Genomic DNA, 222,076 nt, shown 5'->3' with positions numbered 1-222,076 from the left:
CACACAGACTGGCAGCACTGGGGCCTGCAGCAGCTGGACACACAGCAGCTGGGGCGGCAGCAGGTGGTCCTGCAGCAGGTGGTCTGACAGCAGCTGGGGCGGCAGCAGGTGGGCTGGCAGCACACAGACTGGCAGCACTGGGGCCTGCAGCAGCTGGACACACAGCAGCTGGGACGACAGCAGGTGGTCCTGCAGCAGGTGGTCTGACAGCAGTTGGGGCTGCAGCAGGTCTCCTGGCAGAGATCTTGGCCGCAGCCCTGGTCAGAGCACACGGAGCCACAACAGGAGTTGACCATGGTGTCAGAACGGGGAGGATCTGGGTGGGTTTCCAAGAGATTGAAGTTCTTGTGTTTGGAAGTCTCCTGGGTCCATAGCCTCCTTTATACCCTGCTGAAGGCCCATTGCCACCACGTCATTATTTCCTTGTTATTATTTACCTCGTGGAAAACTTAATCATGTAATTACATCATTGTGTGTTTCTAGTTAAATACTCCAAAACTAACCCATTTAAATACTCCAAAAATAACCCATTTCCTTTTCCTGCTGTGCTCCTGTGTTTCTATTGGAAACACTTGTCATATTTCTTCCTTAGTGGGGGTCACCTTTGTCCCTGGTCTATGCAGTGTCTTTTACAAACCGCTGGACACATGACTCTGACACTTTATTTCTAAATGTGATTCTCCCTCCTACCTGTAGATAGCTCTCTACAAATCATGGGGGACACTTTTTATAATGTGAATGTATCTTTTGTTGTCAAAGAATGTCCTGGTCAGATGAGATGTCGGAAAGGAGTTCGAAGGAAGGACTCATTCGGGAGAAGGATGTCCCATCTGTAATGAAGATGACTCTGATTCCGTGTATGCTTCTTGAACGGTTGAGGAGATGGTCAGATCCCAAGGAAGTTATAAACTCAGTGTCAGATCTTATTCCACCACTTCAAGTGAAAGTACTTAGCCATGACTCATTGCCTTTAAGGAGTAAAAACACATTTTTGTATATGTCTTACAGTATAGGCATTAGGAGTAGGAAGTTTTATCTTTGATCATCAAAATTGCATGATGAATTTTTCTTTGACAAAAGCATTTGTTATATGTAAACAATGTTTAGAATTATTAAGCCTTCAATAATGTGCATCCAAGACATTCTATTGGGTACTCTGGGTATAGAACGGATAAACCCTCATCTTTTTCCTGCAGGTACTTGTATAAGACACATGTATAAGAAACAGAATTTGGCAAAAATGAAAGGAATTACAATTATGTTCATTAAACAACTACAATAAAAATGTATAGTATGTGGATAAGTTCCATACACCCTCAAGGTATGTATATTACTTGTGAAGTTTTGACTATGTACCAGACATTGTGCTAAACATCTTATATTTATTTCATTTTCACTCTTTAATACAACCTTATAAAATAGTGTACATTCTTATTACTCTTTTAGCAGAGTACGCAAAAGAAGCATTAAAAAGCTAAAACAAACAAACAAATAAACAAAAAACGTGTCCAAGATTAAAGAGAAAGTAAGCCTAATATGTCTTAGGGTAGCCAAGAAAGCGGTAAAGAATAAAATTTGCCAAACTTGCTGAAACTGTTTCATCTTCTTGGAATGTTTCATTTTTTTTTTTTTTTGTTCATTCTGCAAACTCCTACTCATGTGTCAAAACCAGTTAAAATATTTCCTCCTCAATAATATTTTTCCTGATAAGCTACACCATACATTTATCATTATTTCCTCCCTTGTGCTCATAATTTGATACATTCTACTGTATCATAGTCATTTACTTCTGTCATTCCCCATATGCAATGCAAATACCCTGAAGGCATGGCCTATGACATTTCTTTTTTTTACCATGATACTCAGCACAGAGAACACTGGTGGTAAATGTTTATTGAGTGAATGAAGGCTTTTTGATGACATAGAGGCATGTAAGGTCCTTTAAAAATGGATATATCTTTTGACTTCTGGATAAAAGAGAGGAAAACATTCCAAACAAGGAGATCAGAGTTTCATTTTAGGAAAACTACACTTATTTCTATGGTAAGTAACATGTCCCCTGATAAATGGTATATGTGGAAAGTTGTGGAAGTTGGGATTCCATTCATAGAATAAGACTTGGTTATAGATAACCAGGAATACTGTGTCATCACATTGTGGAAGGGAAAGGAGAGGGTGAGACAGAGAAAGAGGGAGTCAAAATCATCCTTTTGTAAGGAACCCACTCTTGTGATAACAACATGAATCCACTCATGAGAGTGGTGTCACCATGACCCAAACATCTCCTGTTGGGCGCCACCTCCCAGCACCGCCGCATTGAGGATCAAGTGTCCAACACGTGAATTTTGAGGATTTTGAGGGACACATTCAAACCACTGCATTCCACCCTTGGCCCCCAAATCCATGTCCTTCTCATACACAGAATGTGTTCATTTTATTCCAATAGTTCCAAAGTCTTAACTTGTTCCAGAACCAACTTAAAAGTCAAAATGTAAATCTAAGAGTGTCATCTAAATCTGATATGAGTGAGACACAACACAGGACTTATCCTGAGGCAAATTCTCCTCCACATGTGAACCTATTAAAGAAGTTATCTAGTTCCAAAATCCGATACTGGGAGAGGCATAGTATAGACAGGCCCATTCCAAAAGGGAGCAACAGGAAAGAAAAAAGGGTAACTGGCCCCAAGCGAGTCCAACAGGGAAGACAGCATTAAATCTTAAAACTGGAGAATGACCTTTGACTCCATGTGCTGCCTCCTGGACATGCCTGCCACGGGGCTGGGCTGCCTGGGGGCCTTGGTGTTAGGCCCCAAAGGCCCTCAGATAGCTCTGCCCTGTGGCTTTGCTGGGCTCAGCCCATGCAGCAGCAATCTGATTGGAGTCTCTGCCTGCAGCTCTCTCAGGCTGATAGTTCTGCGGTTCTAGGGTCTCAGTGGCTGCTCTGACCCCCCGTTTTCCTGAGCATGGCCCTAGGAGGACCTCTCTGCTGTGGCTACACCCCTGTGGCAGGCTGTCGGAAACATCCTTTCAAACCTAGGTGACCGCCATGGCCCCACAGCTCCTGCACTCTGTGTATCTACAGTCAGTACTACATGAACACCACCAAGGCTCACAGTTTGTGCCCTTTGCAGTGGCAGTGCAAGTCTCGTCTAAGCCCACTTGAACCATAACTGTAGCAGCAAAGGGGCACTGTGCTAGAATGTGGGGAGTACCAAGCTCTTTCTGACCTCAAGGTTCTCTTATCTGGAGCCTGTGATGAGAGGGACAGCTTCAAAGATCTCTGAAATGGCTTCAGAGCCATTCTCCCACTGATGTGATGAACAGCACCTAGCTTCCTTCTATTCATATCAATCCTTGTATCAAAGCATCACTTGGCCACATCCTTGCATGCTTTTTCATTCTTTATATGGCCAGGCTGCACATTTTCTACATCTTTATGTTCTGTCTCCCTTTTAATTATGAATTCCACCTTAAATCATTTGTTTCCTCTTGCATTTTACTATATGAAGTTCAAAGATGCTATGCAGCCCCTTCAACATTTTTCTTAGAAATTTCTTCCCCCAATATACTGCTTCATCTTTCTTAAACTCTGCCCTCTGTTCAGGCCCTTGGACATGAACATAATTCAATTAAGTCCTTTGCCACTTTGTAAACGGATGGTCTTTCCTCCAGCTTCCAATTATTGTTCCTCATTTCCATCTGAGATGTCATCAGAATAGCCTCTACTGTCCATATTTCTCTCAGCATTCTGGTCATGACCACCTAAATAATCTATAAGAAGATTCAGACTTCCCCTACAGCTATTCTTTTCTCCTGAGCCTTGACCAGAATCACCCTTAATGCTCTGTTCCTGGCATTACAGTAGTCCTTCCCTATCTGTGGATTTACTTTCCACAGTTTCAGTTACTTGCGGTCAACCATGGTTCTAATATATTTAATGGAATATTCCAGAAATAAACAATTTGTAAGTTTTAAATTGCATGCCATCCTGAGTTGTAAGATGAAATATCACCAATCCTGCTCTGTCTTGCATGGGACAAATGTCATCCCTGTGTCCACACTGTATACATGACCCACCCTTTAATCCCCAAATAATTATCTCAGTTACCAGACTGACTGTTGCAGTATTGCAGGATATGTAGTGCTTGTGTTCAAATAACCCTCATTTTACTTAATAATGGCTCCAAAGTGCAGGCTAGGCTAATTTGGTTGGCTTGGACTTTAGAAAATAATGTCACTTAATACTATTCAGCCATAAAAAATAATAAAATCATGTATTTTGTAGCAACATGGATGGAACTGGAGATCATCATCTTAAATGAAACAAGTCAGACACAGAAGGACACATATCGCATATTCTCACACATGGGGGCTACATGATGTGTGCACATGGACATAGAGAATAGAATGACAGACCATGGACACTCAGAGAGCTTAGAGAGTGAAAGTGGGGTTGACAATGAGAAATTACTTATGTTATGATGTGTTACTCATAACATGAGTTATGTTACTCATGTGATGATGGCCTAAAAGCCCTGACTTGCTAATTATGCAATCTACGCATGTAACAAAGTCACACTGTACCTCAAAACTTAAAAAATAAAATAACATTCTGATGTCATTTAGCTTGTTCCCAATACATTTAAACATAATTATGCATCATAGCTAAAGAATGCTTCTAAGTGATGAGGTTCAAGGCTCAAGTACAGAATAATGTGATTCACTTGCAATCAGCACAAAGTGCATTCATGCTAGGTTAAATATATCTTCTATAATTACATTCACCTTCCCAATTTGCCCATGAATTTTTTGGAAGATGCCAATTTTCCCTGGATACAAACCAGGGAAAATTAGCCTGCACATGTCCCAAATTAATAAGATTTTGTTGTATGATGACCAATTACAGCAAGAAATTTAAGAAGTATAGGAGATATTCAGGACATTGTCCTAATTATTTTCTGACTATGATGTAACCTGATCATCAGAATTTCAGGTAATATGTCAGTCAAGTAATGAATTATTGTCCCAACACACAATACTCCCAGGAATGCATAATGCCAAGAGAAGAGAAGTGAAGAGAAGAGAAGAGAAGAGAAGAGAAGAGAAGAGAAGAGAAGAGAAGAGAAGAGAAGAGAAGTGAAGAGAAGAGAGAGAGCAAAAGCGAATCACTAATGCCACAGTCTTCAATGTTCAGAATATTCACAGGGTCATGTAGCGATTGGCTTAGGGCCTTGAAGAGCCCTGTGTGACTCACAGTTGGGATCATAATAGCAGGTCGTTGCGTGCAAATGAGCTTTATGTTGGTCAGAAATGCTCTTTTGGAAGGTCTTTGTTGGGTTTGATATAATTGGAAATTAGGAGTCCTATAAAGCTGTAGATTATCATTCACTTATTTATTCAACAGTGGTTGAGACGTCTCTCATTCTGTTCCACAGACTATGCAGGAACCTCCATAGTACTTGTTCTTTAAGACTTAAGTGCTATTACCTCCTCCAGCAAACCTTTCCTGATACTCTCGGCCCAAGCCACCTCTCCCTTAACCTGCCCTCTTCTAAGATCCTGGTAGCATGCTCCTCATGTGTTTCATATTGTTGAATTTATTTTAGCTTTTTGAAAGCTTTTTGGAGATATAATTGACAAGTAAAAATTGCATATATTCAAGGTGTACAAAATAATGTTTTGATATACATATACGTTGTGAAATAGATCACCACAATCAAACTAACTAACGTATCAATCACCTCACATACTCTTTTTGTGGTGAAAATACAGTATTGTTAACTATAGTCACATTGCTGTACATTCAATTTCCAGAACTTACTTATTTTGAATAGTTGAAACTTTATACCCTTTGACCAACATCTACCCATTTCTTCCTCATTCCACCCCAGGCAACCACCATATAAGTCAGATCATGCAGTATTGGTCTTTCTGTGTCCAGCTTATTTCACTTAGCTTAATGTCCTCTGGGTTCATCCATGTTGTTATAAATGACAGGGTCTCCTTTTTAAAGGCTGAATCCATTGTGAATAATGACATTTATATAAATTTTCTTTGTCCACTCATCTGTGGATGGGCACATAGGTATTTCTGTATCTTAGCAGTTGTGAATAATGCTGCAATGTACATACAAGTGCAGATATCTTCAAGATAGTGATTTTATTTCCTTTGGATATATATCCAGAAGTGGAATTGCTGGTTCACAGGTGAGTTCTATTTTTAATTTTTTGAGGAGCCTCCATACTGTTTTCCACAATGGCTGCACCAAGTTACATTCCCACCTATAATGTATAAGAGTTGCCTTTACACCACATCCTTGCCAACACTTATCTTTTGACTTTTTGATAATAGTTATCCTAATAGGCATGAGGTAATAACTTATTGTGGTTTTCATTAGCACTTCCCTGATGATTAGTGATGTTGAGCACCTTTTCAAAGACTGCATTTGACAGTACTTTAGAATTATCAGGTCAATTGGGAAGTTGGAACACAACGGGAGAGGAAGAATGGTGGCTGTTGGATAGTGAGGGATGTAAGAGCTAAATTCTCATCACATGTAACAGTGGGCCAATAGATAATATCTAAACTTTAAAAGTCAGGAAGTAGTAGTGTAACCACACCATTTAGAAATATCTTTTTCCTAGAGTTCTCTCTCCAAAACCCTCATCTTACTGTTCTCCTCTGCACTGATCATTTTCTAGGCTTGCTGTACGGTTGTCATTTTTGGATTTACCTTGAATGCAGTTCTGATTTTCTGACTTGAAATTCCTGTTTTCTGAATCTGTGTTCTCCTCTTTGTCAACCTCTTCATTTTGGTGGTGCACATCCTGCAGACATTACTTTAGAAAGCGTGCAGGGACAGTAAGGATTTTTTGGACTTTTCATATCTCAAAATTTTACTATTCCTTTGTTTCTGTTTGGTAGTTTGCCCAGGCATGGAATTCTAGGCTAAAAAACATCCCACTAAGAAATTTTAAGGCATTTCCCATTGTCTTCTGGCTTCCAGTGCTGATGTTGAAAAGTGTGATGCCATTTTACTTCCTGAACCTTGGTATGGGAACCACATATTATTTTCCTCATTGGACACTTTTAGTGCCATTTCCATATCCCTAATATTCTGAGATTTCACAGTGATGTATCTTGATGTGAACCTTACATTCACTGTGCTCAGCACTGGTGTTCTTTTAATCTGGAGCTCCCTTCTGAAAGAAATTTTCTTATACTATTTACTTGATAGTTTTCTCCCTCATATTTCTTTCCTTCTTTCCTTCCTTCCTTCCTTTTTCCCTCCCTCCCTCCATTCCTCTTTCTCTATTTCCCTTTCTTCCTCTCTTCCTCTCTTCCTTTCTTTCTTCTGTCCTCTTCTTTCTTTCTTTTCTTTCCTTCCTCTTTCTCTCTTTTCCTTCCTCCCTCCCTTCTTTCCTTCCTTCCTCCCTCCTTTCTTCCCTTCTACCTTCCTTCCCTTCTTCCTTTTCTTTCTCTTTCTTTTTCTCTCTCTTTCTTTCTTTTTCTTTCTTTCCTTCTTTCCTTTTTTCTCCCTTCCCTTCCCTTCCATCCCCTTCCCTTCCCTTCCCTTCCAGTCTTCTTTTTGCCTTTTGAGACAAGACTTTACTATGTTGCCTAGGCTGGCTTCAAATCCCTGGGCCCAAGGGACCCTCTCACCTCAGCCTCCCAAGTAACTGGGACTAGAGGCACAGGCCACCATTACACCTGACTCCTTATGTTTTCTTATCTGTCTTTCTAAAATTTTTCTTCATTGAGTGGTAGATCTCCTGAATTGATCCTCTGTGTTATTATATTTTCTTTAATGTCCATTTCTTTCGCTTCTTTTTATAATTTTTTTTAACCTATCTTCAAGACAGGAGAACAAATTCTTTGACTTCTTATTCTAATTTACCTTCCAAACATTTTACTGAACTTTTTTCTAATTTTTTCTATCACATTTTAATTCTCAAGATTTCACCCGACTTCTCTGACTGCTTCTGTTTCTTAGAATCTTGTTTTTATTTCAAAGATAGAATTTCTTCTCTCAGCTCTCTTGAGTATTTTATTTATAGTAGTTCTTGTTTTATAATTTTTTTAGTTCTATGCTGCTTCCTATAGTTTCTATTCCTGTCAAATTTGTTTTTCCCCTTTTTTCTTTTTGTTCTTTTTAAATTAGTGTGAATTGTCAGGCTGGAGACATTTCCCAAGTGTCTGCAGCATATAGTTGACATGGCACTAAAAAGCCAATTGAAAGTCCTACGTGGACAGCAGGGTTTGTTAATTTATCTCTTCACCTCTCCTCCCCTTCGTCCACCAAAAGGAAGCCAAGATTTATATGTTCTTTCTCTGGGCCCCTTTAGTTTCTTTAGAGGAGAATCTTCCAATATTCTGCTGGGAAGGCTTATGGTCATCAGAGTCCTGGATGATGAGCACAGGGCTCAGATTTTCACTGCATGGGTCTGTTTTCTGTTCTATTCTTGACTTTTGTTCACTCTAGTGTTCCCAAATCTAGAGTATCTCTTACTAAATCTTCTAGAAGATAACCTCTTGTTTATCCTGGTTGGAAGTAGGGGAGGCCTAATGAGCAACTTTGTAGGGTGGGGTAGGGATCCAGGGGTCTAAGCAGCCCGCTGCCTACCCTGCCTTCAGTATTATCTGGTGCCTCCAGGTTCTGAGCCGTTTTGAGCCTTTCTGAGCCTTCAAGGAAAACCAGCTTTACACTCTGTGGTACTCTCTCTGTATGCATTCACATTGTAGCTCCTTTTGTTATCTTTAGTTGACCACCATTGCTCTTTCCCCAAATTTGCTACCCTTTCTTATGTGCTATTATCTCCTGTCCTAAGAAAATAAGAAGAGGGTTTCTGTTTTTTAACACCTTTTAAAAGTTGGTGTATCATGATGGATTCAAAGAGGATAAGAGGACATAAATGTTTATTTTCTGACATGTTAAGTACCTACTATTACTAAACAGTTAAAATTAGACTCAGTATTTCACATATACACTCCCCCTTAACTATTCCTGAAGTAAACTAGTGCCCATGCTCCAGATGTTGGTGAGATTCTTTCTCTGTTTCCAAAGCATGTTAAATAATTTTGAAGGTTAATTTTATTTCTCAATATTTTATTCATGCCTAAACTGTATTGAAGGGCAAAAAACATTGTGGCATGCCTGTGGTCCTAGCTACTTGGGAGGCTGAGGTGGGAGGTTGGCTGCAGTCCAGGAGCTGCAGCTTGCAGTGAGCTGAAATGGTGCCACCACACTCCAGCTTTGGTGAGAGAACCAGATGCTATTATTTTGATCCACATAAACTATTGGTCATGTGTGAAGGCAGTGGAAAGATCTCCTCATAGATTCAAGGACTCAGGATATATAACTTTCCTTTAAAATTCCCTTAAGAAATATTCCCATTGACTGAAATATAAGTCAAAATAAAGAATTCCATTACAGTATAAATGCCATGCATAAAATATTGGTTTGGAGAGATGAAGCTGGTAAAATTTTAAAAGATTTTTTTAAAGATTCAAATATTCCAAAAGTGGTAGAGGATAAAAAATAGCAAAGAATACACAAGTGGTAGGCAAATAAAAAAAATGGTGTAACAATACCTATACTTTCTGGTGATAAAGTGGGTGTGGTGGTTCACACCTGTAATCCCAGCACTTTGGGAGACCAAGGTGGGTGGATTGCTTGAGCTCAGGAGTTCAAGACCAACCTGGGCAACATAGTAAGACCCTGTATCTGCAAACAATACAAAAATTAGCTAGACATGGTGGTGCATGCCTGTGGTCCTAGCTACTTGGGAGACTGAAGTAGCTGGGGGAGGTTGTCTTGAGCCCAGGAGTCGAAGTTTGCAGTGAGCTGACATGGTGCCACTGCACTCCAGCTTAGGTGACACAGCCAGACCCTGTCTAAAAAAAAAAAAAAGGAAAAAATTCAAAAATGAAGATAGCATATTTATAAATGTTTATGTGCCATAGAAGAGATCATAGAAATGAACAAAACAAATACAGTTTTGCAATATACAGATATGACAGAATAAGCATCATTACTAGTTTGAGACTCTGATAGACTTCTCAGGCCTAGGTACTTAAGGAATGCTGCAATGAGAAAGAGCTTGTATAGACCATTTATGGCCCTGGAATAAATTGAAAAGGGATGCCTGAGTCCAAAGATATGATTCTCACGTTGCATTACCATATCAATTTCTGAATATGTTGTTTGAGTTTTGTGCTGACTTTACCTTTTTATTTTCCTTTTCAACTAAAAGTTTTGCCTAGAGCTTTTGAGCCTACTGATATCATTTTGATTGATATCATTTTGAAATGGAAGGAAATGGCTTGAAAAGACACAGGAAATACAATATGAATTGAACTCCTGATGCAAAAGGGAATCTCAAAGTTATAAAGGAAACACAGGCAGCTGGGTGACTTGATCCAGGTCATGTGTAGTGAGCCCTAACCTTTGCATGTCTCATAGTTAGACCTGCATGCAAACTCTGCAGTTGGAGTTTTAATGGAGCATGAGTGGATGAATATCATTAATGGGTCAATGAAGCATCTCAAAAATAGAACTCAGCTGCATTTCCAACTTAGTTTCCATCACTTTCTTTCCCACAGTGACGTGTTTCGTCACTCATGCTCGTTGATTTTCCCACTGACTCTATGGCTGCAGCCTAAAATCATCCCTCTTATTTTTCCATAGAACTCACCATGAATTAATCTTGACATGTCCCTCCTCCTTGAAAGGACTATAATTTTTTAAATGTCTTTCTAATAATACTACTCTTCTTAAAGATACATACATTCGGCTGTGATCTGATTCTCCTTCACATAATCTTACGTGTTTGAGACCGGTGCATGTTACCCTGAATTTTCAGAATTGACACATTTTATTTCTATGAATCAATCCTTACGTATGTATTACTTTTCTCCAACAGAAGAGAGTCCTTTTTCTCACTAATATTACCAACATACTCTCCCTGACATATGTATTTAAATTAAATCCATGATTAATTGAATTTATTGGGTGGAGAGGGAAAGGAAAGAAAAATAACTTTCAGTCTGGGCGTGGTGGCTCATGCCTGTAATACCAGCACTTTGGGAAGCCGAGGTGGGCGGATCACCTCAGGTCAGGAGTTCGAGACCACCCTGACGAACATGGAGAAACCTTGTCTCTACTAGAAATACAAGATTAGCCAGGCTTAGTGGTTCATGCCTGTAATCCCAGCTACTTGGGAGGCTGAGACAAGAGAATCACTTGAACCTAGGAGGCAGAGGTTGCCGTGAGCTGAGATCATGCCACTGCACTCCAGCCTGGGAAACAAGAGTGAAACCCCATCTCAAAAAAAAAAAAAAGGAAAAACCCACGATTTTATTGTGAGTTACTTGAGGGACGAGAAGTGGGTCTCATTCATTTTATGCAATTCCCAGAGCCCAATAGCTTGCTAATTGGTTCTTAATTTAATTACAGTAAAAATTGAGTTATTGTTTTGTCTCAAACTTGATGGCAGGTAAAGTGTGCAATCTGTTTTGGATAAAAAAATGAATTATTTGACATTTTCTCTAATACAGGCTTTGGCTGATACATATAGTATAATTTTTTATGTTATTGTCCATACAATAGAAACCCAAACAGTTTTCCAAATAAATAATCAACTGTAAGAAATACTGAAAGGTCACAAATGGTTTTGATACCAAGAGAGTATTTATTGAGCTATAGTTACTCTACCAGACGTAATTCATTGCAAAGTCCAGACCACACTCAGCAGTTGTAAGCTTAGAAGCCTGTTCCAATGAAATAGTGTGAGATATTCTGGTCTTCTGACTGCACACCAAGCATAGAAGTTGGAGGTTTTGTAAGATATTCATTTAAATTGTTGCTTTTAAAATGGTTGCTTGGTGAAACGAACAATTAGCTATATAAATGTAGTGGTGGATCAGAGCAAGGCCAGGTCCAGTGGAGAAGAGGAAGGAAAATGACTAGTACACTGACAACATGGTGGTTGAACCAGGGCTGGTGGTCAGGAATGAAGTTCAACAGCAAGAGGATTCACAGGAGACTGGGCCACAGCAGGTGGTCTGGCAGCAGACTGGATGACGGCAGCTGGACACACAGCAGCCAGGGTGGCAGCAGCTAGAAGTGCAGCAAAAGGGCGGCAGTAGGAGGATTGGCAGCACTGGGGATTATAACAGCTGGGCCTGGAGCAGCTGGACTCACAGCAGCTGGGGCGGCAGCAGCTAGAAATGTGGCAGCTGGGGCAGCAGCAGGTGGGCTGGCAGCACAGGGACTGGCAGCACCGCGGCCTGCAGCACCTGGACACACAGCAGCTGGGATGGTAGTGAGTCGTTCTGCAGCAGGTGATCTGGCAGCAGCTGGGGCAGCAGCACGTCTGGCAGAGGCCTTGGCCACAGCTCTGTTCAGAGCAGACAGAACCACAACAGAAGCTGACCATGGTGTCAGACGAGAATTGCAGATGACGAGCAGGAGGAGGCACTTCTTCCCATACAGTGTGTCTCCATGTGGTTCAGGGAAGTAGCCACCCTCATCAAGCAGCAAGATGAATGGTCTTTGACCCACCAAAGCTCCACCAGAAATACTGATATCCTCTCAAGTCACTAAGTCCTTGGTTTTTCCCGTCTTGTAAAAAAACTTGGCTCTTTATGCTATACTTCACAGAGCCCTACTCCTGATTCATCTTCTTGAGAATACAAAGTCGCAGTTGTATTTGAATTTAGGCCATATTCTTATGGATGGAATTGCACCCAGCAAGGAGTTGATGAGAAAGTCATGGCCTTGGATACTTCTTGGCATCTTCCTAGAACATCTTAGGCAGTTTTATTTTTAATAAATATAGATTTCTAGGCAATACTCTTGGATATGCTGTGTCAGTTGATTATTATCCTGAGTAGCTGGGATTACAGGCACCTGCCACCATGCCCAGCTAATTTTTGTATCTTTAGTAGAGACAGGGTTTCACCATGTTAGCCAGGCTGGTGTTGAACTCCTGACCTCAAATGATCCGCCCACCTCGGCCTCCCAAAGTGCTGGGATTACAGGCATGAGCCACCACGCCTGGCCCAAAATAGAATTTCTAATGAAATAGACATAATCTAATTTGATCTTCTAGAAGTCTTTTCCAAGCCTCACAACAAAGATTATTAAAATAATTGATTTTCTACTTTGGTAGATTAGATTATTCTTTATTAATGTTTACTCTCTCCCCTCCTCCCACCCAACCCAGAAGTATCCTCTTCCACCCTGTGACTTGAACTTTACCATGTGAGTTGCTTTGACCAATGAGATGTCAGAAGGCATGACCCAAAGACGCAAAATGTGAGCTTGTTCCCTTGGGCTTCCGCTCCCAGAGAAGGACTGCCCCCTAAAATACCAGACAGTCCGTTAAAATGGAATTCCAGACACACAACAAATAATTTTTAAATGTAAGTATGCCCATGCATAATCAGATATAATTGTAATAAAATTATTTGTTGTTTATCTGAACTTGAAATGTAACTGGGGAACCTGTATTTTTATTTGCTAACTATGACAACTCTAATTCAAAAGAAAGTCCCAAACCAACCTGTAGCCAGAAGCCAAGGCCAGCCTTAATCAATCAAACCCCAACTAGCTGACAGATATATAACCAATAAATAAATACTTGTTACAATAAGCTATGAGAGTTTGTGCTTGCTTGCTATGCAGCAATAGCTGTCTAATTCAACCATGGTAGCAATGTGAAATCAGCTTAATACACCAATCAATACACAAGGATGAACAGATGGCTTTCTACAAACAAAATAAAAATAGAAAAGTGGCCAAGTATTTGTGACAGGGTTGGTTTTATTGTAAATTTTGATAAATTTTCTGGAGGAGATAGTAAATCTTTAGCTGTATCAATAAAATGAGGATTAATGGATAGTGCAAAGTGAGCCTATTCATGTTAAATCGAAGGAGAATCTCATTTTCATAAGCCTATTTGTGAAAACACAGCTTTCAGGTTGACATGCTTGGATTTGTTATCTAAGAGCCTACAGTTCAATGCTGTTCTGGTCAGGCTATGGCGGAAGCTCAAGCTGGAAGCTCAAGCTGGAACTTCACTAAGGAGCCTCAGGCTCAGCCCGCTGCCCTCCCACAGAGGAATGGCAGGTACCAGCCCCTTTATACTAGGATGAAGGCCAAGGTCCCAGAATTCCAAGGACCTTCGCCCCTATCTGATGGTTTCCACTATGCTTTGACTTGTGTAGACACCTGCATGGGGCTACCATAGGCATATCCCAGCAAGTATGTCACCCAGACAACCACCGTAAGAAGACTGGAGTTATGTGTGGCCTGTGGCATCCCCACTGATATCAGCAGTGTCCAGGGCTCTCACTTTACTGTATACAAAGTACAGGAATCGGTGGAGGCCCTGGATATCCATTGTACCCACCTGCCGTACAACCCTATAGCAGCAGGGCTGATTGAATGGATGAAACAACCGTTGAAGAAACAACTCTGGCACGAGACGCCCTCTCTGGCTCTGTGGACACACTGCTTACCAGCACCCATCTGAGCCCTGAATGAAACTGCCCAAATTAGACGGGTCACTTTGCAAAATCACAAGCCCTGGACACTTAGTGTGGATCTTGTGCATTAATTAAAACTGTGTGTGTATGTATGTATGTATATATATATATATCCCTGATTACTCTCACAATGTAACCCAGGCCATGCAGGCCCAAGACACCCTTGAATTAACGTGTGTGTTCTCATCTCCCCAGTGCACACACTCTTCTGGCTCAAGGACTGATACCACCGTCATGATCCAGCTTGACAGTATAAGGGATTGTCCCTTACTCCTTTGTCTCAACCTGGAACTCAACCTGGGTCTATGCCCTTGCCATAGAACCTACCCACTGGAAAGCACATCCTTACACGGGCCCGGAAATCACACACCAGCCCCAGAGGGTACGGTTTTTTCACTCCATGGGGCAAGGGCATGGAACATGATATATAGATCACACCTATTTTACAACCTATTCCTACTTGTACTTCTAAATAATCAATCCTGGTCCCCAATTGTGCAAGGGTTGATCATCCTCTCATTATGGGATATTACAATATCCCCACTGTCTCACTCTGGCTGCAACACGTTGCAGAAATGGTCAATCCATGTGGTATTGCAAACCAGGCACAGGCTGCTGCTGGGGGTGGTGCTGTCTCAGAGCAACACAACTTCCTGTCTTGTTAGATTTAGATGGCCTAACTCGCCCTTTCTTTTCTTTTTTCTTTTTTTTTTTTTCTGGAGACAGAATTTCGCTCTTGTTGCCCAGGCTAGAGTGCAGTGGCACGATCTCGGCTCACTGCAATCTCCGTCTCCTGGGTTCAAGTGATTCTCCTACCTCAGCCTCCCAAGTAGCTGGGATTACAGGCCTGCACCACCACGCCCAGCTAATTTTTTGTATTTTTAGTAGAGTTGGGGTTTTACCATGTTGGTCAGCTGGCCTCAAACTCCAGACCTCAGGTGTTCCACCCGCCTTGGCCTCCAAAATTGTTGGGATTACAGGCATGAGCCACCGTGCCCGGCCGACTTGCCCTCTCTTCTACCCACTAGGTATCTCACCTGTCGCCCATAGGTGGTTTACCTGTTCACCAACTGGGTACAAATGGTGACCTTTCTCCAAAACAAAATGGACAGTTGCTTCTGCAGAGAGCTGCCCTTCTCCTCCAGCATCAGCCTGCCATGGGGCATCCAAGCAGCTAACCTCAGTATCTGGAGCCACTTCTATTCTTGGTATAATGACCCCCACCCATTTCCCTTTCACAATAAAAGCACTTCATGTGATAAGTTTCCCACCATCAGAGATGAGACAACATATTTTCCACCTAGCATAAGAGCAGGTTAATGTAACCCCCACTGTGGGGTATTCTGTAGATGATGGGCCAGGGTGGACAACAGCAGTACAGATACAGCTTGTGGGCTGTGCACCCACATGTATTAAAAGGCATGATAATAGCATGCCACAAGCTAAAATCGGTGATATGGGATGGCTACTCCCACAGTGTAATGTAATCTATTTCTTCAGGTAATAGACATGGAATGTGACGGCAATGTAACCAATCTCTTCAGGTAACCAGTGATACGTGACTGCGATGACAGAGTGACTCTCCACGTGGGGGCCTACCACACCCCTTAGGATGGCCATGGGCATATGGCATCCACGGTTGTCCTTACTTACCCTATAATTGGACTGGTAGATGCACCTGGGGACATCCTCATTTGTTGGGACACATCATGCCCAGTTTACACACCATTCTTCCTAACTGGGAAATTGTAAAAGCCAGGCACTACTGGAAGCATGCATCCTGGTAGTTTTACCTGTTGGCCACTTTTGCCACTCCCCACCCCCGCCCACCACCCAAGTGGTGACAACAGACATACAGCTGCAAGTTGAGGCCCTGGCTAAACATAGGGCTGCAGTCTTTAATGATACGTATCATGATATTACTCTTCTCACTGAAGAAACTGCCCAAATTAGGTGCGTTACTTTGCAAAATTGCATGGCCCAGGACATCTTAACCACCTACCAGGGCAGAACCTGTGTATTAATTAAAACTGAATTTTGTGTATATATCCCTGATTACTCTCACAATGTAACACAGGCCATGCGGGCCCTAGATATACATATTTCTGCTATAGAATCACTATCTTATGACCCTGTAACCACATGGTTTAATCAACTCCTGAGCACTTGGAAAAACTTTATATACAGTATGATTGCTATTACATTCATTATTCTTTTTTGTTGCAGTAGTTTGTATTGCTGCTGAAACATCTGGTTGCAAGGCTCCTCTGCAAACCCTGGCCCCAGGGAAATCTCAGAAGAATGGTATGATTAGAATGTAAGGGCTATTCAAGCATGCTGGGGTGGAGGGTATGGCAGACACACCTGGCAGCAATAACTTAACTTAAGCATACTCTGAGAATGACCCTACAATCAAAGAAGAATGTATGCTTGGAGTTCTGAGCTAAGGATCTGGGAGGGGCCAACCTGGAGATCCACTCCTTATCTATGAAGGACGTTTGAATCCCTACCTCATCCGTTAGAACACAGGTCATACTGGGGATTGAGGCCCTTTGTTTTGGATTAAATGGAGGTTGTTCGGTGGAGGGTTCTAAGTGAAAATACTATGTGAACTGCATGCTTTTTACAAATAGTAGCAGTTCTCCTGTCCAGACACCACCACTGGACTGCCCTTGTATGTAAGTTCCCCTAACAAACCCCGCGTCATGTTAGCTGTCTCCAGGTCCCTTCTCTAGCCTCTCGGACACATTGTCATCCTTATTGGAGTCAATGGGGGTCCAGGATGACAATCTGTCATCTGAGCAAAACATTTCCCTAATTCTCTTCCAGTACCACTTCTAACTTTACTGCTGAAAGGAAAGTTCATTACTTATTTTTTTAAATCTGTGTTTAATATGTATAAATGTAAGAGGTTCAAATGCAGCATTGTTACATGGATATATTGCATAGTGGCTTGAAGTCTGGGCTTCTAATTTAATATATGTTTTCTTTCCTGTCTAAAGACCATGGTTTACTGAACCCAATGAGCATAAAACTCATAGTAGAGGCTACTTACTCAAGATTGAGGAGACCTGGACTTCAGACCTCATATAGAGACCTCGTTGTGTGACCTTGGTACATTCTCAGGACCTCAGCTGTAGAGTGAGGGCATAGGCCTACGTATTCTCCACAATCCCTTCCCAGACTCTACAGATGCAATGACTAATTCCAAATAAATTACAAAGATAATAATTGCAATGGATCCTTGAAGACGGTTTTACAGTCAAGGTAGAAGTTGAGTTTGGATTGGAAGGATGAGGAGGGCATTCCAGGTGAATGATGACACATCAAAACCAAGGCAGGAAAGCCCAGGTCCTAGTCAGGGGAGAGTGACCACACCAGTGGGCAGGGATCCGCATTTCGTGTGGTCCCTGCTGACATGAAAAACCACAAGCCTGTCTTTAAGTGAGTCATGGAAGGAGCTATCTGTGAAGCAGATGACTACAGGTCTGCACTAGGATGATGCTATTAACCTGCTACCATCATGCCCATGTGCATTAATAAGGCAAGTCACTGCTTGGGTGCTGGTGATGGGAGCCTTTGAAGACAAGGAATAACATGCTAATTTTAGCGCCAAAGGGCAGAGTGATTAGACACTAAATAGTTTAGAAAACACATTCTTTTCTCTCTTATGGGTTAGGAATATTTCAAAGGAAAATTAATCAGAAGTGAATCCAATGTCTAAATTTGGTAAGGATAAACAACACAAGAAAATGAGTGAATATTTGTGGTGTATGTACATGAATATGTTATGAGGTGAAGAGTGACCAAAATACCATTAGTCAATGCTAAATCTTCATTTAATTGGCCAGAAGATGCACAAGAAAATGATCACGTGTCGAGGGGTCATCAACACCAGGCCAGGGTATATAAAGGGCCCAGAGCGGGAGGAGGATATTCACACCTGAGAACATCCAGCTCCTCTCAACAGCCCACCCCACACCAGCCTCAGACACCACCATGACCGGCTCCTGCTGCGGCTCCACCTTCTCCTCCCTGAGCTACGGAGGAGGCTGCTGCCAGCCCTGCTGCTACCGCGACCCCTGCTGTTGCCGCCCCGTGACCTACCAGACCACCGTGTGCCGCCCCGTGACCTGCGTGCCCCGCTGCACGCGCCCCATCTGCGAGCCCTGCCGCCGCCCGGTGTGCTGCGACCCCTGCTCCCTGCAGGAAGGCTGCTGCCGCCCCATCACCTGCTGCCCCACGTCGTGCACGGCTGTGGTCTGCAGGCCCTGCTGCTGGGCCACCACCTGCTGCCAGCCTGTGTCTGTGCAGTCCCCCTGCTGCCGGCCCCCCTGCGGCCAGCCGACGCCTTGCAGCACCACCTGCAGGACCTTCTCCTGCTGAGCAGGGCACTGACTGCCCGGAACATGCAACTCACCTTCTGAAAAAGTCACACTCCCGTTTCTCTACTTTAACAAACCTCCTGCCCTGAGCCCGCAAGACCCCACATCAACCAAGCTGGGAACTGAGAACCTGGCTCATCATTAAGACCTGGGCCCTTCTGAAGTCTTTGTAAAGGAAGCAATTTCCTTCTTCCTATCTAAGATTTTGTGGCATGTTTATTTTCTAATAAATATCTGTTCTTTGGTCTTGCAAAAACTTTGGTTTTATTTACTCATTCTAATGTTTTGTATTAAATTAACTTTTAATTTAAAAACTGACACATAATTGTACATGTTTATGGGGTGCAGTGTGATGTTTCCATACATGTATACATTTTGTAATAATCAAGTCAGGGTGTTTAGCATATTCATCACCTCATACATTTATCATTTCTTCATGGTAAGAGCATTTAAAATCTTCTCTGTTAGCTATTTTGAAATATACGATACAATATTACTAACCATAGTCATCCTACTGTACATTAGAATACCAACACTTAACCCTCCTATCTATCTGTAACTTTGTACCTGTTGACCAATCTCTGCTTATCCTCCCCTCCTCTCACTCTCCCCAGCCTCTGGTAGCCAGTATTCTACTCTCTACTTCTATGAGATTAACTTCTTTAGATTTCACATAGGAGTGAGAGAATGTGCTGTTTGTCTTCCTGTGCCTGGTTAATTTCACTTACCATAATGTCCTCCAGGTTCATCCATGTTGTTGCACATGACAGTATTTCATTGTTTTTATGGCTGATAGTTTTCATTGTGTGTGTGTGAGAGTGTGTGTCATATTTTCTCTATCCATTCATCCATTGATGGACACTTAGATTGTTTTCATATGTTGGCTGCTGTGAATAGTGCTGCAACAAACATGGAAGTGCAGATATCTCCTCAACATACTGATTTCATTTCCTTTGGACATATACTCAGTAATGGGATTGCTGGATCATATGGTAGTTCTATTTTTGGGGGACCCTCCATACTGTTTTCCATAATGGCTATGCTACTTTACATTCCCTCCAACCTTGTATGAGCTCCCCTTTTACCACATCCACACCAGGATTTGTTACTTTTTTCTATTTTTGATAATAGCCATTCTAATTGGGGTGATATGGTATCGCATTGCAGTTTTGATCTGCATTTCATGATTAGTGATACTGAGCACTTCTTCATATATGTGTTGGCCATTTGTGTGTTTTCTTTTGTGAAATATCTATTCAGGTCTTTTACCTATTTTTAATTGGATTTATTATCGTTATTCACTGTTGAGTTGTTCAAGTTCCTTATATATTCTGGATATTAACCCCTGGTCAGATGCATAGTTTGAAAATATTTTCTCCCATTCTCTAGGTTGTCTCTTCACTCTGTTGATTTGATTATTTCCTTTGCTGTGCAGAAGGTTTTTACTTTTATATAATCCCATTTGTCTACTTTCACTTTTGTTGCCTGTGCCTTTGAGGTCTTATCCCCCCAAGAAAAAAACCATTGCCCGGACCAGTGCCATAAAATGCTTCCTGTATGTTTTCTTCTAGTAGTTTTATTATTTGCGGTCTTATATTTAAGTATTTAATCCATTTTGGGTTGTTTTTAAATACGTTGACAAATAGGGTCTAAATGCACTGTTTGCCTACCATATGCAAGTCACAGGCTACATGGTATAAAATAGAAATTAAAATTGAATTAAAAATGTTCCCCTCTTCAAAAAGCTTCTAGGGACATGAGTCATATTCACCTATAATTCATCTAAAAAGTAGAATATGAAAAAATAAAAGTACAACACTGTGTGGTGTCAACACAGAAGTCACTATTGGTTGGGGAAAAAAAGAAAGATTGAAAAGAGAAGCTAACATTTTATATGGGTTCAGATTGTGCTACCCAGATCAGAGGGATGGCATTCGTAGCAATAGAAATAGTATGAGCAAAGGTATGGAGGGAGGGGAACCATAGCATTGTTCAGAGTACAGTTTGGCTGGGGGCACTGGATATATAGAGAGTGATAGTGAAAGAAAGATTTGGAAAATTTGTATGCTTTGAATACTAGACAAGGGAGTACACCCTTAATGCAATAAGCAGTAAGGAGCTGTTGAAAGCTTTGGGGCAGGAAAATGGCATAACAAGAGCTGGGCATTGGGACAATTCTCATGATAGCACCTTATAAAGACAGAGGTCAAAGGCCAGAGAAATAAGTTGCACAGAACTATACAGAAACTAATCAGGAAGATATTGCCCTGGTCCAAGCAACGTACAATAAGAGCTCAACTAAGATAATACCCATGGAATAAAGAAGACACAATGAATATGGCAGATGTAGAAACCCAGAAAGTTTATTAACTTAGTTGAATGTGGGAAACAAAAAACGACTAGGAAGCAAATGTGATTTATTCCAATTATAAGTCTCTGGTCCATACCGGGGCCTATTGTGGGGAGGGGGGAGGGGGGAGGGATAGCACTAGGAGATATACCTAATGTAAATGACGAGTTAATGGGTGCAGCACACCAACATGGCACATGTATACATATGTAACAAACCTGCATGTTGTGCACATGTACCCTAGAACTTAAAGTATAATAATAATTTTTTTAAAAAAGTCTCTGGTCCAGATACTTAAAAGAACTTTAACATATTTATACTTATTTATTGTGTATTTAAAATTGCTAGTCCATAGTGTCATCTGTCTACCATCTAATATTTATATTCTTGAGCTATTACAAAATACCTTTTTTAAGGAAAAAAGACAAATACAAAGAGCTTTACTAACATTAATTGATTCTGAAAAGTAGCATGGTATAAAATAAAAAGAACTGGTCTAGGAATGAGTGATAGGAGTTTTATACCCAGCTCTTCTAGTTGTGTACTGTGGGAATGGAAACAAGTCGCTTAACCTCTCCAAGACTCAAGAGTATTCTAACACCAACTAATGTTAAGTGAAAATGAAAAGTGCTCCATACCACACCACCAATGTTCCCATTTAGAACTTTGAGGCTAAACAGTTCTTTACTCCACTCTTTTCCTTGATTAATCCCTCCTGTTACTACTACACTGATTTTTATACTAGAGCAAGATATGAAACAAACAGATGGGGTCCTGCTTTCTGTATAAGCCTTTAGTGCTCTGGGCATAGTAGAAGTTAATAAATATGTGCTATTTATAATAAGAATGATGTCAGTTTCTACACCTATAAAATTAAGTGGTGGAACAAGATAATTTACACATTTTTGATCTCCAACGTTCAGTGATTACATATAACCATTTTCAATGTCATACCTACAGTCATAGTTACCATATGACATGAACATCTTTACTGATGCTGGCATGAATCACATTGTAATATAACCCTATTCCTGTACAAACACCACCACCTCATAAAATGCTAACTACGTGTTTCTATTCATGATGGGAAGGGAGAAATAAACCTACCCCAAGTAGAAATAATATGTTTTTGTCCAGACTTTTTTCATGTATGTTATGTAACCCTAAACTCCCAGTAGAAAATCACATTCTTTCTTCTAGCAATGGCCAGGAATTGTTTTAACTTTTATTTTGTCGAAATTTATCTTAATCTCTTTGCATTTATTATACTACACCTCTTGAACTATATTTGGTCACCCATTTTCTAACCTGCCTTATAAAGCAGAAAAAAGTATTTTCTAACTCTTGCTTTTTCTTTGATTGATTTCCCTTCCTAAATTCAGTTGTCATGCTCTTTGGTCTAATATCTTTTCACAGGACACACAGTTTAGTAATGTGAAATGACATAAATTAAAAATAAATTCTGCCTTTGAGAAATTATATGCCAGATAATCCATATACTGGTGATTTTTGTCTTTCATAGAGAAGTGTAAATTTCATGAAAATATTTTGCAATCTTTTTCTAATTACTGAATATGAATTTTAGCCTTTCTTTTAAGAGACATTGGAATTGAACAGGTTTTGTTTTATATATCCTCCTGAGTGATCAATGTTTCCTCAGATATGAATGTGAAGTTCAGGAGATATCACAGAAATTGGAAAGATTTCATTTCAGTGAAAAATATATGAATTTCTAAGAATGTAGAGTTTATCAGAATTTCTATCTGGCTAATAAGATTATATAGAGAGAGTATAATCTTACTAGTCTAAAAAATATAAAGCAGTCTTACATAAGGACAGTCATGATTCATAATTCTTTTCTGGAGACTTGAGGTTTGGTGAATACAATCCCCAAAATCACATCATCTTATGGGTGAGAGTCACCTTGTCAGATGATATGCCCACAAGTGCAAAACTGAAGCTGAAGCTCAAGCAGAAATTACACCATTGTTTGAAAACAAAATGTTAACATTTTTACCAAGGACAAACACATTTGGTGAGTATTAGCTGAGCAATAAGGAAAAATCAATTTCAAGATATATTTAAAACAATTCAGCATTTGAACCATCAGAGGGCCCTAGAAAGGCTGGTTTAAAGAGTAACAAGATAAAAATGTTGCTCGCCACAGATAGAGGAATTGGTCAAGACTTATAAAAAGCCCGAGGTGGAATAGGCAGCCACAACTCAGAAACTCCTCCAAGCAACCCAAACTTCAGACCAACTCCTGACACCATGGCCTGCTGTCAGACCAGCTTCTGTGGATTTCCCAGCTGCTCCACCAGTGGGACCTGCGGCTCCAGCTGCTGCCAGCCAAGCTGCTGTGAAACCAGCTCCTGCCAGCCACGCTGCTGTGAGACCAGCTGCTGCCAGCCAAGCTGCTGCCAGCCAAGCTGCTGCCAGACCAGCTTCTGTGGGTTTCCCAGCTTCTCAACCAGTGGGACTTGTGGCTCCAGCTGCTGCCAGCCAAGCTGCTGTGAAACTGGCTGCTGCCAGCCAAGCTGCTGTGAGACCAGCTGCTGCCAGCCAAGCTGCTGCCAGACCAGCTCCTGCGGAACCAGCTATGGCATTGGTGGTGGCATCAGCTATGGCCAGGAAGGCAGCAGTGGAGCTGTGAGCACCCGTATCAGGCGGTGCCGACCAGACTGCCGCGTGGAGGGCACCTACCTGCCCCCCTGCTGTGTGGTGAGCTGCACACCCCCATCCTGCTGCCAGCTGCACCACGCTGAGGCCTCCTGCTGCCGCCCGTCCTACTGTGGACAGTCCTGCTGCCGCCCAGTCTGCTGCTGCTACTCCTGTGAGCCCACTTGTTGAAAACCTCCTTCTGTTGGGAATCCTGATAAGATGGCACTTTAAAACTAGCCAAATTAGAATCCTAACAATCTTCTGAACTCCAGTACCTATAACTGGGCTTGCAACCTCTCATCACACAGCCACATAAATTCTCTAGGATGTAAATTCATTTACAATGGAAGACCAAAATTTTTTCCTAGACCTGGATGTCAGCCAAAGTCCTACAATGTGAAAAGAGTTAGATAATATTTTACTATAAATATCATCTGAAATATTTCAACAATTATTGGGACTTAAATTTAATAAAGGTTTTCAATGATGAAGTCATTAGAACTTTCTTTGCTTTGGAATTTGTTACAGATATTGGGGTACTGGGATTTTTCAAAATATCAACATGACATGGCACTATGGTTTTTCTGTATTTCTGCTTTTAATGATGATCTTCAAAAGTAATTTTCTTTTGTTTTACCATTAAATGGTCCAATATTTTGCAGCTAAGACATATGATTAAAGGAACATGACAGCATTTAGGAACTGTTTCCTAAGGTTCTCACATGTGCTAAGTGGTGGGCTAGGTATTCCAATAGACTGATTTTATAAAAAGGAATTTCATGTTATTCAGCTTCTTGAGGTTCTGTCAAATCTATTCATTTGTCCATTCATTCATTCATATATGAGGTTGTGTACAATTATTTCTATCATCTATGATACATAAAAACACAATAAAAATTGTGAAAGAATACAAACACAAGATTATAGAGTAATAGCACATAACAAACATACACATTTTATTCAAGGTCCTAGGCTCATAACTCCCATAGCCCTTTTTATGATGTTAGGGCACTTTAGACGCTTTTGCTCTCTCTCTCTCTGCCCTTCTCCTGCCCTCTTTTCACCTGCTCCTTTTACTCCTCAAGGCAAGAATCTTCCCCCACTGTTCTTGGCACTGGCCGTCAAGATATTCTCCTACCTTCCTTGTCTGCTTGTAGGTCATAAGATCCCCATTTCAGAAGAGGTTCTGCCCCGTGCCCTGGAGGAAGGAAGGCTGCACAGAGTGACCAAGAAGGATCTGAACAGACAGGCCTTACCGGGTTTCACCACTCACTCTACTAACATTACATCATACTCTTTTTGTCCAATCACGTTTCTAATGGTTGTCCATCATGCCCATCCACTGAAGTCTCCATAAAATGTCAAAAAAAAAAAAAAAAAAAAAAAACCCACGGAATTTGAGGAGCTTCCGGAGAGCTGAATGTGTGGAGGTTCCTGGAATGTGCTGTTTCCAGAGAGGTTATGAAAGCTCCTCATACCCCTTCCCCCACACCTTACCCTATGCCTCTCTTCTTCTGTACCTTTTGTAATGGTCTTTATCATAAACCAATAAACTAAATGTTTCCCTGAGTCCTGGGAGCCGCTCTAGCACACTCATCAAACTTAAGGAGGGGGTCGTGGAATTCCCAACTTACGGCTGGTCGGTCGGAAGCACAGGCAAAGCAACCTGGAGCTTGTGTGCTTGGCACTGGAAGTAGGGGGCAGTCTTACGGGACTGAGCCCTCACCCTGTAAAACCTGACGCTATCGGCAGGTAAACAGCATTAGAATGGAATTGGAGAACACATTAGGCCATAGGCCAAATTTCTCCCCATCAATAAGCAAGGAAATAAATGATGCAGCAGATACCAGCTGCGTGTTCTCCACTCCAATTCCATTCTAATGCTATTTACCTGGTGATAGGGCGTGGCGGCGGGCGCCTGTAGTCCCAGCTACTCAGGAGGCTGAGGCAGGAGAATGGCGTGAACCCGTGGGGTGGAGCTTGCAGTGAGCCGAGATCGCGCCACTGCACTCCAGACTGGGCAACAGAGCAAAACTCTGTCTCAAAAAAAAAGAAAGAAAGAAAGAAAGAAAAGAAAAAAAAAAAGAAATCTTCTATGTTGATTGTTGTTGAGTGAGAAAACAGAAAGAACATTTGAGTGTGGTTTTTTTTCCTTCTAGAAAAGGAAGAACAAAAAGCAAATACAGACTCCTGAGTTCTAGTCCCAGCTTTGTAACTAGCTATCCATGAATCCTTGAGCAAATCCCTTCGCTTGACTGGGTACCTATTTCTAATTTGGAAAATGGAAGAACTGAGTCATTACCAACAACATCCCTTCCAGGCATAAGAGAGTAGATAATTTCCTAAACAGGCGACACATTGACCAGTAATCGCTTCAGATGCCCAAAGAGGAAAAAATATACAGTGGTTAAATAATGTCGTATGCATTATCACCATCTTGCAGGTTTATAAAGCCACATTGGAATATTAAACAGACTGAGATACCCTGCAATAAAGAAAGCTCTATAACCAGTGGCCGGGCTCAGTGGCTCACACCTATCATCCCAGCACTTTCAGAGGCTGAGGCAGGTGGATGACCTGAGGTCACAAGTTCGAGACCAGCATGGCAAACATGGCAAAACCCCGTCTCTACTAAAACTACAAAAATTAGCCAGGCGTCGTGGTGGGCACCTGTGGTCTCACAGCCTGAAGCAGGAGAATCACTTGAATCCAGGAGGTAGAGGTTGCAGTGAAACAAGATTGTGCCACTACACTACAGCCTGGGTGACAGAGTGAGAGTCTGTCTCGAAAGAAAGAAAGAAAGAAAGAAAGAAAGAAAGAAAGAAAGAAAGAAAGAAAGAAAGAAAGAAAGAAAGAAAGGAAGGAAGGAAGGAAGGAAGGAAGGAAGGAAGGAAGGAAGGAAGGAAGGAAGGAAGGAAGGAAGGGGAAGGAAGGAAGGAAGGAAGGAAGGAAGGAGGGAGGGAAGGAAGGAAGGAGGGAAGGAAGGAGAAAGAAAGAAAGAAAGAAAGAGAGAGAGAAAGAAAGAAAGAGAGAGAAAGAAAGAAAGAAAGAGAGAGAGAAAGAAAGAAAGAAAGAAAAAAAGAAAGAAAGAAAGGAAGGAAGGAAGAAAGAGAAAGAGAGAGAGAGAAAGAAAAGAAAAGAAAGAAAGAGAAAGAGAGAGGAAAGAGGCAAAGAGAAAGAAAGAAAGGAAGGAAGGAAGAAAGAGAAAGAGAGAAAGAAAAGAAAAGAAAGAAAGAGAAAGAGAGAGGAAAGAGACAAAGAGAAAGAAAGAAAGAAAGAAAGAAAGAAAGAAAGAAAGAAAGAAAGAAAGAAAGAAAGAAAGAAAGAAAGAAAGAAAGAAAAAGAAAGAAGGAAGGAAGGAAGGAAGGAAGGAAGGAAGGAAGGAAGGAAGGAAGGAAGGAAGGAAGGAAGGAAACTCTATAACCATCACTCCCAAACTAACTTAGCCAGAAAACTCTATTTTTATATTACCTGTTAACACCCTGTAACACCAATACTCCTCAAAATATACTTCGAAAAATGGTGAAAGGGAGTATAAACTGATGTTTTTATAATATCTGTACATACTTCTTATGTATTGTGAAGCAGAAAATAAATGTTCACTGCAAGGATAGATTTAAATGAATGTGATGTTGGCTGTATACTATCACCATTCTTATTCTAATTTTCAGAGAGAGTTCTAGATGAAGCAAGTATTAAATAAAAGACACATAGTGAGGCTTTCATTCCAAGGGATAAAATCTTTCATCGTTAAATCAAAGTGGTGAGCCAGTGACTGGGGATAGAGGGGTGTGGGAAGTGATTGCTTAAAGGTCATGGGGGCGTTCCTCTGGGATGATGGAAAAGTTTTTGAAACTAGAGAGAGACGATGTTGCACAACATTATGAACATACTATACGTCATTCAGTTACACACTTTAAAATGGTTAATTGTAGGTTATGTGAATTTCACCTCAATTTTAAAAAATCAAAAGAACAGGACCTCTGCTAGCAGAACTTTACAGGAATTAGGAAAAGGTACCACTTTGGGGAAGATACAGACAGAGGGGTGTACAGCTTGTCGAGCCTCCAGCTTGATGTAAGAAATAATATGCTCCTTCCTCTGAGTAGACAGAGCCACAGAGCCCCACATCAGGGCACGACCTGTACATCTATACACAATGGCCCTGCAATGTGGTCCACATTTTATTCCCCTCATTTAGAGCTCTGTTGTCGCTGAGAGGGTTTAGGTTAGATGTACCTTTTAATTAAAAGGACTTTGGCTCAGCAGCACCCCAAAAAGCCTGGTTGGCATTCAGGAGGGAAGAGATAGATCTTGTGACTTGGCTTAAGATAAAAGTTGGGGGTAAGACGAGGTCCTTGAAGTTTATGTGTTATCCGGTCTAGATTACTAGGCTGGAAGCCCAGAGCAGAAGCACAGAAGCCCTACGTAGGAATGCTGTATTCATTTGACTGGTACATCAACCATGCTTTATTTCTTGAGAATCTAAGTAAGGCAGTCACAACTGAATTAGAGAACTAGTAAAATGGAGATGAAGAAATTGGAAGAATCCCCAGAACTTGTAACTAAAAATCAGAACCATGATATCTTAAGTGAAAATAATTTCAAACATTAGTATCTGTGTTAAGCCAAAGTCCAATGTTCAAGAATAATAGACAAACATATTCTTTCTTCTTATGGTACTGGAATGGTCTGGAACCCATCACTTAAATGAAGTAATGAAAACCAGAGGGAATAAGCACAGGAATAAGAAATGTGGTATATACACACAACGGAATACTACTGAGTCTGTAAAAAGAAGGAAATTCGGTCACATATTACAACATATCTAAACTTGGAGGATATTATGTAAAGTGAAATAATACAAATTTCATTTCCTTAATTTACTTAGAGGAGGTAAGGGAATGTTCAGATTAGTCTTCATTCTGTGGCACAAGAGTCAAATTCTCAAGTAAGTGTTATACCTTAAATTTTGCACTGAGGAAGATGTTGAAAATGGTGCCACAGTAGAAAAGCCCAGAAAGGGAGAACCGATATGCAACGCCACTGTCTCCAGTGCTCTTATCAATAATGTATTTCAAGTCCTCAGATATCTGAGCCTTTTGCAAAAGGAGACACATCTGTTTAGTATCAAAGATTCTGCTAAGTTTAGATCTGAATTAAATAGCTCCTGAGATTCTTGTCATGACACATCCACATATTTCAAACATCCAACATAAAAAAATACTAGCTAATCAAAGATTCTGTGATATAGCTTTGCTTAAGAAGAAGCAAGGAATTCACAAAGAATCACATCTTTTAAACCAAATTTGATGTGGAATTTGAAAATGACTTAATTCTGACTCAGAAAGAGTTATGATGTAAACTCAAAGCTGTCATTTCTAGAGAAGCGGAACTACCATTTGGTGTTCTGGTTCAAAACCCAAGAGTAGCACTGTAACTTGCATTTCTCTGCAATGAGCTCATATTCCATGGAGGCCTTATCACCTTTTATTGCATCTAAACAAAACGTTTATGTTCACCATCATCAGTTGCCTCATTCAAATTATATAAACTTTCCAGTTCACTAGATTAGTCTCTAATATCTATAAGAAACTGCATACAGCAGATCTAACACACTGTAGTAAATCACATACTCCAGTATTAATATGTTAAAAGTATAATTTTATGCAGTCAAAAAATCTAAATCTATAGAATATCCTAAGATAAAAGATGAGACAGAGTCACAAGTCAAGGAGGTTAACTTTTTTAGCACTTAAGATTTTCTTGAAGTGTGCTTATTATGCTGTTAATAACTAAATAAAATCTCTAGGAATGGCTCTAGTAAATAGTGTTATTACTTACCCTAAGTTCCCCCTTCCTTCCTTTTACTCTCAAAAAAGTCTATAAGAAAGGAAGCACATTTTTACATCTTGCTTTCACACTTGGATTTTCCTTCGAACGACTGCTTACATAAAAAAAGAAGAAAGGGAAAGAAAGAAAGAAAGAAAGAAAGAAAGAAAGAAAGAAAGAAAGAAAGAAAGAAAGAAAGAAAGAAAGAGAAAAGGAAGAAGAAGGAAGAAGGAAGGAAGGAAGGGAGAGAGAAAGAGAGAAAGAATTGACTATAGTGTTTAAAGAGTTTAGTCTGGAATCAGAGGGTGTGGATTCAAATTTCAGATTCACTAGATACTAGTGTGAACTTGGGTAAGTTACTTCAATCTGTTGTGGCTCAGTTTTCTCACATGGTTGATGGGAGTGGCAGTGATACCTAGTCCACAGATTGCTGTCAAAATTCAGCAAGTTGATACATACAAAGTACTCAGAACCATTTAGGCACATAATCAGTGATGGAAAAATGTTATGAATAGCAATTAATGCAAATCTCCCTGGCCCAAGAAAGCATCCCTTTCTGGCCAGCTGAATATAGTCTTGCTTCACACTCAAAGGGAAGATAAGGAAGGCAGAGAAGGAGCCGCAGTTAAAATTGGAGGGAATTAAACTGTCATGTGAGACCCAATCACCCAGTTGTAAGGGTCAACACTGAATAATATTGACAATCCTTAAAGGTGAAGCATCAGTCAATTATTCCTCGACCATGAGAAAATTTTAAGAAACATGGGGAGTTAGGGATCATATTCCTAATTAATGCCAATGACTACTTGACCATGGTAAAGAAGCTTAATTGCAGACCAAATACAATCAACTTTCAAAGGCTCCCAGAAGGTTCAACAAATAACTCAGGGAGAGGCCAATTATCATTCAGAGACAAATTATCAAACACAAATAAGGAAGAGACTTCAGGAATTATGTAAACAGTAGCTGGCCAAGGCTTATAAAAGGCCCAGTGTGGCAGCCATCACCAAAACTCAGAAACTCCTCCAAGCAACCCAAACTTCAGACCAACTCCTGACACCATGGCCTGCTGTCAGACCAGCTTCTGTGGATTTCCCAGCTGCTCTACCAGTGGGACCTGCGGCTCCAGCTGCTGCCAGCCAAGCTGCTGTGAGACCAGCTCCTGCCAGCCACGCTGCTGTGAGACCAGCTGCTGCCAGCCAAGCTGCTGCCAGACCAGCTTCTGTGGGTTTCCCAGCTTCTCAACCAGTGGGACCTGTGGCTCCAGCTGCTGCCAGCCAAGCTGCTGTGAGACCAGCTGCTGCCAGCCAAGCTGCTGCCAGACCAGCTCCTGCGGAACCAGCTATGGCATTGGTGGTGGCATCGGCTATGGCCAAGAGGGCAGCAGTGGATCCGTGAGCACCCGTATCAGGTGGTGCCGCCCAGACTGCCGTGTGGAGGGCACCTACCTGCCCCCCTGCTGCGTGGTGAGCTGCACACCCCCATCCTGCTGCCAGCTGCACCACGCCGAGGCCTCCTGCTGCCGCCCGTCCTACTGTGGACAGTCCTGCTGCCGCCCAGTCTGCTGCTGTGAGCCCATTTGCTGAAAGCCAGTTTGCTTATTTTCAATTGCCTACGTCACAGTATCTCTGAACTGTTCATCCCTTGACCACCCCTGGACCACTAACAAGTTCTCGGACTTTGCATTGTCTGTGATGGAGACTACTAAGTATAAGAGTTCACAATTCTATCTGATTCCATTCTACAGTGAATACCTTGACTCTTCACTGCGGACACAGAAATGCTACAAAGTCACCTGCTGATCATCAGTTTGCTTGGGATATACTATTTCTGATATTTCTGCAGGATTAAAAATTACTGACATGTTGTGGAATTTATCCACGAGAGCTATCCACAAGTCTAATGTTTCTATGCTTTATAATCCATATTTATCTTGTTTACCTAAAAGTTTTTGCAACATCAAAGACACCAAATTATAGCCAGGTGACATTCCTCAAGTGTCACCAGAGAGAATGGAAGCTCATTACCCAACATTCAGCTTCTAAGAAGTAGGCTGGACTTTCTACATTTTAACATCTGATCCATCCCTTGATTTTTGGATCATAATGATCTTGCCTGCTGGATATTTCAGTTATATCTGTAATACAATGTCTTCTGTCATTTCTTAATAAATAGTATATACTAGGCAAAGAAACCATTGTATTTGTTTTCACTTGTACATCACCTGGTTTAACTGCTTATAATTCAAGAATGTCTACTCGAGGCTGGGCGCGGTGGCTCACACCTGTAATCCCAGCACTTTGGGAGGCCAAGGCAGGTGGATCATGAGGTCAGGAGATCGAGACCATCCTGGCTAACACGGTGAAACCCCGTCTTTACTAAAAATACAAAAATTTGCCAGGCGTGGTGGTGGGCACCTGTAGTCCCAGCTACCCAGGAGGCTGAGGCAGGAGGATGGCAGGTGAACCCAGGAGGCAGAGCTTGCAGTGAGCCAAGATCGCGCCACTGCACTCCAGCCTGGGTGACAGAGCAAGACTCCGTCTCAAAAAAGAAAAAAAAAAGAAAAGAATGTCTACTTGAGGCCAGGAGCAGTGGTACACACCTGTAATCCTAGCAATCTGGGAGCCTGAAGCGGGCGGATAACCTGAGCTCACGAGTTTGAGACCAGCCTGGGCAACATGGTGAAACCCTGTCTCTACTAAAAACACACACCAAAAAAAAAAAAAAAAAATTACTGGGCGTGGTGATGTATGCCTGTAGTCCCAACTACCTGGGAGGCTGAGGCAGGAGAATCACTTGAACCTGAGAGGCAGAGGTTTCAGTGAGCTGAGATCGTGCTACTGCACTCCATTACACTATGCAATAAATTGCAATAAGCTCTCAAAATGGCAATTTTCTATATATGACACCAAAGAAGATATAAGGTGCACTAAACAGTTAAGTAATGGTAAAAAGACACACATTTCCAAGTCCAAAGCAAAGGTGGGAGCCTTTCTTTTATTGAGGATCATTAGCCATGTAAGGGTAGGTGGACAATGAAAGGGATGAAGCAAGATGAATTAGAGTATTAAAGGATGGAGACAAGAATGAAAAGGGGGAGAAGAGAACAAAATAGAGGAGAAAAGACAGAGAGAAGACACAGTGAAAAAGGCTAGGTACGAGAGGCTGAAAGAAAAGGAGGAAGAGTGATGGAGAAGACACATCTGAAGGGGAAGGAGGTGAACCAGCGTGGCCTTGCTAGTACCACACGCTGTGCATATGCCAAGTACACATCATGCGAACTTTGCTTCACATAACATCTACACCAATCCTGTGAAATAGATATTGCGATCCTGGCTTATAGATAAGTAAGTCTAAAAGAAGTTAAATAGCTTGCTTACAGTCACATAGCTCATAAGTTTAGAAACAAAACTGAAATCTGAATGCAACTCTGCCGACTCCAAAATTTATGGAGAGAATGAAATTAAGAAAATGGATATAAAGGAAAGTGTGGGAAAGTTTATAAGATTTAAAGACGGCTATTTCGGAGACTGTGGGCTTCAGAATAAGTTACTCTGTGCTGCTGGTTAAGTTGCGGTCTCAGAACTCCACACCCTCCCTACTATACTCAGCTTTGTGATGTTAGTGATGAAATCCGCAAGCCACATTGTTGCTTTTCCAGCTCTCCATGTTAGGCCTTGCTCCAGCCAGCCAGCACCCCGTCCTCAGAGTTCTGAGTCAGATCCACTGGGACTATCCTCCTAGTTCAGAGACATCAGAATATGTGAAGAAAAAATATGACTGTCAGTTCTGCAGGACCCAGCCTCTAAATGTATACATTTTAAAAACTCCTAACTCTTCCTTTGTTCCTTCAACCCTTGGGTCAGTAGCTGCTTCCTGTAGTTGCTACTTCCATGTTCAAATAATTGGCATGGATTTTGTCTCCTCATTAGGTGCTGACTGACAGAAAAGTTGTTACCAGGAGTGGTCCTGGAAAATCGACCTTCATAGATGGGAGTTGGGGATTGCTTTGGCAAAGTCCCTGAGCTTGAACCCAGTGTTAAACTCCTTGCCAATGAAAAATGAAATGCATCGCATGCAATAGCATCACCATTATTACTTTGGTTGTTTAAATAAAGTACCTATTGAAATAAGTGGCTTGGGAGCCCAAGTTGCTGCTGCTCTTGACTCTTAAGACAGTCATGATGATTATAAGCATTGTTGTGGAGGATGTCTTCTGAGTGTACTGCGTGCTTTCAGAAAGAAAAATGGCAAATTCAAGACTTTAATATCTCATGTCAAGTCATAATCAGAGATCCAGAAAAGATTCAGCAGCAGCCCTAAAATAATCACTTGTTTCTTATAGCCACAGGACTGGTACTGTCCCATATTAAACACTAACTAAATTTAATTGTGTGAGTTGCACAATTGAAAGGTAAGTTGAATTCACAGCTTCAACAAGACTGTCATGTGAAAGTTAGGGGTTTGACAAGGAAGAAGTTTTAGAATTGAAACCTGGCATAAGGGTTTCCATCTGAACTCAAAGGGGGCTGAGGATCTTGAATCTCCAAGTCATTCTGAGCTTCTTTGACCAGTAAAAATAGATTTCCCCCCTGAGTCTGATGAGAACAGCTGTCCACTGCTGGAAAATCCTCTAATAATCTCACTTGGGAAAGGTACTTATATGGAATTCCTATCGTCCTGAATAGCCACCATAACTATATCTTTTTCCTACTAGTCCTGTACTTCTGATCAAATTTCAGATGCTCCATAAGGCAAATATGATGTATCATCCAGGAAAAATAGCTCATACATGAAAAAACATGCCATAGGCCAAAATCCAGAATACTGACAACACCAAATGCTGACAAGATTATGGAGCAGTAGGAACTCTCATTCATTGCTGGTGGGAATGGAAAATGGTACAGCCACTTTGCAAGGCAGTTTGGTGGTTTCTCACAAAACTAAACATATTCTCACCATATAATCCAGCAAGCATACAACTTGGTATATACCTTAAAAAGTTGAAAACATATGTCCACTCAGAAACCTGCCTATGGATGTTTAAAGTAGCTTTATTCATAATTGTCCAAACTTGAAAACAACCAAGATGCCCTTCAGTAGGAGAATGGATAAACTGTGGTACATCCAGACAATGAAATATTATTTAGCACTGAAAAGAAATGAGTTATCAAGCCATGAAAAGACATAGATGAGATTTAAATGCATATGACTAAATGAAAGAAGCCAATTTGAAAAGGCTGTATACTGTATGACTCCAAGTATATGACATTCTGAAAAAGGTAAAACTATGAAGGCTAAAAAAAATGAGTGGTTGCCAGGGGTTATGGGTAAAAGGGGTGGAAAAGGAACAACAAAAAAGGATTTGAGGGCAGTGAAACCATTCTGTATGATACTGTAAGGTGGGTACAAATTATGTATTTATCTAAACCCATAAAATGAACAACAAAAGTGAACCCAAATGAAAACTTGGACTCTAGGTGATTATGTGTCAATGTAGATTTATCAATTATAAAAAATGTATCACCCTAGCAGGGGATGTTGATAATAGGGGAAGCTACACAGGTGTGAAAACAGGGGGTATATAGGAAACCTGTGTGCCTCCTGCTTGATTTTGCTGTGAACCCAAAACTACTCTGGAAAATAAAGTGTATTTTTAAAAAGCATTATTGCATTATTATGTATTAGCAGAAACCTGAGGAATATGTGTAAGTGTATTTTTAGGGTAGTAAAGCAAAGAAGATGGAATATAACACGGTCTCACTCTAATAATCTCACTTGGGGAAGTTGTGTGTAAGGAATGCCTAAATGATGTGATTACACTTAAAGATTCTGGATGTAAAATTGTTGTACAAAGAATTATTCGGTTTGTTGGCTTAAACTTGAAATCAATAATGGTCTATGTTTACTGATGCTCAAGTGTCAGGACTTTTTTGACATAATGTAAAGGAAAGGAATCAAAGACTTAAGGAGATAGGAATTTTGGAGAAGATTTATCATATGACACTGCACACATACGCATCGCCAAGTAACTTCCCACAGGTCCCAGAGAAAACTGCCTTCACCCAAGGCTTTTATATTCATAGGGGACTCTTGCAGTAGCCTAGGTATGATGGTGGAGACACTCTCTCTCTTTGATTTCAGTAGAGATAATAGGATCTCAGAGCAGTGGAAGTTAAGTCACAAAACTTGACTACCAAAGTAAAAGTAAGTGCAGTTGGCCTGTTTGAATTGCATGGGTCCACTTACACACAGAATTTTTTCAACCAAACACTGATTGAGATACAGTATTCTCAAGATGCAAAACTTGCATATATGGAAGGCTGACTTTTCATAAACACTCCACAGGGCTGAGTGTGAGACTTGAGTATGAGCAGATTTTGTATATACAGGAGACCTGGAAAAAATCCTCCCCACCCAGTACACTGAGAGACAACTGTACCTTCACTGTAAAGAGAAATAGAGATATAGTGGGAGCCAGAATGCTTTGACCCACAGGGATCTGTCAGTAGTTAGTTTATTATGGTATCCTTGGAATGAAATTAAGGAGAGGCGTATTAAAATGTTGGTTGATAACTATACTCAGATCTTCGGGGGATTAGTTTCCAATTGCTCCTCTAACAAATTACCACAAAATTGGCAACCAAAAACAACACAAATGTATTATCTCACAGATTTTGTGGGTCAGGAGTACAGCAGGGCATGGTGAGATTCTTTGCTCTTGGTCTTACGGGAATAAAACCAAAGTATCAGCTGATTCTCATCTGAGGCTCAGTTTTCTTCCAGGAATTGTTTTGTTGGCAGGATTCATTTCCTTCTCACATTTTAATATAGTCCTTCCTTCTCACATTTTAATATAGTCCCCTCCATCTTCAAAACAGCAATGGTAGGTCAAGTTCATGTTATACTTTGAATCTCTCTGATTTCCTACCCTACCCCCGCTTCCCTCTCCAATGTCCTCTTCTGCTCACAGCTGGAAGAAAATGTTCTGCTTTTAAGGGCACATATAGTTACACTGGATGCACCTGGATAATTCAGGATACTCTCACTATCTTGAAGTCAACTGATTAGTAACCTTAATTACATTTGAAATGTCCCTTTTGTTATGTAGCAAAACATAGCCATGGTCATGACAAGGGCTCAGAGGCCTTGGAGGCTGAAATTCTGCCAATCACAGGAACTATTAGACACTAAGTTGACTCTAATTTCTAGAGACCCAAATGCCACTGGCCCTCCAAAAAAAAAAGTGGTGACTTTTGGTGGCCAGATGATAGTTAGAATCTTGGTCTACATCTGAATCACAGTAGACCCAGTGGGCCTGCAGAATAATCACCTAATTTGTGAAAGTATAATTGGAATTATCATGTTTGACAACTGGCAGAATCCCCACATTGGCACACTGGCCTGAGGAATAAGGCTTATTTGGAAAAGGGGTCAAGTTGAAGCCCCCAGGAGTTTCCCTTGACACAAGAATGGTAAATAAAAAAATAGTACTATATTGATGGGAAAATTTTGAAGATGGGTTCCATTATCAGAGACTTGGAAAAAGCTGGGTTGTGATACCTACCATCTCCCCACTGAGCTTGTTTATCCTATGGACAAAGCAGATAAACCCTGGAGTATAACAGAACAATTATATATTATTATTATTTTAAATGAATTCAGGTGGTGACCTCAACCGGAGAAGATGTCCCAAATGTTGTATCTTGAATGGAGCAAATTAAGACAACCCCTGGCACCTGGTATGCACCTATTGACATGAAAATGCATTTTTCTCTGTATCAGGGCAACCAGAAGTACTTTTCTTTGACCTGGCATGGCCAACAGTAACATTCCAAGCATTGCCTCAGGGCTATGTCAACTATCCTGCTCTCTGTCCTAATATACTCATGATATTAATCATCTTGACTTTCCACACAACATCATAGCAGTCCACTACATCTATGACATCATGCTGGTTACATTTGATGAGCAGGAAGTGACAAGTACCTTAGAGGACTTGGTAAAACATTAATGAACTCCAGGGCAAGAAACAAACTCTACAAAAATTAAAAAGCTCATCACCTCAGTGAAGTTTCCTGGAGTCCAACTATCTGGAACATATTGAGATATCCTTTCCAAGGTGAAAGAAAAACTGCTGTATTTTAAGCTAACTTCAACTAAAAAGGCACAACTCTTGGTGGGCATTTTTGTATTTGGGGGTCAATATATACCATATTTGAGTGTGTTATTTCAACCCACTTAATGAATAACTCAAAATGCTGCTAGGTTTTAGGGGGGACAAGAGCAAGAGAAGGCTCTAAAAAGTCCCAGCTATGGGTGTGGTGGTGGGCACCTATAATCCCAGCAACTTGGGAGGCTGAGGCAGGAGAATTGCTTGAACCTGGTAGGCGGAGGTAGCAATGAGCCCAGATCATGCCACTGCACTCCAGCCTGGGCGACAGAGCAAGACTCCATAGAAAAGAAAGAAGGAAGGAAGGAAGGAAGGAAGGAAGGAAGGAAGGAAGGAAGGAAGGAAGGAAGGAAGGAAGGAAAGAAAGAAAAAGAAAGAAAGAAAGAAAGAAAGAAAGAAAGAAAGAAAGAAAGAAAGAAAGAAAGAAAGAAAGAAAGAAAGAAGGAAAGAAAGAAGGAAAGAAAGAAGGAAGGAAAGAAGGAAAGAAGGAAAGAAGGAAGGAAAGAAAGAAGGAAAGAAAGAAGGAAAGAAAGAAGGAAAGAAAGAAGGAAAGAAAGAAGGAAAGAAAGAAGGAAAGAAAGAAGGAAAGAAAGAAGGAAAGAGAAAGAAAGAAAGAAAGAAAGAAAGAAAGAAAGAAAGAAAGAAAGAAAGAAAGAAAGAAAGAAAGAAAGAGAACAGAAAAGTCCCAGCTACAATTCAAGCTGCTATTTCATTTGAGCCTTATAACCAGCACATCCAACCGTATTTGAAGTGTCTATGGAAAATACAGGCTCACTGTATGTAGCCTCTGGCAAGCAGCAATAGAAGAATTATAGGTCAGACTTCTAAGGTTTTGGAGAAAATCCATGCCCTCCTCTGAAAATAACTACTGTCCTTTTAATAAACTACTTCCAGCTTGCTAGTGGGCAAGAACTAGAAAAAATGGAATGACTGTGCAACCTGAGCTTCTCGTGCTTAACTGGGTGTTATCCACCCACCAAACTATAAGGCTGGATGTGCATAGGAGCAATCTATTAAGGCAAGGGTCCCCAACCCCTGGGCAGTGGACTGGTACCAGTCCGTGGCCTGTTAGGAACCAGGCAGCACAGCAGGAGGTGAGCCACCGACCAGAAGCATTACTGCCTGAGCTCTGTCTCCTGTCAGATCAGCAGTGGGATTAGATTCTCACAGAAGCACAAACCCTATTGTGAACTGTGCCTGTGAGGGATCTAGGCTGTGGGCTCCTTATGAGACTCTAATGCCTGATGATATGTCACTGTCTCCTATCACTCACAGGTGGGACCATCTAGTTGCAGGAAAACAAGCTCAGGGCTCCCATCGATTCTACACGATGGTGAGTTGTATAATTATCTCATTCTATGTTACACTATAATAATAATAGAAATAAAGTGCACAATAAATGTAATGCACTTGACTTATCCTGAACCAACCCTACTGACCTCCCCAGTCCATGGAAAAATTGTCTTTCTTGAAGCCGGTCCCTCATGCCAAAAAGGTTGGGGGCCACTGCTGTATGCTATATCCCAAGCTAAGTAAGTGTCATATGAACTTAATTTCATTGAGTACTTACATCAATCCTGTAAAATAGATACTGTTACCTTACCTTCGTAGATGAGGAAATCAAACCTAAAGGCAGTTCAATAGTTTGTTCATAAGTAAAACACAGAAATACAAACCCAACTCTGACCCCAAAATTCATGATGAGACCACGAAGTTAAGGAATTGGAAGTAAAGATTGGTGTTGGGCGATTCAGTAGATCTAAGGATATCTCTTTGGGCAGCTGTGGGCTTCAGAATAAGTTCCCCTTTGTGCCATTACGTTCCTATTTCTCGGCTCCAAGACCTCCTTTCTGTACTCTGCAAAACACAGCGTGACTTTGCCCATTGTTCTGTTAGGCTTTTCCACTAGGGGGTGACAGAGGAAAACTGCAAAGCTGGAAGAGGAAGGTGAGATTTGTTCCTTCTTTCTGCTCCATTTGGGGCTTCCTGTATGCTAAGCAGATCCCAGGATAATCGCCCCAAGTCACACTTCTCAGTCCAGCAGGTGCAGATCCTGCCCATGGCAGCACACGAATTCAGTTTGCAGTTTTCTCAACACTTGTAGAACCAGCTTCATTGTCTCCTTTCCAGGGTCACCAGGACTAACCAGTCCTCTCTTAAAACAACAGTTTCAGCTCTACAGGACATCCGCCTCTCTAAGGTTTAATTCCTTGCCTCTTACATTTAAAGCTAGGCCTTTAAAGCTTCCCTTGAAAACCAGGACTTTCTGCAGTTTCCACATTTGTGATATTTTAGAGTCCTCTTTCAATCCTTTCAGTTCTCTAGTGAACAACTTAAAAATTCTTCATACAAATTTTATTCAATAGAAAAAACAGCATTTGGTTCTCACCTCCTGTGGGACCCTAACTGTTATACTCTTATTACCTTTGGAAAATTCAATTATTTAGTGAGCCATTTGTACAGAATGTTCACTTACTCCCTTTCATTAATCACCATAGTGGATATGAGAAAAAAATTATCTCAGAGCTTTGGAGATGGTAGTCAGAGAATTACAGCATTTTAGGCCTGACAGAATCCAACTGAGAAACTAGAAAGATTACTTGGCAACGTTAAGCTCTGTAGTTAAGAAAGTTCCACCTTTTCTACCAAAAGCCTTCCATGAAAAGTGGGATGTGCCCAGACACCTGACTGCAGACAGCCCTTTGTTAACGACTGATTTATCCCCCAAATCATAACTCTGACTTAAGAAACCTATTGTCCATCATGATTATTCTGTTAAATGCCATTAGACAGAATTAGTTTTAAAAGCTCAAAGACACAAAGGGATTTTGAGAAACTTGAAGGGAGAAAATGTTGAATCATCACATCAACTAAAGCATGAAAGCCTTAGGTAAGACTGGAGATTTAGAGTTTAGTAAAATCGTTTTGTGAGGTTGAGAGAGACTAATCCAAAGCACCAAGTATTATGAGCCTATGTTGGCCTATTCATTTCTAAGCATGTTCTCTTTGTTCTTCTTTGTTCCTGCATTACAAATATGACATAGAGAAACAGGACTGGTACACTACACAACACGAAAATCAAAATCCCTGACTTTTAATGGGTTAACACTTAATATACAAAATGTCAAGACTTTTGCTTTCTCAATTTTTTAGTATCTTATTTATTTTAGTTGCATGAATGAAACACACCAAATATTTTCCCAAAAGGATCAGAGAAGTCTTTTTCCAAATGGGGTCACAGTAAAGAACTACAATTATGTTAACTCTAAGACAGTACTGACTTGTTCAAAATATGACACCTGTGACCCTGAAAAAAAAGATCCTAGTGGGCTGATAAGCTCACGGTAGGAAGAAGGGAAAGAACTCAGGATTTGCAACTGAAGCCAGGAAGCATGAGGAAGTTAGAGAAGAGCTGGAGATGACAGAGGTTGACAGCAACAGCCACAAAAAGGCTCTTAAAAGAAGGAAATTCAAGGTTCTGTATTCAGGAGAGGTTGACGGAGACAAAACAATAGAATCCTAGAGATAGAATTCGGCAACTCTGAGGTTAACATTTTTACCCTTTATTCCTACACTTGTTGGTTTAGTGATCAGACGAGGCCAAACGGAAAGAGAGCTGCACAAAAGCCAGGGATAGAAGTTAGAGGGAACCGGAAGCTGAGACTAGAAGTAATACGAAACACTTGATTTGTGTGTTAACACGTACTAAGCAAAACAAACTTGTCATGTTGTTTTTCAGGGGTCCCCAAGTCCCGGGCTGCGGAGCGATAGCTGTCCCTGGCCTGTTAGGAACTGGATCACACAGCAGGAGGTGAGCAGCAGAGGAGCAAGTATTCCCGCCTGAGCTCCGCCTCCTGTCAGATCAGCAGATCGGCGGCAGCATTCGATTTTCATAGGAGCGCAAAGCCTACTGTGAACTGCACATGCGAGGGATCCAGGTTGCACACTCCTTGTGAGAATCTGTCTGAGATGGGACAGTTTCATCCCAAAACCATCCCACTCCCATCCCACCCACAGTCCGTGGAAAAATTGTCCTCCATGAAACCAGTCCCCTTGTGTCAAAAAGCCTGGGGACTGCTCTTGTGTTTGAGTATAGGTTAACAATTTGATCACCCTAAAGACGTTTTTAACTGTAGGAAGGGACAGAGAGTGAGATGAGAAAGGAATCAGAAGACCTGAGTTTAAAATCCCAAATCTACTCTCACTCACTGTGACCTTAGACAAATATTCTCAGAAGCTCAGTTTTGTATTGTATATCAAATGGGGGTTCTAATATGTCACAGTATTGCTGTGAATAATAAATAAGGTTATTAATAGTAATACGCCTGGCATATAGTAGGTGCTCGAAAAATTTTATTTTCTATTCCTCTTCTCCATTCAAACGTATGTCTTCAGGAGCAGAAAGCCCTTTTGGCTGTGGAGAGAATAGCATGAGCCAGATAGTCATGTGTGGAAAATAGCTTTAAAAATAGGAAAAGCATTGCTTAGGGTGATGTTGTATTCCATTAGAATAAAATGAATCACACAAAAATGATCATCTCATTCTCAGTTCAAGCGCTTCATAGTAAGCAAAATTTTCATCTGTGTGTTGAAGCCTTCCAAATCTTCACCTCCAGCACTGAGCGTCGTGTACTCTCAAAAATCAAAACACGCTTAATATTTGTGGGAACGTTTTCCTCATGTTATCTTCCTCCTTTCTGCTCTTTTCATCCCAATGGACTCAGAAGTCAAATTTCCACTCAGGAAAACTGACCAGCTATGATTACAAGCTGTTGCAATACATCTTATTCTACAGAGGAAATTCCTAACTGTATCAGAATATAAATTGTATCACTTCATGTAAATCACAGAGAGTGATGAGAAAGACGGAATGAGGAAGAAGTTACGCTCAAGCAGATAGAGCACTTCTTCAGTCCCCTCTGAGTAATAAATCCTGCTAGGCATTTGTGATGGCTGCCTCCTGAAAAAGGCAACGTGGTAGAGAGGACATGAGGAGCACACACTGCTTCCCAGTGATCTCACAGGGCTCCAGCAAAGCAAGGTCGAGGGGCACAGTGCCCTTTGTGGAGGTGGGGTCTTCACTGGTTACAAAAACTATAATGAAGACTATCAACAGGCAGGCTTCCCAGGCCTGAGAAACCTAAAAACTAAACTCCCAAATTTAGCCCTAGATGCCCTATTGTTGGAGAGGAAGAATACCTGAAAATGTCAGGGAAAAAAAAGCTCCAGCCTCCCTCTGCTTATTTAGTAACAACCATCACACCTATTAGGATCATTTACTGAGGACTTACTATGTTCCAGGCACTGCATTGCACACTTCACTGCTTTCTTTAATTTATTCTTTAAACATCCTATCAATGTGATAGTAACATTAGCCATATTTACAAATGAAGGAGTTAAAGAGGTAAGTTCCCTGCCTTAGAAAAATATATACCAGTCGTTCTCCGTGGGTCTACTTAATTCAAGTTCAAACTCCTCATCCTGGGGTCAAGACTCTACTTCTTGCTTTTATCTCACACAATGGTTCTCTAGACACACTGCACTATTCACGGCTTCCTAACAACCATTTGTTCTTTTCCGCTTCTTCTATGCATTTACTGCTGCTGTTCCTTACAGCTGGAATGCCTTTCCTACTCCTCTGCCTTGCATTCAAGCCCTGTGTACCCTGAGAATCCCAGTAAATTCTATGATATTTAAGGGTACACCATGTCCTGCTTGTCCTTGAATGTCCTCAGTCTCCTAGCACAGTACAAAGCAAATACCAGGTGCTCAACAGAGATTGGTTGAAATAAACCAAGTTATGTATTTTCTCTTGAAAAATGTAATAATCAATAATAGAGAGATTATAGATTAATGTATAGTGACTAAGAACATAGACTACGGAGCCAGATGGCCTTGGTTCAGATTTTAATTCCACCACTTACCAGCTATTGACCTTGAGCAACTTACTTAACTGCTCTATGCCTCAGTTTCCTTTAGGTATAAAAGAGAGGATAGCTTTAATACCAGCCTCATAGGGCTGTGGTAAGAATTAAATGACATGATGCATGTAATGCACTTTTTTTAAAAATCTGTTACACAGAAAATTCTGTATGAGAGTTTGCTCTTTTCATATAGTCAACTATATGTTTAGTAAAATAAGTTAAAAACTCAAAGTATATTTTAAACCCTAGTGTCAGCTAATATTTAAATACATAACAATTAAGTCTCTTAATTTCAAAAACTTTTGAGTACTACAGGAGTTCTTTGGAAAAACAGTGATTACTTAATTCAATGCAGGAGTCGGATTTATGTAATCAATTGAGAAAAAAGTCTCTGATTCAAAATAAAATTGTAAAGTACAACTATTGCTAGAAAATAATTCCAAGGATGAAAATTCCAAAGCTTACTCTAGAATAATTATAAGTTTAAATATCTCAATATTTCACATAGTAGGCAGCTTCAAATTGTATTTCACCAGTGCCTGGCATATAGTAGGTACTGAAATTTTATTGAGTGTCTATTTTCCTAAACAGATTAATTTAGTTAATACATATTTTTATATATTAATCATACATAATTATCTGTTACTATCTGTATACTCCACAGCCTACAATAATACATAAGAATTAAACTGAGAGCCTAGGGTTCCCAGGAAGAAATAGGTAACACTTCCAGCCAGCTGGCTAAGCAACCACTTGCAAGAATGTTGCATGTGCCACGTGACTGAAAGCTATGAGATCAGCTCTGCATGTTGCCAGATGACAACTATAGAGACTATCAGATGCCCTCAAGTGGAAAACACCACTATTTCCATTGAAAAGAAATTCAATTTGGGGGTAATTTTTAGTGCAAGCTAATAAAGGTGGCAAGAGATATATCAGGCTTGACTATAACCACAAACTGGAAAAAAAGAAACAATCTGATGCAACTGGAAAAAACTCCCAAAGTTCACCATTTAACCCAAGCCCAGAATCCTTTGCGTGAATGCTCAGCAAATAGCAAAGTAAACAAAGAATAAATTGATATCAATGGCAGCCCTGATACCAGCCATTCTTTCTTTCAATCTATATTACAAAGGAATGAATGCACTGGCAGTTTCAAAGATCATGCAATTCAGGAAATGAAGACCACATGTTTTTACTTACTAGGCATTTTTATTAGGATGACAAACTTTAAAGGTTTCTATATCCTGCTTTTGTGAAGGGATGAAGAATTCCAACAGGCTTTAGGAAAATTGAGTGGCCCTGAGGTGTGAAGCTTCCTAACACCCCTGCTGACTCAGGAGGTGCCACTGTGGAAGGCGTTTCCCAACAGCCACCCAGAAATTCACTGAGTTGTTGGGAGATGGATGTTGGTAAGGCACAAAGTGGCTCACAGCAAAACATGACTAACGCACATAAAAGTGACTATCTCATAAAAAAAAGCAAAATTTTTCCCATATGTTGGAGCCTCCCAAATCTTCACCTCCAGCTGGGCTTCCCCTCACGGCTTCAGGACGCTTTGTCTGTAGGTCCCAAACTAAATTCATCTCCAATCCCTTTCCTATCACTCCAGACAGCAGCCTTTTTCACGAGTAAATCTGACACCTAGATATGATCCTTGGCTCCACGCATCCTCTCAATCAGCATGACCTTTCATCTCCACTTTCAAAAGGGCTTCCAAACTCTACCACCTCTTAACAGTTCATCAAAAACTGGCATCAACTGTCTATCCTCACACTTTCTAGTCGTGCCAGTTTCCACTTTGCTCTGCTGCAGTTCATTTTCCTTTGAACATAAATCGCACCTTATCACTCCCTTCTTGAAGTCATCCAGTGGATTTCAACACCCTTAGAGTAAAATCTAAACTGTGTAGAACAACTAAAAAGTCCTACACTCCCTGCCACCTGCCACCTTCTGTAACCTCATTTCTTATTACACTCCTTCAAAATCCTACACGCCCTGCCACCTGCCACCTTCTGTAACCTCATTTCCTATTACACTCCTTCTCTTCGCTATAGTCCAGCCACTCTGACCACTCTAATTAAGGTAGGTACACTCCCCGGCACTTCTCTGGAGTTCTTATTTATTCATTTCTTAGTTTTTGTATTGTCTGTTTCTCCCACTAGAATTAACACCTTGACAATAAGGACCTTATCTGACCTGTTTATTGCTCTATGCTTAGCACCTAGCATAGTCTTAGACATTTTGTTGAAGACATTAATAAATTTTAAAAGTACATGAGCATAATCTACAGTTATATAAAATTTAATTCCACAAAAGTATTGATTTTGTGCAAGCGATTGCTATCAGGTGAGCCATCATTCGGTGTAACTTTAACATTATTACTTAATATCCTTACTCTTGGTTTCATCATCTGTGAAATGGGTGCAGTAACTGTGTACCCCATAGTGATCTTAAAGGGTTGTAAGATATAAGGAAGAAGATACACTATAATACTTAGCACCATGCCTGACACATGGTATACATCCAATACGTGCAAAGTGTTAGCAGAGGATTAGTGTTCCCATTACCTTAAAAACAAAAATATTAATTTTATTGTGGAAACTGATGTACTACCCAGATGGTGGTCCCTAAAAACTGAATGATGTGGTAAGAAATCTCTGATAAGTCCCTCTTCTCTATTCCCACAAAACTATGATATCTTCTAAGATACTCCTCACTCCCCTAGAACACCCAAATAGCTTCCTAATTATTGTCCCTGTCTTCAAATTACCTCCTTTCTACAGCATAGTCTTTTGATTACGAAAATAGATCTAAACCCAACTCCCCTTGTGGTCCCAAGACCTTCAATGACCTGGCCCCATCCTTCCTACCAATCTTACACTCAACTAATCTTGAGGGTCCTCTGCACTGTAGTCAGACAATACCCCTAAAGCAAGAGGGAATCTGGCACAGTGATTAAGGCCATGAAATCTGAAGCCACACTACTTGGCTTCAAATGCCAGCTACTCACTCACTAGCTACTTAGCCCCTCTGTGCCTCAGGTTCCTTGTCTGTCAAAGGGCAAGGATACTATCATTGCATACATCATCATAAGGTTGTTGTAAGAACTGTATGAGACAATGCATGCAAAGCACTCAGCACATTACCTAATACTTAGTAAGTGACAATGATATCCATGATGAACCTCCCCTCAAAAACTACAGTGTATTTCCAAAATCTAGTCATGTCACATACCTGTTCAGCAACCCTTAGATAATGACCATTGCCTACAAGATAAAGTTCAAAATCCTAAGTGTAGGATACTAAGCACAGTACAAATTCTTCATGCTATGGCACTAACCCATCTTTCCACCTCCATTCCAACAGATTCAGAACCTATGCTTCAACCAGGCAACACTTTTTGTCCTCCCATGAGTGCCCCGTGGCATTTTGTTTTAATGGCTGAAATCCCCTTCCTATTTATCTCTATCTGCTAAGCTCCTTTTCACCCTTCAAGATCCAAACAAATGTTCTCTTTCTGTGAAGGGCTTCCTAAGTTTTCCAGGTAAAGTCTATAGCTTCTATCTCTAAACTCTCATATCATAACCTGGAAAATCTAAATGTACAATCCTTTGTTATTGTTTGCTGGTTTACTTCTCTGTGTCTCTCTTCTTTTCTATGACCCCTGTAAGGGCAGGAGCCTATTGCAACTTTTTGCATGATGCCCAACGTACAGCAGGTGTTCAATCAATGAGCATTTGATATGTAAATTCTAATTTTGATATGTAAATATCTAAGAGAGATGTAAATTCTAGCATAGGAATCCAAAACTGCAAAATCATTCCAATAAGAAAATGGCTAAAATGAAAGCAGTTTCATGCTAAGCATTTTTTTTAAATCCATCATCTTGTTGATTTGCATCTCATTTGGCTTTTGATTCCTCTGCATTGTACAATTTTCTACTTGTCTTTAGAACTTGAGCCATCTTATCTGAAAAAATGGGTCAAGAAAATATATACATGTTTTTAAACCTTTCTAAGTAAGCTATTTCTAAAAGTTTTACCAGTTCAATATTTTTCCTATTCTAAAGTAATTTTAAATCATACTAAATTTTCTACCTTCATCTACTTTTAAAACTTTATTTTTAGAGTTTTAGTGGTTTAGATGAAACTTGGAAATGTCTCTATTCTGGACCACAGAGCCTGGAAATAAGACAGGGGTGTTCGATGTTTTGGCTTCCCTGGACCACTTTGAAAGAAGAAGAATTGTCTTGGGCCACAGGTAAAAAACACTAACACTAATGACAGCTGATGAGCAAAAAAAAGAAGAAAAAAACCACAAAAAATCTCATAATGTTTTAAGAAAGTTTACAAATTTGTGCTGTGCTACATTCAAGGCCATTCTGGGCCACATGTGACCTATGCCGCAGGTTGGACAGGCTTGCTGTAAGTTGTTGCTAAATCTCCCCAAGTATGTTCCATAAAGCACTGACCTATAAAGCTAATCTCTGAAAACAAACAAAAAGCAGTCCATGGTCAGGTAAGTTTGGAGAAAAATATATGCTCTATCTTTGTATTGAAAAGTCGTAGAGCACCTTTGCACATTAAAGGCTCCGAGAGGCCCAACAATGAAGAACTCAGCCTTTCCCAAACTTATTTACCAGAGAACCCTTTCAAGTCCCTTGGAACTGGTGTTCATGGAACTCAGTCTGGGAAATACTGCACCATTTTGCTTCTGAATGGCCCAACACAACTAGATTTTTGGTCATAAATAATCTTCATTTACAACACAGTTGGATGGAGCTTAAAGGACACCCATCTTTGTCACCCATGCAGGTCTTCATTCCCACCTGCAGGTTCTTACCAAGTTATCGTTCACAGCATACTTGAAAGAAATGGAGAACAAATGATTTGTTACAGCTCTGTAAAAAGTGCCTCTTTACACAAAACCAAAATCTATTTCTCTATAGATTCTATCCATTCATCTTCATTCATTTCTTGGAGCCACAAATAATAAATCTAAAATGTGATATCATTTTTTCAACCAGAGGGCATAAAGGATCACATAGAACCTTTGGTCACTGGTAGAACAACAAACAAAAAGCTTACTTATCCTCTTCATCTGAAAAGTAAACAAAAGAAGTGGGAAAGGTTTGCAGATGCCTGGCATACCAAGCCATTATTAGTGAGGGTATAATGATTAGAAGATAATGGCCCGGTACCTTTGAAGACTGGAATGAAGCTTTCTGTGTAGTGACACACTGGCAATGTGAAGAGTCCTAATTTAACAACAAAACAACCTAAATCTCTTTTATGAGGTGAGCAGTGTATCTTAGGTAATAAACACTTAAGTAATTAGACGGTTTTTATGGAGATAGCTATAAAGTGAAACATGGGGAAAAAACCCTCAGTAATAGGCTGACGCCCAGGGAGATGGGTATATAAGAGCCAGGGTAGAAGAGAGGAGCATCGAGACACCAAAGGACTTCTCTCGACTCAACAAAAACCCACCTCCCATTGCTATGGATTGCTGTGCTCTCCGCTCCTGCAGCGTCCCCACTGGCCCTGCCACCACCTTCTGCTCCTTTGATAAAAGCTGCCGCTGTGGAGTCTGTCTACCCAGCACCTGCCCACATGAGATCAGCCTCCTTCAGCCCATCTGCTGTGACACCTGCCCCCCACCCTGCTGCAAGCCTGATACCTATGTGCCAACTTGCTGGCTGCTCAACAACTGTCACCCGACTCCCGGCCTGAGTGGGATCAACCTGACCACCTATGTTCAGCCTGGCTGTGAGAGTCCCTGCGAGCCCCGCTGTTGACCAGCCAAGTCTGCACACGTTCCGTGAGGTGGCTGCCCAATGTCCTCTGCACCACCCGGGCTTCGGCACTCACTACTGCCTACATCAAGGCTAAGGCCATCCCAATCCCCGGGGCCAAGTCTTGATGAATCTTCTTAATTCTTTGCTCCTTTCGGTACAGTTGGAGACCTCCTTTCTGTCTTTTAGGCTATTTCATCACTCTTGAGAAATAACCATTTTGACTATTTGTTAATAAACTTTATTCTGGCTTAGCAAATATGACCTTGTGATGATTTATTTTCATGTTTCCCATTAGGGAAAGTGGAATGCCTACCTAAACCTGAACAGCAAGTTAACACACTACCCAAGATTTACCCCAACGGAATAAGAGCTCTCAGTGGAATTTATCGAAAAAATAGACACTGGTTATTTGTGACAGGTTAAAAAGTAAAAAATGTGGTAGTTCATTTATAGAATCTTTTTATTTAACAGATATTTATTTAATAGATATTATTGGAAGACATCCACTGTGCAAGCACTACGCTAGAGTCTAGAGATTAATAGAATGTTTTTAAAATACTGGATTTTAGTTTCCATTGATTCTGACATTGATTTTTCTTTCTTCCTTAATTGACTAAATGAATTGATCACTGTGCTGGTGTGTATAAATAATTTGATCATCCTAGTCAAAGTCATCTGAAATTCTGAGCTCAAAATGTAAAGCAATTTTGAGAAGCATATACATCCATTTCTTCCTATATGCTGCCTTCCAAAAAAATCCATTTTGAATTAATATCAGCATTTATTGAGTATTCATTGCGCCCTCAAATGGGGCTTACATTGGTTTACATTAGTCATGACCATGATTAGAAGTTTGCTAGTCTAAGTGACATATAATATCATGACAATGAAATATACTTAAAATATCAGACCACAGTGTAGTATTTTCTATACACCAGAAATAGTCACACAATTCTGAGAACAAAAACACACAGTTTCTATTAGAACAAAACTTCTACGATAACCACTAATTCCTAATTCATGTCCTTATTTATCTTAGAAAAATCTAAGTGCGATTAGGTCTTTGCGGAAAATAAAGGTATGGTGAGATACACACACACACACACACACACATATATATACTTTTCGACTTGCCTTTGGCCTTTGGGCCAATTGCTTCCCTCTCAGTCTCAATTTCCCTGTTACTAAAGTGGTTTCCCACCTATAGTTTGGTTTCCTACAGTCTCAGTTAGCTTGTTATTACTTTCTGCCTTGCTTTTGTCTCAGGATTATTGTGAGGACCAGATGTCCTCAAGTGTGGAAACCACCATGTCCACAGCATCAACCTGTTACACATGAGAGACTCCCACCATTACTGCCACATGGCAGTTCCCAACTTTCTCACCAAAAAGCAGCTTTTAAAAATATTTGTTTGTTTATTTATTTGTTTATTTCAGTAGCTTTTGGGGTACAAGTGGTTTTGGTTACATGGATGAATTACACAGTGGTGGTGAATTCTGAGATTTTGGTACACCCGTACCCGAGGAGTATACATCGTACCTAATGCGTAGTGTTTTGTTTCTGGCCTGCTTCCCACCCTCCACCTTTTGAGTCTCTAAAGTCCATTATATCACTCCATATGCATCTGCATACTTAGTTTAGCTTCCACTTATAAGTGAAAACATGGTTTTTTGTTTTCGGTTCCTGTGATTTCCCACTCCATTTCACTCAGAATAATGGCCTCTAGCTCCATCCAAATTGCAGCAAAAGACATTGTTTCATTCTCTTTAACAGCTGAGTAGTATTCCACGGTATATATATATACACCACAGTTTCTCTATCTACTCATTGGATGATGGATACTTAGGCTGGGCATCTTTTTATTTCTTGAAATATGTATTTTTCCCAAATGGCTTTCTTAAAAAAGTTTAATAATTCCTTCATTTTTGTTCATAAACACATTTATAAATATCAATGAAATGTTTAGGATTATTATAGAATAACCTTTGTTACCATACCAAGTTACCTTTTTCCTAGTCAAAAACAAAGAAGTTTCATGTTTTCATACATGCTAGTAAGGGATAAAAATTTAGAGTTTGTTTTTAATACTGAAAATAACTCGAAGTTCCTACTACTACTACCATGGGTCTTTAGCATTCACGGGCCCTGGCCTAGTTATAAATCCCCAACTGGAAACCAGAAGATGTATTGTTTTAGCCCTGGCTCTGCCTTGAGCTGCTTCTGTGGCCCTAAACAAGTCAATTAAGTTCTTGGGGTCTCAGGTGTTAAAGCAGTAAAATGGGTTGGTTAATCAGACCATCTCTAAGGTTGCTTTTCGTTTTAACATTCTATGATTCTAGATCATCCAGAAGCATTCTAAGTAACAAGTACCCTGTGCAACTAATCAAGCCCGTTCTACCTCATTACTTTTACTGCTTTCATTGGGAATAGCTCACGTTGAGTGAATATCTACTGGGCATACTAATGAGGTAGAAGGTGGGACTCTACTCCAGAGGTGGGGCTCAGATACCAGACCAAATTGAGGGCTAGCTAAAACAGGATGGGGACAGAAACAGCTTTCCAATCAGACATGCCCACCAGCATGCCCTGTCAATTAACCGTTGCCATGGCAACACCTGAGTTACCACCCCTTTCCAAGGCAAAGACCCAATGACCTAAAAGTTTCTACTCCTTCCCTAGAAATTTCTGCACAAACCACTCTTTAATCTACATCTAATTAAAAGTAGGTGTAAATATGCAAAACTGCCCTGAGCTGCTACTCTCGGCCTACAGAGGTAGCCCTGTCTGCAGGAGCAGTCATGGAGCTGTAACACTGCTGCTTCAATAAAGCTGTTTTCTACCTCTGGCTTGCCCTTGAATTCTTCCCTGGGCAAAGCCAAGAACCCTTGCAGGCTAAGCCCCACTTTGGGGCTCCCCTACCCTGCATCACTAACAAGTGAAGAAAGGCCACTAACAGGTGCAGAAACTCAGGCTGAGAAAGACTAAAGTACTTGCAAAAGTTATGTAAATCGTAAGTGAGAGAAGGAATTAAACCCCAAACTAAGTCCCAAGTCCCTTCTCTCTCCACTACACCAAAGCACTCGCCTTCTCCACAGACAGCAATATGTCAAAGAGAAATGTGATTATAGGTGGTTGTCTTTATTCAGGAGAAAGTATATGACACTTGACAATATACTCTCTACTATCCCTGTCAATTGTATGTTTTGTTGTACACAGCAGCTCTGCTTTCTCTGCGGCGATTACAGTCTAAAATAAAATGAGGGTATACGATGAGTATTTAAAAAGGTATTCATGTTTCCAAGGTAAGAACAAACCTTTTTTAAAAAGTCAGACTTCACTGATTAGCAGTGTCAGCAGAGAAGAAATATTGGCTGGATCATTAACTTTGAATTGAAATGCAGAATGTTTGGCAACTCAAACACATTTTCAGTTTTCTGATGAGCATCAATAATCAAGGTAAAACAACTGCCCTTAACGTTAATAATTGTTTATCCTTGATAATATAATAATTTTAAAAATGGTATTTCATTTTTCCTTCAAATTGTTCTTGAGGCTGGGCGCAGTGGCTCATGTCTGTAATCCCAGCACTTCGGGAGGCCGAGGTGGGTCTACTGTGAGTCTGTTAAACTTCTTTCCTTTATAAATTACCCAATCTCGGGTATGTCCCTATAGCAGCGTGAGAACTGACTAAGACAATATGGAAGTGTCTACAGGTGAGTAAGTGGAAAGCTACACTGACACCATTTTGAAACTACAACAGGAAGCAAGTTTGAATGTAGCAACACAACTAAATGAAACTGAAGGAGAGCTCATCCCGTGTCTGATACACAAGAAGTTAGTGAGTTATTTTTACAGGATTATGTAAACAGCAACAAGGATGTTCCGTCCAACATTCTGATGGACAGAAGCCGTGTTCCCTGAGATAGGTGGATATAAAAGACCCATAGAGGACAACTTTGTAGAAGAAAGCCTTTCTTTGCAACAAAACATTTTCCTGGTCCACTGTCACCATGTCTTGCTGTGATTCCTAGCTCCAAGGATGCTGCAGCGTCCCCACTGGCCTGGCCACCACTATCTGTCCCTCTGACAGAAGCGGTCAATGTGAAGCCTGCCTGCCCAGCATCTGCCCTCATGAGATCAGCCTCCTTCAGTCCACCGGCTGTGAAACCTGTCCCCTGCCCTGCTGCGTGCCTGACTCCTATGTGCCATCCTGTTGCCTGCCCAACAAATGCCACCCAAATACTCAACCCTGAGTAGGCTCTCTGTCACCACCTGCGTCCAGCCTTGTGAGTGTGAACCACTTTGCTGCTAGCCAAAGAGCTTTGCCCACATTGCCCTGAGGACCTTCAGTAGTCATTAAGGGCTGCTCAGCAAATGGCCTTTAATTAGGCCATTTGGAAGAAGATATTATAGCACTGTGCCTTCAGTTTTACAGAAGTTTTCTTCTCCTGTTTCGATCAATGATTTCAAATGAGAAATGGAAAAAGAAAATGCTATCATGGATCTCCCTACTTCAAAACTAAATAAACCCCACAACTCCCCAAACCACATACTGTCTCAACATTAATGCTATCACTACCCAACGACTCTTGACACATGCATCATGAACTTATAAATATATCCAGCAGAATTACACTTTCTGATGACATCAACATAAATTTCATAGCCAAAAAGAGGCCTCACAGGCATACGTAGATACCTGAAGAAAACTGCGAGGATAGTGAAATGCATTAGGCTCTAAGCTTAGAGTCGTTTTAAATGCCAAGGTCAGCATCTAACTTTAATGTTTGTTTTTTCCCTGCCTCTAAATAAACTCACATGTGTCCTTAAAGAAGGAGTGAAGCTGGCAATTTGAGATCAACATGCTCACAGAAAGGACCTCAAAGATTGAGCTAACCCCTATTTTTTTCACCATCTCATTTAAGTAAATCTTTGAATTTAAAAATGTTGGCTGGGCGCGGTGGGTCATGCCTGTAATCCCAGCACTTTGGGAGGCCGAGGCGGGCGGATCACCTGAGGTCTGGAGTTCGAGACCAGCCTGACCAACATGGAGAAACCCCGTCTCTGCTAAAAATACAAAATTAGCCAGGTGTGGTGGTGCACGCCTGTAGTCCCATCTACTCCGGAGGCTGAGGCAGGAGAATGGCTTGAACCCAGGAGGCAGAGGTTGCTGTGAGCAGAGATCACGCCATTGCACTCTGGGCAACAAGAGCGAAACTCCATCTCAAAAAAAAAAAAAAAGTTTTGACAACTGTAAAGCAATTCACACAAAAAATGAATCACTCTGCTTATATAAAGGGTTACTGTTATAAAAGGCCATTACAAAAATAAATAAATACCTTTTTAATTCTAATTTGAAATGTAATCCAATGCAACAAATATTTATCAAATGCCTACCCTGTTTCAGGCATTGTCCTAAGTGCTTGAAAAAGACAAATAAGGCTAACATACGATTACCACTTCCAAAACCTTGCATTGGAGTGAGGAAAACAAATTTAAGTGACAAACTATAAAATACAGCAGAAAGAAATGAGGTTGAAAGGGAAGAATAGGCAGCCCATTTTGTGAGAGCAGAGAAAAGGATGCAAACATCTAGAAGAATCACCTAAAGTTTCTTTATGAAGGGGATGTTTGGCTGAATCTTGAGGGAGCAACATGATTTGGAAAGTAGAGAACTGGGAAAGGTCAGTTTAAGTTAAAGAAACAGTATGAACAAGGTCACAGAGGGTAAAGTACCTAGGAGACTCCCGCCTTCACTTTATGTGATGTGCTGTATGATTAACATATGCATGATTCACATAGCTATCATTTTTGTGGTGAGAACACTTAATCCATTCTCTCAGCATTTTTCATTGCAGTGTATGGTTATTCACTATAGTCACCATGTTGTATAGTAGATCTCCTGAATCTATATAATATTTCAAGATAAATTTTAAAAGAGAAGTCAGAGAGAACACAGAGAATGGGAGAGGGTCTTCTTCATATATTCTACTTGCCAAGCCTCTGTCTTCTAGATGAGAGAGACTGGTAAGTCAAGAGTAAGTAAACATTAAACATTTCCTTGACGGTTTCGATACTAGTTCATTAACTTTGAATTTTATAATATACTGGGAAGGCCACTTGAATTTGCTTCTCTGTTCTTCGGTGGTAAAGTGTAGGTATTGAGGCAGGAGAATAGCAAAGGGAATTAAAACTTGGATAAAGGGCGGAGTGAATAAAAGCAGGGACCAGAAGCAAGGTGAAGGGGCAGGTAAGCAAGAAGCAAGATAAAAAGCAGAAGTTAGACTAGGTGCCGTGGCTCATCCTGTAATCCTGGCACTTTGGGAGGCCAAAGCAGGTGGATCACTTGAAGTCAGGAGCTCAAGACCAGCCTGGCCAACATGGTGAAACCCCCCCTCTACAAAAAAATACAAAACTTATCTGGGTGTGGTGATGGGCACCTGTAATCCCAGCTACTTGGGAGTCTGAGGTAGGAGAATCACTTGAACCCAGGAGGTGGAGGCTGCAGTGAGCAGAGAATGCCACTGTACTCTAGCCAAAACAAACAAAAAGTAAGATAAGAGAAGAAAGCAAGTCCCCCATTGCCAGAGCAGGATAAGGACCAAACCAGTAAGGGGCAACTCTTCATGGATAAGCATGTGCGTTAAAGAGAAAAAGTATCCTTAACATCACCTTGTATGAAAATCAGCTCATTCAGGCTTATGCATATGGACCGCATATCACGTATGTACTTAAAATTATGGGCTGGAGGTGGTGTGCAAGCACACAGGGACCAAAGCAACTAAGCAACACACCTGTCCATCAAAGAGGCAGACACTGGCTAGAGATTAGGCAGCCTTGGGAAGACACACACACACACACACACACACACACACACACACACACACACAAAAAGACCCGAACTGCACCAAGCTGGGGGTTGGTCTCACAGAGGTCGGTTCGCTCTCCCCCTCTTAGAGTGTAATACTGTGCTTAATACACTTTTGCTGCTTCGTTTTGCTGTGTGTGTCTCGTCCAATTCTTTGTTTGGGACACCAAAAGCCCTGGAACTGCATGGCACCATCTGGTAACAGTATGATGTTCAACACCCTTGGCATTTGTTGTAAATTCCTGCTCATAAAAATGATTTGAAAGTTGTTTTCTGTTTTTTTGTTTTTAACTTTTAAGTTCAGGGGTACACGTGCAGGTTTGTTACATAGGTAAACTTGTGTCATGGGGGTTTGTTGTACAGATTATTTCATCATCCAGGTATTAAGCCTAGTACCCATGAGTTATTTTTCCTGATCCTGTCCCTCCTCCCACCTTCCACCCTCTGATAGTTTCCAGCGTCTGTTATTCCCCTCTATGTGTCCATGTGTTCTCATCATTTAGCTACCACTTATAAGTGAGAACACGCAGTATTTGGTTTTCTGTTTCTGCATTAGTTTACTAAGGATAATTGCCTCCAGCTCCATCCGTGTTTCTTCAAAGGATGGGATCTCCTTATTTTTTATGGCTGCGTAGTATTCGATGGCATACACGTGTCACTTATTTTTGTTGTTAAAAAGAAAAAAAGATAAACTGGTTGTTTTAACATATAACGTATAAGGCTTACCTATGAATGACATTTGATATTTTCCAATGATTTTAGTCAGCTTTCTTCTCTTTTAAATAGATCTTACTAGTTTTTGGTAATGTGCCATCAGAAACAATCTACCAAGAATCTTTGCTTTCTGTTTATTCAACAAATTGCCACAACAAGTATGTAATTTAAATTATACAGTATTATCTGAAAGGATTTGTGCTGATCATGGACAGGTGTAGGAAGATGTTGGAATCTAGAGTATTACACATTTGAGATTATCTGGTTCAATTTCTGGCTGACTGAAATAAGGATGTTGTTTAAGGCATACCTCAAAGGAATTTCAATCTAGTTCAAGATCCAAGATATGAAAACAAATAAACAAGCAAAGTAGGGAGTAAGTCAGTGAAAAAGTGATTTTTATGAATGCCATAGTTCTAAATTGCATTGGGTCAGATTTCCTGCCAAAATCCACTGTTGTTCTGTGACTCTTAAGGTTTCTCCTTTTCATTCCTATTTCATCTTATTTTAAAGTGCATACACCATTCACATGAAAATGAATCAAGGCTGAGGTGGTTTTCTTTTAATGGTACATTCAACAAAGAATGGCCACTGTGTGGATCCTTCCTTCCTTCCAATGAATTTATACTTTGATTCACCACAAGATTGGTGTAACTTTGGGAATAGAGACTCTTTTAGAAAAAAACGATCCATAGAATAATACAACTTTGAGAAATTCACTACGGATTTATTAAAAATAACAGAAAGGAATTTCATCCTGTACCACTCTGCCACTTTGCTTGCTCAATAGAACCTGAATTATAATATCACTAAATAATGCAAACATGTCTGAGATGCCTGTAGCCACATGAAACATTCATCTGTAAATAGCCATATTCTTGTTGACTTTATTGAGTTGAAAATGGTCCAATTCATCACTTGAGTTACTCATTCTGAAATTAGTCATTAGAAATCACATTATGTGATCCACAGTATTTTAAATTAAGAGGGAAAACAAGAAGAGTTTGGCCTCCAAAATTACAGCTGAATTGTCACTTGGATTGATTACCCATAAAAGTCATGTAAGGTTTGGCATGCCAGAACCCTGTGAAGACAAAATGTGATGACCTTGTGACAAAAATGACAAGTCAATGACTCAAAAATATGATTAATTTAACAAGAGCGGGAACTCTTAATGGACATGTAAATGCCAAACAGATTAGAGAATCTCAGTGAAAAAGGGTGCCATAAACAAAACAGGAAGCCTACCAGCTGGACCAATGCCCACTTGGGAGGGTATATAAGAGCCCTAACAAGAGAGGAGACATTTGTACCTCACCAACCTCATCTGTCTAAGAAACTGAAAGCTAACCAGACACCGATTGCCATGGATTGCTGTGCCTCTCGCAGCTGCAGTGTCCCCACTGGGCCCGCCACCACCATCTGCACCTTCGACAAATCCTGCCGCTGCGGAGTCTGCCTGCCCAGCACCTGCCCACACACGGTTTGGTTACTGGAGCCCACCTGCTGTGACAACTGTCCCCCACCCTGCTACATTCCTCAGCCCTGCGTGCCCACCTGCTTCCTGCTCAATTCCTGCCAGCCAACCCCAGGCCTGGAGACCCTCAACCTCACCACCTTCACTCAGCCCTGCTGTGAGCCCTGCCTCCCAAGAAGCTGCTGATGGATGGCTACTTTGCTCAGTGCCCGACAACGAGGAATCCAGAAGCTGTCTCTTCAGTAGTCACTTGCCTCAGTAGTTTACCAGATGTTAAGGTAGATCAGATGGCCCAGATATGAAGAATTTACCTTTGGTTTTAATGGGGGGAAAAAAGAAAAGTATTTTTCATGGTTATTTAGCTGAATAACCATTTGGTTCCTGTGGGCAGGTGAATGTGTTTTATTAGCAAAATACTGTTTCAATCTGTAAGACCTCAGATTACATGTTCTTGATCATAATGCTTCCTGGCTCTTGTTTCTTGTATTGGGTATTTCCATAGAAGAAAATTTCTTGGTGGTTTTTCCAATAAACTATATTTCTCTGGCAAGACGTGTCCTTTATTTATGTTAGTTTTGGGTATATTTCTTCCATTTTAAAAAGGTAAAAAAAGATGATTATTTTAATTTTTTAAAAAAGAATCTATTGGCAGAATGACTAACATTCTGGATACTACTAACATGGCTTGCTAACTTTTAACAGGTTCTCTTTGACATTTGCCTTCTCTTCTCTCTTCCTCCTCAGACAAATGTAATTTTGGTGTGAACCAACATTTATTTGTCTACTCTTCACTAGTAAATCATTCATTTAGTCCTTAAAATAGCACTAATGGATAAGAATAAATGAAGTTTTAAGAGTTATTCAACATTCTCAAAGTCATAGTTGCTTACTTAGAAAATCAGAATTCAGCCTCTTGTATGTCTGACTCTAAAGCCCAATTTTTCCTACCACAATACTACCTTCAATACTAATGAAGCCAGAAGCTTAATGAGCACAGTTATGAAATAAACCCAAAATACGCAAGAGAAATAAAACATGTAAGATTCTTTAACAAAATCCACATTGGATTATAATAGAAAAAGAGTACACTGGTTCATAGATTAAAATTGGCAAGTATTCAATTCTAAAATCTGGGTATTTTGGAGGTATACCTATTTCAACTTCATCTTCTCTTAGAGAGAACTCAAAGTGGTCAACTCTAGTCACAAGGCACCAGGAATATACCTCTATTTGCCACCGTACTCTGCACAGATGTTCTACCACAGTAATCAATAGAATGCCAATACTTTTCAGGTGTCTCAGGTTAAGAGCTAAAACTCTGATTAAATATGCTTTAATTCATTACTGAATTTTATCAGCCTACTTAATTTTATCTCACAAAGATTTTTCTTTTCCAAGCCTAGAGAGAACAAGTACATATATGTATATATACTATATACTAATACATTCAATACATTTATGTAACACATATAAATATATGTGTGCATGTATATCTATACATAATACATATATAAAGACACAAGTCAAAATCTGAAAATTCATTGAAATAAAACCACAAGAATACATGCAAGGAAAAGAGTAGGACAAGGAAGGGGAGAAGTAAATGCTTTTAAGCACGCTTGTTTTAAAATGTCCTCAATGTACCTGTTAGTCCCTTCAGAAAGAAATTTCTCAGGGGATTCCACAGGCTTTTTACAGCTCAACCTTAAATGAACAGAACTTAGCAGCCATGGAGTCTATGGGACACAACAGAGGATACTGTCAACAAGAGATTCAGTCCATTCACTCATTCATTTGTCCATATTTCCTGAGTGCTTATCCTGTGTCAGGCATCACATTAACGCCAGGAGTAGAAAGATAAAAGAAATGCTATTGCCTCAAGTCTCTAGAGCCCTCAAGTCTCTCCCAAATCTGGTGAAGGAGAAAGACAAGTTATAATCACAATAATTGCAATGCTGAGGGATTCTGCTGTGACTGGGAGGTGAACAGCATGGCATGCAAGCATACAGAAAGAATAACTAAAACCCAGATTTGGTGATTCAGTGTCAGAGGTGAGAAATAGTTATGGAAAGCCTCTGAGTTACCCAGCCTAAGCTTTAAAAGATGAATAGGCAGCAGGAGAGGTAGGGAACAGTTGTTCCAGACAGAACAACAGCTTAATAAATCATGGAGGCAGCAAAGAGGTTGGGGTTTTTAAGCCACAGGAGGTAGTTGGGAATGACCGGATGAACAATGCATTGAAGAGGGTGAGGCAGAGAAGACAGAAATACAAAGACCCAGACACAAGGGACTCCCCAAAGCAAAGGGGTTTGGACTGAAACTTTGAAGCAATGAAAGATTTCAAGCAAGAGACCAATATAATCATGTTTTGCTTCTAACTGTCTCTTTTCATTATTAATCTTGGATTTACGTCTTCACTGTCCTGGATCCCTCCATTGACTGTAGAAAGATATAATTAAAACTGGACTTCTTGGATGTGTGCTTGTGCGTGTGCGTGTATGTGTGTGTCTAGATTTTTAGCACTCCGAAAATCTACCATCTCATCAAGAATCACCATGCTTTTCTTACAACTGCTTAAAGAAAAAAGATACCCTTTGTTTTTAAAAATAAAATGCTTAGTATCTCTGACACATAGTTTAAACTTCCATTTCTAACCACATAAAAGGTAGCTCTATCCCAATAGGTCCTATATTTAGTTTTTAACACACTGGCTCCCAAACCATCTAAATCATCTCACCTCTCTATGAATCACTATCATCATTTATAAACAAAGGAGAGTAATTCCCAGGTCTCTTAGACCACTGCAGAGAAAATACATTTTAATAAAGTGCTGCACGTCTTGTTAATAAAAGAGAAGAGCTTATTATAATAAACTTGTTGCATTACAACTGTTTGTAATCTGTAACCTTGTCTTATTTATGATTAGAGAAACACAATGTTCTGCATAAACAGTAACAGTTTCTCTAAGCTTTTACGGTGAACTTAAAGTAATATTGTATCCCAGGTAAGAAGCTGATAGCTTTCTGCCATGAAATTCTAACCCTGAGGGTCTGCAAGCCATGTTTCCTTTGTAATGTTTCCCTCAAAATAACTTTTTTCTTTTATTTTTTGTCTTTTGCCCTTAGAATCCAATCTTTTTCCTTCCTATTATAATGTATAATAGCAGCAACTTATAATAATATGTTATGTGTATGAAAAATTCTTCCCCCAAACTATAAACTTCATGAGGGCAAGGATGGTGCCTATTTTGTTTATTGCTATATATCCAACATTTATTACAGTGACTAGCACATAGTAACTGCTCAGTAAATGTCTGTTGAATTATTTTTTAAATAATAAGTGAAATAATAATCAGTCCTAAGTAAAAGGGTGTACACTTTGGCAGGTATTCATACAAAAATAAATCTAGTGAAAGTCCAGGAACCAGCAGATATCATGAATTCTGTCTTTCAAGCAGAGCCATAGAGAGATTTTCAAATTTTTAAGTTTGTTAATTTATATGCCAAGCACTTTCTCTAATAGTAGATGTGATTATTTATTTATTTATTTGTATAAACTTCTAATATAAATGTTTGCTCTTTCCTGTAAGGTTGCTCTCTTGCTTACCTTCATCTCTTTTTCTTTTCTTGTTTTGACTGTTTCTTTTATCTTTACCTTGCCTTGAATTTGATCTGTAATTTGCTTTAATCATGATAATAATTTATTTTTGCATAGCACTATATGGTTGTCCATGAGCTTTCACCCTTTTTATCACATGTGAACCTCACAGTAATCTCCTGAGTGGAGGAATATGTATGTTATTACCCTAATTTTGCAGAGAAAAAAGATGAAGCTCCTAAAAGTGAATTACTTACCATAAGAAGGAAGGTAACCAGCAGCACCAGGAACAGTCAAGAGCTCTTCTGACTCCTAATGTGGTCCTCTTAAATATACATCCCCATTCCCAAAACATACAAACATGCACCCCACCGTGTACCACTCTACAGGTGTGCCTAAAGGAGGAGGTGGGAGGAATGTGAGAAGAACCATGGCTTGCAGGATGCATGAGACCAAGCTGAGCGGAAATGGTTTGAGGTGTAGAAATGATATTGGCCACAAGCCCACCTTGTGCTCCCTCTTAAACACTGAACTATGCCAGCAGTCTAAACAGCGTACTGATAGCAGAATCCAGGTCTTTCCAACCACAGCTACATTTGATTTCAGGAAAAAATGCAATACTTTGTAAAAAAAAAAAAAAAAAAAAAGGAAAGAAAAAAAGAGAGAATGAAATCAAGTGTTAACAGATTAATTTAGCTCAGGCTCATAAGTTTCCTTTGGTGATAATTTTACTTGAATTTTAGTTTTGTATTCTTATTATTTTATTTAGTCTATATAGACAGAAGCTAACAATTCAATTTGCCTACCATTAGCAGTGAAGGAAAGAAAGCAAGCCAGCTCTCAATAGAAGACAGATGGCCAATATGCATATGAAAGAATATTTCAACCTAGCTGGTTATAAAAGAAATACAAACACGATAATCATAAAATTGTGTTTTTCACCCAAGAAACTGGAACACACCTTTAAAATAAAGTATCTGTCAACGGTATAGGAAATGGGAATTCTTAATCAAACACACCTGGTAGAAATAGGTAATTTGAAAAAAAAAAAAACCAGGTAAATAGAACCATTCTGAAGAGCAGTATGGCAATGATATGAAAGGCCTTAAAACTACTAGAAATTAACATTTGCCCCTATAATTCTACCAAATAATTAATTCTGTTTCTGAAATAATCAAAAATATGCACAAAGATTTATATACAGAGGTGCTCTATTGCCACAACTATTGTAGAGAAAAGTTGAAAATAACCTCAATGCACAGTAATATACATTTTTAAAGTAACATAGAAGTGCAATTATATAATAAATACTAAAATATTAGAAGTAACACTATCAAATATCTTTTAAAATATAATTACATACAGATACATAGATATACACAAAGGCAAGTTTCAGAACCTATGCACAATGTGATTCCTCCAGTAATGTAATGTAATACTAAACAAATGTATACAAAATATTTGTAGTAAAAAATTACAATAATAAGTGTTTTATAAAGTTTTTCCATATTTCTCAACAGCATATTTCTCCATATTAATGTAATTTTGATCTTCAAAAGCCTCAAAGCTAAAAGAAAGTAAAATTAAGTTCAACTCTTTAAAACAAGGATACTTTATCAGACAAATTGGTATAGATAAAGTGACAGATTAAAAATAAAGCAGCACTGGAGAGCAGGCCCACATATTGTACAGACTCACTGTCATGCAGTATTCCCCAGCAGGGCTGGTGTTGAAAATATAATAACAGAAGGCTTTGGTGATACCTCATAAAGCTTGTGTTCCAGTGACAAATAGCAAGGGTAATCAGTTCAGATTTAGCAATGAACTCAAATAAAAGTTAATTAGGAAAATGGGGACTCTTTACAGTGTCTAAATGTCAAACAAATTAAAGAATAATGGGTGCACTAACATAAACAAGAACCAGGAAAGAAGCCTCTTGGCTGGACCAACTCCCAGTGGAGAGGATATATAAGAGCCCCAGAGAAAGGAGAGATATTCACACCTCAGAAGACTCGTCCTTCTTTTCAATCAAACCCATAAATACCACAGACGCTGATTGCCATGGATTGCTGTGCCTCTCGCAGCTGCAGTGTCCCCACTGGGCCCGCCACCACCATCTGCACCTTCGACAAATCCTGCCGCTGCGGAGTCTGCCTGCCCAGCACCTGCCCACACACGGTTTGGTTACTGGAGCCCACCTGCTGTGACAACTGTCCCCCACCCTGCTACATTCCTCAGCCCTGCGTGCCCACCTGCTTCCTGCTCAACTCTTGCCAGCCAACTCCAGGCCTGGAGACCCTCAACCTCACCACCTTCACTCAGCCCTGCTGTGAGCCCTGCCTCCCAAGAAGCTGCTGATGGATGGCTACTTTGCTCAGTGCCTGAGGTTGAAAGAGTCAGCATAGAAGCTTTAGCGTTCACGTATCTCAGTACCTACAACTAATGTGCTCTGTTTTAGAAATTGGAACAAGGATGTTGCTATCACAATCACCCCTTGCAAATAAAAAGAGACCAAGAAACTTTCAATGACCATTCAGCCATAACCAACTGCAGTCTGAATTGGTGGATGCCTACAGCTTCCCGAAGCTGTTCGATTCCTTCATATTAAAGTGTCTCTTTCTGTGGTGCTTTGGGAATTCTGTTTCCAGTCTTGGGTGCTATCTTTCTGGAAATTAAGGAAGTTCTTCATGATTATCCTAATAAATTTTACATCTCTGGCATAGCACAAATGTCTACAATTACTTCTGTTTATTTCTGTTCATTCATTAAATGTGTTTCTTAACTCTGAACATTGGCATTTTAAGAAAAACTGGGAACCTTAGTGAAACTAAAAATGGTGGCAGTATGGACAAAAATTTAATTTTGCTGTTCTTGCTGTTTTAAGAAAATTAAACGTCCTTGCATATAAGATGGTCTAGTACATCGGCATATTTGAAAGTAGACTTTTCCTGACTTGTCCTCCAAAAAAAATGGTTTCAGACAGGTTGAGAAATATTGAACATTACCCAAACACCAAATATGACAAAATACATAAACTAATCCATATGACATGAGCTATTTATGAAAAAATTATAATAATGTCATTATTTATTCAACTAAGATTTATTAAATGCCCATGGTGTGTCCTGTGTTTTATTATCCTTGCTGAAAATAAGCTAACCATCTGGCAGGTGAAACAAATACAAACACAACATCCATTTGTTTCTTCCTACAGTTAATAATTATTTGTCAAATGTCAATTGCTGTGTTATAATAAAAAAAATGATGTGTTCTACCAGGAGTATTAGTAAAGTGCTGTGGGATCATAAAATTGAGAACAATGAAGACTGTTGTCATGGGGGTAAAATGGGAAAGACATGGTCAAAGAGGAATTGACTGCAACCTAGAAGGAGAGAAGGAGGAGAGAATTCAAGATGGAAATACTCTGTTCTTCTTGCTCTAGACATGTCACATTTGCAGCACGAGTAGCTGTATCTAAATGGAGTTTGGAAAGCTATTCTGGAGAGGAAGAAGATATATGTAGGTAAGTGAAGAAGACTGTGTAAAAGTTCTCAAGTACTTACAGAAGGCACAGTTGCATATACGCTGGCTGAAATTCCATCAGGCACAGCAAAGAGTGGCTGCTGGGTGGTTAGAAGCTGAATGGAGATAACAGAGGTCATTCACTATTAACAGACTTTGAGGTTCCAGCCTATCAGGGTAGAAAAAAGGATTGAAAAAAAATTGAAGAAGCTAAGAAGCCTGTGGGAAAGTATCAAGTGGTGAAACAAGGATGAAATTGGAGTCTCAGAATTGACAGGAGTTAAAGAATAGGAAATAAAAATTTGGGAGGGAATGAAAGCAAAAATTTTCAAAATTTGATGACATATTTTATTAACCCACATATTCAAGAATCTCAACAAACTCTTAGCAGGATAATTGCAATACACACACACACACACACCACCTACACATATCATAGTCAAACTGCTGAATAACAGTTAAGAAAAAAAAAAAATCAAATAGAAGGCGCAAAGAAAAAATGAATGTCTGACTTCTCTTTAGATAAAATGGGTGTCAGAGGAAAATCAAACCTCATTTATAAGGTCCTAAAGGAAAAAAACTGTGAACACTACAGTCTGCAAAAACAACCTTCAATATTAAAGAAAAAATAAAAACACTTTTAGGTGAATAAAGCTGACTTCTTTTTTAAGTGCCTGAAAATCTATACTATAAGAAACACTAAGGAAGTCCTTGTGGTTTAAGAGTAATTTTACCTCAATGACAAAAAACAAACAAACCAGTTCAGAAAAGGACAGAGAACTTGAATAGACATTTCTTCAAAAAACATATACAAATAGCCAATAAGCACAGGCAAAGCTACTCAGCATCACATCACTAATCATTAGCAAAGTGCAAATCAAAACTACAATGAGACATCACCTCCCACCCATTAGGATGGCTACCATAAAATAAATAAAATACAAAAAACAAAACGGCCAGGTGTGGTGGCTCATGCCTATAATCCCAGCACTTTGGGAGGCCAAGGCAGGCAGATCACTTGAGGTCAGGAGTTTGAGATCAGCCCGGCCAACATGGGGAAATCCCGTCTCTACTAAAAATACAAAAATTAGCCGGGCGTGGTGGTGGGCTCCTGTAATCCCAGCTACTTCGGAGGCTGAAGAAAGAGAATCACTTGAACCTGGGAGGCAGAGGTTGCACTGAGCCAAGATGGTGCCACTGCACTCCAGCCTGGGTGACAGAGCAAGACTCGGTCAAAAAAAAAAAAAAAAAACACAAAAAATATATATATACCTATATATATTTTATATATATATAGAGAGAGAGAGAGACTAGAACCCTCAAGCATTGCTGGTAGGAAGGTAAAATTGTACAGTGACTATGAAAAACAATATAGCAGTTCCTCAAAAAATTAAATGTAGAATTGCCTTTTAATACTGCACTTCCACTTCTGGGTATATGCCCAAAAGAATTGAAAGCAGGGTCTCTAAAGACATTTGTATACTTGTGTCCATAGCAGCAATAATCGCAATAGCTAAAATATGAAAACAAACAAGCATTCATTGATAGATGGATGGATAATCAAAATGTGGTACATCCATACAATGGAATATTATTCAGCCCTAAAAGGGAAGGACTTTCTGACACATGCCACAACGTGAATTAACCTTGAAGACATTGTGCTAAGTGAAGTAAGCCAGTCACAAAAAGATACTATTCACTTATATGCTTTCACTTATATGAGGTAGTTAAATGTAGTAAAAAAATCAGAGATGAAAAGTAGAACAGTTCTTGCCAGGACACAAGGGTGGGGTTAATGGGCAGTTGTTTAAAGGAAACAGAGTTTCAGTTTTAAAAGGTGAAGAGAGTTATGGAGAAGGATGGTGGTGATGCCCACACAACATTTGAATGTACTTAATACCACTGGGTTGTACACTTTAAAACAGTTAAGATAGTAAATTTTATGTTACTTGTATTTTGCCACAATAAAAAGCATTTTAAGAGTAATGATACAAAATGAAGTCTCAGACCTTCAGGAAGGAAAAAAATCACTGAAAATGGTAAATACATGGATAAAATATGAGACTTTCTCTTTTTTGTTTTCTCAATATTCTAAAAGACAATTATTTAAAGCAAAAACAATGGCATTGTGGGGTTTCTACATGCAGAAGTAAGCAATTTGACAATAATAGCACAAAGAACAGAAAGGAGCAAAAAGAACTCTACTGTGGTAAGGTTCTCGTATTTTACATAAAGTGCTACATTATTAATTCCAAGTGGACTGTAATAATGTAAAGATGCATATCATAATCCTGGGAGAACTATCCCACCCTTTAGAAAAGCCATTAAAAGATATATACTTATAAAGCTAGCATAGAAAATAAAGTAGAATGTTTGATTGGCCCAAAATAAGATGAGAAACAAAGGGGAAGGGAAGCGAAAAGACATGGAAATAAAAAACAAATAGCAAGATGGTAGATTTTAAACCAACCGTATCAATAATTACATTAATTATAAAGTAAGCACTCCAATAAAAAGTCAGAGGATGTCAGATTGGATTTAAAAAGAAAACCCAACACTATGCTGTTTAAAAGAGATTTGCTTTAAATATAAAAGCACAAGAAAATTGAATGCTATAGTCTGAAAAAAAGACATACCATGCAAATAGTAATGATAAGAAAGAAGTTTGGTCATTTAAATATTAGATAATTTTTAAGGTGATATTTCATAATGAAAAAGGGAAAATTCATCAGGTGGTCCCATAATCCATAAAAATATGACCCAATAACAGAGCTTCAAAATAAATAAGGCAAAAAAAAAATCCCAGAAGTCAAGAGAGAAACAGATAAATCCAAAATCACATTTCATGATTTTAATATCCCCTGTCAGTATCTGAGAGAACAAACAGACAAGAAAATTACCAAGGATAAAGAAGATTTGAATAATAGTATCAAGCAATTTTACCCAGTTACATTCACAGAATGTTACCCCTTACAATTACAGAATATACATTCTTTTCAAATGCACAAGGAACTCTCACCAAAGTAGACTATATTCTGGGCCATTAAATTTGTCTCCATAAATTCCAAAATCTAACAAAATATGTTATCTGACCACAACGGAATTAAATGAGAAATCAATAAGATATTTAGAAAAATCACCAAATACTTGAAAATCAAACAACACAGTTCTAATAACCTATGGATCAAATAATAAATACCAATACAGCTTAAGAAATATTATGAGCTGAATGATAATGGAAACACAAGATTTTAAAAATTAATGAGATACATACAGCATTGGATTAGTAGAAAATATACAGCAAATGATTATATTAGAAAATAAGATTTACATCTTTATCACCTTCATTTATATCTTCTTCAATCACTTAAGTTTTCATTTCAACTAAATAGAAAAAGAACAATTAAAATTCAAAGTAAGTAGAAAGAAAGAAATAATAAACATAATATCAGAAGTCAATGAAATAGAAAGCAATGAGGAAATTAATGAAGCTAAAATATGATTCTTTGAAAGGATTCATGAAGTACTTCTATTTAGTTATTTTTTAGTTGGCAAATAATAATTGTGTATACGTATGTTTGTGGGGTACAATGTGGTGTTTTGATTTATGCATTGTGGAAACAGTAAATCAAGCTAATTAACATATCCATCACCTAACACCTTATCATTGTTTTATGGTGAGAACATAAAAAATGTACTCTTTCAGCAACTTTGAAATATACAATACATTAGTATTAATCTGATGAACATCAAGCCAGATTGATGGGGGAAGCATGAGATAAAACACAAATTACCAACATCTGGAATTAAATAGTGAGAATATATAGACACTACAGATACTAAAATTCATGATAAGGATTATTACGAACCACTTTATTTCAGTATTTTTGCAACTTAGGTGAAGTGAACAAACTCCTTGAAAAATGCAACTTTCACACAAAATGAAATAGAACAACTGAATAGCTTCGTGGGGTTTCTATATGTAGAGGTAAGCAATTTGATATTTTTAAATATTTGATGTAGAGGTAAGCAAATATATATATATATATTTGTGTGTGTGGGCGTGTGTGTATGTGTATGTGTGTTTGAAACGGAGTCTCACTCTCATCCAAGCTAGAGTGCAATGGTGTGATCTCGACTCACTGCAACCTCCACCTTCCAGGTTTCACCAATTTTCATGCCTCAGCCTCCCGAAAAGCTAGGACTACAGGTGTTTGCCACTATGCCCAGCTATTTTTTGTATTTTTAGTGGAGACAAGGCTTCAGCATATTAGCCAGGCTGGTCTCAAACTCTGCCCTTAAGTGATCTGCCTGCCTGGCCTCCCAAAATGCTGGGATTACAGGCTTGAGCCACCATGCCCAGACTTTTTTTTCCTAGTTAAAAACAAAACACAACTTTTTCACATGGGAGACTCCTGGAAGAGATGGCCTCACTGGACTCCATCAAACATTTAAGGAAGAAATAACACTCATCTAATAGAATCTCATGAAATAAAGAGGAAACATTTCTCAATTTAATTTATGAACCGTATTACTCCATTCTCACACTGTTATAAAGAAATATCTGAAACTGGATAATTTATAAAGGAAGGAGGTGTAATTGAGTCCCAGTTCCACATGGCTAGGGAGGCCTCAGGAAACTTACAATAATGGTGGAAGGGGAAGCAGGCACTTCTTACAATGGGGGCCAGTGAGAGACAGCGTGTGAAGGAGGAACTGTCACACACTTACAAAACCATTAGATTTCCTGAGAACTCACTCACTATCACAAGAACAGCATAGAGGAAACTGCCCCTATGATCCAATCACCTCCCACCAGGTCCCTCACCTAACACGTGGGGATTTGGGGATTACAATTCAAGATGAAGTTTGGGTGGGACACAAAGCCAAGCCATATCGTGAACCCAGTATACAACTTGATACCAAAACCTAGCTAGGTCATTAGAAGAAAGGAAAATTACAGGCAATATTTCTCATCAACATAGATGGGAGAAAAAATCCATTTGCTAATCCTGTCAACTAATTGAATAAAGCAATTTATGTAAAAGATAATGTAGAGTGACCAAGTCATTCAAGATGATTGATCGTACTGTAGGGTCCCCCAGATCAGCCCCCACTTCCTTCTTTGCCTTGGGAAACAGAGTGCCTTGATCATCCCGTGGCCCGGCCAGCTGTGTGTTCCCCTTGCAGCTTGAACCCGAGCCGGGCCTTGAACATTCCCAGGCACTGTTAAAGTTACTTAGGTTGTTGCCCAAAACAGTGAAAATCAACCTTGTTACTGCGTGTATATACTAGCCTTGGCCCTGAGCCAAATTTCTTAAAGCCGCATGTAAACTCTTATAACCTGATGCACAAATGTTAAACGCCACAAGACAACTGCTGTAGCAGAAATGCATGCGAAGTGCTCTGGGAGGAGCCCCACCTCCACATGAGGCAGCTGAATGATGTTTCAGCTAAGTCTTGACATGTGAGCTCATCCAGGAAAGGAATGGCAGAAGAGCATTTGACCAAGAAAATAGTACCTACAAAGCTTGAAGGATGGCTGGAGCTTAGGGTTTGTGAAAGAGAACATCACGAAGTAAGCCCAGAAAGGTAAATGGGCACTAGGTTAGAGAAGGTCATATTTGCCAAGGTAGAAAGCTTGCACTCCATAAGTGGAGGGCGACAAAAAGCAGGTGGGTATTTTAGGGAAATGATTCTGGCAGCCTAGGTGGATGTTGTAAGTATTATACAAAATAAACTACAGTGTTTTTGTTTGTTTTTGTTGTTGTTTTCTGTTTTTGTTTTTGTTTTTGTTTTTTTATCATGGCCTTTCATGACATCTATTTCTTTTTCTGTATTCCCAATGCTCCTTTCTTCTGATGATGATGCACCACAGAAATTGTCACGGGTGATTAGCGACTATCTGGGGCTGGTGGCATGGGGGTAAAAAGAATTTATCAACATAGTTGTAGGTAAAGAAAGGCAGATTTATTAGAGAAAGTATGAAAATACGTTGCAAGGAAGCAATGGGCAGCACAGCAGAGAAGGGGCTGTCTGCAAGGAGAAAAAGGTGTGCTGGAGATTTTACAGCATGGTGCTTGTGCTCTGTGCTGAAGAGGGTTTGTGCAGTACTGATAACACAAAGGTTGCAGTGAGCTAAGTTGCATTTTTCTATCAGCTGAAAGTCTGGTGATAGCTGGGTGCAGAAATATTGTGCAGGAGGGCTATGTGTCCTGGACCATGATGAAGAAGGTGAATCTTATAGCGTATCTGCTTTCTTTTTTTTTTTTTTTTTTTTTTTTTTTGCTTTCCTCTGGTCCTGCCAGCCTGACTTCTCTTCCCTAAGGAGGACTCCACAGAAATGAATTCTGGGTGATTTCCATATTCTACGATGGAGACTATAGCTATAGATCATTATTATACAACACTACCTAATTAATCAAGAACAAAATAAATAGTCCTACCCTGCAGGACACTAACTAGTAACCAGTACTTTACAATTAGAAATTAGTTCCAGACAAAAGGAAATATTTCTTATTTTACCTGCAGTTACATGACTGCACTTTAGCTAACTGGAACCTGTGATGGACAACCAAAACGTGGGTTTTCTTCAAAGATATTTTTCTTTTGACTCATTAGGTTACTGTGAAAAGAATTTTCTTTCAGAGATTTGTAATTTTTCAGAAGTGTTTTTGAATCCTTGAACTCATATTCGTTGCAGAGCAGCGTCAATATACCATGAGACACTCTAAGAACTTTTTGCATAAGTGTTGATGTGTAAAGAGAATCACTAAATTCAAACCCAACTCTGCCCAGGGAGTAATAAATCCTCAGAGACTATTTTAACTCACTTACATATGTTCTTCTGGTTTGGTTTCTATTATCAGCTACCTAGGAAGTAGCACTCAGGATTAGGGGAAAAAATAAGTTTATTCTGGATCAAAAAATTTTTAACTTTTTCAGATTACTGTGTTTTCTTTTCCTATAATGTTCTTAAAAATTCTACAGGCAATTTTCTCTATGCACCTTTGAAAATGAAATAAACATAACGACTAAAACCAAGCAAAGTGAAATAGATTATGCTTCATAATGGAGCTGAAATCCAAGACAGAATCCAAAAATGTTACACATCTCAAGTTCCTATCTGTCAGATTTGGCACCAGAGATTTCATCTAGTGGAATCACTGATTTGGAACCTAAATAAAATTTTATTTTGCAAGTTCCAGCATTTTTAATTTTCATGAAATTCAGACCTTCATAAATAAATAAATAGGAGAAAACAGGCTGTATATCTCAGAAGAAAAGACTCCTGTGGGTTCCTTGTCCCTACTCTGAAGTATAATCATTGAGGAATTCCCAAGGACTAAAAGGTTATAACTTACAATTTATATTTCACTCTCATTAGAAATACAGGTAAAATAGTATAACTTATCTAACAACAAGAAATGAGAAATGGGGAGAAGGCAAGTTTCAGAAAATCAAAGATCATAATTCCAGCTCTAACCAATTTACATTTTAGCCTGCAGAAAAACAAGTTATTCCTATCAGTTATGTAAAGTGACTTTTCCATTTGTACGAAGGTAGACATGTTTGTATACACACACACAAACACACACGCACACATTAAGCCCAATATATAGCTCACTCCTCCAGTCTTGTCAGCACATACTCTGAGAACACAAAAAGCATTGAAAGATTGCTAATCACACTGACCATTTTTATGGTGGTGGCACAAACAAATAAATGTCATTTTATGAGCTGTAATACTAATTTTAAAAGGGGACCCAAGCCATCAATGCACAGAATCAAAATCTGTGGACATGTTATTTTCCTGATTTGTAATGAGTTGTATCTATAATTATTGATTGGCCAAATTTTCTCTTTCTTTTCTTATTCTGTCAAAAGGACAATGTTTCCTTTGACAATTTTCTGAAATAAGTGTTTTGTCTGGCACATGGAAATGGTGTAGGTCCTGCTTCAGTAACCTAAAGTTATCCCTCTTTTATGAGGCATAAAACTCTTCCTCAGTAAATAAACAACTCTAATGAGATGTTTGTATGAAAACTGGCACCATCAGTGATAAAGAAAACATCCGGTGCAGTCTGTAAACACCCATTTTGGGGCGTTATAAAACTCTCAGGAGGGAAGGAGAGTTTTGGAGTCAAGGCAACTGAAGTTTTGCAGCCAGCCTCTGTCTTTGCTTCTGGAAGGATGACTTCTGACTGCTCCTCCACGCACTGCTCTCCTGAATCCTGTACCACGGCCTCCGGTTGTGCACCTGCCTCAAGCTGTTCCATAGAAACAGCTTGTCTCCCCGGTGCCTGTGCTACATCCCGATGTCAGACTCCAAGCTTCCTATCCAGGTCTCGCGGGCTGACCGGTTGCCTCCTGCCATGCTACTTTACTGGGAATTGTAACAGTCCCTGCTTGGTGGGGAACTGTGCCTGGTGTGAGGATGGGGTGTTCACTAGCAATGAGAAGGAGACAATGCAGTTCCTGAATGACAGACTTGCCAACTATCTGGAGAAGGTGCGCAGCCTGGAGGAGACCAACGCAGAGCTGGAATCCAGGATCCAAGAACAATGTGAACAGGATATCCCAATGGTGTGCCCGGATTATCAGTGTTACTTCAACACCATTGAAGATCTCCAACAAAAGGTGTGTGTCCTGTTGCCCTAGTGCTCCACCTTCCGGATCTATGACTTGCTTTATCTTTCTACCAGAAGGGACTGTTTTACAGAAGGCAACCAAGGGAAAGGGGAATTCCAGGAGTTAATGGTACATAGGGGAGACCACTGGACTGAAAGTCAGAAAACCTCAGCACCAGCGCCAGAACTACCCCTGATAACTGAGTGACTATAATAAAGTAACTCGCCCTTAGGCTTTTCCTTCATCATCTATAGAATGCAGAAAAACTGTATTACATCCAAAATCGCTTTTGTATTTGACACTGAACATTTATATTATCTGAACACAAATCGTCAAATGCCATCTTTTTAACCACCTAGTAATCATTTTCTTGTCTCCTTGATGAATTTCTATTATTATAGGAGAGGATATAGTCATAATACAAACTACTGATGGAGAAAACGTTAATGGTGTTCAACTGCCTAGGGATGTTGCAAAGTGTCTTATGTTATTAAAAAACTAAACCTTTTTATTTCTCTATTTTGCTTCTAAATTGGCACTGCTTTTTTCTTCATGAAGCGACAAGGTCAATAAGAAAAGCAGGCTGAGGGTGATTTTATACTTTCTTATAAAGACTTTCAAAAGATAACTAATGGCATAGCTGTTGGATAGAAGTTTATTTAGGTTTCTCTCAAAGAATCATTTGTCACATAATGGCTTGCTTCCCAGATCTTATGCACGAAAGCAGAGAATTCTAGACTTGCTGTACAGCTTGACAACTGCAAACTGGCCACTGATGACTTTAAGTCAAAGTAAGTTTAATTTAATTTAATTTAATTTACCTATTTTGAGGAGTTTCACTCTTGTCGCCCAGGCTAGAGTGCGATGGCGCTATCTCGGCTCACTGCAACCTCTGCTTCCTGGGTTCAAGCGATTCTCCTGCCTCAGCCTCCTGAGTAGCCAGGATTACAGGCAGGCGTGCGCCACCACCCACACCCAGCTAATTTTCAGTAGAGATGGGGTTTCACCATGTGGACCAGGCTGGTCTTGAACTCCTGACCTCAGGTGATCCACCTGCCTCGGCCTCCCAAAGTGCTGGGATTACAGGCATGAGCCACCACGCCCCGCCTTAATTTTAATTTGAAAATAATTTATGGCTCTCTGTCTCTCTCTCTCTTAATCTCTCTGTCTCACACACACACACACACACACAAAAATATTCTCTATATAATATTTTAAAGTCAAGAATGTTTTAAAAGCTTGAATTTATCATTACTTAGGAATTAAGAGAAATTATGCATGTGGCTTCCTGAAGTCCATGTGTCGATCCTCCACGTATCCCCACACTTTGCACAGCGTTCAGCAAAGTAAGCATTGGATTTCTCTTTTGCCGTGAAAGGTACGAGAGTGAACTGTCCTTTCGCCAGCTATTAGAGGCAGACATCAGTGGCCTGCATGGGATCCTGGATGAGCTGACCCTGTGCAAATCTGATCTGGAGGCCCATGTGGAGTCTCTGAAGGAAGATCTCCTTTGCCTTAAGAAAAACCATGAAGAGGTAAGGAAAGCGGCAACGCCACTGAAGGACTCCGAGAGTAACGTACTTAACACTGACAGATGATCTGTTGATGTTTGTAAATCAAATTTGGGCGGATGTTGCTTAAGCTGGAATAAAACTACTCCAGGCAGGGCCAAGCGCGGTGGCTCATGCCTGTAATCCGAGCACTTTGGGAGGCTGAGGCAGGTGGATCACAAGGTCAGGAGTTCGAGACCAGCCTGGCCAATATGATGAAACCCCATCTCTACTAAAAATACAAAAATTAGCTGGGCATGGTGGCGGGTGCCTGTAGTCCCAGCTACTCAGGAGGCTGAGGCAGGAGAATAGCTTGAACCCAGGAGGCGGAGGTTGCAGTGAGCCAAGATCACACCACTGCACTCCAACCTGGGCAACAGAGCAAGACTCCATCTCAAAAAACAAACAAAAAAGCAGAAAACTACTCGAGGCATTATTACTATTCAACCTGATCATTCCAGCGTGTCTCTGAATTAACATGTGAAATAGCCCCTAGACAGTGCAAGACAAAGGAACCAAACTCTTCTCCTGCCCTTGCCTTTGTGGAGGAGCTGAGTAACTTCACAAATGGCTTCCTTTGGAGGCTTTATGCCACCCCTAGCTCCAATCCACAGGGTATGAAAATCAGTCTGAGAAACAGACTGTGAAGTCCGTTTCAAAAAAGGGATAAGGACTCATGCACTATCTGGACCAGTGTTTTTAAATATTCCACATTTATAAACTTTTAAAAGTCATAAAATATAAAGTGATTGATACATAAAATATAAAGTGATTGATAAAGCTAGAAAATGAAAAGCTGAATGATGTAACAAAGTACATTTGCTCTTTGAATATTTGTTGATGACAATCATAGCTAACATTTATTGACACCTTACTATGTGTCATAATTAACTTTTATAAGTTAATTATGTGTAGATTAACTCTTCTAGATCTCACAATAACTTTCTGGAAAAATGTCCGATTATTATGTCCATTTTACAGACGAAGAAATTGAGGCCCTTCTAAGTGGTGAAAAGAGATTCAGCCCAGACAACCTGAATGAAAATCTCACTTTTACCTACTACTACTCCACAAAACAGAAGTAGAATGCCATTGGATGTCAAATGGATTTTTCCCCATCATTCTGTGACATTCTTTATGCCATCCCACTTTCAGGAAGTCAACTTGCTTCGTGGACAGCTTGGCGACCGCCTCAGTGTGGAGCTGGACACTGCCCCCACCCTTGACCTCAACAGGGTCCTGGATGAGATGCGCTGTCAGTATGAAACGGTGCTTGCCAACAATCGCAGAGAAGCCGAAGAATGGTTCGCTGTTCAGGTCAGCACCCAGATTGAGAAAATGGCAGGGTTACAGACTTCTGCCTTTTGTGAATTCTCTAATGGTGCCTGTGTTTCAGACAGAAGAGCTGAATCAGCAGCAACTGTCCAGTGCGGAGCAGCTGCAGGGCTGCCAGACGGAGATCTTGGAACTGAAACGCACAGCCAATGCTCTGGAAATTGAGCTCCAAGCACAGCAAAGCCTGGTGCGTGAGGCAAAGGCAGTGTCCGTTATGTCACTGATAAGTCAGGCTCTGAGATGTTAAGCCCTCTTCCATATCCAGGGGTCACATTTCCTTGCCTTTCCCAAGTACTGCCGTTTACCCAGTATTAATAGAAGCAGAAGTGACAGGTCCACAGCTTGTGTTGTCCCTCTAAGATGCCTTACCTTCACTCCTGGGCTTGAGTCTGATGCTGCAGCAGCCTCCAGAGACAGGGAGGGAGAAGCAGAGCGAGAGAAACCTCCAGGCCATGGTCACTTCAGCATTCCAGCAGGTTTTAATTCTCATTTGATTCAGGCCAGTTTTCCAGGCTCACTGTTATATCTAAAACAAAGAATCATTTTCAAACATTTCATCCTACAGTTTCCCTACAGGATCTACACTTCAACCTGATCCTTCACTGTACCCCACCCCACTCAAGCAACAAGAACACCATGCGTCCAAGATGACATGAACCAGTTCTGGTCAAGCACCACTGTGTGCATGTCATTAGGTCCTGCGGAGAATACCTAGGAGAACAATAGCTGAGCATTCATCCAGTGAGAGGCACTATGCTCATTTAAGCCTCACAGTAACTTCACGGGATAGATACCTTTATCCCATGACACAGATAAGGAAAACTGAGACTCAGATTAAGTAACCTGCAAAGGATGCAATTCTAAGAGGCAAACTTGGAAGCTGAGTTCAGCCAGTTGAATCCCAGAGCCTCTTCTCTCTTTTTAAATTTATTTTTATTGATATACAATATTTGTAAATATTTATGGAGTAGATGTGATATTTTGTAACATGCATAGAATGTGTAACGATCAAGTCAGGATATTTACAGCATCCATCACCTCAAGTATTTATCATTTCTATGTGTTGGGAGCATTTCAAGCCCACTCTTCTAGCTATTTTGAAATGCACAGTGTATTGTTGTTAACTGTAGTCACCCTTCTCTGCTGTCCAACATGAAAACGTATTCCTTCTGTCTAGCTGTATGTTTGCACCCATTAACCAACCTCTCTTCATCCCCTTACCACACACATGCCCTTCCCAGCCTCTGGTATCCAGAGCCTCTTCTCCTAACAGCACTATACCACCCCTCCCTGCCAAGAGCCCAAACTCAATCTTTCCTCTCATATGCTGTTGATAGTCCTTAAGCTTCACAAATAAGTCATGTATTGCTGTAGTCATAGTGGTGGTAGTGATAGCTGACATGTAGAACAGTGGCAGTACGGCTGGCACTGTTCTAAATGCTTTACACATATTAACTCTTAATCTTCACAACCCTCTAATGAGACAAATACTTTGCATTCCCCACTATATAGAGAATAAAACTGAGACTCACAGAAGCTAAATAATTTGCCAGTGGTCACATAGCTAGAAAAGGGTAAGCAAGGATTTGAAAGTAGGCACTCTGGCCCACGAGACTGCACTTCATGGTCCTTTGGACAATGTTTCCTCCTGCAGACAGAATCTCTGGAATGCACCGTGGCAGAAACCGAGGCCCAGTACAGCTCCCAGCTGGCCCAGATTCAGTGCCTGATCGATAACGTGGAGAACCAGCTGGCCGAGATCCGCTGCGACCTGGAGCGACAGAACCAGGAGTACCAGGTGCTCCTGGACATGAAGGCCCGGCTGGAGGGCGAGATCAACACGTATCGGGGCCTGCTGGACAGTGAGGACAGCAGGCAAGTTCCACAGTTACTCATGATATCCCCCAGAGTCACAAAGAGGCTGATGTAAAAGAATCCTGTTTCCCCAAGGTCTGGACAAGTTCAAACCTCCCCAATGTGTTCAGGGATCTTCTTAAAAGAGGGCTGAACAGTGGCTGAGGTTAAGCACATGACACTAGAGATATTTTTTAAATATTATAAAGGCAGATTAATTATTAGTGTAACATTTCATACTGGCATCTCCCTTTGTTCCTGTTTTCCACTAAAGGAAAATCAGGAATAGGCCTGAGATAACATTTGCAAAATCAAGAAAAAATACAAAATACTATTCAGCTGCCACTGCTACAGTGAACATGAAGTGGCAATTCTGGGTGCGGAGAAGAAACAGGCTTCAGTCAATGCTATTGTGCAGAGTTTTTTTCAGAACATAATTTGTGGGCAAACTTTGACATGGTTTGTCTGAGTTTCCATTTTATCAAGATTCCCTTACTAAGCTTGGTTTAAAATAAATTTTTCCCCAGGCTTTCCTGTAACCCATGTTCAACCACATGCACCTCGAGCAACACTTGTGAGCCATGCTCAGCCTATGTCATCTGCACGGTTGAAAACTGCTGTTTGTGAATGTTAAGGACAGCAGGTAGAGGAATCAAAGCCAGCAGCATCCTAGAAAGGAGATGGGGCGTCAACCAGGGACGTCCAAAGAGGAATCACAAATCCAGGGGGCGCTCATATCCTGGAATTGCCCTCCAGGCATCCTCAGTCTTTCTGCTTTACTATTTCCTCTCCTTCCAGCTTATTTGTGGTACGCTGGGAGCCCATAAAGCGTTCTTGCTCATCTCCAAATAAAACATGTTTTACTCCTTTCGCATGGTAAATATAGCTCTATGGCTGATTACTGTTGATAGAATATTCATTTTATGGCAAGGGAATCATCTAAACCCATAACCATAGTTTCAATGTACATGAACCCAGGTTGAAAATATTTTTTAGGCCGGGCGCGGTGGCTCAAGCCTGTAATCCCAGCACTTTGGGAGGCCGAGACGGGCGGATCACGAGGTCAGGAGATCGAGACTATCCTGGCTAACACGGTGAAACCCTGTCTCTACTAAAAAATACAAAAAACTAGCCGGGCGTGGTGGCGGGTGCCTGTAGTCCCAGCTACTTGGGAGGCTGAGGCAGGAGAATGGCGTGAACCCGGGAGGCGGAGCTTGCAGTGAGCTGAGATCCGGCCATTGCATTCCAGCCTGGGCAGCAGAGCGAGACTCCGTCTCAAAAAAAAAAAAAAAAAAAAAAAAAAGAAAATATTTTTTAACTCCTCAAATACAAATACATTAATGAACCCATGCAAAATGGCATATATCTTAGAAAACAGTTGTGTGTATCTTTCTGAGAAAAAAATTAGGAATAGAATAGGATGAAATGTAATTTTTCTATTATGAAAGTACTAGATTCTCATTTTTTAAATTTGGCTCATTAAAAGGGAAAAAATCACTTAGGATTTCATCTTCCAAACAGCCATAGTCAATATTTTGGGGTACTTTCTTCTGGTTTTCTTTCTTATGATAGATTTTTCCACACAGCTATAATCATACTAACATATGCACACACTTGTGTAATCTTTCTTTCATTTATGTCATCTAAGCATTTTTAATTCTAATAAAAATATAAGATTGTATTGTAGCCATCACTTTTTTTTTTTTTTTTTTTTTGAGACAAAGTCTCACTGTGTCGCCCAGGCTGGAGTGCAGTCGCGCTGTCTCAGCTCACTGCAACCTCCACCTCCCGGGTTCAAGAGATTCTCCTACCTCAGCCTCCGGAGTAGCTGGGACTACAGGCGTGCGCCACCATGCCAGGCTAATTTTTTGTTTTTTTTGTTTTATTGTTTTTTTTAGTAGAGACAGGGTTTTACCATGTTAGCCACGATGGTCTCGATCTCCTGACCCTGTGATCCGCCCACCTCAGCCTCCCAAAGTGCTGGGATTACAGGCATGAGCCACTGCACCCAGCCTGTAGCCATCATTTTACTGCTTGCATAATGTACCATAAGGTGCATTGATCTGTTATTGGACATTTAGGTTATAAGAATAATTATTCTCATACATTTAAGAGACAAGGTAGAGAACTTCCAGAATGATTATATTTCCATATTCCTCCTCCTAAAAACCCTGGAAATTACATATCGAATAAACATAAGAAGACTCTGAAAGGTAGAAGAAGGAGCCAAACCACCTAAAGACATTGAGATCCCAGGAATGACACTGTGGTGGGCTCCCTGGATTAACTCTTTATCTCATAAATCCCAGAGTGGGAGCTGGAGAAACCAACAACCAGAAACACCAATAGGTGCAGACAAAACAAACAAACCAGAAGAGCTTGCTCTGCTTAAAGAACCAAAAAAGAGGCAGCCTAGAAAGGCAGAAAACCTTTAGACAACAACCACTCAACTCAGCCAAACACCACCGAAAATATCATTTTGCCCACCCATATCCACACCAGAAAAGGCCAGGGAGGGAGTCCAGTCTTCTATCCTTCGCAGGCTGTAACAAGGCACTCAAACTTCCCCACTGGGGTGGAGTCAGGGAAAGGTAAGTGAGAGATCCAGGACTTTCATTCCTGCTAAGAGACATGGAAGCACCCCCGCCCCACCACCATGGTGTCAGTGGAGACCACGCGGGAAGCCTGGACTTAACTCTACAGGCTGCAGTGAGGCTCCTCCTTTCTCCTCTGGGGTTTAGTGTCACAGGAGGCCTACTGGACAGTCAGGACTCTCTCCCTCCTCCAGCAGTACTAAGGGCACCCCCCATGCAGTGTCAGCTGCATGGGAGCAATAACAAGATATTCTTGCCCCTCCTGGCCCGGGTGGCATCAGCAGAGGCCAGATAAGGAGTCTAAAATCCTCCCTCCCAGCCGTGATGAGGGGGGCTCTCCCCTTGGGTGTCAATAGGGGCAAAGTGGAGAGAACCTCTATTTCTAATCCCACCTGGTAGGAATGAAGCAGTGTCCCCCTTCCCCTACCAAAACAGTGTCAGAGGAGACCTGCCAGAACAGAAGATTAAATAATATCCTGAATCTCATAACATAATGCCCCAATGTCCAGGTTTCAATCAACAATTACTCTTCATACCAAGGATCATAAAATCTCAACTTACATGAAAAAAGATGATCAACAAATTCCAACATCAAGAGGAAAAAGATGTTAGAATGAACGGACAAGGGTTTTTAACTTTTTATTTTTTATTTTTCTGGGTACATAGATGTATATATTTATGGGGTACATGAGATGATTTGATACAGGCATGCAATGCGTAATAATCACATCATGAAGAATGGGGTGTCCATCCCCTCAAGCATGCATCTTTGGTGTTAAAAACATCCAGTTATACTCTTTTACTTATTGACAAGCATTTTTAAACAGTCATCACAAAAATGCTTCAATAAGCAATGCTTCAATAAACTCTTATAACAAATGCAAAAACAGAAAAGTCTCAGTGAAGAAGAAGATGGAAAGACTCCAGTGGAAATTTCAGAACTGAAACATACCATAGAACCAAAATAGAAACCTCAGTGCAGATGGGCTTAACAGCAGAATAGACAGGCCAGACAGGAAAACATCAGGGAATTTGATGATACAATAATAGACATCATCTGACCTGAAAAACAGGAAAAAAAAAATAGTGTTAAAAAGATAGAGTCGGCCGGGCGCGGTGGCTCACGTCTGTAATCCCAGCACTTTGGGAGCCGAGGTGGGTGGATCACGAGGTCAGGAGATTGAGACCATCCTGGCTAACACAGTGAAACCCCATCTCTACTAAAAAATACAAAAAACTAGCCAGGCGAGGTGGCGGGTGCCTGTAGTCCCAGCTACTCGGGAGGCTGAGGCAGGAGAATGGCGTGAACCCAGTAGGAGGAGCTTGCAGTGAGCTGAGATCCGGCCACTGCACTCCAGCTGGGGAGACAGAGCAAGACTCTGTCTCAAAAAAAAAAAAAAAAAAAAGATAGAGTCTCAGGGAACTTTATGGCTATATCAAACAATCTAACATTCATGTCAACGGAGTTCTGTAAGGGAGGAGAAAAAGCGAGGCCAAAAACATTTGAAGGAATAAACACTGAAAATTTTACAAATATGGCAAAAGACAAAAACCTACAGATTCCAGAAACCAAGCAAACCCCAAAAATTATAAACCCAAAGAAATCTACACCAGGAAATATCATATTCAAACTTTTGAATACTAAAGACAAAACAACTTATGAAAGCAGTGAGAGAGAAATGACACCTTACCAATAGAAGAAAACAATTTAATTGATGGCAGGTCTGTCACCATAAACCATGGAAGCCAATATGAAGTAGGACGACAGTTTTCAAATGCTAAAAGAAAAAAAAACAAAACAAAAAACTGTCGGCCAGGCGCAGTGACTGACACCTGTAATCCCAGCACTTTGGGAGGCCAAGGAAGATGGATCAAAAGGTCAAGAGATCGAGACCATCCTGGCCAACATGGTGAAACCCTGTCTCTACCAAAAATACAAAAAATAGCTGGGCATGATGGCGGGCACCTGTAATCCCAGCTACTCGGGAGGCTGAGGCAGGAGAATCGCTTGAACCCAGGAGGCGGAGGTTGCAGTGAGCAGAGATCATGCCTCTGCACTCCAGCCTGGGTGACAGAGCAAGACAGAAAAAAAGGAAGGCAGGAAGGAAGGCAGGCAGGAAGGAAGGAAGGAAGGGAAGGAGGGAGGGAAAGAAGGAGAGGAAAGAAAAAAGAAGGAAGGAAGGAAGGAAGGAAGGAAGGAAGGAAGGAAGGAAGGAAGGAAGGAAGGAAGGAAAAGGAAGAACGAATGAATGAACAAAAGAAAGAAGGAAAGAAAGAAAGAAAAGAAGAGAGGAAGGAACGGAGGGAGGGAGGAGGAAAGAAAGAAAGAAAGAAAGAAAGAGAAAGGAGGGAGGGAGGGAGGAAAGAAGAAAGGAAGGAAGGAAGGAAGGAAGGGAGAAAGAAACTGTCAACCCAAATTTATATACCCTTGGAAAATATCATTCAGAAGATCAAAGAGAAATCAAAACATTCTCAGACGAAAGAAACTTAAAAGATGTCACCAGCAAACCAACCTAAAATGATGACTAAAGAAAGTTCTCTAAACACAAATGAAACTATAAAATAAGGAAATGTGGAAGATCAGACAGGAAAAAATATAATAAAAATTAATATATGATTAATTTAAATAAATTTCTTTCTCTTCCTGAGTTTTCTAAATTATGTTTCATGGTTGAGGCAAGAAGTATAACACTGTCTGATGTGGTTCTCAATATATGTGTAGAAAATATTTAAGACAATTATATTAAAATGGAGGCGAGTAATGGAATATAAACAAAGGCAAGTTTTCCACACTTCACCTAAACTGATAAAACGTTAACACTAGTAGACTATGGTAAGTTATGCATACAGCATGAAACACCTAGAGCAACTATTTTAAAAGCTATGCCAATAGGTGTACTCAAAAACATAACAGATAAATCAAAATGGAACTCTAAAGCATATTCAAGTAACCCACAGAAAGGCAGGAAAAAGAATACAGAGAAAGAAACAAAAAACAGAAGGAACAAACAAAATACAGTAAATAAAATACGGCTAAATATCGAAAATTACAGCAAATGGGAAGAGTCTAAAGACATCAAAAAAAAGACAGATCTTGGCAAAGTGGATAAAAAAGCATGACCCAACTATATGATACATTCTGCAAAAAGCTCACTTCACATATAACGATACAGGTAGGTCGAAAGTAAAAGGATGGAAGAGATGCACAATTGTTCATAGCAGTTTTGTTTATAATAGCCAAAAAATAGAGATCACAGAAATGTCCTAAAGATCTCAAGGCCAGTATGCCGAGTGAAAATGGGCAATTCAAAGGGCCATATATTTGATAATTCTATGTATATAATGTTCTTGAAATGACACAATTATAGAAATGGAGAACAAATTAGGCATAGGACAAAGGAAAGCTCTGTGGTGACTGAATAGTTCCATAGTTTGATTGCACCACCCATGTGAAGAAAATATGTATATGGCCAGGTGCGGTGGCTCGCACCTCTAACCCCAGCACTTTGGGAGGTTGAGGCAGGCGGATCATGAGGTCAGGAGTTCGAGACCAGCCTGGCCCACATGGTGAAACCCCCGTCTCTACTAAAAATACAAAAATTAGCCAGGCATAGTGGTGTACTCAGCTACTCAGGAGGCTGAGGCAGGAGAATCGCTTGAACCCAGGAGGCAGAGCTTGCAGTGAGCCAAGATCGCACCACTGCACTCCAGCCTGGGCAACAGAGCGAGAATTCGTCTCAAAAGAAAAAAAAAAAAGAAGACGACGACGACGTACACATGATTCAGGAATCTAATATTTACAGAATTTAATATTTTAAATATTTAATCTATGTAAATTTAATATTTACAATTCATGGATTCCTCACTGGCTCTACAGAGGCAGATGAGGCCTTCTTATCCCTCAGCTACCAGTCTCAGGCTGGCCCCAGTGCCCATTCTTCCTATATTGTGCACAATCCCTTTCTCAGAAAGACAGGGCACAAAGCTGTCAAGAGAACTTTCTATCACTTCCAGATTCGATCTTCCAGGACAGTGTGGACTTCAATTTTGACAGCTAAGATTCTCCAAAATGACACTCACAAAAAGAAAAGAAGAGAAGAGAAGAGAAGAGAAGAGAAGAGAAGAGAAGAGAAGAGAAGAGAAAAGAGAGAAGCATTTCTAGAACAGCTGCCTTGTCAGTTCCTGGGGCAGGGAAGAGACAGCCGAAAGATCTTGAACCAGAAAACAAAGTCTTGGTAAAACCCTGCCTAATTGCAAAGGGGCAAGAGAGGGTAAGCCTCCCATGTGCCCAAAAGGAGAGGAGAACCAGATATGCGTGAGCCCTAGAGTCTCTTCCAGAACAGCCTTGAAACACACAGATGAGGAAAGGTAGAGGGAACTCCAACAACAAATGTGCAGTGGAGGGACAGAGCAGGAAGAGCTTGGGGGATGGCAAAGGATGCAGTTGGGCTAGAATGTATAGAGTGGGTCGGGGGTCCTGGCATATGAGGTAAAGTCAGCTGGGTCAAGATTGTTGAGGGTCTTGGTTGCCAGGCAAACAAGAATTTGAGCCTTGCTCTGTCCATAGGAAGGATGAACATTTCTGCACCGGCAATGGAGCTGTATGAAGGTAGATAAAGAAGATCTCCGAGGTGGAGTATGCAGTAAAGTAATTTACAGGCTAGCCAGATTGACAAAAGTTAACAAATGACTTGGTGGTAGAAAAATAAAGATTGACAAATACCCACTATTCTGTCAAAAGGTTTGGTAATGAAAAGAAGGCAGAAGCCACCTTCGTGGAAGGAGTGCCTCATGGCTATGGGTCAGACATATTGTAGGATCAGTTAACAGACGTGCTTATAGGGAAAGAAAAAAATCATCCAGTAGTAAAGAAGACATGAAAGAGGCAAGAAAAGGGGGAGCATAATGGATGAAATGTGGTCCTGAAGAAATCAAAAGGGAATCAGCCATGGAAGGAAGGAACAACTCTGTATGTGAGACACAAGAGGAACAGAATAAAAATTATTAGAAAGGTGTGGAAGCAGAAAAAAGGTCTAAGAAACTAACGAAGCAGAAACAGTTTTTCGGACAATTTTTGTAATGATTCTAAAAGGGATATGTTCAATTTGTGGAATGCATATAAAAACATAAGAAAATAAGATTCATCCATAACTACAAAATGCAAAGAATTTCACTGCTAACCTCTTGATGTATTTACTTTCAGTCTTTTTAATACATTTTCAGACTAATGGACTATTTCAAACACTGCTATTTTATGGAGTCGAATTTATCAAATTTTTTGTGGGTTCTTAATTTCAAGTCACTGTTACAAAGGACTTCCTCATCTGAATTTGTAAAAGTATTCTCCTGCATTTTCTTTTAGTACATTTATGATTTTCACTTTTCACATTTGAATCTTTGATCCATTTGTAATTTAAGTATATAGATGAAGCAGTGAACATTCATGCAGCTACACAGTTGTATCAAATATTAACTTTTCATGTTAATTCCACGTTATTGAGATATAGTTTTCAGACAATAAAATGCATCAATTGAAAGTGTGCAGGTCAGGCTGGGCACAGTGGCTCACGCTTGTAATCCCAGCACTTTGGGAGGTCAAGGTGGGAGGATCAGTTGAGGTCAGGAGTTTATGCCAGGCTGGGCAACACAATGAGGCCCCATCTCTAAAAAAATTTTTTTTAATTAGCCAGGCATGGTGGCATGTGCCTGTAGTCCCAGCTACTTGGGAAACTGAGGTGGGAAGACCACTTGAGCCCAGTAATTCAAGGCTGCAGTGAGCTATGATCATGCTACTAAACTCCAGCCTGGGCAACAAAGTGAGACCCTGTGTCTAAAAATAAAAATAAAAGTAGGCAGCTTCATGAAGTTTGAAAGCACACGAACTTGTGTAATCAACACCCAGATCAAGATACAGAATAGCATTTCAACATGTAGAATATCAACCTTAGAAATTCTTTCTTACTGCTTTCCAGCCGACACATCTCTCCCACAGAGACAACCACTATTCTTATCTCTAACTATATCAAAGATGAGTTTTTCTTATTCTTGAAGTTAATGTAAATGTAGTCATACTGTTTGTACTGTTTTGTGCCTGACTTCTTCAGCTCAATATGTTTTTGAGATTTTTCCATGGTGTCGTGAGTACCAGCAGTTTATTCTTTATTGTTGTTGCATACTACTCCATTACATAAACATGTCACAGTTTGTTGATCCATTCTCCTGTTTATGAGCAGTTAGTTATTTTTATTTTAGTGCTATTAAGAATATAACTGATATAAGCATTCTTGTGCAAATATTGTTGTGAGTATAAAACATATACATTCATCTCTCTTGGACATACACCTAACCATGAAATTGCTGGGTCCTGGGGGGAGGTCCTTTGTTAGATAGATAGATAGATAGATAGATAGATAGATAGATAGACAGACAGACATAGATATAGTACATTACTGTATAAATATGTGTTTTTTTATTTTTATACTCATATTTATTTATAGAGTCATGCACCACATAATGACATTTCAGTCAACAATGATGGAACACACACATACAAAAGTTGTCCCAGAAAACTATAATGTCATATTTTTATTGTACCTTTTCTATGCTTAAATGTGTTTCCAGATAACTAATACTTACCATTGTGTTACAGTTGCCTACTGTATTCAGCACAGTAACATGCTGTGCAGGTTTATAGCCTACAAGCAATAGACTATACCACATAGCTTAAGTGTGTTATAGGCTATACCATCCAAGTTCATCAAGTCCACTGTGATGTTTACACAACAACAAAATCACTAAAGGTGAATTTCGCAGAATATATTCCCACTGTTACAAAAGATAGGATGTTGTGTATGTATGTGTTCTAATGTATGTGGGGTGGGGGGGGGGGGGGGTGGGCGTATGAAGAGAGAGAGAGAGAATATTTTCACCCAGGCTGTGGCTTACCTTTTCACTTTCTTAGCTATTTATTTGATCAGCAAAAGTTTTCATTTTGATTAAGTCTAATCTATTTATTATAGTGTCCTCCATGAGCTAAGAAGTTTTCGCATGGCACAAGGTTATGAATATAATCTTCTGAGTTTTCTTCTAAAAACTTTAGACTTGAAATCTTCACATTTAAGTGTTTAATCCAACCTGAATTAATGTTTATACATAGTGTGAGGTAGGGATCAAGAAGTATTCATTTTTGCTATACAAGTATCCAATCGATTCAGCAACAAGTATTGAACAGTATTGAAAAACAGTATTGAAAAAGCTTTCCTTTTCTCATTGACTTGCTTTCGGATCTTTGTCAGAAATCAATTGATCACATATATGTGAGTCTATTTCTAAACTCTATATTCTTTCTCATTGATCTACTGTCCAACCCTTAAGCCAAAATCACACTGTTTTAATTATAGTAGCATTATAGTAACTTGCATGAATTTACATTTCATTGCCACAAGCAATGAGAGTGCTATAGGCAGTGAATGTATCTGTTATCAAACTTTGATTTTTTTTCAGTTTGATAGGTGGAAAACTAAAGTATCTCAGTATGATTTAAATTTACATTTTTCTTTTCATGAGTGACATTGAGCATTTTTTCTTATTTTAAGTGCCTTTTGTATTTTCCTTTTGGTCACTGTCTGGAGTGTAATTGTAATATTGTTTCCCAGTTTGTCATCTTGTCTTCTGGTTTTACAGGTTGTATTTTTCATCCAAGCACAAGTTCAAACACTGTTATTTTATGGAGTCAAATCTAACAGTTTTTTATGGCTTCTTAATTTTGAGTCATCATTGGAAAAGTCTTCTGACTCCAAATTTATAAAATAATTATCCTTTGGGGCATATTTATTATTTATTTTTCATATCTGAATCTTTGATCTACTTGTAATTTGTCTCACTGTAAAGAATGAAGTATGGTTTCAACATTCCCTGCCCCCACACCAAAGGGAATACAGAATTGTCCCCAAAGTACATATAATGGTTTACCTTTTCCCCATGGCTTTTATTTTATATTTTATTTTACTTTGTTAAAAATGAAATCTCACTGTGTTGCCTACACTGAACTTGAACTACTGGGTTCAAGTAATTCTTCTGCCTCAGCCTCCTACAGAATGGGAGAAAATTTTTGCAATCTATCCATCTGAGAAAGCACTAATATACAGAATCTACAAGGAACTTAAACAAATTTACAAGAAAAAACAACCCCATCAAAAAATGGGCTAAGGATATAAAAAGACACTTCTCAAAAGAAGACATTTATGTGGCCAACAAACATATGAAAAAAGCTCATCATCACCGGTCATTAGAGAAACACAAATCAAACCACAATGAGATACCATCTCACACCAGTTAGAATGGCGATCATTAAAAAGTCAGGAAACAACAGATGCTAGAGAGGATGTAGAGAAATAGGAACACTTTTACACAGTTGGTAGGAGTGTAAATTAGTTCAGCCATTGTGGAAGACAGTGTGGTGATTCCTCAAGGATCTAGAACCATAAATACCCAGCAATCCTATTACTTGGTACATACCCAAAGGATTATAAAAATCATTCTACTAAAAGGACACATGCACATGTATGTTTATTGTAGTACTACTTGCAATAGCAAAGATTTGGACCCAACCCAAATGCCCATCAGTGATAGACTGGATAAAGAAAATGTGGCACATACATACTGTGGAATACTATGTAGCCATAAAAAAGGATTCGTTCATGTCCTTTGCAGGGACATGGATGAAGCTGGAAACCACCATTCTCAGCAAACTCACACAGGAACAGAAAACCAAACACTGCATATTCTCACTCATAAGTGGGAGTTGAACAATGAGCACTCATGGACACAGGGAAGGGAACATCACACCAGGGCCTGTGAGGGAGTGAGGGGCTAGGGGAGGGATAGCATTAGGAGAAATACCTAATGTAGATGACAGGTTTATGGGTGCAGCAAACCACCATAGCACGTGTATACCTATGTTGCAAACCTGCACGTTCTGCACATGTATCCAAGAACTTAAAGTACAAAAAGTCTCATAATTCAAGAAAAAAAAATAGATGAAAAGGGGCCACTAGCTGAGGATGTGGACAGCCTCTAGAAGCTGGAAAAGGCAAGAAAATGATGTTCCCCTAGAGCCTCCATAAAGGACTAGGAACAAGTAACTTTCTTAAGAAAATGCTGAGTAAGTATTCCTCAGAAAGAAAACACACCCCTTTCAATGGATCCTATTTAAATATCCAGTATAAACCAACACTGTGATAAATTTTTATCTAATGTAATGCCACAAGCAAACATTAGCACTAAAAATGTTACAAAACGTGGACTTCGGAAAACCAAAAGATAGCCAGTTTCTTTTCCAAGAAATTTCTTATTAGCAATCAAACCCTACCTTTTCCCCATGGCTTTTATTTTATTTCATATTTTATTTATATTTTATTTTATGTTATTACATTTTATGGAAAGCTAAAGCATAAATCTAGCAATTATCTTTAAAACAAGTCTTTTAAAACACTGACATTTTAATTCATACTCACATTGTCCTGACACTGAAAATGGGGAAATCATTTGGATAGAACAAACTAAAATACTGACTTCTGATTTCTAAGTTTACCAATAATTTTTAGACATTAATAGTTTCCCTTTCCTAGAGAAGAAAGGAAAAGAAGGACGAACTCATTCCTGGTTAAGCTCAGTGCCAAGTGGAGAGGTCAAGAAGAACGTAATGAACTTAATATACTCACACCTGCTTAATAATGGATGCTGTTAGGACAGTTCCTTTTGAAGACATAATTTGAAGCTCTGGGTCCAATAGACAAGTAGTATTTATGATGGGTAATAACTTAGTAACAGCCTAAATGCACATTTTTATGAGACAAATAACTCTTCTTAAGCAAGTAAAAAGCAGACTAATAAGATGTTCCTACAGGATTTGATATAAACCTGAGAAAGGAAAACATCCCACCTGTGTGACACCACATAGAAGAGAGGCTATATAAGCACTTCAAAGAGGAAAACACCAAGAGTCTTGGAATTCAGACTCCGTGGAGGTGGCTTGAGCTTTTCATCCTGGTGACCACAGTCTTGGAAACCAACTAAAGCCGGACACATACTATGGATACCAAGGGCTGCACAACAACCAATTCTCCTTCAACCCCATGTCAAAACTGCTCTAGGATTACAAATGTTAGTACCATCTCTTCTAACAACTGCTGCCATTCTGGTGGCCTTAAAGTCAAGAACTGTCAACCAGCTGGCCACACTCTCAGAACTACCCGGGACCAGGGCTGCCAACCCACTCCTTGCTTTTGTCGCAAGCCCATCTACCTAATAAACAACTTCATCTTGCATTCCTCTCTGGATGACTGCAGCTGGTATGGTGAAGGCATCAACAGTAATGAGAAGGAGACCATGCAAATCTTGAACGAGCGTCTTGCTAACTACCTGGAAAAGGTGCGAATGCTAGAACGAGAGAATGCTGAACTGGAATCTAAAATCCAGGAAGAGAATAACAAAGAGCTCCCTGTTCTATGTCCTGATTACCTGTCTTACTACACTACCATTGAGGAGCTCCAGCAGAAGGTAAGATTCCTAGGAACCTGTTTAATCGTGTTGCGAATTGATGGTTTCCAAGCAACAGTTATTTGCTAAGCTTTAATATTTTTTGTTCAGTTGATGCTGAAACATTTTTTGAAGAATAGAAAAATCTCTTGAGCGAAATTGTCATCTTGAGGCAGCATTCAGAGTCTGCTAGTATTTCTGACCAGGCGCAGTGATGCACACCTGTAATCCTAACACTTTGAGAGGGTGAGGTAGACAGATCACTTGAGCCCAGGAGTTCTAGACCAGCCTGGCAACATGATGAAAGTCCATTTCTACAAACACACACACACACACACACACACACACACACACACATTAGATGGGCATGGTGGCACATGCCTGTGGTCCCAGCTACTTGGGAGGCTGAGGTGGGAGGATCACTTGAGCCCAAGAGGTCGAGGCTGCTATGAGCTGAGATGCTGCCACTGCACTCCAACCCAGGCAAAAGTGAGACTCTGTCTTTAAATATCAAAAACAAAAAGAAGAGTCTCATGATGTTTCCTTTCTCCAGAAATACACTCTACCATTATAACTAGATAACTCAGGACCAAAAGATGTTAACAGCAAGTTGTTGCCATTTTTTAAATAAAAATAGGGAAACAGAGATCAGAGAAAATAAATTTTGTTTTAATGAGTTTCTGAACAGTTTAGTTTTTATCCATTTTGCAACCATCACCACCTTTTTCTCCTTTTATGTTTATGTTATCATCTCCACATTGATTGGTTTGTTTCTACACCAAACCTAAGTTTGTTATGCACAGACATATTCTGCTACTACACATCTGGATTTATTCAGTTTTATTCATTCAACAGATGTTTACTGAGCAGTAACAATATTGAGCCAAACATTATTCTAGATTCTGGGAAAATATTGGTGACCTTTAAAAAGTCCCTGCCATCATGGAGTTGACATTCTAGTGGATCATGGTATTCATATAAATTTAGAATGGATTTTTTTTATTTTTATTTATTTATTTATTTATTCATTTATTTATTGAGATGGAGTCTCACTCTGTCACCAGGCTGGAGTGCAATGGTGCAATCTCTGCTCACTGCAACCTCTAGCTCCCAGGTTCAAGTGATTCTCCCTCCTCAGCCTCTCAAGTAGCTGGGTCTACAGGCACGCACCACCACACCCAGATAATTTTTGTATTTTTTAGTAGAGATAGAGTTTCACCATGTTGACCAGGATGGTCTCGATCTCTTGACCTCATGATCTGCCCGCCTCAGCCTCCCAAGTGCTGATATTACAGGGGTGAGCCACTGTGCTCGGCCTGGATTTTATATTTTAACAACAACCACAACAACAAAAATACTTAAAAGTTTCTAGGTAAGTACTTTTTGCTGATCTTTTAGGAAAATAACAGGAAATCTGACTTTCTGAAGTTTTCCAAGCTTCATGAGCACAGCTATGAAGATTACTTTTAGTCTATTTAGCCTTTTCCTGTTACTTGACACACACACAAGCCCCTTGGTTCTCAAAGAAGGAAATCTTGGTGTTTGCTTCATTTGTGTGTACAATCTCTTAATTCTAGATCTTGTGTACCAAGGCTGAGAATTCCAGACTGGTCTCGCAAATTGACAACACCAAACTGACTGCAGATGACTTGAGAGCCAAGTAAGCCCACACAACACCATCATCGATGACAGAGCTCACCCTGAGTCTGACCGAGATGCCCTCAACAAAATTGTCCCCATGTCTACTAACCCTCTTGCCCCAGACCATGTTGGCACAAACCCAGAAAAGACTTTCAAATACAATGAATGAATAAGATTAATAACTGCTCACATGTATACAGTACCTATAGTTTTGAACTTGTGAACCCATCTGATTACCTACACAACAGTTCAGTAAAATAGGTAGGGCTAATATATTGTTACCCTCTTTAAGGTGAGAAATCTGTGGCTTAGTGAGGCTAAGTTACTCACCCAAAGGTAAGCATAACTAGCACAAGTCAGAGCCAAAACTTGGACCCACGTTTTCTGAGCCCTAATCCAGTGCTTTCTTCACTTACATTGCATTGCCACTAGGGGCAGAGGAAGGACAATACATTCCCATATCTCAAAGGACAGCAATGTAGATCCCCCTAGCAAACTAATTTGGGAATAATAATTAAGTTATGATCTATATCTAATGGTTTCACCTCTAAAGAGAATAAAACTTTTAATAGAAATACACTAAGTGAGGTGCCCAGAGAAAAATGCAGATGGGCGTTCTGCTTGGCTTGGTTTGCATCATCTCCTTTCAGATGTCTCTGTTTTCCCATCTGATTTTTTAAGGTATGAAGCTGAGGTGTCTCTCCGCCAGCTGGTAGAGGCAGATGCCAATGGCCTCAAGCAGATCCTGAATGTGCTGACCCTGGGCAAGGCCGACCTGGAGGCACAAGTCCAGTCTCTGAAAAAGGAGCTCCTTTGCCTCAAGAACAACCACAAAGAGGTGAGAGAAAGACCAGGGGAGTAATCACAAGCTAAGCCCCTAAAAGTAGCATCAGTTCCTTTGAGTTGCACCTGATAAAGGGTGTCCCCGCTTGTATTAGTTCGTTCTCACACTGCTATAAAGAAATACCTGAGAGTAGGTAATTTATAAAGGAAAGAGGTGTAATTGAGTCACAGTTCCACATAGCTGGGGAGGCCTCAGGAAACTTACAATCATGGCTTAAGGGGAAGCAGGCACATCTCACTTGGCAGCAGGAGAGAGAGAGACCAAAGGGGGAAGAGCCCTTTGTAAAACCATCAGATCTTGTGAGAACTCATTCACTATCCTGAGAACAGCATGGGGGACACCACCCCCATGATCCAATCACCTCCCACTAGGTCCTTCCCTTGACAGGTAGGAATTATGGGAATTACAATTCGAGATGAGATTTGGGTGGGGACACAGAGCCAAACCATATCACTGCTACATACTACTCTGGTTTAGCCCTGAAAATACCTACTGCTACTAGCACTGGTTCAATGTAGTATTTCAAATCCGCTGGCTCCAACACAATATCTGGAGCCATAAGGGGAAGAAAGGCTTCCATCATCCCCTCCAGCTTTTCCACAAGAAGGATCCCAATTTTTCTGTCCTTACAGTCTTCCCGTGTTTGTAGGCATCCCTACACAGACTTCTGCCACCTCCCATTGGTACAAGTCAATATTGCTGCAAGTCAATATTGGCACAATCCCATATTTGTACCATAGAGACTATAATCTCTCATGATCAATTCCACCTTTATCCTGTTTCACCCATTATCCAGCCCTGGAAATGATCTAAATTTTTTGGAACTCTGGTCTTGCGACTCATTTTTTTTTTAATTTTGCACATATTTAAACACACAGTCCTACTTGAAATAGTCTTAAATCATTTTATAGCATCAATAACACCTGTAAATCATGTATTCCTTTGTTGTGGGCTATATTTTAGACATAATTAAGCTAAATCGTAGCAATTAGAGTGAAACAAGAACACAAGGGGGTCATCTGTTCACCAAGTGACTTCACATTCTTCTTCTTTTCACAGGAAATCAATTCTTTACAGTGTCAGCTTGGGGAGAGACTTCACATTGAAGTGACTGCTGCCCCTTCTGTTGACCTAAACCAGGTTCTACAAGAAATGAGATGTCAATATGAGTCCATCATGGAGACAAACCGCAAAGATGTGGAACAATGGTTCAACACACAGGTGGGGGAAACAGAAAAGTCAAAAAGAATAAGCTGATGCTGCATTTCTAGGGCCCTTTAATCAAAGTCATGTTTTCCTCCCATAATATTCTCAGTCTCTGGCTGTGTGTTTCAGATAGAGGAGCTGAATCAACAAGTGGTGACCAGCTCTCAACAGCAGCAATGCTGCCAAAAGGAGATCATAGAACTGAGACGCACTGTGAACACCCTGGAGGTTGAACTGCAGGCCCAGCATCGAATGGTACCGAGCAAGCTGACCAAGCCGTGCTCAGCACAGATGGCAACAGTCCCTGACACCTGTGTGTTGCAGTATTTCCCAAACTGTGTCTCTCAGAACAACAGTTCCTCTTTTGTTAAAGGGTCTATGGCTGAAAAAAGGACTTTGTGGCCAAATAAGTCTGGGAAATGCTGGACTAAACCAAGGTTAAACAGGGTGCCTTCCTGTGAGCCATTAATAAGTTAATATACACCATGAATCTCCAAGAAGGGGATATATGGTATTCAGCATTCCAAAACTTATTTGACTGTGGATCCCCCCGCTGCCCACGTTTTTTAGAGCATCTCATGGTATTAATGATTCATGAAGTACACTTTGGGAAACACTGGGAGAGCATTTTATTATATGCAAAGCATTTTTACAAGCTATCACGTGAAATTTATAAAGTAATCCTAAAAGGGGGGTGGCATAATTATTAACGCATGTTACAGATGAGGCTCCAAGAGCTAAGGTGATTTCCCAAGCAAATCCAAGGTAAGTTTCAGCCCACCTATTTTATAAATAGAGACACTGAGATCCTGAGACGTTGAGAAACTTGTCCAAAGTCACAAAAGAAATAAGAGTCTGAGCCAGAGTTTAGATTCCAAAGCCAGTACCATTCTGTCTCATGATAATGCCTCTCTGAAGTAGAGAATTGCTTACATGCTCTGATGTGAAGCATTTTAGGAAGACCTTGCCCCACACTGGTTTTGTCACCAGTTAGTCATGTGACCTTGGACAACATATTGAACCACTTGAATCTTAGGTTTCTCATCTATAAAAATTGGGATAATCATGCAAATAATAGGCTATTAAAACCTAAAATCCCATCATTATCCATAGACTTACAGAATGATAGAACAGGAATGAAATTTACTCATCAGTTTCAACATTCATATTTTACATATAAAGGAATTGTTCTGGTGGATAAATTGTATATGGTTAAACATTTCTTGCTTCCTTTTCGATGATACAAACACTCACTGAATGAAGTGCCATGGTAATGGGTTTTGTTTTTTTGTTTTGTTTTGTTTTGTTTTGTTTTGTTTTTGAAATGGAGTCTCACTCTGTTGCCCAGACTGGAGAGCAGTGGCGTGATCTCAGGTCATTGCAACCTCTACTTCCTGGGTTCAAGCAATTCTCTGCCTCAGCCTCCCAAGTAGCTGGGATTACAGGTGCCCACGACCACACCTAGCTAATTTTTTTGTATTTTTAGTAGAGATGGGGTTTCACTATCTTGACCAGGCTGGTCTTGAACTCTGGACCTTGTGATCCACCCACCTCGGCCTCCCAAAGTGCTGGGATTACAGGTGTGAGCCACCATGCCCAGCCAGTGATGCATTTTAATGCCTGGGTGTGCAATAAGTTATTTCTTTTTCTCTCCTAAGTAGGAAAGTGTGGTGCAAGATTATCAGGTGGTCAAGAAAGTGAAATAAATACTTAAAAAGAGGCAGAAAGAGAGAAAGAGGGAGGAGATAAAGGAAAGCAGATTTTAGCATAGTTGATCATTTGGGTTTTGGATTTATTTGCTTAGGAAACAATAAATAAAGTGCTTGGAGATCTATCAGTAGTGTCACAAAGAAACCATTTTTTTTTTTTTTTTTTTTTTTTTTGCCGGGCATGGTGGCTCACGCCTGCAATCCCAGCACTTCGGGAGGCCGAAGTGGGCAGATCACGGGGTCAGGATATCGAGACCATCCTGGCTAACACGGTGAAAACCCATCTTTATCAAAAATACAAAAAAATTAGCCAGGCATGGTGGTGGGCACCTGTGGTCCCAGGTACTTGGGAGGCTGAGGCAGGAGAATGGCATGAACCCGGGAGGCAGAGCTTGCAGTGAGCTGAGATCGTGCCACTGCACTCCAACCTGGGCAACAGAGCGAGACTCCATCTCAAAAAAATAAAAAAAGAAACCATTTTTTTAAAATGATACAGGTCACAGGTGACCTGGGCTTAAAGGAGTCATCATTATAAACCCTACTATCCTTCTCCATGCTAGAGAGATTCCCAAGAGTGCATCCTGACGGAGACGGAGGCTCGCTACACAACCCTGCTGACCCAGATCCAGAGTCTGATCGATAACCTGGAGGCTCAGCTGGCAGAGATCCGGTGTGCCCTGGAAAGACAGAACCAAGAATACGAGATCCTGCTGGACGTCAAGTCCCAGCTGGAGTGTGAGATTACCACATACCGCAGCCTTCTGGAGAGCTTGGATGGCAAGTACGTAAAACAACAACAACTTCTATGACAAAGAAGTGCAAATGAACCATATATGTACTGCCACTGGCAATAGGGGACAAGTGCTTTGTTTGACCTTCTTGCCAGTGATGGGGAGGTTGGACAGAGGCATCTACACACCTTCTCAAGCTGTGCCATGAGGAAGACTTGCAATTGTAACCTCATCCAAATTTGAGCCGTTGGCTGTTCTGAGGAGCCCATGTGCCAGGTTAATTTCTTATAGGTTGCTTACCTTCTTTAAGTTTTAAAAATTACTAGAGAAAAAATGATTTCCGCTAAGATGAATATTCCCGGTGACCATTCCAGATGTTTCCCCACTGAGATGAACATTTGATTTTCATGAGCTTGTACAAACCAACCCAGGCTCCTTTGGAGGAACATTCTGCTTAGGCTGAAACCCCTAACCCTATCTAGCCACCAGTCCTTGAGGCCAACAGAGGCACGTACACATGTATGTTTTAGCACCTTTTTTAAAAAATAAAAGTTATAATTTTTGTAAACAATAAAAAGCTAACCAACCCATAAGTAAACATACCTGGAGGATGAGTTATTTGAAGTAACTCAGTCCAAACTAACACCTAAGAGACTTAGGTACAATTGTAAAGGAGACCTACTTCCCCAAAATAATCAGTGAACTCTTCACAGCATTCTTTTAATTGGCATGACCACATTATATGAGCACAATGGTCATCAATGCCGTCACCTTTAGGAGCCGTGATCATATACCAAAATACCTTGAATCATCAAAGAAAGATTATGTTTATCAAAAGAGTGTTTACTATGAACTGCTTTTTACTCCAATTCTCTAAAAACTATGTATAGACGGCTAGAAGGCACTTTGAAGCTTCCTGATGACACAGTGACAACTCTTTCATAGCTGGAGTTAGGCCACCACTATTAGTATGACTAACTCCGCAATGAGAAAAATATCTGGTTAACTTCCATTCCTCAGATAATAATCCCCTCAACTTGTTCCTTATCACTGTTGATCCTGTAGGTTTAGTTTCCATTATATCCATTCTGCAGATGAACAACTAAAGCTTGAGAGAGTTAAATGACTTAGCTGAGGTCACCAGCTGGTAAAGGACAGAGCCGTTCTCTGCCCCAGTCTTTGACTGCTAGTGCGGTATTCTTTCTACAATGCGATGGTATTGACTAACAGAAACTTACATAATCGAATACTTCTAAACCCAGGATGCTGATTTCCAATGGATTTGATCTGATTCTTTTTCTTCCACCAACTACAGTACAAAATGAATGAATAAGCATTTGGAAGTATGTACTCGTCTTGAGCAACAAGTGTTAAAAAAAATTAGCCACGACCATTTTTCTCCATGACCATCATCACCTTCCCTCAATCACAGCTAAAATTCTGTTTTTTCTTTAGGCGTCCCTGTTACCCGTGTGCCACCAAATGTGAGCCTTCCCCTTGGACATCTTATAAGTCCGGAGCCATGGAATGCACGGCCCCAGCTTGCACATCCTCAGCCCCCTGTGGCTTAAAGGAGCACTGCAGTGCCTGTGGACCCCTGTCCCGGATACTGGTTAAAATTTGCACCATCACCAAGGAGATTAAGGATGGGAAGGTCATTTCTTCTTACGAGCATGTGCAGCCTTGTTTCATCATCAGACCTGCCAAAGTCTAACATCCCAAGGTGATGAAAATGACCCACATTTATGAAAGAGAGGCCAATACATGCTCCTGCCAGAGAGGTTTAAGAAAACTCCCCAGTCCCTTAAGGTACTTAGTTTCTTACTACTATAGCGGGTCCCCATTGCTAAGTAGAATATCTTTTATTCTGCTCCTTCCCTAGCTCACCACTGCTAACATGATAATAAATTACATTTCTCTGGAAGGACATTTTGTATTTATCTGAGGGCTGGGAACTGATTTGTAAGCACCCAGGAAGACGGCCTACATTGCTTGACTTCACAGGTGATTGATGGGCAGGCCCCTCTCTTGTTTACTCAGGCCTTGTTTACTGACATTCCTCCTTAGAGCCAGTCAGACAAGTTTAGAGTTGTTTTTGGCCACCGGCACCTGAAGGTGAAAAGTTACAACCTTCCCTTCTAAATTTCTTTGGATACAGAAAGAAACATACATGGGAACAGTATAAATAGGGGAAAAGATCTTTAATATTTAATTCCCTTGTGTAGATAGTCACGAGTATGGATCCTATTAAACCCTGCTGTCTTAATTATGATTTATCTACACTAACATACTTGACCTTTCCAAAGATATTTTTTAAATGTCCATGGTCTCCGAAACTTTGTGACCTATTAGGCTTTCCAAATATTTTATTTGAGAGTCAGATAAGTTGTGGGGAGTGAATCTAGAACACTTTGAAGAAATAGCATGGGTCTTTTCATTAAACATTTGCTATTTCTCTTTCTATTCTTTAGGGAATGGGAGTTTGTTCTGATTGTTTGACAAGGAACATTTAGCTGGAACTCTCAAGAAATAACCCTTCTTCCCCTCCCTGTGAAGAGTGACAAAGAAAAACATAGCTTAGATTCCTGCTTCAATCTATCCGTCAGAGTAAATGGACATAATATCCACACATTTTGCAGAAAAGCAATAGTGAATAGTTGCTGCTTGTAAGCGCAAGGCAGTCCCAATGTGAGAAGGCATCAGTTACATACCAGCCATCATCACAGCTTCTGGCAGGATAGTCACAGAATATGTAAGTCATTCCCGACAATAATCATGGACATTGCCAGAGGTTTTAAGAAATAATTCAAAATCAAACATAGATGGAAAGTCAAAAGGCCTGAAGTTCTACACCTGCATTTCCCAGCTGTGACCTTGGGGAAAACATTTAGACTTCATCAAATTTAATTTCTGTGTTTGTTAAATGAGGATCATGCCTACTTCACAGGGTTGTTGTGAAGATCAAATGAAATTGTTTATGTGACACTTCTTTGAATGCTGAAAAGCACCACCCAATGTGATTTTTATGTAAGTTTTGCTTTTAGCTACAGCCCTAGACCTATTTTTGTAATTCGCTCATTTTAAAATTCTTTCTTCATGAATTTAGTTATCCAGTCATGATTCTGGAGTTTTAATAGTGTTTAACTTTTGGGAGGAAAAAAAAACACGATTTCCTGTGATCAGGCCCACAATTCTTCTCAATAAAGCATTTTTCAATTCTTAGGGTATGTATCACATATCAGTGAGTCAATGCCTGATGCCCACATCAAAGACACATGCATTGTGTAACTTACAGTTCGATGATTTACTTCCTCCAGACAAGTAGCAACTTACACTAGGCAAGTGGAATGCAGAACTCCCAGAATGACCTCTTTTTAATCAATAAGTTCTCTCTCATCTGAGTGGGCAGAGTAACTCCGGTCAGCAGTTAACTGCGCATTATCTCAGGCTGCAGGATGAAAATGTGGAAAGAGCATGGAACTGGGATTCAGAAACCTTGGGACGGAGTCTCAATCCAGCCTGTGCATGACCTCGAGTAAATAGGGTATAACAATATAAGCCCTGCCTACCACGTGGCTGTAAGGATAAAATGGAATAACGATGGTGAAAGGGTCTTGTAAACTGTAAGGTGCTTTGCAGAAGGGCATTCCTATTCCCTACATTGAAAACTAGACACATGTCATTTCCATCAACACCTTCTTCCTTTCTTTCTGGTTCAGTGCTGGGCCCAGGTGGACCTTGATATTTATCATTCACACTAAAATCTGTTCCAAGCTACAAAATTAGGGTTGGGGAATCTCACTGGACTCAAGCTAACCTTGAGTTGGTGCAGCAGTGCCATTTTCAGTTTATCCTAGAAGTAGGATGCCTTTCTCCTATGGAGTGCAAAATATCCCCCATGCCATTCACGGTTTTAAAAAATACATGATTATGAGTTGCACAGTAAAGAGGGGAGTTAGCCACTCAAAGGCTTGCAGCTTTTTTTTTTTTTAAAGTATCTTCTTCATATAAAAGAATGTAAAGCCACTTGCTGGTTGTATGCGTGTGGTCAAACCTTTTAAAGGAAATAAGAAGTCTGGATTTTTTCTGGGAGGCTAAATAAATATCCTACACAGCCACAGGAGGAAATTTAAAGTTTTATGACAGTTCAGCATAAGTCAGCAGCTGGAGCAGAAAAGGGGCTCATGGGGAGGGAAACAGTAATTTTAGCACAATTCGAAAGATAACCATGAATCAGGATACACAGCATGGTCTCCAGAGCCTGAGGTCAAATCCTCTATCTCTGCTTCTCCCTCTGAGGGTCTATACTTCTATTCCTTAAAAAGGGAGACATTTTAGATATATTTTTTCTGTATTTTTTTCCTTTCTTCTTGTTGACTCCACTTCACGTCATAGCTAGTTTAAACTCTTCCAAAATACAGAAGTACCATTTGGCTTCTCTGTGCTTAGACTCTGGGCACTCACCATGGACTCTTCAAAGCTTATGTCCTTAGTTTCTCTTACAAGCTCCGACATTACTTATCATGTCTAGCTTTCTACCTCTGTAAATAAGAACTGACACCAAAAAAAAGTCTTCCAACCTGCCCCCACCCCACCTGCCAGTGTCTTTTAAAGGCAATTAGATGGTATCAGTGAGATCTTCATGTTCTTTAGAAGATAATGACTCTATGTTGTTATTAATTCCCATCATTTCCATTTTTTCAAACAATGAAGAAAAGTATCTTACTCTAGACAGAAACGGACCCCTTGCCTGAGTAAGTTTATCCTATTTCTGTCCATTTTGATTTAAAATTAAAGTTCCTATAATGAAAACCCATTTTAAAAGCAAACATCCACTTTAAATGAGAGAAGGGGGGAAAGATTAAAATTCAAGAGAAAAGGAAAGTGTCCCCAAAGAGAAGAGAATATGTCCATGTTAGGTTAGGAAGAATTTCTAGGCTGAGGCAATCAGCATCCGTGACACAGCCTTGGGTTAGTCTCAGGGCAAGCAAACCTTGAATACATTGTTTCAACACTGCGATCAAATGTCTTTTATAGGAAATGAATCCTCTGGGTATTGGGCTGGCTAGAAGTATCTGGTCAGTGTGTTCATGCATGATTCATAAGCTTCATGGGAACAACCCACGCACCCAGTTCAAATGGGAGCAACCCTGTCTGGCAGCATTGAAAGGTTTGCTGTAATTATCCTTTCAGGTTGAGCATCATATTTGGAGAGCTTTCCTAGGTGACGCTTTTAAGCCATAGGCTACCACTTACATGCACATGGGGAAAATATGTATATCAATGTTTCTAAACGTCTTAAGAAGGCATCCCAATAGCAAAATTTCTGAATATGTTTTCTTGATCCTCTCTCTCTCTCTCTCTCTCTCTCTCTCTCCCCCCCCCTCCCCCACCTCCCTTCCTTTCTCTCTCTCTGGAACAATACAACAGTCAAGGCGGATATACTAGTTGTACCTGGATAAAACATCTCAGACAGTAAGTTCTCTTACTCTTTTTAGGAGGACAGCAGGTTTGGGACTCCCTTCTCTTTTTCCTTCTCCAAAAACAATAACAAAAAAAAAGTTTCCGATATTACAGCTTGTTATGGAGGGTCGCTGGGCCAGCTAGTGCTCGAGAGTTACCTGGAAAGGGTTGTATCCATCCGTTTGGTATCTGTGGCCCTTAAAGAAACTGCCTAACTCTGCTGACCCAGAAGACCTAGAGAGAGACCACACTTTGGACTGAACATCTCTAAACCTGGGTAGTTGGTCATAAAGAACTACCCATCAACTGTATGTAAGGGTAAAAAGGTCTTCTCTCTGCACTTCTGTGGAGGATAAATGTCTGTCAGTTCATTGTTCATTGACTGGAAAAAAATAACTGTGTTCTCTTCCTTCACTGCCACTTTCTAAGAAACACCCCCATCCCCATTCCCAGCAGAGATTCTGGTTGCAGGGACAAGTCTCACAGTGGAAGGTAAATAAAATTACTACCCGTGTAAGAGCACTCTGTAAGTTCAGTGGGGAAAGGAGACTAGGATGAAAACTCAGAACAAGCACCCCTTTAAAGGGATTAGAAAAACCTAGAAAAGAACTTTGGCCACCTTTGTTTAAAAAGCAGAATCATAGGCCGGGCGCGGTGGCTCAAGCCTGTAATCCCAGCACTTTGGGAGGCCGAGACGGGCGGATCACGAGGTCAGGAGATCGAGACCATCCTGGCTAACATGGCGAAACCCCGTCTCTATTAAGAAATACAAAAAACTAGCCGGGCGAGGTGGCGGGCGTCTGTAGTCCCAGCTACTCAGGAGGCTGAGGCCGGAGAATGGCGTGAACCCGGGAGGCGGAGCTTGCAGTGAGCTGAGATCCGGCCACTGCACTCCAGCCCGGCGACAGAGCGAGACTCCGTCTCAAAAAAAAAAAAAATAAATAAATAAATAAATAAATAAATAAATAAATAAATAAATAAATAAAAAATAAAAAGCAGAATCATGTACTGATTAAGAACACATACTTGAATTTAGACCAGCTGGGTCTCTGATTCCCAGCCCTGCCATGTACCATGAGATCTTGGGCAAGTTACTTAACCTCTCTATTTCCTCATCTTTAAAATGGGGCTATTAATAGCATCTACTTCATAGGGCAGAGATGACATCACTAATTAATGCATGCAAAGCTCCTGGAGCATGCCTGGCACCCAGTAACCTTGTTAGTAGGATTGCATTATACTGCTTCGTGAGCTTAATTCAGTTGGCAAACTAATCACACGAGAGCTAATGAATTATTTCACTTGAGTGGCATAGTCATGCAAGGCCATTCTGATAACTAAAGAAAGTGCTAGATTAAGGATAGAACCTTTCTTTTTAAAAGAAAGCTGAATCACACCTGACCCAAAGTAAAATCCACATACAGGTCCAACTCTTCTGTTTTCCAGAATGTTAGGAAGCTCAACCGTAAAGGACCTCTCCATCACGTTATCAACCTTCACAAGCTTTGCGGCCAGTAGGAAGAAGATAGTTCAGGAGGAGGAGGGAGAAGAGTTTGAAGTCATCCCTGTAACAGGATCACGTTTGTGGACAACTGAAATGACAGGGAAATTCAGAGAGGACTGATGGCCCTTCTCCTAGTACAATATCTGTTACCCTTGTCCCTTGTGGCCCTGATGTTTCCTAGAGTCAGGTTTTGGTGTCAACGGAGAAAACAGCTGGAAGTCTTCTCCACCACCAACACATAATAAAAGTAATCACAGATGCACAGAAGCCACAGTGTCTCCTAGGGCCAAAAGGTAGAAAGAGCAATGCTTCTTTTATTCAATTAAAAACTGATTAAATATTATGCCTCTAGACACTGTGCTATACGCTTTACATGAATTATCTCACTCGATTCTCACAATGGCCCTATCATACTATGGTTATTACCACATTAAACAAGGGAACCAAGGCTTACAGAAGTTAAGTAATTTGCTCAGTGTCACAGCTAGTAAATGTTAAAAGTCAAAATCTGAAAAAACCATATCCTCTTTATTCCAAATGCCCAATCAATTAAATGATTACTCAAGTTTGACAATGTCATACATGTAGCCTAATCAAAGCTATAAAGAATTAAAGAAATAATGCTGGTCTTGGAGGTCTAAAGAAGGTGAGCCATATCCCTGGTGGTTCAAGTGGTTAAGAAAATGTTTTAAAAAGAGAAAGTGAGCCCTAAAAACACAACTCAACAGTGTCCAGCCCAATCCAGGAAGGAGCAACGTTGAACTCATGAACACCATCACATGAGCATGTGTGGACTTGAGGCAGTTCTTCAACCTCATTCCTCAAGACCCCACATCCCTCTTCTAGTTCCATTTTTGACAAAAGCCTTCATATTACAGTTTGGTTTCTCTAATTCTTAGATACAACAAAGAAGGTGCATTGATTCGCAGTTGGGAACTCTGTGGTTGCAAAATGGATCATCGCTCAATGTTAAATTAATAAGTTTGCATTCTGTCTCTTTCATCTGGCACTTAAAAGTCAGGTTACTGTGAGTCAGCTTGTGAGAATCCCTTCAGTTCTGGTGCACTAATAACCCACCAGCCTAAGAACAGACATAGACCACTGTGACTTCACAAAAAAGTATCGGCTTGTGAAGTTCTGCTTTGGAGACCAGATGACCTAACTCAACAGCATCTTCATCTCTTCTCATTCTAACCACAACAATTAGGTTGCTGGGTTTGTGTGAAGTTTATTGCTAGAAGATTGGCATAGTAGAGCTCTGCTCTACTAGATATAAAGCCAAGAAGTCTTGAATGGAGAAGCACCGGGAAAGTGTAGGTCTCATTTCTAACTCAGTTCATATTCATGGCAAGCATAGGCTCAAAACAATGAATGCCAGATATTCATGTTTCCAACAATTTGTGGCTTCATCAGCAATTGTGCGCTGCCAAAGCTGCAGAGGATTTCCTGGTTTTGACCCATCCCAGGAGTAACAGGACACAAGGCTGGTAGGATGAACTACCCAAAGTCCACCCCTAGGATTCCTTTTTTTTTTTTTTTTTTTTTTTTTGAGATGGAGTTTTGCTCGTGTTGCCCAGGCTACAGTGCAATGGCATGATGTCGGCTCACCACAACCTCCACCTCCCGGGTTCAAGCAATTCTCCTGCCTCAGCTTCCCAAGTAACTGGGATTACAGGCATACACCACCAAGCTCGGACAATTTTTGTATTTTTTTTTAGTAGAGACAGGGTTTCTCCATGTTAGTCAGGCTGGTCTCAAACTCCTGACCTCAGGTGATCCACCAGCTTTGGCCTCCCAAAGTGCTGGGATTACAGGTGTGAGCCACCGTGCCCTCCCCCGCCACCCCACAGGGTTCCTTTTAACAAAGGCTACAAATTGTAATTAGGGGGATAGTAATCAGAAATGAAATCAAATGTGTTGGGAGAGAAACAGAAGATGCTATATTGGTGTATTCAGGAGAGGCACTGGGAGAAATAGACAAAATAAGAAAGAGGAAGGAGCAAAATGGGTATGCTTTTGTGGCTGCAGAATAAGAAGAACCAAGAGGTCATTTGGAACTCACTTAGATAGAATAGAATGTACAGTGGGACTAAGATTGCAGGGACTGTGTCCAGCGTCCCAGTTACAGCACCGTCTCTTTGTAGTAACGACATGAAGACTATGTAGTAAATAATAATTAGGGATGAAAGATGAGCTATTTCTTTCATCAAAGCCTATTTCCCACCTGATATCACCCTTTGATTGTAAATAAAAGACACATATTCACATTTGCCCTAATAATAGTTCCCACGTGCCCTGGATCTTCAGGAACAGCCTTTCTTTTATGTAATTTTGTACTTCTCCATAAAAATTATTCGTAAAATGTTTAATTAAATGTGATTTAAATTCTATAATTTTCTGAGGTATATCATATATATTAATTTGCAAATTTAAAAATCCACCTATAATTTGCCTTTTTAGGGTTTATGAAATATAGTAACTATAACTGTCTTTGCTGTTATGCTAATAATTAAAGATCTAGACCAAGTATGTGTATGGAAAATATGTTTTATAAATGACATGGAAAAGATATTCTATTCACCTTGATTTAATCTTTGCGGGAGATTGGTCAGAGTGGTGGGAGAAACTATAGGGAAAGGATGCAAACCTTCTGAAAGTTCAGAAGGCTCTGCCTAGCTTCAAGAGAGAATAAGTTGAAGGAAGCTGTTCTCTGATCCTGAGGCAGAGGGCAAGGAGTAGGTAAAAGGAAGTACAGGGGAATTTATCATAAACAGGCTTGTTTACTTAGGTTGTCCAGAAACTGACCTTTGATAATCCATGCATGTGACTGTTCCCTGAAAAGGGGAACAATAATGTTACTTACCTGCAGATTGTGTTTGCTCCAGGCTTTCAGCATTATGTCTGTAGTGAATAAAAGCAAGCAGCTTCAGCTATTCACAGCTGCTCTCTTCTTTGGCCCTAAGTGCCGGCAGACCCCTAGCTGCTCTTACACTGCATGCCTGTGTCTCAGTACTCCTTTCATTCAACGTTCAGCCAGGGTCTGCAGGATAGACCTGGCAAATCTTCAGCAAAAATCTATCACCAGAGTTCCTATTGGATGTTTCCCCCACAAACACACATGCACTACGATGTTCTACTGCCACTGTAACAAAGTAACATGCATTTCATGGCTCAAAATAACAACATAACACAAATTTACTATCTTACTGTTCTCTATTTCAGAAGTCTGACTTGGGACTCAATGTTCTAAAATCCAAGTGTTGGAGGTCCTGCGGGGGGTGGGATTTGTTTTCTTGCCAAACTTTTCCAGCTTTCAGAGGCTGCCCACATTCCTGGGCTTGTCCACCACTTCCATCTTCACCATCAGCGACCTCGTCACCCTTAACTGCCTTCATCACATCTCCTTCGCCAACACTGACTGAATCTTCTACTACTCCCCTCTTCCACCTGTTTTTTTTTTTTTTTTTTTTTGAGATGGAGTCTCCCTCTGTCGCACAGGCTGGAGTGTAGTGGTGTGATCTTGGCTCACTGCAACCTCCGCTTCCCGGGTTCATGCCATTCTCCTGCCTTAGCCTCCGGAGTAGCTGGGATTACAGGCATGCAGGCGTGTGCCACCATGCCCAGCTAATTTTTGTGGGTTTGTTTGTTTAGTAGAGATGGGGTTTCATCATGTTGGTCAGGCTGGTCTCGAACCCTTGACCTCGTGATCCACCTGCCTCGACCTCCTAAAGCGCTGGGATTACAGACGTGAGCCACCATGCCCTGCTTCTCTTACACTTTTAAAGACATTATGATTATCTTGGGTCCACTTGAATAATTCAGGATACTCTCCCAATTTTAAGGCCAGTTGATTAGCAACCTTAATTCTATTTGTGACCTTAATTACCTTTTTGCCAAGTAACATCGGCTATTCACAGGCTCTGGGTATTAGAACCTGGGCATCTTTAGGAGACTATTATTCTGTCTCCTACACCGAAGGAAACAGAGAGAGGGATGGGAAAAGAGACAGTCCATGTATTATCTCTCTAAAACCCCAAAACCAAAACTGGAGTAAGCAATAAAGTCACGAGTGTTTAAATTTACCAACCAATCAAGCTTCCTGTTGTACTTCAACCCTCAGGGAACGCTCTGACATAAGGAGAGTGTATGTTTAAGGCTATATCTTAACTAATAATTTGAAGATGTAAACATACTCCTTAACCTTGTGGGGTCATCTTTTTATAGCAACAATAATAACAATTAACATTTACTGAGTGCTTCCAATGTACCGAAGTGTTAAGTGTTCTCTAAGTGCATTTGCTATACAACTACCCATTTTACAGATGAAGAAAGTGAGGCATGAGAGGTTCATAGCCAGAGTCACACAGATAGTGCCAGAGCCAGGATTCACACCCAGGACCATGGGACTCCAAATCCTGCACTTTTAACCGTCATGAAAAACTGTCTCTTCCCCCTTTTTTTTTTTTTTAACCAATATATACCTTGCAATAATTTATCCCCTAATTGACAGAGATAGAAGGAAAAGACCAGAGTGGGACCTAACCACAGGCATTTGGAAATGGCTTTTACCTGTATTTGGAAACTCAAGCCTTCCTAGGGAAGAACTATGAGTTCACTGCTCTACTCTACCTTAAATCCCAGTTATTATAACATCATGCGAACATTCCATGTGTTACATTGTTACTCATAGTTTACTGCTAGGGTGGAAAGAGTGCCCACCCTAAAATATAAATAACTTTAAACAGATAACATGATAACAGTAAGAATAAAATATAGCAAAACAAAAAATTAGGGACTATGTTTAGGATATAATTTATACAGAAAAGTGAGATTTTAAAAGCCACAAAGCATATTAAAATAAATTCTGTAAGTTTAGAACACTCTATAAAAATATATATGACTTCTCAGCAAATGTATCCAAAACCAGAACATAGAGATAGGGTTATTTCACCTAGCTATAATAGAGTATTCTAACACACACACACACACACACACACACACACACAAACACACACACAGACACATTTTCTTAATAGTACCACTTTTTAATGTATAATGCATGGATTATCTGCTTTCATTTCCACAATAACACCATCAATCAGGGCTGAGTATTAATCTCAGTTCACAGCTGTGGAAATTAAAGACTGAAGAATTGGGTAGCAATGGCAGAATTGGGATGTGAACTTAAATTAAAGCTGGTAACCAGAGTATTCATCAGCATAAATCTAGACTGACCTTTACATGGACTAAATTTATAAAATGTAAACTCCTGAAGTTCCTGTTTCTCCTTAAGTTCATCTGGAGACAGAACTATAGCTTTTAGGCTAGACTTTTTCATCTAGCCCTTGTGACTTCCTGACAACTTCATTGGTCTCCCCTCTGTCCAGACTTGTGGGATCCTGACTGCAGGGTGAAATAGGGGTGTTTTTTAATCACTCTCCTCCCCTGCCCTCATCTGTGCACAGCACTCTACAGATTACAAAGTTTGTATATGTACACTACAGACCTATTACATAGCTTCTGTATGTATATTACATACAGATTACATGTATCATGTGTACATTGCTTGCAAATTACATAGTTCAAGTATATTTGTTACATACCAATTATGTGGCTCATGTATGTAAAGTACATATCTATTACGTAGCTAATGTATATATACTACATATAGATTACGCAGTTTATGTATGTACATTAACTCACTTGCCCCCCACAACAACCCTGTAAACTACAAGGAAAATCATTTTCATGGTAAGAACCTTGAGACCAGTGGGTTAATGTTGCTAGGTGGGTGGGTTAACAGTAGAGCATGGACTTTAACGCCCCCGCCCAAAATCCTTCCCACTAGTCCAAACTGCACCAAAGATGCAGAAAAGGTCACCATCAAGAAGATCTTCAAAACATAAAAAAAAAAAAAAAAAAAAAAAAAAATATTTAGTTAGAATAATAGAGCTTTGAAAAGCAAACATTCCATCGAGACCATCCTGGCTAACACGGTGAAACCCTGTCTCTACTAAAAATATACAAAAAACTAGCTGGGCGCGGTGGCAAGTGCCTGTAGTCCCAGCTACTTGGGAGGCTGAGGCAGGAGAATGGCGTGAACCCGGGAGGCGGAGCTTGCAGTGAGCTGAGAGATCCAGCCACTGCACTCCTGCCCGGGCGACAGAGCAAGACTCCGTCTCAAAAAAAAAAAAAAAAGAAAAAAGAAAAGAAAAGCAAACATTCCAAACCAAAAGAAAGGAGGGAAGGGGAAAGAAAACTCTGTGTCACAAACTAAAAATCAAGTCATGATTAGCAATCTACGAGCAGTAAAATAGGTAATGAGAACAGCATTCACACATATAGAAGGGAGAAACCTAGAAGTAAATGTGGGAAGACACTGTACACGAGGGTAAAGTCTCTGTAAGCACATGGGTGAAATACGAACCAGTGCCTATGTAGGGACTGGGCTCTAGGGCATCTTTGCCACTAACTCACTGCACAACCTTAGACAAGTCTTCCTCCTGTCACTGCCTTAGTTCTTACATCCACAAGAAAAAGTCCATCATGGTAGTTACTTGTCCACAAAGCAAGTTGAGAGCCTTGAACAAAAAATATTTTGGCAAAACATATGATTACTTCCTGTCTAAAAGCACACTGAATAGGATACATATCAAACACGTACAGTTTAAGGTACCATAATAGACACCGTGTCTATTACACAATCCTCTCGAATAACAAATGCAGCATATACACACCACAGGTGCCATAAAAGTCAATAATAAGTTGACTTTTATTATGTCTTCTTTCTCATGGCAGAAAAGTAGTTAATGCTGTGCTCTTACTCTAATATCCCTGAATATCTTACTAAATCAATCAAAATTAATAAGCAAACCTCCCCGTCGTCTCTCTTCTGGACAGAGGCAGTCCCTTCCTAGCCATCCCCACCCCTTCACTCTCACCCTCATTCATTCTCCATAAGACAGCTAGGGTGATCTTTTCAAAGATCACAGTGCAGTACTCCCCTGCTTAAAGTCTTCATTTTCCACATCTCTTGTGTCAAAGATCAAGATACTCAGCAGAGCTGAGAAAGCCCAGAACGACCCCATGTCCTGTGCGTCACCAGCGTCCTCTCACCCTGCTCTCCTCCTCTCCCTCTCTGCTCCACGCAGGGTAGGCATTCAATAAATACTTGTTCAATGAATGAAAAGGCAAACAATGTGTTTTTTATGTGAACAATGTATTAAGGTTTGTTTCTGAATAAGAAGAAATTATTGGCCCGATTCGGTGGCTCGTGCCTGTAATCCCAACACTTTAAGAGGCTGAGCCAGGCAGATCATTCGAGGTCAGGACTTCCAGACCAGCCTGGCCAACATGGTGAAACCCCATCTTGACTAAAAATACACAAAATAGCAGGGCATGGTGGCAGGCGCCTGTAATCCCAGCTACTTGAGAGGCTTGAACCTGGGGGGCGGAGACTGCAGTGAGCTGAGATCATGCCAGTGCACTCCAGCCTGGGGAACAGATCAAGACTCTGGAAAGAAAGAAAGAGAGAGAGAGAGAGAGAGAGAGAGAGAGAAGGAAGGAAGGAAGGAAGGAAGGAAGGAAGGAAGGAAGGAAGGAAGGAAGGAAGGAAGGAAGGAAGGAAGGAAGGAAGGAAGGGAGGGAAAGAAGGGAGGGAGGGAGGGAGGGAGGGAGGAAGGAAGGAAGGAAGGAAAGAAGGAATATTTGGGTGAACCAAACAAATACATGGTTGAGTTTCAGGTGGCAACAACTGTCAAGTGGGGAAGAATGCTGGGAGCAAGGACCTTCTGACAGTCTTGCATACACTTGCCCTGCCGCAACATGAACCACACTGGGCTAAAGGTAAAACCTATAAGGACAAGACTTCAGCAAATTGCATGAGATGATGATGTTTCAGCAACCAACACCACAGTTAACTCAAAACATCTCCTCCTAAGGCAAAAGAAAGTAACGCCCATTGAGGACTAAAGCTAACACGCAGGTTAATTCCAGGATCATTAATGACAACGGTCTTTGTGTAAAGGATTTATTTGATTACCTATCAAGTCCATTAGATTAAGATGATAATAAGGAGAAAAAGAAGAGTGAAATCATTTCAGCTTTGCAGCAGCACTTCCCACCCATTAGTGGGGATCTGTTTTTCCTGCTGTTATGCTAAGTGAATGAAATCACCGCAACAGGCCTTTTGCACAGAGGCGGTATAAAAGGACTTAAGGATCTTTCTAAAACCAGGCTTAAGTCAGAGTGTTCTGGCAGTCCTTTCAAAGAAGTTATCTAGCTGACACATCACTTGCCTCCTCAGAAAGGTTTGGTGTCAACTGGAAAAGGAAGCTGGAAGGAGGGAGGAGGTGCCCTCCTCCTCTGAAGGAGATAATGGTAAATGAGAGTCAACTCCCAGTATGATGGGCTAGGCCAACCCATTCTTCTCAGGCTTATACCAAGGTACTGAATAATAAGTATGTCACTCAGATGATGATAACTTCATCACAGCCATGTGAAAAGATCTTGACAACCAGGTTTTCTTTACTGATGATGGTGCTAAATTGCTGTGTCTCCCGAGTACTGGTAACTCTGAATTCCAGGTATAAATGGGTAAAGATCAGTAACTGCTCCTAAGCACCACAGAGCAGACCCTCACATAATAGGTTGTGTCATTTGACAGAATACTGAAAGACCAAACAAAATAAAACTAAACTGTTGGCTGAAGGATCCTTAAAGGTAGGAGTGGGAGGGGGTGAGGGATAAAAGGCTGCACACTGGGTACAGTGTACACTGCTCAGGTGATGGGTGCACCAAAATCTCAGAAATCACCACTAAAGACCCTATCATATGAAAAAAGGCTTAACATCACTGATAATTAGGGAAATGCAAATCAAAACCACAATGAGATACCATCTCACACCAATCAGAATGGCAATTATTAAAAAGCCAAGAAACAACAGATACTGGTGAGGTTGTGGAGAAATGGACATGCTTTTACATTGTTGGTGGGAATGTAAATTAGTTCAACCACTGTGGTAGACAGTGTGGCAATTCCTCAAAGATTTAGAACTGGAAAGATCATTTGACCCAGCAAACCCACTATTGGGTATCATCCCCACAGGCCCGGTGGCATGCCAAAAAATATTAAATCATTCTATTATAAAGATATATGCACATGTATGTTCATTGCAGCACTACTCACAATAGCAAATACATGGAATCAACCCAAATGCCCATCAATAATATATTGGATAAAGAAAATGTGGTACATATACATCATGGAATACTATACAGCCATAAAAAGGAACAACATCATGTCCTTTGAAAGGACATGGATGAAGCTGGAAGCCATTATCCTCAGCAAACTAACACAGGAACAGAAAACCAAACACTGCATGTTATCACTTATAAGTGAGAACAGAACAATGAGAACACTTGGACACAGGAAGGGGAACAACATACACAGAAGCCTTTTAGGGGAGGGTGGGTGGGGAGAGCATTAGGGAAAAGAGCTATTGCATGCTGGGCTTAATATCTAGGTGATGGGTTGATAGGTGCAGCAAACCACTATGGCACATGTTTACTTATGTAACAAACCTGCATATCCTGCATATGTACCCCAGAACTTAAAAAATAATAATTTAAAAAAGATTGCATCGTCTGCAAACCAAAAATTTATTACTGTAATCAAAAAACACCTGTTTCCCAAAAACTATTAAAATAAAAATTTTAAATAATTTTTAAGGAGGAATTGTGTCATATTAGTCTATTTATAAAACCAGAGTACCTCTAAAGGAAATCTTCAATAAAATTAATAACTAAGTTAGAGGATTTTAAGTCAAATGATTTGTGGCTGTGGTATTCAACCAATAATGAAATTAGAGATGAAATGCACAGTTTGGGGGTAGGAGAAAAAAAGCAATAAAAACATTTTAAATATAGCCAACCACTTAAATGAGCAGGTGTTTTAATCAATATCCCACAACTGCAAAAACTTTAGTGAACCTAAAGCATTGTCTCTATGCCAAAGTAAAAAAAGGAAGAAGGAGGAGGAGGAGGAGGAGGAGGAGGAGGAGGAGGAGGAGGAGGAGGAAAGAAGAGGAGGGGGAAGAGAGAAAGGAGGAGGAGAAGGAAAAGGATGAGGAGAAAAGAAGGAGAAGGAGGAGGAAGAGGAGAAGGAGGAAAAGGAGAAGGAGAAGAAGAGGAGGAGGTGGAGGAGGAAGAGGAAGAAGAAGGAGAAGAAAGAGGGAGGGGAGGAGGAGAAACAGAGAAAAAGGAGCTCACTGGCAACAGGGAAGGAAACTAAAGTTTTACATCACTGGATCCTGACTTTTTAAACTTATATACTCCTTTGGATCCTGACTTTTTAAACTTATATACTCCTTTGAAAAGTTAATGAGACCAGGTGAAGTGGCTCATGCCTTTAATCTTACCACTTCGAGATGCCAAGATAGGAGAATTGCTTGAGCCCAGGAGTTTGAGACCAGCCTGAGCAACGTAGCAAGACCTCGTGTCTACAAAACATTTTTAGAAAGAATTTGCCTGGTGTGGTGGTGCATGCCTACAGTCCCAGCTACTGGGGAAGTGGAGGCAGAAAGATCACTTGAGCCAGGAGGTTGAGGCTGCAGTGAGCCATGATTGCACCACTGCCTACAGCTCAGGCAACAAAGTGAGAACCTGTCTCAAAAAATAATAATTAATTTTTAAAAATTATTTTTGAGATGGAGATTCACTCTTGTCACCCAGGCTGGAGTGTAATGGTGCAATCTCGTCTCACTTCAACCTCTGCCTCCTGGATTCAAGTGATTCTCCTGCCTCAGCCTCCAGAGTAGCTGGGATTACAGGCGCATGCCACCACGTCCGGCTAATTTTTTGTATTTTTAGTAGAGATAGGGCTTCACCATGTTGGCCAAGCTGGTCTCGAACCCCTGAGTTCAAGTGATCGATCCACCCGCTTCGGCCTCCCAAAGTGCTGGGATTACAGGCATGAGCCACCACGCCCAGCCTAATTGAAATTTTTAAAAACAACAGTTTCCTCAGAAAAGTAAGCATATAAACTTGCAGAGAAATTTTTGCATATAGCTTTAGAGATTTTACTAACTTCTTAAAGTCTATCTATTGAATTTCATGTTTAAAATTGCAGCTGCAATTGAAGCACGGGATTGATTGTTTTCAGCTGGGAACGTTTTCCCAATGAATAAGATGCTACAAGGGCTTAAGCATGAGTGGTCAAGTAAGGCTGATATAAAACACTTTGTTACAGCACTATCCTCAGATCATTTTCTCATATTTCTATTTGTCTAGGAAAAAGGGGCCAACAGAGAGAAGATGTGAGTTACGAAGTCTTCAATACAGTATTTCAAACAAGGAAGAAAACAACAGCCAACTTAAGAGTCGCTTGCAAATAGTATCTGTATATAGTGTCTGTTCATGTCCTTTGCCCACTTTTTAATAGGCATGTTTTATTTCTATAAATGTCTAACCTTCTTATGTAACCTTCCAACTCATAGGATAATAGCATAGCAATTTTGCCTGAAGACCTGCTACTCATCTGTTCTGAAATGTCATGTGTAGTAAAAATGTATTCGAGAGTCATTTTGGCCATTCTTCTCTACTGTAAAGATCGGGTGCCTATAAAATGCTTCGCTGATGAAATGGTTGTCTTGAAAAGGTTCACAAACACTGTACCCAGTTAATGACAGCTACCTTCTGACAGGGCTCCCTTCTGACCCCAACACATTTGCATGCAACTCCACGCATTCATTCACCAGCTGAGCTCTTACAAAATACCCACTCCCTTTCAGAGACCACAATGCCGTTCACCAGAAAGATGAATCAAACGTGAAAACTACAAATGGTTCAGCCAGAAAATTACGCAAAGGAGAATGATTTTGATTCTGAACAATTGAACGCTACAGAAAACCAAAAGAAATTATGAAACCTATTGCAAGCGAAATGCTTATGAACCAAAAGGATCAGCAGACGTTGGCCATTTACTGAGGAAGCAGTTGGAGGCTCCATCCCTCGAGTTCTTTAAGAATAGTTCAAAAACAAGCTCAGCACTCTGCCGTTGTCCTCCCTAAGAGCAAAAATCTGCAACCAGTGGCTCAGTGTTGCTCTTCTTTCCAGTACTGCGATTCCACAAATACTGGCATTTACAGGACATTTTACCCTTCTTAAAAATGTAAAATTTAAAAGAATGTGATGAACGTTTTTAAATTCTAGAAAAACTATGTCACTAAAGTGAATTCATTTTAGTTCCTTATTTGCCAATTAAAATTTGTCAATTGACTTAAGCTTTTCTAAAATGGAGTAAGTCATATGAGCCCATTTTTCCAATTATTCTAGCCATTCGTTCGTCTTCCAATGCATACACAGAGTATCTGAAAGGACGTTCACCAAATGTCACCAAAGGTTGTGTGTGTGTGGTAGAATTTTAAAATATTTTTTCGTGTATTATCATGTATCACTTGATTTTGTATAATAAGCATGTATCATTTTTACCCCAAAAAAGCAACATTTCTTTTAAAAATCCAATGGAATTCTACACATTAGAAGTTATGGAAAATCAGGGCTGGGTGCAGTGGCTCACACCTGTAATCCCAGCACTTTGGGAGGCCAAGGTGGGTGGATAACAAGGTCAGAAGGTCAAGATCAGCCTGGCCAACATGGTAAAACTCCGTCTCTACTAAAAACTACAGAAATTAGTTGGGCATGGTGGCACACGTCTATGGTCCCAGCTACTCGGGAGGCTGAGGCAGAAGAATTGTTTGAACCTGGGAGGTGGAGCTTGCAGTGAGCCGGGATCGTGTCACTGCAATCTAGCCTGGGCCACAGGACGAGACTCCGTCTCAAAAAAAAAAAAAAGAAGTTATGGATAATCGGCTAGGCACGGTGGCTCATGCCTGTAATCACAGCACTTTGGGAGGCGGAGATGGGCAGATCATGAGGTCGAGTTTGAGACCAGCCTGGCTAACATGGTGAAACCCCATCTCTACTAAAAACACAAAAAATGAGCTGGGCATGTTGGTGCACACCTGTAATCCTAGCTACTCGGGAGGCCGAGGCAGAAGAATTGCTTGAACCCAGCAGTTGGAGATTGCAGTGAGCCAAGATTGTGCCATTGCACTCCAGCCTGGGTAACAAAGCAAGACTACATCTCGAGAAAAAAAAAAAAAAAAAAAAAAAGTTATGGGAAACCATCATATAACAGTACTGGAAGAGACTATTTCTCCCCAGTGCTCTCAGATCTCACTGCCAGTTTTTCCCTGCCCTGGTCCTGCTATGATACAAGAAATCTTTTCCTCAAGGATAACTCCTATAAATCAAAACTCCCACACACGGACATAAAATTGGACAGGCCAAATTTATGAGGTTGATAAGTCACTGCCACTCAGACATGCCTGAAATGAGTAGAGAAGCATTCATTCCATTGTAGATTCTGGTGAGAGAATTTAGAGAAAGGCAGTGCAGCCCAACCCTTGCACATGCTAACGGTAAATGTTTTCTTCCTTGGTAAGGCTGGGTCCGGGTGAACAGGAACCAGAGCTGACCATAACTTTGATGACCAGGAACCGTCCACATCCACAGAACACTGCTTGCCACCACTCACCAAACAAGTCTCTCTAGTTCCCTCATTTGCTCTATTTTTATCACGTGTCTCTTTTGTCTTTTTCTCATATCTGAGATGTAAGTGACTGCAGGCACTCTTTCTAAGCACTCCCCAAGTTTCCCTGAGGCTTGGAGGCTCATTTTTCCAGCTTGTGCACAGTGAAATAAAAAATATTCAGAGCCTCTTCCCTGATAAGGGTTTGTTGTAAGACTGGGAGGGGCAAAGCTGGTGCGCTTTTGGGTGACTTTATTTGTAATCGGAAAGGATTGGCCTTCGTGGGTGGTTAATCCATACCCAGGAGAGGCGTTTTCCGACTTTCTAGTTTTATAACCCACAGTCCTAAAAGGAGCGAAGGTGATGGCACCAGGGGACCTGTGTTAAAACCCTGACTCTAAAAGTTTATGATTGAGTTAACGCACATTTGCAAAATACCACCAAGAAGACAGACTTTGGTGCTCAAAAATGGAAGACATCAACTCTGCTTTCAAGAAGCCTGCGGTCTCAGAGGGGTGTGACAAATGCAGTACAATGGGGTGGAAGAATGGGGTGGACTTCATCCCAGGCACAGGAGGTGGCTGGGCCTGGCTGGGGGCTCCCAGCTTCCACCATGAAGTGGGATGCCAAGGTGTCCGCCCCTCCGGAGGGCCTCGGCATCCAGAAGAGGCAGTTCCTCCTACAGGGTCACCCAACTCATGCAGGAGAATTCAGAAAATGATTGTTGAAGGAGGTAGCCCTGGAACTATAGAGGAGGTGGGGTGGGTGACTTTCCAGGCAGGGAGGACAGCACAGACACGGGCAGTGTCACCTATGAATTCATGTGCTCAATTACACTGCACATGCAAATCATCTCCGGATCATTCACCCCTGTGAGACCTTGATTCTTTGTCTGCAAAATGAAGACAACAACCCTTGCCTGGCTACATAAAGAGTTGTGAGGATTCAATAAAGAATATGAAAGAGCTACATCAACTGGCAAGTCCTATCCTTATGAAAGAGAAGTGTGGTACAGGACCTGTCAATATTCAACCCCAGATAACAGTGCTATGTGGAGAAAGAATCTAGCCCCAGCTCTGCCACTAACCTCCCCACCACCACAGGCCTCAGCTTTCCTCATCTGTCCGATTAGTGGCTTGGAACCAGATAGGCTAGAAGCCCTTCCTGTGCTGGTATTTTTATTTGTAAGTCCCCTTTAAATCTAGCTGCCAGTAACTAGCACGTGGCTCCCGCCCCCAGACTGCTTCTTTATTTATTCCTAACCTTTACCTTGGCAGATGAAATATAAGATTCATCAACCACATTTGACAGCCCATGGCAGGTTTCCTGTTTTCCATCGTCCCTCTGCAGGTTACAGACACACAGAACCCAGCCGTGGCAGGCTCAGCCAGGGTCCCCGGCTGCTCACAACGGCTGCATTCCTCCCCGAGGGCCAAGGGAAGTCCTGAGGGCAGGCCAGGGTTGTTTGGTTTTGAGGTGTGCTGGGATGAAAGGCACCCTGGAAGTGGAAGGTTCGGTCATTCATTAATTAATTATATCTATAATTGAGGGTTTGTTCTTAAGAGCGAGTCCTTTGAAAGTACTTTCCTTCAAACAGTGACTGTCACAGAGGCATCAGATATTCACCATCTTCTCAACTGCCTCAGCACAGCGAGCTTTATTCCAGGACCCAAGATCCTGTTCTGAGCTGGCTCTCCCTTCTCAGGCTCACTCACCCTCCCTTTAGAGGTGGAGATTACTGGGGGTGGAAAAACGTGTGTGTGTCTCTGTTGTTTAATGTCTGTTTTTTGGCGTTTATTGTTTGTTTGTTTGTTTTTTAAGGAACTCTATACTACACCGAATATGCTTTCTTTTGGGTGTACTTTAACCTAACCCTTTCCAGGTAAATGAACAATGGAAAAACTTCCCAGCAAGATTAGAAAGATACCTGAGCCTAACACCCGCCTGATGTCGAGCGCCACACCTCCGGTTACCAGGGGAAGGGAGGAAGCAAACTGTCACATTGATGTGGCTCTAAACAACAACAGTGTGCGAAGGCCCGGGGCACTGTGGGATTGACCAAGAGGAAACACAGGTTGCACAATGATACGATCTTGTCGGTACAATTGTCAGAGAAGGGAACTCCCACAGCAAAGGCCATAAAACCATCCAGGGCAGTCTGGGGCGGCTCAGTTCTGCGGTACCAGGGAGTGGAACAGAGCCCAGCCCCATCCCAAACACAGATGGGACCATGAACTCCAGAAGCAGCTTCAGCCAGACCCCCTCGGCCTCCTTCCACGGCACCGGAGATGGCTGGGGCCGGCCCAGGAGCTTCCCCAGGGCTCCCACCGTCCACGGCGGTGCAGGGGGAACCCGCATCTCCCTGTCCTTCACCACGCGGAGCTGCCCACCCGCTGGAGGGTCTTGGGGTTCTGGAAGAAGCAGCCCCCTCCTAGGCGGAAATGGGAAGGCCACCCTGCAGAATCTCAACGACCGCCTGGCCTCCTACCTGGAGAAGGTTCGCGCCCTGGAGGAGGCCAACATGAAGCTGGAAAGCCGCATCCTGAAGTGGCACCAGCAGAGAGATCCTGGCAGGAAGAAAGATTATTCCCAGTATGAGGAAAACATCACACACCTGCAGGACCAGGTAAGAGACCGGGTAACCCGGGAGCTCCAGGTGGGGCTGCTTTGCCTGGGAACCCTCGGGAGGAGGAATCAGTCCAGAAGACAACTTCCAGGAAAATGGCAACAGCGCTTGAAGTAATGGTGCACAAAGGTTTTGGGGGATGTTTTCTTATGATACCTTAAATTTGGAGTTGGAATCGTCTGTTCTGTATAATTAATCTTCTGTCCCTGGATAATGTAGAAAAAGAAGGCAGCAAAAATGACAGAAGTGCTGCAGACTGTTTCGAAAATGAGACTACCTGATTTCTCACACACCAAAAACATCTTTAGAATGTGAGGCAACCAGCTGCTGTTTAGTGTCACTTATGACCCAACGATGTCATAGAAATGATAAGGGCCAGTATTCGTGCTGCATGCTCAGCGCACCAGGGATAAGAGAGTGTTTACCTTCTCATTACCTCAGTTCTGCTCCACCTCAAATTTTTTTGAACAATGTGGTTATCCGTTAACAAAAGGCTGTTAGATGATTTTGAACATTACACCTAAAAGTTGTCACCACCCCAGCATATAGGTCACCGTGACATCCCTAGATATTTCCGCTTGTGGGTTGGTTGAAGATAAAGTTGCTCACGGTTCTGCGAATGGCATACCACTAGAAACAATAATAATAAAACGAGCATAATTTTTAGAACCTGAGAGTTGGGATGGCTATAAAGACCCTCTTCAAAAAAACACTAACTCTGTAACCAATCCCCAAAAAAACTAAGCACACACCTTCCGGGATGTCTCATAACATTAGCTAGAAGTAGTAGGAATCCAATCATCTTATAGGTTATTTTTTAAGGCTATCTAACTCCCCTCTTATATAAAGCAGTCCCAGAAAATTCTCTGTAAGACCATGATTTAACCTCCCCTAGAAAGAGCATCACAAGTTTCCAATATTTATACCATATTATTTCACAACGCTCAGTCATCCTTGCTTGAATGTAGGAAGGACCAGTCAAGATAATATAAATCTGTCCTTGTAATGAACCCTAATTATTGAATAATCAACCTAATAACTGACTGTAATTACCTTAACTATATAGTGCATGGTTGCCTTTATGAAAAAAAAAACAAGGTGACTCAACAGTCCTCGTCATGTTTTTTTGTTTAGTAAAGTTGCTTTGGTTGTAGAAAGGAGGAATTGAAGATTTTTGCAAATGGAGAGCAAAGGGAGACCATGACTCTCAAAAGAAATACAAGGTTAGAACCGGTCAAATAATGTAGGAGCTAGCAGAAGAGATTTAACCAAAAAAAAAGGGAGGAAAGGGAGGGAAATGTTTATTGAGCACTTATTATGTACCTAGGCATCCTGCTGAATATTTAATACACATATCAACACCATCCAAGAGCATTCTGCAATGATGGAAATGTTCCATATTATTTTATTTGATTCTGCAAGAACCCTGTAAGGAAATGGAAGCTTGGAAAAAAGTGAAATAGCCATCCAAAGCCATCAGCAAGAAGCAGAGGTGGGATTCTAACTCAGGCCTGTTTCTAGTAGTCTCATAAATTTCACTACAGTGTGGTGCTGCCTAGCCCACCTCATACAAAAAATGACACTTAGGATGAATAAAGATAATGCGTTATACTTGCATCATTAACCACACAACACATATTTCATACACATTATCTCATTTAATCCTCACAACTGTGTGGAGCAGGTATTTTTATTCTCAATTTGTAGATAAGGAGACTGAGACCTAATCATTGTCTAAATCCTTTGGAACAGAACTGAGAAAAGTAAGTAGGTGCAATGGGGGCTTGGGGAGCAACCTGCCCACCCTTCAGAAGACCTGGAATTCTGGGTTCTGAGATTAAATAGGAAACTTCTTTGGCTTTGAATTTCATTCTTTTCTGGATTTTTACGTCTAACACTGTTTTCTCTACATTTGAAGAAAGCAACTCTTTAAAGTTGAGATTGTCTATCTACCCCAAACTCCCTCATTTGAAGATGAGAAAACAGAGGTGCAAGGAGGTCCCACAGTTACCTGAGGCTTATGCTTCCTGGATCTTGGTGAAAGGCTCTGAGTGGATACAGCTCTCCCGCACCCTCACTTTAGGTGTATTAAATGTCACTCAAAAAGTTGATAAGAAGTTGAGTTTAAAAATTAATTCAATCCTTTTGAAATCCAGAATTGGACATAGTCATAGGAGTATCATAAATAAAACACCTTGAATGATTCTCAATCGGACTATATTTGGCGTTTTGGTTTACAGTCAAACATTCTATTTCCTCTCCCTGGTAGGAGATCAAACGTCCTGAAGCAACAATGTTGCACGAATATACCAGCTTGCTTTTAAAAGAATTAACTCAGGGCCTTCAGGAGAATCTGGAATGTGCTCCATATCAAGTACATTTCAGAATTCACACTTGAGTGCTATGAGAATGATAGCTGGGGAAATCAGACACTTGAGGTGGACTTTGCAACGGATAAATTACCAGTTTAACTCAGAAAAGCTAAATAAGCCCATAGACAGTATTTTTGATTTTCTGATTCTCTGGATGTAGGTTAACACCTCATAGTATGTGTCAAATAGAAGTAGAAAACCTCAGTGCACAAGTAAGTAAGGGTTACCCCACAATGGTCCCCAGGCTCTTTGGGATAGAGCTACTTTTCATTCTGCATGAGCTTACATAATGCAAAGAATAATTGGTCCCGAGGGAGAAGTATTGGTAAGAATGCCCCTAAGCAGCACTGTGGAGAGGAGAACAGTGAACACCTGAAAGTATCCTGTTTTATAGCAAGGGAAGAGGCCATAGTAGCACTTGGAATCCCACAAGGGGAAAAAGAATGAGGCAGAAGCAGCCAGCCTGGCTATGTCCCACCATGAACAGAAAAAGTCTGAGCAGGCATCTCAGCATATAGAACCTGGAGATGCTCGCAGTGTAGTCAGTGACTCTACAAAAGTGCCAGATTTTAAAAAAGAAAAGTGTATTTTTTACTTTTTTCTTAACTAATTCAGTTTTGACCAATTTTTTTATAATATGCCAAGAATATGCTATTTGACATTATTTGATGTACTCTCTTCTAATTCTCATAACTCTTTGATGAAGTAACTATTACTATTGCTATTTTATGGATGAAGAAACTGAGACTCAGCCAAGTTCACCCAGCCAGTAAGTGTGGAGCAGGATCCCAGGCCCTGCTCCTTGAGTTCCAGACCCAGCATTTGTGCCATCTCTAAATCCTGCTATTGTGCATTCATGATACCAAATTCCATGGGATCAGTGGAGCTTTAAACAGGACAAGATTTTTAAAAGGTGCCTTTGTATTGAAGTATAACTTTGTCCTAAGAAAATGCTTTCTAAATAAAGGAATGAGCTATATAAATATAATGGGAATTACCCAGGATTCTCTGACTCCAACTAAATTACAGAAATTTAGGCCTAAGACCTCTAAGGTCCTCTGTCTCTAGTGCAGACTCCTTATTTGACAACGGATGAAACTGAGGCCTGGAGAATAGAGTGATGCAGCCTGATGCATCCACTTGGATGATCAAGAACAGAGCCAAAACCAAAAAAAAACTCCAAGTTTTTAGTCTAGCACAACACTTGGTGTAAAAGCATTATTACACTTTTGACAATGAGACGTCTTCTACCCTAAAGACAGTGACATACATTGAATGTGAGCTATTTCTCTGACTATAACATATCTACAAGTATATATAAATCATAAATGTATACACAATTGCTCAAGTAAGTGCTTTCAATAATATTTTTATTTTTAAAGTAAAAAAAATTATACGAACATCTAGTGAAAGTCTTTAACTACAGGCCTTACCACTACTAAAACTTATTAGGCATGTTCCTTAGATGGTAAGGAATTATTTCAGTTAATATTTTAATAGCTACAATGAGAGCATTCTCATCCCAGAGTAAGTTGCAATGACATAAACACATCTACAAGTTATGTGTATGGTTATAGTCACTTTAGGCAAAAAAAAAAATTGTGTTCTGTGATGACTATTACAAAATACATTGAATATTAGTGTTAGCTTTGCTCAGTAACACTGATTAGAAACATGAATGCTATCACAAGTAAGAATTATGTTCATCTAAAATAATAATTTTTGTACTTTTGGAGGGCTGAACTAATTAAAAGTAATGGCAAAAATCACTTTGTCACCAACCTAACACAATAAGAAAAGGATCAGAACCTAAAGTCCTTTTAACATCTTCAGCTGTGGATGAGCTTAATTAAGCAAAATGCTATGACATGTCCATAACCTAGAAAGTTAGAAGGCATTTTGAATAATTACTGTCCTTCCCCTTCCTATATCATTGTTTCAGCAGTTGCATCAGTCCAAGCCTGTCAAAACTCCATGTAAAAAGAAGAAAGGCAGTAACACTGACTGCAGATCATATTCTTACTTTAAAATCATTCTGCTTTGCACCTAGTATGTGCTCACTAAGCATTTACTGAGTCGGTCATTCATTGTTCCACTGCCAGAACAAGAAGTGGTCTGTACTAACAAGTCAAATATTCAGGAAGCTAAAGGACAGACATGCAGCGGTCATGTGTGGGTGTGTCCAAGCAAGATAACCTTTTGTGCATGTTTTACAGATAGTGGATGGTAAGATGACCAATGCTCAGATTATCCTTCTCATTGACAATGCCAGGATGGCAGTGGATGACTTCAACCTCAAGTAAGTTCCTTCTTCACAGTGTTGTTCGGGTTTTTGTTTGTTTGCTTTACAAAAGAAAAACTTGGCCGGGCGCGGTGGCGCACGCCTGTAATCCCAGCACTTTGGGAGGCCAAGGCGGACGGATCACGAGGTTAAGAGATCGAGACCATCCTGGCCAACATGGTGAAACCCCATCTCTACTAAAAATACAAAAATTAGCTGGGCATGGTGGCGCACGCCTGTAGTCCCAGCTGCTCAGGAGGCTGAGGCAGGAGAATCACTTGAACCCAGGAGATGGACGTTGCAGTGAGCCGAAATTGTGCCACTGCACTCCAGCCTGGCAACAGAGTGAGACTCCGTCTCAAAAAAAAAAAAAAGGAAAACTTGTCTTGCCATTACCTGGAACTAAAATCTTATAATGAAAAGGCATAGCAACAGCAAATGCACTGTGTGTTACTTGAATGAACCTTAGTTTAAACAAACCAGATATAAAGCACATGTTATGGGGAAATTTGAATATGAATCAAGAATTAGATGATATTAAAGGGTTGTTATTAATGTTTAGGTGTAGTGTTATGTTTATTTTATTTATTTACTTATTTATTTATTTATTTATTTATTTATTTTTGAGACAGGCTGGAGTGTAGTGGCGCGATCTTGGCTCACTGCAACCTCCGCCTCTCAGGTTCAAGCAATTCTCCCGCCTCAGCCTCTCAAGTAGCTGGGACTACAGGTGCGTGCCACCACGCCCAGCTAATTTTTATATTTTTAGTAGAGACAGCGTTTCACCATGTTGGCCAGGACGGTCTCAATCTCTTGGCCTCATGATCTGCCCGCCTCAGCCTCCCAAAGTACTGAGATTACAGGCATGAGCCACCGTGCCCAGCCTGTTTATTTTAAAATATATTTTTCTTAAAGATGCATCCTGAAGTATTTAGTCTTAAAATGTCATCATGTCTATAATCTGCTTTGAAATACTTCAGCAATGAAATAGGCAAAGTAAATACGGCAAAACATTCACGGTTGCTAAATGTAGGTGATGGGTATGTGACTGTTTATTATCCTGTTCTCCCTACTCTATTTAAAAGTTGGCATTGAGTCACCATCATGGAAAAGTGTAGCATGAAACTGACATACAAAAGACATCCTATATGTATTCATCATCTGTCTTTAAACCTAATAAGTAAAAGATTCACCTCTAAATGAAAATGAATCCTTTCAAAAACCATGACCTTCCAACAAACGGGTGCACTCTTCTCTTCCTTCTCACCAAAGGTATGAAAATGAACACTCCTTTAAGAGAGACTTGGAAATTGAAGTCGAGGGCCTCCGAAGGACCTTAGACAACCTGACCATTGTCACAACAGACCTAGAACAGGAGGTGGAGGGAATGAGGAAGGAGCTCATTCTCATGAAGAAGTGCCATGAACAGGTAGGACTCCCCAGGAACTCCTGGTAATGAACACAGGTCTTAGCAAGAACATCTCAGGCTGATTCGACAGCTACAGAAGAAACCACCACCTGGATGCCAATCCCCTTGTCCTTTACCCTAAATAGTCATTAGAAAAACATACAAATATCTAAAGTTTCTAATTTCAAGGTTAGCTACTCACATGTCAAATACAACCACCAAAATGCAATCATAATTCATGATGAATTGGTCAACAGTTTTGTTAACACACAATGTTTACCTAGATGTGCTTGTTAATATGTTACTATAAGAATCAATGTGTGAGACTGGACTTCCATCGTTGGCCCAATGTTCAGCAAATTAGGGGACAATATAATGAAAAGAGTCTGCTACCAACCAAGACAAGTGTGATGTGGGACAAAACTAAAGAATCCTAATTTCCAAAAGCATTTAACTGACTTTTAGAGTTACCATCCATCACAAGTCCTTGAGACTCTGATAAAATGATAGAAAAACAGTTCCCATGGTAGGAAAACAAAATTGCGTCTGAACATCAAAGAGCCCAATTTCTGAATAGCTGGTTAGACAATAATTGTTAATTAAATCTTTCCTGTGGCTGCTTGGTTTTCATGAAATCCTATGGGCGTCAGCCCCACAGGGTCACAAGGCATTGACGAGATTTTGAAAGCCTCTACCCCTTTTTTCTGCCGTTTGCCTCTTGAACGGCTTCCTGAAAGCTTTGGCCTATAGCCTGGAAGGTTCTGCTGCCTAACTTTGTTGTCACTTCACCAATCCACATCTGCCAAATGGGACTTTACACACTATGGAAGCGTAATTCTTTCTGAAATATTTTCAACCACGGATCAAGTCAGTAATCATGGAGGCTATTTAATTACCTGCCTTATGAATTTTTTTTTTTTTTTTTTTGAGACAGGGTCTCACTCTGTCACCCAGGCTGGAGTGCAGTGGCGCGATCTCGGCTCACTGCAGCCTCCACCTCCCAAGTTCAAGGGATTCTCCTGCCTCAGCCTCCCAAGTAGCTGGGATTACAGGCGTGCACCACCACACCCAGTTAATTTTTTGTATTTTTAGTAGAGATGGGGTTTCACCATGCTGGTCAGGTTGGTCTCAAAGATATTCTTTATTTTATAAAATTATTAGAGACAAAAGTATACAATGTTTTATCATCAACAAGTAACATTTGAGAAACCAAACCAGCGACAGTGGAGCAACCACATAATCAGAATGTTTAAAAGATCCATTGACCACTGCCAATCAACACGGCAATCCAGCCTTCTGATTATCAAACCCAGTTCATTTCCTTTCTCTGTTATTAAACAGGAAATGGAGAAGCATCATGTGCCAAATGACTTCAGTGTCAATGTGAAGGTGAATACAGGTCCCAAGGAAGATCTGATTAAGGTCCTAGAGGATATGAGACAGGAATATGAGCTTATAATAAAGAAGAAGCATCGAGACTTAGACACTTGGTATAAAGAACAGGTAAAAGAAAGATGCACAAACTTCCCAAAGGTTGCATTTCCATGAGTTCCCAATGCTGATGCCTTCACCTTGCTTGGTCCTACAGTCTGCAGCCATGTCCCAGGAGGCAGCCAGTCCAGCTGCTGTGCAGAGCAGACAAGGTGACATCCACGAGCTGAAGCGCACGTTCCAGGCCCTGGAGATTGACCTGCAGGCACAGTACAGCACGGTGAGTCGAGGCTGGGAAAATGCTGGGTCCCACACTACCTCCTCCATGAAGCCTTCTGAGACCTCTCTCCCAGGCCCTGACCCTCAGCTCCCTTGGGACACCTCTCACTTTCCACTTTCCATCCAAATCGTTTATGATGAGAACCATAATAAAGGGCTACCATGTATTGAGTGTCCAGATGGTGCCAGGCATTGTGCCAAGTAGTTCATGATATTAAATGTCATTAATCCTTACAGCAACTTTTCCAGATAGGTCTTAGTGTCCCCATTTTAGAGATGAGGAAACCAAAACTCCAACAGTAAAATAAATTGGCCAAGGTCACACAGCTAGTAAGTGACTGGTGGTGAAACCATGTGATTTATTTGGAGGAGGGGGGATTCTAGACCCCCATAATTTCTATCAGTGCCCTCTCCACTTACAACCAGGCTACCCCCCTCAAACCCTGATATAGAGAAATTCCAGTGCCAACATGGTAGGTGGCAGATCCAGGCCTGGCTCACTCCAAAGCACTGCCCTATTCATTTAGGTATGTGTCTTATCACCCAGAAAACTCTTAAGTTCTTGTGTCCAAGTCATTTCTATCATCTTCACAGTTTAGAAAAATGCTTAGCATGTGTCATAAGCATTCAAAATTTATGAAGGTCTATCATTTGATTCCCAGTATACCCTACTGAGTCTTCTAATCATTCATCCTTATAATTGCCAAGTGCGATTCTACCCTCAGTCTTGAGAGGCAATGATTTGTTCATTTATGTGGCAGGTGCACTTGGGTAAATGACCGCTGTGTTTTAAGCATCCGTGATGGTGAACAGACACTGCAAATGTGCACTGTAGAGATCATGAGTACAAAAATAATTATAGTGTCTTGCAGCTTTCAAAACATTTTAACATACAGTATTTCACAATGGCCCTGTGAAACAGGTGAGGCATGTATACCCATTTTCATGCATTCTACTATCTGACACCAATTCTTAGCACTGAGGATCTTTTAACGAAGGAGTTTATATTCTAGTAGGAGTGATAGATACTAAATGTGCAAATCATCAAAATGTATATGTTAGATGGAGAAAATTGCTACAGAGATGAAGCAGAGGAGGAGGGCAGACGCACCAGGGTGAAGAGCTGCTGTCTTAAACAAGGGGGTCAGGAAAGGTTTTCCTGTTAGAGTGGCAGTGAGCAAAGAGGTACGGAGGTGCTTGATGTGGCGATGGGATGTGTTCCAGGAGGAAGGAACAGCAAGTGCAAAAGCGACAAGGCCCAAGTGTGTCTGATGAGTTGGAGGAGCAGCAGGGAAGTCCATGTGGCTGCAGTGAATGAACGACGGGAAGAAGAAAGGACAGAAGAGGAGGGGAAGGGAGGGGAAGAGGGAGGAAGAGAGGATAAGGCCATGGGGTCCCAACAGAGCCAGACTGTGCAGGGCTTTGTAGGCTACCTTGGAGGGGATTCAAGAGGAACAGCAGGTATAGACCACTCTTTGAGGAGAAGTAGCTGAAGGAGAGCAGAGAAATGGGACGATAGCTGAAGGTAGATACGGGTTTAAGAAAGATACATTTTAAGGTAGGAGGAATTATTCTATTTGAAAGCTGGTGGGAATAATCCAGTAGAGAGGAGAACACTGATGATGCAAGGAGGCCGGCAACTGCCGAGATGACTGGAGCACAGACAGCTCACGCAAAAGAACACAGGGAAGCCAGCACCGGCACGCAGATTCAAGCATGTGCGTGGGCGCAATGGCGGGAGCAGTGGGCGGTCTCTCCGGATTGCTTTCGTTTCATCAATGAAATTAGGAAGCGAGGCCATGGACTCAGAGGAAGGATGGGAAGGACAGAGGAGAGGGAACAAAATAACCCCCTGGGAGAGTAGGAGAGTGGCTGACCAGGGAAATGTGCTCTAACCACCAGGGAGCATGAACGGCCCCCCTGAAAATTAGCAGCCACGATAAAGGGAGAGTATTCAGCACAGTTATGAGATTCTCTTTAAGGTTAAAATTATGCACTTCAGAAAAGCAGGTGTTACATGCAAACAGAACTGGGCCTTGAACTCAGTGCTCCATATTCTAGCCCAGAAACTTCATTTGGCAGCTGTTAGAATTTCCTCAAAAAATGACATTTCTTTTTTACCATCATCATAATCAAAAAGCATTGCTTGAGACTAGGGTTGCCAGATTTGCCAAATTAAAATATAGGACACTCAGTTTAGTTGGAATTTCAAATAAAAAAACAATTTTTTTTTTTTTTTAGTATACGCAGGTGGAGCAATATTTTGGACATAGTTACACTAAAAAATTACTCATTGCTCATCTGAAATTCAAATTTAACTAGATGTTCTCTATTTTATCTGGCATCCCTAATCGAGACCCTTCTCCGAAGATACAAAGAGATAGCAGTCCCAGTTGCTGTCGCTCTTTGGGAGTTTTCAATCTGGTCAAAGATAAAATGTAAGGAGTTAAAGAACAGTTCAGAGCAAAGCAATGGACTTCAAAAGTCCCAGCGTCACTCAACTCCTGACTGCCCAAGTCCCAAACCTGTAAGTCAGCCTACTTCTCACCTTGGTGTCCTCAGCAGCTACCAAGACACCTAGCCAACTGGTCGGCATCTGCTAAGTACTCAACAGTCACCTGTTATTGACTCAATCAAGCCATCAGTTAATTAACAAAAGATCATTTCCTCTTTCAGAAATCTGCTTTGGAAAACATGTTATCTGAGACCCAGTCTCGGTACTCCTGCAAGCTCCAGGACATGCAAGAGATCATCTCCCACTACGAGGAGGAACTGATGCAGCTACGCCACGACCTGGAGCGGCAGAACAACGAATACCAAGTGCTGCTGGGCATCAAAACCCACCTGGAGAAGGAAATCACCACGTACCGACGGCTCCTGGAGGGAGAGAGCGAAGGGTAAGGCAAAGGCTGGCATGACAGGAGCATGCAAGAGGCATCCAGCTCCTGTGGGTATATGTGTGCATCTTCGGGTTCTGTTAGCAAGAGTCACTCTAGCAAAAGAAAAGCTGTGTTGAGCTTCTCCAGAAGATACCTATAGTCAGTTGTATTTCACTAAGCAGCAAGTGTAATTAATCAGCTAATACTCACAGGACCCTAAGATTTACAGTCAGAAGAGTTAAGGTCTCTAGAAGGAAACAATTCAAAAGGTTTTGGCCATCGTGTTTCCCAGTAGGAATGCACCCAATTTTGGCTCCAAAAAAAAAGAAGGCAGGGGGAATGTGTTAGTCCACTAGCAAAAAAAAAAAAAAAAAAAAGATGCATAAGAGATAGAGATGTCTAGACTTTCAATCTGATATTTCTGGCCACCCCAGGAAATAACAACAGTTGGCCATATAAAGGGCATGTATATTCTATGACCTGAAAGGAAGGGATAGAAGTTTTATAAAAATACATAAATAAAACATCACCAGACCAAACTCTGAACAGCCTGAGAAGCTCAGGGGTCTCAGGCTTGAGACCTGACCCTGGCAGGCATCCTGGAGGAAACCAAGCTTGCAGCTGGCTGAAAAGAGGCTGTGGTTTGTGGACTTCCCCTGACTCCAGGGTTAACAGGAGGCGGTACCCAATGCCTTCTGCATCCAGTCCGGCTCTCCCGTGAACCTATGACTGTGAGGCTACTAAGCTCAGACAATTATCCTCATGAAAGAGCTGAGGATTTACAAGCAAGAGAAGGAAGTTAGTCCATCCTGAGAAGTTGTTATGATCGTTGCTAATACTAAAGTGAGCTTTAACCTTTATCACTTTTATAGGACAATGGAAGAATCCAAGTCGAGCATGAAAGGTAAAAAAATTTCCTTCATTGTTTGAATCTCTATTTTTAAGGAATTAGCATGGTTATCCATGTTGTAGTAGTCATAATCCTTAGTGTACTCCCAAATGTCCTGGGTTCAAAATTTATTTCACTCCCAAATGGTCAGGAATTTTCAGTTAACAAATTAGCTAATACAAAATGATGTAAGCTCTCATTATTGTCCTCAATATATATAAAAGCAAGCAGTAAAGAAGATTAAAATGATAATTAATAGTATTATGTCTCTATTAAGTAATGGAATCGGTTAGTCAGTTTACTAAACCCCTGGAAAATTAAGAGGCAAAGATTTCATGTCATTTCTCAGATGATTCTGTTGAACACTCGTGTTCCATGAGATTTGAATAGTGAATTATGAACACTGTGTTCTATGGCCAGATGAGGTTAGAAATACTGTGTGCCATGATCCTCTTCTTGAACAGTCCTGTTGTGCAGTTCAGTATGTTAAAGATGGAACAGGTGCTGCTCTGAAGGGGAAAAGGAACAAGAAAGAGGAAGAAACGACAAAAGTTTAACTTTGTTTCACCCAGTATTCCCAAACACCTTTGACCTGGAAACATGCTTTCTCAGATTACCTTTAATATCTCACAGAAAAGTTCCAGGAGGCTGTAGTCTGCGACGAGTGGCACTTTCTGATTAGTTTGTGATAGATCTATACTAAGGCACTGGAGATTCAAAGAATCAGGTGGAGTAATCATCACAGAACAGCTGGTCTAACTGCTACCCATCTACAAAATAAGACAAGGGTCTTTGAGCCTCTCTTCACACGTGTCCTAGGATGGGGAACCCATACTTGATGGGATGGCCCCATTGGAGAGGTTTTAATTTAACAAAATTCTCCCTTGTAATTTTATTAATGATTTCAATTCTTCCCTATGGTCTAGAATTGGTTTATTGATGTTTCAACAGGCACTTATTCAAATAAGTTATATATTTGAAAACTGCCACAGTAAGCATCCCTGGCTTCTCACCCATTCCTCAGGTGGCATGCTTTCTAGACCTTAAAATGAGGTACCCTGAATAGCACTAAGTGCTCTGTAAGCTCAAGGAATCTGTGCAGCGCTACAAAGCCCACAGACAGAGAAAGAACTCCTCAAATGCTTGTGGTCAGAGACTAGGTTCCATATGAGGCACACCTATGATGAAGGCTTCACCTCCAGAAGGTGACACTGTTCAGAGACCCTCATTTCCTGGAGAGTGGGAGAAAATCCCTCCTTGGGGAAATCCCTTTTGCCTGCAGCAGAGCCCGCCATATTGCTTAGTGATCGTTTTGGAAGGCACTGAGAGCCTTCAGGGGCTGACAGCAGGGAACTGAAAATGAGTACAGTTCAGATGGTGGAGGAAGCATGGCAGTGACATCTTCCGTGCTCTTTTTCTCAGCGTCTGCAACTCCAAAGATCAAGGCCATAACCCAGGAGACTGTCAATGGAAGATTAGTTCTTTGTCAAGTGAATGAGATCCAAAAGCATGCATGAAACCAGTGAAAGTTTCTGCCTATTGTAAAATCTATTTTCCCCCAAGGAAAGTCCTTGCCCAGACACCACTGAGTTCTAAAAGATATCTTTGGAGTTATCAGACTCAGAAACTTGTATTATTTTTTTCTGTAACATTCTACAATCTCACCAGACTTCTCATAATGCTCTTAATATATTGCACTTTTCGAATCAAAGTGTGATTTTATGGGTGTAAAGCTCTACCTTCCTACGGCAGCCTTCAGATTCTCATCATTGTGCGTCTATTTTGTAGCCAATAAAACTCCTCACTAGCTGCATGGTGTCTTTTTTTTAATGTCATGAGGCAAAACAGCACCTCAGTGTTTCATCCTAACAAGGGGTTCTCAAAACATTTTCCGTGGAAGATCCAGAGAAATCTCCAGACATCAGACATGTTCACAGCAGCCAGACACTGGGCAGAATTGTCACCCTGTAGCCAGGCAACCTAGGCATGAGTCATGGGTCATGAGGCTCTCCACAATCCACACTTCTGCCAGCAGGAAGGGAAGGGAGGAAACAGAGAAAGGGAGGCCCAGAAAGCCTCACTGGGAGTGTGAGATGACCAAAAAGTATGCTATCTCACTTTTATAAAGGAAAAAACCGAAGGGCCTAAAAGAGTAACTCTCTTTTAGGCTACTCTAAGCTAGAAAAGGAGATTAAGGGAAAAAAAAAAAAATTCTCATTACAGACAGATACTAAGGCTCTAAAAGGGGAAGTAACTCATCCAAAATCCAAATTGCAAATATTAGGATCCAGAATATCATGCCATATTAGTCTGTTCTCACGCTGCTAATAAAGACATACCCGAGACTGGGTAATTTATAAAGGAAAGAGGCTTAATTGACTCACATGTGGACATGGCTGGGGAGGCCTCACAATCATGATGGAGGGCAAAGGGGAAGCAAGACACATCTGACATGGCAGCAGGCAAGAGTGCTTGTGCAGGAGAACTCCCCTCTATAAAACCATCAGATCTCAGCCGGGCGTGGTGGTTCACACCTGTAATCCCAGCACTTTGAGAGGCCGAGGTGGGCAGATCACCTGAGGTCAGGAGTTCGAGACCAGCTTGGCCAATATGGTGAAATCCCGTCTCTACTAAAATAGAAAAATTAGCTGGGCGTGGTGGCAGGCACCTGTAATGCCAGCTACTTGGGAGGCTGAGACAGGGGAATTGCTTGAACCCAGGAGGCTTAGGTTGCAGTGAGCCAAGATCGCACCACTACACTCCAGCCTGGGTAACAAGAGTGAGACTCCGTCTCAAAAAAAAAAAAAAAAAAAAAAAAAAATCAGATCTTGTGAGACTTATTCACTATCAGGAGAACAGCGCATGGGAAAGACCCGCCCCCGTGTTTCAATTACCTCCTACCAGGTCCCTCCCATGACACATAGGAATTATGGGAGCTGCAATTCAAGATGAGAATTGGGTGGGGACACAGCAAAACCACATCACATGCTGAGCTGTAGCAGGTGAGTAAACCACTGAGACTACGAACCTCTGTCCTCTGAAGAAGATGCCATCTTCTCAGATTTAGGAGTGTGGGCCCCTGTTCTGAGACTGGTGCAAAGGAGCACTGCTGGAGAAAAGGAAGGGGGGAAATCCACAAATCCACTAAGACATCGTCAGAATACTGCACATGGAATTATAGGATATTAACCATTTAAGAGACTGTAGACACAGGATAGTCAAAATCTCCCATTTTACAGGCAAATCAACAGAGGCCCAGAGCAGTGAAGGCATTTACCCACTCACTCACTGGATTGGTGCAGCTGGATCTAGATCCAGGTCTCTTGACTCCTTTAACAGCTGTTAAACCAAAAATGGGTGTGATTTAGTCCCATTGTCATCTGATACATTGGCAATGCCCTGCATATTTTTTGTCTCTATGCTTAATACTCTTTTCTAAAGGGTTGCTTTTGATATTTTCTGAATGGAGCATCTGTTAAAATTGGATTCATCTTCTCTTTAAGGCAACAATTGGTGTTTCTGATCTTTAATGCCAAAGAATAGAAAACCAGCCCCTTAACGATCTGAAATTAGGCAAAAAAAAAAGAAAGAAAAAAGAAAAAAAAAAAACCAGAATAACCACACCCTAGCAAAAGTGTACTATTGGTTTAACAAAAATACTTTAACTCTCTGATGTAAAATTAATAATTTATCTTTACTATTTCAAAGAAACTCAAAAATAACCAGTATACAAACATCTTCACTAAGTTTTCTTTGTGCAGTATTTGTATGTGGTGACTTTTTTTTTTTTTTTTTTTTTTTTTTTGAGATGGAGTCTTCTCTGTCGCCCAAGCTGGAGTGCAATGGGGTGATCTCGGCTCACTGCAACCTCTGCCTTCCGGGCTCAAGCCATTCTACTGCCTCAGCCTCCCAAGTAGGTGGGATTATAGGTGCCCGCCACCGTGCCCAGCTAATTTTTTAGTAGAGATGGGCTTTCACCATGTTGGTCAGGCTGGTCTCGAACTCCTGACCTCAGGTGATCCACCCGCCTCAGCCTCCCAAAGTGCTGGGATTACAGCATTAGCCACCGCGCCCGGCCGTATGTGGTGACTTTTGATGTTATTTGGGTCAAGAATGGATTCATATTAGACTTCATTCGGTTCTCTTTTTCTACTTCATTTTACTAAAAGAACTTCTTTATGTTGCTAGGTATTGTATTCTCCAAGCAGATCTAAAAATGATTTTTTTCTCTGTTTTAGCACCAACTCATCCTGCTGTTTTGGACATTATTATCTCTTTCCTGAAATCTAGAAAATGTGCATAAAATAGACATATTTTTCTCAAGGTGAATTTTTTAATACTGCTGGAAAAATCTTTTGAGGAATATCTAAAAATAATATGACAACCCGAAAAGAAAGTTATAATACCAGATCCAGAAAACAATCACAAACCTTCCATTTACAATCATAGTTTATATATGATTTGGTAATGTAAATCATAACATGAATAATTTTTCATGCAAGGACCTAAAATATCTTTAAAGTCTTATTAATTTTCACTGTATCAATTAAGGTGACCAATTCATCCCAGTGTGCCCAGAAACTCATTAGTCCCAGGCAAACTGGGGTGGCTAATCATCCTATCAATAAATTGCCTCTGTTTCACTAAGGAGAGGAAAGAAGAGAGAAATGAAACCATTTGCCTGAATAAAGAGACAATTGCATGATTTTTGGCTCTAGGTAACACAGAATAATCTTCCCCCACACTTAAATCAGCGTAAAAATGTTTCAAAATGCCCATTACAAACCAATTAATGCCTATGCATTCAGGTGAATTACCAACCAAAGAAATTTTTGTTTGTATTTGAATTTGTCCAACACACACCCAACCCACATAAAGGAGTGGCAATACGTTCTATTGTTTTCATTCCAGAAACACTTTGAATATATAGCAATTATTGTTCTATAACCCAAAATCCAACTAAACAAATCGATGACTAATCCAGAGAGGTATAATGTATTACTTTGGAATTTAGGATTTATGTTAGCATATTTACCCACAGTGTCATAAAATGGTGGAGTGGCTAGATAGATCCATCTAATATTGTTAATCCAATCAAATGCACACCTTTATAGACTCATGTCTTCACCATTATTTTTACACACCTACCCTGCTGCTGATGTGTAAATCGGGAACTAAACATAAAAATTCATTATTAAGGAATGTAGCAACAGTATGTGGAGGGAAGAGGTCATAAAGTCGAGCAGGGAGTAAGGACTCAAATTCTGGCAGCAAAAGGTGGGGAACAGAAGGAGACCCAAGGATGTTTCTTTAGTGCAGGGGTTCCCAAACTTGGCTCACATCAGCATCACCTGGAGGGGGTGAGAAAATTCTAATGCCCAGGCCACATTCTAGAATAATTAAATCAAGACTTTTGGCCAGGCGTGGTGGCTCACGCCTGTAATCCCAACACTTTGGAAGGCTGAAGTGGGTGGATCACTTGAGATCAGGAGCACAATACCAGCCTGGCCAATATGATGAAATCCCATCTCCACCAAAAATACAAATTAGCCAGTGTGATGGCGGGCATCTGTAATCCCAGCTACTCAGGAGGCTGAGGCACGAAATGCACTTGAACCTAGGAGGCAGAGGTTGCAGTAAGCCGAGATTGCAAGATCATGCCACTGCACTCCAGCTTGGGCAACAGAGCCAGACTCTGTATTAAAAGACAAAACAAAAACAAAAACAAAAAAAAGGACTTGTGGAGGTTGGGACCCAGCAATCAATTTGTTTTAAAGAGTCCCAAATAATTATAATGTGCAGCCAAGTTTGAGAACCTACTTTAGTACCTTCAGGTGAGTGCTTTTTTAATCTGTTTGTATGTTCCCCATATTACTAATTTTTTCAATACCCCCAACAGGAATTAATGACAACTGGAAAAAAAAAAAAAAAAAGGACGTAATTCCCAAGCACTTGTGATTAGAGTTTCATTTTACAGAATTGCAGAGAACTACTTCCAGGAAATACAGCTGAATTAAAACTTAGAATTGAGACAAATACTTCACTTAGAAAAGTATTTTAGTGGCCAGGCACAGTGGCATGCACCTGTGGTGCCAGCACTTTGGGAGGCTGAGGCAGGAGTTTCACTTGAGGCCAGGAGTTTGAGACCAGCCTAGGCAACAGAATGAGACTTCGTCTATACAAAAAGTTTAAAAATTAGCCAGTGCAGAGGCATGCACCTGTGGTCCCAGCTACTCGGGATCCAAGACAGGAGGATGCCTTGAGCCCAGGAGTTACAGGCTGCAGTGAGGTTTGATCACAACACCGTACTTCAGCTGAGCAGCAGAGCAAGATCTGTCTGGAAAAAAGAAAAGAAAAGAAAAGAAAATCAGAAAAGTATTTTACAAAATTCTGCAAGCATACTTCCACTTAAGTCTAGCAAAATTCTTCCAGGTACTTAATCAAATATTTTTCCAAAGTGTTAGGCTCCTGTAGTAAGTTTCTGTTATGGAAATTTGCTGTGTTATTTTAGCCGCCTCATTTCTTTTACCTCTTAGATTTTTTCAAAGCAAAGTAAAATAGTAATGTATGCAAATAAGAGACCCATCAAGAAAACATCTCTAAGCCAAGTGACTAAAAAATTAACTTAAGGGACAAAGAAGCAATTTTTTTCCTTAAAGAAATATCAGATTATTTTAGTATTTTCCAAATGAACATTTTATATTTCTCTAAAGTTAATTAAGGCATCACATGTAACTTCAAATCAAAAATATCAGCGTTAAAAATAAACATATAAATCAATTGATCGAAGCTTCTTATTTGAGAGATAAAGAAGCAAAAGATTAGAAAAGTTGTCCAGGCCGGGCGCAGTGGCTCAAGCCTGTAATCCCAGCACTTTGGGAGGCCGAGACGGGCGGATCACAAGGTCAGGAGATCGAGACCAGCCTGGCTAATACGGTGAAACCCCGTCTCTACTAAAAAATACAAAAAACTAGCCGGGTGAGGTGGCGGGCGCCTGTAGTCCTAGCTACTCGGGAGGCTGAGGCAGGAGAATGGCGTAGACCCGGGAGGCGGAGCTTGCAGTGAGCTGAGATCCGGCCACTGCACTCCAGCCTGGGCGACAGAGCAAGACTCCGTCTCAAAAAAAAAAAAAAAAAAGAAAAGAAAAGTTGTCCAAGCCCTCCTGGGACTCAGGTCTCATTCCTATCCATTCCAGCATCTTCAACATATGAAAACAGCAGAATTGAAGAAAGCATACTGTATTTTTTAATTCATAGTAAATTAAAAATAGCAATTATAAATGTATGAACTACCAAAAGCCAAAATAATTTATGTACTCTCTAAGCTGGAACCAATATGAAAAAATGTCAATAATTATAAGAAAAAAGTAAGCCAGAGGTATGTATGAAAGGTTGGATTTTTCTTTACAGATCTATAAGTGCGTTAACACAGACTACATCTAGACATTTAGTGCTTACAGACTTCTTCTTTACCTTTTCCTTTTTTTTTTTTTTTTTTTGTAACAGGGCCTCCCTCACTCTTGTCACCCAGGCTGGAGGGCAGGGACATGATCTCAGCTCACTGCAGCCTCAACCTCACAGGCTCAAGCCATCTTCCCACCTCACCCTCCCAAGTAGCTAGGACTACAGACACACACCATCATGCCCGGCTAATTTTTGTATTTTTTTGTAGAGACTGGGTTTCGCCATGTTGCCTAGACTGGCCTTGAACTCCTGGGCTCAAACGACCATCCCACCTTGGCCTCCCAAAGTGCTGGGATTGTAGGCGTGATCCACTACACTTGGCCTAGCTTAGAGATTTTGAATAGTTTACTTTGTGTGAAATAATACAGCATGCCATTTCTTGGGGATAAAATAACATATTTCTAACCATACCTTTCATGGACATGAAGCAATTTGTACCACAGTTTCGCATATACCTATTTGGTCTTGCACAACAGAAAACGGATAAATAATACCACTATTTATAACAGTAAATTTAAAAATTTATAAAAGTATATTTAAATTTCTCATTTAAACAATGGTTTTATTTTCTGGGTACGCTGTAGGTATTGGTGGCCCCAATGAATCCATGCCTCCAGCAGTCATGCCTTTCTCTAGCGCCTCCCACGTTGACGCTGGGCTTGGTCATGAGACTTGATTTGGCCAATAGGAACATCAACAAGCTTGACACAAGCAGAGGCTTACTAAATGCTTTCACATTGGGGGTTATCCTCTTGGAATGCCCTATGGGCAGCCAGCTACCATGTGAGAAGTTCAATTACCCTGAGACACCATACTATGAGGAAGTCTAAGCTAGCCTCTTGGAGAGCCCACACCAAGGAAAGCTGAGGAATCCAGGCAACAGCCTTAACTGAGGCTCCAGGCATATGAATCAGCCAGTTCCCAGCCATTCAAGACAGTGCCGCTGCCCCCAGATATCACAGAACAGAGACAGGCCATCCCCACTATTCTGAATCCAAAATTCTGGCCCACAAAATAATTGTGAACAAATCAGTGGTAGTTGTTTTAAGCCAATAAGTTTTGGGGTCATTTTTCATGCCACAATAGGCAAGTGAAACAGAGTATTTTAAACAAAAGACTCTATTATTTGCTCAGTGACAATAGCTGATTTAAGGTGAATTAGTTCATTTGCATCCCACCAAACTTTTGATCAGCATATTAGTCATTTGAACACTGATGTGGACTTCTATGAAAGTCCTGGTCTAACAACAATAGATGAAGCATCAAAACTTTCAAGAGGAAAGCCAGGGTCTACCCTCTTCAGAGATGGTAGAGAGTAAAGCCATTGCACATGATGGTCACAGCTCTCCTCTCTGCTCCTTCCCAAGTGGGACCAAGCAGGGTAGCTCCAATCTGGAGTCAGGGCATCCCCTGCTCCTCACTGAAGCATACTGGGATGCCCAAGGAGATTCTTTTTCTTATCTTTGAGTTTCAATTCCTTTTGACTCCCTCTTTTAGTTCCTCATTCCAGGGACATTAACAATTTCTCTACAAATATTTGTGTCTACAATATCACACAAATCAACAGTTTCACTGAAAGGTGATCTCTTTTCAACATAGGTAAGCAATGTTCTCCTTCACCAAGAAACTATAAGTCATTTACAAATTAAGGTGATCATAATTATAACGTAGCTTCTAGTCATAATATTTAAAAGTCATTAAGAGTATAATTCATTTATTCTAGCCATGATTCTTCACAATGCTATACTCCAAGTGCTATACTTTTATACAGCCTTTAATCAATAAATACTTTTCAGATTTTTGGCATTTACATGTCACCCGAAGTATTTTGTTGGTTATTTCCATAAGGTAACAACATTGGTTTTCCGAATGAATACATGCCTACTTTCATTCCCATGTGTGACTCATTCCCATCTCATCTATTCTATTACAACATCTACGTGTCACCATCTCTCTGAAGAGGGTTAGAGAGTTTCTAAAATACACTGGAGGTGAGATCATGCAAAAAGGAAAAGACTGTGTTTCTGATACCTAACGATCTGATGATCTAATCATACTCAGAAGTTTTACCTTGAAATTGTGTGTGTGTGTGTGTGTGTGTGTATAACTATTTCAGTAAATGGATTGTCCTACTCACCCAAACTTCTCTTTGAAATTTAAATGGGAATTCATCTAATAAAACTATGAGTCATCTAATAGAAACTACAAGCCGATTTTTGCTAATTTCATGGTATGCATAGGCAACATAGCATGTATGCATGTGACATAGATACACATGGACCAGAAGTTTTTTAAATGACAAGTACCCTTGACTGAGTTTTACATTCACCATCTCATTTAACATTTATCAAAACCCTGTGGCATATCGTTATCTTTATTTTATGATTGGGGAAACTGAGGCTCAAATGGACTGCATTAACTTGCCTGTGGTCATACAGCTATAAAATGGTGGAAATAGAATTTGTACCCGGTATATTTACTCTTTGTGCCACACAAGTCAAAAATGCTTGCTAGAGAGTTATGTAAAATCTGAATATGGGCAACACATTTTGATGAGCCCTTGCCAATGACTTTTATCTAAGGTAAGAGCCCAGCGATGAGAAATCTGGATTTTCTATTTGAAAATCAGAACTCGTATTTTTCGGAGGCAATGGGTAGTTTGACGTCATTTACCTTGTACTAGAACAAGATCCATGAGTCAGAAATAGACACTCAGGACCAGAGGACAGGTTTCTATGACCAAAAGCTACCTTCGCATTAATCAAACCTCAAACATCCACTGCTTTTACACAGAGGTGTGTTCTTAACTTCTTTTAGCCTAAAACCAATCAGCATCAGGGACGGTGACTGCTTCCCTGAGAGCTTAGCAAGTTCCAAACCTGGAGGACCTCAGACCCCAACCTGTCCAGTTAGACTCCACACTCACTCCTGTTTTCTATCAAAATTTTCTTTCCCCACACACTCACAGAATATGATAGGACAAGAAAGACAAAGAGAGGGTAGTAATAATGGACAGGCCACGGATACACCCAACACCATCAACAGTCATCAGCTGAAAATATTTTATCCAGAGACTCATCACAAAAAAAACATATTGTGAAAATGTTCATGTATCATCCCCAGCACTCTAGGAAGCAGTAGTTTCAGGTCACCACCCAGTCCCAAGTCTTGTATGTCAGTACTTCTGAAATCTTAATGTGCATACTTATCATAGGGGATCTTGTTAAAATGCAGATTCTGATCTAATTGTTCTGGGTTGAGGCCCAAGATTCTGGACATCTAACAAGCTCCCAGAGGATGCTGAGGCTGCTGATCCCCGAGTCACAAGATTATGGGTGATTTCGATCAATTGGCGATTCGATGCATTCCCCACAGTGAGTGTCGTGTCTATAAACCGGTCTCAACAGGTCCTCTATCGACTGAACAGGATAAACAACACAGCAGGAAAGGTGGCATCGTTAGAATCCCATTAGCACAGTCTTGCTCCAAGCAAGCTAAACCTGCAAGAGCACTAAGTCAGGCCTGGAAGGAAGATGTTTCTTAGGTTCTCACCAAGAACAGAAGACAGAATGAAGTCTAGAAGTTAAGATCGATCACTTTGTCCCAAATTTTTCCTAGACTCCATGCATAGCACAAGCCATGAGAGGTTCACAAATCAGATTCACGGTAGAGAATGGAAAACACTTGTCCAGGATTACCTACTGTGTTAGCCAACTAGCACTAAAAAGTATACTTCTATTTACGTACAAGTGAGTATTCACTTATAAAAATCTTTCTAAATTCTTTCTTCAGTGAACCAAACGATGGCTGAAGTTTTAAGAAAAAAAAAAAACAACAGTAACTCTAACTGTGAAATTGTGTCCTATTCCACACTAAATTAAATCAGCTTAGACGGGCTGCTTTCATTTGTGTTATGGATGTCATTATTCTTTGTTTTCAAGAAATTTGTATTGGAATGAATGGAGTTGGAATAAAGAACCAATGAAGAAGTGGTCATTAAATACCTGCTTCCTGCCTACTGCGACGTGAGTCACTATCAGGAAGACAAAGTAAGGAAGCTAGAACTTCAGGGAAGGAAATTAAAATATACAAAAGAGTCCCTTTGCCCAACTGCAATTCCTGTCACCCATAATCATGGTAAGTAATCCTAATAATTATTACCTTTGCTTGTATCATGATAAGGAAATTGATTTGAGCTGGGAAATAAAGAAAACATGTCTCTTCAGTAAAGCTCTTTCCACTCTCCCACACTCAACAAAAGCTTCATAAAGCCACCCGTAACTCTTATGCCCCGATCCACCAAGTCAACTCCTGTGACTGGCCTCACACCCTTCTCAAGTATCCAAGGCCTTGCCTGGTGTGGTCTCAGCTTGTTTTTCCAGAGGGCGGCCGTCATTACCTGAATGGCAGGTTTGCTACGCAAGCGCCTTAATGTGGGGCTTTGTAGACATCACATCTGGGCTGTCATTAGTGTCGTCTGAAAATAATAATCAGCCAGCAGACCAAAGAAGGGCATTCCAAGAAAATTCACTCCTACCAGTGTTTGGGGAAACCAGAGAATATCTAATTTATGTATTTTTAGTTAATCAAAGAAAGGGCTAACTTACACACATCACACAAGGATAAGCTACCCCAAAGTTTACTTATAACTACACCTGGCTGCAGTGCTAAGAGTTGGGGGAGGCTGCACACTTGTAGCTGGCAGCCCTGGGGAAGGAGGTAGCATTTCTAATCATTCCCATATGGACAGAAGGCTGAGCCAGTGGTAGGAGATCTTATTGTGGGAACATGGTTTTTTATATTTCTCTCTCAATCTCCTATTCTCCTCCTACAATGTTAGGTGCTTGGAAGTTTCCGAAAGAGGCCTTTCTACAGGAGACAAGGCATTCCCTGTCTCTCTCCTCTGTCGACACCTCAAGTGCAGATCCACCAAAGGTCAATAGGGCCCTAAGGAGGAGATGACAGCACGCAAACCTTCTCTCTTCCACCCACCCACACTGTCTCTCAGTCAGCCAGATGTCAGAGTGGCCAAGACCAGGCTCTGTCTCAGACCACACTGTGGCTGTCTTAGCACAGCAGATGTCCACAATCAGACCCCTCCCCATCGCATGAAGCAGAAGGAAGAAATAAGTCCCCTTGTGACAAGCACCTGCCTGCTATGTTTTTACAGCAAACAAAGTTTAAAACTATATCCTTCAGAGAGGCACCCCTGAGACTTCAGGCGACTGGAGAAGGGGAGCTGGGAGCTTGCACCTCTGAACAAGCCAGAGACCCATCCTAGGGGTTCAGAGACTGAGCAGGCTGGGCAAGAGGAACCCCAGACACCTGCAGGTAAGGATCATGGTAGGTAGAGTCTACAACTGGGAGTTCAAGGCTTTGATCTACTTCCAGTATCTTCGTGGTATCTGATCCTCGCCGTTTTGCCCCACCAGACATGAGTAAGGAGGAGAATTCATAGCCAACTCCAATAATCCTTTATAATAAAAGTTTTCAAGTGGTATCTGCTACCTCTTTTTTTTTTTTTTTTTTTTTTTTTTTTTTTAGACAGAATCTCACTCTGTCGCCAGGCTGGAGTGCAGTGGCACAATTTCGGCTTGCTGCAACCTCTGCCTCCCAGGTTCAAGCGATTCTCCTGCCTCAGCCTCCCGAGCAGCTGGAACTACAGGCACATGCCACCATGCCCAGCTAATTTTTGTATCTTTAGTAGAGACGGGGTTTTACCATGTAGGCCAGGATGGTCTCGATCTCTTGACCCCGTGATCCGCCCGCCTCGGCCTCCCAAAGTGTTGGGATTATAGCCGTGAGACACCGCGCCTGGCCTGTGCTACTATTAAAGGATCCAAAGGATATCTAGAGGGATTCATGTGCTCATTTGGGTCCCACAGTAGACAGAGGTCTGGGAACCTCTCAGATATTTGCTTCCTGTCCTCAATTTTGTTTGGGTGCCTCCAGTAACCTCTGATATTTATCTCACTGTAAAAGGGGCAAAGACCTAGACTTCTGCCTCCAGGGCTTCTCCTATGGTCGTTTCTCATGTCCTCGCCTTTGTGTCAGCCCCAGCTAAATGTTTCTTCCAGAGGAGGAAAAGGAGCATGTAACCTCTCGCTCTCAAAAATGGAGAGGGGAAGAAGAGGTTTAAGATGGGTGAAGAAAAACTAATACTGCAGGCAACCATCTTGTTTTCTCAGTCTCCCCTAAACCCACTCCAAGCTGGAAGAACCATGTGTTCATAGAAAAAGTACAAAGGAAAGAAGGGTTTGAGAAGGTTGGGTAGTAGACAAAAAAGTTTCAGTTCCTACCCTTACAATTATCCCTTCTCTAAGAGCTGGCTCCCATTACAAGACAACTCGTCAGAGTTTATTTCCGTATTGGCATTTATGTCTTTAAGGCATCCAAGTATCTTGTGGATCTTTCAACAGATCAAAAGGCAGAAAGAAAAATGTTCTTGGATCAACTCCTAGAAAAATCTGAAACCAGATTTTCCTGGGATATTTCAGGCCAGTCAGTGCCTGTCAGTTTTATACATGGCACCTTTCTTTTCAAATATGGATTAAACCCTGCGATGAATGAAAAGATTAAAAGCTCACCATTCCAGCAGCCTTAGTTTCTAAATTGTTGTGCTATTTCCTTAAAAACTTCTGTGCATTTGGATCACGCTGACTGCTCTTGGGGGCCACTGCTTGTGTTGCAGGGAAGACACAAAGCTTGACAGTTACGAGCAGTGGGCAATGATGCTTGTTAAGAGTGTTATAAGGGGGACCAGGCACTGGGAAAAGAGTTGAACCTGAGGGACTTTCAGATTCAATTATTTTCCTCTTAATTGGAAAAGAGTTTGAGTTTATAAACAACATAAAATAACAGATATATGGAAGGTGTTGACTGTTTTGGAAGGCTATCAATAAGACAGGGCATGGCCAAATTATAAATAAAGTTTTATTAGGACACAGTCATGAATGTTTGTTTGCATATTGTCTACAGCTGCTTTTGCACAAGAGTTGAGCAGTTGCAACAGTGTCTCCAGCCCACACAGCCTAAATATTTATGACCTGGCCTCTACAGAAAAAAAAAAAAAAAAAAAAAAAAAAAAAGTCAATCCTGTACTATAGATACTAGAGCAGGAGAAAATTAGTTGACATTACAGCAGAACAGTCTGGCCTATCTCTATCAATATCTCTGCCAATTGAAGGGGGCAGGCTATTAAATCTAAAGTTGAGAGAGCCTTGGCCCCTTCTCATGCTATTAAAGACGACTGTGGGTCATTTCAAAACACCTGGATGGTTTAGAATTGGTGCAATCATTTAGAAGATTGAAAAGCATCTACTTTTCCCCGCAGGTAATTCATGTTTACAGGAAAAGTTAAAAATAGAAGATATATTTCGCTTTTTACTTTTAAAATTGTATAGCTTCCCAAATATTTTTCAAGATAATTGGTCAACTGTTGCTCACTAAGAAGTAATGTTGTTCTTGACAAAATGCCAATTTGAACAGAGAAAGAAGGATGGTAATGGTGATTTACAAACCAGTTTCGCCCTGAGCCTAGGAGAGGTTGCGGCAACCTTTTGGAATAGGAAGGGCACGAGCACCCCCTGCTGGCTCTAGGGCAACATAAACCTGAACTCATCCCTTTTCCTGATCCAAGGTTCGGATTGGACAAAGATCGATATCCACACAGGTCTTGTGATGGAATCAAGGAATATCAAACATTCATAATTCATGCCCAATGGATGGTAGCATCTTGAAATTTAAGTAGTTTGTGTTTACATGTACAGTAGCAAAGAACCACTACTAAAACAAGAGATAATCAGGTTTTCCTTTATCTCCTTTAAACCTCCTAACCCCCTTTTTAAAAAAAACTTTTTACACTACAGCCTTCTACATCTCATTAATTCCTATAACAGTGAAAAAAGAACTTTCTTCCTCGTTTGAAATAGATCCTAGCCAAGGTTCTTGTTCAAAATAGTTTTAATCATATGAAATTGCCAGGATCCTACTCTGCTGACCCTTACAAAAGGCAACCTGAATATAATTGGTCCATCGACAATTGACAAAGATAGGAGAGACTGCAGCTGTGAAGAGGCCGCGCTCCTTAACTGATGGAGACAGGGATTGTAGGCTAGGGACTCAGGACACAGCCTTCTGTCCTCACGATTTTCCTGAGCCTCCTCTGAATTCCTCTGACTGATGAAAATAGAGGCTGTGATTTCAAGTATCTTATTGTCATTTAGGCAGGCCTGCTCCACGTGATACAGAAAATTTTTAATTAAGCTTTTTGTTGTTGTTGTTGGTTTGTTTGTTTTTCCTTTTTAACACCAGTGTCCCAATAAAGAAGCTCCAGGAAAGTAGAAACGTTAAAATCGTGATCTTGTCATTGCCTCACTCTCTGAGGCTCTAAGAACAGAATGTTTGCCAACAGATGGAGGAAAGGCCCTGTTGACTGTAACTGTGGGACTGCATGGGGATTATGCTATACAGAGCAGTGGAGGTTGAGGACTGAGGCTGGAATAGATGCAGACTGTGTCAAAAAAAAAAAAACCACACACACACACACAAGCATTAAGAGGTCAGGGACTTCTGACTTGAAATCGCAAGGGCCTGAGAAGCAAAAACATTTTAAAAGGTAAGAATACTAAGCAAATTAATGTGTGGACTCGTGCATGCATCTAAGTTTTGCAATCATATCAATGTGAACCTGGGTTTCATGACCACAGCGGCCCAAATAATAAGCCCTTCTGTTGGCCCATTTTTCAGAGGAGTGTCAATTATGAGAGTAAAAACCACACACACGAGTTACAGGAAGAGTCTGAAGTCAAATAACAATTAAAGAAAAAGGGTAGGATAGCAACTCAGTCCCACAATTGCCTTTTTAAAATTAGGCAGAACTTTGAAAGTAAATTCTAAGTAGACTAATTTGAAGGATAAAGCAAGGAGAAAGTATGGGTGCCCATACCCTGAGCTCATCAAATACTTTGATCTATTTCTTAAAATGCCCATGAGGACTCAAGGCAATGGACCCTAGATTAAAAACACAAAGAACTGTGGCGTCTGATTTTTCAGACTTGAAAACACTGTGGCCCGATTCCATCCTCCAGGATATGAACACAGCACGCTTTTATAATTCAGTAAAAGCCTGAATTACATCCTTAGCCTACAACATTATGTCTCCCAGGAGATTCTAACATGCAGTTTACGGATGAGGATCACTGGCTGAAAAGTTTCTTTTGAATCTAATTATAATTCAATATAAAACTGGGGATGGAAAGAAAGGAATGAAAGAATGAAAGGAAGGAAAACAGGAAAGGAAAGAAAAGGAAAGGGAAGGGAGACAGAGAGGGAGGGGGAAGGAAGGAAGGAAGAAAGGAAGGAAGGAAGGAAAAGAAAGAAAGAAAAGAAAGAGAGAGAAAGAAAGAAAAGAAAGAGAAAGAAAGAAAGAAAGAAGGAAAGAAGGAAAGAAAGAAAGAAAGAAGGAAAGAAAAGAAAGAAAGAAAGAAAGAAAGAAAGAAAGAAAGAAAGAAAGAAAGAAAGAAAGAAAGAAAGAAAGAAAGAAAGAAAGAAAGAGGCAAGCAGGGAGGGAGGGGGAAGGAAGGAGGGAGGGAGGAAGGAAGGAAGGAGGGAGGGAGGGAGGGAACTCTACAGCCACACAGCATATCCATCCATTACAGGAGCAAATAAGAAAGCCAATCGTCCAGCAGAGGGCACCAGAGCTAAATAAACACTTTAAATGTCTTGGAATCTTACGACTTCAGAACCCAAATATTCCATTTTCTCTTCAATGATACTATTTCCTTAAAGGTCATGGTAACAGAGTTATCCCACGTCTCTTGACCCCATATCCTGTGTTCATTCCCAGAACAAAGCTGACATGAATGATTCTTATATGATCATTTACCAACAGAAACATGGAATCAAATTTCTTATTTTAATTAAGGAACATGGCACGATATATTTTAATTGGTAGTAGACACCATAAAAACAAGAAAGATTAAAAACACAAAGAAATGTCTTCCTCTTTAAAACAGATAAATTGGACTCCTCCTGTTCATCCATGCATTCGCTTAATAATCATGGACAGCATGCTTTCTATGTTAGACACTGTATCCCTTAACACCCCTTTACAGCTCTTTATTGAAGCCAAGATATTTTGGCCCATCCTTCGGATGCAGCATTTCATGGGACACCCTGCTGGATCTCCTGTGCTGTGCTTCCTTCTGTGGCTGCAGGCGCCACGCTGGAGCAATGCATAGGAGAAGCGGAGTATTTCCACCTGAGCCCCTACACTCACTGCCCCTCCCATGCCCACTCTTCAACACACATTTGTTGGCAAAGGTCCAGTCCTCAAGCTTCAAGGTTCAGAAATTTTATTTTACCAAGGTTGGTCAGGAGTTAAGGGAATGGAGCCAGCTAAACCCAAGGAACAAGAGGCCCCTGTTCATTTACAATGGAAGTTGTCTTGTTGTTTTGCCATTATACCATGCACCTGTCTTGGGATCAATGTGCCTGCACACTGAATTCGGTATCAGAAAATTGTTTGGTGATCGCGAAATGAGGGTAAAGGATTGAAAGGCATTTTTCTTAGGAATGTTTTTACACTGTTGGTGGGAGTGTAAATTAGTTCAACCATTGTAGAAGACAGTGTGGCGATTCCTCAAAGATCTACAACTAGAAATACCATTTGACCCAGCCATCCCATTACTAGGTATATACTCAAAGGATTATAAATCATTCTACTATAAAGACACATGCACACGTATGTTTATTGCGGCACTGTTCACAATAACAAAGACTTGGAACCAACCCAGTTGCCCATCAATGATAGACTGGATAAAGAAAATGTGGCACAGAGACACCATGGAATACTATGCAGCCATAAAAAAGGACAAGTTTGTGTCCTTTGCAGGGACAGGAACGCCTGGCTGAAGTGGGCGTTCAGCCCACTTCAGAGGCTGGAAGGCACAGCAGAGTGCTGTGCAACAGATGCCATCTGGCAGACACGGTGCTCTCATCACAAGACACTGTTATTTGGTACTGAAGTAGCCTTCACATTCCGTAGAAAAATGTCTTTCTATTTTTTATATTATACTTTAAGTTCTGGGGTACAGGTGCAGAATGTGCAGGTTTGATACATAGGTATAGATGTGCCATGGTGGTTTGCTGCACCCATCAACCCATCATCTACATTAGATATTTGTCCTAATGCACTCTGCTGTGTCTTCCAGCCTCTGCCTCATTCCCACTTCAGCCAGCTGTTCCTGCTTACATCTGTGGCAAGCACTCAGCTAGCTTCTCCTCCCAGACTGAGAATCCTCCTAAACTGCACCTCTCGCCATTTCCCTCCAGGGGACAATAGACTTCTTCATCTTGTACCTGGGTGATACCAGCCTCTCAGAATTCCTAAGGATCAGAGGAGTGGGTAGGACAGGTGGATCAGGTAGATGCATGAAGAGAGGTAACACCAGTTACTCAGACTCTGCCTGAGCTACCAGAGTCCTGAGCTTCTTGCCCCCATTCGGGAGGTGTTAGGGGTCTCACTCTGAATCATTAGTAGTTTGTTCTTCAGCTTTTATTTCCATTTCTTCTGTGTGTGTGTGTGTGTGTGTGTGTGTGTGTGTGTTGTGTGCATGCTGCCACTGATACTACTTTTCCCTCTTAGCGATTAAAAGAAAAAAAGATACATTTGAAAAAGCGGTGTATTATCTATTCTGTTAATATGATGTCAGTATTTATGAGGTGTGGTCCTTGTGCCTCTTTTTAAAGATATAGGGAATTACTCCATGGCCAAAATTCAGTGGCTTCCCATATCACAGAGTAAAAGGCAGAGTCCCTGCCGAATGATGCTGTCCACATCCCTCACCATTCACCTCCGAATTGCTGGTCCTTTTCACCACCCTCCCTTCCATCCCTGAGCACCCGCACGTCCCCACTGCTCCACCCACACTCACACCTAAACTGCTGTAGACCTTTGCACCTGAGCTGCCATATGGCTCTTTCCTTCCTGCTGTCATTCAAATACCACCCTCACAGGGAGGCCCATTCTCATCTCTCTACACTCAAGGGCAACTTCCCCAGCCCTTCCCAGCCTTCCTTTTTCTCCTCTGACCTACTCTCTTCACCTCTAGCTCCCTCCCCTGAATCTAAGTTCCACCAGGGCAGAAACATTTGTGTTTTTTTAACTATTGTATCCCCAGCATCTGCAACAGAACCTTGCACACACTGATATTTACACAGACTTGTGGATTCATGAATGAATGTGTGAGTGAATGAATGAATACATCAAATACTATACAAGGTTCACAGTAAAAAATAGCAGCCCCTGGTGTCCCCACTCCTGAATCTTTTTCTCTGAAATCTTTTAGCTTTTGTTTCTGGTATTAACTTGAATATCTCTAAGGAATATGCTTACACTGCTATTTCTTGGTCTATCAACTTAAGACATTAAAGACCTAAATTCCCATTGTAGAAGATGGCATTACAGGATTCTTACACCATCTCACACCTCCGGTTGCCATTTCTCTACCTTTCCAGTGTGATTACATCACATTGTCTTGTAATTTACATATATATTATCTATGTGGGGTTTATATCCCGCTGCTAGAATGAAGCCTTGTCAGCAGGAATTTCTGTTTGTCTTACTCATGGAAGTATCCTCATGGCCTAGAACAGTGCCAGGCTCTCAGCAGGTACTGAGTAAATATTTGTGGAATGAATGGATGAATTCTGAGATGTATGGGCTGTAACTTATCTGCCAGTTTCCCTCATCCCCTCCCACCACCACAACTCATCGCTGCACTTTCGGGATGAGTGGGCCACCCCCATGTCCTTGTGCTTTTCCAGCTAGGACTTTCCCTCAAACTCTGCACCTTCAGAAACCTTCAATGACTCCCTCTCACCCAGCTTTACTCAGGGATCCTTCCTCTATATCCACAAATCTTTTCATGAACATTATACACAATTCCCGATTAGTCACCTTCTCTAACTAGGCTGCTGCTTCCTTGGCATCATGGACTGTGTCTTGATGATTTCTGAACACTGTTGTCTATCATGGCATCCCACCTATTGTAATTGATTCTCAAGCAGCTCTGAGTGAAGGACACACGGTCCCTGCTTACCATTTGGAGGCAAGAGAGAAACGACATCTTCCTGTTCCCGGTGAGCCCTAAGGTGAGTCACTTCACCATTTACAGAGATAACATGTGGCTCGATGGCTTCTTCTTTCACTCTTCGTTTCCCCAGGTTAATAATTGCCAGATCATTTCATACTCTTTATTTGTCCAGTCATTTCACTTCTTGCCATCCCTTTCCATGTCCAAATCTCCCTCTGAAATAAAAATAAATTTCGAATGAGAGCATCGTGACTTCTTTCAAAGTTAGAATGACTGCCTTATGAAACATGCGATTCCATGTGTGGCTCCGCGTGACAAGATCAAGCATTCCAAACTAAAATGTACAACCAGTGGAAATCTCTTCCTGCTCTGTGACTACTGGTACTTTACAGCGTGGTTCTCCCACTTTGCCATGCATCCGAAGCACTGGAAAGACTTGCTAAGATGGAGCCACAGACTCTGGGGCCCCACTCCCAGAGTTTCTGATCCAGAGAATCAGAGGTGGAGTCTGGGAATTTGCACTGCCACAAGCTCCCGGGTGCTGCTGATGCTGCCAGTCTGAAACCCACACTTTGAGAACCCTCGCTTTCCCATAATGCTTCAAGAAGTCTTAGGCACTAAGTTAATGCACCTGCGAAGGGGTTAGATTTCCCTCATCCCCTCCCACCACCGCCAAGATAAGTAGCTGCTGAGTACAGCGTTACAGCACTTCTCAAACTCTAACAGGCACACAGATCACCTGTAGATCTCGATAAAACACAAATCCTTATTCAGCAGGTCCGCGGTGGGGATGGGTGGGGGGGGTGGTCCAAGATCTTGGGCCGGGGGCGGGGGGGGGGGTCTAATCAGCCCCCAGGTGACGACAATGTGGCTGACTCTCCGCCTAAACTCTGAGTTGCAGGCATTACAAATGATACCGAGTCCATTAGTATTGAAAGGAAGTGACTTTCTTAGGTCTCAGAGCTTTGAGTAGTTCATCTGATTCAGGCATTTGATTCAGGTCTGAGCTCTAAAACTACTAATACACTTTTTTTTTTTTTCCTCATGACCCAACTTGAGAATATCCTTTTATTCTTCGTTTACAATTTTGACAACCTAGAAACAAGTTAACATTTTCAACTTTCACCCATATAAAACTTCCAGCCTGAATGGGCCCAGCTGACTCATTGTCACTGCCCAGAGATCCCTGAGCTCTATTCAAACACTGCAGATAATTGTAAACCTGGAGACAGGGCTGGGAGGGTGGGGCTGTTTATCCTTGTTGATTGAGAAACCTACTCTTTGTCCTGTGCTGGTGTTTTGTTACATAGTTACAGCACCTAGCCTTCCATTGAAATCCTGCCTCACAGCACCATTATCTCATGCATTATTGAGCTCAATTCTCCCAAAGGCCTGTGTTATCTCTTTTTCATTTCTTGGCTATAAAGAGATTGTGGTGATGGGGAAGTGAAAGAGAAAACACCTTCCAAAACCTACCTGATCCAGCTGATCCAGGACATATCCTTTTTTATTCCTTTTTTCTTTTTTTTTCTTTTTTTTTTTTTTTTTGAGACGGAGTCTCTCTCTGTTGCCCAGGCTGGAGTGCAGTGGCGTGATCTCGGCTCACCGCAACCTCCACCTCCCAAGTTCAAGCAATTCTCCTACTCAGCCTCCCAAGTAGCTGGGATTACAGACACATGCTACCACATTCGGCTAATTTTTGTATTTTTAGTGGAGATGGGGTTTCCCCACGTTGGCCAGGCTGATCTCGAACTCCTGACCTCGTGATCTGCCCGCCTCAGCCTCCCAAAGTGCTGGGATTACAGGCGTGGGCCACCGTACCCGGCCCAGGACATATCCTTTATATCATGATGTTGTGAACACATGTATACATACATATGTGTATATATACACCCACCGCATATATATAATATATACCCACACATACATATACACACATAAAGAGAAAACGCCTCCCAAAACCAACCTAATCCAGTGTGACTCTCTTACACCTGCAGGTGGATAGTAGTAAGTGAACATTTAGGGGAGGCAGGACAAGCTACATAATTTTCAGGGCTCGGTATAAAGCAGACATGCAGGACCCAATTGTCAAGAATTTCAACACTGCAACAGCAGAGCATTAATCCAAGTGCCAGGCCCTTCCAAGCTCATGTGCTCATGAGGCTAACCCTGGGGGAAGAACTCTGACATAACGAATACCTCATGAATTTGGAAGCTCTCACTCTCTTCCCTTCCTCCCTCCTCTCTCCCTTTCAAAACATATGTCAGAAAAGAAGAGCTCCAATGAGAATGGTGATGTCATTTGTTCTGTGGTTAAATAAACACTCGTATCTCTTCTTTGTCCTGTCTTTCCTTCATTTTCTGCCAAATAGCTCAACCTTCCGACTAAGAAAAACCCAACTATATCCCACTGGTTCCAGTAAGGGCTAAACTGAACTCTACCTTTGGTCCAACTATGATAAGATGGTTTACCTAATCTACGATAAGGAAATGTACTGCACAAATATGACTAGAAGGGAGGGTGTGTAGTTTCCTCAAATGAGATTTTCAAGTCATCAGACAGCCCCTCCCAAACTCTGAGGGCTCACCATGGATCTTGCTAAAATGCAAATTCCAATGTAGGAGGGGTGGAAAGGACATAGGGCATATCTGCGCTGTGAGGCTGTGAGGCCAAGAACCACACTTTGAGTAGCAGAGCTCTAGAACTACCCTGTCCCTTAAGGTAGACACTAACCACAGGTACCTATCGAGCCCTTGAAATGTGGCTTGTCTACATAGAGATGAAATCTGAGTGTAAAATGCACATCACTTTTCAAAGATGTAATTCAAAAAATAAAATAAATATCCCATTAAGAATTGTATATTGATTCTATGTTTTAGATATATTGGGTTAAACAAAGGATGTTATTAAAGTTAATTTCACCTGTTTCTACTTTTTGATTTGGCTACTAGAAAATTTAAAATTACCTATGTGGCTCACTGTTGGACAGCATTCTTCTAGGAGGTCAGGTGGAGCTTGAGTTATCCATCCTCTCCATTTCATTATGAACTCTTTGGGGTGAAAGCATGGAACCAGCCCTGGACATCACCCAGGGAGATGAGTTCATCTGTTATGGTCTCATCCATCAAGTTTTCTTCTCTGGCTCTCACCACCCCAATACAGATACACAGACGCAAATACACACACACACACACACACACACACACACACACACACACAGAGGAGTGGGAAAGACTGGAAGACAGGAGCTCGTCTTATGTATCTTTCTGTCCTCAATGCCCAGTACAGAGTCTGTTATCTTAAGTAATCCATAAGTATCTGAGATGTGGATCCTCTATGTAAATCATTCATGGCTCCTCCCACTTATACTTCTGGGTCACTGTAAATGTTTGAAAGTAGTCATGTATTTTCTCAATTATATTTTCCTCTGGGTTGTCCTTCAGCTTACCTTGTATTAGCTGCACGGGCTCAATAAGCATCCATGACACAATGCTACTAGCTCAGTGCACATTGAAGGGTGAATGTTAGTGGCCTTTTTCTTGCCACCATCACCAAGTTTACAATTACAGCACTTCAACTATGATCACGGCTGCTAGTAAGAGCTACACCTCACTGGGTGCGTCCTACATACCAGGTGCTGTACCTGCACTTCAGATATGGCATTTCATGTAATCCTCACACCACCACCATGCTGGCCATTATGACGGACTTCCACTTTCCATAGGAGGAAAGTGAGGCTCAGGGAGGCTAAGAATCTTGCCCAAGCAAGTGGCAGAGAGAGGATTCAAGTCCAGATCTCCAAAGTCTGTGTTTTCAATCCTGGGTATCTATAACATTAGCAGAGTGCTCAGAACCATCAGTGCAGCAAAGAGGAAAAAGGGAAGTGGGGTGGTTTTGAATAGCGTGTGAATACGCACACCAAGATGAAGGCATTCTTTCATTTTTTCCCTTGGTCTATTGTTAAATGTACATATACAGTATTTCCCAATAAATTAGAAAACAGAAAAAATAAGTCATCAACCTTTTTTCTCTAAATCAAGGAACATATAAATCTGACATATCCTTTATATCAGAATGTTGTGAACACATGTATACATATATATGTATATATACACTCACCACATATATGTAATATATACCCACACATACATACACATACATAAATCGTGACTAGACGCACATGGTAGTAAAAACTGTGCTTTTAAAAAACCACTAGGTACATCTTTAATAAAGCCTCACATGATGTAGAAACAAAATGAGTCCTACAGTAGGCAACAAAACGAATTATTGGTACAGATCAATAGTTAATAACGGTTCAGTTACTAACATGGGGCATGTCAGAGTAACACATTGGGGAAATACACTTACAAGGAGAAAAACAGAAGAATAATTCAAAATAAATTACCAATAAATTGTTTTATGATAAAAGCATAAGTTTTGGAATGGTCTTTAAAAGACAGATTTAAAATGTTTGAATCAGGCTCAGGTTTGAAGCCTTTTTTTTTTTTTTTTTTTCTAATTGACTTTATTCTTTTCTCATTAAAAGAGCTGTTCCAGGCTGGGTGCAGTGGCTCACGCCTGTAATTCCAGCACTTTGGGAGGCCAAGGCCGGCGGATCACTTGAAGTTAGGAGTTCAAGACCAGCCTGGCCAATATGGTAAAACCCCGTCTCTACTAAAAATACAAAAATTAACAGGGCATGATGGTGCACACCTGTGATTCCAGCTACTCGGGAGGCTGAGGCACGAGAATCGCTTGAACTTGGAAGGTGGAGGTTGTAGTGAGCCTAGATCACACCACTGCCCTCCACCCTGGGCAACAAGTACGAGATTCTGTCTCAAAAAAAAAAAAGAGCTGTTCCATCCCAAAAAGTTTTCATGAGGACAGTTTTACTTTAGGGATTATTACCTCTGTGTATGAATATCTCAGTACAATTTTAAAACACCCAAGTTTTAAAATAACACACAAACTACTGTCACCAAACCAAACTAGGTCCGTTTGCCCTCAGGCAAGGGAACGTCAAGCACCAAAGCACTGGGTTTTGGCAGCGAGAAAGGTTTATTGTGAGTAGACTGACAAGGAAACTGAAGGAAACGCTCAAATCTGTCTCCCTGACCTTGAGGCTAGGTCAGGTTTTATAACCATAGGGTAATGAGGATGATCTGACTTGCAATGAGGTGATGCTGGGAGGCGTGATCTGACTGGACCCTGCCATGGGGTGTTCGCTTCTTAATTCAGTCCCCACTCCTTAGTCCAAGCACTTAGGTTCCTACACGCTTGGTTCACCTTGGCATGCTCAGGTTGTGTGACCTTCAACCTGGGGGGTCCATGAACTGAAAAACAACTCACAACAACTCACAACTCTGTGACATAAAAGTTGAATCAGATAAGTCTGATGACATTATGCTACTTACTAAGTCCGTGTCAGTAAAACAGTAAAAAACATAATCTTTAAAATCTTTCTTGTAGTTCTACCGAAAGAGATTTCATTCACATTTCCGCATCAAAAATGTCGGTTGGATAAAATTTCTGGGATACTAAGAAACAAAATGACAAAGACAAAATGATCATAATCATTATAACAAAGCTCAGTTTCTTTTGGGTTTTTTGTTTGTTTGTTTTTGTTTTTTCTTGAGACAGAATTTCGCTCTTGTCCAGGCTGGAGTGACCTGGCACAATCTTGGCTCACTGCAACCTCTGCCTCCCAAGTTCAAGCAATTCTCCTGCCTCAGCCTCCTGAGTAACTGGATTACAGGCATGCGCCACCACACCCAGCTAATTTTTGTATTTTTAGTAGAGACAGGGCTTCGCCATGTTGGCCAGGCTGGTCTTGAACTCCTGACCTCAGGTGATTCGCCTGCCTCGGCCTCCCAAAGTGCTGGGATTTAGGCGTGAGCCACCGTGCCAGGCCCAAAGCAGTCATTTTAATACAAGATTGTGACCAGCCAGAGTAACTGGTTTCCATTTTTACTCTTCGATTGATAGATCATTGCATATAGAGTCAAATTTGCTGTATAGTTTTTCAGTTTTAACAATACTAAGGCCCTATGTCAGTGTAATCAAGGGAAAGAATCTAAATTAGATTTTAAAAACCTGAATCCAAATTCTGGTCTAATGCCATACTTATTACGATCAATGAATATAAATGGTGGCTCCACACACACTGTAGTAAATAATGTGCTTTTAAAAAGCCACCAGATAAATCTCTAATAATGCCTCCAATGACTTAGGAACAAAATGAGTCTTGCTGTAGGGAAGAAAGTGAATTATTGGTATAGATCGAATTGCCTACAAACATCGTGTGTCAACATTAATGTCAGTTCCTTGGAACCAATAGATTGCTCCTTAATTACTCCATGCTTCCAGAACCTGTAGTCCTCCTGACAGCTCATTTCACAGAGATGCATTTATTTTGAAAAAGTATACATAGCTACCAGACCGTCCACTCTGTCAACATAAGGGTTGGCCATAAAAACCTGTTATATTTTACTCTGGGCAGCAATTATTGAATAGCCCTCAACATATGTGTCAAACACATAAGAAATTGCTCCAGGCTTTCCTACCTTTTCATTGCTTAAAAAAGTAGAAAACGCCCAACAATGAGGCCTTCGTAGAGCTAGAATCATCGTAGAACCTGAGGCATCAAAAATATTAGTTGCATTGTGAAAGCCAAAATAGGAGCAACTCATTCTTTAAAAAGAATACAATTAATAAACCGCATCTCCACTGACACCTAGTAAGTCCCCAGGAAGGTGTAAAGCCCCGGATTTATAAGGCTAAGAAACATATTATAGGAATAAAACCCTAAACCACAAAAAGGTGTAGTGTTTGCAACGGTTGTGGTCACTAGGGAATCCTGTTTCAACGCTGATGCTTCTCTGCCTTCCCTTTTCTAAATCAGGTTAAATGGGGCTCCTCACGGTGGAGCTGTTCCTCCTGACCCTCTGACACCCCAAACTGGACTCTCCCCGGACTGGTTACCTCATCACATGCTGCTGTCCAACTATGCAATTAACACATCACCTGGTCCCCTAAGCCTGCAGATTGACCTGATTCATGCAATTCTTTTTGTTGATTTTTTAGAGACAGGATCTTGCTCTGTTCCCTAGTCTGGAGTTTAGTGACACAGTCACCACTTACCACAGTCTCGACCTTCTGGGCTCAAGCAATCCTCCCACTTCAGCCTCCTAAGTAGCTAGAACTACAAGCACCTGCCACCACACCCTGCTTTTTTTTTTTTTTTTTTTTAATGTTTTGTAGAGAAGGAGTCTCACTATGTTTCCAGGGCTGGTCTTGAAATGGATTTAAGCGATCCTCCCACCTCGGCTTACAGGCGTGAGCCACCGCGCCCAGCCTGCAGTTATTTATTTTCAGAGTTCCCTGGAGGCTGGTAGAAGAAATACTAACAAGGGCCCATATGAAAGGAGCAAGCAAGAATCCCTGGGAAGTGCTGGGAAAAATCAGGAGGAAGTGAGGCCGAAAGCCGAAGAAACCAGGGAAGGCTTCCTAGAGGGGTGGCTTTCAGGGCAAGATGTTTTCTTACTGTTCTGCTCTCACATCCCACACCCCCTCATCTTCCTTACCACCTGCGTTAAAATGTGAGCAGTCTTTCTTTGGAGTTCTCTGACTCTTTCAGAGTTAAGACACGAAGAGATGGAATGAATGTGACCTTTTTAGCCTCCTTTCCTCTCTTCTTTACTCACCGGCTCCTTTCCAGCCCACCTCTGCTCATTTCCCTGCCTCAGGACCCTGTCACATGCTGGCGCTTCCCATCCAAGCCCAGGTCACACCTCCAGGAAAGGTCTGCGGCTGAGTGAGTGCCCTGCTCTTCCCCACCCGCGCCAGGACTGCAGATCCTAGAGAGACGCTGCACATCTTGCTCTGAAAGCCACCCGTCTAGGAAACCTTCCTGGCTTCTTCAGCTTTCAGCCTCTCCTCCTCCTGACTTTTCACAGCACTTTCTGGGGACTCTTGCTTCCTCCTTTCATACATGCCCTTGTGAGCATTTCCTCTGCCAGACCACAAGCTCCTCCAGAGCAGTGTCTGACCACCGAGGAGGAACTCAGCAAATCGTAAATAGTTTAATTTGTCCAGATACGTTTCTGTTTTTAACAAACAGTTGTCAAAACTTCATCTTTTGCCAACTGCCTGACTCAGAAGACGTTGATGTTCGTTTGTTTGTTGTGTTTGTTTGTTTGTTTGTTTGGAGACAGTGTCTTGCTCTGTTGCCCCAGGCTGGAGTGCAGTGGCATGATCACAGCTCACGGCAGCCTCAATTTCCCAGGCTCGAGGGATCCTCTCACCTCAGCCTCCTGAGTAGCTGGGGACTGCAGACGTGCACCACCATGCCTGGCTAAATTTTGTATATTTTGTAAAGATGGGGTTTCACCATGTTGCCCAGGTTTTGAACTCCTGAGCTCAAGCAATCAGCTCGCTTCAGCCTCCCAAAGTGCTGGGATTACAGGTGTGAGCCACCGCGCCCGGCCCAGAAGATATTGATCTTTACAGGCAGCTTTCCTGAAACCTGTTTATTAATACAGCTCTTCCTTGCAAAATTAAGTGTTGGGAAAAGCATTCTTTCCCTGTCTCTTTCCATCCCTTCCCCATTTCAAGCTCCATCCTGTACGCTGCAACAAATTTTCAACATGGAGCTTCTCTTTTAACCAGTCTGATGCCTTGTATGGTTTGTTTTTCCCTTTTTACTTAAGTGTGTGCACATCAAAAAGCAACGAAATACCCCACTGAGCAGAAATGTAAACACATCTGCTGTTTGTGTTCTGAAAAACTAATTAATAATACATCTCTTCATCTAGTCTGATGCATCCATATACATCGTGCCTTGCTCTAGGAGCATTCTGGAGCCGATGATCGCTGCCGTATCTTAGAGCACCTATTTCAATTTTGTGTGATTAGTAGCAAGGGAAGGACCACATTGAAAGAGGAGGTCTCTAGCCCCAAGTAGACACAAAAATGTGTTGAGTATAGACCTTCTATTCACCTTTCAAGCAGTAATTTCATTGATGAGAGTTTTCTTTATACATCAGGGTGTTGCTGGCAAGACAGTTTTCCTGGGTCATGCAAAAGGACTAAAAATCAATTTGCAAAGCAAATATTATGTAGCTTAATCTCAACTTTCTATATTTGTACTGTTGCTATAGGCAAGTCATTAACCTGGGTATGCCTCAGCTTTTTCATTTGTAAAGTGAGGATGGCCTACATGATTTTCAAGGGCTCTTTCAGATATGATAGCCTATATGGTTCTTTGTATTTAGAAACAAGCCTCATGAGAAATAAAAACACATGGTGAGTGATTTGTCACTTGCTTACTTGTTTTCAAAAATAGTAAGTTTGGGTTGTTCAGATAACATAAAAGCATAACAGAAAATTAAATCACTGATGATTTCTCCCTTAAAATATAGTCTAAAAAAGTTCGATGCTAACTGGTTATTACCATTTAGTTAGCTAACAATATTATAGCCTATAGCTAGGCAATATTTTCTAGAGCTTTCACAAATTGCACCCAGGCACCATAAATTCTACAGTCTTAGGTTATCACAATGAATGAAATGCTCAATGATGTGACAATGCAGCAGTTCAGGGAGAAGAAGCCTCCAGGCGGCAGCAAGGGCTATGCAAGACGGCAGCCTCTCCCAGGACATGCTGCTTCCTGTGGTCTGTCTGTGCAGATTTGACTCTGGAGTTTTGGAAGACTGAGTGAACTAGAATCATGGTGGTAATTTATGTATGAGGGATAAACATAAGAATCAACAAGACTGGCACGGGGCGCAGTGGTTCACGCCTGTAATACCAGCACTTTGGGAGGCCGAGGTGGGTGGATCACTTGAGGTCAGGAGTTCGAGACTGACCAACATGGTGAAACCCTGTCTCTACTAAAAAATACAAAAATTAGGCTGGGCGCGGTGGCTCACGCCTGTAATCCCAGCACTTTGGGAGGCCGAGGTGGGTGGATCACTTGAGATCAGGAGTTCGAGACTGACCAACATGGAGAAACCCTGTCTCTACTAAATATACAAAAAATTAGACGGGTGTGGTGGTGCATGCCTGTAATCCCAGCTACTCAGGAGGCTGAGGTAGGAGAATCACTTGAACCTGGGAGGCAGAGGTTGCAGTGAGCCGAGATTGCACCATTGCACTCCAGCCTGGGCAACAAGAGCGAAACTCCATTTCAAAAAAAAAAAAAAAACTTAGCAGGGCATGGTGGCAGGTGGCAGGTGCCTGTAATCCCAGCTACTCAGGAGGCTGAGGCAGGAGAATCTCTTGAACCCAGGAGGTGGAGCTTGCAGTGGGCCAAGATCACACCATTGCACTCTGGCCTGGGCAACGGAGCAAGATTCGTCTCAAAAAAAAAAAAAAAAAAATCAACAAGACTGGAGAAAACCTTTCCTATATACCTTACTAATACCTTATTATGCACCCCCAGCCTGGTCTCCAAATCAGAATACTCAACAGTCTTCCTCTTCATCCAGGTCTCCTCCACCTAAATCTGACACAAGTGCCACAGACTTGGCATTTCCACAAATAAACACACCATGTTCCCCTTTGCAATGAGATTCTATCATTTGCAACAACATGGATGGAACTGGAGGTCATTAGGTTAAGTAAACCATCTCCCAAACCATCTCCCAGTCCTGTCCCAGTGTCCCCCTTGCCACGGGGCACCACTATTACCACCCAGTCATTCTCATCTCATCCTATTCCCCATGTCCCACACCCACTCATTCCACAAAGGAATCAGGGCCAAAGCGCGTGCACACACTGTACCCAAGAGAGATGTGCACAGAAGAGATGAACGGGGTGACCAACTGTCCTGGGACTGACTGTCCCAGTTTTAACTCTGAAAGTCTCACATTGCAGAAAGCTCTGTATCCTGGGCAAACCAGAACAGTTGGCCATCCTGGAGGGAAGGAATTTGAGAGCACAGGGATGGCTTCCTGGAAGAGATGACATGCAGAAGAAAAGAAGGGGACGGAGTATACAAAAGCATGGAATGGAGGAATCGGTGGTGTGTTACTGGACTGTGCCATCTGAGGCATGGAGGGATGGCCAGAGGGTCTAGAAAGGTAGGCAGGGGCTAGATCTTGGAGAGTTGTATATTGGACTTGACTACATACCACTGTTGGTTTTTCACATAAACGAAATAATCAGATTTGCATTTTTAGGCAGGTGTTTGAGACTGGACCTCAACATTGATAAACAACATTGATGGCTAGAAACAGGTGCTAATATTATTTTTAAATTGTCGATAACTTCTTTACTATGATTCCAAGGGTAGGAACTAGAATTTGTCTTGGTGACAAATTATTCCTCTGTTTTGGGAAGAATTCAGTTGAGCTCTCTCTTAGTCAAGCTTGTGTAAAATAAGTACTCATTTGTCCTTGGCATAACATGGGATATTGGCAAAATAACACAGATACAGAGCCAATCACAGGGGTGAAGAGGACCATTGAGCCCCTGGTTTCCCAGTCAGAGATTTAAGATGTTGAATCCGAATGCAGCCCTATCTGGTTTCAGACGTCCCCTCTAGGATGAAAAGATTATATCCATCTTGGCCGGGCACACTGGCTCATGCTTGTAATCCCAACATTTTGGTAAGCCGATGCAGGAGGATCACAATTAAGATATCCATCTCATCAGTTAAAACTATGCCCTCACACCAGACCACGTAGCCTATAGTACACTAAAATAAGTTAGCATTTTTAAAATAAATCTTGTTATTGGTACAGGTTTATTGTATTAGGAGATTTTGTGTTGCAAATGGCAATGTAAAGGAAATATAAAGACTTTAAATATTTTTCAATTGTTTAATATACCAGGAGCTTCAAAAGATGGAAATGGTCTAGATGCCCCTCAAACCCTGAAAGGACTTGCAAAGGAGTGTGCATCCAGAGACAGGAGGAATCTGTGACCATCATTTGCAATCTACATTATCTATATGTGTATCTCTTAAGCATACATTATTTCATTTTGCCTGTTTTTATACTATATATCAATAAAATCTGGATGGATTCTGTTGTCTTCTTTCAGCATTATGTTTTTTAATATTTATCCATATCAATAATGTAATTCTTTTTTTTTTTTTTTTTTTTTTGGGCAGAGCCTGGCTCTGTCGCCCAGGTTGGAGTGCAGTGGCACGATCTTGGCTCACTGCAACCTGCACCTCCTGGGTTCAAGTGATTCTCCTACCTCAGCTTCCCGAATAGCTGGAATCACAGGCGCCCACCACTATGCCCAGCTAATTTTTGTATTTTTAGTAGAGACTGGGTTTCACCATATTGGCCAGGCTGGTCTCAAACTCCTGGCCTCAAGTGATCTACCCAACTCAGGCTCCCAAACTGCTGGGATTACCGGCATGAGCCACCACGCCCAGCTAATTTATCCATTTTTAACTGTTGCATAGCATCCCACTGTATGAACGTGTATGAATGCATTTATTCATTCTACTATTAACATTTGAGTTGTTTCCAGTTTTCTGTTTCTTGTGTGTGTGTGTTAGTACGTGCGTGTGTTATTAATATGAACAATGGTTCTGTGAATATTCTTGTACATGTCTATCATTCAATACTTATAAGAGTTTCTCTGAAGTGAACACCTAGGAATGGTTTGCTGAGTGACGGTTATGTGAATATTCAGCCTTCTAACATAATCTCAAACTATTTTACAAAGTGATTGTACCTATTTATACAGCTAACATCAATGCATTGGAATTCCCCTCAGTCATACTTGCTATCATCCAACTTTTTTTTTTTTTTTTTTTGAGACAGAGTCTCGCTCTGTCGCCCAGGCTGGAGTGCAATGGCGCGATCTCGGCTCACTGCAAGCTCCGCTCCCCGGGTTCACGCCATTCTCCTGCCTCAGCCTCCTGAGTAGCTGGGACTACAGGCGCCCGCCACCACGTCCGGCTAGTTTTTTGTATTTTTTAGTATAGACGGGGTTTCACCGTGTTAGCCAGGATGGTCTCGATCTCCTGACCTCGTCATCCGCCCGTCTCGGCCTCCCAAAGTGCTGGGATTACAGGCGTGAGCCACCGCGCCCGGCTTATCGTCCAACTTTTTAACTTTTTCCAATTGGCGGATGTGGAACGGGCCATTCAGCTTTCCTCGTTTCTGCAAATCTATTCATATTTTGCCCACTTTCTCACTGAGATGTTTGTCTTTTTCTTACTGATTTGTAGGGATTTTCCATCTTCCGGAAACTAATTTCTTGACAGTTACATGATTTCTAAATATCTGCTCCCTGTTTGAGACTTTTTTCATTATAATTATGGTATATTTTAATGAATAAAAATTGCTAAATCGGTATCAGTTTTGTACTTCACAGTCTTCACTTTTTGTGTCTTGTTAGAAATACTCCTTTACTCTAATTCCTAGAGATATTATTCTGTGTTTTCTTCTACATGTTGTATAGGTTTTAACTTTTCATATGTTTATCTTTAATGAATCTGGAATTCATTTTCATATATTTTAGGTAAGTTTTGCCTTAGAACAGAAATACAATTTCCATTTGTTAAATATGGGATACTCCATTTCTTTCCACGTTGATTTGTAATGCCCAAGCAGGACAAAATTGAGTTTCTGTATGCAACAGATCTGTTTCTGAGCTCTTTGTGCTAATTCACTGGCTTATTTCCAGATCAATGTAACAGCCATCATGTGAAAGGCAAAACCATAAAATTAGAAAACATAATATGCATTCTTTTTTTTCTTCAACTTTTATTTTAAGTTCAGGGGGTACATGTGCAGGATGTGCAGGTTTGTTACATAGGTAAACGTGTGCCATGGTGGTTTACTGCACAGATCGTTCCAACACCCAGGTATTAAGCCCAGCGTCCATTAGCTATTCTTCCTGATGCTTTTCCCCCAACCACAGGTGCCCAGTGTGTGTTGTTCCCCACCATGTGTCCATGTGTGGAAAATGTAATATGTATTCTTAACCTGTCAATATCTAAAGTTAATCTGTATGTTTGCTGTTTTCCTAAACAGTTGCACACTTTAGAACAATTTAACTCCATTCATCCCCTTCCAGCTCTCATCTACTTTAATTCCATATTGTTTTTGCTTCTCAATAGATAAATTATTTTATAGCCAATATTTGTCTTTACATTTACATTTGGTCACATGCTTAGCACCTTATTTGTTTATTATTTTCATTCTTTTATGCATGTCAGAACTTTCATCTGGAATCATCTTCCTTCTGCTTAAAATACATTCTTTCAGATTGCTCTTAGCGAAAACTTAGAAGTTGATGGCAAATTCAGTTTTTTAAATCTTGAAAATGGCTTTATTTTATCCTCTTTCAAATATAATGTTACCGAGTCAGAAAATTCTGGAATGGCAGTTATTTCCTCCCAGCACATTGAAGATTCTATTCCATTTCCAGTGTCCATTGTTGCTTTTGAGGAGTCAGCCATCAGTCTAACCACCATTCCTTTGCTGGTGATTTATTTTCTATCTGCTTGTAATTATCTGGTTTTCTGCCTCAATGTGTGTAGTGATTTATTTTTATTCCTTTTGCCTGAAATTCATTAGGTCTCCTTAATCTGAGAACTTGGGTTTTTGGGGGTTTTTTTTAACAATTCTATAAAATTCTTACTTTTTATTTTGTTGAATGTTTTCCTATTCTCTCATGTCTTCTCCTGGAACTCTGATTAGACATATTTAGACCTTCTAATTCTAGCCCTCATGCCTCTTGACTTCCTCCTTCATCACTTAGTTGCATTCTGGAAAATTTCCTCAGAGCTATATTTTGTTCAATAATCCTGGTTTAATCTGTTCCTGGACTCATCCACTGAACTTGTAATTTTAACGGCATTGTTTATTTCCTCTGGTTTGTATTTCAGATCTGCTTGGTACTTACTCCAATTTTCAAGTTTATTTTATTTTCTAAAAGAATTTATATTTATATTCTTCATCCAATCATACTGTAGCCACTATGAGACAATAAACAAATCCACCCAACTCATCAAAACACAGCTGAGAATTACCAAATAAGTGCAAACAAAAACCTAAATATGACAGATTAACTGTGCCGAATACAATGATGTAAGTTTACTATATATCGACCTCCTTGTACCCATCTCCTCACTTCAACAAATAACTCAGGGCCAAACTTCCAACTTCCTTCACCTATACTTCCACCCTCCTTCTCCCTGTCTGAACAAGACACCACTCCACAGACTGCAGGTTCTACGTCTATCATATGCGACTGCAATAGCTTGGTCATGGTAGAAAAAAAAGAAGAAAAAAGTTGAAAGTCCTCTGAAAACTAGTGCTTATAATAGTCTTCCCAACTACTGGCCATACTTAATATTAATCATTAACACTCTCAGTAAAGTGTCTCAGAGGTCAAAATGTCCCTTCTACTAGCTACAAGGAAGTTGGGATCTAATAAGTATTTATTTACAGATGCAGTCACTCAACAGCCTGAAATATCAGGGGCTCTAAATTCATGACTTTGTGTATGAACAAGGGTCAATAGGATCTTTATTCAGTCCCCGAGATATAACTCAGAAAAATGAATTGCTGTGAAAAACTCACTTGATTTCCCGTGGTCACATTATAAGATCAAATAATCTACGAAAGTACAAAACTCAGTGACATACAGAAGCCAGCAAATTCTCTTGCCCTTACATAAACAGGTGGGAACCTTTCCAGTAGAATTTTTTCTCCTGCAACAAATTAGTAGATTGAATGACTATACCTCATAATAACAACACTATTGTATCATGTTTTAGTTTAAATTTAAAACCTCAAAAACTTATCCAAACTAGCCAAAGATTTCTGGAATAAGAAATAGACAGTTATTTCTCAAAAAAAAAAAAAAAAATTGGCTGGGCCAGTGCAGTGGCTCACACCTGTAATGCCAGCACTTTGGGAGGCTGAGGTGGGCAGATCATGAGGTCAAGAGATCAAGATCAGGCTGGCCAACATGGTGAAACCCTGTCTCTACTAACAATACAAAAATCAGCTGAGCGTGATGGTGCCCTCCTGTAATCCCAGTTACTCGGGAGGCTGAGGCAGGAGAATCGTGTGAACCCAGAAGGCAGAGCTTGCAGTGAGCCGAGATTGCGCCACTACACTCCAGCCTAGTGACAGAGCCAGACTCTGTCTCAAAAAAATTGGCTGGACACAGGGGCTCACACTTGTAATCTCATCATTTTGGGAGGGTGGGGTGGGAGAATCACTTGAACTCAGGAGTTTGAGTCCAGCCTGGGCAACATAGTGGAATCCCGTTTCTGTCAAAAAAAAAATAAAAATAATAAAAATAAAATAAAAATAAAAATTATCTAGGCATGGTGTGCATGTCTATAGTCCCAGCTACTTGGGAGGCTGAAGCCGGAGGATCACTTGAGCCTGGAAGGTCAAGGCTGCAGTGAGCTGTGATTGTGTCACGGCACTCCAGCCTGGGTAACACAGTGAGACCCTGTCACAAAATAAAAATAAAATTGAAAACAACTAAAAATGGGATTTTTAACTCTTTGATATAAACATAACTAGGTCCAGCCATAAGGAAGAATCGTCCTACAAAAGAGAACAAATATCATCCTGTTTAACAACCACACTTATGTTCTTTCCTAATTATAAAGCTAACTATTGACTTAATAATGCTTCGGGCCAGGCACGGTGGCTCACGCCTGTAATCCCAGCACTTTGGGAGGCCAAGGTGGGCAGATCATGAGGTCAAGAGATCGAGACCATCCTGGCTAACACGGTGAAACCCGTCTCTACTGCAAATACAAAAAAATTAGCTGGGCGAGGTGGCGGGCCCCTGTAGTCCCAGCTACTCGGGAGGCTGAGGCAGGAGAATGGCGTGAACCCAGGAGGCAGAGCTTGCAGTGAGCCGAGATCGCAGCCACTGCACTCCAGCCTGGGCGACAGATAGAGACTGTGTCTCAAAAATCAATCAATAAATAAATAATGCTTCTACACACTTTGATCATGTGTTAGCATATGAAACTCTTGGCTGAGACCAACTTACTATAAAACATGTGTAATCTAAATAGTATAATTTTCCAATGACTTTAATCTAACAATCTCCTCCTACCCCATTAATCAACACAAAAAGCAATTCATCTTTGAATATATGTGTAAAGAACACAGTTCATGTGTTTATAAAAAGTTCTTCTCTGCTACAGAGTTTAGCTGTGACATCTATTAACAAAGTAATTTATAACTCTAATAAGTTAGCAAGGTCTGCTTGCTACCAGTCCAGTCATTGGTGGTGAGTGCTCAGTACTGGCTGATGAATACATGAATGGATAAAAATGTAAGAGCTGTCCACACATATACCATAAAATGCATAAAGTAGATCCCATTTTATCTCAATTTTTATTTCTGTGATATAACTGAGATAAAATCAAACACAATGTATTATTTTAAAGTATACTGTTCATAAGAGAGAAATAATGTGATCTGACCTTATTTTAGAAGAAAGTTGTCTGTAAAAAAATTTAAACTCAAAAGTAAAAAAGCCACTGGTTTCTAAAAGCTCAAAAAAAATTTTTTAAGTGATTGGCTTTCAGAACAACAGCAACAACAAATAAGCCTCTAAAATAAGACAAGTAAATTCCAATTTTTTATTTTTGCATTTACTTGCTTGCTTGCTTTAATTATATACAAATCTCAATTCCATTAAAGTATCAGGATGACAATTAATTAGATGTTTTTAGTGACTTTTCCAATCCCTTCTAATTAACTTGATTAAGGAAGTGATTTACTTGCTTCATGGGAGGTGTGAATTCTCAGCCAGGGGGTTTGAATGAAGGGAAGCAAGTGACTCAGGCATTTATTGGGTGCTTACAATCAGATTCCCACTGGTGAGATCACGCCCATGTGTCTGGAGGTCCACACGCAAGCAGCTGCCTCCAGCCCAACCCTGGATGCTGAGTGTAGTCCCAAGGCCCCGCCTGCCCCACTTCCTATACATACAGCCACTCCTGCTGTGATTGTGGGGACATACAAGGAAGATCAGGCTTCCGTGGAAGCTTCTGCAATTAAAATCCACTGGGGATTCTAGAAGGAGGACCTGTAAGTAGATTCCGGATGGATGGGGCAGAGTCTGTCTCATGGTGGGTGTTAAGCTGGCCTTATACAAAAGAGGAGACCCATCCTGGTACCATGCCAGGTGCAAAGCACTGTGCAATTTATTGTAAGTATCTTGGTAACAGGGCTTGAAGCCAGGCAGTGACTAGAAACCTAAAATGCATTATTTAGTCATAGAACATTAGAAATAGAAAGAAAATAACCTCCCAAATCATCTAGTCCATCACTCAGCTAAATTCATTTAATTCATATCCCCAAACTACATCTCCAAATGTACAATGGTTTCATTCCTGGTTTAGGGATTTGAGGTTTTGTGTCTGTACAAAATAGTCTTATAAAATAAGATGTCCAAAACAGAATAAACTTAAAAGCCAAACACAAGTAAAGCATGAAACAGAGGTTCTGAAGAGCAATTCCTCAATACAAATAAACCATGGTCCTTTATCTCCATTGTGACTTTCAGTTATGTAGGCACATCTGCCTTTGTACATACCTAAATTATACATGAGGATTATAAATATTCTTTATGTGTATGTTAGGATGAAAAAAACCTGCCAAGGCAGGTGCATGGGCTAAAAGAACACACCTTCCTGTTTCCTTTTGTTACCTGTTTAATTTAAAAAAAAAAAAAAAGTTGCCCCTGATAAAAGCCTCCAATAAATGCCTCTAGTGCTATTTTCTGGAATTGAATTAAACATATTAACATATTGTTATACAAAGGGGGGGGGCGTGGAAGCAAGGCAAGGTGGACCGTGGTGCCAATCCTAGTGACATGTCAGCAGAGGAGGAGTTTCTTGCCTGTGGACTTCATAAAAGGCTAGCTCAACACCCTCCATGAGACACACTCTGCCCCAACCATCCTGAAGCTACAGGTGCTCCCTCCTGGAATCTGCAATGGATTTCAGTCGCAGAAGCTTCCACAGAAGCCTCAGCAACTCCTTGCAGGCCTCTGTAGTCAGTACAGCGGGCACGCAGCGCCTCGGGATGACACCCAGCGTTTATGGGGGTGCTGGAGGCCGAGGCATCCGCATCTCCAACTCCAGACACACGGTGAACTATGGGAGCGACCTCACCGGCGGCGGGGACCTGTTTGTTGGCAATGAGAAAATGGCCATGCAGAACCTAAATGACCGTCTAGCGAGCTACCTAGAAAAGGTGCGGACCCTGGAGCAGTCCAACTCCAGACTTGAAGTACAGATCAAGCAGTGGTACGAAACCAACGCCCCGAGGGCTGGTCGTGACTACAGCGCGTATTACAAACAAATTGAAGAACTGCGAAATCAGGTGAGAGATGACGCCTGTGTTTCCTAGTCTGTGTTTAGCTGAAAGTTAAATCAAGAGGTTATCTATGTTAGGCAGGTCCAAATGGACGTTGTAAAGCCAATTAGGCTAAAATGTTACATCTACAAAAATTCTTTCATCTACCTTTAGACTGTATAACAGGATGACCTTAAATCATGCTATTTTTAATGCTTAATATAATTATATACAAAATATGAACATTTTATCCTCCGGAATAAAATAAATCTTTGTCACAGCTTACCACATCAGGGCTAAATGTATAGTGAGCAATCTTTCTGAAAAGGGCTAAAAATTAATTATGTGATAAATCTCTCTTAGTTTTTCATCTAGTCCTCAAGTTTTGAAACCCCAGTCAATTCAAAGACTTTTCTCCTTTTATTTAAGTAAATATTATAAGGTATGACCATTAGAATACTGTACTGCAGATTTAAATAACAAAGTGATTCTGGGTGGAAACAGTGTGGCAGGAATATGGGTCTTAATGATGCCTGGATTTTTAAGTGCCCTGTTTAATAACATGACCATCAGCATCAAGCAGTTCAGAAACTAATTCTACAGTAATAAAATATTCTATTGCCCCCAATTCATGTTTATTGCAATCATATCACAACCTCCTCCTATGTCATCAAAAAAAGGGTGGAGCTCTGTATTTTATCAGTTGCATGGAATAGAAGCAGAAGACTTTGCTCCTAATTGAACATTTCATATATGACACAGAGCACTTGCTTCGAATTAAAGTTCTTACCTAATCCAGAAAAGTGTTCACTGTCATTTCTGTGTTAAGATTCATACTCCTTTAGAGTAAAGCCCATTTACTTACCAGCAAGTCTATTTTTCTTGAGTTGTGCTAAACATCAGAGCAATTTGATTCGGACTCTATGGGAAGTTGCTTTGGAATTTTAGAAACTATGGGCGTGTGAAGCAATGGTATTTAAACTGCCCTTCCGGAATAAAGTTCCTCCTTCTTAGGCTCTCACTAAAAATGTTCGAACCACACCTGTCTCATGTTTCTGACTCTACTTTGGCTCATCTCAAATACACAGGCACAGGCCATCCGTTCCATTGAGCTGGACAGTCCCATCCGTAGGGAGCAGCCCTCTCCAAAACTGGATCCATTGAAAGAGAAATGTCATTGCAACATCCTCTGCAAGTAGATTTTTCATCTATATGCATCCATCATGCATTTAGTTCTTTTATGTATCATGTTCTTTCATTCAGCCAATACTGAATGACACTAACTAGGTGCTGGGCACCATGCTAGGCACTGAGGAATAGTATGGTGGACACAATGTGATTTATGAGGAAACAGGGATGGACAGAGGGACCAGCACACAGAGGGATAATGAGAGCACAGGCAGATCATCCAGTTCAGTTTTGAGAGCATCTGTGAAGGCTCCTTTGAAGCAATGTTGTCGAACCTGAGACATGAGGGAGGAATGGGAGCTCACCAGACCAGGGGGGCTAAAAGAAACGTTATAAGCCGAAACATCAAAGGCGAGGCACTCAGTAAGTTCTGATGACTCAAGTTAAGTTAAATTCTCCTTCTGTAAAATCACAAGAAAGTAGACCAAACCCTGGGGCATCTAGGGTTGCATTTTATGACTCTATTATGTTAAACACCCATGTCATTATTTTTTCTATATTTTCTTGTAGAAATGCTTGAAATAAACATCATTTTTTACATAATAGTCACTGCAGCTGGAGATAAACTAAATCCTTGTAAACACCTATCCATTTGAAAATGTCATTCTTGGTTGGGCGTGGTGGCTCACGCCTGTAATCCCAGCATTTTGGGAGGCCGAGGTGGGTGGATCACCTGAGGTCAGGAGTTCAACACCAGCCTGGCCAACATGGCAAAACCCCATCTCTACTAAAAATGCAAAAATTAGCCAGGCATGGTGGTGGATGCTTGTAACCCCAGCTACTCGGGAGGCTGAGGCAGGAGAACCGCTTGAACCTGGGAGGCAGAGGTTACAGTGAGCCAAGATCGCACCATTGCACTCCAGCCTGGGCAACAGAGCAAGATTCTGTCTAAATAAATAAATAAATAAATTTTTAAAAAAGAAAATGTCATTCTTTCTCATGTATTTTCCAGATTAAGGATGCTCAACTGCAAAATGCTCGATGTGTCCTGCAAATTGATAATGCTAAACTGGCTGCTGAGGACTTCAGACTGAAGTAGGTTCCCTAATATGTGGCAAAAGTTTCTGAAAAAGAATTCCTTTAGTAGTCCTTCCAGATAATCAGCTTTCCATATCATTGTTGGTAAAGGAACCACGGTTCAATGTTTCCAGAATCCTGAAGCCTAAAGGAGGTTAGAAGCTACGTGTTAGAAGCTAGCCCAGCACTCAGGGATGACCTTCTCTCTCTTGATCCCCTGGCATGTAACTGAACACCTCCAGTAACTACTATTCTCCTTTGTTATTACCGGTTGCTAAGTTTTTTTTTTTTAGTAACCTGGTATCTACCTTTTAACCCACTAAACCTAATTCTGCCCTTTGGAGTAATAAGAAAGCAATTTACAATTCTCCTTCTCCCTAAGTGCCTTTCTGTTATCTAAAGAGAGTCTTAAGTCTACCCTTGGTGATTCTCCAAGTAATTCTCCATGTTCATTCAAGTACCTGCAAGTGTATGGCCCAAGTTCCAGGGGTAACTCTTGATGATTTCTGGTTTGCCAGTGTTTTACAGGATGGTCTGGCCAACCAAAGAATCAGGACCAATCTATAATAATTAACCGGGTGTGGTGGCACATGTCTGTAATCCCAGCTACTTGGGAGGCTGAGACAGGAGAATCACTTGAACCTGGGAGGCGGAGATTTCAGTGAGCCGAGATCATGACATTGCACTCCAGCCTGGGTGACAGAGTGAGACCTTGTCTCAAAAAAAAAGAAAAAATTGTGTTTACTTTCTCTGTAGTCATCACACCACATGTGACCAGAGCTGTTCCTTACAAACAGCTTCCACACTAGAGCATCTTCATCCTGAATTTGTACAATGCATTAACACCAAAAAGCCTTTTGTGGTTAGAAGAGTAGCCTTTTAATGCTCCAAGAGATTAACTAGAAGGAAATAGGAAATCAAATCCAAAGATTAAAGCAGTAAAGGTGCATTAGTTACAATTTTACCTAGCACTGAGTGTCCCATTGCATTGTCACTTTTTAAAGCTGGATATTTTAGGAAATTGGGCAGGGCGTGGTGGCTAATGCCTGTAATCCAGCACTTTGAGAGGCTGAGGCAGGCGGTTTGCTTGAGTCCTGGAGTTTGAGAACAGCTTGGGCAACATGGCGAAACCACGTCTCTACACAAAAATACAAAAAAAGTAGCTGGGCGTGGTGGCATACACCTGTGGTCCCAGCTACTTGGGAGGCTAAGGTGAGAGGATTGCTTGAGCCCAGGAGGTTGAGGCTGCAGGGAGCCATGATCGCATCACTGTATTCCAGCCTGGGTGACAGAGTGGTACCCTGTCTCAAATACACACACACACACACACACATATATACATATAGTGAGAGAGACAGAGAGTGTATGTAAGATTGTAGAGGAGGATGTAGAGCTGTTTGAGATAAGTCACTTTGGATGCCTTAGTTCACAAAGTTATAAAAATAAATTGATCATGTACATTCATTAAGTAAAAGTATTTAATATCAATAATGAGAACCCTTTGCCAACACAATAATTAACACAATTTAATTTCTTGTAAGATAAATTCTAGAATTTAGAAGTGCTCAAAATTATTTCAGATTGCCTTTTTCCAGTCACTCCAAATTATAGAGATTATATTATTGAGCAAATTGTCTGATTCCTAGGTTCTTTTTTTTTTTTTTTTTTTTTTTTTTTTTTTATCTTGGGAGACGGAGTCTCGCTCTGTCGCCCAGGCTGGAGTGCAGTGGCCGGATCTCAGCTCACTGCAAGCTCCGCCTCCCGGGTTTAGCCATTCTCCTGCCTCAGCCTCCCGAGTAGCTGGGACTACAGGCGCCCGCCACTTCGCCCGGCTAGTTTTTTGTATTTTTTAGTAGAGACGGGGTTTCACTGTGTTAGCCAGGATGGTCTCGATCTCCTGACCTCGTGATCCACCCGTCTCGGCCTCCCAAAGTGCTGGGATTACAGGCTTGAGCCACCGCGCCCGGCTGATTCCTAGGTTCTTATGTACATTTCATGAATGTATAAAGGCAGACATTATAAAGTATTGAAATTGATCTCCTCATAAGCCACATTTAAAAACCTATCTCATTATATTAGATTCTCTCTCTTATAATGGCTACAGAAGGACCAGTTATCTCTGTATACTAATTAATTCCCAGGTATGAGACTGAGAGGGGAATACGCCTAACAGTGGAAGCTGATTTCCAAGGCCTGAATAAGGTCTTTGATGACCTAACCCTACATAAAACAGATTTGGAGATTCAAGTTGAAGAACTGAATAAAGACCTAGCTCTCCTCAAAAAAGAGCATCAGGAGGTAAGAAAATATTCAGAAGTGGTATTGGAAATGATAGAATGGTTCTATATAATAATAATAATAGGAGGAGCAGGAGAAACAGGAGAAGGGGGAAGAGTTGGTGGTGGTAATGACAGAGATGATGATGATGACAATAGTGATACAAGCCCCGCCTTCTTTTCATAATGTTGTTGTAGGTTAAATGACTTAGAGCAGTACCTGGACCACAATAAGCCCAACACAAGTTATTATTTTATTTCTTTTTTACTCATTGCCAATGAAAGAGGTCATGAGACTTCTTATGTCTTTTCTGCCCAACCTTATCTGAGAATGTGCTTCAGACTAAAATCAATCAGAATTTTCACTTTCATAGGAAGTCGATGGTCTATACAAGCATCTGGGCAACACTGTCAATGTGGAGGTTGATGCTGCTCCAGGCCTGAACCTTGGTGCCATCATGAATGAAATGAGGCAGAAGTATGAAGTCATGGCCCAGAAGAACCTTCAAGAGGCCAAAGAACAGTTTGAGAGACAGGTAACTGCACAATTGTAAAGTGTGAGCAAATGTGTAGAAGCTTTCCTCCAGAAAGAGATAACTCAGTTTCTTCTTCATTTGTTCATTCTTTCTTTCTCTTTCTGTCTTTTCTTTCTTATTTCCATCCCTCAACTGTTTTTTTTTTTTTTTTTTTCCACTCTCGGCACTTTGTAGACTGAAGTTCTGCAGCAACAGGTCACAGTGAACACTGAAGAATTAAAAGGAACTGAGGTTGAACTAACAGAGCTGAGACGCACCTCCCAGAGCCTCGAGATAGACCTCCAGTCCCATCTCAGCATGGTAAAGCACATCTAACTTCTCTTTCTCAATCCAGTATGTGTTTACCAAGGTCCTCTGTTAGGAACTTAGAAATGCAAAGACCTACAAGAAATAACCCTTCCCCTTGCAGAGCTGGCAGGGAAAGAGGCCGAACAACTGATTATAATCAAAGGACAGAGAGAAATCGAGGAAAGGGCAATGTACTGCATGTATGCAGAGGAAAGAGTAAATCTGGAAGATTTCACAGGGAAAGTGGCATTTAAACCAGATATTTTTATAACTTTTAAGTTCAGGGGTAATATGCAGATTTATGATATAGTTAAACTTGTGTCATGGGGGTTTGTTGTACAGGTTATTTCATCACTCAGGTATTAAGCCTAATACCCATTTGTTATTTTTCCTGATCCTCTCCCTCCTCCTACCCTCCAGCCTCTGTTAGGCCCCCGTGTCTGCTATTCCCCTGTATGTGTCCATTATACCAGATCTTAAAATTTAAGATACAATTTTAAGCTGGAGAATGAACTAGAGACATTCCAGGCCAAGCAAACCAGCCAGCCCACGACAAATTATGCTGTGGTAACCAGAATCCCTCAAACCACAGTGGCCTGCAGCCACAATACTACATCCATCATGACATTTCCTTTCCAAGGGCAAGGCTAAAGGGGTAGGCCCTACCTAGGACAAGCCAGTGTTCTGGCAGAAAGAAAAGAGCAATGGTTGGGCCACTTGATAGCTCTTAAAGCTTCTCCTTAGAAAAAGCATTTGTCCTTTGGGAGGCCAAGGCAGGAGGATCACTTGAGGTCAGGAGTTCGAGACCAGCCTGGCCAATATGGTGAAACTCCATCTCTACTAAAGATACAAAAATAAGCTGGGCATGATGGTGTGTGCCTATAATCACAGCTACTGGAGGCTGAGGCAGGAGAATCGCTTGATCCCAGGAGGCAGAGGTTGCAGTGAGCCGAGATCGCACTACTGCACTCCAGCCTGGGGAACAGAGCAAGACTCCGTCTCAAAAAAAAAAAAGAAAAAGAAAAGGCATTTGTCAGTTTGACCGGCATTTCATTAACCAAAGAGAGTCACATGACCCAGCCAGGTGTCAATGGATTAAAGGAATCTAATCCTGCAACTGAGAAATGCCACAGATCACACGGCCAGGTCTGATGAAGGAGTGAGAGGTATAACATCTTCACATGGTGGGGAAGCAAATATTGAGAACAATTCTACAATGTGCTGCACTGAGAGAACAGTGGGTGCAAAGCTACAAGCAAAGAAAAACCCCAAGAGCTAATGATCCTAGCTGGCTGGCTGAGGTTGCCTAGTTGGGAAGAGTGGGAGATGGAGCTAGAAATACACACCATGCCCACAGTGATGAACTGCAGAGACCCTTCTCAAAATAAATTAAAATTGACCCATCTCTTGAATCAAGTCCTTAGACAAGAAATGCCCTATTTTTCTTGTGCTCATAGAAAGAGTCTTTGGAGCACACCCTAGAGGAGACCAAAGCCCGTTACAGCAGCCAGTTAGCCAACCTCCAGTCGCTGTTGAGCTCTCTGGAGGCCCAACTGATGCAGATTCGGAGTGACATGGAACGCCAGAACAATGAATACCATATCCTTCTTGACATAAAGACTCGGCTTGAGCAGGAAATTGCTACTTACCGCCGCCTTCTGGAAGGAGAAGACGTAAGGTAAGGCTCTTAGAATCAAGGAATAGGTGTCAATGTCTGTATGCACTTCTATTTTAATGTCCCTGTCACTCATTACCCAGCACCAATGCAATCCCTAGGACAGAAGTAATTATACTCACACGCGCCTCACCACCACCACCAAAACGAAAATATACCAAAAAGTAGACACACGCCCAAAATATCAAGTACAGCCTTGAGATCATGTGATAGGACTGAGTTAGAAGATAATTCTCCAAATGATAGATTATGCTGATATTAATTTTCATCATTAATATATAATTGAAGGCATAACAGCCTTTTGGAAATTCTAATTGAGAGCTCATGAATTAGAAAATAAGTTGCTGAGGTCCACGGGAGCCAGAATCATCAGTGTGGCAGCAGCAACTGTCTTCAGATACCATACCTAAGAATATCAACAAGAGAACACAAGATTTAAACTTCCATTGTAATTTTGTTACTTTAATTAGAGGAACTTCTTAGCTTATATTAAACTGGTCAGTTTTAAAGCTATGTATTTTTCAAGTTAAAAAGTAAAACGCTCAAGTTTGCAATAACAAGCAATGTAAAAGGGAAAGATACATGAAAGCATTAAAACACATTCACTTGGACTTTGAAATATAAAAAACAAGAGTGCATTCCATTTTCAAAACAGCAATAATCCTTTTTTCTGTTTCTTTTTTCTTCTTTTCATTAAAAAAAAACAAAACAAAACAGAACTACAGAGTATCAGTTAAGCACCCTGGAAGAGAGAGGTAAGTTCTAAATTTTTGCACATTTTCTATGACACTCAGCTGCTGTCCAATAACTATCTCCCATGGATAAAAAGTAAAGTGAGGCTGTTTCAGTCTGTTTTCTGCTCCTGTAATGGAATACCTGAGACTGAATAATTTACAAACAATAGAAGTTTACTTGGCTCACAGTTCTGGAGGCCAGAAAGTCCAATATCAAGGTGCCAACATCTGGTGAGGGCCTTCTTGCTGCGTCATCCCATGGTAGAAAGTAGAAGCACAAAAGAGTGTGCATGAGAGCCAGAGAGAAAAAGAAGGCTGATCTTGCTTTTATAACTAGCCCACTCTCACAATAACTAACCCATTCCCATGGTAACCACATTAATCCATCCATGAGGGCAGAGCCCTCATCATCTAATCACCTCTTACTAGGCCCCACCTCCCAACACTGTTACATTGGGGATTAAGTTTTCCACACATGAACTCTAGGGAACACATTCAAACCATAGCAAAGGCCAATTCTCAAAAGAGCAGATATGACACCAGGGATTCTAAAAATCTTGTACATGGCATAAAGAAACCCTCTATGTGGGAACTTGGGCACACTCCTCAGAACGGGGTGATTTTCTTGGCCTGTGCTATTGCTATCTTGAGACATCTGAGATCCTGAAAAGGAAAAACACGACAAAATCTGAATTCCACTTAAATTCAAGATCATTTATTTCTTGAATTTATAAGAGTAGGATATTTGTAAATTTGGGGAGAAGCACATTTTCTGTATCTATTTATAAAATGGACTTAAGATTTTTTGAGAAAGAGGATGGGTTTAACATATTTTTCTAAAAGAAGGAAATAAGTAAAAAGAATAATAATTTAAAGTTGAATATTATAAATCAGTAGAGTCATGTGCCTGAATTAACATTTAATGTTTAATATGAATTCAGATATAAAGAAAACCAGGAAGATTAAGACAGTCGTGCAAGAAGTAGTGGATGGCAAGGTCGTGTCATCTGAAGTCAAAGAGGTGGAAGAAAGTATCTAAATGGCTACCAGAAGGAGATGCTGCTGAGGTTTTGAAAGAAATGAGGCTATAATCTTATCTGCTCCCTGCAAGAAATCGGCCATAAGAAAGCACTATTAATACTTTGCAGTGATTAGAAGGGGTGGGGTGGGGGAAATCCTATTTATCAGACTCTGTAATTGAATATAAATATTTTACTCAGAGGAGCTGCAAATTGCCTGCAAAAATGAAATCCAATGAGCACTAGAATATTTAAAACATCATTACTGCCATCTTTATCATGAAGCACATCAATTACAAGCTATAGACCACCTAATATCAATTTGTAGGTAATGTTCCTGAAAATTGCAATACATTTCAATTATACTAAATCTCACAAAGTAGAGGAATCTATGCAAATTGCAAATAAACTGGTTTCTAATTTTTTCCTATTTCTGAATTGTAAAACCCCCTTTGGGAGTCCCTGGTTTCTTATTGAGCCAATTTCTTGGTTAATCTCATTGATTTTTCAGCATCAGTACAACTCTACAACCTTTGAGCTATCTCTGCTTTTTCCCATTGTTTCTACTGCCTTTTAAAAGTCTACACAGCTCTTTGAATAATTTGAGAGTCAAATTCAATCACAAATGCAGAGCAGAATAAGAGTGAAGTACACTATACTTAAAATGGAAATAGATTTAAAACATTACCGAAACCCTTCTCAAGGCAAAATGTGTCTCCTTTCGATAGTAAGCTGCATATACTATCAGGTGCTCTCTTTTTTTATATATGGTGAACATATATTTTTAATGAAATTTTTTTAAATAACAGCTTTATTGAGACATAATTCACACACCATGAAATTCACCCTTACAATGTGTACAATTCAGTGGTCTTTGGTAGCTTAAAATATTTTGCAACCGTCACCACTACCTAATTTTAGAACATTTCATCATCCCAAAAGGAAATCTTGTACCTATTAGTAGTCACCCCCCATTTCCCTTCCTCTCAGCCCCTGACAACCACTAATCTACTTCCCCTCTCTACGGATTTGCCTACTCTGGACATTTCGTATAAATGGGATCATGCGATGTGCCCTTTTATACACAAATGTTCATAGCAGCATTACTCATAAGAGTCCCAAAGCAAAACACCTCAAATGTCCATCAACTGATGAATGGATAAACAAAATGTAATATATCCACACAATAGAATCTCATTCGTCAATAAAAAGGAATGAAGTACTAACACATGCTATAACAGAGATGAACTTTGAAAATATGCTAAGTGAAAGAAGCCAAATCCAAAAAAAAGAAAAACACACATTGTAACCTCACCCTTTCTGCATTTTAGTGAGCAATCATTGCATATGAATGTGTATGGGAAAAAATCAATGTGCGCTAAATCATTGTATTCTAGTAAATAGATTGGACTTAAAACTTGATACAGAAGTTGTAAATAAGTGGGAGTGAGTTTGATTATTATATAGAAAATACTTACATGATTCATTTAAGAATAATAATATCCACCATTTATTAAGCACTTACTATGAGCCTGTGTGCCAAACATTTCATGCATTTCTCATTTAATTTTCACAATAATCCTGTGAGGTAGAAGCTATTAGGTTGAATCATATGAACCTGCCAATATATGATAATTTCTAAGAGTTGGGAATTTTTGAGGATGTGGATGGTACCACTTTGAATTCCTAAGATTTAATATAATATCTAACATGCATCAGGCAGTTGATTCATTATTTTGAATTGAAAGAATAAAGTTTTTTAGAAGCTTTCCAATATATGCTAATTTCTGACTTTCAGAAATTGCAATTTTATATGCTATTATATAGCATATATAATAAGGTTCAACCTTATTATATTATCCCCGTTTTACATATGAGGATAAATGAGGACTCATATGAAGACATGAGAGAAAGACTTTCCCAAAGTCATGCAGTTAGCAAGTAGTAGAACGAGACTGAACCTCAGGGCTGTTTCTCTAAAACCATGACACCCTCTTAAGCAACCAATTACATAACAAAGCAATACATGATTCACAGTTGAAATAGGCACTTGCCTATCCACAGTTATTTTGTTGTTTTCTAATTGTCATTTTCATCAGGCAGACACAACAGCCAATTGTGGCAAATGTCCAGCTTTGCTGGCTAACATCACACATGACTTCATTCAGCACAACTTTTGTCAGAAAAGGTGTTTCCACCTATTTTCACTGCCTTCTTTTCCAAAGAGGTTTCACTCATTTTTTTCTTAATTTTCTTCCAAGTCACGCCAGCTAGTAAATTGCATTTAAAAATGTTAAGAATATTTAAAAGTGAATTCTTTTTCACCTACTCAGTCACATTCCAGAATGGTCTGAAACTTCGACTTGCAAATACCAGACTGAATCTGATTAATAAGAAACCTATGCAGATGGGTTTGTAACTGATTAGGACTGACCACTGTCATGTGGCAATGATGGCACAGTGTTAAAAGAAGTAGGGTTGTTATTCTTAATTTAGGATGGTCCTCTTTTAACTACCTGTTAAAAGAAGTAGAATTGTTATTTTTAGATCAGAAAAATGAGGATTTTTTTTTTTTCCTCTTGCTTCTTTGGTCTATCTCTAGTTTCTTCCAAGCAATCTTTCAAAGAAGTGGGTGAGTGCTACATACATGTGGACCAGATGGTGGAGTTCTACCTCCAGTTCTGCCAGCAGTTACTGTGTGAAAGTGAAGCGTTAATCTTTGTATCTATCTATATTTCTTATATGAGCTAAGAACCAGAATGACACAATCCTATTTCTGACAGGTGTACAAATCCAGAGAAGTCTTTATCAAAACACATTAGAATTATCATCAATGTATTTTTTCATTTTATATGAAATTGTCAGTGCAGAAGTGAAGCTACCAAACTCAGAGAGAGCCCCTAGAGATGAGGTAAGGATGGAAACCACTATTTTATCTGAGCTCTGGAGATTATTTCTACCCAGAGTTCTGAATCATCTAAAAGGGAGAATAACATGGAGTGATACAAAATCAAAACACGGCCAGTGACCCCCTCAGACACTCTGTTCTCACCCATATGCATCAGGATCAGCCTCAGGTACCTGATTAGACCCCCAAGTAACAATTCAAACTTCAAGCATTAGTAGTGATTTCTATTTTTGAATTCTCCTTCAAACATCTCTGTTTTCTCTCCCCTAAGCTCATTTCCAAGATTCCTCTCATCACGGTATTATTTTATCATCTTCCTGTCTCCTACCACTTTCAAAATTCTCCCCTGCTTTCAAGAACCATTGCTCTCTGGAGCCCAGAAGTCAATCTCACTCATGCCCCTTAGGATCCTTGTTTAACCCTCATCTCAAAAGTACAACACATAAAATGTAAGCAACCCAAAATTCTCTCAGTCACTCACAGGATTTTATAATGTTATCCGAAGCGAAAGATAGTACAGACCAAGGGATCAACGAGTTGCAGAAAATGACAGTTCTATCTTACGGGAAAAAACTCAGGTAGAAAATCCTGCAAAGACCAGGACACGAACCAACCTGACATGAAAAGATGAGTGTATGATTTACTCAATAAAAATCTAAAGATGTGTAAAAACCGTATACCTAATATTCTCTATTTTGAACATTTCCTAAACTCTACAAAAATGGAAGACATAATTCTTTTGAACAGTTTGCCCTGGCTATAATCATTTTCCTCTCTGCCTCAACTTATGTAATCACTCTGCCAACAAGCCCAAGATTGTTTATTTTTTTTTTTAACATCCCCACTGGCCTATACATTAATGTGCTGTCAAAGAACATTATTTTCACTTCTAAAACCTCTAAAGCAGAGTCTTGATGATTTAATTTAGCCTCCCACTTCAAAAAAAAAAAAAAGTCACTGAAGAAGAAATATTTCTCTTTTCAGCTTCTGAAGTTCCTCCCCATTCATAACCGAATTCAAAATAAATCTTGGTCAAAGAATACCAGTCAATTAGGGCACAGTCATTTTCAAATGAAATGAATTGTAAATGACACATTCAAACACATTAAGTCTTAACTTCTTTCAAATGAAATCATTTTAGGAGTGCAGTGATAAAGTTCAGCCAAACACCACGCCAGGACTCAGGCTAAAAAATAGACGTAGTACCTACCTAAAAAGCTGAATCTAGGATAATATGTAATATGTATAGAAATGTAAACAAATAATATATAAACATAATTTTTAGAGATTGAGCAATATTATTTAAATTTTACTGTAGGCATTAGAGTTGGAAAGTATATACCTTTCAGCACAAAATCAATTCCAAGTTCAAAAATACAACTGAATCTTATTCTCATATTATGTGATCAAATCACTGAGGTACAACTTTGAATTTGGCACATTTCCTTTGCTTCTGTTTTCATTTCGATGGCAGTAAAATGGAGTCTCTCTGTCTTGGGGGACACTTGGGACTGAATAATAGTTAACAACCATAACGTCAAGTTCTTGTGTGGGGAGTGCAAGTTTAACTTGTGCTTTAAAAGATCTCTGAAGATGTGGCTACAGCTCAAAGCTAAAACGAAAACCACATTTGCCTGTGTGTTTACAGAATTTCATGTGTCATGTTGTTGCTTATAAGCCATGAAAAGTCATTCTCTAGGTCTCAGCCCATACACTAAAAAATTCACAGAGAAAGCTGAAAAGAAAAGAAAAGAAAAAAAAAGAGCACCTCCTGGTGATGTGCAGGGCAGAAGCCTGGTGTCAGGTGTTGTAGCTAGGGGATATCAGAGTATCCTCTGCCCTTTTGATTGTCACTGCCATCAGCAAGGTTGTGGTATCTATAGAAGGCACTGCAGGCCCGAATCCTATCTCTGCCACCTCCCAGCTGCATGGGCTTAAATAAATCACTTAACAGTTGGACTCTCAGACTGCTCATCTGTAAAATGGGATTACATCTCAAGCTGTAATCCCAGTGCTTTGGGAGGCCAAGGCAGAAGGATCACTTGAGGCCTAAAGTTCAAGACCAGCTTGGGCAATATAACAAGATCCCATCTCTACAAAAAATTCAAAATAAATTTTAAAAAAATAGCCAGTGTCGTGCTGCGCGCCTGTAGTCCCAGCTACTTGGGAGGCTGAGGCAGGAGGATCGCTTAAGCTCAGGAGTTCAAGGTTTCAGAGCTATGGTCACACCACTGCACTCCAGCCTGAGTGAGGGCAACCAAGCAAGACCTTGTCTCAAACAAACAAACAAATAAAACCAGTACCACCTTAAGAGGTTACCATGAAGGTTAAAAAATAATGTCTGTAATTCACCTGGCCCAGTGTCCAAAAAGTAGTAAGTACATAATAACTGATAATTCAAACAAAGACAAGCTCAGTCAAAATGCTTATAATACAGATATAAGGAATCCTTGGTAAAAACCTCCATATGGGGCTAAAATCACTGGCATTTCCACTGAACAGATTTTCATTCTCTCAAGAAATCAAACAAATGGATCATGGCTTCTCTCAAGCTGAGACTGCCTTAGGTTGCGACATTCTTTCCGTATCTACAGCAAATGTGTGATTTCTGCAAATCTCTTGCTTAAACTCCCTTTATTTAGAAATCCCACTTGCTTGCTCTTTGTGACAAGTTTAGGTTGGGGAGAAATATGTCCCTTCACATTTGTCTCTTATGTAATAATATAAAAGGAAGTTGTAATTGGATTTCACCACGGGTTCGTCATTTGTGTCCCTGGGAAAGTGGCTTTTTTTTTTTTTCCCCCACAAAAAGTCAAAATATTCCATCCATTTGCCAGAATTGATCCCGGGTATTCCTTATGGAGGTTTGCCAGGGGCTTCAGGTGTGGCCCCATCTGTTCCCTAATCCCTAGTGGGCACTGCCAGTTCTAGCTCAGGACTCTTCACAAAGGAAGAACCTCAGTTTCAGGGAGGCTGTCATCAGGGAGATAATATCTGGATATGCAGGTGGACAGGAGGCAGCAGTAAACTGGCATCTGTCCCCTAATCCCCAGTGGGCACTGCTAGTTCTGCCTCAGGACTCTTCACAATGGAAGAACCTCAGCTTTGGGGAGGCTGTCATCCGGGAGATAATATCTGGATATGCAGATGGACAGGAGGCAGCAGTAAACTACAGGGAATCTAGTCTACAGGTCTGGAATTCCTCAGGAGTCAGTCTGTACTCTACAAGGCAAAACAAGTGCTAGCCATTATGAGACAAACTCCAATGAGATAAAGGCTAGAGAAAGAAGCTTTCTCAGGAGAAAGGGTTCCCAGAGAAGGTGGAGCAGCAGGGGCTGCAGAAGATCCCTCTGCAGGGAGCACCTGCACATTGGCACCAAGCAAAGACATCTGAGTGCATGTTTCTGGGTATATGTGTGTGCATGCACGTGTACATTAGAATGAGAGTAACATCTGAATGTGTCTACATTGTGAATCCACTAATACTTAAATTATTATACTTTGTAGCTTGCCTTTATATTGATACACTCTTTTTAATTTTGGAAAAATTTCCTCATACATAACACACATTAACGACCCAGCAGTTTGATTTATCAAGAGAGAAATCAAGAAGCATATATTGAATGCTGACTTTGTCCAAGACACTGGGCAAATGGACCAGACATTGAAGATGGAGATAACAGCAGACCCAGTACTTGAATACTTTCATGTTGGCTTGGTTGAAATACTTGATTTAATTTTCAAAAAGACCACATCATTTTGACATAATTCAAGTTGTGTAATAGTTACAGGCTTACTTTACATATTATCTCTGCCATTGAAATGTCCAAAAAAATCAGGTTATTATTTTAGTAAGAGAAACAAAAAGTACTGCATACGCTTATGGAAAAACCCTAAACAATGGCCAAGTATTTGCCAATTATTATGGTTAATTGTTTGTATTAAGTAAGTAGCATCTCAATGATCTCACAGGTATCCAATAATTTTGCTGAGAAATTAATCTTTACCAGATAGATTCAATCTCCACTTACAAATGTATAGAAAGCCTTCTAAAAGCCTCCTTTTGGGGAGTTAAACATCGGGCACTCATGGACATACAGAATGGCAACAATAGACACTGGGAATTACTGTGGGGAGCAAAGGTTAAAAAACTGTTGGGTACTATGCTTACTGCCTGGGTGATGAGATGAGTTGTACCCCAAACTGCAGCATCATGAAATACACACACATAACAAACCTGCACATATACCTCCTGAATCTAAAATAAGAGTTGAAATTATTTTTTAATCCAGTAATGGTAAGTAAATAAAAATATTCCTTTTTATGAAAGTTATGTATTATTACATCAAATAAGAATTCAATTTTATTTTAGAAATCTAGAATACTTGTATATTTTAAAAACTTTTCCTTAGAATAAAATAAAACACAGAATCCAAATATACCAAATTGAAAAGGAGTTTTAGTGGCCATATATAAGGAAATAGAGGTCGCTGATGGAGAAATGAAGGCCCTGTTTCTCACAAGGCAGGAACTGTATCTTTACAATGATTTTAATGTATTTTATTTCAATAAATCCATTCTACTCAAAATACATATATGTCTATAGCACACACAGTTAGTGCATACCTTATTAATGAAATCAGTATAAACATCTTTGCAAAAAAACTTATTTACACCCAGAAATTTTATTTCCTATCATCAAATACAGAGCAACCTGATTTTGGAAATTTGAATCCAATAAAGAATTTCCAAGAATCCACAATCCATGTTCTGTACCCAATTATTAAAATTCAAGTGATAGATAACTATATAATCTTAAGAGAAAAGCAGATTATAAAATATTATATTGAATCAATTATGTTAAAAAATGTATATAAAATACTCATATATACATACATCTTCTTTATATTTTCTGCATCTTCTAAATTTCCTGCAATAAATACATAGAGGGCTATATTTTTTTAAAAAAAGGGCTATATAAATAGAACTATTTTGCAATGAGACATGTAGAGACTTGGGCCATCATCTCAAAGAAAACATGTAAAAGAAAAATCCTTATTCCTTCTTATCCAATCAAAATGCTCACAATTTAAATTCCTAAGGGAATTCCACCACCCTGGAATTGTACTACTTGGTTTCCAGGTATCTACAACTCTCTCTGAAAGCAGGCTTCTTTCAGTTAATGCATTTCCTACAAGAACGTTAGTTTTCATGTTCAATATACAAGCCATATCAACTTCAAAGGTAAATAATACATCAAACAAGAAAGTACAAGAACTTTATGTCTTAAAAATTTAAAATACTGGATACAATTCCTTGAAGTATGCTTTGCAAAGTTTTCACAGCAAAGTTTAAAATATAACATTTAATGTATTCTATATTATATAATTTAACCTTTTTCATCATAGCAGTCAACTGAAATGGTTCACTAGCCTCTTAAACTTGGGGTTCTAATCACTTCTTAATTTAAACTGTGTTTCCACTTTCTCCTTATTGATAACGGCAATAAAACCTAAAGTGTTCACACAATCCATTCAACCAGTCAACACATTTATTGAGCAACCATTACAGGCAATATCTGTTGAAGGAATAAACATAATAAGTGCTGAGTGTAGAGCAGTGAGCAATCAGACAAGGCAAAACTGCTTAAACAACGATAATAAACTCTACTATAAACTCTGCTACAAACAACTCTACTCAAAAATAGTACTTTTTGGATTTGAAGAATCAGAGGGAAAAGAAACGTGCAACGTCCTAATGCCAAGGTTTTAAAATCCTTGAAAATGGAAATTCTGGCCGCGTGCGGTGGCTCACGCCTGTAATCCCAGCACTTTAGGAGGCCGAGGCAGGCGGATCACGAGGTCAGGAGATCGAGACCATCCTGGCTAACAAGGTGAAACCCCGTCTCTACTAAAAATACAAAAAATGAGCCGGGCGTGGGGGCAGCCGCCTGTAGTCCAGCTACTCGGGAGGCTGAGGCAGGAGAATGGCGTGAACCCGGGAGGCGGAGCTTGCAGTGAGCCAAGATCGCGCCATTGCACTCCAGCCTGGGCGACAGAGCGAGACTCCATCTCAAACAACAACAACAAAAAAAATGGAAATTCTAGTATCAATCTGGAAAATGTATTTATTTTCCACCTTTTGCCAGTGCATTTCACAGCTGCTTCTGAAGCTGTATTCTACTAAAAGGTATGCTTGATCATGATCGGATTTTACATCGGATTGGTTTTTCCAAAGGAAACAAATGGTTTACACTGGATTCTCCAAAGGAAACAAACAGAAAAGATGAGAGAAGAATTTTAAAAAGCATAAGGTTTAGGAAGAAGTATTTAACGTATCCATTCAGCAATTGTTCATTATCTTCCTGCTGTGTACAAGACGCTAGGCAGTGCTGGGAATACAGGCAACAGACTAATTTGGAGAAGAAAAATTCCTTATGACAAGTAGACTCTACTCCACCCAGCTTTCTTTTTCATATAACAAATATTTAATGGAAATGATTATTCAATTACTTCTGTATCAATGAATTTTCATTATACATAAATCATTCACTTGTTGAGCTGGCCAAAAACCTGGGGGGAGGACCCAATTTTGAGTGGAGAAAGTAAACTTTTCAACTGTGACACCCATCTCACAGCCTATAAAAGGTTAGCTTCCTGGCTTGCTGGCACAACTTCCTCTCCAGTTGTGGCCATTCCCCAGGCTATGGATCTCTCCAACAACACCATGTCACTCTCAGTGCGCACCCCCGGACTGTCCCGGCGGCTCTCCTCCCAGAGTGTGATAGCAGGCAGACCCAGGGGCATGTCTGCTTCCAGTGTTGGAAGTGGCTATGGGGGAAGTGCCTTTGGCTTTGGACCCAGCTATGGGGGAGGCTTTTCTGCTGCTTCCATGTTTGGTTCTAGTTCTGGCTTTGGGGGTGGCTCTGGAAGTTCCATGGCAGGAGGACTGGGTGCTGGTTATGGGAGAGCCCTGGGTGGAAGTGGCTTTGGAGGACTGGGGATGGGATTTGGGGGCAGCCCAGGAGGTGGCTCTCTAGGTATTCTCTCAGGCAATGATGGAGGCCTTCTTTCTGGCTCAGAAAAGGAAACTATGCAAAATCTTAATGATAGATTAGCTTCCTACCTGGATAAGGTGCGAGCTCTAGAAGAGGCTAATACTGAGCTAGAAAACAAAATTCGAGAATGGTATGAAACACGAGGAACTGGGACTGGAGATGCTTCACAGAATGATTACAGCAAATATTATCCACTGATTGAAGACCTCAGGAATAAGGTAAGATGATTTCTTTTGGAGGGGCTTTGGGAATTTTTTTCCTTTTTACCATTGCAATGTTTTACAGTGATAATCACCTACAACTTTGATATTTTCCAATTTGGCTGTACTTGCAGCAATTTTCACATCCCAGGTTGTTTCACTCCATTTCATCATTTACCAAGAAATGATTTTATTTCCATTATCTTTCTGTAGGAAATCTGTATTTCTTTACTTCTCAATATTATTTTATACAGATATTGTCTTAGAAAAATGAAACTGTCTTAAACTCTAAAAACCAGCATTTAACATCACCATTTTTACCTTTGTGTCAAAAATATATTTGTATAATACTAGTTTTTTAGGGCTTCATCTCATGTGTGTACCTCTTTTTTGCCAGATCATTGCAGCCAACATTGGAAATGCCCAGCTCCTCTTGCAGATCGACAACGCGAGACTGGCTGCCGAGGACTTCAGGATGAAGTGAGTGGAAGAAACGGAAGATCACGGCCATGTCCCACCATGTCTTCTGCCCTACTGTCCTGCCTTCATTGATATAAAATCTTCTGAAGTTCACATGCTCCATATATTTAGTGTTTTGGTAAATTCACATAGGGTGTTCTAGAAAGTAATTAGAATCTAATGCAATTCACATTAAATGTCCTTAAATTATAAGTTGCCTAAACCCAGGGCTATGGATCACTATATTTGTAGTGTGCTATTGACTCATGATGTGACTGACACCGTAATCCTACCAAAGTCCTAAACCTCAATTTTCTTTTTTCTTTTTTTTTGAGACAGAGTCTCGCTCTGTCACCCAGGCTGGAGTGCAATGGTGTGATCTCAGCTCACTGCAACCTCTGCCTCCTGGGTTCAAATGATTCTCCTGCCTCGGCCTCCCAAGTAGCTGGGATTACAGGCACCTGCCACCGAGCCCAGCTAATTCTTGTATTTTTAGCAGAGATAGGGTTTCACTATCATGGCCAGGCTGGTTTCGAACTCGTGACCTTATGATCCACCCACCTCTAAACCTCAATTTTCAATGTATCAACCATTGTTTCCTGATGACACATACAATGGAAAGATTAACCATGTACTAATTTTTATATTCCTTCCTCCTTTTCCATGCTCAACTCTCCCAGATATAAGGAAGAAATACTAATTTCCTTTTTGCTTCACAAAATTTCCACACAGGAAGTTGCAATGGCCATGGTCCTGAACCTGTAAAATTTTGGTAACAGCCACTAAAGAAGTATCAGTGTTTTAAGTTAAATCATGAAGAACATTAAGCAAAAAGAGTAACTTATTTTCAACTGCTTTTAGAAATTCCACTTAGAGAGGGCTGCTGCTATTTATAGCCACGGCAGCCAGCAAAGGGAAAATTATTCCCTGGGATGCTGTGGTATTGGGATTCATAGCTGGTAGGAAAGTACTGCCTCATTATTTTTTCACTTGTCTTCTCTCCAACCAAACGGTAAACAATGGTGGGGAAAAAGGAAAGGAAAAACACAAAAGCAAAATCTGCATCATACATTGCAATGCTGCCATTATGAAGTAGGTGCACAGATGTAAGCAATAACGAGCCCTGAAGATCAGTGGCCTTGTTCAAATGGTTGTGTTGATTCCCTCAACTGCTTTGCACTTGGTTTTCAGGTATGAGAATGAACTGGCCCTACGCCAGGGCGTCGAGGCTGACATCAATGGCCTGCGCCGGGTGCTGGACGAGCTGACCCTGACCAGGACCGACCTGGAGATGCAGATCGAGAGCCTGAATGAGGAGCTGGCCTACATGAAGAAGAACCACGAGGAAGTGAGTCAGACAGGGCAGCCTCACTCAGCTACTTTTTTTTTTCTCCCAGACCCAAAAATAACAATTTCAAATTTAGAAATCTGGAGTTGGAACAAGTATGGAGAATACATTGTCTCCCTGTTAAAATGGCCATTTGTTTTGGATTTCTGTGTGATGTGTGTGTGGTGTATGTGATGTGCATGTGGTGTGCGTGATGTGTGTGTGATGGTGGTGGTGATGGTGGATCCTGTTAAGGCTTAACAAATTAGAGGTACTTTCTGATTTTGTCATTTCCATTATAAAGCAATGACAATAGGAATGCTAACTGTCCTAATTCAGTGATTTTAAAAAAAAAAAAAACTGAGTATTTTAAAAGGAACAAAAGTCTACCAATAATATATAATATTATATGTTTTACAGAAACTGGTTATACTTAGCATAACACAGAGAAAACTCTGATGTGTCACAGTGCATATTGGAGGCTAGGCAAGGAAGGGACGCTGGCAATAGGAAGTTTCTACTAGATTTTCAATGATTGTGGCACAAACAGCGTGCAAGCCCAGGTACTGCCTGCAGCCCTCTGTTTGGCAGCTGTAGGTGAAAACCCCAGTGAGTGTACACCAGGCCTCCTTTCATGTAAAGGCCACGGCCCCTCAAGAAGCAGAGCCAACTTACCCATTAGGAACAGCAGGCACTGCTCCCGGGGTCTGAGGTAATTTCAGGGACCCATTAATATGTCTTAAGTTCCTGTAAAATCAGAAGAAAAATAAGAATTTTTAGGTTAAAAAAGTTTTAAAATATTACATTAATATTTATCTTTATACCAACAGTCATAAAATAGAATTTTTAAGTGCGTGTGTGTGTGTGTGTGTGTGTGTGTGTGTGTAGGAAGGGGCCCAGGAGGATAAAAGTATCCAGGGCCCACGAAAGTCACAATGGACCCCTGTGCCCCTCTCTCTCATGTGCTGTCCCCAGGAGCTCCAAAGCTTCCGGGTGGGCGGCCCAGGCGAGGTCAGCGTAGAAATGGACGCTGCCCCCGGAGTGGACCTCACCAGGCTCCTCAACGATATGCGGGCGCAGTATGAAACCATCGCTGAGCAGAATCGGAAGGACGCTGAAGCCTGGTTCATTGAAAAGGTAACACAAACAACAAAGGCTTTGATACATTCGCAGAAAGGCCTGCGAGCGAGCTCAGCGCTCGAGTCCCCTGGCTGTCTTTGCTGTTGCAGAGCGGGGAGCTCCGGAAGGAGATTAGCACCAACACCGAGCAGCTTCAGTCCAGCAAGAGCGAGGTCACCGACCTGCGTCGCGCCGTTCAGAACCTGGAGATCGAGCTGCAGTCCCAGCTCGCCATGGTAGGCTCGTACGCAAACAGACGCAGCATCCTTTGGACTTCCAAAGAAAATGCTGCATCCAAATTACATTAGCCGTTAACTGCCCTCCTCTTTTCTGTCCCCTCCATCGTTATTTCTATACCATTTCCCTCCCGCGTGCAGAAGAAATCTCTGGAAGACTCGTTGGCCGAAGCCGAGGGCGATTACTGCGCGCAGCTGTCCCAGGTGCAGCAGCTCATCAGCAACCTGGAGGCACAGCTGCTCCAGGTGCGCGCGGACGCAGAGCGCCAGAACGTGGACCACCAGCGGCTGCTGAATGTCAAGGCCCGCCTGGAGCTGGAGATTGAGACCTACCGCCGCCTGCTGGACGGGGAGGCCCAAGGGTGAGTAGACAACGAAGGCTGCAAACAAGCTTTAGGGGCTGACCAAGAGTGGACAGCAGAAATAGAAGGAATGGGGTTTTAGTTGACAGAAAAGCAAACAAACAAAGTCTAGTAAAGATATGCCTGGGATTTACTAAATGCTCTACACTTTGCAAAGTGTTTTCACCCATTATCTTGGTAATTCATAAAATGCTGCAATGAATAAAGGCACTACTGTCAGAAACAGTTTGTAAATCAGTATTCCCTATACTACAAAAGTCACTCAATTTCTGATATCAAAGACCTGATGATAAGAAGGACACCTAGTAGCCTCCTGAACCACCTACTCTAACAAGCTTTCCAAAAGTGATCAGAGGCTGCACTAGTTGGAAGAACTCAGGCCTACAAATTGGGAAATCGAATTTCTGAGACCAGCTCTTCCATTAAAAGCCAGGTTGCTTCACTTTTTGAGGTCATCTCCTTTGTTTTCTTACAGTGATGGTTTGGAGGAAAGTTTATTTGTGACAGACTCCAAATCACAAGCACAGTCAACTGATTCCTCTAAAGGTATGCAGAAACCCTAGAATCACTTAGAATAAGTCAGAATCACATTTATTAATGCAAAACCTGTAAGATCTCATTGAATATTGCATTATTATTAATTTTAATTTAAAGCATATTTATATTCTGAGCCAAGGAAAAACATTTATGCATTCCTGTACAAAATGAGTAGTCTGTACTATATTAAAACTTTTGGGGGCACGGTGACTCATGCCTGTAATCTCATAGCTTTGGGAAACTAAGGTGGGAGGATCACTTGAGGCCAGGAGTTCGTGACCCACCTGGGCAACAGTGAGACCCCATCTCTACAAAAAACTTAAGAAAAAAATAGCTGGGCATGGTGGTGTATGACTGTGATCTCGGCTACTCTGGAGGCTGAGGCAGGAGGACCCCTTGAGCTCAGGAGTTAGAGGTTATAGTGAGCTATGATCATGCCACTGCATTCCAACCTGGGCAACAGAGCCAGACCCTGTCTCTAAGAAAATTAAAATAAAAATTAAAAAATTGGCAATCCCAGGAAGAAAAAAAACCTACTCTGCTACAAGGTATTATGATCACCATAACCAACTTTGAAATGTTTTCCTAAAAAAATGTTTTCATATGTGTACAAGGCAACACTGAATACATTTCATTTTCATTGGATAAAACACATTTTTAAGAAGTAAAATTTACTTTTGAAAGTTTAATTATATGGATTGTATCAACCAATGCTTAATTTAGAAACCTGCATTAAACAACTAATGCTAGATTAATATTTGAAACACTAACTTTTGCCCCCTTATTCCATTTTTATCTTTAGACCCGACCAAAACCCGAAAAATCAAGACAGTTGTGCAGGAGATGGTGAATGGTGAGGTGGTCTCATCTCAAGTTCAGGAAATTGAAGAACTAATGTAAAATTTCACAAGATCTACCCCACGATTGGTTCCTTAGGAACAAGAAATTTACAAACAGAAATCATTCCTTTCAGAGTAACATGGTGTATTAGTTCAATCTCTATTTTTGTCTGTTCCATTTTCTTTGGATTCCCTATTCACACTGAATCCTTTTTGCCCTTCTGAAACAATATGCAATCACAAGTCATGTTGGTCACGTCGGTCTTTAAAACAAATCAAAATTACCTTGTATCTTTCTGGACCTGGAGTAGTCTTTTAATGAACTTTCTTCTGGTAATCTGGAATATTTTTTAATCATAGAGCTTTAATCAAGTAGTATTGTTTTAATAGAATTAATTGTAATAAAAGATGAATGGTAATAATGTGAAATGTATGCCTTCTTGATTCCAACAATAATGTTAAGAGCATAGAGAGAAGTTTTTGAAATACTAATAATAAAATAGAGGCTGGGAGTAATGACTCACACCTATAATCCCAGCATTTTGGGAGACTGAGAGGCAGGATGATTGCTTGAGGCCAGGAGTTCAAGACCAGCCTGGACAACATAGAGAGACCCCTATCTCTACAAAACATTAATAATAATAATAATGATAATGTAGATAAAAACTGGGATGAAGATGTCAAGGTTTGAGGATTAAGTTAAAAGAAGATTCTTTTAGAAGTGCTGGCCTTTTTATGTAAACCTATCAAGGTTTAGCAAAATTATACTGTCTACTACAGCAGTTGAGAATTGTCCTGTTCATTTTCTAGCACCATCTTTCATGCAGTCAAGAAACGCTGAGCCCTTACAGTGTGCCAGACTGGAGACTCAGTGATGAATATGACATGGTCTTTGCCTTGAGGAGCTCATGGTTGAGGGCAGAGATAAACATCTACCAGGAATGGTGATACAGTGAGATCTGTTGAATAGAAGTTCAAAGGGCTGGGCACCATGGCTCACGCCTGTAACCCCAGTACTTTGGGAGGCTGAGGCGGTGGATCACGCGCTCAAGAGATCAAGACCATCCTCACCAACATGGTGAAACGCCATCTCAACTAAAAATACAAAAATTAGCCAGGTGTAGTGGCAGGTGGCTGCAATCCCAGCTACTCAGGAGGCTGAGGCAGGAGAATCACTTGAACCCAGGAGGCGGAGGTTGCAGTGAGCCGAGATTGCACCACTGCACTCCAGCCTGGTGATAGAGTGAGACTCTGTCTCAAAACAAAAAGGAAAAGACCTTCAAAGGATGCATGGAAGAAGAAGTGAACAATTTTCCAGGAGGGGCAATGAAATGCTACATAAAGAAATCATCCAGGCAGACAAGGGAGAAAGGAAACAGGGCAAATACGTGTGAAAAGACAGAGGGTGTGAACAAACATTGTTCTGCTCTCCCTTCTCCTAGCTGGCAGCAGTGAGGCCCAGGGTGGGGTCTCCATTGGGACAGGTCAGACCCACAAGTCAATAACAGAAATCATGTTCTGACATTAGGGAAAAAGGCAGCCAAAGTCTCAGCCTGAGTAGATCGTGCTTCAACATGCGTTGCCAAATTCAAAACCCTAAAAGGAAAACGGGCAAAATTTAATGATTAAGAGCCTGGCCTCTAACATCATACTGGGTTCAATTTCTGGCTCTGCTACTTAATAGCAAGTAACTCAACCTCTGTGTTCCTCAGTTTCTTAAAGTGGAAATGACAGTGATGACTGCACCTGGTTCATGGCATGGGTTTTGTGAAGATGAAATGAGGTTGTGTACCTAAAGCACTAGGAACCTGGAAACTACTGGCACCTAGAAAGTACTCAATATTTGTGTCTTATTATTATTTACTATATAGAACCAAAGTGGGATGAAGAAACAAGGAGACATGGTGAATAAGGAGTGTGAAAGGAGCAGAAGGGAGAGGCAGGAGTTGTGCTAGACAAGAGGAATTCCAGAACTGAGTCCAAAAGCCAATGGCTAGTCAGCCAACTTAAGCTGATTTGCTTCAGTATGCAGTTTTTCCTTTTAATATTATTTATATGGCCAGATGCAATGGCTCACGTCTGTAATCCCAATACTTTGGGCGGCTGACATGGGCAGATTGCTTGGGCCCAGGAGTTCAAGACCAGCCTGAACAACATGGTCAAATTCTGTCTCTACAAAAAAAAAAAAAAAGAAAATTAATGGGGTGTGGGGGTGCACACCTGTAGTCCCGGCTACTTGGGGGGCTGAGGTGGGAGGATTACCTGAGCCTGGGGAGGTCAAGAATGCAGTGAGCTGTTATCATGCCACTGCACTCCAGCCTGGGCAACAGAGTAAGACTCTGTCTCAAAAAAAAGAAAAGAAAAAAATATTTTTTTAATGGTTTCAGATCCTCCACTCATCTCACTTTATTATACGCTCAGCTCTCTTTGTCTAGCCCTCACCTTCCAGCATACATCCTAGGGCAACCTTTACCTTTCAGACTCAAAAGGATTATCAAGGCCTCTGAACAAGGTCCATAGCCCCCAAGTAATAAATAAAGGATTCTACTTCCCTGGTGCTCAAAAGTGTCTGCAATAGTTACTGCTTTAAATAACATCTGTTTTCCTTACAACTACATAGGAATGCTGTGAGACCCAAAGGGGAAAGGATTTTGCACAAGTATAGATGCAGGGGTCATTTATTAGCTACTACCACAGTTTCTCAGCATTCCCTTCTCTTGGAAATTGTTTTCCACAAAGCTCCCAGAGCCATTACTCCATAAGCAGCTTTTTCTGAGACTTCTCTCTGTGACTGAATGTTGTCTCAATCCTCTTATCTTCTCTCTATACTCCCGCCCCAGGTAACCTCATCTAATCCCTCCACAGCCTCTCCTCCCTGCTCTAATTCCAAGGGTTTTGTTTGTTTGTTTGTTTTTTGTTTGTTTTTGAGGGAGCCTCACTGTGTTGCCCAGGCTGGATTGCAGTGGCGTGATCTTGTCTCACTGCAACCTCCACCTCCCAGGTTCAAACGATTCTTCTGCCTCAGCCTCCTGAGTAGCCGGGGCTACAGGCATGCACCACCACACCCACCTAATTTTTGTATTTTTGGTAGAGACGGGGTTTTGCCATGTTGGCCAGGATAGTCTCCATCTCTTGACCTCATGATCTGCCCGCCTCGGCCTCCCAAAGTGCTGGGATTACAGGCGTGAGCCACCGCACCTGGCCAATCCCATGGTTTTAAATAACATCTACACATTGGTGACTTGTGGCAGCCTCCAGGTTGGCGCCAGTGATCCCTGCCTCCTGGTCTTCATTCCCTTGTGTAGTTCCCTCCCACAGTGAATGAGGAGCAGATTTATTGAAGAAGTGACAGTATATGACCTCCAAAGATAGATCACAAAAGCCTTTCAGTTCTTCCTTGGTCTCCTGGACTATATACTCTCGGGGAAGTCAGCTACCGGCAAGGTTATATCATGGGGGAAAAAAACTATCTGAAAAAAAATTTGTGATTTCACAAAATTTCCCACTAAAGCTCCAATGGCTAGGATTTCACGGCACAGCCAGCAAGACCCAAATAATAGTTCTTTTCTGATACTATCTCAGCCAAAATGTCCTATAAGTCTTCAGTTGGCAAAGGAAGCATTACATTTCTTATTATGTAACTTCACTTTGCCCTGTTCTCACTGACAAGAAATGCAACTAGCACAGCATCTATCAGTCCCTTTGGGCGGCTAGAACAAAATACCTCAGACTGGGTGGCTTAAAAATGAGAGAAACTTATTTCTCACAGTTCTGGAGGCAGCTTCAGTGTCTGATAAGGGCCCACTTTCTGGATCATACACAGCTTCTCGATATATCCTCACATGGCAGAAGGAACAAAGCCATTCCCTGGGGCCTCATTGATAAGGACAATAATCCCCTTGGCCAGGGCTCCACCATCAGGACCTAATCCACTCGAAGACCCCGCCCCCTAATACTGGCACATTGGTGATTAGGTCTCAACATCCAAATATGGGGGGACCAAAACTTTGAGACCATAGCAGCATCCTTATCATGACAGTCTAGCCCTCATTCACTAGGCCACAAGCCCTCATTCAACACAGATGTGAGAGGTCCCTTTGGACTCGGCAAGCCATGAATTGCAGAAGTGGAAGGTCTGTCTTTAAAGAAAAGAACTGCTAAGAAAAAAACTGAACAAAGAATCCTATAGCAAAAGACAAGAGCATTGTTTATGATTATCCTAAAATCGAAAAATTTAGAAATTTACATTTTTACTTTGATATGCGTATGTTGTGTGTATAAGCTAATGGAAGGTCTGGAAAATACTGTATATATACTGAACTGTTATAATAGTTATCTCTTGGGGATTAGCAAGGGGTTTGAAGAATACCTTTATTAAAATGTTTAACAAACAGCATATATGACTCTGATAATTAGAAAAAAAAAATGTTATTCTCCCAAGCAAATGGCTTTGCAAATGGGTCACAGCAGGAAGGAACCACCTAGAAAAACAACCATAGGTTGCCAAAGCTTTATTTCTTAGGCTTTGTAAGAGTGCCATCTTCTGGAGTCTCAAGAAACGAACTTTAAACTAACCCTGGCTGGGCGCGGTGGCTCACACTTGTAATCCCAGCACTTTGGGAGGCCAAGGCACGTGGATCCCTTGAGGTCAGGAGTTTGAGAGCAGACTGGCTAACATGGCGAAATCCTATCTCTACTAAAAATACAAAAATTAGCCGGGAGTGGTGACCCATGCCTGGTGTCCCAGCTACTCGGGAGGCTGAGGCAGGAGAATAGCTGGAACCCAGGAGGCAGAGGTTGCAGTGAGCCGAGATCACACCACTGCACTCCAGCCTGGGCAACAGAGCAAGACTCCATCTCAAAAAATAAAATAAAATAAAATAAAAATACATAAGCTAACCATGTGTGTTCAAGCCACTTGAGATGTGTTGATACTAGAAGGTTTACCTTGTAAAACAAGAAAGAAGAAAAAAGCAAACCTTTTAAAATGATTGACTTAGTAAGTTAAAATTATCTTATTTAACTAATAATCAGTTTCCAAAAAGTTCACCAGTAAGGAGGCAGTTCTATAAGGCATAAAATAAAAAAGAAAGCAATTATTTAGAGTTAAGAAAACCAGCCAATCAATAACTACTCAGGCTTTAAAAATACACTCAAATATCAAATGAAAATGAAATTCTTATTCATATAGCTGAGTAAATGATTTTTTATGGGGTAGTAAATGTTTCTTAAATCTTGGAAATGAATCCAAGATTGTGCTGAGCTAAAGAAGCCAGACACAAAAGAATACATACTGTGTGATTCCATTTATATGAAACTTTCAGAAAGATAAAATGTCATCTATAGCGACAGAAATAAACTCAGTGGTCACCTGAGCTGAAAGGTGTGGAGGAGTGGGAATTAACTGGTTAACCTGCTAGAGGCACCTGAGAACCTTTGGGACTGATGGAAGCCTTCCGTATCTTGAATGTGGTGATGGGTCCATTTAGCAAGGCTCTTCAAACTGCACATTTAAAACGAATATATTTCATTGTAAGCAAATCTTAACTCAGTAAAGTCAATTTTAAACTAATAATTGAATATTCTTTCTTCAGATGATACTGTCCACAGGCGCAGAGAGGCCATGTAGGATGGTCAGAGGTGTACTACGGCAAGCTGGGTTTTAACCGCCGATCAGTAAATATTCAGGAGTTTTCCAAGCTCGCTATTAAACCACGGGAAGCTTGAAATTGGCCACGATGGCAGTATTTACACAATGGAACTTGGGTTTTTAAAATGTATTTCCCAGAAAACTGTTTTACAGCAGTACACCAGTGAACATAGAGGTTAAAAGCACAGTGCAGAGGTCTGAGTTTAGGTCCCAGCTCTGGCACTTTCTAATGGTTTTATTTACCCCTCTGTTCTTTAGTTCTCTGCTCCCTAAAATCAAGGCAAAAAAATACCCACTTCACACCCTAATTATGAGAATTCTGTGGCTCAATTCGCACTTGGCGTATAGTAAGCACTAAATATTACCTGCTATTATTATGCAAAGAAAAAAAAACAAAGTCTCTACAACTAAAGAAATTAACTGGTTTAGATATTTCCCCCAGATGTATTTATTCTTTTTCTTCCCTTCATGCACAATCCTAAACTATTCCAGTTTTGTAAAGAAAATGTGCACTTTTCTCAGCCAACATATGGGGAGGAGGGAAAAATATTTATCTTCCCTCTATCACAAGTTGTGAGCATCAAATAAGCCAATTTCTGTGAAGGAGCTTAACAAGCCATAAAGCACTTCGGAACTATAAGACAAGCTTTCTTTAGAGACGGAGTCACTCTCTGTCACCCAGGCTGTAGTGCAGTCATGCGATCATAGCTCACTGCAGCCTCAAACTTCTGGGCTCAAGAGATCCTCCCACCTCAGACTCCTGCCATTTTAGTCAAATGTGAGATGCCTGATGAGAGGTGCAAACCACAGGGCCTGTCTAAAATGCTAATATTAATGTAGCTGCTCAAATTGAAAGGGAGGATTCTACAACTAAATACGGGGTATATAAAATAAATTAAGAAAAACCGGAGCGGTGGCTCACTCCTGTAATCCCAGCACTTTGGGAGGCTGAGGTGGGTGAATCACGAGGTCAGGAGTTCAAGGCCAGCCTGGCCAAGATGGTGAAACCCCGTCTCTACTAAAAATACAAAAAGTAGCCAGGCGTGGTGGCAGGTGCCTTTCCCAGCTACTCAGGATGCTAAGGCAGAGAATTGTTTGAACCCGGGAGGCAGAGGTTGCAGTGAGCCGAGATCACGCCACTGCATTCCAGCCTGGCGACAGAGCAAGATTCTGTCTCGAAAAAAAAAAAAAGAAAGAAATACCGGGACTGGGCACGGTGGCTCACGCCTGTAATCCCAGCACTTGGAGGCTGAAGCGGGCAGATCACGAGATCAGAAGATCGAGACCATCCTGGCTAACACGGTGAAACCCTGTCTCTACTAAAAATACAAAAAATTATCTGGGCGTAGTGGCAGACACCTGTAGTCCCAGCTACTCGGGAGGCTGAGGCAGGAGAATGGCCTGAACCCAGGAGGCGGAGCTTGCAGTGAGCTGAGATTGTGCCACTGCACTCCAGCCTGGGCGGCAGAGTGAGACCCCGTCTCAAAACAAGCTTAGCATTCTTGGGAATTGTCATGCACAGTTTTAGGGTTTATTTCTTAAATTAGCATAATATAGCAGAATTATAAATAAATGCAACGCTTTACACACATGCAATAAATTGCAAAACTCAGAATAGATATTTTAACTTTATAGACTATAAAAACATGAGCATCAAGATTTTCAGGAAAAAAATTCTGCATACTACTCTTCTTTAGAATTAAATTCATTGTGAATTCTAGTTGCTAAAAGATGTCATTGTTGTTTCACTATGTACATATTCTTAATGAAATACAACTCTTCTTCAAAATGATGGGACAAATACGCAATTTAGAAGCAGACCTCTAAATAAACCACACTGATAAAACAGCCCACAGGCAGCAGCGGGCTCTAACAGAAGCCATTTCGATGGTATTTCAGGCTTTCTCAGTGAGTCATTATCTTACTCAGAACAAGTTACTCAACTTGAGATGACTCACTTTGTACAAAAAGACAACAATAATATCACATATAACCACATTAGCCTGGCATTTTGAAATCTTTAAAACACCGTAAACACAGGGCGCTATGACCTTGGTTGGTCAGAAGATGGTCATTTTAGTTACTGACTTGCACTTTTCGATCTCCTGAAGTTATATATACACTACTAAGTTTCTGCTAAGTTACTCATTTTGAAATATTTCATTTATTTGTAAGTAACATGGGATTTTAAAGAAATCGCGTAAGGCTGCAATTTCACATTTCAAATAAACAGAGCAACAAGTATAATTTTTTTGACAAGTTGAAGTGTCATTTTTACCTTTATTTTTTATTATTATACTTTACATTCTGAGATACATGTGCAGAACGTGCAGATTTGTAACGTAGGTATACACGTGCCATGGTGGTTTGCTGCACCCATCAACCTGCACCCATCATCTACATTAGGTATTTCTCCTAATGCTATCCCTCCCCCAGCCCCCCACCCCCTGACAGGCCCCAGTGTGTGATGCTCCCCTCCCTGTGTCCATGTGTTCTCATTGTTCAGCTTCCACTTATGAGAGAGAACGCGTGGTGTTTGGTTTTCTCCGCTGGCATATTTGTGTATACAAGTGGGACATCACATATGCATCTATTTGTGTATTCATTCTGTAGCTGTAATAGGTTCATTGCCTGGATGTTCACAGCAGGTCAGTACCCAGAGGCACCAGGTTGCAACAGAGACAGAGGTTTAATGGTAAGGCCGCCAAACAAGGAGAAAAGAGAAAAACTCAAATCCGTCTTCCCGAGGACTCTGGGGCTAGGGTTTTTAAGAGTTTTGGAGTGAGCCAAAGCATAGAGATTGTTGATTAATTGAAGAGTACAGGATGAAGTCACGGGACTGAGAGAGAAAGAAACTGTACTCTCATGCTCATTTGGTTTGTCTGTGGGAGTCTTTACATTGGTTGGCGTTAGCAGTTCCACAGCAATTCAGGATCCGTTTAAGCAATTCTTAAACAAAAGCCTCATGATTCTAACATTAGAATTTCGATCTACAGGAACAATGGGGATGCAAATGGTCAGTATCTAAGGTTATGTGATTTCTAGGAAGTGGGTCAAAGTGCAGCCTGATTACAGCTTCATTATAACTCCATTTCTATCCAGAATTCTTAATTCTGTGAGGATGGCTTCAATCCCTTCAACAAACTTTTATTTAGCACCAACTATATGTAAGTCTCTGCATAGTCTATTGAAAATAACCTCAGTTTTTATGAACTAAAGGCAAATACATAATAAAGTTTCATACCGTTTTTACATTGGATATTACATTTTACATTGGATAAAAAGTACCTCCCAAGGTGCTTTATGGTGTTTTCACTGGATACCCATTTTAAACAGCTTTATGTGCTGATTCTGGATGATAATTTTAACGTTAAACTTCCCTAGCCTATCTAATATACGACTGAGTAGGCTGATAAATAATAACAAAATGTTTATCATTTAAAAAAAATACAAGTATATATAATCAGCATCCAATACAGATAATCCTGGAACAAAAATTAGTACTGCAGAATTAGATCCAGGCTAATCAGAATCCGGCAGTGGTGTTATAGGAAAGCACAACAATGAAGTCCTTCTCAGTGTTATTACTCAGAGGCTGGGGGTAAGAAAAAGTCCTTCGGGTGATGTGAAGTTAGGAGAATTTTACTCAGTTCCCCTGTGTAACTCTGGAAGGTGTTTTTACAGCTTGCAGAGCTGAAGGAGATAGAACTGAACGCTGGCCAGTGGGAAGACAAGAACTGCTCAAGGGAAAGGAAGGTCTCAGTAGGGAGGAGAACCTGATGAAAGTTTTAGTCATCATTATCATGATTATCTGTCACCTCCAGAGTACACAGGGAACAGTTGCATGACAGAGGAGATAATTTCTGAGGAGCTAAAGGACAATATAATATTATAACACCAAAGACACAAAGCTGAAGTAGCAGGTTACACAATTATTTGTCAATTTGTCCAGAGGGAGACTTTTTAGCTGCATTTTCCAAAGCATCGGCACTCTGAAAACTTAATCATCTAAAACTACATTCCCAACATGTAGAATATGTATCATAAAACACTTGCCATACACATATATCCAAACATCTTATATCTTTATGATAATTTATCTCTGAACTAAAAATCTATTTAGGATCACTATGGATCATTTATGTTTCATTTTGTCAGAAAAAGATCATCAAATAAGAAAGCTTTATTTTGACTGACTTTTACCTTTCAGTCAAATTGAACTTTAACTAAACAATCCAAGAAAAATTATTCCTCTATCAATGTTGGTCTAAAAATCCTTCAGTTGTAGCTTTTTAACTAGGTCAAGCTCCAAGTCTCCTGAATCCCTAGATTTATTCATTCATTCAACAGATACGTATGCATATCCTGGACATACCTGGTATTTTGCCTCCTCATCCAAGCCACTATTCATGTCTCTCACCTAGCTGACCACACAACTTCCACCTGCACCCACCTCTCTTCCACTGTCTCCACCAGAGCTGGGGGGATCATTTTGAAAAAAGCTGATCCAGTCACTCCACTGCTTAAAACCCTTCAAAGGCTTCCTATCGCCCTTGGAATAAAGACCAAAACCCAGCAAGGTATGGCCTGGCCTGGCCCCCTCAACCCTCCTTCAAATTGTGTGCCTTCTCTCCCTCTATCTTCACCAAACCTACTGGCCTTGTTTACTTTATTTTTGTATATATCTAAGATGTACAGTATATGAAGTTTTGATATACATATACTGAGTGACAGCAATACTACAGTCAAGTAAACTCTAACGCCATGCTGCTTCCCACTCTGGCAGCTTCTCACAAACTTTCCCTCTTTAACCTAGAATGAGCCTCCTCCCCCATTTTGGCCTAGTTAACAATCCTAGTCACCAGTTAGGTCCTAACTCAAATGCCCCTCATTAACCAAGTCAGGTTCTCCTATTCTACCCTCTCATTCTATACTGTAGTTATGCTTCATAGCTCTTAGCACAATTTTTTGTATGAATATTGAAATAATGTCCGGCTCTACCACTGCATTCTCTCTAAGGGCAGGGGCCGTGTCTGTTTTGCCCTCCACTGTAGCCCTGGCATCTAGCACAGTGCATGAAACAGCACATATAGCCTACTGCATAGTAGACAATCAATACTTGTTGAATATATGTGCACAGAATTACATACAAATGTTAGAATATTCACTCAATAAAAGCTGGAATAATGTCTGTATTACTCTGCTGGGATCAAGCGATCTGTCCACCTCGGCCTCCCAAAGTTCTGGGATTACAGGCATAAGCCACTGTGCTGGGCCACCTGTATTACTCTCTAGGTACCATTAAAAGTACTCAATAAACATTGGTTGCACAAACATTGAATGGTGGCAATATATTTCTCCTATTATTCTCTTGAAATAGTCATTGAATTTTTATCCATTAATTTATTAACTCTAAATTTTCCAACACTTATCTCTGGAAAGACTGAACGAACAAACCCTACCTTATTAAGGCACAGCAGCTAAGGAGTGTCCATCACAAAGGAAGCAAAGAGGATGGTTTGCATAGATTCCATTTGAATCTATTTGTTTTGGTTACTCTATTTAAAATATGCTTGCGTCACATGAAATTGAAATCCACTTACTTCCTTCTCCTTAAGTCTGAATAAAGGAATTAGGCTCGCTGTGTGAGACTAAAAAAACCCGTCAAGAAGTTGTTTGCCTTTTACTGAGATATTCGTTGAATTCAATTAATATTTCCAGAAAACCCTCAAGATACCTGTCACTCTATGGGGACATAAAATGTTCTTATCTAATATGTACAATCTTTAACTTGACAATTTCACAAGGCATATTGATATAAATCATATTGCTCAATATCTGGTGACTCAGTAGAAAATGATCTTCAGTTTCAACAAACAGTCTTTTAATTCATGACGCTTTTTCTTAAGGAAATTAACCTGAGGACTTTTTCCCATACATCTAAAGAGTACTAGAAGTTGCTTTCAAAACATAGAGTAACTTGGTTTCTATGTAGTATTTATAAGAAAAAAAAAGTATCTGTAAAGGCAACCTTGGAATCCTCTAATTCGTCATTAAAGTGTGCTTTGTATGCAGACAATTGCCTAACTATAGATACAAAACTGAGTTCTCTTAAAACGATTGATGGAGCACTGGCTTTGCATGAAAATATTCAGTCTGAAAATGTAATACTCCTGCCAATCTAGATCAAAATAGAACTTGTTCTCCCTTAATAACAAGGTGTTCTATCTAAAAAACACTGTTCTCTCTCTTTGGTGGTCTAGCAGTTAGGAACAAAAATGAAAAATAAATAAGTAAAATACACTTTTCTCTCAATCAAACTAATATTTACTGGTCACTATGGAAGCAAATGGGAGCAGACTAGTCAGGTATGCAAATAACCTTGCCTTGCCAGGTATAAAGTGACCTGCCATAGAAGTTTGGAAAAGGGAGGTAATATAAAGGGCTAGGATATGAGGACCACTCTTCACAGCAGAAAGGCATCTGAGCAGAGCCTTGAGGAGTACATAGAATTTCAATATATGGTATTAAGTGGGAGTGGATTGGCAAGAATAGGACCAAAGAGCGTGTCCCTCTGAGGTGCTTTCCCATAAGACTAAGCAATCAACACATCAGCTAAGAACCTTAACTTCCTTGACCCGGGTAGTCTGCACTTCCTTTTTAGAAGATGAATTTTTGTATCTTATTCCTCCTCAAAGGCTGGGCCAGGTATTACTGGCCATCCAGAAATAAGTCCCCAGTACTTAATGCAGTATCTGGCAGAAAATGTGGCCATGCCAAATATATGTAGGTTGAAATGATGTTTAGAAATATCACATTAGGTTCGTACATTCATATCACATGATTGAAAAATTCAGGTAAACGGATTAGCTAAAATCCAAGGAAAATTATTAATTAAGGCTTTCATTTGGCACAATTTAAAGTAAAAGCCTATGTTGATTGAATTTTTCATTTGGATCCAATTATGCTGTCACATTAGGTAGAGCTGGAGTATATGAGTCACCCAAAATTCTATGAATCAAATCTGGAAATAATAATATAACAATGTGTTTTAATCATTCTAATACAGCAAATGAGACACAGAAAAACAAACCCAACAACACTGAAAAGTACCCGTTGATCAATCTTTATTGGGAACAATGTCCTATTCAGCAGTGGGACAACAGCAACACCTAAGAGTTGAACAACCCAGAAGAAAAAATATGAACCGTCAGGGAAAGTCTGCTTAGAGGGAAATAAAAATCCAAGGTGTATTGCTAGATTTTGTAATAACTAGATGTGGCAATACAGAAATGTGATTTTAACTGGAGAAGGAAGATAATTATAGCTTGCAAGCCAACTAGTTAATGTAAGTGACAAACTTTGGCCCCACACCCAAGAAAAGAGGGTGAACTCAAAATGGGAGTTTATCAAGTTTCCATTACAAATGTGTTCAAGACATCTGAGCCACCCTGAAACCAAACCCTGAAACCAAGGAGTTGGGGGGGGTTATATGTTACTAAAAATTAATTATTTAATTTAAACAGTTTCTATAAATTTAAATATGAAAACAATAAATTCTGTGTTATATTTTTGGAAGTAGCATTATGCTGATGATGAAGTACGATGGGATAAAACACAGTTAGCAGGCATTCCTTAAAAAATATTCCCTAAGCTAATACTAGAAACAGAAAAAGAGGGGTCAGATTAATCCTATGGATATAGAAATGATCCAACTAAAGGCAACCTACATGATAATGGAAGTGAAAACCACGTCATCTAAGGAACAGTTGAATGAACTGGTGATCCATAACCTGGAAAATTTAAAAGACTTGGAAAGACAGAGTAATCTTGTCAAATACCCAAAAGATTCTCCATCAGCAAAGCTATATTCTGTGTGGCAGATTTCAGTTAAATAGAAAGATAAACTTTCTAATAATTAGAGCACTTCAAAGGAAGGTGGAGTGCTTCGTGAGACAATGAGTTTCTCATCACTAGAAATATTTTAGTAGAGACTGGAGATACCTGATAAGGGGTTCTGTTTAGTGTTGAACATTTAACAAGAGAAGCAGAAAGGACAGACGTCTATGAGTACCCACCGTGTAGAACACTTTGTAGAAGAACACTTTGTGTTATCTAAATTGGTAGTCTCAGATTTATGAATTGGATATTATTTCTCACATGAAGATTAAAAGAGATTAAGCAATTTACCATACACCCTGTAATAGGCAACGCTGGAAGGTGAAGCCTGGTAATGACCTCTACTGTCCTTTGCAAATTCTGTTCTGGTTAAAGCCATAACAGTGAATGCATGAGTGGTCTAGATAATTCTATCCTGATAATTTGTCTATTTATCCAGTCTGGTATTATTTCTGTCAGAATATCCAGAGACTTTTGGCCAAAGAGCATATTTAGCTTCCCCCATGACATTAAACTCAAAAGATAAATCATCCTTTAGGTTCTTTCCAACTGAATTCTGTAATTTGGATGACCAGAATTTAGGTTCTTTCCAACTGAATTCTGTAATTTGGATGACCAGAATTCCTAGCAACTCATTTACACTAGAAAGGGCAGAGTTTCGGGGCCAGGCACGGTGGCTCACACCTGTAATTCCAGCACTTTGGGAGGCTGAGGCAGGCAGATAATGAGGTCAAGAGATTGAGACCAGCCTGGCCAACATGGTGAAACCCCGTCTCTACTAAAAATACAAAAATTAGCTGGGCATTGTGGCAGATGCCTGTAATCCCAGCTACTCGGGAGGCTGAGGCAGGAGAAACACTTGAACCCGGGAGGCGGAGGTTGCAGTGAGCCGAGAGATCACACCATTGCCCTCCAGCCTGGGCAACAGAGCAAGACTCTGTCAAGAAGGAGAGGAGAGGAGAGGGGAGGGGAGGAGAGGGGAGGGGAGGGGAGGGGAGGGGAGGAGGAAGGAAGGCACAGTTTTGTCATATGGGTCAATTCAGGCAATTGGTTGTGGGCTTCGCGGATTAATTTTATTAAGAATAATTCTCCAGCCAGTCTAGGTTCAGCAGGAAGATGTGTTATCAATTAGTAACGTCTGACATGAGTACAGGAGAGTGGCAGCAAGAATGACTTGTGTTTGTTCTCTCTAAGCTCCACATTTCCTAAAACTATTTTTCTATTTGTAATCATCAGCTCTTGAGCGAATACAGTGAGTAAATTATTTTACCAACTAACTGTCAAAAGTAATACTTACTGACATTTTTCCTAAACACCACTCATGGAGGGTACAGGAATATACCATGAAGCAAATGAAAAGCTGCCCACAAGACTAGACAGATTATCAAAAGGGGTTTTTTTTAAAATCTAAATTTGATATAACTTTGAATTACTTCAAAAAACTTACCACAGTCCAGAATCTGTTCCTCATAGCCCTGCAGGTCCAGAAACTAGACTTCGCCATGCCCAGAGGTAACCTGACACTTGATGACAGACTTACGGCGACTGTATTCACACAATGCTGATGCGTACATTAGAATGCCAGTTTGCTGGCAATGAAGCACGTATCTTTCCAGCTGTCCAAGGCCATTTTCCTGAGCACTCACTTCCCTGCACATTCGCCACAATGACGCTTCTAAAATGTAGAATTTTTTCAGTCATTTTGAATGATACCACCTGCCTATTCTTTATGATAAGTTCCCGATTATACAGTTTAATGGCTCATCCAACAGATGGTTTCCTATATTACTGATGTGAGCTCTTGCACTGTGTCTTGGACCACTCTTATTTCTGATTTCTGCCTCCTTCCAGGTACCTAGCTGTGCTATCTGGCTTATTGGCAACCTGAGTGTTCTCTTTTCTCTCTCCTTTCTTTTTTTTTTCTTTTTCTTTCTTTTTTTTTTTTTTTTTTTTTTTTTTTTTTTTTTTTTTTTTTTTTTTTCCTGAGATGGAGTTTTGTTCTTATCACCCAGGCTGGAGTGCAATGGCACGATCTTGGCTCACTGCAACCTCCACCTCCCGGGTCCAAGCGATTCTCCTGCCTCAGCCTCCCAAGTAGCTGGGATTACAGGCATGTGCCACCACACCTGGCTAATTTTGTATTTTTACGAGAGACAGGGTTTCTCCATGTTGGCCAAGCTGGTCTTGAACTCCCGACCCCAAGTGATCCGCCCACCTAGGCCTCCCAAAGTGCTGGGATTACAGGCATGAGCCACCGTGCCTGGCCCTCTTTTTCTTTATTTCCCAGAAGAAACATTTCTGAAATACCTCTAAAGAGCTGCAAAATTCTACTTGCTTCTGTTTCCCAGTATGTTCTGCACCCAACCATCTTGTCTTCACTCCACCCTTGCTTAGTTCCACACCATTCTTTTTTCTTTTATACTCACTGTGTGTGCTACAGCAGTGCAAGACTGCCTCAGCCTCCTGTGTCGTGTGTGTTTATGTCTCCTTTATACGTGCTGGTCCCTCAGCCTAGATTTTTTTTTTTTTTTCCCATACAATGAATTCTAAGTCATTCTTTAAGATATCATTCAAAAGACATCTCATTAAGTCCTCCAGAAACCTGTTTCTCTTTCCTAGTGCTTCATATACTTTAGATAAATCTGTATTTTCAGCCGGGCGTGGTGTCTCAAGCCTGTAATCCCAGCACTTTGGGAGGCCGAGACGGGCGGATCACGAGGTCAGGAGATCGAGACCAGCCTGGCTAACACGGTGAAACCCCATCTCTACCAAAAAAAATACAAAAAACTAGCCGGGCAAGGTGGCGGGCGCCTGTAGTCCCAGCTACTCGGGAGGCTGAGGCAGGAGAATGGCGTAGATCCAGGAGGCGGAGCTTGCAGTGAGCTGAGATCCGGCCACTGCACTCCGGCCTGGGCGACAGAGAGAGACTCCGACTCAAAAAAAAAAAAAAAGATAAATCTGTATTTTCAAACTCTTCATCCTATTTTGTAATTATTTGTGCCTTGTCTCCTACCCTTTGACCCAAAAGATACGACTTCCTTGAAGGTAAAGACCACATCTTACTTATCCTTGCATCCTTAGAACCCCAGTAAAATATATGGCATATAATATACATTCAGTGAACTGTATAAAAAGCGGGACAATTGCAGCCAAGATACTGTCCCTTCCCTCTAGAAGGCGAGGAAAAGAGGACTAGAAACAACAAAGTGCCTTTCTTGCTACACTTAATTTTACAGTCAAGTTGTATTAATTGGAAGAATACAGAAAAATCTTTTCTTCAAAATTTTTACCACCACAGTGCCTGAAATTCCACTTAGATAAAAGGTGTTTTTTGTTTTTGCTTTGTTCTTGCGGGGGTGTGTGTGTGTGTGTGTGTGTGTGTGTTTGAGACAGATTCTTACTCTGTTGCCAGGTTGGAGTGCAATGGCGCGATCTCAACTCACTGCAACCTCCGCCTCCTGGGTTCAAGTGATTCTCCTGCCTCAGCCTCCTGAGTAGCTGGGACTACAGGCACCCGCCACCACGCTCGGCTAAGTTTTGTGTTTTTAGTAGAGATGGGGTTTCACCATGTTGGCCAGGATGGTCTCGATCTCTTGACCTCGTGATCCGCCCACCTTGGCCTCCCAAAGGTGTTTTTTTAAAAAACATGTAAATAGCTTCAGTGAATGCCTCTCCAACCCTACCCACCTTTGGCAGTCAGTCAGTCAGTCACACCTTAGACTGAATTAGACTCACCAGATGGTTATCCTCCTAATACTTATTCCCACGTGAGGCTGAGAAGTCTCAGTAGAGAAAGAGGAGAAAACAGACAAATGGAGCAAGTCAAAGGAGGACAAACTAAACTAGAATGTGGCTTTGGGGTACCAGGCAGCAACTTCAGAACATAGGATAGCTGGCACGGGGTGGCAGAGTGGTGCGGCAGAGCGGAAGAGGGCAGCAAAACAAAGATGCATCTGCAATGATGGAAACCTCAGCAGGTACTGGTTCCTCTACTTCTCCCCAGAGACGGGGGAAACACCCTCTCACCCTGAGCAAAAGCGGCCCCACCTTGGCACACAGGCCTGGCTCTTCAGGGAAAGAGTTCATCATCATGGTTACTTAACTCTGTTAACTCCTGTAACTTAACTACTCTTCCCACCCACTGCCCCCATAATCTTCCCTTTTATCTAATGAGGAGACAAGCAGGAGAGAAGTGAGCTGGTTTCTGGAGTTCCAATAGATAAGGCTGTCACAGATCATTAGATCTCCTCTTATTTTATCACCGGATCCCACCTGAGATATTCTCTTTCCTCCTACCTTACCTGCAGCAGTGAACAGGCAGCAGAGAACAGAGAGAAGGATTGGAAGAAAGCCCAGAAAGTTTCTGAACAGCTAACAATATGCATCCAGGAGTGTCTTCTGCTCTGTGAAGCCTGCACCAATACATTTTAAAGAAATTGAAGCAAAAGGCTGACCATGAGAATGTACAACCATCATTTCTGATTCAGTATCTGCACTTCTAAACCACTCTTTCTCCTGGCTTTCCTATTCTGCCACTTTCTAGGTCTTGACCACCTCAATATCCAATCAATAATCAAATAATAATTATTACTCTTTCAATTGGCTTATTTTTTCTGTGTCCATGATGAGATATCTAGACACTAACATTCTCCTAACCGGTTCCCTTGCTCCGTCTCTCCCAAACCAATTAGAATACTTCCAACAGGCTAATCTTCCCAAAGCAATGCTTTTCTTGAGTGACTGCCCCACTCAAAAGCAATCTGAAGCTCCAAATTGCTTATCAAGGGTTCTCAATTTTTTTTTTCTAAAGCAGCTCAAGGACACAAAATATTCCCAATAGTAACAATTTATTTGCAGTGGTGCTTGGCAGGGGAGGGAATGAATTCTGAATCTCTGGGTGGGAGTGTTACGTTGCATGTGATTTGCGAAACTTCCCCAAGACAAATGAGATAAGTAGAATAATAAAGGCACATACAGAGTATTATGGGTACAGAAAGAAGGTGATGATGTCCTTTTCCAGCCACTTTTTCTCTTCCTATGACAGAAATCTCCATATCCTTTCCTAGGAGGGATAAGGAAAGGAGGGAGCTTCAGGGGAAAATCTGTTCTGAGAGCATCAACATGTTTCTGACCTCCATTAGGCCAAAAGGCAACTGCCAGGCTGACTTGAGGGTCCACGTACTCTACTGGCCTCACTCTACCTCTGACACAGCCTGAACACCAACATAATCAGAAGGACTACATTAAACAGAAAGAATACCACTCCTTGGTTAAGATGTGGTCTTAGACAAGTCACGCCCACCATTTTAAAATTTCATTTACTCTTCTTTAGAATGAGGAAATCGGAGATTATCTCCACAATCCTTTCCAGCTCTAAAATGTGAAGATTCTATAGACCCTTTTTTGTTTTGTTTTGTTTTGTTTTTTTGAGACAGAATCTTGCTCTGTCGCCCAGGCTGAAGTTCAATGGCACAATCTTGGCTCACTGCAACCTCCACCTCCCGGGTTCAAGCAATTCTTTTGCCTCAGCCTCCCAAGTAGCTGGGTTTACAGGCGCCTGCCATCACGCCCAGCTAATTTTTTGTATTTTTAGTAGAGATGAGGTTTCGCCATGTTGGCCAAGCTGGTCTCGAACTCCTGACCTCAAGTGATACACCTGCCTCAGCCTCCCCAGGTGCTGGGATTACAGGCGTGAGCAACTGTGCCTGGCCTAGATCCACATTTTAAACCATTAAAGGTTTGGTATCAGCAAAAGATGCAATATATAGGGCATGAAATTAACATTACTTGATCCTGAAAGAAAAAAAAGATTATCAAGAGTTGTCTCAGAAATCAATTCTTTTCACCTAAACTATTAAAATACACATATATCTGTGTTAAATCATTTCCCTAAGGTCATGAACATGTTAGCATTTCAAAGTAATAAAAACCATATGAAGTAGAATGTAGCTGCTGTCTCCTCAGAAGAGGCCCCTGAAAGGCGGCGTGCAGTACTAGTGTGTGCAGTACGAGGAGATAGTAGCCCATCCCACCACTTAGACTTAGCCAATCGGGACAATGAAATTTGAACAAGAGACCAATGTGTGGAACATACACTGAAGATCATATCAATTGTTTGCCTTTTGCTGTGGTTTGTGTAAACTAGCCCTCCAAAGCACCCCAGCTTCTCCTTGTCCTCCAATTCCTATATTCCTACCTTCCATTGATTCTAGAAGCCAATGATATCCTTCTAGTAAATTCTCTCCTTGTTTAGTGCAACCAGTCTGTTTCTGACCAACATAATTAGTTAAGCTGTGAAGCCACCTGAGCCTTCCTGGAACAGCTTCTCAACTCCATCCTCCATTTGTCCCCACCCCATATACATACCTCTACCTTTCCACATTGGTAGGCACCTGCTCTGTACCTGGCACTACGCTAAGTCTCAAGAAAGAAATGTGAATAATGTGTGGTCTACCCTCAAGGATCTTACACTTTGATAAGCAAGTATTAACCCTTATTGCATGGTGTTGCAATTATTCCTTTTCCTATCAACCTCCTTGAGAGTAAAGACTCTATACAATTCCTATCACACAGTAGGGTCTACACAGGAAACAACTGGCACACTCAAATTAGGATAAGTCAAGGCAAATTTAAGAAAAGGACTATTTACAGGCTGGGCGTGGTGGCTCACGCTTGTAATCCCAGCACTTTGGGAGGCCGAGGTGGGTGGATCACAAGGTCAGGAGTTCCAGATCAGCCTTCCCAATAGGGTAAAACCCCAACTCTACTAAAACTACAACAATTAGCCTGGTGCGGTGGCGGGCGCCTGTAGTCCCAGCTACTCAGGAGGCTGAGGCAGGAGAATCGCTTAACTTGGGAGGCGGAGGTGACAGAGTGAGACTCTAACTCAAAAAAAAAAAAAGAAAAAGAAAAAAAAAAAGGGACTATTTACAAAGGTGTGGGTATGGCGTAGGGAAACCATCAGGGGTAGCTAGTGTCACCCCCATGCCTAAAGAACAAAGGAAGGTAATTTAGGAAGGGAAAGTCACAGAAAGGGCCATGTCAACAGGAGCTGTGGTGTTCAATGAAAGGATCCAACCAAGCTGTAGAGGTGGCCAAAGGAATAAATCCCCCAACTCATTCTCCTCCCGCCCTCCACTGGAGTCGCTACTGGGCAAACATAATGAAAGCCAGAGGGCAAGGTTATATTCATGGTGCAGAGAGCAGAATGGAGAAAGGTGGAGAGAGGATATGGAAGGGCAAACAGCTTTGTAGGGTCAGCACTCAATACATGTATGTAGAATTAGATTATTGCTACTACATGTATGCGGACAATTTCTAGTTTCTCTTTCCTCATTTTATTTTAGTTCTCAAGTAACTATATTAGTGTTCTTGTTGGCAGATTTTCCTGATACTTGCAAGTTTAATTCTCATCTTCCTCTCTGCTATAGAAACATATGCACCAACGCTAAAAGGAAAACTGTCCTGAATCTACCTTCCCAATAATTAGTGTCTCCTCTTGAAACCCTGATGAAAACTAAGACTCCTCTATCTTTATCTTTCCATGCTCTTCTCCCCTCATCCTCTGAGGGATTCCTTAATCATGTGTAACTGTCGTCCTCTCCATCCTGTACACCTAAATGTAACAAAATCATGGGCCCTTAGGGCCATAGGAGGCTGACCTGGAAAGACAGAACAATCTCCTTGCAGTGGGGACAGGGTGCAGTGGAAGAGATGGAGATCATGGCAAAGGGAGTGGGGTGGCACAGAGCTTCCACTTGCAGACATTTTGGATCCTTAGGATAGACTGGGAGATACGAAAGGAGTAAGTCACAGAAGGAAGTCCGAAGAAGAGGTAACTTCCTGAAATTCAGAAGGAACTCCAGGAACAGAACTCAGATGTGGGCACAGGAGACGGAAGATAATCTGTGTATACAGTAAGGAGGAAATGCATGCCTTCTCTTCAGTCTACTCCCCCACATGTATTCTAAAAAGACAAAATCACACTTTTGCTTAAGGCCGGTCTTTTAGGCGGGCAAAGTGCAATTTCAGCAGATTTCTGCCCAAAATAAATTCTCTCCTCCTCACCAAGAACTGAAATTGCTATCACAAGAAACAATCTTTCATTTCATAATTAAAGGAAAAGTTCAAAATTCAAATGCCTAGGTTCCTGAATGACATAGAGAAAATAATACTGTTTCTACTAGTGTAAATGAATAATATCATGTCTTTTCCCTACACAGAAAAAGTGAGTTAAAGCACAAAAAAGCCCATGGCCTCAGATGAAGTGCAGAGAGAGATTTCAACCTAGAGAAGATAAAGGAAAGTGGGTCTAGACACAAATGGCAAACTTTGCCAACTTCTTAATTTTGTGTAAAGGCAACTCTGTCCAGTTTAGGGTATGCATGGATATCCAGAATCAATGCGCAGACACTGAGCTTAGGAGGGATTTTGATTAAGACGCATGTATCACAACTGTATAAAACCAGGAAGTCCCATAACACTCCCTGGTACATACTGGGCATTCAATAAATATTTCTTGAATGAATGTGTGGTATAATTAGGATTATACTGCTGTGAGCTAGAGTGGGGACTAGGGAGAGAAGAGAAGGGAGAGAACAAGCATTCATTGAGAGCCTGGTATGTGCCAGATGCTATTAACTGTTTCTCATTAATCCTCCAAATTCTTCTGTAATTTGTACAGATGAAAAAACTGAAATTCAGAGAAGATAAGTAACTTTATCCAAGCTGAGAAACAGTAGACTAGAACTCAAAGACCTATTTAACTCTAGAGCAGCATGCACTACTCAACTTAGACTCCTCGGAAAGGGCCCTGTAGCAAGCCTGGAAGGTTTCATGGGAAAACAGACACAAACTGAGCAAGAGCATGAGAATGTTAAGACTATAGGGTCAGAAAGAAAGAATGTGTGTTAGAGGAATGCCTGCAGTGTTTTAAAAAATCATCACTCAACATTGTTCAAAAGATGAAGTCATGAAATGATGGTCTTCTCTGTTTTTTCCTGCTCACAGTTTTCCTGGATGCACCCAACACCCTGAGATAGCACTTGAGCGTGTATGGCTCATCGATCACTAAAATAAGAGGTGAAGACATTGTTAACCAAAAAAAAAAAAACCTATACTTTAAAAAAATTCATTAAAGATGATGTAACTTTACACAGATAATGATAGATGATAGACAGATGATAGATAGATAGATAGATAGATAGATAGATAGATAGATAGATAGATAGATAGATAGATAGATAGATAGATAGATAGGTGGATGGATATAGGCTCCATAATGGTCCCCATAATTCACCAACTTTGGGGCTACACTTTAACCTTAGATCTCTGCTACACTTCCACACAGTGGCTTGTTCCTCTGGGTTGTGGCAGCACGGCAGCACTGAAAGTGGTTGTGAGTCTGTTAAGTCTCAGGGGGAACCTGTGTTATTGTAGGGGGCTCAAGAGAGCACAGAGGGCCACGGTAGTGGGCCTTCTGGTGGCTTTTATGGTGTTGAGGGTAGGCTGGGTCCTGGCACAGGGTGGAGTAGCCTGAGTGCTGGACCAAATAGGGCCCTGTGATATTCTGGTGACTCTGATGGTGGTGGCCTTCTTTCAAGTAATGAGAGGAAAACAACACAGAATGTAAACAAATGCCAGGCCTACTACCTTGACAAGTTACATTGCCTGGAAAATGCCAGTGCTGACCTTGCAGTCAAAATAAAAAGAAGGCATGGGAATTTGGGGGAAAAAATTGATGGTCAACCTCGAGACTACAGCAAATATTACAACACTATCAAGTACCTTAAAACTCAGTTGTCTTAAATGTAGAAAATACAACCCTTTCTCCTGGCCAACATATACTGTATCTGATGCATCTAATGTCGAGAAAAATGTCTAATGTGCATAAAAATTAATATGAAATGGCTCAACATTCATTTGAAAAACATTCTTCTGTATTTCAGAAGCTCTAAAACAATGTATTTAGCTGAAAAGTTCTGTAATAGTCCCGGAAAAATTTAAATTTACTGTTTATCTAATTTATATTTATACAAATATAATTTTTTGAGACAGGGTCTTGCTCTGTTGCCCTGGCTGGAGCATAGTGGCACGATCATAGCAGCCTCACCCTCCCAGGCTTGAACAATCTTCCCATGTCAGCCTTCCAAGGAGGGACTACAGACATGTGCCACCATTCCCAGCTAAATTTCTTTTCTGTAGAGATGGGGTCTCACTATATTGTTTAAGCTGATCTCAAACTCCTGGACTCAAGTGATCCTCCAGCCTCAGCTTCTCAAAGTGCTGGGACTACAGGCATGAGCCGCCATGACTAGTACAAATATAATTATGATTGACAAACTTATAATTGTTGAAATCCGTGAAGCATATAATCTGGACCTAAAGGCACCCAACATATTTTGTTGAATTATATGTTTCCTTTTCCTCCCTTGAAGGTAACAAATGTTACTTTGGAAAATGCCAACATTCCGCATTAGATCCACAATGCTAGGCTCACTGTGGATGACTTCAAGCTTAAGTAAGTTCAGAAACCATGTAAAGAACTGATTTAAAAAAAAAAAAAACCAACTCCCCGATTCACCACTTTAAACAGTTACTACAAAACTTACAATATCATTATTTCATATTATTAAACATCTCAACATAAAACAATCTATGTTTAAATTACAATAGTGGTCATAGGCTAGCAATGCGAAAACTCCCAGGCTAGAGATTTGAAATCTCACATATGGTGTATGACTCTCCAATCCATAGGTCAGAGACTGGTTTTTATAGAACTGCAAGAGGTCCCCCCTACTGTACTTGAATTTTTTTTTTAACTGGGGAGACACAGTCCTTGTAAAACAAAGGTGCATTCCCCTGTACATGAAAAGGAGCTTGCTTCCTTTCCTAGTCAAAGAGCAGAGGGGAGATTTTCACTCTTTCATAGCTTTAATAATGTTATTCTTACCATATACTGAACACTGATGCTGTGCTAAGCACTTTTGTACATTAACTCAATTCTCATAATATTCCCATTTTAGCCGGGCGCGGTGGCTCATGCCTGTAATCCCAGCACTTTTTGGGAGGCTGAGGCAGGTGGGTCACTTGAGGTCAGGAGTTCGAGACCAGCCTGGCCAACATGGTAAAACACCGTCTCTACTAAAAATACAAAAATTAGCCAGGCATGGTGATGCACACTTGTAATCCCAGCTACTTGGGAGGCTGAGGCGGGAGGATCGCTTGAACCTGGGAAGCGGAGATTACGGTGAGCCAAGATCACGCCACTGTACTCCAGCCTGAGTAACACAGCGAGACTCGGTCTCAAAAAAAATAAATAAATAAATAAAAATAAAAATAAATTCCCATTTTAATGATGAGAAGACACAGGTTCAGAGAATTAATTTGCCCAAGGTGATAGCTGAACATGGCAGAGGTGCAATTTGAACCCATGTCTTCACACCCCAGTGCTGTGCTCTTTAAGCTCCACTATGTGGGACATCTTATTACCACTGGATGAGGAGACCTCCATCTAAGCTGTATTGATTCTTCTAATTGGGCTCTGTTCAGATACCAGAGTAAAGCTGTCCTTTATCAGTGTGTTGAGGCTGATAGCAACGGCCTGCAAAGTGTCTTGGATGAGTTGACTTTGAACAAGACTAACCTAGAGTTGCAAATGGA

General features: G+C 40.8%; 12 protein-coding genes across 14 annotated transcripts in view; 11 read left to right on the top strand and 1 right to left on the bottom strand.

Annotated features, from left to right (window-relative positions):
• Nucleotides 1–296, bottom strand: part of LOC112609465 (keratin-associated protein 4-4-like) — a 100,599-nt gene extending 100,303 nt beyond the window's left edge. The window contains exons 1-2 of the mRNA XM_025362262.1: nucleotides 139–296; nucleotides 4–93 (exon numbers count right to left, since the gene is read on the bottom strand). Of these exons, the coding sequence (XP_025218047.1) occupies nucleotides 4–93; nucleotides 139–296 (248 nt within the window). The remainder of the gene's footprint in view (nucleotides 1–3; nucleotides 94–138) is intronic.
• Nucleotides 297–18,493: 18,197 nt separating this feature from the next.
• LOC112609467 (keratin-associated protein 2-1) lies at nucleotides 18,494–18,939 on the top strand. Its single transcript, XM_025362263.1, has one exon. It carries the CDS (start codon nucleotides 18,552–18,554, stop codon nucleotides 18,936–18,938), a length of 387 nt encoding a protein of 128 aa, XP_025218048.1. The 5' UTR covers nucleotides 18,494–18,551; the 3' UTR covers nucleotide 18,939.
• A 4,619-nt stretch (nucleotides 18,940–23,558) lies between these two features.
• Nucleotides 23,559–24,137, top strand: LOC112610307 (keratin-associated protein 1-3-like). Its single transcript, XM_025363702.1, has one exon. It carries the CDS (start codon nucleotides 23,559–23,561, stop codon nucleotides 24,135–24,137), a length of 579 nt encoding a protein of 192 aa, XP_025219487.1.
• A 6,644-nt stretch (nucleotides 24,138–30,781) lies between these two features.
• On the top strand, nucleotides 30,782–31,974 carry LOC112609847 (keratin-associated protein 1-1). The gene has a single exon (XM_025363007.1). It carries the CDS (start codon nucleotides 30,842–30,844, stop codon nucleotides 31,364–31,366), a length of 525 nt encoding a protein of 174 aa, XP_025218792.1. The 5' UTR covers nucleotides 30,782–30,841; the 3' UTR covers nucleotides 31,367–31,974.
• A 17,373-nt stretch (nucleotides 31,975–49,347) lies between these two features.
• On the top strand, nucleotides 49,348–49,933 carry LOC112610076 (keratin-associated protein 3-1). The gene has a single exon (XM_025363378.1). It carries the CDS (start codon nucleotides 49,381–49,383, stop codon nucleotides 49,675–49,677), a length of 297 nt encoding a protein of 98 aa, XP_025219163.1. The 5' UTR covers nucleotides 49,348–49,380; the 3' UTR covers nucleotides 49,678–49,933.
• An 8,653-nt stretch (nucleotides 49,934–58,586) lies between these two features.
• On the top strand, nucleotides 58,587–59,286 carry LOC112610030 (keratin-associated protein 3-3). The gene has a single exon (XM_025363296.1). It carries the CDS (start codon nucleotides 58,626–58,628, stop codon nucleotides 58,920–58,922), a length of 297 nt encoding a protein of 98 aa, XP_025219081.1. The 5' UTR covers nucleotides 58,587–58,625; the 3' UTR covers nucleotides 58,923–59,286.
• Nucleotides 59,287–64,311: 5,025 nt separating this feature from the next.
• Nucleotides 64,312–65,062, top strand: LOC112610024 (keratin-associated protein 3-3). The gene has a single exon (XM_025363288.1). It carries the CDS (start codon nucleotides 64,395–64,397, stop codon nucleotides 64,689–64,691), a length of 297 nt encoding a protein of 98 aa, XP_025219073.1. The 5' UTR covers nucleotides 64,312–64,394; the 3' UTR covers nucleotides 64,692–65,062.
• A 6,171-nt stretch (nucleotides 65,063–71,233) lies between these two features.
• KRT40 (keratin 40) lies at nucleotides 71,234–80,074 on the top strand. Its single transcript, XM_025362765.1, has 9 exons — nucleotides 71,234–71,322; nucleotides 72,016–72,089; nucleotides 74,048–74,495; nucleotides 75,195–75,277; nucleotides 75,865–76,021; nucleotides 77,192–77,353; nucleotides 77,433–77,558; nucleotides 79,026–79,246; nucleotides 79,753–80,074. The coding sequence occupies exons 3-9, from the start codon at nucleotides 74,049–74,051 to the stop codon at nucleotides 79,850–79,852; spliced, it is 1,296 nt and encodes a 431-aa protein (XP_025218550.1). The 5' UTR covers nucleotides 71,234–71,322; nucleotides 72,016–72,089; nucleotide 74,048; the 3' UTR covers nucleotides 79,853–80,074.
• An 11,800-nt stretch (nucleotides 80,075–91,874) lies between these two features.
• On the top strand, nucleotides 91,875–100,405 carry KRT39 (keratin 39). Its single transcript, XM_025363099.1, has 7 exons — nucleotides 91,875–92,379; nucleotides 93,936–94,018; nucleotides 94,681–94,837; nucleotides 95,903–96,064; nucleotides 96,179–96,304; nucleotides 98,319–98,539; nucleotides 99,945–100,405. Exons 1-7 carry the CDS (start codon nucleotides 91,912–91,914, stop codon nucleotides 100,201–100,203), a joined length of 1,476 nt encoding a protein of 491 aa, XP_025218884.1. The 5' UTR covers nucleotides 91,875–91,911; the 3' UTR covers nucleotides 100,204–100,405.
• Nucleotides 100,406–120,260: 19,855 nt separating this feature from the next.
• KRT23 (keratin 23) lies at nucleotides 120,261–135,025 on the top strand. 3 transcript variants are annotated; one of them, XM_025363189.1, is made up of 9 exons: nucleotides 120,261–120,558; nucleotides 120,930–121,673; nucleotides 126,262–126,344; nucleotides 127,599–127,755; nucleotides 129,076–129,237; nucleotides 129,323–129,445; nucleotides 132,121–132,341; nucleotides 133,196–133,227; nucleotides 134,635–135,025. In XM_025363189.1, exons 2-9 carry the CDS (start codon nucleotides 121,278–121,280, stop codon nucleotides 134,727–134,729), a joined length of 1,269 nt encoding a protein of 422 aa, XP_025218974.1. In that variant the 5' UTR covers nucleotides 120,261–120,558; nucleotides 120,930–121,277; the 3' UTR covers nucleotides 134,730–135,025. The 3 variants fall into 3 exon arrangements, with proteins under 3 accessions (XP_025218974.1, XP_025218975.1, XP_025218976.1); XM_025363190.1 differs by having other exon boundaries at nucleotides 120,264–120,775; XM_025363191.1 differs by lacking the exon at nucleotides 120,930–121,673 and having other exon boundaries at nucleotides 120,264–120,775.
• A 37,643-nt stretch (nucleotides 135,026–172,668) lies between these two features.
• On the top strand, nucleotides 172,669–182,260 carry KRT20 (keratin 20). Its single transcript, XM_025362366.1, has 8 exons — nucleotides 172,669–173,116; nucleotides 175,230–175,312; nucleotides 177,436–177,592; nucleotides 177,945–178,106; nucleotides 178,281–178,406; nucleotides 179,852–180,072; nucleotides 180,787–180,824; nucleotides 181,745–182,260. The coding sequence occupies exons 1-8, from the start codon at nucleotides 172,727–172,729 to the stop codon at nucleotides 181,840–181,842; spliced, it is 1,275 nt and encodes a 424-aa protein (XP_025218151.1). The 5' UTR covers nucleotides 172,669–172,726; the 3' UTR covers nucleotides 181,843–182,260.
• A 9,064-nt stretch (nucleotides 182,261–191,324) lies between these two features.
• On the top strand, nucleotides 191,325–197,295 carry KRT12 (keratin 12). Its single transcript, XM_025363204.1, has 8 exons — nucleotides 191,325–192,005; nucleotides 192,385–192,467; nucleotides 193,638–193,794; nucleotides 194,749–194,910; nucleotides 195,003–195,128; nucleotides 195,270–195,490; nucleotides 195,966–196,036; nucleotides 196,830–197,295. Exons 1-8 carry the CDS (start codon nucleotides 191,436–191,438, stop codon nucleotides 196,925–196,927), a joined length of 1,488 nt encoding a protein of 495 aa, XP_025218989.1. The 5' UTR covers nucleotides 191,325–191,435; the 3' UTR covers nucleotides 196,928–197,295.
• The last annotated feature ends 24,781 nt before the right edge of the window (nucleotides 197,296–222,076 follow it).

The sequence above is a fragment of the Theropithecus gelada genome, chromosome 16 (assembly GCF_003255815.1).
Source record: "Theropithecus gelada isolate Dixy chromosome 16, Tgel_1.0, whole genome shotgun sequence".
NCBI lineage: Eukaryota > Metazoa > Chordata > Mammalia > Primates > Cercopithecidae > Theropithecus > Theropithecus gelada.
This window is presented reverse-complemented; position numbering and strand designations above follow the sequence as displayed.

Coding starts and splice junctions, on each gene's coding strand:
- KRT39 (XM_025363099.1), top strand. CDS start 91,912: ATGGATACCAAGGGCTGCACAACAACCAATTCTCCTTCAACCCCATGT. Junction 92,380..93,935: donor TTGAGGAGCTCCAGCAGAAG/GTAAGATTCCTA, acceptor TCTTAATTCTAG/ATCTTGTGTACCAAGGCTGA. Junction 96,305..98,318: donor TGCAGGCCCAGCATCGAATG/GTACCGAGCAAG, acceptor TCTCCATGCTAG/AGAGATTCCCAAGAGTGCAT.
- LOC112610307 (XM_025363702.1), top strand. CDS start 23,559: ATGGCCTGCTGTCAGACCAGCTTCTGTGGATTTCCCAGCTGCTCCACC.
- KRT23 (XM_025363189.1), top strand. CDS start 121,278: ATGAACTCCAGAAGCAGCTTCAGCCAGACCCCCTCGGCCTCCTTCCAC. Junction 129,238..129,322: donor ACACTTGGTATAAAGAACAG/GTAAAAGAAAGA, acceptor TTGGTCCTACAG/TCTGCAGCCATGTCCCAGGA. Junction 129,446..132,120: donor TGCAGGCACAGTACAGCACG/GTGAGTCGAGGC, acceptor TTCCTCTTTCAG/AAATCTGCTTTGGAAAACAT.
- LOC112610024 (XM_025363288.1), top strand. CDS start 64,395: ATGGATTGCTGTGCCTCTCGCAGCTGCAGTGTCCCCACTGGGCCCGCC.
- KRT20 (XM_025362366.1), top strand. CDS start 172,727: ATGGATTTCAGTCGCAGAAGCTTCCACAGAAGCCTCAGCAACTCCTTG. Junction 175,313..177,435: donor GCTGAGGACTTCAGACTGAA/GTAGGTTCCCTA, acceptor ATTAATTCCCAG/GTATGAGACTGAGAGGGGAA. Junction 180,825..181,744: donor AAGCACCCTGGAAGAGAGAG/GTAAGTTCTAAA, acceptor ATATGAATTCAG/ATATAAAGAAAACCAGGAAG.
- LOC112610030 (XM_025363296.1), top strand. CDS start 58,626: ATGGATTGCTGTGCCTCTCGCAGCTGCAGTGTCCCCACTGGGCCCGCC.
- LOC112609467 (XM_025362263.1), top strand. CDS start 18,552: ATGACCGGCTCCTGCTGCGGCTCCACCTTCTCCTCCCTGAGCTACGGA.
- KRT40 (XM_025362765.1), top strand. CDS start 74,049: ATGACTTCTGACTGCTCCTCCACGCACTGCTCTCCTGAATCCTGTACC. Junction 75,278..75,864: donor ACTGATGACTTTAAGTCAAA/GTAAGTTTAATT, acceptor TTGCCGTGAAAG/GTACGAGAGTGAACTGTCCT. Junction 77,354..77,432: donor AAGAATGGTTCGCTGTTCAG/GTCAGCACCCAG, acceptor CCTGTGTTTCAG/ACAGAAGAGCTGAATCAGCA.
- KRT12 (XM_025363204.1), top strand. CDS start 191,436: ATGGATCTCTCCAACAACACCATGTCACTCTCAGTGCGCACCCCCGGA. Junction 192,468..193,637: donor GCCGAGGACTTCAGGATGAA/GTGAGTGGAAGA, acceptor CTTGGTTTTCAG/GTATGAGAATGAACTGGCCC. Junction 196,037..196,829: donor GTCAACTGATTCCTCTAAAG/GTATGCAGAAAC, acceptor TTTTATCTTTAG/ACCCGACCAAAACCCGAAAA.
- LOC112609847 (XM_025363007.1), top strand. CDS start 30,842: ATGGCCTGCTGTCAGACCAGCTTCTGTGGATTTCCCAGCTGCTCTACC.
- LOC112610076 (XM_025363378.1), top strand. CDS start 49,381: ATGGATTGCTGTGCTCTCCGCTCCTGCAGCGTCCCCACTGGCCCTGCC.